At 43.1% G+C, this 258,083-nt stretch overlaps 3 protein-coding genes across 3 annotated transcripts in view; 1 reads left to right on the top strand and 2 right to left on the bottom strand.

Moving 5' to 3' along the window:
* mul1a (mitochondrial E3 ubiquitin protein ligase 1a) overlaps nt 1-5,918 on the bottom strand; it is a 34,657-nt gene extending 28,739 nt beyond the window's left edge. Inside the window, exon 1 of the mRNA XM_060906039.1 lies at nt 5,879-5,918. The gene's annotated coding sequence lies outside the window, so the exon portion shown is untranslated. The remainder of the gene's footprint in view (nt 1-5,878) is intronic.
* Nucleotides 5,919-14,499: 8,581 nt separating this feature from the next.
* On the top strand, nt 14,500-51,729 carry alg3 (ALG3 alpha-1,3- mannosyltransferase). Its single transcript, XM_060906038.1, has 10 exons — nt 14,500-14,723; nt 23,750-23,849; nt 24,388-24,535; nt 26,594-26,754; nt 26,967-27,087; nt 43,173-43,306; nt 43,519-43,590; nt 44,947-45,024; nt 48,243-48,386; nt 48,636-51,729. The coding sequence occupies exons 1-10, from the start codon at nt 14,549-14,551 to the stop codon at nt 48,805-48,807; spliced, it is 1,305 nt and encodes a 434-aa protein (XP_060762021.1). The 5' UTR covers nt 14,500-14,548; the 3' UTR covers nt 48,808-51,729.
* Nucleotides 51,730-55,462: 3,733 nt separating this feature from the next.
* vwa5b2 (von Willebrand factor A domain containing 5B2) lies at nt 55,463-189,429 on the bottom strand. The gene is made up of 22 exons (XM_060906037.1): nt 189,291-189,429; nt 186,201-186,401; nt 179,894-180,119; nt 142,915-143,072; nt 139,743-139,874; nt 135,784-135,908; nt 135,011-135,187; nt 134,757-134,867; nt 124,931-125,133; nt 122,986-123,100; nt 121,900-122,085; nt 116,342-116,537; nt 104,479-104,756; nt 82,957-83,170; nt 82,535-82,611; nt 82,242-82,449; nt 78,111-78,248; nt 72,048-72,164; nt 71,849-71,899; nt 71,446-71,533; nt 56,369-56,492; nt 55,463-56,098 (listed from the first exon to the last, which is right to left on the bottom strand). The coding sequence occupies exons 1-22, from the start codon at nt 189,427-189,429 to the stop codon at nt 55,463-55,465; spliced, it is 3,900 nt and encodes a 1,299-aa protein (XP_060762020.1).
* Nucleotides 189,430-258,083: the final 68,654 nt, after the last annotated feature.

The following is a 258,083-nucleotide window of genomic DNA, read 5'->3' as shown; positions in this document are numbered from 1 at the left end:
GTGCCTTCGCAGCTTTGCTGCTTGGCCCCCAATTAGAACACTGGAGTGATAGTTGCTGGAAATGGGCCTCTATACACCTATGTAGATATTGCACCAAAAACCAGACATTTGCAGCTAGAATAGTCATTTAGCACATTAGCAATGTATAGAGTGTATTTCTGATTAGTTTAAAGTGATCTTCATTGCAAAGAACAGTGCTTTTCTTTCAAAAATAAGGAAATTTCAAAGTGACCCCAAACTTTTGAATGGTAGTGTATGTGACCAATAAATGCTAAGACGTGAGAATGAAGGGAAAATGGCAAATAACATGAGAAAATAATCCTGTTTCAAGAACTGTCCTAAATAGAAAAGAAGTATTGTACAGCCTTTGTGTTGGCATAATAATAATAATAATAATAATAATAATAATAATAGATAGATAGATCTAAGACAGACAGACAGACAGATAGATAGAGAGAGAGAGAGAGAGAGAGAGAGAGAGAGAGAGAGAGAGAGAGAGAGAGAGCTAAAAAATTATCAGAGACCGGACTGAAAAAAGAAAAAAAAACAATAACAGTGAAGGGGAGCGCTATAAAGATATGTAAGGAATGTGGGTAAAGTGGAGAAAATAAGAGGGGACAATGAAAGGAAAAAAAAGCCAGGAGATACTTTTCCTGGGGCAAATTTGATCTGATACGACGGTTTAATACATAAACCAAATACATGCGATATGAGTGCTAAGATGGCGGCCAGATGGCTTCACTCGTCTCTACAGCGGGGAATAGGCCATGAGCTCTCCAGATTTTATACAGAGCTCAGTGCCCCTGTATTACTGACACTGTCCAATGTGCTCGGGGATGGTAGGGGCTCTGAGTGTGCCTTCCCTGTGCTTGTTTCGGTTTAGACTGCACCACTGTTTGATTCACACAGAGATAATTACACCACCGCACCAGGCCCTCTGGGGTTGAGAGCTTCACCGGCAAAGCTCAGCAAGTTTAGAATGAGCAAATCTTGTATTTAGATTAATAACTTTGGAAATTTTTATCATACAAGCATGATAAAAATATTGACAGAAGCATTATACTTTCCTTTGTGCCCACTGCCAAATAATATTATATTTTTTAAATTACCTAAATTAGATGAAACATAAAACTTGCCACCTTACTCAGTCACACCCGAGTCGCTGAGCGCCCATTTACGCATTCATAAAAGACTATTCACAGGATAACAGCAGATAATCACTTTCATTCTTTCAGTTTTGTCTGGTTTCTCTTTCACGGTGAGAACACCCACCATAAACAGGATAAAATATGTCAGCCATAGTTTAGGCTACCTGTTTGGAGGTAAAACTTGTTGCGAGATGACATGCGGATTTGCGAGATGGCACTTCGGATGATTCAGGACAGCGATTCAATTTCAGGATAGCTATTCAATTCATGATTCAATTCATGATTCAGAACAGCGATTCAATTTAAGGACACCGATCCAATTCATGATTCAGGACAGCAATTTAATTTCAGCGGTTCATCGGATCTTGAGAACTGTGACACTGATGATGAATGGTGTCATTTTGAACTTTGACTCGATCTGGCCGAAGATCAACTCAAATAAGTGTAAATATTTCTTCTATTTCTTATGAGCATAGTGGTTCATATGCGTGCGCTGTAGTGCATATACAGGGAAACGACTGAGCAATTTTTCTGGAGTTAAACATATTTTCCTCAAAAATAGTTAATTTTGCTCTATTTTGAGTTTAGAGAGTAAAATTTGGAGTTGGAGTGGGAGCAAAATTACAGAGTAATTGTGTAACAGATTAACAAAGTTGGTAGTAGCTCTGAACTGAATAAAATAGTACAAGAGTTAATTTCAAGACACACTGAATAAAGTAAAACTTAAAAAAAAAAACAAATAAATGAAGATGTTGTAAAAAGCAGTTTTAGAACCGTGTTGGAATGTGTGAAAAAACATGACCTTACTCATTGTGGTGAACTGTTTGTCCACTTGACCTGATGGGATTAAGAGTTGGCAAGGGGAGGGGTTTTCACTCTTCTCATTGAATGGAATTTTTTACTCTTCTCATTGAATACCCCTCCCACTGCCAACCCTTTATCCCAAAACAACAGGACATAAATTTTTTGATGGCCACTTAATTGTCCAACTCAATGGAGCAGATTTAAGTTTTTGGGCTTGATACCTAAGACTGAATAGAATCACATCAAGTGTCCAAAACAGTTTGTCACAGCGGGTAAGGTAGTGTTCTTTCACACATTCCAACACAGCTCTAAAATTGCTTTTGACAATATCTTCATTTATCTGTTTTTTTTTAAGTACAATCATAACATACATACTACATAGACATTATTGTAGCTGAGCTTGTGCTGAATACAAAAAAAGTCATATGACTGAAAATACTACTTAGATTTGTTGAAACTGACAACAAAATCAGAGCATGCCAAAATCATTAGTGCCAGAAAATACCCTGAGGGTTAAGATGCATTGCGATTGGTCAAAAGCTTGGCGCTCATTTGGTCATTACATGTCGTCGATTTTTACTGGTCACAAGCATGTGCTCATTGTTTACACTCTGGCTTTTCTAGAAAGGGATTTCTAAAAAAAATATATCACTTATGATAATGATAAACATGACAAATACATTTGTCACTGTGATGACTGCTAGTAATTTTCTCTTTGTCACTGATGGATTATGTTTGTCAATGACAAATGTGACAAGTGCCAGCAGGAACCCTGGACATTGCTGATATTCAATACAACAGCACCCATGTTTCTCATCTCATCTCATTATCTCTAGCCGCTTTATCCTGTTCTACAGGGTCGGAGGCAAGCTGGAGCCTATACCAGCTGACTACGGGCGAAAGGCGGGGTACACCCTGGACAAGTCGCCAGGTCATCACAGGGCTGACACATAGACACAAACAACCATTCACACTCACATTCACACCTACGGTCAATTTAGAGTCACCAGTTAACCTAACCTGCATGTCTTTGGACTGTGGGGGAAACCGGAGCACCCGGAGGAAACCCACGCGGACACGAGGAGAACATGCAAACTCCGCACAGAAAGGCCCTCGCTGGCCACGGGGCTCGAACCCGGACCCTCTTGCTGTGAGGCGACAGCGCTAACCACTACACCACCGTGCCGCCCACACCCATGTTTGTGTGATATTATTTAAAGACAAATGTTCTATAAACAATAAACTGATGTCAAGTGACATTTCAGACACAATATGACCCAATATTGTTTATTTTTCTCCCTCGATGAAAATACAGTGGTGCTTGAAAGTTTGTGAACCATTTAGAATTTTCTATATTTCTTCATAAATATGACCTAAAACAATATCAGATTTTCACACAAGTCCTAAAAGTAGATAAAGAGAACCCAATTAAACAAATCAGACAAAAATATTATACTTGGCCATTTATTTATTGAGGAAAATGAGCCAATATTACATATCTGTGAGTGGCAAAAGTATGTGAACCTTTGCTTTCAGTATCTGGTGTGACCCCCTTGTGCAGCAATAACTGCAACTAAACATTTCCGGTAACTGTTGATCAGTCCTGCACACCGGCTTGGAGGAATTTTAGCTCATTCCTCCGTACAGAACAGCTTCAACTCTGGGATGTTGGTAGGTTTCCTCACATGAACTGCTCGCTTCAGGTCCTTCCACAACATTTCAACTGGATGAGGGTCAGGACTTTGACTTGGCCATTCCAAAACATTAACTTTATTACTCTTTAACCATTCTTTGGTAGAACGACTTGTGTGCTTAGGGTTGTTGTCTTCCTGCATGACCCACCTTCTCTTGAGATTCAATTCATGGCTAGGGGTCCTGACATTTTCCTTTAGAATTCACTGATATAATTCAGAATTCATTGTTCCATCAATGATGGCAAGCCATCCTGGCCCAGATGCAGCAAAACAGGCCCAAACCATGACACTACCACCACCATGTTTCACAGATGGGATAAGGTTCTTATGCTGGAATGCAGTGTTTTCCTTTCTCCAAACATAACGCTTCTCATTTCAACCAAAAAGTTCTATTTTGGTCTCATCCGTCCACAAAACATTTTTCCAATAGCCTTCTGGCTTGTCCACGTGATCTTTAGCAAACTGCAAATGAGCAGCAATGTTCTTTTTGGAGAGCAGTGGCTTTCTCCTTGCAACCCTGCCATACACACCATTGTTGTTCAGTGTTCTCCTGATGGTGGACTCATGAACATGAACATTATCCAATGTGAGCAAGTCCTTCAGTTGCTTAGAAGTTACCCTGGGGTCCTTTGTGACCTCGCCGACTATTACACGCCTTGCTCTTGGAATGATCTTTGTTGGTGGACCAGTAGTGGGGAGGGTAACAGTGGTCTTGAATTTCCTCCATTTGTACACAATCTGTCTGACTGTGGATTGGTGGAGTCCAAACTCTTTAGAGATGATTTTGTAACCTTTTCCAGCCTGATGAGCATCAGCAGCGCTTTTCCTGAGGTCCTTAGAAATCTCCTTTGTTACACTTCCACAAACATGTGTTGTGAAGATCAGACTTTGATAGATCCCTGCTCTTTAAATAAAACAGGGTGCCCACTCACACCTGATTGTCATCCCATTGATTGATTCTAATTTCACCTTCAAATTAACTGCTAATCCTAGAGGTTCACACACTTTTGACACTCCCAGATATGTAATATTGGATCATTTTCCTCAATAAATAAACGACCAACTATAATATTTTTGGGGCGGCACGGTGGTGTAGTGGTTAGCGCTGTTGCCTCACAGCAAGAAGGTCCGGGTTCGAGCCCCGTGGCCGGCGAGGGCCTTTCTGTGCGGAGATTACATGTTCTCCCCGTGTCCGCGTGGGTTTCCTCCGGGTGCTCCAGTTTCCCCCACAGTCCAAAGACATGCAGGTTAGGTTAACTGGTGACTCTAAATTGACCGTAGGTGTGAATGTGAGTGTGAATGGTTGTCTGTGTCTATGTGTCAGCCCTGTGATGACCTGGCGACTTGTCCAGGGTGTACCCCGCCTTTCGCCTGTAGTCAGCTGGGATAGGCTCCAGCTTACCTGCGACCCTGTAGAACAGGATAAAGCAGCTACAGATAATGAGATGAGATAATAGTTTTGTCTCATTTGTTTAACTGGGTTCTCTTTATCTACTTTTTGGACTTGTGTGAAAATCTGACGATGTTTTAGGTCATATTTATGCAGAAATATAGAAAATTCTAAAGGGTTCACAAACTTTCAAGCACCACTGTAGCTCCCAAAGAAGCAACAGCTGGACATAGTGTTGTGTTGCCTTAGTAAATGTAGTAACAGTTTCAATGTCATGAATTTTTCATTTTATGTAGTGAAATGCACACTGAAATATCCCAGTGGCTGTTAAACTATGCATCAGCACTCTTGGAATACTGTTTTCCCAATCAAATTAGTGGACTACAACTAACTGTCATATTTCAAAATATTACTTTGTGATCACTATCTTTATTACATAATGTGTAGAAATGTCAAACCAAGTAGTGACGCAGGTGTTGTTTGAACACTGGAGTTGCACTTTAACTGGAGGTCATGTCAAAGAATGATCAGTTATTTGGGTGTGTACACAATCAATATTTTAGAAAAATAATAATATTATTAAAAGTATAGATTCCAAATGACTCACTTTCCCTAGATCAGTATACTACATGCGGTATGGACTCTTCCCCTATTCAATTTCCAGACAGGAAGCTATTTAAACAGCAGGTTGGCTTTCAGCTAACTGGGTGACTTCGATTTTAACTTCAAGCACAATTTGAGAGTAAAATACACACAATAACAACAGATCCAGGGGTTAATTCCACATAACACAAAATACTGCATCCATATTAACGTAACTTCAATAATAGCAACGTATTTACCCACAAACCAGTCAGAAGTCACGTCATCCCCGGAAGTTGAACGTTAGTTTTAACACGTGATCTAAAGCGTTTCCCCCACTGAGCTCTGGGTAAAATCTGGAGAGCTCACAGGCTCGTGAAGCCATCTGGCCGCCATCTTACCACTCCCACCGCGGAGTAGCCCTGTCATTTAGACTACTGGAAGCTACACAAAATTAGACGAGTTATTTATGTAGTTGGTGAGAAAAATTAAAAGAAAAATACCTACATGTGCAGCAGTGAACTGTACAAATCGCCAGGTCAAAGGTTGTGGATGGACATTTCACCTGTGAATAGGCCTATATCAATTTTATATAGTGCATCTCAAAAAATTAGAATACCATGAAAAAGTTCCTTTTTTTCATAATTTAATTCAAAAAGGTAAACTTTCATATATTCTATATTCATTACATGTAAAGTGAAATATTTAAAGCCTTTTTTGTTTTAATTTTGATGATTATGGCTTATAGCTCATGAAAATCAGAAATCCAGTATCTCAAATTATTAGAATATTCCCTAAGATCAATCAAAAAAGGATTTACAATAGCCAAATTCACGCGATGGGAGTGGTAATATGGCGGCCAGATGGCTTCACTCGTCTCTCCAGCGGGGAATAGGCCATGAGCGCTCCAGATTTTGTATCGAGCTCAGTGGTTTCCCCTACTGATCTCTACGTAAAATATCTGGATGGCTCATTGGCTCGTCAGATTGAAGCCATCTGGCCGCCATATTACCACGCACATCGGATCGGTCCGGTCATGTCTCTGCCTAGGAAGCTACACAAAACTGGACATGTTATTCATCTAATTGCTGAGGAATGAATGAACGAACAAACAAACCAACCAACCGACCCACCCCACACAAACTGGACATGTTATTTATACACACGTGTATGTGTGCACAGACTCGCAGCTTGTGAACAGGCAAGGCAGGCAACTGCTTGGGGCCCCCTGGCCCAGGGGCCCCCCGAGAGTATTTATTTTGTTTTTTATTGTTTTTATTGTTCTTTACCATTGTATTTTCACATTTGGAACTTAAAAAACTTTGGTTTCATACATTTTTCGTTGGTGTCAGATTATTTATAACATATTGGTGATGAACACTGGTCAGAAGGGCCCCCTGGAAATTTTTGCTTGGGGCCACAACAGACTCTAGAATCATCTCTGTGTATGCATTTGTGTGCGTGTGTGAATGGTTGATTTTTGTGGGGTGTTGCACAGTTTTCAATACATTTTATCATCATGGATACATTCAGGAAGATTACTGCATATTTTATTCTTATTATTATTATTATTTCAACCAAATAGAAAATACATAGACAATAATGCACAACAGAGAAGAAAACAAAGTGTACATTACAACATGACAGAACAATTCTGGTTGACACAGAGATGGAGACAGCATGTGGGTCAGGGTCCACAAAAGTAAAGTCAATTCCTGTTGCACGGAGGCATGTAAACCCTCATATACTCTTCCAGATCAGCAAGAAAAAAAATAAAGTCTATTGCACAGAATGAAAAATGAAATTAAACTAATCATGCAAATAATATGGTGGTGTAGTGGTTAGCACTGTTGCCTCACAGCAAGAAGGTCCTAGGTTCGATCCCAGCAGCTGACGAGGGCCTTTTTGTGTGGAGTTTGCATGCTGTCCCTGTGTCTGTGTGGGTTTCCTCCGGGTGCTTCGGTTTCCCCCAAAGACATGCAGGTTAGATTAATCGGTGGCTCTAGATTGACCGTAGGTGTGAATGGTTGTTGGTGTCTATGTGTGATGACCTGGCGACATGTCCAGGGTGTACCCCGCCTCTCGCCCATAGTCAGCTGGGATAGGCTCCAGCTTGCCTGCGACCCTATAGAACAGGATAAAGTGGCTACAGATAATGGATGGATGGAAGTAAAAGAGCCATTCAAAAAAAATATCAGAAACTGAACTGAAAAAGGGAAGAAACAATAACAATGAAGAGGATCGTTATAAGGATATGTAAGGAATGTGGGTAAAGTGGAGAAAATAAGAGGAGGTAATGAAAGGGAAAAAAGTCAGGAAATTTTTTGGGGCAAATTTGATTGGATACGAAGCTTTAATACACCAAATACACATGATGTGCGTGGCAATATGGCGTCCAGATGGCTTCACTCATCTGTACAGCGGGGAATGGGCTATGAGCCATCCAGATTTTTGACGTAGAGATCAGTGGTCTCCTCCCCAACACAGACACGACAAATCCCGCGAGAGCTTGGCTGGAGAGTCAATGCGCCCGCCATATTGGAAAGGGTCAGATTCGTCTGATAGGCCAATGTAATTCACTTTTGTTCTACGTCATGCATTTCTGTATATGGCACATGCACGTTACCTTTTTAACAAGGAATAAAACAGATTACACAAAGGGGTAAAACATCCATTATAAACCAGTTAGTCCTGATTAGGGCTGGGCGATAATTATGTCATTATGAAATTACACTTTATTTTATGAAGTTTTTTTTATTTGTTAGAATGGACTTTGGAAATTGTAGACGTGTAAAACAATAACACAATCATCTAAAGCCCACCGCACACCTTCCCGATTCGCTTACGATTTTGTCGGGCCAATTAAATCACTTGCGAATCGTAAATGTGTGTGGGGGCACCTCGTAGCCGATTTCATCGGTTCTCGGTTGCTCGGTTCAGATCAAACTGGTCTTGATATTTTCAGACGCGATCTCCTCGTACGCAACACAGTCGGTAGTGTGTACGTTGTTACTACAATCTCATCTGTTACGATAATTTTAAACAGCCAATTGGAGTGCCAGGATTGATCACACGTGGACTGCGGACCGGGAAGCACAACTTGTGTCACTTTGGGAAGCGTCCACCTGTCTTTATGACATTAGTTCATCTGATTACAGCAAATGGGAAAAGAGGAACAAGGCTATGGCTGTAATCGTGTCAGCTTTGAAAATGCCTGGTAAAGTATTATAGCATTGTCAGTGGTACAGAGATCGCTTGTCCGGAATCCCGGAACAAGTTGAATTTTAAGAACGACTGAACAAATTAGAATCAATTCTTATTACTGATTTGTCTAGTTGGGATTATTATCCCTTTTTGATTCTAATATTCAAAATTTAATACTTCTCTATGCATGTATGTATATATATTATATATATTTTTTGTACTATCACGTGATATCTTGAACACGTGACCATCTATTCAGGCTGAATGTGTATGATGTCTCGCAAATGTGTGCGGGGAATTTTGAACCGATCAAATCGGGCCCGTATACTCGTAACCTATCGCCCGACACACGAAGCCCCGATGAAGTCGGGAAGGTGTGCGCTGGGCTTAAAGCGAATAGTGCAAACAATGGTTCATTGAAAAAAAAAGGACAGTTAAAGAAAAGTTTAAAAACAACAACATTGTTTGCACTATTTGCTGTAGATGGAGCTGTTACTTTTTTTGCACAACTTAACGAATCCTTCATTCTCGACATGAGAAGAACTGAGAAGTCAACATGGAGCTTCCTCCCTGTTTACAGAGTGATGTCAAATCAACATGGCCACACACAGCATCAGAAATCTCATCTCATCTCATTATCTCTAGCCGCTTTATCCTGTTCTACAGGGTCACAGGCAAGCTGGAGCCTATCCCAGCTGACTACGGGAGAAAGGTGGGGTACACCCTGGACAAGTCGCCAGGTCATCACAGGGCTGACACATAGACACAGACAACCATTCACACTCACATTCACACCTACGGTCAATTTAGAGTCACCAGTTAACCTAACCTGCATGTCTTTGGACTGTGGGGAAAACCGGAGTACCCGGAGGAAACCCACGCGGACATGGGGAGAACATGCAAACTCCGCACAGAAAGGCCCTCGCCGGCCACGGGGCTCGAACCCGGACCTTCTTGCTGTGAGGCGACAGCGCTAACCACTACACCACCATGCCGCCAGCATCAGAAATAAACTGAGAAAATGTATTATCTTTTAATTAATTATATTGTATATATACAGTTAGGTCCATAAATATTTGGACAGAGGCAACCTTTTTCTAATTTTGGTTCTGTACATTACCACAATGAATTTTGAACAAAACAATTCAGATGCAGTTGAAGTTCAGACTTTCAGCTTTAATTCAATGGGTTGAACAAAATGATTGCATAAAAATGTGAGGAACTAAAGCATTTTTAAAACACAATCCCTTCATTTCAGGGGCTCAAAAGTAATTGGACAAATTAAATAATTGTAAATAAAATGTTCATTTCTAATACTTGGTTGAAAACCCTTTGTTGGCAATGACTGCCTGAAGTCTTGAACTCATGGACATCACCAGACGCTGTGTTTCCTCCTTTTTAATGCTCTGCCAGGCCTTTACTGCAGCGGTTTTCAGTTGCTGTTTGTTTGTGGGCCTTTCTGTCTGAAGTTTAGTCTTTAACAAGTGAAATGCATGCTCAATTGGGTCGAGATCAGGTGACTGACTTGGCCACTCAAGAATATTCCACTTCTTTGCTTTAATAAACTTTGTCCATCTGTATTATGAAACGCTGACCAATCAGTTTGGCTGGATTTGAGCACACAGTATGTCTCTGAATACCTCAGAATTCATCCGGCTGCTTCTGTCCTGTGTCACATCATCAATAAACACTAGTGACCCAGTGCCACTGGCAGCCATGCATGCCCAAGCCATCACACTGCCTCTGCTGTGTTTTACAGATGATGTGGTATGCTTTGGATCATGAGCTGTACCACGCCTTCGCCATACTTTTTTCTTTCCATCATTCTGGTAGAGGTTGATCTTGGTTTCATCTGTCCAAAGAATGTTCTTCCAGAACTGTGCTGGCTTTTTTTGATGTTTTTTAGCAAAGTCCAATCTAGCCTTTTTATTCTTGAGGCTTATGAGTGGTTTGCACCGTGCCGTGAACCCTCTGTATTTACTTTCATGCAGTCTTCTCTTTATGGTAGATTTGGATATTGATACGCCTACCTCCTGGAGAGTGTATCTTGGTTGGCTGTTGTGAAGGGGTTTCTCTTCACCATGGAAATTATTCTGCGATCATCCACTACTGTTGTCTTCTGTGAGTGTCCAGGTCTTTTTGCATTGATGAGTTCACCATGGCTTTCTTTCTTTCTCAGGATGTACCAAACTGTAGATTTTGCCATTCCTAATATTGTAGCAATTTCTTGGATGGGTTTTTTCTGTTTTCGCAGCTTAAGGATGGCTTGTTTCGCCTGCATGGAGAGCTCCTTTGACCGCATGTTTTCTTCACAGCAAAATCTTCCAAATGCAAGCACCACACCTCAAATCAACTCCAGGCCTTTTATCTGCTTAATTGAGAATGACATAACGAAGGAATTGCCCACACCTGCCCATGAAATAGCCTTTGAGTCAATTGTCCAATTACTTTTGGTCCCTTTAAAAACAGGGTGGCACATGTCAAGGAGCTGAAACTCCTAAACCAGGGGTGTCAAACCTGATCCATAAAGGGCCTTGTGGCTGCAGGTTTTCATTCCAGCCATGCAGCAGCACACCTGACTTGGCTCATTCAATCAACTGAACTGTCTTCACACAGTCAAATACTTGCAGCCACACCCACCCTTGATTAAAGGGTGGGTGTGTCAGTTGATTGAATAAGCCAAATCAGGGTGCTGCTGCATGGCTGGAATGAAAACCTGCAGCCACACGGCCCTTTATGGATCAGGTTTGACACCCCTGCTGTACATAGAAAGCCCAGCTGATGTTGGGTGAGAAGTGGGGTTCACCCTGGACAGGTCTAACAAAGGGAGACACCATTAAGAAGACATATTTAGACATATTTCCTAAATTTTGAGCTTAGAATTGTCTTATTTTTTGAGCAGTGTATATGAATATATACATCATGGTTAATACACACATTTACTTACCCAACTTCACATGTATTATCATTCATTCATTCATTATCTCTAGCCGCTTTATCCTTCTACAGGGTCGCAGGCAAGCTGGAGCCTATCCCAGCTGACTACGGGCGAAAGGCGGGGTACACCCTGGACAAGTCTCCAGGTCATCGCAGGGCTGATACATCGAGACAAACAACCATTCACACCTACGGTCAATTTAGACCCACCAGTTAGCCTAACCCGCATGTCTTTGGACTGTGGGGGAAACCAGAGCACCCAGAGGAAACCCACGCAGACACGGGGAGAACATGCAAACTCCACACAGAAAGGCCCCCATCGGCTGCTGGGCTCGAACCCAGAACCTTCTTGCTGTGAGGCGACAATGCTAACCACTACACCACCGTGCCACCCCTTTCTTCAGAAATATTCTTTTGCAAAGGCAGTTCTCAACCCATGAGTGGAGGTACTCAGATGAGGAGGAGGAGGCATAATTCTAATTAGCTCCTCTTGTGACATAGGAAGGGGAACCAAATACTGTAAGAATGGCTTGTTGAACCACATGTTTTCTGAAATATGAGCCCAAAAGAAACTATCCATCCATCATCTGTAGCCGCTTATCCTGTCACAGGCAAGCTGGAGCCTATCCCAGCTGACTATGGGCGAGAGACGGGGTACACCCTGGACAAGTCACCAGGTCATCGCAGGGCTGACACATAGAAACAAACAACCATTCACACCTATGGTCAATTTAGAGCCACCAATTAGCCTAACCTGCATGTCTTTGGCTCTACGAGGACGTAGAGATGTTGGCAAAACAATCAGTGAAATCGCAAACAATTCATCTGTAAATTCCACTATGTAAAGGTGAGGCTAAAACCATCATTAAAAGTCAAACACAAAAAGTATGGCAGGAGTACTGGGTCACCATTGATACAGGAAGACATCTCTACAATATACAAAAGCATGTGGGAGAAAAGTGGGAAGAAACAGAAAAGAGGAAACCAGCATCACCCATCTAAGAATAGGCCATACAGCACTCAACAAGACACTTCATATAATAGGAAAACATCTGACTGGGTTATGGAGACATTGCAATCAGCCAGAATCAGTGCAGCATGTAGTAATGGAGTGTGACTTCTATAAGGAAGAGAGAAAGAAGAAGAAGAAACCTTTATTTGTCACATGCACACTTCAAGCACAGTGAAATTCATCCTCTGTATTTAACCCATCTGAAGCAGTGAACACACATGCACACACACCCAGAGCAGTGGGCAGCCACACTACAGCGCCCGGGGAGCAGTCAGGGGTTAGGACCTTGCTCAAGGGCACTTCAGCCCAAGGCCACCCCATGTTAACCTAACCTGCATGTCTTTGGACTGTGGGGGAAACCAGAGCACCCGGAAGAAACCCACGCAGACACGGGGAGAACATGCAAACTCCACACAGAAAGGCCCTCGCCGGCCACTGGGCTCGAACCCAGAACCTTCTTGCTTTGAGGTGACAGTGCTAACCACTACACCACCGTGCCGCCCAGAAACTAAGAGAAGGAAACTAAGTGAAACACTTAAAGAAATAAAGCTTAATTTCACACTAGAGAACATCTTAGGCAAGGCATTTGGACATATACGGCAGCATGGTGGTGTAGTGGTTAGCACTGTTGCCTCACAGCAAGAAGGTCCTGGGTTTGAGCCCAGTGGTTGGCGAGGGCCTTTCTGTGTGGAGTTTGCATGGTGTCTGCGTGGGTTTGCTCCGGTTTCTCCCAAAGACATGCAGGTTAGGAGCCCTGTGATGACCTGGCGACTTGTCCAGGGTGTACCCCGCCTCTCGCCCATAGTCAGCTGGGATAGGCTCCAGCTTGCCTGCGACCCTGTAGGACGGGATAATGGATAGATGGATGGATGGTGTCACAGAGAAAATTTAGTTTTTTTTATGCCTCCGCCACTGTAAGGTCTGTCCGTGCGTCTGTCCGTCCGTCCCGCAACCTTGTGAACGCGATATCTCAAAGGCTAATGAAAGGAATTTCACCAAACTTTCACCATTTGTGCGCTTTGGGACAAACATGAACTGATTAGATTTTGAGATCAAAAGGTCTAAGGTCAAGGTCACTGTGAGGTCAAATGCCTGTCTGAAAACCTTGTGAACACAATATCTCCAAGGCTCATCTCGTCTCATTATCTCTAGCCGCTTTATCCTGTTCTACAGGGACGCAGGCAAGCTGGTGCCTATCCCAGCTGACTGCGGGCGAAAGGCGGGGTACACCCTGGACAAGTCGCCAGGTCATCACAGGGCTGACACATAGACACAGACAACCATTCACACTCACATTCACACCTACGGTCAATTTAGAGTCACCAGTTAACCTAACCTGCATGTCTTTGGACTGTGGGGGAAACCGGAGCACCCGGAGGAAACCCACGCGGACACGGGGAGAACATGCAAACTCCGCACAGAAAGGCCCTCGCCGGCCACGGGGCTCGAACCCGGACCTTCTTGCTGTGAGGCGACAGCGCTAACCACTATGCTGCCTCTCCAAGGCTAATACAAGTAATTTCACCAGGTCAAGATTACTGTGAAGTCAAATGTCCATCCCCAACTTAATAAGGCGTGTAGTCTACCGGGCGGAAGCAGTTCTATCTAGTTTCCCCTGCCAAGCTTTTGTTCCACACTCCAATCCAGTAGGTGGCGGTAATGCACCTTTAAGCTGGCATGCCAAGCGCCATTACACCTAAAGGAAGAAGAAGTAATACGGGTGGGAAAAGTCAGACAGCAGGGAGGTGTATTTCCTGCAGTTGCCGTACAGACAAATATGGCAGGAGGCAAGAAGAGAAGTGCTCGGCCATCCACATTTCACACCATAGTTAACTCCGTATGGCAGGATAAACACCTGATCTTGTTCAAACCAGAGTACACGGTCCTGGTCACGGCGGTGCTGTGGTGTGTGGAAATCGGCATCAACGTGTGGGTCATTCAGAAAGTAGCGTGTAAGTGTCGCGTTAGCTAACCGGCTAACAGCAGGGTCTGCACACACACACCCATAACACACCCGTATACAGCGCGAGGAGTTCGAATCCTTAGCTGAGCAAAACACAGACTTGTGTAAACTGACAGGTTTTTAATGAAAACGGTCTCATTAATTCACATTTCTGAAACACGGACAGTCTGATAGTGAACCGAATCCACGGCTGTGGTGCTGTTTGTCCTTTATAACTGTTAAACATGAAGCTTTTAGTCATTTCCCCAAACGAAATCTAAGAAAACAGCGATTTATTAAATATACTAGTGCATCTCAAAAAATTAGAATACCACGAAAAAGTTCCTTTTTTTCATAATTCAAAAAGGTAAACTTTCATATATTCTACACTACCGTTCAAAAGTTTGGGGTCACTTTGAAATGTCCTTATTTTTGAAAGAAAAGCACTGTTCTTTTCAATGAAGATCACTTTAAACTAATCAGAAATCCACTCTATACATTGCTAATGTGGTAAATGACTATTCTAGCTGCAAGTGTCTGGTTTTTGGTGCAATATCTCCATAGGTGTATAGAGGCCCATTTCCAGCAACTCTCACTCCAGTGCTCTAATGGTACAATGTGTTTGCTCATTGCCTCAGAAGGCTAATGGATGATTAGAAAACCCTTGTACAATCATGTTAGCACAGCTGAAAACAGTTGAGCTCTTTAGAGAAGCTATAAAACTGACCTTCCTTTGAGCAGATTGAGTTTCTGGAGCATCACATTTGTGGGGTCGATTAAATGCTCAAAATGGCCAGAAAAATGTCTTGACTATATTTTCTATTCATTTTACAACTTATGGTGGTAAATAAAAGTGTGACTTTTCATGGAGAACACAAAATTGTCTGGGTGACCCAAAGCTTTTGAACAGTAGTGTATATTCATTACATGTAAAGTGAAATGTATTTAAAGCCTTTTTTGTTTTAATTTTGATGATTATGGCTTATGAAAATCAGAAATCCAGTATCTCAAATTATTAGAATATTCCCTAAGGCTGCTGGGCCATAGAAGGTTCACGCTGCACGCTGCATGTTGCACGCTGCACGCTACACGTTCACGTGAAGAACCGGACCCTGGGCCATTAAACTTCATGCTTGGATGTTCACGTGTTGCGTCTGTTCTACTTTGACTGCAATATGGACTCTTCGGATGACGACGATTGCCTCATTCTGCTTTTACTGAGACAGAGGAAGAGAAAAAGGAACAGAATTTGGAGCCGAGAACACTTCCTTCTGAGAGAAACCCGTGGTGAATTTCACCAAACATTCTATAATCTGCTTGACAATCCCGATGAAGAACTATTTTTCAATTATACCATTCAATTATATTTTTTCTGAAGTTTTCCCCTGAAAGCATAGCGTTATCTCCCTAGACCCGTTCTGATTGGCTGGCGCGGCGGTGACCGCATGCATTGACTGGAATTTCCGTCTTCACGCCTAGAAAAAAGTGTGCATGTTCATTTCATGCTTCACGCGTGAAGTGTGCAGCGTGCAACGTGAACGCCGTTCTATGGCCCAGAGCAAGTCATGCTACGTTTGTCCACTTTTCTTTACACGCGTGCAGCGTGCAGCATGCAGCGTGCAGCGTGAACCTTCTATGGCCCAGCAGCCTAAGATCATTAAAAAAAAAAGGATTTACAATGCAGAAATGTCCAAATTCTGAAAAGTATATTCATTTATACACTCAATACTTGGTTGGGGCTCCTTTACCATGAATTACTGTATCAGTGCGGTGTGGCATGGAGGTGATCAGTCTGTGGCACTGCTGAGGTGTTATTGAAGCCCAGGTTGCTTTGATAGTGGCCTTCAGCGTATCTGTATTTTTGGGTCGGGTGTTTCTCATCTTCCTCTTGACAATACCCCATAGATTCTCTATGGGGTTCAGGTCAGGCAAGTTGGCTGGCCAATCAAACACAGTAGTATCATGGTCAGCAAACCGTTTGGTAGTAGTTTTGGCACTGTGGGTAGGTGCTAAGTCCTGCTGGAAAAGGAAATCAGCATCTCCAAAAAGCTTGTCAGCAGATGGACGCATGAAGTGCTCTAAAATCTCCTGGTAGATGGCTGTGTTGACTTTGGACTTGATAAATTACAGTGGACCAACACCAGCAGATGACATGGCACCCCAAATCATCACAGACTGTGGAAATGTCACACTGGGCTTCAAACACCTTGGATTCCGTGTCTCTCCACTCTTCCTCCAGACTCTAGAACCGTCATTTCCAAATTAAATGCAAAATGTACTTTCATCTGAAAAGAGGACTTTGGACCACTGAGCAACAGTCCATTTCTTTCTCTCCTTAGCCCAGATAAGACACTTCTGACATTGTCTCTGGCTCAGGAGTAGCTTGATATTAGGAATGTGAAAGTTGTATCCCCTTTCTTGAAGATGTCTGTTCGTGATGGGTCTTGATACACTGACACCAGCCTCAGTCCACTCCTTGTGAAGCTCTCCCAAGTTCTTGAATCAACTTTTCTTGACAATCGTCTCAGTACTGCGGCCATCCCTGTTGGTTGTGCACCTTTTCCAGCCACCCTTTTCAGCAATGACCTTTTGTGGCTTACCCTCCTTGTGAAGGGCATCAGTGATCATCTTCTGGACAACAGTCAAGTCAGCAGTCTTCCCCATGATTGTGGTTGTGTGTACTGAACTAGACCGAGAGATACACTGTGTTCATACTGTTTTACTCAAACTTGAAATGAAATATTCTAATATTTTGAGATTTTTTTTGTTTTTGTACTGTATGCCATACTGATTAAAATTAAAATAGAAAAATGTTTGAAACATTTTAGTTTATGTGTAATGAGTCTTTCACTTTCTTACATAACTGATGGAAAATATTGAACTTTTTCACAATATTCTAATTTTTTGAGATGCACTAGTATATGGGTCTGTCTCTTTATGGGTACCCCACTAAATACACTCACAGTCAATAAACTATACGGTTTTGAATGGTGGTGATGGTTTTAATTTGAAATAAAATGATAAAAGAAATAATACAGATAAAACTAAATCTTTGATGTGAATATTCAGAATTTGGCAAAAATTCTGCAAATTTGTGGAAAAATGGCGGCTTGATCTGGGACATGATAAACGGTTGACTACACCGCGTTCCCTTAAAAAGGTTGTAGTCCACTGAAAAGTCTACAGTTATCACTAATTGTATTTTAAGTTGTAACTTTATACACCTAAGGATTGGTGCACTCACAGAATAATCATAACCGTAATTAAACATCATGCAAAATATTCCATCACCATCGTAACTCCATTTTCCGCATACCCAAAACCAATACGATCGTGTGTTTTGATCTAAACGGAAAGCCTCAGGATCAAGGTCACTACCTCACAAAAAGTAGCAACTTAAAATCACTACGCCATATAAACATTTAGTTATAAATCTGCGATTTTGTTTTTTAAAACAAAAGCTGAAAGTTAGGTATAGAATGTTTCTTACAGAACATGTTACGATGGTAGCTGGTCTTGTATGAATTTCTGAGCTATAAAATGAGTTGCGGTCTATTTTTTACCGTAGCGTGTTATTTGTGTGCGGGGAAGGACACATTAACAATTTGCATGTGTAGAATGGAATTTTCCACTCCAACGGTTAGAAGTTGATCGTGCTTCCATTTGCGGTCTTTCTGTTACGCGGGTGATCTGTTCGGACGTTATCACTGAAAAGGTGAGTTTTGACAGTTTTATTTTGTTTTAGTCTTGCAGTATAAGGCAATAGAATGTTTCTTTTTCTTCTTACTTTCATATTTCGTAGTATTTGCATATTTTTGGCCAATATTTTGCAACCATGGTCAATTTAGATGGAACTTTTGATAGAATCTACGGCCAGTCATTTTGCCCCGCCCGGTGCGGTAGTGATGTCCCGTTGCTCGTGCGCCGCAGCAGAGACCCGCGCGACCTTCAGCCGTTCCAGTCGCTGTTCTTTTACCAGCGCCGTTATTCTCATCTTTCCGGTGTGTTCTTGATTTTTCCATCGTGTCCTATTTCGCCATATCAAATACCCAAAATGTCTCATATTATTCATATTTAAGTGAATAATCAATTCAGTCGTCATAACTTGGCATTTTTAACCCAAGCAATCAAAAAGAGGACATTTATTCAATATTTTCACTCATCTGTGAAGGAGGGGCTTTAATTCTTCATGATGGAGATATTTTATATGTAAATCAATTTTACAAAAGCATTTGAATTGTAATCAAAAAATTTTCCACAGTGAAAAGGCCATCTTTAGTCTCGCTAAGTCTCGTGGTAGAATACGTGTTATCTACAATGTAATTGGCCAAAACATCGATGGCGAGAGCATGATAGCCAATCATCACAGTTCTTACAAAAGAGAGGACTGACAAGCTTTTGTCTTTGGCCAAAAAGCTGAAGAAGTCGGAATGATCAAATGAAAATGAGAAGTGACTGTGAACTATAAATAATTGTATAAAGTGTACATAGACATTATCCCATAAACTTAGCATTCGTTTGATTTAATATATTGAACATGTATATGATAGCATTAATTCAGATTTACTGACTGACAGTTTTGAAAACTTTAAATATTTCAAAAGACTTTTTGAAGAAATCATATGCAACTAATGAGGACATAGGGAGAAAAGGTCAGTCACCCTAAGAAATTATTTAATATATGAACATTTTGATAATTAATAGAACTTAAGTTTCATATGAATTTAGTTTGTCTTTTTTTTTTATCATGAATTATAACCATACCCTTGAATGTAGAATGTGATTTTATTTTGAATTCAAACAATATTCCTATTTATTTGAAACATATTTTCATGTAAATATATAAAAAAGACAACAGATTTTTTTTTTATCTACTACATCTCAGATTGCAGGAAAAGTGGTTTGTAAGGCCTTATTTTTCAAAATTTTCCTGGGGGGGTATCCCCCCGTGGGCTTCGGCGCCCTCGCATACCTTTATCTTGTTTTCTGCTTTTTTGATGACCACCCACTCTCATCCCTGTGTGAGTGGGCAGTCAAACTCTCGCGGTTACCAGAGGACTAGCCCCCCACTGTAACCCTAGCTATGGAATATAGGCGAGAGGCCAAGGGCTACGAAACGGAGATCGGCGCCGCCAAACGTGCCATGTATAGTGTTGGAAGGACTTTGACTTCCTTTTGAGTCTGGTTCCTCTCATGGATTCTTCCTCCTGTCGTCTGAAGGAGTTTTTCCTTGCCACTGTTGGTATTTCATTTGGGATACATAAAAATATAGATATGGAATTTACATATTTTTGTAAAGCTGCTTTGTGAGGTGGTCTGGAAAAATCAGGCAGAAATTACTGGAGCTGAATTCTGGGAAAACGCCCCCCACGCCCCCATCCCTTGAGGAAAAAAAAAAAAATCAGGGTTTGACCAAAGTAAAATTACTTTGACATCTCTACTTTCAGAAAACATAAATACATTTGATATGATCATGATGGCAATAAAACTTAAGAGAAATTAAAAAAAACACAAAACAACTTTTTAAAGACATGTTTTGGCATATGCTGCCTTCTATATTCCATGAAGATGGCATATGATATGCCGAGACGCCTCTTGAAAAAGTTGTTTCGTGTTTTTAAGATTTCTCTTAAGTTTTATTGCCATCATGATCATATCAAATGTATTTATGTTTTCTGAAAGTAGAGATGTCAAAGTAATGCCTGGTAATTTTACTTTGGTCAAACCCTGATTTTTTTTTTTTCCTCAAGGGATGGGGGCGTGGGGGGCGTTTTCCCAGAATTCAGCTCCAGTAATTTCTGCCTGATTTTTCCAAAACAACTTTTTAAAGACATGTTTTGGCATATGCTGCCTTCTATATTCCATGAAGATGGCATATGATATGCCGAGACGCCTCTTGAAAAAGTTGTTTCGTGTTTTTAAGATTTCTCTTAAAGTGTACTTGTAGTGAATTTTAATTACTAGCTATTTCAAAAGATCATGTATGATACCATCATGTAACGTTCGTCATAAGCTCTTGTCTGGTACACGCGAGTTTGAAGTCACTGCTCCGCCAGTCAGGCATGGTCAGCGACATGTTACCTCCCTCACGGGATGTTCCAGCACTGGTAGTGATGCACAGTCGTTGGTTTGTCCGATTGTCTGGGCCAGGGGTTCCCAAACTTTTCCATGCCAAGGCCCCCCAAACAGCATTAGCTTCTGGCCGGGGACCCCCTTTGCAAACCCACAGACACATGCTACAAAATATGTAAAGAAACATCAACTTTTAGAATGTTTTCTCTTACTTTTATTCAATAGTCAGTAATTGTTACATTTGTTTAGCATAAGAATATTATTAACTAACGTTTTCAACACAAATATTTTCGCACTGAACAATAAACTGTATAGCCTCCTGTAGTACCTGATTAAACTCGTTATCCATCCTTTTTGCGACCAGTGCCTCGCGATGGTAGCCTAGTAAACTAGACCCAACCGCCTAGCGGCCAAAAATATTTTTTGCCTAGCGAGTGGGTCTAGCCTCGCACCATATAAACAAAAACACCCCGGGCATCAAATCGTGCCCGCCAATCACAGCGCAAGGTTTTTGTTTGGATTCTTTGGGCGGGCTTTTGCAGGAGTGACGACAAAGCTGCGCGACGCTGGAGAAAGCACAGCAGGAAAGATGGCTACGGGCTAGTGAACAGCGCGCGTTTGACTCCGCTTTGGAATCAGTTTTAGAAGAATTAGACTTGGAGTTTTTGTTGAAACATGAGCAGGAAGAGGCTCTCCGCTCATTCCTTTTCAAGAAGGACGTTTTCGCTGTTTTGCTGACCGGCTATGGCAAAAGTCTGATCTACCAGCTGGCTCTGCTCGTAGCCAAAAGGATGGGGCTAGTTTGTGCAGTACGAAGAATTAATAAACAGCTTTGAAACATTACTTTTTGATTGTTTCTTATTTTCCCGTTATTTTAAATTTAAGGGAAATTATTTCACCAAACACCACTAAATAAAAACTCTCAAACACAGTTTAAGCAAACCCTTGAAAAACACTTGGAAAAAAATGTGTATGTGGTACAGACTCCAAACTTGTGGTCATTATCTCCAAACTTCTTAATATCTAGAACCTGTTTATTAATTAATACGCATTTTGAAAATGTATTTATTTCAAGGCCTCCGCCACTGCTTTCTGTCGCTCTGACTACGTCACAGTCACTGTTGCGCTGATTGGTCAGAGCATTGGCCTATACGCACAGAGACAGTTTGAAAGACGGCGGTTTGTTCCTCCTACCCGCTTCGGAAATGTCTACGGATCGAGGCCAGACTAAATATTCACATTTAGTCTGGCTTGCCAGTGCCTCGCGATGGAGCATGCAGTGTGTGGCCACTACATGCGGGGCCTTCTGCTTAATGAGCGCGGTCACTCCACTGATCTTCCCGGTCATTGCCGCGGCTCCGTCCGAACACACCCCCACACAACGGGTCCAGTCCAATCCGTTAGACTCGATGTAATCGTCCAAAACTTGAAAAATGTCTTTCCCAATAGTTCTTCTTTCAAGCGCTTTACAAAATAGTTTTTCCTCCACAAATCTTTCCTGTGAAATAAATCTGATGTACACAAGCAGTTGGGCCTCATTGGATAAATCTGTGCTCTCATCCGGCTGAAGTGCGAAGTATTCGCTGGCTCTCACCTGCTCCAACAGCTGAGCAGATACGTCTTGAGCCATGTCACCAATCCGTCGGCTCACGGTGTTATCAGAGAGTGGGACAGCATTGATTTTTTTTTTGGCAGCATCCTCACCAGGCAATTCTCGGACAATGTCTTTGGTGGCTGGTAAAATCAAATCTTCTCCAATTGAGTGAGGTTTTTTTAGCACGAGCAATGTGGTACGAGGCTAAAAATGATGCCTTCAGGGCCCGCTCAGGGACAGTAGCTTGCTGGGTGAATGCAGCAGATTGCCTGACCAAATGCTCTTCTTTGCGTCTGAAGAAATCTACTGTTTTTTCGGCGTCTGTCGGATGTTTTTGTACCAAGTGGCGCTGAAGTTTCGAAGGTTTTAAGCACTCGTTTGACAGGGTCTCCAGACAGAGGACGCATTTCGGGCAATTATGGCCATTTTTCTGTATGGCTGTAAAGCCATACTTAATGTATGCTGCTTCATATTTTCGGATTTTAGTTGGCCAGGACTTCTTAGTTTTCACTTTCACTTTACTTTTCTTGCAAGTTCTTTCTGCTCCACTCTTTTGAAAGCATGGTTCAAGTTCGACTGCACTTGCACTTTTCTCTTAACCACTGTTGTGCATTACTAAAGTATTGTTGAAATAAATTTGCACTTTGCGCTGAAAACTTGATGTTTCATCATTTATAGCCAGTAATGACAATGGTAAAGTCTTGCCTTAGCTTTAGTCATTGTTAAAATTACGTAAATGTACTATAAGTAGGGGCCGAGGGGATAATGGACAACACGGCGTTTAAAATTTGACGCATTGCTGATGTGGTAGGGGCCAACGACATGGAGCTTTTTTTTTTCAGTCAGATGATTTTTTTTTTTTTTGCTTTAATCCATGCAGGTATGGGACAGAGACTGATGTGGATGATGCCAAAGTGACAATGTAGTGTTTAAAATCTAGGACTAGTGGTGGTTTTCCATAAGTAAATCAATGTAGGGTTACAAATGTGTTATAAACGTAGAACTAGGCATGGCATCTTTCATTTGAATTGGAATCTTTAAATGCAGTTTTCTCCCTTTGCTCCCTTTTTGGAGTAACCTGAGTTCTAAAATGATGCAAGTTTACTTCTGGTTTGGAGACATGCAAAAGAGTAACACGTTTCAGTTTCCAGAAAACTTGTTAATAGAAAACAACAAAATTTGACTAAATGAACTACCCAAAGGAACTGTTCTGCAATGTGAAACTCTGCTATCCGTTCATCTGACATGATTTACAAAACGCCCATGTAAATTAGTAAAATGTGCTCACCGTTGTTGCATTATTCTTGTCAGAATATTAAAGCCTGTCTAATCACTGTTTTATCTCCCAATCACACCGTCTGCCTCCACAGATACAGAGATTGACTGGAAAGCCTACATGGATGAGGTCGAGGGCGTCATTAACGGTACCTATGACTATACCCAGTTAAAGGGGGACACGGGGCCTCTAGTGTAAGTTTCATTCAAGTGTTGAGTTCTGGGTTCTATGTAAAGCCTCGGTCACAACCGGCCGTACGTGCTCCTACGGCCGGTCTACGTGCAAAAAACGCACGGAGGGCGCGCGTGTGACGTGCTGATTTTCGAGCCGCAGAGGTTCTTTGTCATGTCAAACAAACTCTACGGGCGCTTACGTTTTTTTCAGATTGCAAGACAAACTTACGGCCAACGTGCGTCTTTCTCCACGAACAAAAAAAAACGCAGCGATTTGGGAAACGCCAAAAATCGCACGGCCAAAAAAATCGTACGTCCGGTTGTGACCTAGGCTTAACATTCTTGAGTTTACTGTTGACTTTGTTCTCTCATACTTTTTGCAGCTTTTTCTCTTAAAACTGCTTGTGTAAAGCTTCCACATTCATATTATTGGCTCACTTTAAATGAAAGCGTGAATGATCAACTGGATAAAATGCTTTAACCCATTTTAGAATACGTGTGTGTGTGTGTGTGTGTGTGTGTGTGTGTGTGTGTGTGTGTGTGTGTGTTTTTTTTTCAGGTACCCAGCAGGATTTGTATACATTTTCAGTGCGCTTTACTATATTACGGATCATGGGCTGAATATTAGACTGGCACAGTATTTGTTTGCTACCTTTTATCTTATCACCCTCTTGTTGGTCTTCCGCATCTACCACCGTACAAAGAAGGTGCGACCCGCTAAACACACACACAATCCAATCATGCATTAGATTAGCCTTGCTCAAGTGGATGGCTCCTCCTTACTAAAATAAAGACTAACCTGGAATACACATCCGCTAACTGTTCATCAAATGGATGGTGCAATCAGTACGGGATACATGGTGCGTTCATGTGCTATGGGAATTATGGTAAATACCAAACGCCGACATGGAAAGCACACATGAACGCCCCCTCTTGTGGTATTTTCCACTGGGCAACTCGTAGAAAATTTTGATACACGAGTTGCCGAGATGAGATGAACTTTAACCTTTCAACATGGCGGCGAGCGTGGCATTCAATGTGTTAAGAAAATCTCTACTTGTCATGATCAGGAAATATTCAGCATTATTTACCTTTTGACTTTTGATAACTCATATTCCTGCTGCAGCTGATGAACAAGGCAATCTAGAATTGTTTTAGCCAAATAACAGGCCTGATTCTAAAACTGGTCCACCATCTTTAATTTGTCAACAACAACAACAAAAGCATGTGAACACAACACACTGGTAAATACCACTTCCCAACTGGAAAATATCATCTTCCCATAGCACATGAACGCAGCAAGAGTTCTGTGTAATGTTTGAATGGCACAAAGCCTAAATATTACAGCTAAAGTTTGCCAGTTATGTCTTCTGCTTTGAGTATAAAACTATGATCCTTTTTATAGGACACTGGTTAATAAGATTTACATGTGTTTGATTTCTTCATTTATTAAACAGGTAATACAACCACTATGAACTGCATAAAAAAGTCAGCTGTAGGGCTGTGCGATATGGGAAAAAATGAATATCCCGATACATTTTCTCCATTTCACGATATACGATATATATCTCGATATATTGAAATCTCCTCTAAAGGACCCCATGAAATCTAACTTTTACTCTTTACTGTTTTCACTACAATCCCTGCAGATTAAATAACATTCTTGGTTAACTTTACAGGTGGTTTTCAACAACACATTTTAAATTTTCATGTTAGTGATTAATCACAATTGAATTGAAATAAGACTATTTTTATTCAACAAAGATGTGGCACAAACTGCAAAAACAATCTTGAAAATTGCAACAAAGAGGCAACACAATACAGAGCTGCTCAGAGCTCAAACCAATAAAGTGCAGCTCAACACTGAGAAAGAAAAGCCTAAATAAGAAAAGTGCTCATTCATTAAATTATTTAAAAAAAAAAAAAGATCTCCAAGCTTAATATTAACCTGACTACTGAGAACCACTGGAACATTCACAATAGAGAGAGAGAGAGAGAGAGAGAGAGATTGAGGGAGAGAAGAGAGAGATCTGCAAAACATCATTTTTCTCTTTGCACACTTTTGAACTGAATGTTTTCTGGCTCTGCCTCTCAGATGTGTATAATTCCGGCTGCTGCCTTTCGTGATGACAGGTTTTTTTGCACACTTTACAAACTGGCATTTGCTGTTCCACGTCCTCCTCACGATATCCAAAAAAATGCCAGACGACTGACCCCTTACTAGTTCTTTTAGGAACCAATTCGTCCGCTTCCATTTTTAATTTGTCGCTGAAATTGACAGAGCTTACACAGTAGCCTATACAACACCAGCGATTGCACGAACTGAGTCAGCGCTGTAAACCGAAACCAGGAAATCTTCCCGCCGGCAGTGTTGCCAGATACTGCTGACGTTTTCCAGCCCAAAATATGTTCAAAACCCGCCAAAACGCACTTAAAACCGCCCAATCTGGCAACACGACCGAAACTAGAAAATCTTCCCGGAAGTTCCTTTCAGCACCGAGATGTCTCCCGGGATTGGTTGGCGAGTGTGTGACGTTATTGTTTTCTTTACCCTTAGGCAGCCTCTCGCGTTACTGCCTGAGAGACGGAGATGTTTTAAACAAACATGAAACGAACGCAAGTCGGAAGATGACCATAAAATACTCGATAGTTACGATATAATCATTTTATGTATCGCACACAGAATTTTCGGCGATATATCGAGTATATTCGATATATCGCACAGCCCTAGTCAGCTGTAAACATTTTACCTCTTGTTTTTTCAGGTCCCACCATATGTTTTCTTCTTTGTGTGCTGCGCATCATATCGGATCCACTCCATCTTTGTGTTGCGACTCTTTAATGACCCCGTGGCCATGATGCTGCTGTTTGGAGCAGTCAACCTCATTCTGGATGCACACTGGACCCTGGGCTGTGCCCTCTATAGGTAAAAAGACATGGACAAGGACAGGGTTGGATGGATGGATGGAATTCAGGATAAAAATTAAAAATAAACTAAAAAAAGACAAGGAAAGCCCTAGTTTTGCATGGCTTTTGAGAATGTAAAGCTTGACATGTTATGACTGGGTTAATTATTTCTTGCAGTGATTGTGTATGTGCTTAAAATTCTGTAATAACTGCATTCTGTAATGTGGACAGTCTGGCTGTGTCAGTGAAGATGAATGTGATGCTCTTCGCTCCAGGACTCCTCTTTATCCTCCTGTCAGAGTTTGGACTGATGAAGACCATTCCCAAGCTCACACTCTGTGCCATCATCCAGGTCTCACATACACTCTGACGAGACACACAAAAGCATGTTAAAGTGCCATTCCACCATTGGATGTATTCTTTGGCATAAAATACAATATATTTTGACAACATATATAAATAGTATCACTAGATAGAGAAATCTTTTAGCTTCAAAATGATACATCACACACAATTTTTTGACAACGACAAGTATATTAATTTTGCGACCAAAGTCACCTACCCTTTTAATTTCCGTGCGTGATGTCATCGGCAGGTTCCAACTTCTTGTGTACCACGTGACGTGTGACGTGGCACATATTATCAGCAATGGCGGATAGAACGCGATAAAAATAATACCAATAAATCTAGCTAATACCAATAAATCTAGCTAACTGAAAGATTAACTCAAAATTTTTCGCAATTTTTTTGGCCCCCATATACGAGGAGAAATGACTCTCTCACTTTGGGGGTTTCCTGGTCTAAAAATAGACCGACAGGTGGTACACAAGAAGGGGAACCTGCTGATGACATCATGTTTCACTACCGTGCGGAAATTAAAAGGGTAGGTGACTTTGGTCGCAAAATTAATATACTTGTCGTTGTCAAAAAATTATGTTTGATATATCATTTTGAAGCTAAAAGATTTCTCTGTCTAGTCATGTTGTCATAAAATATATTGTATTTTATGCCAAAGAATACATCCAATGGTGGAATGGCACTTTAAGACATTCACACTGTGTTCACACGCCACAGGTCACTCACTGACTTTCTGCTATTGCTAAGTTTTAGTAAGAAAGGTAAATGGCCAACTTGGATACAGGCTATCATATGATTTATACACTGAGCTGTGGTTGGTTGAAGAGAGCAACTGGACTTGCTTGAAGATTCTTGAAGACGTTTCGCCTCTCATCCTAAAGGCTTCCTCAGTTCTGTCTGTCTAATAGGGAGTATCCAGTATTTATCCTCTCATGGATCATCAGAGAATCCGAATGCTGATGGCTGCATTGCAGGTGGCTGATAAAAGATGTCATAGACACCCACCTCTGTTCAATGATGGTCATTCCAGGTTAACAAAAATAAACGATCCTCTCTGGCCAAGATGTCTGCCAGTTTTCTGGAAGTCCTCTCATACTCCCGCACCAGTCGAAATACTGGATACTCCCTGTTAGTCAGACAGAACTGAGGAAGCCTTTAGGATGAGAGGCGAAACGTTTTCAAGAATCTTCAGGCAAGTCCAGTTGCTCTCTTCAACCAACCACAGATTACTATGTACCTGGATGACTGAGATTCTTCACAGATATATATACACTGAGCTCTGTATAAAATCTGGAGAGCTCATAGCCTATTCCCCACTGTAGAGTAGGGCTGTGCCGATAGACGATGCCATCGTCCATCGACGATGGTGGTCATCCATCACGATGGAGAGCCACCATCGTGATACCGCGCCCCCTCCTGTCATAAACATGCATATATTATCTGGGCCTATTTAACCTAAAAAGTTAGTTTTTTGTTAGTTTAGTTAGTTAGTTTTGTTTAATATATAAATATAACATTTATATATAAATATATAATTATATAAATCATTATAAAGTAATATCCTATTACCGCTTGTTCACGTAGGCTGTGGTGCAGGGACATGCTAGTGAACATAACATGTGGTTACACAAATACAGTATGCTACTAATAATACATTTTGACTTCATTTTTTAGCCTACGATATACTTTTAATGTAAAATTTGTCATGTTGTTCAAACAAATAGCCACTATTAACGACTTCAGTCGGGAAATATTGCACCTTATCAAACGGCAGTGAAGCGCAGACTTTGGCAGAAGTCAAATAACTTTAATCTGGTAAATAGCCTACTTTCAGACACAAAATGGTCCACTCTAAGCCATAATGTCAAACCAAAGGTAAGAATGAAGGTGATTTCTGATAAATGTAAAGACAGTAAAAAAAAAACAATATTAAATCATGATTTTAAAAGCTGGTGCAATAATTCAAACACTAATAAATTGGAAAAATTAGCGCGTTCAAGTGCGCACTAAAGGCCGAAACGCATCTTCAATTGATATGGTGTAAATAAACAATGAGTAATAGCTTAAGTGTAGTTTCTTCTCAGAGTTTGAATACTAGTCTTTCATTGTTAGAGCAGATTAATATCTTGCCGTGATCAGTGAGTGCTCGGGGTCGGGGAGGTTCATTTCCACCTGCGCTTTGCGCAGCTCATCTCTCGGAAGCCAGCTGTGCGCAAACGCAGTGTTGACTGCTCGGCAAACTCCAAACGCTCGGTCTGTACTGGCCCTCTGTTGCGCAAGCGAGTTGGTTATGGCCAGGTTCAAATTGTGCCCAAAACAACTTAACCACGGCCATTTTAATTGCCTGATGGCTGCGACAATATTCGCCCCGTTGTTATGCAGGCGATCTTTTTCTCCTCTATTTTCCATTCGGCAAGTGTCTCGCGCAATGCGTCTTCTAAATTGTCCGCTGAATGTGTGTCTGGCATGAAACTCGTCTGCAGGCATTTGGACTGCATTGCCCACTCTCGGTCCACATAATGTACGGTAGCTGACATGTAGGGCATCATGTTGCAGCTGGACCACATATCCGTTATCAAGGCCAAATATTCCACATCACCTAGCGCTTTTTTTTCTTTACGTGCCAAAGCCTCGGATGAGTATCTAATACTTTTAATAATAATATATTTAATAATGTGGTATTAAAATCCCCCCCACCCACAATATGATCGTCCATCACGATGTTTGCACTGTAAACATCGTCGATGCCAATTAAGGGGACATCGCACAGCCCTACTGTAGAGACGAGTGAAGCCATCTGGCCGCCATCTTACCACTCACATTGCGTGTATTTGGCTTATGTGTTTAAACCATCGTATCCGATCAAATTTACCCCAAGAAAAGTATCTAAATTTTTTTCCCTTTCATTACCTCCTCTTATTTTCTCAATTTTACCCACATTCCTTACATATCTTTATAGTATGCCCCTTCATCATTATTGTTTTTCCCCCTTTTCTAGTTCAGCCTCTGATCTTTTTTTTTGAACGGTTCTTTTACTACTATAATTATTTTTTCGGAGATTATTTCAGTTTTTCTTTGTAGAGGAAATAATATATTGGACACCGTTGAGGAAATAAGCCGTTGACTGAGAAATATGACCAACTCTGATTTAAGAGTACTTATCAATATACTTGCATTCAATTTAAACTAAAATCATGGAGTTAAAACAGACAATTATGCCTCTTTTGTCAGTTTGTGCAAGTAGGTGTGACATGTATAGATGGTCTACATTGTCAGTTGTGCTTAGCCTTAGGTAAATGAAAATAACTACTGACCAAACTAGAACAATAAGATATGGGTACGTCCAAGCCAAAAAGACCCAATATATAGAAAATTAGTTACAGCAATATTTTTATTTTAATGGTGGAAGTTACTGATGAAAATGTATCTCATCTCATCTCATTATCTCTAGCCGCTTTATCCTTCTACAGGGTCGCAGGCAAGCTGGAGCCTATCCCAGCTGACTACGGGTGAAAGGCGGGGTACACCCTGGACAAGTCACCAGGTCATCACAGGGCTGACACATAGACACAGACAACCATTCACACTCACATTCACACCTACGGTCAATTTAGAGTCACCAGTTAACCTAACCTGCATGTCTTTGGACTGTGGGGGAAACCGGAGCACCCGGAGGAAACCCACGTGGACACGGGGAGAACATGCAAACTCCGCACAGAAAGGCCCTCGCCGGCCCCGGGGCTCGAATCCAGGACCTTCTTGCTGTGAGGCGACAGCGCTAACCACTACACCACCGTGCCGCCCATGAAAATGTATGTAAATCTAAATTAGTTTTCAAAATTTCAGCTTTCTAGACCCAGAGGGTTTTTTATTTATGCATTTTGAAAAATTACTAAATTAGACCAGAATGTACCCCCTAAATCCTCGCCAGGTATTTTTGGGGTTTTAAATGCATTTGTCTCAGCTTCTAGGCTACACAGAGGTTTGAAATTTTTTTCGCGATGCGGTTTCTATCAAATCCTGCGCTCTGATTGGCTGGCGAGCAGGTCCGTATCCTACGATACGGACCCCAGTTACGGACCTCTGGCGTCTCGCTCGTTCACAACAGCAACAAACATAGTATCATTTTTTGTCAACATTTATCTTTTTTTTTTTTTTTTTTATAAGATTTATTTATAAGATTATCAAAAATCTTATAAATGTTTGCCAGCATTTCTCAGGAGAATAGCATTCATTTTACAGCATGGATAGTGATGAGTGTTCAGTGTTACTACCCTGAGGAAGAAGAAATAAAAGAAAACATTTCAAGAGAAAGATAAAAACCTCTAACTTGCTAACGCCGAGCAAAAACATGGCTGAATCCTGAATGACTCCTATTTGTATAAATAGGGGACTACATAGGCGGCAAAATGTAGTTTTTTTTTCCTGCCATGGAAGTGCACTTGTATACCGAGGAGGAAGCCATTTGCATTACAGCCGTGAATGAGGATTCAAAATGGCGGCTCGCCTCGGCTCAGCCTGGTTTTCCCTTTCAGGCGCTCTCGTTTTCTGTTAGAATTTGGTAAAGAAAAAAATAAATATATTATTTACCAGCTTAAGGTGGGTCCGTATGGTGAAATACCGTGACCTCGGCCTTGAATACTGACCTCGGCCCAGAAGGCCTCACTCAGTACTTTCAAGACCTCCGTCACGGTATTTCACGATACGGACCTCCCAGCTGGTAAATAACATATGTTGTTAATCTGGAAGGAAAACATGGAGCCTTCTATCTAGAAAATCCTGGCCATAGGTACTTCCTAAAAATGCTAAAAATGAAGAAAAACGCACTCGCAAGTGGGATTTAGGGACCTAAAAATACTACAAAACAAATGTATTCATCTCCGATCACTACCTGGTCTTGTTATAAACCAGATTGCCTGGTCACTTCTATAATGGGAGCTCTCTAGATAGAGTATTTACAGAAATATGGCAGATTCGATTACATACCCCACAAAAAGTATCATATCTTTAAGACCCTGAATGGAAATGAAGCACAGGTAGCACAGGTCTGCAACTTGGTAGTTTCATTAATTCAATCGCTACAAACATGTGAAGTGTCGTCTTATTTGTGCATAATTCTCATTTTTCAATCCCAAATCATCCATTTTTAATGCCCTCAAATTTGTTGTTTGTGTATTTAGATGAGTCATTTTTAATAAAGATTCTAATTCGTGATCAATCAAGGATTTAGTATTTTCTGTATGAGGAAGTCTCAGATGTTATTAAAGGTTATTAGCATTGAATTCTGCAAATGCTTTCACAATTTTTGTTTTACTTTGAGGGCTAAACTTATACTGTCGTGCCCTTCTATTTGTGCCTGGTGCAGGGACCAAACACATTTTGGTCTATATTATTAAGGAACTAGCCGTTAGTTCCATTTATAGAGTTCCAGCAGCAAAAGTTTGTTACAAGTACTATCTACACTCTAGACTACAAGTTTGGATCTTTGAACAGGAGCAACGTTAACGATCACTCAGATCTGAAAACAGAAAGGAAATATCAAATAAAAAGTGATATAAATTATATACATGTATTTTAAAATACTGGTGTGTACATGATCTATGGAAAATTATAAATACTGATATAGTCTCTGTCAGAAATGCAACTGCAAACAGGCAATACACCCAATATCAGTCATGGGCGGCACGGTGGTGTAGTGGTTAGCACGGTCGCCTCACAGCAAGAAGGTTCTGGGTTCGAACCCAGTGGCCGGCGAGGGCCTTTCTGTGTGGAGTTTGCATGTTCTCCCCGTGTCTGCGTGGGTTTCCTCCGGGTGCTCCGGTTTCCCCCACAGTCCAAAGACATGCAGTTAGGTTAATATGGGACGGCCTTGGGCTGAGGTGCCCTTGAGCGAGGCACCGAACTCCCAACTGCTCCCCGGGTGCTGTTAGCATGGCTGCCCACTGCTCTGGGTATGTGTGTGTGCTCATTGCTCACGTGCGTTTTCACTGCTTCAGATGGGTTAAATGCAGAGAGGAAATTTCACAAGTGTGTGATGAATAAAGTTGTGCTTGCTTTCTTTCTTTTCTTTCATGACAAACATTTGAATAGGAGAGTGCTGCATCTGTGATCTTAAATTACTTTTTCATGGTCGAGTATATACAGTAGTTATTTGTGAACTGTAGAGTACATGTAACAGCAAAAACAACAAATTCGAGGGCATTAGAAATGAATGATTTGGGATTGAAAAAAGAGAATGATGCACAAATAAGATGACACTTCACATGTTTGTAGTGATTGAATTAATAGACTTGGGCAACCTTTATTGTCATTCAGTATGCAACAAGTGGACACCGAACAAAATTTCTTTGCAATTTGGCTCAGCACAGAATTAAATATGAAGTGGATTAAATTATGCAGCAGCAAAAATAGTATAAAGTGACCTGTGGAATTAGGAATGTTCAAATTATAAATAGAAGTTTAGAGTTTGGGTTTGGAGTTCAGCAGTCTGGTGACCTGGGGGGGGGAAGCTGTTACAGAACCTGGTGGTCCTGCACCGAATGCTGTGGAACGTCTTTCCAAAAGCCAGAGGGGAGAACAGTCCATAGTGCAGGGATGAGAATTTTCCGCGGATTCACGGAATTCCGAGTTTTTCCCGCTGAAAATGTCATTTTTGTGAAACGTGTAAATACCGTTGAGAAAATTTCGGGGGGTAGGGGTCGGCGCGAGGTGAGACCAGGGTTCCTGCGGGTCCTTAAAAAGTCTTAAATACAACTTTTGGTTTTCAAGGCCTAAAAATGTCTTAAATTGTTTGGAATGACTGGAATTTTCGAAAGGGAGGTATTAAATTTAATATTGGACCGAACGAGTGAAATGTCTCCATCCGGTTTGGGGTATTTTTTTAACTGTAATTTTAAAAGTGACCAGCGCACCTTTTGGGGGCAGCATTGGTTCTGTGCATCTTCTATGTATTCCGTAGATCAAGAACTAACGTTAGGAGGCTACTGGAGGCAGTGTGGTGTGGTGTGAAGAGTGAGAGATACGCAGGTAGCTTACGTGGGCGCTAGAAAGTGTTGATAATTATGGGAAGATGTCTGGTTTTTTTTTTTTAAAGATTTTTTTTCTGGGCTTTTTCACCTTTATTGGATAGGACAGTGTAGAGACAGGAAATGAACAGGAGAGAGAGATGGGGAGGGATCGGGAAATGACCTCGGGTCGGAATCGAACCCGGGTATCCGGATTTATGGTATAGCGCCTTATCCACCTGAGCCACGGCGCCCCCAAGGAAGATGTCTGTTTAACGACAAGTGGTTGGGGGATGACAAATACCCCCAAAATAAGGAGAAGAATCGTTTGCTATAAAAAGCGCTGGATCGCACAAATGTGTTTAAAGACGGTAACGCAGCGCTGGGGACACGCCCACTGGGAAACTGGCTTTTCACGGACACGAGGCGCGCGCGTGTTAGAGGTCAAGCACTCCGGAGTGAAACGCAGGGGGGTTCGCGCATTATTAAATGTTATAAAAGTAAGTTTATAAACATTTTAAACCATCATTGAATTTGAAAACATTCATATATATGTATATATGTGTGTGTGTGTGTGTGTGTGTGTGTATATACATGTATACACACACACATATATATATATATATATATATATATATATATATATATATATATATATATGTGTGTATGTGTGTATATATGTATATGTATGTACGTGTGTGTGTGTGTATGTGGGAAAGTTGGCAGACATTTCAGAGTTTTTTTTTTTTTTTTTAAATGTCCCATTTTCATCCCTGATAGTGAGGGTGTGAGGGGTCACTGATGATGTTTCTGGCTCGAGACATGCAGTGCCTTGGTGTAATGTCCTGAATGGAGGGAAGAGAAGTCCCAGTGATTTTCTCTGCGGTCCTCACCACTCTCCTCACATTCTTCCAGTCAGAGGCACTGCAGCCTCCACACCGCACAGAGATGCAGCTGGTTAGAACGCTGGTGCTTCTGTAGAATGTAGTGAGGATGGGTGGGGGCAGGTGGGCTCTCCTCATCCTACGCAGGAAGTGCAGACGTTGCTGTGCCTTCTTGACCAGTGACGCAGTGTTCACAGAACAATGAAACTATTTACCAAGTTGCAGACCTGTGCTACCTGTGCTTCATTTCCATTCAGGGTCTTAAAGATATGATGCTTTTTGTGGGGTATGTAATCGAATCTGCCATATTTCTATAAATACTCTATCTAGAGAGCTCCCATTATAGAAGTGACCAGGCAGTCTGGTTTATAACAAGACCAGGTAGTGATCGGAGACGAATACATTTGTTTTGTAGTATTTTTATGGCCCTAAACCCCACTTGCGAGTGCATTTTTCTTCATTTTTAGCATTTTTAGGAAGTACCTATGGCCAGGATTTTCTAGATAGAAGGCTCTATGTTTTCCTTCCAGATTAGCAACATACAGAGTTAAGGGTTGTTTTACAATCAGGGTACAAAGTTTGTGTCACAGGGGTCCAAAATTCAAATTGATTCAAACTGGTTCTTGTACCAGTTTTTAAGTGAAGGACAAGTTAAAGAACAGATTCCAGGTAATTTTTTGACGTGTGTATGGTAGTTTTGTGTAATCTGCTATAAGATAAAGAAGATTAAGTGTAGCTGTAAGCAGGGCTGGGAGAAACAAATGAAGTGATTCTCGGAGAGGACATTTTTTTTTTGACAATTCAGAATCCACTACTTCCATAGTGCTTTTAAATATAAGGCTGTAAGCTTTGTGTTAGTTGTCTCTAATATTTATGTCCCAATATCTTGACCACATTTTAGGATGAAAATAATCATTTTAGATATGTTATTTTATATTGAAAAATTAGCTGTCTCGGAGAGGACACTTTTTTTGACACAATTACAAAAATACATTGATCAAAATAGTCTGAAAACTTACTGGCATTCAACATTAAAACTTAACTATAGGGGTGTTCACACGGCAACTTTTACTCCGGTGTAGCACCGGGGCTGCCCCGGTAGAGCGTTCACACGGTACAAAGTTATACCGGTGTAGCCCCTGAAAGCTGCTTAAACCGGTGCAAATCTAACCCTGCTCGGGAGGTGGTTTAAGAAATTTACTCCGGAGTAAATGCTAGTTTGCGGGGCAGCACTGATATAAAATGGGACGTCTGAACGCTACAGGAGTAGACTCGCTACGCATGAGGAGAGTTGATTACATACGGGCATTGCATAACTTGCATCCTGGTATTTTGCGCTTCCAAAATGGCGAATATCAACAACAACAGAACTGCGTGTCTTCCAGTGTTGCCAGATTTGGCAGTTTTAAGTGCATTTTGACGGATTTGAACATATTTTGGGATGGAAAACGTCAGCAATATCTGGCAACACTGGTGTCTTCATCCACGTTGTTTTCCCGGCGCTTGGTGATGCCATGACAACCGGGAAAAAGAAGTACAGTTTCACGCATGCGCATATTTCATTTCCGCATTATTACTATCGGAAATGATAGTAATAATGATAGGAAATGATAGTAATAAAAGGAAATATCAAAACTTTATTACTATCAAAGGAATTTGCTACTATAACACGGTCGCAGAAACTGCCGTGTGACCGCAAGTGGGGCTGCACCGGTGCTAACACGCTTCTCTCTAGTAAGCAGGGTTGTGACGTGTGAACGCTACGCAAAATTTACACCGGTGTAAGATATATCGCAACAAAATACATCGGTGCAGCATCGATGCAAATATGTGCCGTGTGAACACCCTATATGTTTCCAATGATATGGAACCAAATATGTGTTTTATGGTATAATGAATGATTGAAGTGCATCCCTTTTGGAGCTACCTGTGGTCAAAAAAGCACTTTTTCTAAATGACACGAGGAATTTTGCTAAATATGACACATGTTGCCATACATTCACCAAAAATAACGTTATCACCAAATTTTTTTTTTTGCATGGTAAATAGCGCTATCACAGGGCTACAATAAACAACCAAGTTTATTTAGTCAAGCCTTTTGATATTGAAGATAATAAGTGTTAAATGTGATTTTTAGCTTGCGTACCCTGATTGTAAAACAACCCTTAATTTACCAAATTTCAAACCTTTGTGTAGCCTAGAAGCTGAGACAAATGCATTTAAAACCCCAAAAATACCTGGCAAGGATTTAGGGGGTACATTCTGGTCTAATTTCAGTAATTTTCAAACTGACCTAGTTTATTAAATACACAGAATCGGGCCCTGAATTTTTTTTTTTATCAGTTCATATTTCACCAGTATCTATTACCATAAGCTCTCACAAAGAAAATGAATCTGGTGCTGCAGCCACCATCTGGTCATTTGGCATGGACCTGCCCGTATCTCTTTTTATTTGCATCCCTCACTGCCATTTCTGCCTAATGGTCTTTCATTTAGGCTACTGAGGCTAATTTACTCAGTTCGTTTTTCTTTGTGAATTTGAGCCGTTGAGCTTGAGCACTCACATTCAATATCAAACATGTCTAGACTTTGGGTTTGATCTAGTCTGGGACATTTCTATTGAAAATCTGACACAGTCACAGTGTTCATCCCTGATATCACTGTCAGATTTTCAACAAAAACAGACAAGATGATGAGACATATTTTCTGTTTTTTTTTTTCTTTTCCCTTTCTTCAAACCATCATAAAATGCTATAGGGGTCCACGCAAATGGCACTGTGCACACACGTGTAAAAATGATCACACACACTCAGTACTTACAGGTGAAATGTCTGTCCACAACCTTTGACTTGATGGTTTGTACAGTTCACTGTTGCACATACAGACATTTTTTTTTTTGTTGTAATTTTTGTCACCAACTACAACCCCGATTCCAAAAAAGTTGGGACAAAGTACAAATTGTAAATAAAAACGGAATGCAATAATTTACAAATCTCAAAAACTGATATTGTATTTACAATAGAACATAGACAACATATCAAATGTCAAAAGTGAGACATTTTGAAATTTCATGACAGTAACACATCTCAAAAAAGTTGGGACAGGGGCAATAAGAGGCTGGAAAAGTTAAAGGTACAAAAAAGGAACAGCTGGAGGACCAAATTGCAACTCATTAGGTCAATTGGCAATAGGTCATTAACATGACTGGGCATAAAAAGAGCATCTTGGAGTGGCAGCGGCTCTCAGGAGTAAAGATGGGAAGAGGATCACCAATCCCCCTAATTCTGCACCGACAAATAGTGGAGCAATATCAGAAAGGAGTTCGACAGTGTAAAATTGCAAAGAGTTTGAACATATCATCATCTACAGTGCATAATATCATCAAAAGTTTCAGAGAATCTGGAAGAATCTCTGTGCGTAAGGGTCAAGGCCGGAAAACCATACTGGGTGCCCATGATCTTCGGGCCCTTAGACGGCACTGCATCACATACAGGCATGCTTCTGTATTGGAAATCACAAAATGGGCTCAGGAATATTTCCAGAGAACATTATCTGTGAACACAATTCACCATGCCATCCGCCATTGCCAGCTAAAACTCTATAGTTCAAAGAAGAAGCCGTATCTAAACATGATCCAGAAGCGCAGACGTCTTCTCTGGGCCAAGGCTCATTTAAAATGGACTGTGGCAAAGTGGAAAACTGTTCTGTGGTCAGACGAATCAAAATTTGAAGTTCTTTATGGAAATCGGGGACGCCGTGTCATTCGGACTAAAGAGGAGAAGGACGACCCAAGTTGTTATCAGCGCTCAGTTCAGAAGCCTGCATCTCTGATGGTATGGGGTTGCATTAGTGCGTGTGGCATGGGCAGCTTCCACATCTGGAAAGACACCATCAATGCTGAAAGGTATATCCAGGTTCTAGAGCAACATATGCTTCCATCCAGACGACGTCTCTTTCAGGGAAGACCTTGCATTTTCCAACATGACAATGCCAAACCACATACTGCATCAATTACAGCATCATGGCTGCGTAGAAGAAGGGTCCGGGTACTGAACTGGCCAGCCTGCAGTCCAGATCTTTCACCCATAGAAAACATTTGGCGCATCATAAAACGGAAGATACGACAAAAAAAGACCTAAGACAGTTGAGCAACTAGACAAGAACATTAGACAAGAATGGGTTAACATTCCTATCCCTAAACTTGAGCAACTTGTCTCCTCAGTCCCCAGATGTTTACAGACTGTTGTAAAAAGAAAAGGGGATGTCTCACAGTGGCAAACATGGCCTTGTCTCAACTTTTTTGAGATGTGTTGTTGTCATGAAATTTAAAATCACCTAATTTTTCTCTTTAAATGATACATTTTCTCAGTTTAAACATTTTATATGTCATCTATATTCTATTCTGAATAAAATATGGAATTTTGAAACTTCCACATTATTGTATTCCGTTTTTATTTACAATTTGTACTTTGTCCCAACTTTTTTGGAATCGGGGTTGTACATAACTTTTGTGTAGCTTCCAGTAGCCTAATGGCCCTTTTCCACTACCCTTTTTCAGCTCGCTTCAGCTCACTTCAGCCCGACACGGCTCGCGTTTCGACTACCAAAAACCAGCACGACTCGGCTCGTTTCAGCCCTGCTTAGCCCCTAAAACTCGCACGGTTTTGGAGTGGGGCTGAAGCGAGCCAAGCCGTGCCGAGTGAGGCTGGGGGCGTGAGCAGACACTCCCCTGTGCACTGATTGGTGAGGAGGAGTGTCCTCACATGCCCACACACGCCCCGCGAGCGCGCTGGGATCTGTAAACACCGCAAACCCGGAAGAAGAAGAATTACGAATTACGAGAATTTCTGAAGCCTTATGCGCCTCGCCTCATCTATACGCTCTTGCCAGTATCTGTTGGCGTTGTCGGTGACAGCAAGCCACAGCACCAAGACCAGCAACACTAACGACTCCATGTCCTCCATGTTTATTGTTTACTATCCGGGTCGTGAGACTACCGCTTAAAAGATCACTGAATCAGTGACATACAGAGCATCGTGGACGAGTTCGCGGAGCGCAAGGCTCGTCGTATGCCCTTCAAATAATGCGCGCAGTAGGCTATTGATGTTTTATTATGACCCATGTACAGTATGTCGCCTAATGTTTTTTTGTTTCTGAGTTACATGTTCGTTTGAAGGACTTAATGTACAAAATAACATAGTTGCACCCCGTAGTGTTGAAATTGGTAAACACAGTGCATTCAGTGAGGTTTGCACCGCCCTCCTTTTATTTCTGACTCTTCCTGTCACCGTTGCAACCTCTGAGCGCTCATTCGTATGCCCTTCAAATAATGTGCGCAGTATAGGCTATTGATGTTTTATTATGAGCCATGTACAGTATCCTAATGTTTTTTGTTTCTGAGTTACATGTTCGTTTGAAGGACTTGATGTACTAAATAACATAGTTGCACCCGGTAGTGTTGAAATTGGTAAACACCGCAGTTGCGGACATTTTGTAGCCTAAAATGATGTTATGATAAGCTTTAATAAAGGGCCCGGTCATTTGCCCCGCCCCCGGCCCGGCTCTGACTTGTTCCGCCACTGTCACTGATGTCACTGTTTGCGCTGCTTAACGACATCACGTGACGTCCACCCACTTTCGCTAAGTCCACCCAATGTGTCCACCCACTTCCAGCCAGCACGGTTCAGCGCGGTTGTAGTCGAAATGCAACTCCAACAGCCCCGTTCAGCTCGACTCAGCTCGACTCGGCACGGCACGGCACGGCTCAGCCGCGTTTGTAGTGGAAAAGCGGCATAAATGACTGTTCCACTCCGCAATGTGAGTGGTAAGATGGCGGCCAGATGGCTTCACTCTGACGAGCCTATGAGTTCTCCAGATTTTTACGTAGAGTTCAGTGGATTTATATGCATTAGCCAATCACTAGAATCTGTTGTTTCTCCACATCATACCTAATTTGAATAGAATTGAGTTTATTCGCTAGTCGCTTGATGCTGGAACCTCAGCTGTGTCACAAAGCCTGTTGCTTGCTACTGTGAATGCAGGGTCAGTTTACAGGTTTAATATACTCTCAACAAAATCACTCTTTCTTGATGAAAACAAGAAGTAGTTATAAATAATTTGTTTGTGGTTAATATATTACAGGGAGGGGAAGTGAAACACAGCGATCCTAGTGGTGGCGTTCCTAAGCCGAGAGCCATACTATTGAAAATCCCATAGACCCGATTTTTAAAAAAAAATCCCACGAAGTTATGACGTGGAACTTGTACACCCCCAAAAAATATGTTGGGATTATCTACTAACTGTGAAAGTATCAGGTGAAATTTCGCTGTCTTTTTTTTTTAAAGATCGAAATTGCGCCTAACCTGTCAGAAACGGACTACAACCAAACTGTCTAGTCAGAGTCGCTCATATTACGTCAGCAGTAGGCTTAGCTATCTGATGGTTATCCCCACGAGGGATGCATTTCTTATTGGTACAGAAATACTCCGCCAACCACGCTATACAAATCGGCATGTTGATGTAGGCTACTCGCCGGCCGCCAGGGCTCGAAATTAACTTTTTTTCTTTGTGTCCCCCAGTGGTCCCGAATTCTGTGTTGTATTGTCCCGAATGGAAGCAATAGTGTCCCCATTTTTTTCCTCTCTGAAATAACCAGTGGTTAATATTATCATATGAAGTTACTATTATATTTGTAACTATGCGATTTTGAACCCTTTATATCATTTTTACAATAAGTCACAAGACACAAGCGACACATGTCCTATACATCATCTACTTCAAAATTACAGTTATTGCATTTTCAGTTTATTAAACTTTGGCGATCTCACTGTATGAATAGATACCCGTTTATTTAAAGGGGCCAACTAGCTCATTCAGAAAATGTTTCAACTCCCTACATCTGCAGTACACCTTAGTTGAAAATAAGACCCCTTTTATGTTCATTTCATCTACTTATACCTTCAATATCTGTTGGCACTTATAAGGCCAACTTATAATTTTCACCATTACCGTTATCCATTTTTATGAACTTTCCGTTATCCATTACCGTTATCCATTTTATGAACTTTCGCTGCCGAAACGTGGGTGCAAATGTTAGCACCATCAGCATAGTGGCAGGTCCGAGCCTAGTTGTGCTGCTGACTGACTAAACTTTCTGAACTAGAAAGACACCAAGAAAACTCACTTATTCTGTTGAACGGCATCTTCCGTCAATATCATCCACATCATTCCTGTTGTATTTTATAACGTGTCTAACAGTGTTCATTAAGTTCATTCAGTTGCTAGCGTTGCCTGCAGACCAGGCGATGACACTTTGGATCCTGAAGGTCCTGGAGACGTTATGTCTGGGCTTTCAGTTTCTTCCCCGCGGTCGGTCCGCTTCAACCACTTAAGCATTTTTGTTCTGGCAAGAGTCGGCGCAGCGTGTGCGGTAGCAATTCCATTCCAAGTCCATATAATGCGGACTCTGGCCGAAGATTCTAGAACAGAATGCGCTGCTCTGTAGCCTACGGATGCAGGTGCATCGAAAGTGTAGCTACTAATGCATTTTTAGCTGTTAACGTTTTAAAATTAAAATTGACAAATTAGGTGAATGTCTACGTATGTGTTACGGCTTTGTAAATAATATTAATGTAGAACTTTTTTTCTAGATCTATTTTTTTCCATTGTCCCGGGATTGTCCCAGATATGATAATTTTGTGTCCCGATGACATTTTTTATGGTCCCCGGGACGTCGGGACACCGTTAGTTTCGAGCGCTGCCGGCCGCTACCTGCTACAGATTTGGAAAGGCGCTAGACTTGCGGGGACGTCACATACGCGACGTCGGGTCCGTGTAGTCTTTGATCAACTTATTAAAAAACATTCAAAACAATTTAAATCTGTGGAAAAAATAAAGTATGATCACCAGGATCAACAGAGCTGACATGCACAACATATGGAAGCCATTGTCTTAACTTTGAAGTGTAACCCGAAATGTAATTTTTTGAAAAGATATTCCCATTCATTTTGCCATAGAGGTTGGAATGCATCCAGTAGGGGGCGATGAGATTACTTTCCCTCCCTATTAACCACAAATCAGTTAAAGCAACTCCTCATCTTAGTCATTTGTGTGTCCTGATCTCTTTTTACCCTCTCCTCTCACCTCTTTTTTCCCACCATCAGTCTTAACTTCCCATACCTCTCTGTCCTCAGCTTGTATTAGGCTTGCCTTTCCTCTTGGTGAATCCTGTAGGCTACCTGAGCCGGGCGTTCGATCTGGGCCGTCAGTTTCTGTTTAAGTGGACAGTGAACTGGCGCTTCTTGCCAGAGGACATTTTCCTCAGCAGGTATTCTCTTCACCCCACAGTACTGAGTTGGGATATGTGCATTTATTATTGTAGACTGTGTATATGAGGATGATAAGTGGCTCTGTGTGAAAGCAAATCATCTTTTTGTCCCGTTATCCCTAATAATTTAACATAATAGAGAAAACAAGTATAATAGAAAAGAACATGTTCAATCACATAATGAGGATTTAATGTGCACTTTCCATCTTTAGGTACTTCCACCTGGCGCTGTTATTTGCTCACATGACCACACTTGTCTCTTTTGCTTTGAGGAGATGGAAGAGGTAGGAGACTCTATGATGGTCCACAGTGACAGAAGCCTCTTGTGGTAGGGGTTGCACGACTGCTAATTTTTACTAATTGGTCATTAACTCAAAAAAGTAATCGACTAGTCATTTTTTTCCGTAGTTAAATCAAAAACTGTTTCAGGACATCACTATTTTATTTATGCGGTATAAAACAATAATTCGGTTAACAGCTGAACACAAACTACAAATGATGTTTGCAGCTTCAGTGCTCTTGAGCACAGAGCAGAAAATCCTTATTACTAAGTAATCAAATCAAATCAAGTTTATTTGTATAGCGCTTTTAACAATAAACATTGTCGCAGAGCAGCTTTACAGAATTTGAACGACTTAAAAGATGAGCTAATTTTATCCCTAATCTATCCCCAATGAGCAAGCCTGTGGCGACGGTGGCAAGGAAAAACTCCCTCAGATGACATGAGGAAGAAACCTCGAGAGGAACCAGACTCAAAAGGGAACCCATCCTCATTTGGGCAACAACAGACAACATGACTATAATATTAACAGTTTTAACAGGTATAACCCTCAACTGTCCTCATGGGGCCATCCTTCACAGGAGCGGTGCGATAAAACTCCGACCAGACACCGGGCACCAGGATGGATCAAGCAGGTCCGAGGGGCAGAAGAGGCCAGCATCTCAATCCCAGGATCAACATGTAACTCAGAGGGACAGATTGGGGGGGGGGGGAAGAGAGAGAGAAAGAAAACACAGGTTGTTAGGTATGCCCTAAAAATGACAAGTATTAAATCTGTGTGGTAGGCTCGCAGTAATAAAATTCTAGCTTAATAACAAATGGAGGATTTACAGCAAAGTTTACAGCAGCGTCTTGGAGGTTTTAACACAATATTAAACTCTGTAATGTTATGTAACTCTGACCTTATTAATGCCCAAAAACGAGGCTGGATCAACCTCTTTGAGACGGCATGCACAACTGATTTGACTCTGAGCAAGAGACACGTTCGTGCAAAGTGATAGTGGCCCATTAAAGCAAAAGCAAAAAAGAAAAAAAAAGCTTTTCCCCCCAGTGTACTAGTGTGCAGCTGACAGTAGAACTGACTTCGTATAATTATTTTTTCAGACTAACAAAGTAAATTTACCTGCTTTTATAACTGTCTGCTTAAATGTTTTTTTTTTTTTTTAACCGCCTGACAAGTCAACATCCCTGTAGCTTCTGTAAGCCAAGTAGTCTGTGCAGCTCCTATCCTGTGGTATAAACTCACTTATGAAGAGAAATGCAGACCTGTTTAAACTGCGTGTTACTCTGTGTGTGTGTGTGTGTGTGTGTGTGTGTGTGTGTGTGTGTGTGTGTGTGTGTGTGTGTGTGTGTTTTACAGGTCAGGGAGCAGTATTTGGGCTCTTTTGAAAGATCCATCAGAGAGGAATTCAGTGACACAGAAGCTCAGTGCCGATCATATCTTTTTACATGTCTTAAATCTAAAAGCTGATTTATATCACCGTAATTGAATTTTTCGAGTTTTGGGTTTTCTGTTCTGTGCTCCAGCACATACAGAGGTCTGTGTTTGGTAAAGCATATAGAATATACAGTCTGGCCATGTCAGGGGGTTATAAGTAATCAGTTAATATAATGTCATTTGTTATATTAACTCGTGAATTACACTACCGTTCAAAAGTTTGGGGTCACCTTGAAATGTCCTTATTTTTGAAAGAAAAGCACTGTTCTTTTCAATGAAGATCACTTTAAACTAATCAGAAATCCACTCTATACATTGCTAATGTGGTAAATGACTATTCTAGCTGCAAATGTCTGGTTTTTGGTGCAATATCTCCATAGGTGTATAGAGGCCCATTTCCAGCAACTCTCACTCCAGTGTTCTAATGGTACAATGTGTTTGCTCATTGCCTCAGAAGGCTAATGGATGATTAGAAAACCCTTGTACAATCATGTTAGCACAGCTGAAAACAGTTGAGCTCTTTAGAGAAGCTATAAAACTGACCTTCCTTTGAGCAGATTGAGGTGGGGTTTACATTAGACCGTATCAGCGGATCATCAGATTAACGTTTTTAAAACGATTAGTGTGCACACAGCAACACCAATACACGGATACGCTCGGCTCCGCAGGCATCCTGCGCTCCAAATCACTCCGCCCTGAACAGCGAGTGCCCTCTGGAGGGTGCGCACTCCGGCCCTGCGCAGCTCACAGAGCACGCGAGTGAAGTGCACAAGCAGTGATTCGGGACTGTGTGTGTGATCCCAGCGCATATCACTTACCACTTGCAAGTGGAAGGATGGCAAGCCTAAAGACAATCATAACTACACAATGGGCAGTATTTGCATCAGTATTTGCAGTATTTTCATACTTTTATACTCTTTAATGAAAGGTGATACAAGGCGGAAGTCCGCGCCGTTTTTCAGCAGTCGCGTCACATGACCAACGCCAGCGAATCAGGAAGGTGGATGTCACAGTGACGTTGTCCAATGACGACGCCAGCTAGAGCTCAGCACAGCGTATCCGCGTATTCTCAATGTTTACACACCACCGGACCAGACACGATCTAGATTGAATACGTGGACCCTGGCGGATTCCCGTTTCCCGGCGTTTCCAGGCGTTTTAATGTAAACGGACAGTGCATCCGCGAAGAAAACGAGACAGATACGGTCTAATGTAAACTTGGCCTGAGTTTCTGGAGCATCACATTTGTGGGGTCGATTAAATGCTCAAAATGGCCAGAAAAATGTCTTGACTATATTTTCTATTCATTTTACAACTTATGGTGGTAAATAAAAGTGTGACTTTTCATGGAAAACACAAAATTGTCTGGGTGACCCCAAACTTTTGAACGGTAGTGTACAAACCTAACAAAAGCATTTAAATCTGGAGAGCTTAGCTGCTGTCTCTTAAAGGTGACATACCCCTTTTCCACAAGCTGACACAGTTGCCTGAGGTCGTAATGAAATGTCTGTGACATGCTTTGGTTAAAATACCGCAAGGGTAAGGCGCCACCACTCTCTTCTCTCCCTGTCTAAACAGCTCTGCTCAAAACAGAGATTCGAGTACCTTTTCCTTTAAATGATGACGATAAGTCACTGCTCACCGCTCCCTTCTCTTCTGCTGGCCAATCAGGTAGTACTTTCCTCATGAATATTCATTAACAAGGACAGTTCTTAAGCCAAGAGTGGAGATACTCAGATGAAGGGGTGTCATAATTCTGATGAGCTCCCTTTGTGAAAGTGGAGCCAAATCTGAACAGCTCGTTGAAACATGTTTTATGAAATAGAAGCCCAAAAGAAACTGACTTGGTTGTCTTATTTCAGAGTGTGTGGGTTGGTAGGCAATGCAGATACCCAAATATATGTGCATAAGCACTGAAAAAGTGAGTTTTTCATATTATTATCTCCTTTAATATTAATTTAATATAGGGCCAAACAAGTGTCAGTTGTCTTTCTGCTCCCTTTTTATCCCCCGCTGGCTGAACGGCTCGAAGGGGGATTATGTCGTGGCTATTTCCGTCCATCCGTCCCAGGAAAGGGTACTCACCTTCTAAAATCAACTTCTCTCACAATTTTTGCAGGAATTTCATGAAACTTGACAAGAGGCATTGATATAAGTCAGTAATATGCATATTGTAATTTCATTCAATTTGGTCACATTTTACCAGAGTTACGGCCCTTGATAAAGAAAATTATTATAATTTGACAATTTCATGAACGTGTGTTTTCCTTCTGAAATCAATTCCTCTCGCAATTTTTGGAGGATTTTCATGAAACTTGGCAGAAGGCATTGTTGTATGTTGGTAGTACGCATATTGTTATTTTGTTCAATTTGGTCGCATTTTACCAGAGTTGTGGCCCTTGATTAACAAGCTTGTACTTTTACAATTTCGTGAAGGTGTGCTTACATCAACTCCACTCACAATTTTTGGACGAATTTCTCGAAGCTTGGCAAAAGGCCTTGTTGTATAACGGTAATACGCATGTTGCGATTTAATTTCATTTGTGAGAATTTTACCAGAGTTTTGACCCTTGATTAAATAACTTGTACTTTGACAATTTCATGAGGGTGTAAGTTCTTCTGAAATCAACTCCTCTCACAATTTGTGAAGGAATTTCACCAAACTTGGCAAAAGGGTTTGTTATAGGACACTTATACGCATATTGAAATTTCAGTTAATTTGGGCAAATTTTACCAGAGTTATGCCCTTGATTATTAACAAACTTTGGCAATTTCATTAAGGTGTGCTTGCTTTCTGAAAGCAACTTCCCTTACAATTTTTGGAAGAAGTTCATGCAATTTGTCAAAAAATTTTTTATCCCCCGCTGGCCGAAAGGCCCGAAGGGGGATTATGTTGTGCCGATGTCCGTCCATCTGTCTGTCCGTCCTGGGAAGTGTACTCACCTTCTGAAATCAACTCCTCTCACAATTCTTTGAGGAATTTCACGAAACTTGGCAGGATTCTTTGTTATATGTTGGTAATACGCATATTGCAATTTCATTCAATTCAGTTGCATTTTACCAGAGTTATGGCAGAGTTGCCAGCAGGGGATATTGTGCTCTCAGAGCACTCTTGTTTTTCTTTTTTTTTTTTATTTGCTTTCCTTTTTGCAGACTTCTATTTCATTAGTATGTGTTCATCTGATCAATAGTTCAGTGGACCCTAACTGACTCTTACAGATTGTTCTCATCTTGTTCTCTTCCAACTTCATCGGCATGTGCTTCTGTCGCTCGCTGCACTACCAGTTCTATGTTTGGTATTTCCACACTCTGCCCTTCCTGCTGTGGAGTGGTGGGGTGAAGAAACTGGCTCATCTGCTCAGGTGAGAGAACACATCCATATACATGCATACAACTGAAGTGATCATGTGTGCTGCATTTTCTCTTTACAAAGCTTCACTTGTTTTTAATTGTTACAGTTACTACTACTCTGGTTGTCTTCTGTTTTTCTCTCTCTGATTTGCTTTTTCCAGATTACACTTCTGTGTCATTCATTGTTTCTTACTACATCTTTCTGTCGCTGTTTTTTTTTTTCCCTCACACTGTATATCTCCTCTCTTTCCGTCACTCAGGGTGCTGATACTGGGTCTGATAGAGCTGGCCTGGAACACGTATCCCTCTACTACCTACAGCTCCTTGTCCCTGCATGTCTGCCACCTCATCATCTTGCTATGCCTGTGGTTCAGTCCGACCCTTTCTCCATCAGATACAGGCTCAGAGTCCTATAAGGCCAAACGCCAATGAGTGCTACTTCACTGGCACCCGTGTTTGTGTTTTTGCTCCATACACACCTCCCTTCTGGGTGGAGGGAGAATGTTAGCACTGCTGCTGACCTCTAAGGGATGAGATGGGGTCAGATGTTAGTGTGCAGGAAAAAGCAGGAGGAAATAACTCGGATTTTCAAGATTCTTAAAGAACAATTTTTTGAGATGAAAAACGTGACCATCATGTAGATCAGCATGTAAAGTGACTTTCTACATGCAGCCCAATGCATGTGACTTGAAAAGGACACATGGTGTCACTTAGTGATTTTGGGACATTGAAACATTAGAATGAAGGTCTCACCTATAACAGCGGTTTTCTTTTTCTTTTTTTCCCCTCGACATCCTGAGAAGTTTGATTTTCGGCCAAATTAGTTAATTTGCACCCGATTCAGCTAATCAGTAGTTGGGATTTCTTTTAGCTCTTGTCTGGCATGTCATGATGTTTTTTTTTGGCCACTAATATTTGCATTCCCTTCTGATTACATGTAGTTTTTACACTAAATGTGACAATAGAAATGTGATAAAAAATATAGTTCATTGAAATAACTACAAAAAGTTGTGAGACATTTGAATGAAAAATATACCATCTCCAGATACTTCTGAATATCTTCAGAGATTAGTTAGCTGGATCAGGTTTGTTTGATTTACATCAGAACTGTTGAACTATGTAGAGAGTTTGATCCACGGCCTGTTTTAACTATATATTTGGAGATTTTTATTTATAAGGTGGAGAGTTCGGTGGACTTGATGCATAATATATAATGAATGGGTGTAAAGGAAAGAAGACCTTTTGGACATTGTGCTCAGCAATAACTCCTCCATAGACAAGCATGCAGTTTACAGCTGAAATCTATTCACAAAAGTTAGACACTGAACAACAAAACAGCAACCTTGACATTAAATTTTTCAAAGACAGAATCAGAAGGCCATGTTTCGGACTGAAAAGGAACAGGCTGACTTTTTTGCTACAAGAACAGCAATTTAAAGTATTGTTTACATTGTGGAGTAGTAAATCTTTTTGATTTACAGTGCCACCTCATACTTGGTGAAGGTCTTATTTTCTGATGCACTGAGTTTCCAGTTTATTAGCCTTCACTCGTTTTTATCAGGTTCCCATATCACAGGCACTTTGCAGGTCTACAATCACAGAGTATGAAAACAATCACCACCCAAGTATCTGGTCAGTGGTGATTTTTATATTTTTCCACTGATTGACAGCATAGAATGGGGCTTGTAAATGGTGTTCTTTAAAGGTGCACCTATATACCTATATAGCCAATGCACCTGATATCACGGTCAGTGCGTGTTCATACAAATTGGGTGTTACTAACAAATTAGCAGTACACAAGCTTTGTGTGAAAGTTTTATCAGCTGAAAGCTTTAAAATTTGATTGTAGACATCTGTTTTAAATGGTTGGTTTGTGTCTCATCAGCAGATGCTTATCTTTACTCTTTACAACCTTAGCTCCAAACATGACAATAAGCTTTAGCCAAGTAAACTACAACCCCGATTCCAAAAAAGTTGGGACAAACTATGAATTGTAAATAAAAACGGAATGCAATGATGTGGAAGTTTCAGAATTCCTTATTTTATTCAGAATAGAACATAGATGACATATCAAATGTTTAAACTGAGAAAATGTATCATTTAAAGAGAAAAATTAGGCGATTTTAAATTTCATGACAACAACACATCTCAAAAAAGTTGGGACAAGGCCATGTTTACCACTGTGAGACATCCCCTTTTCTCTTTACAACAGTCTGTAAACGTCTGGGGACTGAGGAGACAAGTTGCTCAAGTTTAGGGATAGGAATGTTAACCCATTCTTGTCTAATGTAGGATTCTAGTTGCTCAACTGTCTGAGATCTTTTTTGTCGTATCTTCCGTTTTATGATGCACCAAATGTTTTCTATGGGTGAAAGATCTGGACTGCAGGCTGGCCAGTTCAGTACCCGGACCCTTCTTCTACGCAGCCATGATGCTGTAATTGATGAAGTATGTGGTTTGGCATTGTCATGTTGGAAAATGCAAGGTCTTCCCTGAAAGAGATGTCGTCTGGATGGGAGCATATGTTGCTCTAGAACCTGGATATACCTTTCAGCATTGATGGTGTCTTTCCAGATGTGTAAGCTGCCCATGGCACACGCACTAATGCAACCCCATACCATCAGAGATGCAGGCTTCTGAACTGAGCGCTGATAACAACTTGGGTCGTCCTTCTCCTCTTTAGTCCGAATGACACAGCGTCCCTGATTTCCATAAAGAACTTCTTCAAATTTTGATTCGTCTGACCACAGAACAGTTTTCCACTCTGCCACAGTCCATTTTAAATGAGCCTTGGCCCGGAGAAGACGTCTGCGCTTCTGGATCATGTTTAGATGCGGCTTCTTCTCTGAACTATAGAGTTTTAGCTGGCAACGGCGGATGGCACGGTGAATTGTGTTCACAGATAATGTTCTCTGGAAATATTCCTGAGCCCATTTTGTGATTTCCAATACAGAAGCATGCCTGTATGTGATGCAGTGCCGTCTAAGGGCCCAAAAATCACGGGCAGCCAGCGTGGTTTTCCGGCCTTGACCCTTATGCACAGAGATTCTTCCAGATTCTCTGAATCTTTTGATGATATTATGCACTGTAGATGATGATATGTTCAAACTCTTTGCAATTTTACACTGTCGAACTCCTTTCTGATATTGCTCCACTATTTGTCGGCGCAGAATTAGGGGGATTGGTGATCCTCTTCCCATCTTTACTTCTGAGAGCCGCTGCCACTCCAAGATGCTCTTTTTATAGCCAGTCATGTTAATGACCTGTTGCCAATTGACCTAATGAGTTGCAATTTGGTCCTCCAGCTGTTCCTTTTTTGTACCTTTAACTTTTCCAGCCTCTTATTGCCCCTGTCCCAACTTTTTTGAGATGTGTTGCTGTCATGAAATTTCAAATGAGCCAATATTTGGCATGAAATTTCAAAATGTCTCACTTTCGACATTTGATATGTTGTCTATGTTCTACTGTGAAATACAAAATCAGTTTTTGAGATTTGTAAATTATTGCATTCCGTTTTTATTTACAATTTGTACTTTGTCCCAACTTTTTTGGAATCGGGGTTGTAATTCAGGAATACAGTTCAGGGCACAAAAACAGCATAAAACTATTTCCAGTGGGGGTTTTTTTTCTCCTCCTCTCTCAACTGTTTTTCTGTCTGTTACTAGTATTTGTTTTTATTTCTTTAGTTTTTTCTTTTTCTTTTCTAGTTTGAGGAATGGGAGTGTTTCAAGTTGAAGTTATTTTTGCATGACTAGAAACTGATTTTTGTCATGTTTAATTTTCAGTGCGATCTCTTACAGATAAGGCAGCTGCTTACAGACTTAACCTGGTGTATCTGCTAAAACCATCAGGCATAGTATTGTGAACTGGGAGCAACACAATGTAATAATTGAGCATTGTTTTAAAAATAAAGTTTATTGCAAGATTCTCATTCTGTTTTACTGATTTACTCATTCTGTTGCATATCTCAGTACAGCTTCATCGAGTCTCAAGCATGCAAACACATCTCAACTATTAATGAAACTCTTCAAAATATTTTTAGAAAACTAGGACTAAACACAAAAATGGCAGCTAAAACCTACACACACATAGCTGAGTGATTTTTTTTTTCCAGCAAGTTTGCAGCAGTAAGAAAAAGTCACAAAGAAAAGTTAAAATCCCTGTAGTAATTTTTAGTCAAGGCCATTTCTGAAGGCACAGATTAAGTGTGTTATATTCTGTGATTTTAGCAAAGTTTAGCTAAAACTGGCTGTTTTAATACTCAAAATTCAGGTACATGCAGCCCCTCTCAGGACAGTAGTTCCAAACTTCAGACTAAAAGTTTTATTACACTAATATAATTTATCACTTAAATTCATTGTCATGAAATGGCAGATGCTTTATACATACTGTATATTCTAAATGCTTCACAAGACAAGGCATTTTGAGAGGAGTCTGAAGATCCTTTCCTCCTTTGGGGTCTAGTTTAATTGCGCAGAGCAATGGCAGAAAGAATTTGTTAACATTACATCAGTGTTTCATCAAAGCTTGTAGAAATGAACTATTTTCTGGTATGTAATGATGGACTAGAAATGAAGATGCGGGCTTATGTTTACAGTCTTTTTCCTAGAACTGGTGGCCACATGATCAAAACACATCCATGTTCATCTCATCTCATTATCTGTAGCCGCTTTATCCTGTTCTACAGGGTCGCAGGCAAGCTGGAGCCTATCCCAGCTGACTACGGGCGAAAGGCAGGGTACACCCTGGACAAGTTGCCAGGTCATCACAGGGCTGACACAGACAACCATTCACACTCACATTCACACCTACGGTCAATTTAGAGTCACCAGTTAACCTAACCTGCATGTCTTTGGACTGTGGGGGAAACCGGAGCACCTGGAGGAAACCCACGCAGACACGGGGAGAACATGCAAACTCCGCACAGAAAGGCCCGCGCCGGGCACGGGTCTCGAACCCGGACCTTCTTGCTGTGAGGCGACAGCGCTAACCACTACACCACCGTGCCGCCCTCACATCCATGTTGTTTACTCAATTTCTCTTTGAGATTATTAAATTATTTCTGATTGAGTTCTTTAAGGGCATGTAGAATTGGAGGTTGTCACGTATTAGCTACGCTGTAAAGCTAAGGTAACACATACAGTGGCATGCAAAAGTTTGGGCACCCTTACTGAAATGTCTGTTACTGTGAATAGTTAAGTGAGCAGAAGATGAACTGATAACCAAAAGGCATAAAGGTAAAGAGGACATTTCTTTTCAGTGTTTTCTGCAAGATTTGTGTATTATTTTTTTGTACAATTGGAGAGTGAAAAAAGAAAAGGAACACCATGCGAAAATTTGGGCACCCCAATACATTTGAGTTCTCAGGTAACTTTTACCAAGGTTCCAGACCTTAATTAGCTTATTGAGCTGTGGCTTGTTCAAATTCTTCATTAGGAAAGGTCAGATGATGTGGATTTCAAAGCTGTATAAATTCTCTGACTCCTCAAACTTGTCCCTAAAATCAACAGCCATGGGCTCCTCTAAGTAATTCCCTCGCATTCTGAATAATAAAATAATTGACGCTCACAAAGCAGGAGAAGGCTACAAGAACGTAGCAAAGTGTTTTCAGGTAGCTGTTTCCTCAGACTGTAATGTTATTAAGAAACGGCAGTTAACAGAAACAGTGGAGATCAAGGTGAGGTCTGGAAGATGAAGAAAACTTTCTGAAAGAACTGTTCGTAGGATTGCTAGAAAGGCAAATAAAAAATCCTGTTTGACTGCAAAAGACCTTCAGAAAGATTTAGCAGACCCTGGAGTGGTGGTGCACTGTTCTACTATGTAGCGACACCTGAACAAATATGACCTTCATGGGAGAATCATCAGAAGAAAACCTTTCCTGCATTCTAGCCACAAAATTCAGTGTCTGAAGTTTGCAAATGAACATCTAAATAAGCCTGATGCATTTTGGAAACAAGTCCTGTGGACTGATGAAATCAAAATAGAACTTTTTGGCCACAATGTGCAAAGGTATGTTTGGAGAAAAAAGGGTGCCAAATTCCAGGAAAAGAACACCTCTCCAACTCTGAAGCATGGGTGTGGATCGATCATGCTTTGGGGTTGTGTTGCAGCCAGTGGCACAGGGCACATTTCATTGGTTGAGGGAAGCATGGATTCAAATAAATACCAGCAAATTCTGGAAGCAAATATCACATCTGTAAAAAAAAAAAGTTGAAGTTAAAAAGAGGATGGGTCCTACAATAAGACGATGATCCAAAACACACCTCAAAATCTACAATGGAATACCTCAAGAGGCACAAGCTGAAGGTTTTGCCCTGGCCCTCACAGTCCCCTGACCTAAACATCATTGAAAATCTGTGGATAGATCTCAAAAGAGCAGTGCATGCAAGACAGCCCAAGAAACTTGTAGAACTGGAAGTCTTTCGCAAAGACGAATGTGTGAAAATCCCCCAGGTAAGAACTGAAAGATTATTAGCTGGCTACAAAAAGTGTTTACAAGCTGTGATACTTGCCAAAGGGGGTGTTACTAGGTACTAACCATGCAGGGTGCCCAAACTTTTGCTTCGGGCCCTTTTCCTTTTTTGTCATTTTGAAAATGTAAAAGATGAAAATAAAAAAATGTTTTTGCTTAAAATATAAAGGGAATGAGTCATCTTTAACTTTATGCCTTTTGGAGATCATTTCATCTTCGACTTGCTTAACTGTTCACAGTAACAGCAATTTTAACCAGGGGTGCCCAAACTTTTGCATACCACTGTAGCTGGTTGCTCCATGAGAACCACGGCTGGGGCTACTGTGGCCATTCTGGCAGATTTTGGAGGTGACCAGCATTTACTGTGAAGTGATTCCGGCTATGTGAGACCTTAGTTTAAAAAATTATGAAATCATGCGGTGATTTTATTCCAGTAATTTTACAATACGTTTATTATGTTCAAATTCTGATAAGAACTTAATTTTAGAGCTTTTATGTTCATTTGTAGCAGACCTTGTCAAATTGGACATACTACCACATACTTGGTTCCAGCAGTGCATGCTGAGCTGGAGACCTTCATCCCAGAGCATGCTGGATTGGATTAAACTGGTTCGGTCACATGTAATTTGGGTTGTAGCAGAGCATGTTAAGCTGTAGATTTTCATCCCAGTGGCGCAGCAGCAGGAACAGCTGTCTAGCGGCTGCCCTCAGCCCTGGCAGGTCTACGCCCTCTGGAAGTGATTGATGTTTGAGCCAGAAGTCTGCCTTGGCTGCCACAAGCTCCCACTCCACAAAAAAGCCTGCAGAGTGGTGCTCAAGCCATGCCAAAGCCACAGACGTTGCCCAGCTGGAACTCTCCACATCCAGCTGTGCCAGCTCTTCCCCCTGTGGTTCTGCCTCCTCATACATGTCTGTTTCAGAGCCACGCCCACTGTCAGCCTGTGGGACTCCCCCCACAAGTTCTACAGAGCCCTCCTCTGAGCTGAAGGGCTCTGGAAACACAGTGAGGGGATCACTGGAATATGATCGGCCTGAGCTAGCATGAGGTGGGCGTGTGATACTCTGGTCATCCGGCCTATAGGAGACAATGCGGCGAGTGGAGGGTGAAGAGACGCATTGGTAGGGAGGGCTCAAGCTGCTGCGATGGATCAGGTAGGGAGATGCTCGCTTTAGACGATCCAGAGGGATGCGAATACACTCGGAGAATGACCCAGACAGCAGGAAGGCACCTGAAGCAAGCTGCAAACGCAACTAAAGAACAGGTGTGACAAAGACAGGAATTTGTACTATAGCAATTATAAGGTGTAGCAATTAGCACAAATTCCTCTAAATAGGATTTCTTAATAGGAATGCATGTGCCCTTAAGTTTAATTTAAGAAACTTCTGTCAGTTTGTATGGTCAGATTCCTTCTAATTGCTAAATTTGCTGGTTAGTCTTAAATGCAACATGGATTGATTGTTAGTCACATGAAACACTTCAACATTTAAATTAAGAACATGAATGAAATGGATGCTTCCTACCAGGGGCAGGTAGTCAGGAGACTGGGTGTCTGTCTGTGTTTCAGATTTGGCAGACAAGCACTGAGATTTAAGAGGAGTCTGTCTTCCTGAGCTGTAGCTAGGCCTCAGTCTACCAAGATTAAATCTGCCAACACACACATTGGATAAGACAGGTCCCACATTTAATATATTTTCACAACATACTCTTGCAAAAATATTTATAATAAAGAATATTCATGAAAAATAGTAGATTATTAATGAATAAACAATTATCTAGTAATGGGCCAGGATAGTCAAGCATGTTTTTAATCTGGATTTCAAAATACCTCTACACATTAGTATTCCTAGGGCTTTATTTTCATGATGCGGCAAGCATAATTTGCTAGTTAGCATCAGGATGTTGGTATTTTGGTTGCGCATAAGACAATTTTTTTCATATTTTTGTGGTCATAAATAGGCTCATTCCACAAACACATTTGTGTTTTTCTTACAACTGTTCCTGCATTTTCTTTCACTACACTTGGTGCTATTTTATAGTTGGTGGCTACAAATGCTCCTGAAAATGAATATTAATGACATACATCGGATATGTAAAAATACTTTCAAAGCCCCATATAGCAAATGGGAGAAAGGTTTCAAACGATATGCTTTGTAATACAACCCCAATTCCAAAAAAGTTGGGACAAGGTACAAATTGTAAATAAAAACGGAATTCAATGATGTGGAAGTTTCAAAATTCCATATTTTATTCAGAATAGAACATAGATGACATATCAAATGTTTAAACTAAGAAAATGTATCATTTAAAGAGAAAAATTAGGTGATTCTAAATTTCATGACAACAACACATCTGAAAAAAGTTGGGACAAGGCCATGTTTATCACTGTGAGACATTCCCTTTTCTCTTTACAACAGTCTGTAAACGTCTGGGGACTGAGGAGACAAGTTACTCAAGTTTAGGGATAGGAATGTTAACCCATTCTTGTCTAATGTAGGATTCTAGTTGCTCAACTGTCTGAGGTCTTTTTTGTCGTATCTTCCGTTTTATGATGCACCAAATGTTTTCTATGGGTGAAAGATCTGGACTGCAGGCTGGCCAGTTCAGTACCCGGACCCTTCTTCTACGCAGCCATGATGCTGTAATTGATGCAGTATGTGGTTTGGCATTGTCATGTTGGAAAATGCAAGGTCTTCCCTGAAAGAGACGTCGTCTGGATGGGAGCATATGTTGCTCTAGAACCTGGATATACCTTTCAGCATTGATGGTGTCTTTCCAGATGTGTAAGCTGCCCATGCCACACGCACTAATGCAACCCCATACCATCAGAGATGCAGGCTTCTGAACTGAGCGCTGATAACAACTTGGGTCGTCCTTCTCCTCTTAAGTCCGAATGACACGGCGTCCCTGATTTCCATAAAGAACTTCTTCAAATTTTGATTTGTCTGACCACAGAACAGTTTTCCACTTTGCCACAGTCCATTTTAAATGAGCTTTGACCCAGAGAAGACATCTGTGCTTCTGGATCATGTTTAGATACGGCTTCTTCTTTGAACTATAGAGTTTTAGCTGGCAACGGCGGATGGCACGGTGAATTGTGTTCACAGATAATGTTCTCTGGAAATATTCCTGAGCCCATTTTGTGATTTCCAATACAGAAGCATGCCTGTATGTGATGCAGTGCCGTCTAAGGGCCCGAAGATCACGGGCACCCAGTATGGTTTTCCGGCCTTGACCCTTACGCACAGAGATTCTTTCAGATTCTCTGAATCTTTTGATGATATTATGCACTGTAGATGATGATATGTTCAAACTCTTTGCAATTTTACACTGTCGAACTCCTTTCTGATATTGCTCCACTATTTGTCGGCGCAGAATTAGGGAGATTGGTGATCCTCTTCCCATCTTTACTTCTGAGAGCCACTGCCACTTCAAGATGCTCTTTTTATAGCCAGTCATGTTAATGACTTATTGCCAATTGACCTAATGAGTTGCAATTTGGCCCTCCAGCTGTTCCTTTTTTGTACCTTTAACTTTTCCAGCCTCTTATTGCCCCTGTCCCAACTTTTTTGAGATGTGTTGCTGTTATGAAATTTCAAATGAGCCAATATTTGGCATGAAATTTCAAAATGTCTCACTTTCGACATTTGATATGTTGTCTGTGTTCTATTGTGAATACAATATCAGTTTTTGAGATTTGTAAATTATTGCATTCCGTTTTTATTTACAATTTGTACTTTGTCCCAACTTTTTTGGAATCGGGGTTGTACCTGCACAACTATGAACATAAAGTACCCATTTTATATACAACTCATATTCCTTATATAAATATAGAAGTAGTAGTTAGAGAAACATGGACAAGCTGCTGTCTCACTGTACTGAATAACAAACAATGCAATGATAATACAGTATTTTACTGACTCCAATCACTGTGTTAATAGTTCTGTCCCATTTCTTACAGCCCAATTTTGAGGATGTTCATTAAATAATATTGGCTGGCTTTTTTCATGGTATATCAGATGTATTCCATTCAGCTAGCATGATATTGAACGAGTCTTCGATTCATTCAGTATCATGCTAGCTGAATGGAATACATCTGATATACCATGAAAAAAAAGCCAGCCAATAATAATAATACATACATACACACTCTTCATATCAGCATTCTCGAAGGCCAACGCTAGCTTACCCGCAAGTTGCCGCTGTTAGCGCGACAGTGAAGTCACCTTCCAGCCGGTGGAGGGTTCATTAGTGTGGCAGTGAAGTCACCTACAGCTGCTGTTGTGTTCATCAGTAGCATAGACTAACGACTGAGAAACTAATGCCGCTTTTCCACTACAAACGCGGCTGAGTCGGGCTGAGCCGTGCCGTGCTGAGTCGAGCTGAGCGGGGCTGTTGGAGTTGCATTTCGACTACAACCGCGCTGAACCGTGCTGGCTGGAAGTGGGTGGACACATTGGGTGGAGTTAGTGAAAGTGGGTGGACGTCACGTGATGTCGTTAAGCAGCGCAAACAGTGACGCAAGCAGCGGTAGTCTCACGACCCGAATAGTAAACAATAAACATGGACATGGAGTCGTTAGTGTTGCTGGTCTTGGTGCTGTGGCTTGTTGTCACCGACAACGCCAACAGATACTGGCAAGAGCGTATAGATGAGGCGAGGCGCATAAGGCTTCAGAAATTCTCGTAATTCGTAATTATTCTCCTTCCGGGTTTACAGTGTTTACAGATCCCAGCGCGCTCGCGGGGTGTGTGTGGGCATGTGAGGACACTCCTCCTCACCAATCAGTGCACAGGGGAGTGTCTGCTCACGCCCCCAGCCTCACTCGGCACGGCTTGGCTCGCTTCAGCCCCACTCCAAAACGGTGCGAGTTTTAGGGGCTAAGCAGGGCTGAAGCGAGCTGAGTCGTGCTGGTTTTTGGTAGTCGAAACGCGAGCCGTGTCGGGCTGAAGTGAGCTGAAGCGAGCTGAAGTGAGCTGAAAAAGGGTAGTGGAAAAGGGCCATAAGATTTCTGTCCCAAGACTCTTCTTCCACACACACTTGCCACAGCATTTTTCACTCAGACTTAAATATTCATTTCCCGATGTAATTTACTTCGTTACTTTTAAAAGCAACATCAACAACTATACACAATGGAGCGACCTGGCAGCCAAAATTCTCTCAACATCTTCCGCTTTTAATGAAGTAAACCTCGCAGCCATGTTTGTTTCCAAACTGTCACAGTCACTCACTAGCGCGGAAGTTTTACATCTCTAACATGTCTCTTTTCCAGTTTTTCAATGTCCGTTGGTATGCTTTTCTCTTGTAAATATGCATGAAAAATATATAATGAAGTTTTAGTACTGTAGCCTTTTGGGTGTTCAGCGCGTCTTCAGTTTTCATTTATTTATTTAGTGCTTAATTATAGCATAGCTAATCCTAGCAGTAGCACTGGATTAGCCTCGTCTTCTCCCTTTCCCAGCGGACAAAGAAATGATTCTGCGCATATGCAGCAGAAAAGTTGTCTCATTGGATATTCCCATGAGCTCTGACGTGTGACATCGTGTTGTTGACAACGTGCAATATTGTAACAATATTGCACACTCATTCTCCATTGGGGAGAGTGGCGTAATACATGCAGGATAAGCGATATGATAATATTGCATGCTATCAATAAACCCACTAGAAGGGATGAATACATGTTTTTATTCCATGGAAAAAGTGGCCCGTATGTATAATAATTAAATAATATTGGCTGGCATTGAGTGGTATATCAGATATATTCCATTCAGCTAGCATGATATTGAATAAGTCGAAGACAAGTTCAATATCATGCTAGGTGAATGGTATATATCTGATATACCATGAAAAAAGCCAGCCAATAATATTATTATACATACATATTCCTTTTGGGTGTTCAATGCGTCTTTCTCTTTCAAAAGTCTCTTAAAATCTTCCATTTTTAACGAAGCAAACCTGGTGGCCATGTTTGTTTACAAATTGCCACAGTCACTTGCTAGCACGGAAGTTTTACGTCTCCGACGTGTGACATGTCTTGACAACCATGCAATATCGTAAACCATATTCACCGCTCATTCTCCATTAGGTAGAGTGATGTAATACACGTAGGATAAGTGATATGCTAACAATATTGCATACTATCAAACCAAATGAATGAAATCCACTAGAAAAGAACAGAATACATGTTTTTATTCCACCGAAAAAGTGTCCTGTATGTATAATTTCTGATATTTCACTCAGATGATGTCACTCCCCGTGCTTTTCCGTTGACTAGACATGCAGGTGAACTGGTTCAAAATTAAAATTCTTTTGATTAACTTGCTTTTTTTGTGGATGTGTCCATATAATATAAAGAACATTACAAGGTGATGCGAAGATATGAAGTTTATCTTCTTGTGCTGAAAATATTTTTTACTCATTTGCTTCACTCACTAGTGAATATGTTCACCACTCGAAGATAAACTTCATATCTTTGTGCAGCCATGTAATATCCTTATGTGTAATATTCATCTTTCATCCAAATACAACCCCAATAACAAAAAAGTTGGGATGCTGTGTAAAACAAAAACAGAATGCAATGATTTGCAAATCCTTTTTGACCTATATTCAATTGAATACAATACAAAGACAAGATATTTAATGTTCAAACTGATCAACTTTAATGTTTTTTTGTAAATATATACTCATTCTGAATTAAAAAAAAAGTTGGGACAGGGGCATGTTTACGACTGTGTTACATCACCTTTTCTTTTAACAACATTCAGTAAATGTTTGGGAACTGAGGGCACAAGTTGTTGACATTTTGAATGTTAAATTGTTTCCCATTCTTGCTTGATACATGACTTCATTTGCTCAACAGTCTGGGCTCCCCATTGTATTTTGCACTTCATAATGCGCCATGCATTTTCAGTGGGAAGCAGGCAGGCCACTTTAGCACCTGCACTCTCTTACTATGAAGGCACGCTGTTGTAACACATGCAGATAGTAGCTTGGCATTGTCTTGCTAGAATAAACAGGGACATCCCTGAAAAAGTCTTTGTCTGGATGGCAGCATAGGTTGCTCCAAAACCTGTATGTACTTTTCAGCATTAATAGTGCCTTCACAGATGTGCATGTTACCCATACCATGAGCACTAACACACCCTGAAACCATCACAGATGCTGGCTTTTGAACTTTGTGCTGGTAACAAGCTGAATGGTCCTTTTCCTCTTTATCACGGAGGACACAATATCCATGATTTCCAAAAACAATTCAAAATGTGGACTAGTCAGGCCACAGTACAGTTTTCCACTTTGCATCATTCCATATCAGATGAACTCAGGCTCAGAGAATTCAGAGTTTCTGGATTTTGTTGATATATGGCTTTTGCTTTGCATGGTAGATGCAACAAGAAACTGTCTTCAGCAGTTTTCCGAAGTGTTCCCGAGTAGTAATGTCCTTTATACAATCATGTTTTTAATGCAGTGTCTCCTGAGGGATTGAAGGTCATAGGCATTCAATGTTGGTTTTCAGCCTTGCCCCTTATATGCAGAAAATTTTCTGTGGTTTGTCGATGGTGAACTCCCTAAATTACTTGTAATTGTACATTAAGAAACATTGTTCTTAAACTGTTGGACAATTTGCACAGGCAGTTTTCACAAAGTGGTGAACCTCGCCCCATCCTTGCTTGTGAATGACTGAGTCAATTACCAATTAACCTGTTTACCTGTAGAATGTTCCAAGCAGGTGTTTTTTGAGCATTCCACAATCTTCCCAGTCTTTTGTTGCCCTTTGTTATGTGTTGCCAGCATCATTAATGGGATTTAGCAGATGCTCTTATCCAGAGTGATGTACAACAGTTAGGGGTTAGGTGCCTTGCTATCAGTTTGAACATTAAATATCTTGTCTTTGCATTGTAGAGTTGTGCATCTCTGGTCTGTCGCCGATATGATACTTATCTCAATACAATGCCAATGATCCGATACATTCAAGATACAGAAGCAGCAACTGCCAATGCGATAAAATACACCCCCAAATAGTGATGCAGCGCAATCCAACACAATGTGATTTGATGTGATGCAATGATGCAAAGGAATAATGCTATGCAATTCAATGAGTTTGTTTATTAACCAAATAAAATTGACCTTTCACAAATGGGCCTTGTTTCACAAGTCCTGTACACAAGTGTTCTCTGTCTTTTTCAAGTTGATTGTACAGAACATTTTAAAAACACCTGGCTCAAAATTAAGGCTGCTCAAGATTAGTAACAATAATGAGGCATAGTGCAATATGAAAAACTACTGCCAGGCAGCAGATGATGTTCTTAACACTCTTTCAGCAGCAGGTATGCTAACTCTTCTTCTTCCAATACAGTTCAGACCATCATCTGGCTGTCGGGGTGCAAGCACTTAATGAATGCAGATGCAGGGGAGCATTCGATTGGGGCATTCGGGAATTGGATACTTCCATAGGAGTGCGTTCTTGTGCAACGGGTGGCGAGACTGGTGCATGTTTTAAGGAGGGTTGATTGTGGAGCAAATGATCAAGTTTAATGGCTAGATCCATCAGTGAGTTCAGTGACAATTGTTTGTCCTGGCATGCGAGCTCTGTGAGAACATCAGGGTTCAAACCCTGATGAAATGTGGCCTTGGCTCATTCCATCCACTTCCTGCTGCAAGCGTATGGAATTCTTGGGCAAATTCGGTCACTTTTCTCTCTCTGTGCTTGATTGTGAGTAATCATTCGCCCACTTCGACTCCCTCGGGTTGATGATCGAACACTCTCTTGAATATATCAACAAAACAGTCATATGACGTGTTCGCTGTACTCCCATACAACACTAGCCTACTTCATGGCTTTACCCATAAGAAGGGTTACAAACAGAGAGATCTTCTGATCGTCTATGGCGCTTGACAGCATTGACAAGTACAAGGAACATTTAAGGAGAAAACCTTTACATTCTGATACTTCTACAGAGAACTTTTCCGGCCAAGGAACCATTGAAGCGGCACTGGTTGGTGACGCAGGACGTGTCACCTGGGAGGGCCTGTGAAACAATGGAGGTTAATTGTGACATACGGGTGTTAAGTTCATTTATTTTCTGGTGTTCTCCCAACAGACATCCCTGTGCGTTTAAAGCAGTTTGCTTCATATCCTCTGCTGCATCCATGGTGGCGAAGTATTCTGTCATGGTGCAGGCAGCTACTGGATTGCAGACACAGGAGAGAACAGGTGTGTTGCAAACTGGAAACCAAATCCAAGATGAAATCCAAGTAGTGTAGTCAAGGGCAGGCTAAAGTCAGTCGATGTGCAAACAGTGTAACGGAGACTAGATGAAATCAAGGTTGGGAACAAACAGAGCAACAAGGTCAGAGTCACAGGAAAATGTCAACGAGAGGAAAGGCTTGGCAAAGTCAGGTCGGAACACTGAGCGATATTTCGCATCATCCATTTGTTTGAGTTTGGGCACTGTGGTGCTCAGGTGTTGTAGTCCACTGTGGCCATGTTTGGAGGCCTTTCTGAACTTGCACTTTCTGCCCTATTACTGACACTGGCATATTGAACTGATATGTGGTGCAGTCAAGTCTTCCTTGTGTGGTAGCAGATAAAAATCATAAGATCGTTTGTATTTACAATTAAAAACATGTTGGCTTTGATGTTTAGCAAATTTTTATGCTGTGCAACTCATTCCTGAAGGTGGTGATTGAGTTGACTGCCACGATACGTGTTGGTAGACTGTTCCATATGCAGATGGTCTCAGGGAAGAACTGTTGTTATCCCTGCATTCTTGCATGGGGAACGAGGAATTGCTGGTTATGTCCGCTCACCGTGGCTGCTGTTGGTATCAGATGGTCTGTTGGGATCTCAACCAAGTTGTTCAGTATGCGAAACATCATGATGGCTTTGCTCACAGCTCTTCTTTCTCATAGGGTGTCCCACTCTAGCTGATGTTGCATGCTGCTGGTACAGTGGAAGGTCACCAGTCACGAATCAGGCTGTGCAGTGTTGAACCATCTCCAGGCTGTGAATGCTGTTGGCAGTAAATGGATTCCATATGCTGCTGTTGTATTCCATCCGAAGCCTCACAAGAGCTTTATAGCATAGGTCCTTGGTCTTATGTGGGCAGTGGTAGGTGTTTCTCTGGAGAAAGGTCCTGGTGTTGTTGGCTTTCCTCACCACTTGATGTGATTCTTCCAGTTCAGCTTGTGATGAATATTTACTCCCAGATATTTTGCTGATTCAACTTCCTTCAAGACATGGTCATGGATGTTGTATGATTGCCTGTTGTTTCTTATATGTAGCACCTGGCACTTATAGGGATGAGATTCCATCAGCCAGTCCTTTTCCCATTCTTGGAGTGCTTCTAGATCTTCTTGAAGTAAGTCTGAATCCTCAGGTTAGTGATCTGTCTATACAGGACACAGTCGTCAGCAAATAAACATACTGACGAGTTGTTCCTTGTATATCCTGGCAAATCATTGATGTATAGCAGGCATAGTGTAGGTATGAGAATGCTGCCCTGGGGTACCCTGGATTAGATAGGTGCGGTGTTGGAGTGTTCGTTCTCAAGTACCATCTGCTGGGTTCTTTCCTGCAAAAAGTCCCTAATCCAGCTATAAATACTGGCTCTTATACCATAGTGATGTAGTTTATGCTTTTGTGTGGCACTTTGTCAAAGGCCGTTGAGAAGTCTAATAAGATAAGATGATGCTGGTTTGGTCCCTGCCATCTATAGTTTTAGCTAGATCCTGGAGAGTGATGATAAAGTTGTGTCTCACAAGATTGATGTTTTCTAAAGCTGTGTTGTGCATCTGTCAGAATTGCATTATCTTCCAGGTGTCTCATGATGTTGCTTGTGATATGTTCAAGCTTTTTATATATGATGGAAGTAAGTGATACTAGCCTGTAGTTTTCTGGTTTATTTTTTGCTCCTTTCTTAAATACTGGGACAATGTAGGCTTTCTTCCAGGATGACCCCCTGATCGATGGATGCTTGGAAGAAGGTTCTACAGGTGCAAGGTCACAAGCTAGATACTTCGGGAGTCTGGTGGGCAGTCCATCTGGTCCAGTGGCTTTATGAATTTGTAGACCATTCAGCAGTTTTAGTACACCTTCCTCTGAAATGATGATGGTGTTCATCTCTGGAAAATCAGCTTCACCCATTGACTTTATATTAGTACATTGAGTTGAACACTGATGAAAACTGGGTATTGAGTATGTTGGCCTTATAGCGGTGGGTTGGGTTAGTGGTGTAATCTGGTGAAATTATCTTTGTGATATACTCATTATAGGCCTTCTTACATGCTGTCCTAGTTGTGGATTTCAATTTCTGATATCTTTTAAAATCCTGATTATTCCTAGTCTGTTTGGCTTTTCGAAAGCTTCTTTTCCTTTCTTCCAGTTAGAGCTTTCAGTTCTTGAGTAATCTATGGTTGGTTGAAGTGAGTACTTGTCATTTTTGATGAAACTGATGATTCAAGGATGTTAGTCAGAGCAGTACTGATGTCCTGCCACATATCCTCAATGGATGATAGCTTGCTGTGGGTCGCTAAGAATCGCTGTTTGAAATTTAGGCAGTCTAGACTCATTTTATCCCAGTCTGCTCTTTCCAAAGATAGATCTTGCACTTTACTGGCTTTCCTCTTTTTGCCACAACTGGAGATTCGACAAAAACTGCGTCATGAGCCAATAGTCCTGGTATTGGACAGCATCAATTTATGAGACTTGGGCAGTTCATAAGAAAGATGTCCAATGTGTTTTCATTCCTTTTTGGAAAGGTGACAACTTGATCAAGACTACAGTTCTGAATCATGTCTAAAAATCTCTTGTTGATAGGCTGGTTAACTTGGGTTGATGTTTTCCAGTTGATGTCCAGTAGGTTTAGGTCCCCTCCAATCCAGAATACAGCACTTTTGTTTTCCTGGTAAAAATGTTCGATTGTGCCACATAACTGATCAATATAAGTATTGTCACTTGATGGAGGTCTGTATGTGGCTCCAATAATTAAAGTTTCTGCCTAGGTCTAGTTTGGCAAAGACCACCTTTGACGTGGTGTTAATGTCTATGGAATCTATAATGAATTTTTTCTTGATGACTAGTAAGACTCCTCCATATCCATCCATCAAATCTTCACAGACAACTCTGTAATTAGGGGGGAATATTTCTGCACTGCTGATTGATGGTCTAAGCCATGTTTCTGTGCCCATGATATTGAACAATCTGACCCCAGTAAGATTAAGAACAACTTTCTTATTCTTGATGCTCTGAAAATTGACGATAATAGTTTTGAGTGATGAGGTACTTGACCACTTGGGTTTAGGTGGGGCAGATGGTGATGAACATGATGTTGGTGGCCCTGAACTTTTCTCTGAAGCATCGCTGGTACTGCTACAGTCTAATGCAGAAAAGCTGTTTTGTGAAGAGATGATGGTCCAGTCAAATAAACTGAATGAGAAGTTTGGCATTCCAGTTTGTACAGTGCCATGATACATTGTTGAGTGACATGTATACTGGGGGGGGGGACATGTGCATGCACTCAGTGTGGAACCATTTTTTGCAGTTGTCGCAGGCAAGTCCTCATTGCTTTCACGTCATGGCTTTATTACAGATTTGACATGGATATTTGGGAGTTCGAGGTCTTGGATTCTGTTCAATATCTGATGCATTACGGATAAGTGCTGTAGAGATGTAAATTAGTATGCGTTTCCTCCCTTGTTTGTTGGTTGGGTTCATACTTGGTTTCTTTATTGATTTCAAAGTTGAAAAAGTCATATAGAGACTTCTCTGAATCAAGGTTTCTTCTCTCTGTTGTGGAAATAATCTGATGGTGTTCTCTGTTGTTATGCTTTCATGTCTTGTGAGGAATCCCAAGATGCTGAACCACAGAAAGATCACATTCTTCAAATGGGAAGTCATTTTGAAATCAAGTTGTTTACATTGCTGGAAATACAATGTCAAGTTCTCTGTTACTAAGCTACCATTCTCACGCGTACCGAGTTTGGTCACAAAATGGCTGAATTCAATGGAAAAATCCTCCTTTTAGTCCTCGGTTACCTCACAGAATGCATTATTTGATATCCATCTGCTTCCTTAGTTTAAGGACATTTATAAAACTTTATGCAGTTTCTATATTATGAACTATAAAAAATAAATTAACCTTTCACAAAGGGGTCTTTCATAACTGCTTGCAAATGAAAAAAAAAGTAAACTCTTATTGGCATTCACATACTGCGGTAAACAGTCTCACTGTCATAATGATGAGTCATGACAGTAAAATAACTTAGCTGTGGTGAGAATTTGAAAACAGAAAAAAAAAAGCCTCAAATACCTTGTGTCAGGACACCTTGTAGCCAATCAGAATTGTGTGCAACTGCACAGAGCAGGCATTTGTTTCTTGGTGAATAGCTTTCTATTTGGTATTTTGTACCTAGGCTCCAAGATGTGGAAGAGGTATTGGAAGCTCTCATTCTCTGTAACACTAAGCCTTTACAAAAAACGAAGGCATTTGTTATTGTCTTTGAATCAGTAGAGCTGTTAGCCAGGCGGCTATTAAAAAAAGCTGCAATACTTTGTTCACCACTCTTGGAGTTATGAGCCCGAGATGAATCTGAACACAAGGTGGGGGAGGCCAGGGCACTGGCAGACACCTCCACGTTCACAATATGTCACCGTTTCAAGTGTGTAATAAGGTTAGTTGTGCTGCCTGTGCACTTTATAGCAGCACGGCATATTTTGCAAATTGCATTTGATTTGTCAAGTTGTCCGTCTGTCTTGTAAAACCTGTAGTATTGCCAAATGTTCGCTTTATAGCTTGCTGGTGTGTGTATTTGTTTCACCTCCGCCATCCTCAATGCATACAAGAGTTTGTTGTGACACACCCTGAACCTATGCTGCTCAGCAGCAGTCAGCATCCGCACTCTAAAGCTTGAAATGGGCAGTAAAATGAAAACTTGAGCTCCCGGTGCAAATTCCTTTAGCTGTGCCCCTCTGTTGTACAGGCGAGATTGATGTTCTTGGGCGTGTAGCAAATTCTCCTGGGTTATGTGACTCAGTGCGTGGTGTTTTGCTCTCAGGTCAAGAACGCATTGAATTTCATTTTTACTTTGAGAAGGCCCCCATACGAATGCCAAGAGCTGGTTTTGGGGTAATTGGCTTGTTTCCACAGGGCTGGGGTAGGAGAGGGGCAAGGAGAGAGAGGGGAAGAAAGTGAAAGTGAGAGAGTGGAGAGGAAGCTGTGGGTGTGCCTGCTTCCAGAAAAAAAACACACCATCAGGTGATCCTCGGCCAGCCGGACTGCCTCCTCCAGTGATGCCACTTTGTGACACCGGATCCACACTGACATTTCGCTTGGCAGCTGGGTGATGAACTGCTCCAGTGTCGCTTGCTCGAGGATGGTCTCAATGTTGCACTCACCTGCGAGCAGCCACTTTCAACAGGCGTCCTGGAGCTGTTGCACAAACGCCAATGGCCAGCCCACTTTGAGTATGCCAGTGAACGGAAGTGCTGGTGGTGCTCTTCTGGGCCACGGCCGACCCATTGTAGGATGGCTTGCTTCAGGTTGGGGTACTCCAGTATGCTGGTGGCCGGGAGTTGCCGAGCCACGAACTGGGCTTCCTCTGACAGGAGCAGCAATAGGCGAGCTGCCCACTGTGAGGTTGGCCACGAGCTCATCTCCGCGACATGCTTGAGCAAGGCATTGGGGTAGTCCTGCGGCCTCATCTTGACCAGCTGTATGGGCACGGGCCACAGAGACGACTGCTGGAGCACCCGTTGACTGGATCCAGCTCCAGCTTACCTGCTGGACTTCTGCCTAGGCTTCAAGCAGAGCCTGGAAGCGCCACCCCTGGTCTATGGACAGTGCGATGAGGGCATGCTGCTGGTGCTGGAGGTCATTGGTGAGTGTTTAGAGGTGCTCTCTGACTGGTTTGGACTCCATTAACTTTTGAGAAACAGAGGAACTGGGAGCAGGCTTCAGAACAGGTGTGTTATTTTTATTATTACACTTTTCATTGACGGAACACAAAAACACACGCGATGGGGTGACGCAGCTCTCTCTCTCATTCCTCGCTGTCACATTACCTACTGATCCAACCTGACTTCTTGCCGTTCATAGCTGACGCTCGACCACACCCCCGCTGCCACACTCATGTTCCTCAAAATATTGCTGAACCATTTTTGCAGTGTGGCAAGGTGCATTATCCTGCTGAAAGATGCCACTGCCATCATATAATACTGTTGCCATAAAGGGGTGTACTTGATCTGTAACAATGTTTAGGTAGGTGGTATGTGTCAAAGTAACATCAACTTTAATGCCAGGATCCAAGGTTTCCCATCACATTGCCTCCACCAGCTTGCCTTCTTCCCATCCTGGTGCCATTTCTTCCCCAGGTTAGTGATGCACATGCACCTGGCTCTCCACATGATGTAAAAGAAAATGTGATTCATCAGACTATACCACCTTCTTCCATTGCTCCATGGTCCAATTCTGATGCTGACATGTCCATTGTAGGCACTTTTAGCAGTGGACAGAGGTCAGCAGCTATGTAGCCCCATATGCAGCAAGCTGCAATGCACTGTCTTCTGACACCTTTCTACAATAATCAGCATTAACTTTTACACCAATTTGTTTAACAGTAGCTCTTCTGTAGGATCAGACCAGAAAGGCTACCCTTTGCTTCCCACACACATCAATGAGCCTTGGGCACCTATGACCCTGTTGCAGGTTCACCAGTTGTCCTTCCTTGGACCACTTTTGGTAGGTATTAACCACTGCATACCAGGAACACCCCACAAATCCTGTCATTTTGGAGTTGCTCTGACCCAGTCGTCTAGTCTTCAAAATTTGACAACAGCCATTCAGGTCCTTACACTTGCCCATTTATTCTGCTTCCAACACATCAACTTTGAGAACTGACTGTTCACTTGCAGCCTTACATATTCCACCCCTTCACAAGTGTCACTGTATTGAGATGATCAATGTTATTCACTTATTCACTACACCTGACCATGGTTTAATGTTATGGCTGATCGGTGTACATGAAGAGTGAAATTGTTTTTCACTGTTCAAGGTGGTGCGAAGCACATTGTCTAGACAAAGTTCTTAGACACTGGCTTAGGTTCTCTGACAATTGTAGCAAATTTTTAAAATTGTTACCAGACTTCACCATTAAATAACATTTCACCATTAAATAACATGATTGCTGGGAATGCAATGAGACAATTCATAGACTATGTAGCGAGCCATGAGCATTCAGTTCCATTGATAAAATCAGAAAAATACAATTCGCCATTTATAGTATTTTGGATCGATCTATTACATAAACTATTTTAATTGCAAGCAAAGGCTGCTGAGTGCCCCTAATGTTCTCCAGAACATTGTTCTATAGTTTGGGAATCATCTCCCACCAGCAGAGGTTTAACAGTAGGTCTGCCTCAAAGTGTGCAAGGTAGATTTATACTGCTTCAGGAAATCGGGCAGGAGCAAAGCCTTTCTGAGCTCTAAAAATCTTAAGCAGTTAATGAGTAATGTAATTGGCACTCTTTAGGTTTTGAAAGCATGCACTAGTTCTTAGCATCTTATAGGGTTAAAGTATAACAAAGGTCTGAACAAACATTTCTAACCTGGAGCTGAAGAAACTCTCCATGGACTTGCTTTGGACTGAACATTGAGAATGGGATGAAGCAGCAGATGGACTCCCAGGATCCCCACCTGACACAGACAGACATAGCGGTTTACACTGTACCTTTCAATACAGATGTTAATGAAATTGATTTCTATGACAAAAAACAATGGCTTGATTTTTTTTTTTTTTTGCCATTTCAAAGCTGTTTTTAAGACTAAACCGAAATCTGCAAGTTTCAGTAACTCCTTATAAGGGTTTTAATTTTAACTCCACTGTGCTTTGCACTCTCATGCTGTTTCTCTCTAGTTTATCATCAATTCTCTTACACTTGCTCTTTCTTTGTTTTTCTCCATCTCATATTCACTCACTCATTTTTTCTGTATTTCTCTTTCTCTACTTACTGCTGCCCAAAGATGCCAGACTGTGTGGAGAAGCTGGGGTGTTTTCTCTGTCTGGAAAAAAATATATAATTTGAGTGTTTAATCTCTTGAAGATGTGAGCTCCATCAGAAATCCAATGTTACAGGTGTGCAAGGACAATAATGTAAAACAATATGAAGTGCTGCAAATGTTTTGTAGACATGTGTACATTATTACCTACCTGTAGAGGTTTGTGTGTCATCCATCTCCTTGCCATCTCTGCTGGATGGTCTGCGACCAACAGAGTATGCCCTCCATCTCCTGGTACCAGTTGTGTGTCTACTCCCATAACGCACACCTTACACAACACAAACCAGTGTTGGAATACATACCACTAACAAAACACACATACATACATTCCAGGTACACATTGTTAAATCTTCACAAATATGACACACAGCAGTGTTAACATGACCACCCATGGCAAAGACACTTAGTCATTCATTCATTTTCAGTAAACACTGGATGCAAGCCTGGAGAATTCACCACAGATGGCTCACCAGTTCATTGCAGAGCACCACGCGCGCGCGCACACACACGTCACTATCCTTGTGAGGACCTTCCATTGACAATTATTATTGCAGTTAATTAATGCTGTGCCTGCACCTAAACCTAACCTCAGTAATGAAAAGGAAATTTTTTGGCTCTTTTTTAAATTAATTAATTAATTAATTAATTAATTAATTAATTAATTAATGTTTAAAAAAACACAACAGCAATTTCCTCGTGGGGACCATCCAAATGTCCCCACAAGGTCGAAATTGGCAGATTTTACTATCCTTGTGGGGACATTTGGTCCTCAGTAGTATATAAAAACACACACACACACAGACTCACATCTAGGGGCAATGTAGTACAGTCAATCTGCCTACCTGCATGTGTTTTGTACAGTGGGAGGAAACCGGAGAACCAGAATGAAATCCATGCAAGCACAGAGGGAACATGGAAAGCACTGCATGGACAGTAACCCAACTAAACCAATTAACAATAACCAAGGACTCTGGAGCTGTGAACTGGCAATGCGACCCACTGCACAACCTGGGATCAATGTACATCAAAAATGTTTTTGTAGTAAAAACAGTGACAACTCACCCCATCGCCTCCCATTATTTATATTAGCCATTCAACAAATACTGATCTTCATAAAGTTCTCATTCACATCCATCCACTACACTGCTTATCTGTTCGGATCATGGGGGAAGCTAGAGCCAATCCCAGCTGACTTTGGACTAGACAAGGGTATACCCTGAGCAATCTATCATAGGGCTAACACAAAGAAACAACTATGGGAGGAAACCCATGTAGGCATGGGGATAGCATGCAAATTCCACACAGAAAGGCCCCAGTTGGATGCAAGGTTCAAACTCAGAACCTTCTTGCTGTGAGGCGACAATGTTAACCACTGCACCACCATGCTGTCTGTCCTCATTCACAATTCCAGATCATTTAAACTCCAGCAAAAAATGTCTCCCTTTTTTGATTTCTACATTTTCTGGGCTAGTTTCAGGTCTGTTCTGTGGTTTTTTAGAATTAGCGCTTCGATAATGCACTCTTAGTAAAATCTGTAAACCCTGGTTAAATTATATTACCTTTAACACAGCTGAAAAAAAGTATGTCTAAAATTGCTCAAAATGAGCTACTTGACTATATGCTGGATGACTATGTTGTCAGCTCTCAACTGCCTATAATGGGGTTGCTCAAAAAATTCATTTGACAGTAGCCTATAGCATAAGTTAAGTTTGGTACCCTCTCGACTTAATGTTTTTTGAGGCAATGCCATTATACTGCAAAAAATTAAATTTTATCAAGTGAAAACATCTTAAATATGTATAGTTAAATATATTTTACCTTTTTATATCATAAGCTTACAATAAATCAAATATGAGATTAATCCTATTTGTTGACAATATTACTCATATCAAGCTTGAAATCTCTCACTCCCTATCTCAGAAACATAGTCTGTCATTTTAATGACAAAGCGTAAACTCCTCTGACTTTGGTGTGCTAGTTGACTCCAGTCTTTCATTTGAAACTCATGTCAACAATATTACTAGGATACCCTTTTTTCATTTCCAAAATATTGCTAAGATAAAAATGTCACTACATGATGCAGAAAAACTAGTTCATGCCTTTCTGTTTCTTTGCGTACAACAGTAAAAGACCTCGGGGTGATCATTGACTCCAATCTTTCATTTGAAACTCGTATCGATAATATTACGAAGACAGCCTTCTTTTATCTCAGAAATATTGCTAAAATAAGAATGTGGCAGTGGGGGCGTGGTCAAGTGTCGGTCATATAAAGTCTCTACGTGATCCAGAAAAACAAGTTCATGCTTTTGTTACTTCTAGGTTGGATTATTGTAATGCCTTACTATCTGGATGTTACAGTAGGTGCATAAATGAGCTCCAGTTAGTCCAGAATGCAGCAGCCAGAGTCCTTATTAGAACTAGAAGATATGACCATGTCACCCCTATCTTATCCACACTGCATTAATTCCCATTCAAATTTTGCATCGATTATAAAATATTACTATTTACCTATAAAACACTGAATGGTTTCGCGCTGCAGTACCCAAGTGAAATTCTGGTCTTTGTGATCTGTCACACCTACACAAAGCCCCACAGTTATGGAATAGCCTTCTAAATAGTGTTTGGAACTCAGTCTCAGTGTTTAAGTCTAGGCTGAAAACAATTGTTTAGTTAAGACCTTGTTAATAGCTTTTTTCTTCGGTAAAAGAGCAGACCTGGAGGGTTCATGAGCATAGCATTGAATTATGTCACCTCATAATACTAATAACCTGTGTTCTCTCTCTTCCCCCCCTTTTATCCCCCTCCCTCCCTCCCTCCCTCCCTCTCTCTCCATCAAGCTACACATGCTGCTCCTGAGATACCAATGATCCCGATTTCTTCTGCTATCTGGACCTGCTTGATCCATCCTGATGCCCTACTTCTGTTTGGATCATCTGAAAATCATTCACTGCTGCTAAAGATGGCCCGACATGGACAGTCAAAATATTAACCACACAGAAACCATAAAGATGGCTATGGATGTTCTTCCTTGGATAGCCTTAGGACTGCAGTTGCTAAGAACAGTTTGCCCTCGGTTCTCCAATGTATGTATTCAGAAATGAGTCTGATGCTTATACCCATAAGTTGTTCATAAGTTTCTGTTAACACAATTATACTTTTTGACTATACACTGTAAAAAAGAATAGTTGAGAATACTTGAAATTTCAAGGCAACCGTCTGCATTAAGAATTTTATGTTTTGCCAACGATGTGCCCATGATAATCCAAACTATGATAACACTGTTATCTTTATTAAGAATTCTTAAGTCAATTTTCAATTCCTCATTCTGCCAACATAGATTTCTCTTTTTGCTGAACAGTGGCATTCACAGTAGTACAAAAAGGCAATTGAGGTTATCACAAATTTTTTGGGGGGCTTTTTTCACCTTTATTTGGATAGGACAGTGTAGAGACAGATCAGGAAATAACCTCAGGTCAGAATCAAACCCAGGCCCCCGGATTTATGGTATGGCGCCTTATCCACCTGAGCCACAACAACATGAACTTCAACCGGAGAGAGAACCACATTGCCCAGCCCTTGCATTTGGGAGAGGAAACCACGTGTCTTGGTCATTCAGAGCATGCGCTGAATAAACACCTGTGACAATTATGTATTTTCAATTCAGATTATTCACTATTGTATATTTACACATCATTGAGGTGCACCCTATCAGTTTGATGTGGATAATTCTAAAAAATAGAATTATGCTTTGTTCAAGTAATTCCATATTCACAATTGAATGGACAAGAAAATATGAATAATTATTAACGAACAGAAAAATCCACATCAAACTGATAGGGTGCACCTCAATGATGTGTAAATATGCAATAGTGAATAATCTGAATTGAAAATACATAATTGCCACAGGTGTTTATTCAGCGCATGCTCTTAATGACCAAGACACGGGGTTTCCTCTCCCAAATGCAAGGACTGGGCAATGTGGTTCTCTCTCCAGTTGAAGTTCATGTTGTCATGGCTCAGGTGGATAAGGTGCCATACCATAAATCCGGGGACCCGGGTTCGATTCCGACCTGAGGTCATTTCCCGATCCCTCCCTGTCTCTACACTGTCCTATCCAAATAAAGGTAAAAAAAAATTGTGATAACCTCAATTGCCTTTTTGTACTACTGTGAATGCCACTGTTCAGCAAAAAGAGAAATCTATGTTGGCAGAATGAGGAATTGAAAATTGACTTAATTAAGAATTCTTAATAAAGATAACAGTTTTATCATAGTTTGGATTATCATGGGCATACATCGTTGGCAAAACATAAAATTCTTAATGCAGACGGTTGCCTTGAAATTTCAAGTATTCTCGACTATTCTTTTTTTACAGTGTATGTTATACAGTTATAGAAAATAAATTATTTATAATCGCACTATCCAGTGCCACCCAGATGAGGATGGGTTCCCTTTTGAGTCTAGTTCCTCTCAAGGTTTATTTGTAACATTGTCCCAGGGTGTTTTTTTTCCGTGAAGTGAAGGGGCCTTGAATCACACTGAAAAAGGATTTATTTCACTGTGGGTATTTATTTAGTTCCCTGTGGGTATATGTGGCTACTGCTTATAAATAAAATTGCTTTCTGATACCATGTCCATACAGTAAATATAGCATATATATTTACTCTATGAGGCAGTAGCCACAAAAATGAAGCGTAATCCAAAAATGAACAATTTAAAAATCACAAAAGTAAAATATACCAAGTGTCTGTATTTTAAATTATTCTACTCTTATCTCTTACAGTTTTTGAAACCGAAACCTCCGAACCGAGGCTGACATACCCACGCTGTCGCCATGACAGAAACTCTTATTTCGCGGAAAAGACCTGGCGCTAGAGCTCAGTGGTCTCAATACTCTTTTCGACAACTTCCCGTAACAACTTGGACGTGTGTCACATCTACATCACACATGGGCCCACTGGCGAAGAAGGCGAGGAAGGGGGTACAACCTGGAGTATATTTTAAAATAGGAATGCACTTTCCCTCAGTAATAAGCATAAACATGTCTGAAAGCGGGGCGGCACGGTGGTGTAGTGGTTAGCGCTGTCGCCTCACAGCAAGAAGGTCCGGGTTCGAGCCCCGTGGCCAGTGAGGGCCTTTCTGTGTGGAGTTTGCATGTTCTCCCCGTGTCCACATGGGTTTCCTCCGGGTGCTCCGGTTTCCCCCACAGTCCAAAGACATGCAGGTTAGGTTAACTGGTGACTCTAAATTGACCGTGAGTGTGAATGGTTGTCTGTGTCTATGTGTCAGCCCTGTGATGACCTGGCGACTTGTCCAGGGTGTACCCCGCCTTTCGCCCGTAGTCAGCTGGGATAGGCTCCAGCTTGCCTGCGACCCTGTAGAACAGGATAAAGCGGCTAGAGATAATGAGATGAGACACCTGTATGCGCATGCGCAGTGCTCTATTGTTACACTCACTCTTACAACACGATGACATAGTGGCTACAGTGGATGAGGCAGTAGCCAAAAAAAGCAAACTGGCCACAGGGTGTCAGGAATAAGCCAACATTGTTAATTTAATTTTTAAAGTTAAAATATTTAGCAGACTTCTGCAGATTGATATGATTGGACGTGGTCCTTCAAAGTCAACTGTGTCCATAGCAACAGTCTGTTATTCATAGCAATAGTCTGCTATTCAGAAATAACAGACCATAGAATGCTGTAACTGATCAATCAGAAATGAGTATTCAACAAAGCTGTGTAATAAGGTTTTTTTTTTTAGCTTCTTAAAAAGGTTTTGGTTTGGAACGCATTTTGATAGGGAAGCATTCTGAGGTTTCTCTTTAAAAGACATATAGGCTATGCCAACAATTTGCAGAAAATAGATTTAACAGGTAAGTATTAAGATGATTGTTTTCATGTATAAAAACACTATTGATATTCACTTATGAAACATTCCATTACCAGTAATAATAGGGTGGCTCTGGATTGCACAGAAATAATTCTTTTACTTATAGGGAGAAACCAAAAAGAGGGCTGACCAATGCTTAAACTAATTTAGTTTAAACAAGGAACAAAATAGATCCTTGTAGCACAAATCAATTGTCCTGTTCGCTATACAGAATTTGTTGTGACTGTGGGCACATTGCTGTTCATTTGTTATGTAGGTTAGAATGATTGTGTGTGTCAGCTTGCTGTATCTGCAAAATTAGCTTATGTTGTGCAAGTGTGTCTACCTAAGTGCCGTATGTCTGTGGACCCTGAAAACATTTTCTTGTGGCTGGCCTCAGTAGTACTGAAGGCTGTGTACATGGAGATGATTCCACAGCTCTTGCTGGTTTGAATGGCCTTCATTCGGTATCGCTTTGATGAACCTGCAGTACAGAGATGGATTTCTAAAAAAAGTAAATTCAAGTAATAGAAGAAATTGAAATTTTTCTAGTAGCAGAAGTCTAGGTACTAGATGTTATAATCATATCAGACATTTCATGACTAATCAGAAATAATACCAGCTATCTTGACTGACGTTCAAAAAGTCTAGATTACTGCAAAAGAAAAAAAGTTATTCCTGAAATTAAGTTACTGTCAATAGTTTCACTGCACCTGCCAGAGTGACTGCATCAAACATTTACAGTGCCCTCCAAGAATATTGGCACCCCTTGTAAAGATTAATAAAAAGGGTTAGAAAAAAATTCACCTTTGGTGAAATAGCTTCATTTCACACTCAAGATATGAGAAAAATCCAACCTTTAATTTAAACAAATTTATTCAGAGAAAAAAAAAATCCATCATCAAGAAATGATTATTTTCAATAAAAACATGTCACTATTATTGGCACCCCTGGAAATTATAGTGAACACAATATACACATTAGGTACATTCACATCAATATGTGAAAGATAAGAGAACACAAACCAAATGAAGTATGTTCACCTTCATAAGTCAGGGAATGGTTATAAAAAATATCTACTCGCCTGAAAATGCCCATTTCTACAGTTAGGTCAATAATAAAAAAAATGGGCATCAACTAGAACTGCTACAAACTTGCCTGGAAGAGGACCCAAGTTTATTTTGCCCCCAGATACAGTGAGGATGGTAAGAGAGGGGGGAAAAACCATCCCCGAGGATCACTTTTGGTGAACTCCAAGAAAAAATAAAATCTTGGGGTTTCCAAGTCCCCAAAATCACCATCAGACGCCACCTCCAAGCCAACAGATTATTTGGAAGGTTTGCCAGAAAAATGCCTTTTCTGTCAGTTAACCACAAATGTAAGCACCTGAAGTTTGCAAAATGCTGCTACAACTTTGACTGGAATTGTGTTTTATGGTCTGATGTAACAAAAATGGAACTTTTTGCCAATAAACACTCAAGGTGGGTTCAGCTTAAAAAGAAGGATGGCTGTAATGAAAAGAACCCTATCCCAACTGTAAAATATGGTGGAAGTTCTGTGATGTTTCCGGGCTGTTTTTCCTCCAAAGGTCCTAGAAACTGTCACATCCATGCGCGTTGGCACTCGGAAGCACGTGCCTCAGACCGCAACTGGCACGCAGTGCCGCGCTCAAGCTCATTAGGGCTAATTGCCATATAGCTCTTCTTGATCAGAGTGCAATCACAGCTCGTGCTTATAAGGACTCTCAGCATACAAAGACTTTGAAGTATATGCTCTGTATCCTGTGATTACCTAGCCCAGTGTTTCTCGACTACTGGGCCGTGGCCCATTAGTTGACCATGAACCACCATCTAGTGGGCTGCAAATTTTTTTTCAAGTTGAAGCTCATTTTTTCTCATAGTAGGGTACAATTACTGGGTTGCATCTGACGTCACATCCGCCTCATTAAGCTATGGTCACACTACAGCTCACAATGCTTTGCAATGGGTTATCGATGAAAAATGAAGCATTTTGATGGCGATGCATGGCGATATACACGAGCTAAAAGTTGTGGCCACACAGCAGGTGAACACTTGACTGTCACGCCTTTGTGCACTTGAGTCTGGTGCAGCTCGAGTGGCCACGCGTGCTCATGGAGTGCGTTGTGCGCGCACTTGGGACCCAGTCATTATGGGATACTGATTTGAACACAATCAACACATGCAGATATGGACCCTTTTCACAGAGGCTTTGCGAAGTATTATCATTATCACGGTCATGTTTGTTTCTAGACATGTTTATAACACTGTTTAAATACTCTGCTTTATGATTCTGCTTTGCTTTTGTTTGTGTTGTTTTTGTAAATATCCCACCTGCTAATAAACACTCTTCCTGCACTTAGATCCATCTACCGTCATCCATTTTGTAGTGTCCTGATCCCCGGATCTTTAACTCAGCCACATATAAAAAGTTGTAGGCCTCCATGCTCTTCCAGGTTTTCATCTGTTAGTCTGTGTAGAACAATGTCTACAGCACCAGGTACTTTGAGATGTTGGGGAACTCAATGGATGGATAATTTTCCAACTCATAGGAAAAATCCTTCTTTGTTAATGTGTAAGGATCTATCCCATTGAGTGGTTTCTATATTCACTTTTGTGTACTTCTTAGTTTTTATAACTTGCTTGTTTGCTGTACACAAACATGGTAATAAGTTCTTGTGTTAATGGATCAGACTCCACTTTTGGATCATTAATCCCTTTTGACTGAGAATGCCCTGTATGCATGGTTTTATGTTGGCTTCTGGCACAGCCATACAGTTTTAAATACAATACCTACGATTAAAAACAGTTTTTATTGCATTTATTTAATTCCTGGGCTCCCATCTGTAACAGGGAGTGATGTTGCATCCCATTAATACACTTTACAATACATTATTAGATTCTAATAGAATAGATAAGTCAGAATAATTGGGGATCTTTTTTAATGGTTCCTGACTCGTTATAGGTATGTATAGGTGGGCTTTAAAGCAGAAAACATTGAGAATCCCTGACCTAGCCTTTGTATTGCTCTTCCAGTTTTGACTCTTACTTGTATTTTTGGATTCTGACCTTTGTCTTTGCCCTGGTTATACTCTCTGTGCCTCACATTAACATTGCCTGTTTTCCCACTCTGCTTTTGCCTGACGATTTGGAACAGTTTGCCAGTGTGTTTTCAATAAAATCTTTCAGCACTTACGGTACATCCCACTATCTCCCACTCACATGACCAAAACCTTGTTAGGGTACATGGCATCATGGACTCCACAAAATACCAGGACATTTTAAATCAAAATCTGTCTGCCTCAGCCAGGAAACTAAAACTGAGTCATTATTGGATCTTCCAGCAAGACAATGATCTGAAGGATATGTACAAATTAACACAAAAATGGTTAGCTGACCACAGAATCAAGCTTCTGCCATGGCCATCTCAGTCCCCGGACCTGAACCCCATTGAAAACCTGTAAGGTGAGCTGAAGAAGAGAGTGAACAAGAAAGGGCCTAGGGCCCTGGATGATCTGGAAAGATTCTGTAAAGAGGAGTGGTCTCATATGCCCTGCTCTGTATCTCCAACTTTATAAAATGTTATAAGAGGAGATTCAGTGCTTTTTTTTACTGGCAAAGGGAGGTTGTACAAAATATTAAATGCAGTGGTGCTAATAACAGTGGCACATGTGTTTTTGTTGAAAATAATTATTTCTTGATGAAGGACTTAGCCTTGCGATGACCTGGCGACTTGTCCAGGGTGTACCCCGCCTTTCGCCCGTAGTCAGCTGGGATAGGCTCCAGCTTGCCTGCGACCCTGTAGAACAGGATAAAGCGGCTAAAGATAATGAGATGAGATGAAGGATTTTTTTCTCAGAATAAATTTATTTCAGTTAAAGGTTGGATTTCTCTCATTTTTTGGTGGAGCTACTTCACCCAAAAGGTGGATTTTTTTCGAACCTTTTTACAAATCTTTACAAGGGGTGCTAATAATCGTGGAGGGCACTATATATGATCTGGCATACTTTCACTGGAGTATGCCAAATGCAATTATGGCTAGTAGTTCTGCCTTGCCTTTTTTAAAGATGCAAAATAAAGCTCAAATAAAAATAGTTTGTAGCATTAATTTTTAACTAATAAGTATTTTAAAATTTCCTTGAAATTATTTTTAGGACTGCCTGACTCTACACTTGGTTACAATTAATGACAGCCTAAATTTCACATATTTTTTGTAACATCTGAATCCATGCTGACATATTAATTTATCTACATATTTTTATTTATTCTGATTGTCTAATTTCTCACCAGGACAAACTTTCATGTGAATTCAAACTTTAATAATGTGAGTCTGACTGTCTATCATGACATACTGTAGCTGTGGTATCAGACTAAAATATTTATTGCAGTATTGCCCAGCTATCTTACATTTGCTCAGACTCCCTGATTTCTTTTTCTAGTTCTCTCTGCTTTTCTCTCACCATGCTCTATATCTGTCTCCTTCTCTGCCATGTTCTCGAAATCTCGGATGACAGAGCGAGCAGCAAGATGGTGGACAATCTCATCCCAGATGTCCCGTGGCGCTTCTTCAGAACTCCAGAGGGCACACAGGTCTATGCTGACCTCCCAGGACACAGGCTTTGATCCCAGCAGGCCATGGATCACTGACCGGCATGGCACCTGCACAACCTGGTATTGAATTAATTAGTATGGGTGTATGTGTCATGTATTATTGCTTTAAAATTCTTTATTTGCTTTAAAAAAAAAAGCCTACAGGAGCAGCTGCAAATAGGGATTCAGGATCAGTGAAACCATCCCAGTCCAACGGTGAAGCTGGGAAGAGAAGACCATCTGGAGGGAAGCGTAAAAAGAGGCATGATCAGCAAGAGAAAAATTGTAAGGAAGACATGTTTTACGCTTATTCTGTGAATTTATTTAAAACTACACCAGTGTCTAAAAGACAATAGTTTAGTAAAATATATCTAGACATTGTGTTCTATCACTTTTTTACTTAACTGATGACATGTACATTTCTAACAGTTTTAATTGTTGCAGTTCTTAAGACCTAAAACAACAAATATCATGATTCAATCACTTTTGCCCTCTATGTGTTATGTTTTACTCTTTTTTAAAAAAATAAAAAAACATAGACTAGATTTCGTGTGTGTGTGTGTGTGTATGTGTGTGTGGTCTCACTGGAATCTGTGAGTAGAATGTTGTGTGTCTCTGTATCACTCTCCTCCAGTCTGCCCCCCATTGTCTGCTCAAATGAGACTCTCTCCAGTGCCCTTCGCAGTCGGTGCATGTCCAGTTCACCCTGTGGTGAGGAAAAACTGCGGCCGGCCAATGCAGCACGGGCTAAAGCCTTCTGTCTGAGCACATACCCCTCACCATCTAACAGCTGATCAGCCTAAAAATACACACACGCACAATTACTCCACTTGTGAAACAGCAGCATTTCTGTGTGTGCTATTAGACCACATTTGTTTTAATTAAGTTCATCTTAAAACCACAATTCTTCTTCATGTCATCAAGAACGTCCTTACGAGATTTTGTAATGTAAGTGGATCACATTCACTCTGCATGATTGGAACAAGTAACTAGAAACTTATTTAAATTAAATTTAGTATAATCAATTACATCTCATTTTGATGAAAAATGTAACATTTTTATATAAAATATACACATATGTTCTCTTAAATCTGAATGACCACGTATTACCTTTTTCAGTATATCCTTGAGTATATTCCATTGATATAAAATTATTGCAGGTAATTAATGTTATCATACACCCAAGTCCAACCCTAATTTTAACCTCAATAACCAACAGAAAACTTTTGTGTCCTTTTTCATTTTTCCTCAGGTGGACCAGCGAAATGTCCCTACAAAAAAAACCTGTCAGCTATAAAGACATCCCCCCCCACACACACACATACAGACATCTAAACTCATATTGTTTGTATTATTACCTCGCCCGGGACGGAATCCACCAGGGGGCGAGGTATTGTTTTCGGTCAGGTTTTTCTTTGTTTGTTTCTTTGTTTTTTATGCCTCTGCCACCATAAGGTGCAGGAGGCATTATGTTTTCGGGTTGTCCGTCTGTCCGTGCATCCGTCCGTGCGTCCCGAAACCTTGTGAACGCGATATCTCAAAGACTAATGAAAGGAATTTCATCAAACTTTCACCATTTGTGCGCTTTGGGACAAACATGAACTGATTACATTTTGAGATCAAAAGGTCTAAGGTCAAGGTCACTGTGAGGTCAAATGTCTGTCTGAAAACCTTGTGAACACAATATCTCCAAGGCAGATGAAAGGAATTTCACCAAACTTTCACCATTTGTGCATTTGGGGACAAAGATAAACTGATTACATTTTGAGGTCGAAAGGTCTAAGGTCAGGGTCACTGTGAGGTCAAATGTCTGTCCGAGAACCTTGTGAACACAATATCTCCAAGGCAAATCAAAGGAATTTCACCAAACTTTCACCATTTGTGCATTTGGGGACAAAGATAAAATGATTAGATTTTGAGATCAAAAGATCTAAGGTCAAGGTCACTGTGAGGTCAAATGTCTGTCCGAGAACCTTGTGAACACAATATCTCCAAGGCGGATGAAAGGAATTTCACCAAACTTTCACCACTTGTGTATTTGGGGACAAAGATAAACTGATTGGATTTTGAGATCAAAAGGTCTAAGGTCAAGGTCACTGTGAGGTCAAATGTCTGTCCGAAAACCTTGTGAACACAGTATCTCCAAGGCTAATACAAGTAATTTCACCAGGTCAAGATTACTGTGAGGTCAAATGTCCATCCCCAAATCACAACTTAATAAGGCGTGTAGTCTACCGGGTGGAGGCATCCCCATCGACGCCGTTGGCATCGAGTTCTATCTAGTTGTTAAATGATATTATGGGAAAATGGCTGGATCAATCTTCATGAAACTTTCAGGATAGATGGGCATTGGTCTCAAATGCGGTCAAGGTCACCAAAAAAGTCAAAATTGTTTTTGTTGTGGCTACTGCCTCATATAGAAGCTCTAGCCACTACGTCATTGTGCTGTAAGAATGTAAGCATGTAACAGTTCCTCCCTGTGCATGCGTATACACGTGTTCTGATTAAAATGGCCGGTGAGTGTATACTATTCAAAATAAATGGATTAGACTAAAGAAAATCGCTTTCAGAAATGTTTATGCTTATTACAGAGGGAAAGTGCGCTCCACTGAGCTCTAGTGCCGGTCCATTTCTGGGAAATAAGAGTTTCGGTCATGGTGACAGTGTGTGTATGTCAGCCTCGGTTTGGAGGTTTCAGTTTCGAAAACTGTAAGAGGTAAGAATAGAATAATATAAAGTACAGACACTTGGTATATGTTACAACCCCGATTCCAAAAAAGTTGGGACAAAGTACAAATTGTAAATAAAAATGGAATGCAATAAATTACAAATCTCAAAAACTGATATTGTATTCACAATAGAACATAGACAACATATCAAATGTCGAAAGTGAGACATTTTGAAATTTCATGCCAAATATTGGCTCATTTGAAATTTCATGACAGCAACACATCTCAAAAAAGTTGGGACGGGGCAAGAAGAGGCTGGAAAAGTTAAAGGTACAAAAAAGGAACAGCTGGAGGATCAAATTGCAACTCATTAGGTCAATTGGCAATAGGTCATTAACATGACTGGGTATAAAAAGAGCATCTTGGAGTGGCAGCGGCTCTCAGGCTACGTTTACATTACGTCGAATCAGCGGATCATCAGATTAACGTTCTTAAAACGATTCGCGTTTACAATAAAACCGTTAGCCGTGCACACAGCAATACCAATACACGGATACGCTCGGCTCCGCAGGCATCCTGCGCTCCAAATCACTCCGCCCTGAACAGCGAGTGCCCTCTGGAGGGTGCGCACTCCGGCCCTGCGCAGCTCACACAGCGCGCGAGTGAAGTGCACAAGCCACGATTCGGGACTGAGCCGCTGTGTGTGTGATCCCAGCGCACATCACTTACTACTTGCAAGTGGAAGGATGGCAAGCCTAAAGACAATCATAACTACACAATGGGCAGTATTTGCATCAGTATTTGCAGTATTTTCATACTTTTATACTCTTAAATGAAAGGTGATACAAGGCGGAAGTCCGTGCCGTTTTTCAACAGTCGCGTCACATGACCAACGCCAGCGAATCAGGAAGGTGGATGTCACAGTGACGTTGTCCAATGAGACGCCAGCTAGAGCTCAGCACAGCGTATTCGCGTATTCTCAATGTTTACACAGCACCGGACCAGATACGATCTAGATTGAATACGTGGACGCTGGCGGATTCCCGTTTCCCGGCGTTTCCAGGTGGTTTAATGTAAACGGACAGTGCATCCGCGAAGAAAACGAGACAGATACGGTCTAATGTAAACGTAGCCTCAGAAGTAAAGATGGGAAGAGGATCACCAATCCCCCCAATTCTGCACCGACAAATAGTGGAGCAATATCAGAAAGGAGTTTGACAGTGTAAAATTGCAAAGAGTTTGAACATATCATCATTTACAGTGTATAATATCATCAAAAGATTCAGAGAATCTGGAAGAATCTCTGTGCGTAAGGGTCAAGGCCGGAAAACCATGCTAGCTGCCCGTGATTTTTGGGCCCTTAGACGGCACTGCATCACATACAGGCATGCTTCTGTATTGGAAATCACAAAATGGGCTCAGGAATATTTCCAGAGAACATTATCTGTGAAAAAAATTCACCATGCCATCCGCTGTTGCCAGCTAAAACTCTATAGTTCAAAGAAGAAGCCGTATCTAAACATGATCCAGAAGCGCAGACGTCTTCTCTGGGCCAAGGCTCATTTAAAATGGACTGTGGCAAAGTGGAAAACTGTTCTGTGGTCAGACGAATCAAAATTTGAAGAAGTTCTTTATGGAAATCAGGGACGCCGTGTCATTCGGACTAAAGAGGAGAAGGACGACCCAAGTTGTTATCAGCGCTCAGTTCAGAAGCCTGCATCTCTGATGGTATGGGGTTGCATTAGTGCATGTGGCATGGGCAGCTTACACATCTGGAAAGACACCATCAATGCTGAAAGGTATATCCAGGTTCTAGAGCAACATATGCTCCCATCCAGACAACGTCTCTTTCAGGGAAGACCTTGCATTTTCCAACATGACAATCCCAAACCACATACTGCATCAATTACAGCATCATGGCTGCGTAGAAGAAGGGTCCGGGTACTGAACTGGCCAGTCTGCAGTCCAGATCTTTCACCCATAGAAAACATTTGGCGCATCATAAAATGGAAGATACGACAAAAAAGACCTAAGACAGTTGAGCAACTAGAATCCTACATTAGACAAGAATGGGTTAACATTCCTATCCCTAAACTTGAGCAACTTGTCTCCTCAGTCCCCAGACGTTTACAGACTGTTGTAAAGAGAAAAGGGGATGTCTCACAGTGGTAAACATGGCCTTGTCCCAACTTTTTTGAGATGTGGTGTTGTCATGAAATTTAAAATCACCTAATTTTTCTCTTTAAATGATACATTTTCTCTGTTTAAACATTTGATATGTCATCTATGTTCTATTCTGAATAAAATATGGAATTTTGAAACTTCCACATCATTGCATTCTGTTTTTATTTACAATTTGTTACAATTTCTGTAGTTTTACCTGATGTACAATTTCAGTGACTCAACAGTTCAGGGTCTCCTTTGTCATATTTTGCACTTCATAATGCGCCAAGTGACAGCAGACAGGTCAGTTTAGCACCCAGACTCTCTTACTATGGAGCCATGCAGTTTTAATATGTGCAGAAAGTGATTTGGCATTGTCTTGCTGAAAGAAGGAAGGCCTTCCCTGAAAATTGATGTCTGCATGGCAGCATATTGCTCTGAAATGTGTATATATATCATTCAGCATTAATGATGCCTTCCCAGATGTACAAGCTACCTATGTCATGCGCATTAATGCAGCCATCACAGATGCTGGCTTTTGAACTGGGCACTGATAATAAGCTGGATGGTCCTTCTCCTCTTTAGCCTGGAGGACGTATTGTCCATGATTTCTAAAAAGAATTTCTATTTTTGATTCATTAGACCTCCAGACAATTTTCCACTTCACCTCAGTTCATCGTAAAAGAGCTCAGGCTCAGAGAAGGTGGCGGTGTTCCTGGATATTGTTTACATAATGGTTTTAACTTGCATTTGTGGATGCAGTAGTGAACAGTTTTCACAGACAATGGTTTTCTGAAGTGTTCCTGAGCCCACACAGTGATTTCCACTGCAGACGTGTCTGCTTTGAATGTGGTGTGTCGTCCAAGGCCCTTAACATCACAGGCATCCATTGTCAGTTTTCAGCCTTGCCTCTTCCTTACAGCGATTTCTCCAGATTCTCTGAATCTTTTAATGATATTATGGACCATAATGTGATCCCCAAATTCTTTGCAATTTTACATTGAGGAACGTTATTCTTAAATTGTTGCAGGGTCATTCCACATCAATTCAACCGGGGCCTGCGCACTTAGGCCTCAAAAAATTCTGAAAAAATCACCAGATGTACCCATGTTACCTAGGAGAAACACTGTAAATTTATTTGAACGTAAGATGTATACTTTCCATGTTACAGCCTGTGGTTACTGGTGCCCCTAAAATCGCTGAATCATTGAAATTGAAAAGGATACCTCCACCCCTGCACAGGCACTCTCAGGTGATCATGTCAGGGCAAAATTGGCCTTTGGTTATTTACGCTTTACATTAATGTTATAGGCGGCACGGTGGTGTAGTGGTTAGCGCTGTCGCCTTACTGCAAGAAGGTCCGGGTTCGAGCCCCACCGTAGGTGTGAATGTGAGTGTGTATGGTTGTCTGTGTCTATGTGTCAGCCCTGTGATGACCTGGCGACTTGTCCAGGGTGTACCCCGCCTTTCACCCATAGTCAGCTGGGATAGGCTCCAGCTTGCCTGCGACCCTGTAGAACAGGATAAAGCGGCTAGAGATAATGAGATGAGATTAATGTTATAGAAAACATATTGCTCTCAATGGTGCATTTTGCCCATATTCAGGGTGGAAAATAAAAAAGAAAGATTCAAGTAAGACAAGCCAAATTGGTGTTTTTAAAAAGAAGGGATCATGGAGAATAAAGAAAAAAAATATTTAAAAAATCTGCGCACATTCCCACAAGGTGTTACGGTGCTCTGAAAATGACATCCAAAATGATTTGTCAGACTTGTGAGGTCTTCTGTTCAAACACTGATAGAGTTTCCTTTCTGTTTATTGCTTTTTTGAGAGTGTTTCTACTTATCTCAATAAGGGAAAAAAATCAAGAGCCTATGTTTGGTAAAAATGTGTCTTCTGAAGGCCTAAACAGAGCACAGCCAAAAACTCCAATAAAATTTTGATCATCTTTGAGGGACTGCTATGACCATGCAGGATCATCCAGACCCAAAATGACAGTTTTGCTACATACTATTCCTATTTATGTACCAGCATGCAAAATTTGAGCCTCCTACATGGTTTAGTTCTTGAGCTATGGGCTTGTGAACTTTGACAAAAAAAAAAAGAGTCTGAACAAAATTGACACCCCCCTCCCCCAGTAAAACTGGCTGTAACATGAAAAGTATATATATATATATATAAGTACATTCAAATAAATTTACAGTGTTTCTCCTAGGTAACATAGGTACATCTGGTGATTTTTTTCAGAATTTTTTGAGACCTAAGTGCGCGGGCCCTGGTTGAATTGACGAGGAATGACCCTGCACTGTTTGCCCATGCAGTCTTTCACAGAGCAGTGAACGCTCCCCATCTTTACTTCTGAGAGACTCAGCCTCTCTGGGAAGCTCTGGGAATCATGTTACTGACCTGTTGCCAATTAACCAAATTAGGTTTTTTTTTTAGGATTAGACAATTTTTTCAGTTTTTTGTTAACACTGTCCCAACTTTTTTGAAAAGTGTTGCTGACATCAAATTCAAAATGAGTATATATTTTTCAAAAAACAATAAAATCTCAGTTTCAACATTTGATAGGTTGTCTTTGAACTATTTTCAATGAAATATAGGGTTTCCAGGATTTGCAAATCATCATATTCTTTTTTTTAATTTAAGTTTTATATAGTGTCTCAAATTTATGGAATTGGGGTTGTACTATGATGATTTATCATGGGCAGTGTGATGTCACAGTAGCTTTGCTACCTCATAGCTCCAGGTTCCCCTGTTTGATTTTGAGCTCAGGTTACTGCCCATTGTCACAGTGCAGACACTTACGGATGCAGGCACAGGGGAGACCGGGGCTGAGCAAACTGCAGACTAAACCAAATCGATGTGCAGGAAACGAAGTCAGGAAACAAGCGAAGGTTGAGCGATCAGTGAACAGGGCAACATAGATAAAGCAATAAAGCAAGGTCGAGACAAAACAGAAATATTGGTCACACGCAGAGACAGGAGGAAATCAAACGGCTTGGTATGGTAGTAGGGAACACTGAACGATACTTTGCAACTACATGGCATGAGAGCTGAGCTTATATAGGTGAGTGGGTAATTGCTGAATGAGATGCAGGTGATGTAGTTAGTAATCAGGCGACAGAGGGTGCTGTGACTCTTGGGGTTTGTAGTTCGGAGCGGCCATGTTTGGAGGCTGCTCCAAACTCGTGCTTTCAGCGCTGTTACTGATAGAACCCCCCCCACTGAGGAGCTCCAGTAACTTTCTTGGTCGCCCTCTTCCTCTTGGTGTGGGCTTGTCAGGGTGTCGGCTGTGGAACTCTTGCATGAGGAGGGGATCTAGTATGTCCTTGGAGTTCATCCAACTTTGCTCTTCTGGGCCATAGCCCTCCCAAGCTACCAGGTACTCCAGCTGACCTTGTCTGCAACAGGAATTTAAGATCTTATTTACCTGGTAGATGGGTTTGCCCTCAGTGTCAGGAGAGGGGGGCTGGGTGTAACCGTGGCTAGGGGACCTTGTATGGCAGGTTTTAAAGGGGAACTGAAGACATTTTTAAACTTGCTTTATTTCTTAAGTAACGTGTTATTCAGTGACGTTTTCCGTTTTATTAACCTTATATCGTGACTCGTATTGGCATATTATATTACACTTATCGGCCTTTTCGGTTTTTAGCCATGTTGAATGTAGTTCGTATGGTCCACGGCAGGTGTCGCTTATCCATACGATCTTCACGAGACTTGTGCGAGACTTCAAACGTGAAGTGTCAGTGCTGCCATTTTGAAAACTGTTTACACAGCATCCAGATCGCCATATCATTCCAATTTAGATTAATTTTGAGATTTGCCAACTTCATCAGTGATGGAGATTATTCCATACGACTTCAAACCATTGGTTAAATGAAAAAAAAATGCTTTTGGACACTAGCCTGTCACGCTGGTATTTACATCATTACTGTCGCACAATTAAAACATGCCAGATCAGGTGGGTTTTCAAAATAATAAATACATGCATGTATTTTTGTGATAAATACATATTATACTGAGCGCATTTCCCACATTAATCAATACAAAGTACCTGCATCTTACAGTTTTTTAAATCAAGGCTGAATACTTTTTTCTTTGCTGCTGCCTTTTATTAAATCAAATTTGAGACTTTTAATTTGATTTCTTTCAGTGTGACTGCAATGCATGATGGGATATATTGCTTTGGTTAGTGACCATTGGTTGTACGCTACTTTTCATGATGCATTGTGGGATACTTTGAGTGCACTATATAGGGTGTAAATAATCCTCACTAAGGTTTTGGACAGCACTACAAAATGGCGTCCTCACTATATAGTGCCCTATATAGTGAGGAGGGAGCGATTTCGGACACGGGGAAAACTTCTGGCTTGATTACGTCAGCATTCAAAGGAGGGTGCACGCATCTTTTGACAACGTTGGCAGATGTTGGTCACTTTGATTTCCGCTGTACGTTTTACTTCCATCCTACGAAGTCTCGCACAGGTCTCAGCAAATCTCGTTTATGGCCAGTGCTTTGACATATGGACTGATGTATTACATTGCATATTTCAAACACTCATAACTTGCTATAGCAGTGACAAAATAGCTGTCAGAAATGCATTCCTACATTTTATAAAATGAGAAATAGAATTTTGATAATAAAACATTTGCCTTCAGTTCCCCTTTAAGCAGAAGACATGGAACGTTGGTGCCATTCTGCTGTGTGGTGGAAGTTTTAACTTGTAGAACACTTCATTTATTCTGTGCAGTACCTTGTATAGGCCAATGTAACGTGCTTGCAGTTTTTTAAACATGTTAGGTTCCCTTAGGTCCCTTGTGGAGACCCACACCCAATCTTCTGGAGAGTAATCTGGGTTCTTGGCTCTGTGCTTGTTTGCGTATTGCTTATACTTGGTATTTACCAGTTCCAGCCTCTGGTGAACCTCCTCCCACACCTGTTGGCTTCCTTGGAACCAAGTATCAACTGCCAGTAACTGTGTGGATGTGTCATCCCATGGAAATGGGTGTGTGTTGGTAGCAGAGCATGCATTAGAAAAGGTGTTAACTGAGTGGCGGAGTGCTTGAGAGAGTTTTGTGCCTATTCAGTCCGTGGGAAAATCTGTGCCCAGTCTTTTTGGTTTCTCATGCAAAATATGTCTAAGAAGCAACCCATTTCCTGATTGGCATGTTCCACCTGCCCATTAGACTGTGGGTGATATCTGGATGTGAGACTTCCTGATATCCCTTGTCTGTCCATGAAACTGGTCCAAAGCCAGGAGATGAATTGAGAACCCTGGTCACTTATGATGTCCTTGGGGATACCAAAGTAGCAGAACATGTGATTGAACATTAATTTGGCTGTTTGGAAAGCTGTTGGTAGACCTGGTAGTGCTTTGGAGAATTGGTCAAGGATTACAATGATTACTGTATTACCTTGAGATGGTGGAAAACCTGTGATGAAATCCATGGCTATATGTAACCAGGGTCTCTGAGGTACTGGGAGAGGGCATAGTTTCCCAGCAAGTGGGGCACGTGGTACCTTAGCCTGAGTGCACACTGAACACGAGGAGATTAAATGATTCATGTTGGCGATCATGTTCTCCGCTTGTCCAGGGTGTACCCTGCCTCTTTGTCAGCTGGGATGGGCTCCAGCTTGCCCGCAACCCTGTAGGACAGGATAAGCGGCTACAGATAATGGATGGATGGATCATGTTCTCCCACCAATACTTGCTTTTGATGAGTTAGTATGTGCAGTGACTGCTGGGATGACCGGTGGTGGGGGAAGAATAGGATGAGGGGTTGTAAATTCGGGAGAGAACATCCACTTTGGTATTTCTGGAATCAGGGCGGTAGGATATTGTGAATTGGAAAGGAGTGAACAGGGCCCACCTGGCTTGTTGTGGGTTCAGGTGTTTAGCTGTCTTCAAATACTCTAGTTTTTTTTGTGGTCAGTAAGGATTGTGAATGGGTGTGTGGCACCCTCCAGCTAGTGTGTCCACTCTAAGGCATGTTTGATAGCTAGGAGCTCTCGGTTACCAATGTCATAGTTCCTTTCTGCAGGTGAGTGTTTCCTCGAAAAGAAAGCCACTGGGTGCAGCTTGTTTTTCTCCCCAACGTGCTGTGATAGCACCCCTCCAACTCCAGTTTCAGATGCATCTATTTCTATGATAAATGGCTTAATAGGGTCTGGATGCTGTAGAATGGGGGTAGAGATGAATGCTATCTTGAGTAGGTTGAAAGCCTCCTCAGCTGCTGGGCTCTACTGGAGGTGACGTGGTCCGTTCTTTAACAGGGAGGTTAGGGGGCCGGCAATAGTGCTGAAGCCCCAAATGAATCACCAGTAAAAGTTTGTGAAGCCCAGAAATTGTTGTAGCTCTTTAACCAATGTGGGAGTGGGCCACAACGTGACTGCTGTGACCTTGGTCTGGTCCATGCTTACACCCCCAGAACTGATTATGTATCCTAAAAATGAGCTCTGGCATGGAATTCACGTTTCTCTGCCTCGACAAAGAGGTGGTTCTTGAGCAGATGAGACAGTACGGACCTGGTGTAAGCAAGATAACTATCCTTGTTTGGGGAGTAAATCAGGATGTTGTCAATATACGCCATCACGAATTTCCCCAGCAGGTCTCTTAACACATAATTTATTAGGCACTGGAAGATGCTTGGTGCCAAAGAAAGGCCATATAGCATGATCAAGTACTCAAAATGGCCGGCAGTGGTACTAAAGGACGTCTTCCACTCATCCCCCTCATGAATACGTACCAAGTTGTAGGTACTGCAGAGGTCTAGTTTAGAGAAAATCTTTGCTGATCTCAGTTGTTCCAAGGCAGATGGTATAATGGAAGCAGGTAAGGGTATTTAATGCAAATTTGATTCAGTCCTCAGTAGTCAATACACAGCCGGAGGTCTCCCCCTTCTTTCAAGTCAAGTCAAGTCAACTTTATTGTCAAATATGCTATACATGCTCGACATACAGCACAGATGAAATATCAGTCCTCTCTGACCCACGGTGCAAACAGGCAATGCAATAAATAAAAATAGAATAATGGAAAAAAACAAACAATATAAACAGTATAAACACACTAGATAGGAACTAGACATAGACTAAACACTCAAACAATATAAACAGTATAAATAAACAGTATAAACACTAGATAAGAACAAGACATAGACTAAACACTCAGACAATATAAAGAGTGTAAACACTAGATAAGAACTACACACAGACTAAACACTCAGACAATATAAACAGTATAAACACTCTAGATATGAACTAGACGTAGACTAAACACTCATTATACACACACACACACACACACACACACATATATAAATTGGTTCAAATAACCAAACAGTCAAGGGCACTTGAGGTATAGCAGGTAAACATGAAACATGAAATAAGCAGTATAAACAAACTAGCAGCTGTTAAGATGAGGTAGTGCGGAATAGTGCAAATGAGCGAGGCAAAGTGAGATGTGTGGTCCCTGAGTTCAGTGTGTTAATGAACGATGAGATGTATGTGTGTGTGTGTGTGTGTGTGTGTGTGTTGGGGGGGGACTGTGAGGATGACGTCAGATGCTGAAGGGGGGTGTGCGAGCAGAATCTGTGGCAGGGGGCAGAGGGGGGAGGAGGGGCAGAACAGGGAGGGAGTTGAGCCTCCTGACTGCCTGGTGAAAGAAACTGTTCTTGAGCCTGCTGGTTTTGGCCCGGAGACTCCGCAGTCTCCTCCCCGACGGCAGTAGGCTGAAGAGGCTGTGAGATGGGTGGGTGGGGTCACCTGCAATCCTGATGGCTTTGCGGGTGAGGCGGGAGTTATAAATATCCATTAGAGAAGGGAGAGAGACACCAATGATCCTCTCAGCTGCTCTCACGATGCGCTGCAGAGACTTGCAGCAGGACACGGTGCAGGTGCCGTACCACACGGTGATGCAGCTGGTCAGGATGTTCTCGATGGTGCCTCTGTAGAAAGTGTGCATGATGGGGGCCGGGGTTCTTGCTCTCCTCAGTTTGCGGAGGAAGTACAGACGCTGTTGGGCTTTTTTGGCCAGTGATGCGGTGCTGTTGCTCCAGGACAGGTCTTCAGAGATGTGCACGCCCAGAAACCCAGAAACTTGGTGCTGCTCACCCTCTCCACTGCAGCACCATCGATAGATAGTGGAGCATGCTTGGTGTGCTCTCTCCTGAAGTCCACAACAATCTCCTTCGTCTTCTCCACGTTCAGATGGAGATTGTTGTCCTTGCACCACATGGCCAAGCGGCTCACCTCACTCCTGTAGATTGTCTCATCGCCATTGTTGATGAGACCCACCACAGTCGTGTCATCCGCAAACTTAATGAAGAGATTTGAGCTGGATGTTGGTGTGCAGTCGTGGGTCAGCAGAGTGAAGAGGAGGGGGCTCAGCACACATCTTTGGGGGGCCCCCGTGTTCAGTGTGATGGTGCTGGAGGAGTTGCTGCCGACCCGTACAGTCTGTGGTCTCCCCGTCAGGAAGTCCAGCAGCCAGTTGCACAGGGAGGTGTTGAGTCCCAACTGGTCCAGTTTGTGAATGAGCTGCTGAGGAATGATTGTGTTGAATGCTGAGCTAAAGTCTATGAACAGCATTCTGACATATGAGTCTTTTGTCTCCAGGTGGGTGAGGGCTGAGTGGAGGGCAGTGGAGATGGCGTCATCGGTCGAACGGTTGGACTGATATGCAAACTGGAAAGGATCCAGGGCGGGGGGGAGGGCAGACTTGATATGCCTCATGACTAGCCGCTCGAAGCACTTCATGAGGATGGGAGTGAGTGCAACAGGGTGGTAGTCATTGAAGCAGGAGGGAGACGGCTTCTTCGGGACCGGGATGATGGTGGTGGTTTTGAGGCACGTGGGGACAACAGCCTGGCTCAACAAAATGTTGAAGATGTCTGTAAAGACATCTGTGAGCTCCTCGGCACAGTCTCTCAGGACACGACCAGGAATGTTATCAGGACCCGGGGCTTTTCGTGCATTTGTCGTCCTGAGAGCTCTCCTCATGCTGTCTGGGGACAGCGTCAACACCTGGTCACTGGGAGGTGGTGGGGTCTTCTGTGCTGTGGTGCTGTTGTCTGCCTCAAAGCGAGCAAAGAAGTCGTTCAACTGATTCAGCAGAGACGTGGAGTTGTCACAGGTCTGTGGCGAGGGCTTGTAGTCTGTGATGGTCTGAATCCCCCGCCACAGGTTCCTGGTGTCTCTGCTGTCATTGAAATGGTCAGCAATGTGCCTGGAATACTGTCTCTTGGCCACCCTGATGCCTCGTGACAGATTGGCCCTAGCTGTCCTCAGGCCCACCTCGTCCCCAGCTCTGAAGGCGGCGTTCTGAGCCCACAGGAGCCTATAGACTTCCCCTGTCAGCCATGGCTTCTGATTGGCCCGAATGGAGATGGTTCTGGTGACCGTAACGTCGTCCATGCACTTCCTCATGTAGGCAGTGACGGTCTCCGTGTACTCCTGGAGATCTGTGTTGTTGTTGTAGGTAGCCGCCTGTCTGAATATGCTCCAGTCAGTGGTGGAAAAACAGTCCTGGAGTGCCTCTGAGGACCCCTCTGGCCACACACGTATCTGTTTTGTAGCTGGTTTGGTGACTTTAACCAGCGGCCTGTATGCTGGCATTAGCATAACAGTGGAGTGATCTGAGGCCCCAAGGTGGGGGAGGAGTAGGGCTTTGTAGGCATCTTTATGCATGGTGTAAACATCTCATCTCATCTCATTATCTGTAGCCGCTTTATCCTGTTCTACAGGGTCGCAGGCAAGCTGGAGCCTATCCCAGCTGACTACAGGCGAAAGGTGGGGTACACCCTGGACAAGTTGCCAGGTCATCACAGGGCTGACACATAGACACAGATAACCATTCACACTCACATTCACACCTACGGTCAATTTAGAGTCACCAGTTAACCTAACCTGCATGTCTTTGGACTGTGGGGGAAACCGGAGCACCCAGAGGAAACCCACGCGGACATGGGGAGAACATGCAAACTCCGCACAGAAAGGCCCTCGCTGGCCACGGGGCTCGAACCCGGGCCTTCTTGCTGTGAGGCGACAGCGCTAACCTCTACACCACCGTGCCGCCCTTAGTGTAAACATTGTCCAGAGTATTGTTTCCACATGTGCTGATAGAGTTCATTCAGTGCTTCACTCCTTTGTTATTGGAGCCGGGAGGGATGTATATTGCTACCAGCAATATGTGACACCTCACCGAATCTAGGGACGCATGTCAGCCGAAACGAATCCGAGATAATCGCAAAAGAAGCATTTTTTTTTCAAAATTTGTGATTTTCGTTTTTTTCCATCATGTGCAAGTTGAGATCTTGAAGAATGCAATCAGTATTTCAGATAATAGATTGTTTTGTTGGAAAAGCATACATTTTTTGTTGCAAATTGTCTCATTTTTGTCAGGACTGTAGCCTGCTGGGGGGTGTGGGTAAATTACCATATGGGCCAGTCACATGATGATTTAAGTCTTTTGGGTTTTTTTTTTCGCGAATCAGCTGTATGATACGAGCTGAGCTCGTGGCTACTTAAGCTGCATACAGGCATGTAATTTCACTATGGAATGAGCAAGCTAAACAGAGCGCAGTGGAGCTGAAACACCGCGAAGCAAACAGACACACGGTATTTACATCGGAGATAACCATTTCTAGCAAAAAAAACGCAATCGCAAGCGTTGGCCAGAGTGATGGTAGGGCTAGCCAGCTGGTGAGGGCTAGCCGCTAGCCTAGCTCGGATACTTACGCGTTTGCCTCTCTTCTGCTTCCGCATGTTCCGCCTGTGGCACTTCCACTGCGGGCTGGATGCAGGAGTGGGGGTTGGCGATTGAGCAGGCCTCCAGAGCAAACCGTAGTCGCATAGCACTTCCACGTCTGCTGGATTTATATCCGTGAATATAGTTCTGCGGATGTCGAGCAGAAACTCACGGGAGTATGTGCGCCTTGAGACTAATGGACGCGACAAAGACGAACAGATACACACTTTTAAAACACAAAAAACACAAAAACACCGTTCTGTCGGGACAGAGAGGAGCCGCTGCGTATGCGTGCTGCCATCTTGGAATGGCAGCGGGCACAATTCTTCTCCACAAAGAAGAAAGCTGCAGATGCTGGAGAGGTAGATGGTCTGATGTAACCTTGCTTCAGTGCCTCCTGTACATATTCTTCCATTGCAGATTGTTCTTTTTAGGACAGTGGGTAGATTCTGCTGCGAGGTGGAGTCGTGCCTGGAAGGTGGTCGATAGCATAATCATACAGGCGATGCGGGGGTAAGCCACATGCTTTACCTTTGCTGAATACTTCTTTCAGATCACGATAGCAGGTAGGGACATTGTCCAAAGAATTGGGCATAGGGCTCTGTACAGAAGTGGAAGAAATAGTGACTTGAGAAAGCTGCAAACAATTTTGAAGACAAGCAGGAGACCATTGCATAATGTCCTTTCTCTGCCAGGAGATTAAGAGGTCACTGAGTCAAAGCCAGAGGTACCCTAACATGATGTCGTGATGAGCTGCTTAGGTGATGAGCAGGGAAATGTGTTTGGTAATTACTAGTCATACACAGGGTGGCACGGTGGTGTAGTGGTTAGCGCTGTCGCCTCACAGCAAGAAGGTCCTGGGTTCGAGCCCCGGGGCCGGCGAGGGCCTTTCTGTGCGGAGTTTGCATGTTCTCCCCGTGTCCGCGTGGGTTTCCTCCGGGTGCTCCGGTTTCCCCCACAGTCCAAAGACATGCAGGTTAGGTTAACTGGTGACTCTAAATTGACCGTAGGTGTGAATGTGAGTGTGAATGGTTGTCTGTGTCTATGTGTCAGCCCTGTGATGACCTGGCGACTTGTCCAGGGTGTACCCCGCCTTTCGCCCATAGTCAGCTGGGATAGGCTCCAGCTTGCCTGCGACCCTGTAGAAGGATAAAGCGGCTAGTCATACACACCACCTAGTGGCCAGTGTTAGTAATTACCAGTCCTAAACACCACCTAGTGGCCAGTGTTAGTAATTACCAGTCATACACACCACCTAGTGGCCAGTGTTAGTAATTGAAAGTCATACACACCGCCTAGTGGCCAGTGTTAGTAATTGCCAGTCATACACACTGCCTAGTGGCCAGTGTTCTAGCCTGTAAAGAAATAAAACAAAAGAGGCTGGCTATGATATAAGAAAATTCTACAACCCAGAAACAGATGGGAGCTCCGCTTTTAGGCAGTGCCTAACTCTATATATATTACTTCACTCAAAAACTTCTCTGGTAGAGGAACAAACTGCACTGCAACATTGGGAGCTGCAGGGTGCGGTGAGAGGGCCTGCGACATGACAGCAGCAAGCTGAGCTATCCTGGTGTTTAGATTGCAAAGGATCTGATGTTCTCCCAACAAGCGCCCTTGAGTGTTGAGCGCAGTCTGCTTCGACTCCTCTCCTGCATTCATAGGTGGCGAAGTATCCTGTCAGAGTGCAGGCACTTACAGATGCAGGGGAGACCAGGATTGAGCAAACTGCAGACCAAGCCGAATTGATGCGCAGGAAACGAAGTCAGGAAACAAGCGAGGGTTGAGCGATCAGCAAACAGGGCAACAAAGCGATAAAGCGAGGTCAAGATGAAACGGAAATACTGGTCAAACACAGACAGGCGGAAATCAAACGGCTTGGTATGTTAGTAGGGAACACTGAACGATACTTCGTGACTACATGGAGTGAGAGCTGTGCTTATATACAGTGGTGCTTGAAAGTTTGTGAACCCTTTAGAATGTCCTCTATTTTTGCATAAATATGACCTAAAATATCATCAGATTTTCACACAAGTCCTAAAAGTAGATAAAGAGAACCCAGTTAAACAAATGAGACAAAAATATTATACTTGGTCATTTATTTATTGAGGAAAATTATCCAATATTACATATCTGTGAGTGGCAAAAGTATGTGAACCTCTAGGATTAGCAGTTAATTTGAAGGTGAAATTAGAGTTTGGTATTTTCAATCAATGGGATGACAATCAGGTGTGAGTGGGCACCCTGTTTTATTTCAAGAACAGGGATCTATCAAAGTCTGATCTTCACAACACATGTTTGTGGAAGTGTATCATGGCACGAACAAAGGAGATTTCTGAAAACCTTAGAAAAAGCGTTGTTGATGCTCATCAGGCTGGAAAAGATTACAAAACCATCTCTAAAGAGTTTGGACTCCACCAATCCACAGTCAGACAGATTGTGTACAAATAGAGGAAATTCAAGACCATTGTTACCCTCCCCAGGAGTGGTCAACCAACAAAGATCACTCCAAGAGCAAGGCGTGTAATAGTCGGCGAGGTCACAAAGGACTCCAGGGTAACTTCTAAGCAACTGAAGGCCTCTCTCACATTGGCTAATGTTAATGTTCATGAGTCCACCATCAGGACAACACTGAACAACAATGATGTGCATGGCAGGGTTGCAAAGAGAAAGCCACTGCTCTCCAAAAGAACATTGCTGCTCATCTGCAGTTTACTAAAGATAACATGGACAAGCCAGAAGGCTATTGGAAAAATGTTTTGTGGGCGGATGAGACCAAAATGGAATGTTTTGGTTTAAATGAGAAGCGTTATGTTTGGAGAAAGGAAAACACTGCATTCCAGCATAAGAACCTTATCCCATCTGTGAAACATGGTGGTGGTAGTATCATGGTTTGGGCCTGTTTTGCTGTGTCTGGGCCAGGACAGCTTGCCATCATTGATGGAACAATGAATTCTGAATTATACCAGCGAATTCTAAAGGAAAACGTCAGGACATCTGTCCGTGAACTGAATCTTAAGAGAAGGTGGGTCATGCAGCAAGACAACGACCCTAAGCACACAAGTCGTTCTACCAAAGAATGGTTAAAATAGAATATAGTTAAAGTTTTGGAATGCCCAAGTCAAAGTCTTGACCTTAATCCAATCGAAATGTTGTGGAAGGACCTGAAGCGAGCAGTTCATGTGAGGAAACCCACCAACATCCCAGAGTTGAAGCTGTTCTGTAGGGAGGAACAGGCTAAAATTCCTCCAAGCTGGTGTGTAGGACTGATCAACAGTTACCGGAAACGTTTAGTTGCAGTTATTGCTGCACAAGGGGGTCACACCAGATACTGAAAGCAAAGGTTCACATACTTTTGCCACTCACAGATATGTAATATTGGATTATTTTCCTCAATAAATAAATGACCAAGTATAATATTTTTGTCTCATTTGTTTAACTGGGTTCTCTTTATCTACTTTTAGGACTTGTGTGAAAATCTGATAATGTTTTAGGTCATATTTATGCAGAAATATAGAAAATTCTAAAGGGTTCACAAACTTTCAAGCACCACTGTAGGTGAGGGGGTAAATGCTGAATGAGATGCAGGTGGCATAGTTACTAATCAGGTGACAGAGGGTGCTGTGACTCTTGGGATTTGTAATCCGGAGGGGCCATGTTTAGAGGCTGCTCAGAACTCATGCTTTCAGCACCATTACTGACATCCATGTTGAGCATTCTTTGTACTCCTTGTATGTGCACAGGTTCTCATGTGTCCTTTGACCTTCCAAAAACATGGAAGACTCAATTGCCCCTAGGAGTCAATGAGTGTGTGAATGCGTATGTATGATGCCCTCTGATAGACTTGTGTCCAATCCAGGATGTATTCCTGCCTCATGACCAGTGTTCCCAGGATAGTATCCAGATCTACCTCAACTCTGATCAGGATAAAGTGGTTACTGAAGATGAAAGAATGAATGAACAAATTATATAGTGGTGTGCACACAAGGTATGTTTTCATCAAATTGTTTTGCAAATATTTAATGTAACTATTAAAAAAAATGTACTAAAGACTATATGAAATCAGTGAGTTTCTCTCAATCGAATATTATCAACAGCGTATCCATCCAACCATCAGTTATCTATATGGTTTACATGTCAGGGTTGCAGGGGAAGCTGGAGCCAATCCCAGCTGAGTTCAAGTGAGAGGTGGGATACACCCAGGGCAGGTCACCTAATTTATTTATATATACACACACACACACATAAGTATATACATATAATGTGTATATATCACAGGATGACACAGAGATAACCAACCATTCACACTCACATTCACACCTATGGGCAATTTAGAGTAGTCAGCTGTTCTAATCCGCATGTTTTTGGACTGTAAGAGGAAACCAGATCATGTGGAAGAATCCCACACAGGCACAGGGAGAACATGCAAACTCCACACAGGCCCTGTCCACACGGCAACGGATTCAGGTGAATCTGATAAAATTGTTTATCGTTTCAGCCTGGCGTCCACACGGCACCGGCGTTTTGGGTGCCCCAAAACGAAATCTTTTGAGAACGGGTTCCAGAGTGGAAAGATCTGGCAACGGCGCCGTTGCGAAGTCGTCTGGATGAGTAGAACGGATTTGTTTACGATGATGTCACAACCACATGTGCTTCACGCCGGGTAGAAGTGTAACGAACTCGATGCGAGTTGTCAACAAATCCTATAACTTGGTTCATGAAACGCGCTTACAAAATATTTTCACTGTGAATATTTATTGTGTAATGGTGCAAAGTGAGAGAGAGAGAGAGAGAGAGAGAGAGAGAGAGAGAGAGAATAGCCCTTAGGGCAGAGTCAATCCCGCCAGCAAAAATAGGGGAAAAAAAGGAGCGATCTCACCTCTTCAGATGTTGGTTTAAGTCCTACAATACATTCCTCAAAAAGGGCGTAGAAGAACAAATTAATCCATCAACGTGTAGCATTCAATTTATTCCGGACCATTAAAGACGCCGCCTTCCGTGTAGAATCATACGTCATCCTCGCCGCCGTATTGGATGGGGCAAAGCGGAGAATAAAGATGCCTCATTCATGTGCTGCGTTTAACTGTACTGTTTGGTTTGCCGTCCAAACGAGATCACATGGGATTACCTTTCACAGGTGAGACTGGAAAAATACTTTTCATTGTATTTGGTCATTATAACGTAATTTTACGAACAGATTTTTCTGACTTTGGCTAATATGAAGTCTCACGCATAATAGTTTATGCGCATGCGTCCTTACTTCTTCTATTATTCTGGTGTCTCCGATGGGACCGTCTTACAGCGCACCTAGAGGTGTGGCATGTATATTGCATCGTTTTCAGCAAGCGTTGCATTGCCATATGTACCTGATATTTTACTGATCCGTTGCCCATGTGGACGCGATATTTTTTTTTTTAAATCTTGTTGCCGTTGTCGTGTGGATGTAGCCACAGAAAGGTCCCAGTCAGCTGTGAGGCGACAGTGCTAAACACTGCACCATCATGCTGCTGTGACAGGTCATATATAACAAGACAAGAATAATTGAAATCTAATCTGACTGATTCCTTAATGCAGTTATTGTACTTTATGTTCAGGAAATGCCATTTCATTCCTGGTTGTGAGTGTGTTTTAGTTACTGTTGAGACTATTGTGTAGCCAGTGATATAAAGAGCAATACAGAAAGCTAATTTCTTTGCCTGTGTGGGTGGATTGATCATTGAGCTGTGGGTAATGCCTTGGCATTCAGTAGGGGAGATTGCAGTCCTCATTCTCACTCAGCACAATCAGTGAATGTGAGAGCTGTGTGTGCATTCTTCATTCTTCTCCTGCTACTTTTACCCCCTGTTAAAGGTAATTACCATATACAAAGCACTGGAAACTTATGAAAATGTGTTAGAAATAGTTTCTTTGTTACTGTGATGTTTATATGAAAGTAAGATAATGTTTTTGGGACTGCTAAAGTTGTAAGAAGTTTTCTCTAACTCAAACAATGTATAAGCTAGCAAACGGAGACCTCCTGACTTAGTCCTGAGACCGTGTACTGCGCCATTGTTAATGTCAAAGCTAATAACTGTTGCTACTATATATTTGTGTAGTAATGTGTTTAATTTTATCAGTTCATATGGCAGATAAAGTTTTAAAATGCATTTCATAATTCATGTGATAATTTAGTTAAAAATGAAGCTAAATAATTTAGAGGTTAAAAACACACATTAGGGTAACTGTGGTCCTGAAACTGAATGTGTTCAGACGTGACAACTGTAAAAAAGTGATTGGTGTGTTTAAAATTTGACTCAGTACACATGAGTGAAGGTGAGAGCTATGCATCCATTCTTCTCATGCTACTTTTACCCTGTTTAAGGGCGCAACACTGTCACATGCTGATTACGGCAAGCTCACATTTTCTCTAATATTTAGCCATTTTTAAAACATCTGAAATTCCATATAAATATTGTTTTCCAGAAATTCTCACATAGTAGCAACCCATACATACATGCCACATACAATTTCTTTCCACATTCTCCCTCACCTTCCCAGACTCTGCCTCCACTGATGAAGGGATGTTTTGTTTCCATGATGTGTCCCAGCGTGTGAGACTATGGCTTTGTTGAGGCTGTACTTTCTCTAGGCCGTGAGGAAGTGATGCAGCCTCCATGCCAAGAGAGGGGCACTCAGCTGAGGGATAGAAGGAGGGAAACACACCCCTCTCACTACTCAGAGAGCACCGTGTTAATGTGTACTGTTCCTGTACGTATGAGGTCTGCTGCATCCGCCAGCGCACATCACTTGCAGCATAGTCATCAGTGGCTTGTAATCAAACAAAATAAAAAAAAAATGATTAGATTAACTAGGAAGTCATTAATAGAAATAACAGTTTATTTTTAAGACATGCTTCCTTTTTAAAACTCTGATAGTCTGTAATGAAGCAACCTGGAAGCTAATGCAAATTCACATGCGGTGGTACTGATGTGGGTGGCATTGATCTGTGTTGTATTTGAGTTGTTGGTGTCTATTTGCTAATGTCTTTGGAATTAATATTATGTTAATGTCAATGTTCTGAGTATGCCTGTATTACCAGAGATGGAGACGTGTTTTTGTTTTACTCGTGTAAAGACAGCGTCCCATTCACCATGCCAAAAGCAAGCAGCAGCAGTTTAGCACCACGGGCAGAAAACAGGAATCCCCCAGCCCCACTGTCATCAAACTCAAGCCCTATGAAAGCCTCTGGCTCTGTAATGACTTCTGGAGGCTGAACGAGATGTCGGATTTCAACAGTCACCCCCTGTCATGAGTGGATGACCTCATAGAACACCAAAGGATAGCCAGATTCATCTTCATGCTCGACTTGACAAAAGAATACTGGCAAGTGGCCCTCTCCAGAGAGTCGCGGCACAAGACAGCCTTCGGTACCCATTCAGAACACCAGCAATACCAAGTCCTTCCTTTGGGGCTCCAGAAAGCACCTGCAACATTCCAAAGATTAACAGACATCGTCTTGAGGTGTCATCATCCCTACACGATGGCCTATTTGGACGATGTGGTCATCCCCTCTACCGGCTGGGAAGATCATCTCCATCACCTTAAGGAAGTGCTGGGTGGACTCTGCAATGCAGAACTGATGGCAAATCCTAAGAAATGCCATCTGGGGCTGACCAAGACACAGTACCTGGGATACTGTATTGGCTGGGGGCTCCTAAAGCCCCTGGGGGGAGAAAGTGAAGCCGTCCACCACTACCCCTGGCCTGCCACCAAGAAGCAGGTACTGCCTTTTTGGGGTTGGCCGACTACTACCGGCATTTTGTGCCTAACTTGTGCCTCTACTGGATACCCGTGGCTGAGGCAGCATTCCAGGCCCTCAAAACTGAGCATCCCAGTCCTGAGGAACCCTGACTTTCAGCACCCCTTCCTGGTATACATGGATGCATCGGAAATGGGCCTGGAAGCTGTGCTGTTACAGGATTTCAATGCAGAGGAGCACCCAATCATCTACACTAGCCGGAAGCTGACCCCTACCAAGCAAAGGTATGTGGTGGTGGAATGAGAAGCCCTCACCATCAAATAGGGGCGTTCCATTACTATTTAGCAGGCAGACATTTCACCTTGGGCGGCACGGTGGTGTAGTGGTTAGCGCTGTCGCCTCACAGCAAGAAGGTTCTGGGTTCAAGCCCCGTGGCCGGCGAGGGCCTTTCTGTGCGGAGTTTGCATGTTCTCCCCGTGTCCGCGTGGGTTTCCTCCGGGTGCTCCGGTTTCCCCCACAGTCCAAAGACATGCAGGTTAGGTTAACTGGTGACTCTAAATTGACCGTAGGTGTGAATGTGAGTGTGAACGGTTGTCTGTGTCTATGTGTCAGCCATGTGATGACCTGGTGACTTGTCCAGGGTGTACCCCGCCTTTCGCCCATTGTCAGCTGGGATAGGCTCCAGCTCGCCTGCGACCCTGTAGAACAGGATAAAGCAGCTACAGATAATGAGATGAGAGAGACATTTCACCCTGGCCACAGACCATGCCCTGCTACAGTGGATGGCAAAGGAAAAAAACTCCAACAATAAAATAAGCTGCTGGTTTCTCTGCCTCCAGGGCTTTCTGTTCCAGATACAACACTGGGCGGGAGCCCACAACAGCAATGCACATGCCCTCTCTCGACAGCACATGTTCTGGGCCCAATCTCCTCTGATGGGCAGCTTGGAGCTGGGGTGTGTGACAGACATCTTCTTCCTATCTGCAGGCACTCCTCACTGCATAGTGGCCATGGTGCTGAAAAAAGACAGCGCCCCACTCATCATGCCGAAAGCAAGCAGTGGCAATTCAATACCACAGGCAGAAAACAGCGCCATACACATGCACAAAGGGAAGAGCGGACAAATACAGTGAGGCTGGCAAATGCTAATTATGGCACGTGCATTCACCCTCCAGGAGCTCACCGCGGAGTATATAAAGGCTGCATGCAGCATAGCAAGTGAGTACTTCCTACTGAATACACTCCCTAATATCCTGTGTGCTTTTCCACACCAGATACCAGCTCAGACAATGCACTCACTAGGCCTGTCACGATAAATTTTGTTGGACGATATATTGTCTCAGAAATTATTGCGATAAACGATATTATTGTTGACATCTTTTCAAGACAATTTTATGCCACTAGTAAAATAATAATGATCATGCAAATACACCCTTTCAAAGAACAGTAAGCTTTTTAATGAAGTCAACTTATTCAATTCAACAGTGGAACGTAAAAAAATATAAATAAATAACCTAAAGAAATAAAATAATCAAACAAAACCACTCACAACAAAAACAATAAATAAAATACAATCTATGGCTCTTAAAAATTGCACTTAAGTAAATATTAACTTGGCACAGGGTAATAAAAAGACGTTCTTTTCTTCACAGGCAACATTCTGCCAATCCAGTTTCTCAAAGATTAGTACCCAGATAAACAAAGTGCAAAATAATAACGTATTGCCAGCTGTCATTTGGATAAAAGTAACAACAGTTAGAACGAGATAATGTAGCCAAGGGCGTAGATTTGGTATTAACATTGGTGGGGACAAAAACCCAATGCCAACCCCCAGTGGCGCCAACTTCAGGTCAACATTAGAAGGTCACAATATTTTGCTCCGTTGTGTTCCACCAAAAGAGTATCCATCATCTCTCCAAAGTCCAGACTTTTAAAATTTTAAGTTCAGAACTGTAGTAATTCATGAATAATAATAATATGAAATTCATGTGATTAATTGCAAATCTTGCATGTGATGATTAACTCATTCTACCAATTTGCAAATGTGTTTTACAAGCGAATAACGCATTGACTGTCGGGAGGGTGTATGCTCCTTTCCCTCATAAATGGAAGTAAAACACACCATGGCAGGGGGAGTAGGCCATCTTCTGTGTGATCTTTAACTAGTTTTAGAATGCTAGTTTAAGCTGATATGTGATTGATCTAATGGTAAAACAGGACGAGGTCTCTAGAACTTTTTTGACACGTTGAAAGGTTACAATTTTACTTGGCAACATAATGTATCTGAATTCTGATTGGTTGTTGTTATATTATTGCCCTTTTGTTGTCTTCTTGAGCCCTGAGCGGAGAGAGGAGGGAGTGACCGAGTTCTACAGAGAAAAGTTTTTAGCCTCCCGCTTTCAAATGAACCCCCTCGAAAACCAATCAGTTCAACGTATGTATGTACGTACTCGGTATGTGATGTTTTCAAAAGAGAGGTGGGAGTAACCAAAAATTTCTTATCAAGAAGGCGGAGGCTGTTATGCTTATTATGTGAAAATGTTTTATTTAATTGTTCGTGGCCCAGATACCTTTTAATATCCACATCACCATCAGGTTGTTGTTTACCTGTGTCATGTTACACGAACTTGGTCAGGGCTCTGCAGGTCTTAACTGAAGCACTTCAAATTATAGTGCAGCGGTTAATTGCATATTTCATAAGAATCCTTCAAATGGTGACACAAGCATGAAATTCTCCACAAATATGCTTTAATGTCCTCTCTTTTAGAAAAGGGTCCTGGCCACGCCAAAAATTCAAGATGGCCGCCATTTTCCAAGATGGCTGCCCGAATGTGACAATTTTTTGTTATTTTCCCTCTTAATTTAATTTTCCAAGTGAACCATGTTTATGCTCTTATATGCTAATTTTACAGATTTTGTTGTCTCTGATATAAATTTAAGAAGGTTAACCTTCAATGTAGTGTCAGCTTTCAGAAACAAGGGAAAGAAGACTGCCTGGCAGACCTGGGATATCTTCCCAGAAGTCTCCCCTGTGTTCTCCAAACTGAGTCAGTACCCTCTCACAGTGCAACAGAGTGACCTTGACATCCTGGAGAAGTTTGTCATATTTATGTATGACAGATCCAGCACGGCTGCCACTGTAGATGAGGTGAGGCTCGAATTATTTGCCAGGAAACAACGACCTTATGAGGCCATCCCACCAACCAAAGCCGCTCTTCTCCAACATACCAAGCGTGCTGCCTACCAGGCCGGTTGTGTGTGGGGCCAGGCAACCCTGTGTCAGCCTGAACCTGAGAGTCCTGCTGACTGGGGATGGCAGAAGTCTGGTGAACAGTGGCACGTTTTCTGGACGGCCAATGCTCCCATAGCCAAGAGCTGTGAGCAACTGACCAAATGTGGTTGCAAAACCAGCTGCCGTGGTAGATACAAGTGCTTCAGGCTGGGCCTTGTGTGCACAGCACTCTGCTCCTGCAAATGTGAACTGTAGATAAATTTTGCGCATTGATTTTGTTTGTCTTTTGGTGGATGGCATGCGTTGTCAGACCATCACTTTTGGGATTATTGTGACTTCCTACAGCCTAAAGGTTTTTTATATAGTTGCAAATAAGTTAGAGTTAAGTTAGTCATAAGTGTTTAGAGTTAGAGTTAAGTGTTAGAGTTAAGTGTGTTTTAGAGTTAAGTGTTAGAGTTAAGTGTTAGAGTTAAGTTAGTCATAAGTGTTTTATAGTTATAAGATATGTATAAGATTGTGTAACAGTATTACTAATGTAGATATTAAGATAACACTAGAGGGCAGTAACAGATACGAGATAAGATAACATAGAAGTTATAGATGTCACTGTAAGTAAAACAAATCGAATCCTGTTGCTTTCTTTTCAATGCAGTTCAATGCAATTAATTTTTTTTTTTTGTTGGATATCTTCGCTGATTGCGCATAATAGAACAACATTTTCTTCTCTTCTTTATTTTCTCTGGGGCTGGAGCCAGGTTCGCCTGGTTTGGTGGCCCCATGATAACTAGGCTGTGCCCAGTGCCACTGCTGGTCTGTGGCTGGATACGGAGAAGGCAGAGCTGGGCTCTCCTAGTTCCGATAGTTTAGGTTGGACTTGGAGGTCTTCTTTGTTTAAATCTTGAATGACATGGTAGATTGTGGGAAACAGTTCATGATCACAATCCCATGATTTAAAGTTCATTTAAATGGAAAAAGCATGTTTATTTCAACAGATATATGGTCTCGGTGTGAGATTGCCAGATACTGATGGCGGCCATCTTGAAAAAAGGTCGCCATCTTGAATTTTCACGTGGCCAGGATCCTAATCTGAAAGAGTATATCCAGGAGGGTATCTGTGCAAAATTTCATGCTTGTGTCACCATTTGAAGGATTTTTTTAGTTATCTGCTCCACTATTAAGGGTTAGCGGGCTGCTAAAGTTTGCAGGTACTTCACAAGCAAGACTAGTTGCCATATTAGCCAACATTAGCGCAATTTGATATGATTTAATAATGTCTTTGTGACCTTAATGAACACCTGTTGTCGGCATCAAGTTGGATTGTTATTTACATACCACACAAACTTAGAAAACTGTTATATTCATATGTTGTACTTTTTACACACTGAATACAAACTGTTGTTAACTGATTAATTTTACGAGCTAATCTAATACATTCCTCAAGGATAGTTTGCTAGCTTGCTAGCTAGCAGCCGGTCACTGCACTGCAACCACACTTGCTAATTGACATGGTAGCCAAAATGCTTGCTGTTTTCACGACCACACCCCCAGAGCGAATATTCATGAGCAAATTTTGCATAGTGTTTAGCCCAGTGGAAACCTATAGTAACCATTTGTGTACCACGCATGGAGCGTGATTTTTTTTTTCCCCCGTCTTCAATCAGAAATATTGGTAGGGACACATCCATACCCAATTCTATGCCTATGGTCTGTACAATGGAGCAACATGTTGTTGTCTTTTCCCCATTCAGTGGATACTCTGGCTGGATAACTGTTGCATGCTGGGAGGCTTCGCCTCTGACAGACAGCCGCATGAGACGACAGAAAACAGCGCGGTGTTTTATTCAGTCAGTGGGTCAAGCTAGTACTCTGGTGACTTCCCTATGTAGATGTACAGCGCATAAATGCCAAAATCGCAGTAAAAAAAATTACAGAGTTCATTTTCATTTACCGTACGATAAGTCAGTATATCGAATATCGCGACAGGCCTAGCACTCACTTGCTGAAAGGATGGAAAAGCTGCTTCTTCACTGTAAGGGACATGAAACTCATCACTTCTCACTTCCTGGGACCTTTCACACCACCTCACTCACACTAACTGGCTCACTCCACATCATCACAAGAAAAATAAAAAAAACACCTGCTTTGCACTTCACACCTCTTGTCTGTGTCTCTTCCTGCCACTAGGAGTGCTACAATTAGATTTGATGGTTTGAGTTGCCTCCAAGATTGTGTATTACTAGAGTAAAATGTATTAATTGTAATCTTGTAAATGTGGATATTTATCTTTATATGTGCAAGCAGTTACCACAGAATATATGACCATATGATCACATAACATTTGTAGTGTGAATGCAAAAATGTCTCAATGTGTCCTGGACAGCAAAAAAGGACTGCTTAATCAACTGTGTCATTACCCTAGCAGGACAATACATAATCATTGTGAGACTGTTTGGAAATCATACTGAACAGTGGAGTTCTCCATAGATATAAATACCTAGATTCTGCATTAGGTTGGCTGCAATGCGGTTAGTGACGTTGCAACATGACATTAGGTATTTTGTTTTAGTAATTTCCATGTTGTTGATCACGATTATTGGTGATGCATGTATATGAATAGTCTGGACTCTATAGTTGTTGACTTCAGGTACTTTGACATAAGGTTACTAGAAGTCCTACCGTAGATTGTCATTTATCATTATTTCACTCATAACTGATAAAAGATTCTGCGTAAAAAGGAACAAACAACATGCATTACATTGCATTTTTATCTATGGTGCTGGAGAAACAGGAACTGGAATATGCTGTGAAGCTTTGTAAAAACCAAATGGTTCCATGTGTAGACTTTTTCTGATAGCCTCTGAATCACTGCTCTGTTGTCTATTTCCATATAATAAATGAGGAAAAAAGGTAGTTTTACAGACATACCAACCTGCAAAAAGTCAGTTCAGGGAGGTAGCCCCAAGGCCCCCCATCCCCTGTTGTATGAAAGGATGAACAGGACATGTCACAAGAGAAACCAAATTAGATAGGCCTATAGGACTCACACATTGGACAGAAGCTTTATCCACCAAACAGTCCAAGTCTGGAACACTCTTCCAGATAGTGTGGTTGGTAACATCACCCTTGCAAGCCTGGCATCATTCAAAACTCGGGCCCACCGATTTCTTCTGTCTGTCTAAGCTGCTGTGAACCATCTGATTAGTCCTTTAGTTTCGGAAACTACTTGGCTATTGTTCACTCTAACACTATACAGGGTTAGTCAAAATGACATTAACACTTAGATGGTAGAAACCAATCGGATCTGTAGTGGAAGTTCATCAATGGCGTACTGCTGCACCATCTGTATGTAGACATCTGACGTCACTGTTGGAGTGTCAAAAAAGTAGGGCCCAATTACGCCAGCACTGGTCATGGCGCACCACACATTCAGGAGAAAAATATATACAAAAAAAAAAAATGTAGAAAATGTGACAAAATATCTAGACGACTTGTACTATTAATGCAAATGGCTTATTACTACAACCCCAATTCCAAAGAAGTTGGGACACTGTGTAAACTGTAAATAAAAAAAGAATGCGATCATTTACAAATCATGGAAACCCTGTATTTCAATGAAAATAGTACAAAGACATCAGATCAAATGTTAAAACTGAGAAATTGTATTGTTTTTTGAAAAATGTATGCTCATTTTGAATTTGATGTCAGCAACACATTTCAGAAAAGTTGGGACAGGGCAACAAAAGACTGAAAAAGTTGTGTAAAGCTTAAAAAAACTAATTTGGTAAATTGGTAACAGGTCAGTAACATGATTGGGTATAAAAAGAGCATCCCAGAGAGGCGGAGTCTATCAGAAGTAAAGATGGGGAGGGGTTCACCGCTCTCTAAGACTGCGTGGGCAAACAGTGCAAGAATTTAAGAATAACGTTCCTCAATATAAAATTGCAAAGAATTTGGGGATCACATCATCTGTGGTACATAAAATCATTAAAAGATTCAGAGAATCCAGAGAAATCTCTCTATGCAAGGGACAAGGCTGAAAACTGACATTGGATGCCTGTTATCTTCAGGCCCTCAGGCAACACTGCATTAAAAGCAGACACGTGCCTGGAGTGGAAATCACTGTATGGGCTCAGGAACACTTCAGAAAACCATCGTCTGTGAAAACAGTTCATTACTGCATCCACAAATGCAAGTTAAAACCAGATATAAACAATATCCAGAAACATCGCCACCTTCTCTGGGCCCGAGCTCTTTTATGATGGACTGAGGTGAAGTGGAAAACTGTCCCGAGATCTGACAAATCAAAAGTAAATATTCTTTTTGGAAATCATGGACACCACATCCTCCAGGCTAAAGAGGAGAGGGACCATCCAGCTTGTTATCAGTGCACAGTTCAAAAGCCAGCATCTATGATGGTATGAGGGTGCATTAGTGCACATGACATGGGTAGCTTGTACATCTGGAAAGGCATCATTAACGCTAAATTATATACACACGTTTCAGAGCAATATGCTGCCATCCAGACAAAATCTTTTCCAGGCAAGACCTTCCTTCTTTCAGCAAGACAATGCTAAACTGCTTTCTGCACATATTAAAACTGCATGGCTCTGTACTAAAAGAGTCCGGGTGCTAAACTGGCCTGCCTGCAGTTCAGACCTGTCTCACATTGAAAACATTTGGCGTGTTATGAAGCACAAAATATGACAAAAGAGATCCCAAACTGTTGAGCAACTGAAATTGTCTATCAGATGAGAATGGGACAATGTTTGTCTTTCAAAACTACAGCAATTGGTCTCCTCAGTTCCCAAATGTTTACAGAGTGTTGTTAAAAGTAGGGGTGAGGCAACACAGTGGTAAACACGCCCCGTCCCAACTTTTTTGAAACGTGTTGCTGACATCAAATTCAAAACGAGCACATGTTTTTCAAAAAAACAACGAACTTTTTCAGTTTCAACATCTGACATGTTGTCTTTGTACAATTTTAAATGAAATACCAGGTTTCAGTGATTTGCAAATCATTGCATTCTGTTTTTATTGATAGTTTACCCAGCATCCCAACTTTTTTGGAATTGGGGTTGTATTATTTAACTATTTTTTTTAATATTCCAGTGCAACTTTAAGCAAGTCTTGAAGGTGTGTGACCTTAAGGTGTGTAGCCTTGGGAGCTAACCAGCTAGTATAAATAATATGCACATTAGGGTGCATCAGTTGCCCCCTAAAAATGAAAAGTTCCTCCGATCATGATGCATTTTTGTTTTTATGTTCCTTTTGGTAAGAAAACACACTGGGTGAAATATTTTGACAAAATTCAAAAGTTTAATGGTGGCACCAGGAGCTCAAAGTTATGGAAAAAGCTGCTATTTTATGACTTTTATGACAAAATTTTGATCACTTTTCATGAAACATTATGGCACCTTATAGAGTATACCAAATATCTTAGATACACATTTTTAGTACATATTCTAAATATAATATCAAGCACAGTTTGAGTTTTAGCTGTTCATTGAATCATTGTTCAACTACTTTTAAACAATACAAATGTATTATGAATCACATTAATGCTTCTCAATCCCTTGCAAAGGTTCTTAACATGATCTCTGGGTCACAAGAAATCAATAAATGGAGTCCAACATTGTGATTCAAACCTTACGCGAAAACATAAAATAAGCGTTTTTTGGCAAAAAATGAACCTCATGGTGCCACCATTAGACTTTTGAATATGGTCAAAAAAATTTACAGGATGTCTTTATTGGTGAAAAGGAACACTCAAACAAAAATGCATCAGATTTTATGAAAGTAAGGGCAACTGATGCACCCTAATGCACATGAACAAATGACACCTGTTAAACTCATCTCAACGTCTTTTACAGTTGTTTAACCCATCATGGGCAATACTAAAGTCACTGCTGCAAACAGTACAGCATGCAACACCATCACTTTTTACCCCTCTTAGGCCAAGTTTACATTAGACCGTATCTGTCTCGTTTTCTTCGCGGATGCACTGTCCGTTTACATTAAAACGCCGGGAAACGGGAATCCGCCAGGGTCCACGTATTCAATCCAGATCGTGTCTGGTCCGGTGCTGTGTAAACATTGAGAATACGCGGATACGCTGTGCTGAGCTCTAGCTGGCGTCGTCATTGGACAACGTCACTGTGACATCCACCTTCCTGATTCGCTGGCGTTGGTCATGTGACGCGACTGCTGAAAACCGGCGCGGACTTCCGCCTTGTATCACCTTTCATTAAAGAGTATAAAAGTATGAAAATACTGCAAATACTGATGCAAATACTGCCCATTGTGTAGTTATGATTGTCTTTAGGCTTGCCATCCTTCCACTTGCAAGTGGTAAGTGACGCGCATGCCCGACATGCACTGAGATCACACACACAGCGGCTCAGTCCCGAATCACTGCTCGTGCACTTCACTCGTGCGCTCTGTGAGCTGCGCAGGGCCGGAGTGCGCACCCTCCAGAGGGCACTCGCTGTTCAGGGCGGAGTGATTTGGAGCGCAGGATGCCTGCGGAGCCGAGCGTATCCGTGTATTGGCGTTGCTGTGTGCAGGCGAATCGTGTATTGGCGTTGCTGTGTGCACACTAATCGTTTTAAAAACGTTAATCTGATGATCCGCTGATACGGTCTAATGTAAACCCCACCTTAGGCAAGGGTACATTTTTGTGTAATCTGAGGTAAAGTAGGTTTTGTATTTTCATTTTTTGGGACACTCTGCCATGATGCTCCTGGATACACTGAACCAATAGACTCTTGGTCCAGGAGATAAGATCTAAAGCCCACCCACACAGAAAACCAATTGGTCTACTTAGCAAGATGGAGCAATCAGGATGCTCTCTCTCTCTAGATTCTGGGATATTGTATCTAATTTGCGGTAGTCAGGGAGCCACCATCAATATGCGGGAGACTCCCGGAACATCTGGGAGAGTTGGGATGTCTGAGTTATAGGTAGTTATCTAGGTAGTTATATTGATTGAGTTCTCCACTGCTAGACTAATGGATAAAGATGATGCTTCTTTTATCGTCTCATGTCTTACTCATTTATAACTTTCAAGAGCAGAATTAAAAATACCAGGTGCAAACAGTATGCGTTCTGGCTGTCCATATGTGATCGGCTCACTTGTGATGGAAATTAATACCATGTGTGAACAGGGCCTACTGTATAGATGCATTGAAGGCCTCTCATTTATTTATACACATTCATTATTGTTGGTGCTGGATTTAAATTACATAAACACACTGCAAAAGCAACAAGTGGTGAGCTTTTCCTAGGACACTAAATGTTTCAGGGTTGGCCCTGTGTGCATTACCAGAGTCAGTGATGCTCATTGTCTGTGTATAGCATGTATGTGACCAGAGTTGAAGATGTATGTGTCACCGGAGTTGCCAATATTGTCTGTGGCTGGAGCACAGGAAAACTCAGAAGAGACTTCTTGTGAGTTTTCTCTCAGCGTATCTTCAGTGTCCTCTTCATGCTCCAGTTCTCCTTTTCCCTCTCTCTCAGCCATGGGCACCAATGGCTGCAGCAACTCAGATGATCCAGGAGAGAGCTCAAACACTGAGCCAAATGAACCATATGTCAAGGGTCTGTTGGCCTGACTCTTCACCTACACACACACACACACACACACACACACACACACACACACCTCTCTTTAACTCTTTCAATTTGGGTGTAATCACAGTCAATGAGAGTAAAAATACAAAAAAAAAATGCCCTTGCCTCAATTTCTCAAACAGAAAAAAGTAGTAGATCTTGTAATGTTCAATTTGTCCTAGACCTATTATAGTATAAAAATGTAAACATTTTCCATGCAATGTGTTGCCTTAGTTTCTTCTTTTCTTGCTTCTGGGACAACTCACATGACCATTCTAATTACAACAAAATCGATGGGTTTAGTTGAAAAATGATTTATATTCCAATAATTATGTGCCAGCCAAAAGAGAGGTTTATGTAGAAAGTAAATTATTTGCATAATTTACCATCATTTTCTCAAATGTATTTTCAAAGGGAATTTGATTCTATTTCTATAAAGATGGTAAAATGAAGACATAGATGAGGGATTTTCACACTGACATTGTCACAAAAACCAGTCACGGAATGAGAGGATACAAGTGCAGCTTGACAGCTTTTAATAAAAGTTCAAAGTTGCTGACAATTCTAAAACAGTATATAGAAATGTAGGCAATAAGCAGGCATGGGTCGAGCGATTTTCAAACAGGCATAAACAGGATAATCCAAAACTTAAATAAAAACAAACAAACAAACAAACAAACAAAAAAAACAGGAATAGGTCCAACAAAGAAGGAGCAGGCATCAACAAACAGCGGCACGTTTCCCAAAAGCCTCTTAACACTAAGAGCATCTTAACTAGGAGAGAGTGTTCATTGTGCTACTCGCTACTCATTGTGCTACATTTAACAATGATCTTTGTGCTGCAATGCTTTTGGGAAACCCACCCCAGCTTGGTAACGAGCAGTGAAAACCAAAACTTCACTGAGTGAGAATGAACAGAGTCCTTAAATACTGTGGAGTAATGAGGCTGTACTGAACAGGTGTGCCTTTTCAGTACTCAGGTGACGGAGAGTGGTGAGGAGTATGATGGGAACTGTAGTGCAGGGTGTGTTGTGCAGTAAGTGAAAGTGCAGGGGATGGAGAATGGGCAGTGAATGTGACAGAGGGTCCCCCCAGTGAGCTGAATGTGTGGGAGGGCAGCCTCTGGGACAAAGACCAAGTTTGTTTGGGCGTGTGGCATGAAACTCTCTAGTGAGCATGGGGATCAAGGATGTTCTTGACTGAGACCCAACTTTGCTCCTCGGTGAGGTATCCCTCTCAACCAACAACATACTTGGGGCCCTCATTCCTCCTGTGTGAATGCCGGAGAGCATGGACAATGTAAGCAGGCTGACCTTCAAGTTTGAGGGGCTCTGAGGGAGTGGTGGCTGGGGTATGGGATGCAAGTGGTCCAGGTGTGACAGACTTGAGCTGAGAAACAGGAAAGGATAACTCAAGACGGTAAGTGACTTGATTCTTTTGAAAACTTTATAGGGTCCAGTGTAGTGTGGGTTCAGCTTATGACATTTGGCCACGTTTTGGAGGTCCTTAGTACCCAGCCAGACTCTGTCCCTGGGCTGGTACATGGGGGTTTCTCCCTGATTGTAGTAAGTGTTTCTTTTGTGTCTTTGTGCCTGCCTGGTTAACACATTTGTCGGTGGCTTCCCATACTTGCTCGCTCCTTTGGAACCAGTTGTCAACTACTGGCAGATCTGTGGGGCTTTCATTCCAGGGGAACAAGGTGGGCTGGACACCTGGCATGCACTGGAATGGTGTGAGGTAGGTAGCAGAGGGCAGCAAGGAGTTTTGCGCATATTCAGCCCACAGGAGGAAATGTGGGCAATTTTCTTGGTTGTCAGCGCAGAATGAACGAAGGAATGTGTTGATTTCCTGATTCACCCACTCAACTTGGCCATTGGCTTGGGGCTGGTATCCTGACCTGAGGCTCACAGTGACTCCCAGGTTATCCATGAAGACTTTCCAAACTTGAGAGGCAAACTGGACACCCTGATCACTTACAATATCTTCCAGGATACCAAAGTTTCTGAACACATGGTTAAACAATATTTCTGCTTGTTCAAAGGCTGTTGGCAGACTGGGTAGAGGTACCAGGTGCAAGAAAAAAGAAAAGTGCCCACAGATTAACAAAATGGTATTTGACCTTGAGATACTGGAAGGTCAGTCATGAAGTCCACTGCAATGTGGGTCCAGGGACGCTGAGGAGTAGGTAAGGGCTTACGTTTGCTTGCTGGCAGTGACCTGGGGACTTTGGCTCTAGCGCAGTCAGAGCAAGATGAAACAAATTTATTGATATCAGAGATCATGTGAGGCCACCAATACTTGACCTTTAGGAGCTGGTATGTATGGTGAAACCCTGCGTGACCTGTGGCTGGAGAGGTATGATCTCAGGTGATGAGGCAAGCCCTGAGGCATGGGGGAAACATGTGAGGTTGGCTGGACACCCAGTGGGAGTGTGATTAGGTAGTGTGTGGGATAATTCATGGTTGATCTCCCAGGTTATGGTGTTTACGAAACAGGAGGGTGGCAGAATGGGTTCAGGCATAAGTTCAGGTTCATGGGTACCATGTTGACAAGACTGAGGTGGCTTTAGCATTGTGGGAGCCAGGATGATAGGACAGAGTGAAGTTAAATCGAGTAAAGAAAAGGGCCCACAGAGCCTGCCTCAGATTCAGTGTCTTGGCAATACGAAGGTACTCTAAATTTTTACGGTCCATGAAAACTGTAAGGTTGCTTGGTGCCCTCCTGCCAGTGCCTCCACTCTTCAAGAGCCAGTTTGATGGCTAAAAGTTCTCTGTTGCCAACATCATGATTTTGTTCAGCTGGAGACAAGTGCTTTGAGAAGGCGGCCACTGGGTGCAACTTTGGTTTATCACCAAATTATTGAGGCAATACAGCATCATCTTCCATGTCTGAGGTGTCCACCTCCACTGTGAACGTTTTTTTGGGATCAGGGTGCTTGAGAATGGGTGCTGATGTGAATGCACTCGAGCTTTGAATGCAGCTTCAGCCGTGGGATTACAAGCCAGTTTCTTTGCCCCCTTCTTGACGAGACATGTCAGGGGTTCTCTCTCTGCTTGCCTTGTTAACAGGAGTCTTATAGCATACTGAGTAGTTAGATATAAGGTTCTCTGCTTCTACTGTGGTGATACATTGACCCTCCCATCATCGCTTTTCCCTTTCGGCAATGCTTAGCTGGGTATGGCCAAACTACATGGGCTCTGAGTTGGCATGTGGAGCTGTCAAATATGTGAGACCTAATACCTTAGACCAACACTGAATGAGTTGATCCAGACGTATGGCGAGATTGATGAGGGAATCAAGGGTGACCTGGTCGTCATGACTGATGAGCTCCGTGAGAATGTCTGCATTCAGTCTGTGGTGGAAGATGGCCTTCAGCGCAGGCTTGTTCCATCCACTTCCTGCAGGTAATGTCCAGAATTTGAGTGCGTTCTCAGCGGCACATCATGATCCTTGCCGAATGACCAGCAAACTTTCACCGATCTCTTTGTCTTAAGGTACATGATCGAACACATGCTGGAACATTGAGACAAATGGTTCATAGGTGAGCTTGGCTCCATGGTTCTGCTCCCAGACAGTGGTAGCCCATTGGTAGCTTTGTCTGTTAGCAAGTTTATGAGCTGAGCCACCTTATCCTGATCTGAACCTTCTTGAGTGGTGAAATACATGGTGCATTGCAACAGGAAGCCTCAGTACTGAGCGGCTTCGCCAGCAAGCTTATCCGGTTGTGCAGTCAGACAGCTGGTGGTGACTGAATGGGTCTGCTTGAAGTGAGGCAGAAAGACTTGTGACAGCACGTTAGCCAGCTGTATGAGCTTCTCCTTGGTGGCGTGGAGACATTGTTGTTTGTTCATAAGCTGGCCCTGGTTGATGAACGTGCTGCGCAAGTTCTCCCATTCTGCTGAATCCATGATGCAGCAAGGTATTCCGTCATGAAAATCAGGCACAGACCGAGAGGATGCAAGCTTGACAGTTTTTAATAAAACTTCAAAGCTGCAGACAATTCCAAAACAGTAGGCAAGAAACATAGTCAATACACAGGCATGGGCCAAGTGATTTGAAAACAGGCATAAACAGGATAATCCAAAACTCAAAGTAAAAAAACAGGAACAGGTCAAACAGGCGTAAACAAACATCTTGGTAATGAGCAGTGAAAACCAGAACAATGCTTCTCAGCAAGCTAGGATGAACAGAGTCTTTAAATACTGTGGAGTAATGAGGCTGTAATGATGAACAGGTACACTTTGTCAGTACTCAGGTGACGGAGAGCAATGAGGAGCATGATGGGAATTGTAGTGTGGGGTTTAACCAATCAGAAAAATCCCCCCCCCCCCCCCCCCCCCCCCCGATCATTTGTGGCAATGCTCTGATGTCACTTGGGTGAAGCACATGGAAGCTCATCTGCACTTAATCCCCCCAGACACAGACAAGAAATCACTGCCCCTGGCTGGAGATTATTTCATTAAAAGTTTATATGAAAATTTTTGAAATTCCCTTTCTCTAACAAAAAAGTGGAGGGGGAAAGATAATACTGATGAACAGTGAGGGAAGAGTGAACAGCTGATGTACTCCTACATGACTGAGGCAACTTGTCATATTTATATCCCTGGTACAAGTACTGCTGCCATGACAGCCTCATTCTGTGGTCTGTAACCTTGCTAGACTACCTACAAACAGAACTGCATACAATCTGACTTACCTAAATCTGTTGAAGAGGCAAGTGCACGAGTGTTTACATGTTCTTGGCAGCAAAAGCACTTGTTAGCATGCTTCATCCATGTGTGATCATAACGTTTGCATGAACACCATTGTGTGTTGCCCATCTGTTGTTCCTCCTCAGCTTCAGGATCTGAAGAGCTGGCTTCCTGTTCTGATTCTTCTTGAGAATCACCTTCCTCAACTCTTGGCTCAAACTGATAGGGTTCTAGGCCAGTAAAACCTGCAATGAATTCGTACTCGCTGTCTTCTGAGTCACTTTCCGCTATCTTGTCTGCGGAAATTGATTACTGCTTAACACTTTGCCCCTTCAGTACTGAAGAGTGACACTCAGCCTTGCACCCAAGTGACGTCATGCATCGCCCTTCCAACAGGCTGCATGGCAGCCTACTGGTGGCATTAGAGCAGCGATACAAAAACGCTCACAACTTTCTCATAAATGGTCAAACATGCCTGAAACTTTTCTTACAGGCTCTCAATATTACAAGCTACCAACCCATGCATGCATTTACATTACATTTTCCATTCCTTTAAAGGTACATGCTGTTACACTCATTTATACACAGCCCTTCAAAATACAATCTAGAAAATACAATTTACTATTCACAAAGCTAAATGGTCCCATTTCCTACCTCTCTTTCTCTCTCACATACACTTACATCATTCTTCTTTACTTTGAAAGCAGAGACATCGTAGAGAGTGCAGTAGCCAATCAAACGGTTCCCTGGATAGAGCGGAGGGATCTCATTAGGTGAGAGGAGAGCCTCCATGTTGTCTGGCACGTACCAGTCAATGCGCACATCTGTCAGCGCAGGTTCCAGAGCTTTCTTCAGACATTTTATCAGCTACAACAAGGCAATAATCTTTTTATAAAATAAAATAAAGCACTTCACATATTACCTATAATTAAGCACAATCATCTGGCATTGCTTAACTTTTAACTGAGTTATGGAAATCCCCAGCTCTTCATTTCTATGTTTTAATTGTCTTTTTGGTTGCATACAATGCTTTTTTAAAATTTAGAGTTTATATTTATACATTTGTTTATATTTGAGTTAAAAAGGTGACACTGTTCACGAAACTAATAAAGCACAAGAGATTTACATATAATGTGTTACTCAGCTGGCTCACTGATTGATATAACTAATTGTTAACATGACTTCAAGCCATTATCATTTTTATCATGACACCATAGGAACAGTTTAAAATAGGCAACATTTGTCCGAATTACTTCTTTTCTGCATTTCTCTAATTAAAGAATCTATCGCCAGAATGATCTCATCTCATTATCTCAAGCCGCTTTATCCTGTTCTACAGGGTCGCAGGCAAGCTGGAGCCTCTCCCAGCTGACTACGGGCGAAAGGCGGGGTACACCCTGGACAAGTCGCCAGGTCATCACAGGGCTGACACATAGACACAGACAACCATTCACACTCACATTCACACCTACGGTCAATTTAGAGTCACCAGTTAACCTAACCTGCATGTCTTTGGACTGTGGGGGAAACCGGAGCACCCGGAGGAAACCCACGCGGACACGGGGAGAACATGCAAACTCCACACAGAAAGGCCCTCGCCGGCCCCGGGGCTCGAACCCAGGACCTTCTTGCTGTGAGGCGACAGCGCTAACCACTACACCACCGTGCCGCCCGCCAGAATGATATTTTTTAGAAATTGTTTTACAGACATTTTTATACACACTTTCTATTGTGTGTCTCCACTAGATGGCAACTGTGATCTCTCACCTTTGGCTGCAGCCTCTCATCATCACAGAGAAACTCTGCTCTTCCTCCTGTCAGTTTGGCAACACCATGAAGGAGCCTCCTGCAGGCCCTTGACCCTAGACCCAATCCAAAACATCTATGCACACACACACACACCAGCTTAATCACTCTATTCACTAAATAAATGGATGCATTAGGAACGCTTCAGGTGCAAATGTGACTTATTCATTATCCCAGTGCCTTCATGCAGGCAGGAAGATGGTGGTTTATTGTGGTGTACGAATTCAGAGTTAATCAAAATTCTTATCTCAACTTATTGATAGTTGTGTGGAAAATAATTTTTCCAGACCTGGGAACCCCATACTGTAACATGCATGCTCAACACATCAGGTGCTTGTTAAGAGCTTCATGAGTTCAAGTCTTTTAAAGCAGGAAAAATTGAGTTGGATCCATGGGGTTTCCAGAACTGGGATTATACAGATGCTGCATCCACCCTTTTTGCAAAATGTGTATAAGGACCTATTTGACTTCCTCCCCCATCTTCAAAACTAAAGCCCAACTGGTCGCACATACTGTAGAGTGAGTGTGTAATTTGTTAGTATTCCTCTGAGAATAATCAGGGCCATTTCACTAATTGTCTAAGGAAAGGGGGAGCCAAAGATACACACACACACACACACACACACACACACACACACACACACACACACACACACACACACACTGCTTAGAATTCAGCTCAGGTCTGTTTGAGTGTTTTGCTCTTAAATGCCCAGAGTGCTTATAAATAACTGGCTCCATTTTGAAACACAGCCAATACCCCCATCAAAAAAAATGTCATTGCACAAGGAATCATCAATAATCTAAGACTGTACAATAAATAAAGCATACTTAAGATGCTAACTGATGGTTCTGGAGAAAAGAAAACACAGAGAAAAACACACAGTAGTGTGTATCTTCATGGAATACTTGATTTCTGGGTTGTTCCCCCCTGACTGTTTCAGAAAAACTACTGTGGACTTGTTCACCAAAAAAACAACAACCCACTGCCTACCAAAATTCACTCAGCATTACACCCCAACATCTGCAGTAAATACTGTACTTGCGTACATGATATACATTTATTTTACCTGACCTGCGTTGATATTACATTACATTACAGGCATTTAGCAGACACTTATCCAGAGTGATGTACAACAAGCACACATACATACCCAGCGCCTAGGGAGCAGTTGTAGGTTAGGTGCCTTGCTCAAGGGCATTTCAGCCATGGATTTGCCCTGCTGGTCCAGGGAATCAAACCAGTGACCCTTTGAGCCCAGTATCTGAATGCTCACTTGCCTGCCAATCACCTTTCCATTTACTGAACATTCCATTTACTAAGGTTTTGTTTATTCTTTTAACATTGTTTGGGAAATGCACTTGAAAACGTACTTTGGTTGAAGTGGTACTTTGGGCTTTAAGTGTAATGCCTTTCCTCTGAGGTTGTTTCCTTGTAAAGATATATTTTCAACAACAGGGAGATTATTTTGGTTGCTCTGTTCAGTAACTTGCAAATAGTCTTAAAACCAACATGATAAATAATCGTGCTAAGATTGTAATTTGTGATCCAGTCTGGGGGGAACCCCCCCACAAATTTTTCAAGATTGCCCCTTTATTAAATGGGTTTAAATACCACTTTAAAAACTCATAAAGAGCCCTTAATTATAAAGATTTTAATCAACACAAAATTGAGCATACATGCACAATCTTTTACTTGTGACTGTGAGATACTGACTTTAATAGTGGTGTACATTTTTTAATAGCAGAACCTTTTTGTACCTACCTATTTATATATGAGGCTCCAGGTGTAACTTTAATGGTGATAGTGTTACATATTTACCTACCAGGAGTTTATCTATAATTGTTCGCTGGAGGTTATGTTTTAATTACCTGGTGTGGTAGATATTTATGTTTTAGGTGTTACCTGGCATTACAGGTGTTCCTCCTGACTAGTTCCAGAACTTTGCCAACATTGCTGAGTGAGCCATCAGTGAGGATGAAGAGCTGTCGAGGGCAGCTACGATGAACAGGTTGATGGTACACCCAGGACAGTGCCCCCAACAGGTTATTGCCACACAGATCCGCATGCAACTTCTGTACATAATCTAATACCTGGTCCGTGATAATCTTTTGAATAAAGATCGACATAGATGGCAGAGATTTATTTATATAAATTCAGATTACTGTAATCAATGCTTTATGTAGTAAAACATTACATTAAGAGTGTTTTCTAATGCTTACTGAAACAAGAATTTGATATGACAGACTCTTTTAGACATCTTGTAAGGATATATAATATAATAATCCATATCAGCTGATGAAACAAAACCTTGTTTCAAAACAGCTGATACTGAGGTCATAGATAGATAGATAGATAGATAGATAGATAGATAGATAGATAGATAGATAGATAGATAGATAGATAGATAGATAGATAGAATCTTTAGCTATAGGCTTGAGCAATAGATTTATTACATGGACATATTTTAACACTAGATGATCACAAATGAATGTACCTTACTGTAGACTAAGCTGTCAAAAACACATTTTGGTGTTCAAATACTCTGAATTCTCATAATATTTACATAGTCAAAGGAAATCAATATTTCACTGTTTAAGGGGAAATAATTCGAAGCTAATTAATTTTTAGTCTACAAAACAGCTGCTGTCTCCCCTTATCTATATTAGAAGATGGAGAGTTACTCTAAATTTAAAGTAAAATAAAATGTAAGTTGATTATTCTATATTTTTTATTCTTATATGCACCTTACGTATATCAGGAATGCATGTTCAGTTGGAAGAATGAATGTGTTCACATTTTTGAAATATACTTTGGGAATTTGAGAAAAATTCTCATTAGGGCTGAGTGGTTTGGAGAAAACATCCAATTGCAATTTTTTCTGGCAGATATTGCGATTTGATTTGTGATTTTTTTTAAGTCAAGCTTCAGTTCAATATTCACTGTATAACATATTTAAAACAGGTGATGGAACATCACCACATGAAATATCATCAAAATATTTACTGCTCTATATTTTAATGCAAGAATGTTCCACAACATGCCTTGCACAATACCTTTTGTTGCACATCTGTCGTCTCTAACTTGAAATATTCCCATACCACCGAAGTGCTGCTCTTCTTTGGGAACAAATTGTCCAACATTGCTTCTGGCTCAGTGGTGGCCATTTTTCGCACCACATATGGAACACATTCCATTGGGGTTCACTTGTTTGTTGTTGGGTGTAAACACAGTTGTCTTGGAACACTTCTGATTGGTGAGCATGACCGGTACATGAGGAGCACAGCACTTCAAGGGCAAGGGCCAAATTGTGATAGCTAGATGACTGGGTCTGAGCAGCTTCAAAATGGTACATCTTGTAGGGTGTTCCCAGTGTGCAATGGTTAGTACCTACCAAAAGTGGTCCAAGGAAGGACAACCATCAAACCGGTGACAGGGTCATGGGTGTTGAAGGCTCACTGATTTGCATGGGGCATGAAGGCTAGCCCATATGGTCCAAGTCCACAACAGAGCTAGTGTAGCAAAAACTGCTGAAAAAGTTAATGCTGGCTAAAACAGAACGGTATCAGCATTCATTTTATTCAGCAGTTTGTGCTACAGTAGCTCTGTAACTCTTGTGGGCTTGGACCATACAGGGCTCGACATTAACGCTTGTCCGCTTGTCTGGGACAAGTGATACGTTATGTTGGACAAGTTCATCATCTCAGTTACTTGTCCGATCGGACAAGTGCCAAAATATGCCGATATTCGGGTTACATATCAAATTTATCAGTTTATTCACATGATTTCTGAAGCATCTCACTCGACATATTGTTTTGATGAATCGCCGGATGTTTCTATTTGGAAAGAGCGATGTGCGCATGCGCAATATTCCACTTGCAAAACCGGCCAATACCGCTTCGTGTATTTGAGCTGAAAAGTAAACAGTCATTTATGACTGGTTTTAATCGTGTCATACACGTAGATTTGTTGACATTTCTGTTGGCGGGATCATTATTCAACTGTATATTTACGTTGAGTATGTGGTAATTTTCAAATCTTTGAATTGTTGTTGGTAGTGTTCATTATATAGCCGAGCATGTGGCAGGGTGTGCTGGGCTTGGAATGTGCGCCTGCATGCATGTGGATTGACAGGGAGTGAGATAGGAGTGGGGAAAGTTCTCATTCTCATTATCTCTAGCCACTTTATCCTGTTCTACAGGGTCACAGGCAAGCTGGAGCCTATCCCAGTTGACTACGGGCGAAAGGCGGGGTACACCCTGGACAAGTCGCCAGGTCATCACAGGGCTGTGGGGAAAGTTATCTATGAAATACCAAGCTGTCAAATGGCTGCTAATTAGGTTACCGGCTGTATTAATTAACTAATTAGTAATGGGAGTTTAGGAATTTGAAACATAGGGCTCTATAATTTAGATATAATTATGGATTATTTGAAATTATTAATTATCTTTTTTTTGACCATTAAATACCATACAGAAGCCACACTGAATAATTAGACAACAATTAATCAGTGGAGAATATATATTCAAAGTTAATAATTTAAAAATAAAAATATATATAATTTTAATTTTCTGGTTTTCAATTTCTCATAAATAAATTAATGATTGATGGAGTCCAATTTTTTTTCTGCAGTGAATAGATTTTTGTTATCAGTTGTTTTTATTTGTAGCATTATTTGTTTCTCTTGTCCAAACTAGTGATATCTCATCAAGTCATAAATTTTATGATAATGTTACTTTTTGTGATATTTGTTACTGAACTGCAGAGTACTGATCTGTGCATATATAATGGTTAGTGTTTCTGGATCTCATAGTATAGTTATTTTGTTCTTAAAATTTTATGTTCATAATTTCTACTCTATTGGAATATATTGCTTCTGAATTTCAGCATAATAATTTGTGAATTATGGTATCAATCATATGGTGTCAATCATATGTTGTGAATTCAGAAACAAATGCAATAAAGATTGCTGGGTTACAAATAGTTTATCTGTGTTTTTTTTTTCTCAAATATTTCTTCGGCTGTGATGACCTGGCGACTTGTCCAGGGTGTACCCCACCTTTCACCCGTAGTCAGCTGGGATAGGCTCCAGCTTGCCTGCGATGCTGTGGAACAGGATAAAGGGGCTAGAGATAATGAGATGAGATGAGCTATTTCTTCGGACAAGTCAACTTTACATTCGGACAAGTAAATTTCCTTTCAACTTGCCCGACAGGACAAGTGGTTTCAAAAGTTAATGTAGAGCCCTGCCATATGGGCTAGCCTTGATGCCTCATGCCAATCAATCAATGAGCCTTCGATGCCCATGACCCTGTCAGCGGTTCGTCGGTTGTCCTTCCTTGGATCACTCAGAGTGTCTACAGGTTTGTCCAAGTTAAATTTAAGACTTTTTAAGACTTTTTAAGACCATGTTCCAAAAAAAATTAAGACCAAATCTAAAGTCACACAAAAACGTACTCTTTTGAAAAAAAAAAACCTATATAATTTAATGTAAATTATTGTTCTTGTAAACATTCACCAGAAAACACTATTCTAGTAGAAGTACTTCATTTCTTTTCCTTGACAGGCATTCACACACTCAGAACACAATATAAGGATTGGATAAACTTGTAACTATGTGACAATCAGAATGCAGTCACAACGTTTGAATCCAAGGCCATCCTTAAAAAAAAATCTGTTTCCTGTCCACCGGGTGAGCAAAAAAAATTTTCAGTAGGGAGGGAGTGATTTTTTTTTAATGGATGGATAAGAAATCGCAATGCTGTGTTTGCTTTTTCTTTCAGTACTTTTTTATTACAAAAAAAGACACATTTAATAAAATGACAGTTTAATCAACTGAAACGTGTACAAAAACTTTAAGTTAGCATTTTAAATGCTGACTGCAACATTTGCAAAACTTTTACAAAGGTACTTAAAATGTCCGACACACGGACTTTTTGTAGTTCTAAATCGAGCGTTAGGCCTAGTTCGGATGAAATTACACTATTAAAATGATCACTGAATGATTTGTTTTTCTGAATCTTTACTATTTTGTTGTTCGCTAGAATACCATTTTGAGATTTCACACTTAAGCAAATGTTTGAAAACTCTGGATCTCCTTCCTTCATGGTGGCTGCCATTTTTTTGTGCCGCACGGCGCATGCACAGAGCTGATTCGACAGGGCTTTCCACAAGCGCCGGCTGCCGGCCATACAGCCAACTACACAATTAAGTCCAGCCGGCTACTTTAATGACTATTATTTTTGTAGCCCACAGGCTCTAAATATTAATTTACGATTTTAATAAAATTAAATGTTTATCTAACGGACTGACAATGTCAAACTGAACCGCACTCATTTAAGCTGTGATTCGCGCTGTTTGTACCGATAATAACCACAAATTCCCCGCCGACTTCATTGATCAAGGGAGAGTAACTCATCCGCGGCCCCGACATGCGGTGTGTGTGCGCGCGCACTCAGCGGAGGCAGTAGTGTGTCGGGGCCGTTGGAGGCGACATCAGAGGGAACAGAAGCAGAGATGACGCTTATTTTGTCTCCGGTAAACCAGTCTTCTCTCATTCAATTACGTGCTGGCATCAAAAGACACCGTTGGTTGTAAATGAAACCAAACTGAGTGGTTGGAGTGTATTTTCATACACAAATGGAGAAATGTTCGCCGAGTGTTTAATTGTGTAGCCCCACTGCAGACTGTTGTCGTTGTTAATTCATAGCATGCTCAGCTGCGTGAATGTGTCATGCACCGAAAATAAGAGATTTACAAGCCAGGAACGCCTCATGATGCAATACGCAAGAAAAGAAAGATGATTTACTGCCATTTTACTTTGTATTTGAGTAAAGTGAATAAATAAATGGTCTGTGGAAAATACATTTAATCCTGGGAACTGCGTGCACAGGAGTTTATTATTAGTGATGCAGTGCTATGCATTGCAAACTATTGACTCCCATATAGGGAGCAAAGCACAGCAAACTCTTGTTCTTCCGTTTTTCATCTTCTGTACAAATTTCGATTTTGAATAACCCAATAACCGTACATCGCACACAGACAAACAATACATCAAAACGTGCGGCTCGATCGGACTCACTATGCTATTACTTTGTTCAGCATTCTACAAAATTTCACGCAAAATTTACAATTCATTTTCTATGGAATTAATTGAAAAAATTACACATTTTCAATGTTTTTCAAACATCCACTGCTCTGGCATGCTTTCACCTAGAGACATGACTCAAACTTTACAACGGAGACAAAATTCTCCTGTGTGGATCTGGCATTCAACTTTTTTGCTAGGTTCTATACTTTTTGATCAGTCACAGATCAAACACCATGAGCAAATCTGGAGAAATTCAGGCTTTATAATGGGTGTCTATTGCGTTACACACCAGTGGGGCTCAGGAGTTTAGAGTGTAGGCAGCTTGGAAAAAAAAAAGCTCTAACTTTCTCATTTAAACTGCGTTTTCAGCCACAATTTTCACTCTACACACAATTTTCTCAAAAGTTGTAGTCACACTTGTCCTGATTCACACAATGTGTCTACCTGAGTGATAGGACTTACAGTTTTTGAATGAGAAGCCTGAAAGTAAGGAGAGGACAGGCGCGCTGCCCCATAGACTCCCATTATAAACCTGGCAGCGCTTCGACTGCAAAATCAGAAATGTCACTTGTTTTTAACTCGCACTATTGTCCAGATTTTTTACACTAGGGACAAAAAACTTACATCAATGTGTTCATGGGAGCCTTGTAGTGCTCAATGTGCAAGAATTTTGTGAATAGCTCCTTTCGTTTCCGTGTAAATCAGCATTGTTCGAGGAGAGGGAACTCTGAGAAAAAGTGCTCTTTGCTTGTCATATTGTCTCTTCCCTGCACCTGAGCACCGTTACCAAGGCGACAAGCTCCACTCAGGGAGCAGAGAGGGGCAGGGCTGCTCTCTCTCTCAAACGACAGGACTTACACAACAGATCAGGCACTAAGTGGTTGTCAAGCACGCGTGTGTCTAGCAACCGGTGGATTCGGAGCCTGCGCGGTATAATTGTGAGCATCAAAAATGATTAAACTTTTTCCCCATCCAAAGTGTACCACATTTTAACGATATAACTGAGTAAAATCTCCATAAATTTAAGATTTAAAATTTAAGACCACGGGGTTTGAAATTTAAGACAATTTAAGACTTTTTAATGGCCTTATTTTAGGAAAATTAAATTTAAGACTTTTTAAGGACCCGCGGCCACCCTGTCACTTTTGGTAGGTACTAACCACGGCATAGCAGGAACACCCTACAAGATGTGCCATTTTGGAGATGCTCAAACCCCAGTCATCTAGCCATCACAATTTGACCCTTGTCAAAGTCGCTCAGATCCTCACGCTTGCCAATTTTTCCTGCTTCCAACACATCAACTTCAAGAACTGACTTCTTTTGCTGCCTAATATATCCCACCCCATGACAGACACCATTGTAGTGAGATAATCAATGTTATTCACTTCACCTGTTAGTGGTCATAATGTTATGGCTGATCAGTGTATCTCTGTACTTCTTTCACTCACCTTTATACTTTATCCTGGATAAACTGTATAAATTGTGATGTGACAAACTGTAAAGTCTAAAAAGGTCATAGAAACAAATATTTTATCTTGTATGTGGGTGTGCAGCCTTATGTACAAGCAGCCAGCAATTTATAAATCAGCTCTAAATTGGTATTGTCATTTCTCAGGCAGTTCACTTAATAGCTACAGGTATCTAGGGTGGGTTACTTTTGTATGCAAAAACTTTAAACAGTGCAGTCAAAGCCAAATTTGCTTTTTCCTAATACATGATGCAAAATATCAAATAGGTCACCATATGGCTGCATGTGTCTTTAACCCTGGAGCAGCTAAAACCTGATACAGCACTGCCATGGCAACCTGCTGTACCAACAAGGACATGAGCTCTTATCAGCATGATAGATTGCCTGCAGATAAATGACCATTACACACACACGTGCACGCACACACCCCACAACACTTACTAGTCATTAGCATAGTTTAAGTAGGCATATCAGACGCTCACTGGCCGTGCTATGCAAATTGTGCATGCAGACGCTCATCTGAGTTTCCAAATCTGTCATTGCTTAACTCTTGAATATTTTCTATCCTGAATACTATCATTAAAAAGCTTATAATCTCTGCTCTCCAAAGAAATTTATCTCGTTAAGATCTGTTCAGTACTTTGGGTACCGCAGGTTGAAGTTGGTACAGCAGAATACACTCTCTGCTTGCATGACATTGGGAAACTGCCGGTACTTTTTGAGTCACAGGAAAGTGATCAGGCTCTCTTCTGATCGGTTTCCAACTGGATTACTTGTGTATATCAATCTGATAACTTTTATAGGAATGTTCTCTAGTTCTCACTGTTTCTGATGAAGTATTCAGCAAAATTTTCGATCTGCTAATTTTGATGTTATGCTTCACAGGAGACTTTGAAGTGAGTTTTCATAGCTTTACCTACTTATGTTTTCAAATTAAACTGATTCATGTAAATAAATAACTATTTTAGAATATAACTGTAGTTTTGATGAAAAATATTGAGATTTTAGTGGTCGAAATGACATTTAAAAAACGGAAGTCAGAAATGCGAGTGTCGATTTCAATTCAATTAATTGGAATTGCTTATTGGATGTGGCTAACCGTTTTTTTGAGGTTAGCTTTGAAATCTGGAAATATTAATCAAAATAATCAGTTATAATCTTTCATATAAACACTAGTAGTCCCTACTTAGAAATACAAAGTCCTACAGAGCACAAAGAGGGTATTAGAAATATTATCTCATCTCATTATCTGTAGCCGCTTTATCCTGTTCTACAGGGTCGCAGGCAAGCTGGAGCCTATCCTAGCTGACTATGGGCGAAAGGCGGGGTACACCCTGGACAAGTCGCCAGGTCATCACAGGGCTGACACATAGACACAGACAACCATTCACACTCACATTCACACCTACGGTCAATTTAGAGTCACCAGTTAACCTAACCTGCATGTCTTTGGACTGTGGGGGAAACCGGAGCACCCGGAGGAAACCCACGCGGACACGGGGAGAATATGCAAACTCCGCACAGAAAGGCCCTCGCCGGCCACGGGGCTCGAACACGGACCTTCTTGCTGTGAGGCGACAGCGCTAACCACCACACCACCGTGCCGCCCAGAAATATTATTTTATTACTTTTTTATTTTGATACAGAATGGTAGACGTGAATGACATTCAATGCTTATTTATGCATATTTTATAAATTACCATTTCTTTTTCCTTCTTTGTGATGTATAAATGAGAGTTAAGATCAGCTTTATATTGCACAAATAAAGCCATTCGGTGAAACTTCGAAGAGAATGTACCGATTTAACCTTTTTAAAAAAAAACCTAATTAGCATAATTACTACTAATTAAATACTAATTTGCATAATTTGTTTTTACTAAATTTTCAAACTTTATATTCAGTATACAACCATCTATGTGCCTGCCAATTTCCATGTAAATATCTCATCTCATTATCTCTAGCCGCTTTATCCTTCTACAGGGTCGCAGGCAAGCTGGAGCCTATCCCAGCTGACTATGGGCGAAAGGCAGGGTACACCCTGGACAAGTCGCCAGGTCATCACAGGGCTGACACATAGACACAGACAACCATTCACACTCACACCTACGGTCAATTTAGAGTCACCAGTTAACCTAACCTGCATGTCTTTGGACTGTGGGGGAAACCGGAGCACCCGGAGGAAACCCACGCGGACACGGGGAGAACATGCAAACTCCACACAGAAAGGCCCTCGGCGGCCCCGGGGCTCGAACCCAGGACCTTCTTGCTGTGAGGCGACAGCGCTAACCACTACACCACCGTGCCGCCCCATGTAAATATATTGGGAAAAAAGTTATTAAGAAAAAAACCCCACTTGATCTCATTCGTTAATTTGGCCCATTTTGGGCCATGTTTTCCTAATACATAACATTAGGTAAGTTTTCTAAAAATTAAGCCATTTTTTCCAATCTTTGATTGGTAATATCTCAAGAACAGATAAACATTTTAATTCAGTAAAAAGTATGTTGTATAGCAATCAATTCTGAATTCAGTGAGAGCAGTTTCAAGCAATTTGGATTGAATTTGAATTTTTACCTGATTTTACCAATTTAAGGCAACGTCTAAAGTGTCATTAGGCTTTGTCAGTAAAGTGCTCCTGGCGATATACAGAGTTAAGATCAGCTATACATTGCACAAATAAAGCCATTTGGTGAAACTTTGAAGAAGAGAGTGCACTGATTTAACTCATAATAATAATAATAATAATAATAATAAAAGTGTTTATATCATCATATATAATTATTATATATAATTATATAATAAAGCCCTGTGATGACCTGGCGACTTGTCCAGGGTGTACCCCGCCTTTCGCCCGTAGTCAGCTGGGATAGGCTCCAGCTTGCCTGCGACCCTGTAGAAGGATAAAGCGGCTAGAGATAATGAGATGAGATGAGATGAGATGAGATTATATAATAATTGTATAGAATATTATGCTCCTATTTTTGAGATGCGATACAGTGGAATATCTCTGGATCAAGGTAGAAAATGAACCCTGTAGGGTGGTAAAGTTAGAGACAAAACTCAGTTCAGAATCAGGACCGGATCTAAATTTTGCAGAGGGTAGTTTCATACAGCCCTCTGCTACAACATAGCAATGCCTGTCTCCTATGATTATGTAGGGAGTGAGCACTTACATCAGTGCAGGGCTTGCTGGAGGCAAACAGAGGCTTTACAACAGAGCCAAAGCCAGCAATGTTTACCATTGCACTACTAGGAAGGCTCTTAATAGCCACCAGCATACCTTCCTGTTTGAGAGAGTAGAGGAGTTGCAGAGATTAGCAGGTAGCATCACTTTCAAGGTTAGAAAAAACATTTACAACAGCCAGATTTAGAAATTCATGTAAAAAGTAAACGAGTCTTCCATGAATGAGAGAGCTTTATTCTGCACCTTGATCTTGTTGATGCTGTGCTGCGTCATGTTTTTACTGCAGTTGATTAGGAACAGAAGCTCTCTGTTGGCCTGCTGCAACTCTGGAGGCTCGGACAGCAAATCAGGACAAAAGTTCAACATCACCACTGGGTTATTCAACACATCCTTGTGGTAACGCTTTCTCACAAACTCCAGCTGATGATCAAAGACAGTTGATAATCGCTGCATCAGAACCAGATTCATAGCAGTAATTTAAATTACCTTACAGAGCAATGTGCTAAAAGCTGTGAACAGTAATCATTTAGAAAATAATATAAGGGTCAACAAGTCTTTATTTCCCTTACATAAAAAAAAAAAAAATGCTGTCATTACTGCCAAAACCAATCAAGGCTTGAAGTGAACCATGTTTTATTAACTTGGCCAGTATTGTAGCAGTAGGGTGGCCAGTTCCTTTCTGCACACTTACACATTCACACCTATGGGCAACTTAGAGTAGCCAGTTAACCTAACTGCATGTCTTTGGACTGTGGGGGAAACCAAAGCACCTAGAGGAAACCCACGCAGACAGGGGGAGAACATGCAAACTCCACACAAAAAGGCTCCCGTCAGCCACTGGGCTTGAACCCAGAACCTTCTTGCTGTGAGGTGACAGTGTTAACCTGCCATGCCACCCACAAAAAAAAGAGGCTTTTATTAGTGTACTGACCTCTCTGATGTCAAGATACAACACAAGAAAACTCTGAAATAAGAGAAGATTAATAAAAGATGCAACACCAAGAGAAGTATCTTACTTTTTTCTCAGGTTCTGCTTCTTTATGGATACGACGAATGAAATCACGGCGGGCACTGATTTGCTGCTCATACTGGCTGAAGGTAAGCCGCCCCTTCTCCAAGATGACCAATGGGCTATGAGGATCTGTTAATAAGATCAACACTGCTTCATTTAAAATGTGAACAAATTAAGTCTTGGATTTGTTCAGCTATGCTTCCTAACTTACCACTCCTAGATAACCAAATATACAAAAGTTCTGGGGCCTCATTTATAAAACTTTGCGCAGGATTTACGCCAGAAGATGGCGTGCGCACAGAAATATTCTGATTTATAAAACCGTGCACATGCACGTTCCACGCCAATTTCCCTTTATAAATCACAATCCACTCTAAATTTGCGGCACCTGTGCATACCTCAAGACACACCCACAATTGCCTATAAATATTCAGCGAAACGCCCTTAATGAATATTGATATCTGTGGACAACATGCCAAAACAGAAGGAAAGACAAAGAAGCGCAACTTCACCGACTGTGAAGTTGAAGTGCTAGTAGATGAAGAGGAGCACCGTTGAGCTGTTTTGTTTGGAGGCCATAGTACGGGAGTTACAAATGCGAAAAAAAACGTGTGAATGGCAGCATGTGGCCGATGTGGTCAATTCTGTAGCTTCACAAGGCTGTACTATGGCAGAGGTAAAAAAAAAATGGTCCGACATAAAGGTGGATGCCAAGAAGAGGATCGCAGCACACCACCAAAGTGTCCGTGCAACGGGCGGGGGGAAGGGGGAGCCGGAGCTCACCCCACTGGATCAAAAACTGGCTGGCATTATAGGGGAAACCCTCCTGAGTGGAGTTGTGTGTGAGGAGGAGGGTGACACCGATGCTGGGCCACATGAACCAGCCGAGGATTCGGGTATGTAATTTTTTTTTGGTTGTGTATCAAGGAACCACCTCACATTGCACGTGTGCCCCCCTTGTTTGAAATGGGTGTGAAATTAATTGAAATGAGTCTTCATCCAGAAAAAGTATTTTATTAACAAAAAAATTCCCTCGCAGTTGCTGGGTGTGCCAGTGAGGCCAGCAGTGTGTCGGCTGCGGCAGCGGAGGTCCCAAGGACGTCCACGGCCTCCGATGCATGTGCATCCATGCCGAAACCAGCCACCAGCGCCCATATCCTAACAGATTCAGTGCTGCAGGTGCAGCGGGAACATATGGATACTGTCTGCGAGGTTGCCCGGGAGTTAAAAGAAATAAAAAATGAGTTGTCTGCATTAAATGCCAGCATTAAAGAATTTTTTAAAAAGTAATCATTTGTTTCCATACCTAATTATTTACAAGCGGCGCATCACCTCCTCGCACTGGCGCACGGCTCCTGCGTTTGGGTGGAATGCCTGGGGATAGGGATCGGGGTCGAGGTTAAGGTTGACCTCTTCAGCTTGCAAAGCCACATTTTGTAGCTGTGCCACATTGTGCAGCACAGCACAGGCCCTAACAATCCTACAGACCTTTTCGGGTCTGTAACATAGCGCTCCCCCCGTGGCATCCAGACGATGCCATCTGCACTTCAGGAGCCCGATGGTGCGCTCCACAACAGCGTGCGCCTGGCTATGGCGCAGGTTGTACGGTAAGTGGTCTCCTCAGGTGTTTGGGGGTTTATAGTGGCGTGAGCAGCCACCGTTTCAGCGGATACCCACTGTCACCTACAACATAACTGAATGAGTAAAAGGTTGAATATTTAGAAATGGTCTAAGAATGGTTACAAATACTTTCAGGATTTACGCATTAATCACCCGCACCCAGAAGCCAACCATCGCGCACAGCTCCAGCATCCAGTCTCCGCCCAATGCTGCTATGTCTCAATATAAATGAATCATGGGTTGAACCAGGCCACCGGGCGACAACATTTGTGAGGACCATGTCCGTATCACATATAACTTGGACATTGAGGGAATGAAAATGCTTCCTGTTAACAAAGGCAAATTCATTTTCACTCGGTGCCCTTATAGCAATATGAGTGCAGTCAATAGCACCGATCACGTTTGGGAAATCGGACTTTGCTGCAAATTGCGCTTTTTTATTTGCCTGTTCACCCACCGTGTAAGGAAACTTGATGTAGTTTGGTGATAAACCAATTACACCTCCTAACACTTCTGGCAAAATGCAGCTGAAGGTTGGCTACGATATCCCAGACCGGTCAGCCAGTTCTCACTGAAAAGTGCCAGTGGTCAGAAAGCCGATGCAAGTCAGCACTTGCAGCGAGACTGGGATGGCATGATTCCGGCGGGTACCTCTCTCCAACGCTGGGCCCAACTCAGCTATCAGGTGTAAAAGGACAGCTCGTGGCAATCTGAATCAGCTCATGAGCCACTCATCGTCACTGGCCAACAAATCTTGTTGGTCTCTGAAGACTCGCTCTCTCCTAATTCTTCCATTTGCCACATCCTCCAGCAATGCCAAATATGCCATAGTGCATCATAAGACCTACCATGGCAAATCCCTCTTATATACTATTTACAGAGTAGGCAACCTAACAAGCAACATGTGTGATAGCCTAATGATCAATATTGAAAAATGACACAACATGCATGAAAGCCATAAGTGGATAATTAACAAAACTTAGCCTACTGCTTATGTTGCAAAAACATACAATGTATAGCCTATCAATTTGTCTTTATTGCCTTAAATAAGATGTTATTTTTGACAAATGCACAAAATTAAGGATTATAAATGTTAAGTCAGTCACGTCTTTGATGCGCGATGTTATGTTTGTGTTAAACTTCGATTATTGAACCAATTTTGGGTCGTTCTCCCCGTTTCCTCCTGAGGTCACACTTTCTGCGTTTCCCTTTTTTTTGTGCGTACGCATGGGTCAGAGCTTGCGTGGAGGTACGCACATTTTACCGTCAAGTTCATTTTTTTATAAATACCGAAGCTTGCATAGAACGTGGCGTACGCATTCTTTTGTGTGTACGCATCGTTTATAAATGAGGCCCCTGGACATTCCAACATCCTCAAGAATCAAGAATTTAGTAAAGGGTGTGTGGCAGCAGGGGTGTGATCAAGTCCTGGTTGGTGAAAGGAGAGCGAGGCCAGGGAAGGTGAGTGTCAAAACGGATGCACCTGTGTCTAATTAATGTTGTGTGTGTGTGTGTGTGCGTGTGTGTGTGTGTGTCTTGCAGTGACGGCCAAGAGCTGGTAAGGGGGAAGAGAGCAGAGAGGAGTGAAAGAGAGCTGAACTCTAGTGCAAATGAACATTGTGTGTTGTGTGTGTAAGAAGCTGAAAAGCCAAAAAGTGAGTTCATTAAAAGTGTCAGCTGACATAAGAACCCACCTGCCTCAGTGTCCTACCCAAGCAAGGAATTGTTACAGGGTGGAATTCATGGTATCATAACTGCATAATCAAATAAGGTTCTTTTTTTGGCTTTTTCTCCAATTTTCTCACAAATTCAGTCAGGGCTAATTCCCATCCACTAGACAGCTCTTCCCTATCACGTGACAGATACCAATCAAGGAGGGCAAGGCTATCATGTGCTTCCTTCAAGGCATATAAAGCCAGCCAAATTAATTTTTCAAACTGCCTGCTCGTGTAGCATCAGTGGCAGCAAAATGCACTTGGAGAAAAGTGCTATCCGCCCACCTCCACACACATGAACTTCCAGACGATCGTGACTTGCCAGCATCGCTGTAATTGACAGGGGAGAGAGAGTACGCTACCTGTCCCTCCATGAGTGTGCAGACCAATTTTGCTCTCTTGAGCTTCCAATTACAGATGCCTGGGGCAACATTGGGATTCAACTAGTGATCTCCAGATGATGGGATAAACTCTTTTTTGTGCCACTCAGGAGCCCCCAAATAAGGTTCTTAATACAGATAATTGCATGTTGTAAATTGTGCACTGTAAATGTTTACAAAAACATTTGGTGATGTAATTATTTATAGTGTATATTTATAGTGTAACTGTATAAGGTGGCTTTCCTCACCACTCAGGTGCAGAATGATTTCCAAGTGCCGGTCATACAGGTGCTCCTCCGCAAGGGTGATGTAGGTAGCAGAGGCAGACTGAGCACTGGCATCTGCATCTGCCCGCAGTGCATGGGTTGGGCTCTCTAGACCTGAGTAGAACCAGACAGGTGGCGTGATAGCCATGTGGAAAAAGAGACAAACAGGTAACAGTGATGACACATACAGTAGATAAAGATCAGTAAGGCAGATGGGGGGGTGCAGATAAGTAAGGATGGATATAAACAGATGAAGATAGACAGGAGAGGACAGAAAAATAGACAGGGTAGTGCCAGACAGGTAGGACTGGACATACAGTAGGTGCGTTAGTTACTGACTTCTACTGACTTTGATGTCTGTTGCTGATGTGAATTTGATTGATTTCCAATTGTACTAAAAACTTTGAAAGTCAATAGCTTACACAATATCCTTTTAAGGATCAGGACACAGGAAAGCTTTAGACAGAGTGAATTTATGATTTTACATGAGACTAAGACAAGGCCAGGTGTAGGTGTGGGCGGTAGGTGAGTCTGATATGCTGGCCTGTGTCAGTCGACACCTCCAGTGGTTGGATTGTGGACCAGATTGAAGCTCCTGCATCAGCCAATTTAAAGCTCATCATTTGTATTTTCCCTAGTCATGTGTAGTACCATATTAACATATGGTGGGATGGTGAACAATGGCATATTTTAATTAATCAGCATTTACAGGATTTGACAGGGTGATGCGTGTTCAGCAATCTGCTGTTAATAACTCAAGAGAAAAGTAAGCTTCTTTTGTTATGTAGCACTGCCAGCAACAAAAGCAGACAGAAGACTCCAGTGAGGACGACCATGAAAGAAAAGATAGTGCATTTAATGCATTTGCATGAACCAAATGCTATTAGCAGAAATGCAACAACACATTGCAGGACAGAGCTCTAGGGAGCCCTGTACAGCTTTGTACAGCTCAAAGGAGCCTGGCATAGAGAGACAGACAATGATGTACTATCAGTGGCTGCATCTCATTCTCTGAACTTGCAGCCACTTAGGAAGATGGTAGCTCAACATCAAAGCAAACTGAATATCAGTGCAAAAAGCAGGAGAACAGCACAGCAGTGACACTAAATATACTATAGGCTGGTGGTATGGATGTCTTGGCATAATTTAAGTTGGATACTTCACTCAATATGGCTGGACAACTGCCTATGCAGACCATTTTGTCATACATCCCATGAAAGTGACTGGGCTATTCCCTAATATACTGAGGTCATGCTTAGGAATGTGTTGAATCTGTGACTTGATAAAGAGCAGGAATAATGACTGCAATGAGTGATGCAGAAACCCTAGGCTTGAGATCATTCCCTCTTGTAGAGAAACCACTCACCTCATTAGTACTAAAGGCTGATGAAGCTTTGAGTGTGAAGCTGTACTATCTATAGCCTGTATACAGAAGAGCTAATATGCTAGTTTAAAAAGCATATATGTAGAAGCAAGGGTGTGGTCAAGTATTGGCTGTGAACAGCAAGGGGTCAGGTTGAACCAGCAGGTAACATAATGAGTTACACCTACAGTATGTCTAATTACTGGCTGCCCATTAATGTGTGTCTGTGTGTCTTGCAGATGTCCAGTAATGGGAGAGAGACCTATATTCCCTAACGTGTGTGTGTGTGTGTGTGTGTGTGTGTGTGTGCGTGTGCATTTAGGAATCACTGAAAAGTGAAGAGGGGGAAATAAAAGACATCTTGAACTGTCACGCCTGTCTCCGAGTTCCCCACTGCCCCAACATAAAGGGTCATTACAATATAATATACCAGTGAGATTGATGGTGGGATTATTCTCCCTTTGCAACACTGGATCTTGATAACAGGCCAGTACTACTGGGCACTGTCCACAGTAAATCAGTTACACTTTCATTGTTGGCCACTGCCAAACACAGGAGTCCGCCCCTCAGAGGTACAAGACCCAATCCAGTTGGTTATACTGATTTTTGACATGCAGTCACTGATTTAAAAAAAAAAAACACAGTATAAATAATTTCCCAATTTATGTATTATTAAAAAATAAAATTAAAAAAACAGCTGCAAATATTTTCATGGACATGACATAGTAACTGACAACTGTGGCCTCACCAAAGTCACGGGCCATAATGGCCATGATTGTGCCTTTCTGATTGCATGAACACTTATGCAAGTGTTAATCAATGAATCATGAAAGCTTCAAATTCAGTTACAGTGTAGTAAACCTGAGCAGTTATGTGGCCTTTACATCCATTTGACAAAGAAAATGAAGACAAAAAAGGCTAAAGATAATTGGTTTGATTTTATACAGACTTTTTAATCAGATATATAGAACATTAGCTATGTGCCACAACTCATTCTCTGCCTGAGCCATATCAACATTTTTGTTCACTCTTGAAGAGCCATGAACTAAGGCTGCTATGTTTTTAATTTTAATATGCTATTAATTTCATTAATTTGTCTCATTATGGCCCTTTACCATAATTATTACCGTGGTCATTTACCATAGTTATAAGGTTTCCTAATGATTACAAAAATTGCATCCATTTATACTACACAGTTATTGTAGCAGCAATATGGACTTCTGTTGTTAAGAACATAGCCCTACATGTATTTGGTCTCCCAGAAGTCTTGACTTCTGTCTCCATTAACTTCAACACGCAAGTTTATTCACTATGTAGATTGCTACACTGGGTGATGCATTTTGGCATTGGACATCAATCATTATCAATGGAGATTTAACACCAGAGACATTTCTGAAGTTTTTGAAATATGTCCACCTTTATAAGCATGTCAATTCACAAGAGTTCAGTGAGACACACAGAAAATGGGAGTCTACATGCCACGCTGTGATTGTTTTACACTCTATTTACCCAGTTCTCTTTCTATGTTATGTGAATTAGGTAATTACCATAAAAATGTGTATGCTGTAATATACACTTACTGTAAATTGTTTAAAAATATGATACAGTTTTGCTGCCCATACCTAGGATCAAGCAAATTGTCTCCAGATGTTCCTGTCACGGTACTAGAATGTTCCGCATTTGAGTTTCCTCATTCAGACCAGCCCATTTGATGGCGGTAGCTCAGTAGAAAGTCATATACAGTACCTGGATCATATGAGCTGCTAAATGCAATTTGAATTAGAATATTACCTGCAAGTAGACAGGCCCCTCGAACCAGCAGCTGGAAGTTGAGCTCATAGGGTGCGAGGTTGGTTGCAGGGCTAGACAATACTGAGTGAACGCAATGCTCATTCATTTCCAGCATCTTCTCCTGCTTACCAGAAACACCCCCAAAACACCTTGTTGCACTTCAGTGGAGGTGGAAGAATAAGGTGAAAGAAAAAGAGAAAGCCTGAGGGTAACTATTATTATTAAGGATACTTGAAAATCCTTTAAAAAAATCCTATTGTCATATTTTTTGTCTTCTTCAGTCTTTTATGTTTTAATCCATGGTATCTATTCAACCATGAGTGTTGCAATCAAGCATCTTTTCCCCATTACTTCACTGGATAAAGCCACACAGTTATTCTGCTCCATCCATGTATATGCTTCAAACACTGAAAAGTCCGATGATCTGAAATGGACTGGTGTGCCACACAGGGTGTATTCTACAGACTTTACACTTTAATGCACCTTTTGCTTTAAGACACAGCAAGCCTGGCTTCCCCAAAAATGTGGTAATGAAATGTTTACAAAATGGGCCCTATTATTCACAAATGTCAGTGAAATTCAACATTTTAGCAAATCAAATGTTCAAATATTTCACTGCAGTATTACACTGTTCATTCATTAAAATAAAACTCTTCAGTGGACAGCGATACCAGTGTTAAAATCTCATTTGAAGCCCCTGACTAACAGACACCCTTTGAAGCCTGATCTTCAATTAAGGTCTGTTAGGTGTTGGCATACTCATTGTTTTAACAGGGTGAAAGATTAATACTAATTGGACAATAGGCTTTTAACATGTAATTTTGAATACCGTCTGGATGCACTGCTTCACTCAGAGTAAGTTTTGCACAGGAAAAAAAAAATCTCAATGTTTATTCGACAGTGCACTCACTTAACCTCTCGAAGGGGCAGAACCTCACAATCAGCTGCCAATCAATGAATCATGAATGAACATATCTGACATCAAATTTAAACATAGCAGCATTTGGAATAATTTAGAGGCTGATGTAGGTGTAATTTGTAAATATTGCAAATAAATTGTAAGTATGAAGTTCTGTTTGATTATTTGCATTCATTTCTAAAATTTTTTGTTCATAAGTTTAGCTACCTAGCTGTCACTCCCTTCGTCATCTAGCAGCTTAGCTGCATTTTGACACCAAATGGACAACACTGGTAATATTGACCTGATTTTGAAAAAAGGGTCAAGGATGTGACGCTAATTTAATGTTATGCTAATTTATTGTGTCCATATGAGTTAGTGTATTCTAAAAGGGATAACATTTGAAAATAAACTTATACATTATTTGCATACATTCTTTTTCTGAGGACCTAGTCAAACTCAATCAATTTTTTTTTTTTTAGATTTTTTTTGGGCTTTTTTCACCTTTATTGGATAGGACAGTGTAGAGACAGGACAGGAAATGAGTGGGAGAGAGAGAGAGATGGGGAGGGATCGGGAAATGACCTCAGGTTGGAATCGAACCCGGGTCCCCGGATTTATGGTATGGTGCCTTAGCCACCTGAGCCATGACGTGGATTTGAAGGATGATGGCAAAAATGTCAATATGTTAAAACTTTGTACGAAATAATTAAACTTGTTTTAAAAAAGTGAAATTATCAATAAAATACCCCAATGACTAGTTTGGCACAACCTTACATTATAACTATTTAGCTGTAAATAAAAGTAATGGAAAAACATTGTTCTGAACATTATAATTAATTTGGGGAATCATGTCAGTCAAGCCTGCGACCCTGTAGAACAGGATAAGCGGCTACAGATAATGGATGGATGTCAGTCAAGCGAACTTTCTGAAGTGTCGATGTGGTGTAACCACCATTCGAGAAGCCATTTTGTTAATATTGTTCAAGATTACCATGTGACAGAAAATTATATCACAGAGAAGGAGCCCTGATGACTCCAACTGCTGCATGGCAAGGCTAGTAACTCTCTTTAAAATATTAAAAAAATTTGATATTTTTAGGGTATGTTAAGATATGCTTAGGCTGACATGTCAAATGGTATGGTCCCAGGAGAACATTATAAACATGAGGATTTACTCTAAAAATTATATTTTAACTATTCACAAATTCATGTGCTTACGCCTGTTAAATTGAAATGTTAAGTGGTATAACCTGTTATACCATTTGAGTCCTACTACAAGCCTTTCTGTTAGGCTATGGTCATACTACAGCTTGCAATGCTTTGTGATGGGTTATCAATTAAGTGTTTTGGTGGCGATGCATAGTGATGTGTACTTTGTATAGGCAAGCTAAAAGCTGTGGTCACACAGCAGGTGAACACATGGCGCTTTTCTTTTGAGGAGACCTGACAATTTTCCTAAGAGGCATGCTTGAGGGTTTTGTACATATCAGTGTCTGGCCGGAGAATGATCACCGATGCCTTGCTCAGTAGATTTCAACAACATGTGACATCAAAGCCAACCAAATAGTGACAATCACAAATGCATCATCTAACCATCGGCAAACATTTGCCAAATATTCATGAACGTTTTGCCCAACCAATTACAAACCTTGGCAAAGGATCCCCAAATGTAAACGCACTTTTCGAGTCTCAGCGAAGGTTAGGCTATGCCTCGCTGCTGTGTCGCTGAGACCCTGGCGAGCATTGGGGATATGGATTTGAGACAAATACATCTCAAGATGCTCACCGAAGGTTTCCTGAGTTTCAGGATGTATTCTCAAACCCATCTGCGAGTATTCACCACTTAGTTTGCTGAAAACATTGTGACCAAATTTCAAATGCATGTATTGAAATTTTTCACAACATTTTTGGCTACTCATGAGGCAGAGACGCACCAAAACCCAACTTGTTATCAGCGCTCAGTTCAGAAGCCTGCATTTCTGATGGTATGGGGTTGCATTAGTGCGTGTGGCATGGGCAGCTTACACATCTGGAAAGACACCATCAATGCTGAAAGGTATATCCAGGTTCTAGGCAACATATGCTCCCATCCAGACGACGTCTCTTTCAGGGAAGACCTTGCATTTTCCAACATGACAATGCCAAACCACATACTGCATCAATTACAGCATCATGGCTGCGTAGAAGAAGGGTCCGGGTACTGAACTGGCCAGCCTGCAGTTCAGATCTTTCGCCCATAGAAAACATTTGGCGCATCATAAAATGGAAGATACGACAAAAAAGACCCAAGACAGCTGAGCAAGTAGAATCCTACATTAGACAAGAATGGGTTAACATTCCTATCCCTAAATTTGAGCAACTTGTCTCCTCAGTCCCCAGACGTTTACAGATTGTTGTAAAGAGAAAAGGGGATGTTTCACAGTGGTAAACATGGCCTTGTCCCAACTTTTTTGAGATGTGTTGTCTCATCTCATTATCTCTAGCCGCTTTATCCTTCTACAGGGTTGCAGGCAAGCTGGAGCCTATCCCAGCTGACTACGGGCGAAAGGCGGGGTACACCCTGGACAAGTCGCCAGGTCATCACAGGGCTGACACATAGACACAGACAACCATTCACACTCACATTCACACCTACGGTCAATTTAGAGTCACCAGTTAACCTAACCTGCATGTCTTTGGACTGTGGGGGAAACCGGAGCACCCGGAGGAAACCCACACGGACACGGGGAGAACATGCAAACTCCGCACAGAAAGGCCTTCGCCGGCCCCGGGGCTCGAACCCAGGACCTTCTTGCTGTGAGGCGACAGCGCTAACCACTACACCACCGTGCCGCCCCGAGATGTGCTGTTGTCATGAAATTTAAAATCACCTAATTTTTCTCTTTAAATGATACATTTTCTCAGTTTAAACATTTGATATGTCATCTATGTTCTATTCTGAGTAAAATATGGAATTTTGAAACTTCCACATAATTGCATTCCGTTTTTATTTACAATTTGTACTTTGTCCCAACTTTTTTGGAATCGGGGTTGTACTATTATATTGTATCTCTTTATGAGTGCAGTCATTACTATGTATAAATGAACACTTTATAACCCTTTTTGAATGTGTTTATTTATGAATACTGGGCTTAACCTCTTAAAGTTCCAACAGTCCGCATCGCTTGATATGCTTTTCTTCTTATCCTGACATGCCCATTGCTCTGAAATAGGGTAAAAGACATGATTGTTTTCCATTGCTCTAAAGTCCAATCTTTATTCTCCCTAGGCAAATTGAAGCTTTTCCTTCCAATTAACCTCATTAACAAGTGGTTTTCTTATGGCCACACAGTTGTTTACTCCTAATCCTGTGATTTCTTGTCGCACTGTGCATGTGGAAATGTTCTTACTTTCACTATTAAACATGACCATAAGCTCTGCTGTTGATTTTTTATGATTTGACTTCACCAAGCATTTAAGTGATGTCCGATCAGGGTCAGACAAAAGTTTTTTCTGACCACATTTCTTCCACGAAGCTGAAGGTTCACCACTATCCTTCCAAGTTTTAATAATATATTGGACAGTTCTTACTAAATTCAACTCAACTTTGTCATTCTTCCACATACATAGTATACAGAAAAAAAGAAATGCCATTTTCTTATGGACCAAGGTGCATAGACAGTGCAAACAACAAATATCAAGATACGGTAAAACAGTCAGCATTAAATAGTGCAAAAGCTGGTAAAGAGCCATGCAAACATCACATAACACAACATAACGTGACCTAACATAAGACGACATGATAATAATAATAATAATAATTTGAATTTATATAGCACCTTTCTCACACACAAGGTCATTTTACATCTACAGAAACAAACAGGCGAAAAAAAAAAAAGTCCTCCAAGAGTCATTGGGATCTAACTCCAGTAGTGTAGTTGCTCACAGTCCCATGCTGCCTGTATACATTATACAAGTTTCACTGTGCTCTCACCGGGCAACAGCGCTTAGAACACCACGCCATGGATCCAGGAAGTAAGCTCAGAAACATCACCACACAGCCTGCTGGGCAACTCTGATGTTGATGAGAGCAACAAGCACACCACAACCCATAGTGAGCAAAATATGCTGCATCACCCATGGTGGATCAAGGCCTGGGGAAACCAAGGCCCAATACAGTCTAACATAACATACGCAACCGAACACAGCATAACAACCTAATACAGCATAACATAACCTTGACATACAACCTGACATAACATGGGTAACATGAGGTTATTATAGGAATGAGGTGCTGGGGAGCACCAGGGTGTTCAGGGCTCTGACAGTTCAGGGGAAGAAGCTGTTGCAGAACCTTGCAGTGCGGGTCCTGATGCTACGGAATCTCCTGTCTGATGGCAGTGGCTCAAACAGTCTGTGTGTGTGTGTGTGGGGGGGGGGGGGGGGGGGGGGGGTGAAATGGGGCCTTCATAATGGCAGAGGATCTGCATACACAGTGTTCCTGGAAGATGTCCTGGATGGGGGGGAGGGAGAGCCCTATGATCCTCTCAGCTGTCCTCACTATACAGGTGCTGGTCATATAATTAGAATATCATGAAAAAGTTTATTTATTTCAGTAATTCCATTCAAAAAGTGAAACTTGCATATTATATTCATTCATTACACACAGACTGATATATTTCAAATGTTTATTTCTTTTAATTTTGATGATTATAACTGACAACTAATGAAAATCCCAAATTCAGTATCTCAGAAAATTAGAATATTACTTAAGACCAATACAAAAAAAGGATTTTTAGAAATGTTGGCCAACTGAAAAGTATGAACATGAAAAGTATGAGCATGTACAGCACTCAATACTTAGTTGGGGCTCATTTTGCCTGAATTACTGCAGCAATGCGGCGTGGCATGGAGTCGATCAGTCTGTGGCACTGCTCAGGTGTTATGACAGCCCAGGTTGCTCTGATAGTGGCCTTCAGCTCTTCTGCATTGTTGGGTCTGGTGTATCGCATCTTCCTCTTCACAATACCCCATAGATTTTCTATGGGGTTAAGGTCAGGTGAGTTTGCTGGCCAATTAAGAACAGGGATACCATGGTCCTTAAACAAGGTACTGGTAGCTTTGGCACTGTGTGCAGGTGCCAAGTCCTGTTGGAAAATGAAATCTGCATCTCCATAAAGTTGGTCAGCAGCAGGAAGCATGAAGTGCTCTAAAACTTCCTGGTAGACGGCTGCATTGACCTTGGACCTCAGAAAACACAGTGCACCCACACCAGCAGATGACATGTCACCCCAAACCATCACTGACTGTGGAAACTTTACACTGGACCTCAAGCAACGTGGATTCTGTGCCTCTCCTCTCTTCCTCCAGACTCTGGGACCTTGATTTCCAAAGGAAATGCAAAATTTACTTTCATCAGAGAACATAACTTTGGACCACTCAGCAGCAATCCAGTCCTTCTTGTCTTTAGCCCAGGTGAGATGCTTCTGACGCTGTCTCTTGTTCAAGAGTGGCTTGACACAAGGAATGCGGCAGCTGAAACCCATGTCTTGCATACGTCTGTGCGTGGTGGTTCTTGAAGCACTGACTCCAGCTGCAGTCCACTCTTTGTGAATCTCCCCAACATTTTTGAATGGGTTTTGTTTCACAATCCTCTCCAGGGTGCGGTTATCCCTATTGCTTGTACACTTTTTTCTACCACATCTTTTCCTTCGGGCGGCACGGTGGTGTAGTGGTTAGCGCTGTCGCCTCACAGCAAGAAGGTCCTGGGTTCGAACCCCGGGTCCAGCGAGGGCCTTTCTGTGTGGAGTTTGCATGTTCTCCCCGTGTCCGCGTGGGTTTCCTCCGGGTGCTCCGGTTTCCCCCACAGTCCAAAGACATGCATGTTAGGTTAACTGGTGACTCTAAATTGACCGTAGGTGTGAATGTGAGTGTGAATGGTTGTCTGTGTCTATGTGTCAGCCCTGTGATGACCTGGCGACTTGTCCAGGGTGTACCCCGCCTTTCGCCCGTAGTCAGCTGGGATAGGCTCCAGCTTGCCTGCGACCCTGTAGAAGGATAAAGCGGCTAGAGATAATGAGATGAGATGAGATGAGATCTTTTCCTTCCCTTCGCCTCTCTATTAATGTGCTTGGACACAGAGCTCTGTGAACAGCCAGCCTCTTTAGCAATGACCTTTTGTGTCTTGCCCTCCTTGTGCAAGGTGTCAATGGTCGTCTTTTGGACAACTGTCAAGTCAGCAGTCTTCCCCATGATTGTGTAGCCTACAGAACTAGACTGAAAGACCATTTAAAGGCCTTTGCAGGTGTTTTGAATTAATTAGCTGATTAGAGTGTGGCACCAGGTGTCTTCAATATTGAACCTTTTCACAATATTCAAATTTTCTGAGATACTGAATTTGGGGTTTTCATTAGTTGTCAGATATAATCAAAATTAAAAGAAATAAACACTTGAAATATATCAGTCTGTGTGGAACGAATGTATACATTATACAAGTTTCACTTTTTGAATGGAATTACTGAAATAAATAAACTCATCTCATCTCATTATCTCTAGCCGCTTTATCCTTCTACAGGGTCGCAGGCAAGCTGGAGCCTATCCCAGCTGACTACGGGCGAAAGGCAGGGTACACCCTGAACAAGTCGCCAGGTCATCACAGGGCTGACACATAGACACAGACAACCATTCACACTCACATTCACACCTACGGTCAATTTAGAGTCACCAGTTAACCTAACCTGCATGTCTTTGGACTGTGGAGGAAACCGGAGCACCCGGAGGAAACCCACGCAGACACGGGGAGAACATGCAAACTCCGCACAGAAAGGCCCTCACCGGCCACGGGGCTCGAACCCGGACCTTCTTGCTGTGAGGCGACAGTGCTAACCACTACACCACCGTGCCACCATAAATAAACTTTTTCATGATATTCTAATTATATGACCAGCACCTGTACATTGCAGTGTTTTGCAGTTCCCGGACCACACAGTGATGCAGTTGGCTAGGATGCTCTCCACAGTTCCTCTGTAGAAGGTGGTGAGGATGGGTGGCAGAAGGCTGGCTTTCTTCAGACTGTACAGGAAGTGAAGACGTTGTGCCTTCTTCACAGCAGAGTTCATGTTGATGGACCAGGTGAGGTTGTCAAAAATGTGCACACCAAGAAAATTGGTGCTTCTGATTCTCTCTACAGTACTTCAGAGTCACTGATAAGCAGGGAAGGGTGGTCAGTCGACCCACTCCAGAAATCAACAACAATCTCTTTTCTTTTGTCTACATTAAAAGACAGATTGCTGTTGTTACACGAGCTCACCAGTTGTTCCACTTCCTCTCTGTATGGTGTTTTGTTGTCATTGCTGAGGCCCATTATTGTCGTGTCATCAGCAAATTTAACAATGAGGTTGAATTCTGAATGGGCCGTGCAGTCATCGGTGAGCAGCATGAACAACAGTCTTGGGGAGCCTGTGTTCAACATGATGGTGCCTGATGTTTTACTGTCAATGCACACCAACTGCAGTCTCAGGAAGTCTACAATTCAGTTGCTGAGTGGGGTCTCGAGGCCCAGCAGAGAGAGTTTCCTCACCAACTGCTGGGGGATGATTGTATTAAATGCTGAGCTGTAGTCGACAAACAGCATTCTATATGTCCTTTGTGTCCAGGTGTGATAGAACAGAGTGCAGGGTGTAGATATGAGATAGCATCATAAGTGGAGCAATTGGGGCGGTATGCAAATTGCACTGGGTCCAGTGAGGTGGGGAGGGTGAAGTGAATGTGTCTCATGACCAGACACTCAAAGCACTTCATCATGATGGGAGTCAGTGCTACTGGGCAGTAATCATTGAGACACATCACCATTGACTTCTTCAGCACTGGGATGATGGTGGTCTTGTTGAAGCTCATGGGGACCACAGCCTGGCCTTGTGTGAGTCACAGATGTTGGCATAAAATAAGTCCAGCATGTTGTCTCCCCTTGTGGCAAAGTTGACATGCTGGTAAAACTCTGGTGCTAGAATTTTGAGGTTGGCATGATTGAAATCCATGGCAACAATGAAAAAGCCATCAGGGTGGGCCGTTTGTTGCTCACTGATGGCATCATGAAGCTTACACGGTGCTGCATTAGCATTAGCACTGGGATGGAAATACATTACTATAAGAGCAGTGAATTCCTGCGGTAGATAAAACGGCCAGCATTTCATCACTAAAAACTCTAGCTGTGGTGAGCAATGGGTAGCAACTGCTAAGGTATTAGCATACCAGGCATTGTTGATATAAACAGAGAGTCTGCTACCACGGCTCTTACTGGAGGTCTCAGTGTTCCTTTATGCATGGAATGATGTCAGCCCCTGTAGCTGGGTAGCTGTGTTGAGGACGTTCTACAGCCACGTTTCCATGAAGATAAGCACAGAGCAGTTCCTTGTTTCAGACTCGGTGGTCAGTTGGAGTCTAATGTTGTCCATTTTATTGTCCAGAGAGTGTACATTAGCTAGTTGTACTGAGGGGAGAGCTGGTCAGTTAGGGTTAGCCTTTAGCCTCCAGTAGGGTTAGCGTTTAGCTTCCACCCATTTGCCTCGTTTCTGGTTCCTCTCGCACCACTTGCAGTACCTCCTTACCTGGGTAGCTGAATCAGGTGATGCTGTGTTGGGCCTTTGTCCACATAGTAGTCCTACGCCACATAACGTCTCTCTTAGTGATGTCGGCATTACAGAGCCGCTCTTTCAGCCCAAAACCGTAAGGGTTTTGCAGCTGTAACTATGAGAGAGACTGACTAAACTACAGTCTAGACTACAGTCTCAATGACAGACATTAACACAGAAACCAGCACCATTAGCTAAAGCCGTTGAAGCTGCTGCATCCGTGCATGCCGCCATCTTGCTACTTAACCCAATTCCAGTAATTTCAGCAATCTCCTTAGTTATTTTCTTTGCTTGATGCAGGCTAATAATTTGGCCCTTCTGAAACATAGTAACTTCTTTTAGATGACCATGGATATGTCTCCTGACACTGCTGCTTAAAGCATATATGCAGAGCCATGTCCTCACTTTCGTTTATAAATGCCTTGAGAGCTCAAGAATGGCATAGGAATAGTTTTAAGTGCTAATAATAAATCTAATATAGTAATTTTTACGATTAAAGTGATTTATATAGGTAGTGGTCTGAGTGAATGACCTTGACATCCGTGACGTCACAGCAGGAAGTCTATCGGTCTCATTGCCATTTCTGCTATACTAAAACACAGAGCTGACTGCAACTCTGATCCTCCATTTTGAGCTAATTTATCGCCATGCCACATAGATGTGTTTTTGGCCGGTGCAGCAACACAACAGAAGGTGGATTTACGTTGCATTCATGGCCCAAGAATGTTCAAACTGCAAAGATTTGGACACGTTTTGCGAGAAGTTCATGGGCACATTGGGCGCCTATGAAGTGGTCTCTCCTCTGCTCTGCACATTTTACTGAAGACTCGTATGAAACCTCTGATCTGTTGAGGAGCGCTGGCTATAAGCCCGTATTGAAAGAGGGTGCAGTACCAACAATTAAAGGAAAATAAAACAAGAAAAGGAAAGTATTTATTTTATTTTTTAAAAGTGAGTTCAGTTGCACCAGTCCTCCTGAAGCGTGAGCTGAGGGTTGTTGCTAAAACCTGGGACGGAATGGGATGCGACATATAGCTTCGGCAGTGACCTCCCCGCGGTTGTTGCTAAAACCGGTGACATCCCGTTCCGTCCTGCATTTTAGTAATTGCCTGAGCCAAGCAGTAATGGAGGAGTACTCAGTATGGAGTGAATGAGTGTACCAGCCATCTTATTTCTAAACTGGATATTGCTGCCATCTCGCCCTTATGTGGAAGAAGTGAATGAATGGATAACTGAACAAACAACTGAAAGTCAGATTGTTTCAAAACAATTGGCCACAAAATCGGCCTTCAAGAAGCGAGAACACAGATGGGTAAGCTCCGACTCTCATTTGGATACAAAACAACAAAAAACACGTTGTTTACCTGCATTTAGATTAATACATGTAACTTGTTTTGTGTATTTAAGTTACCGGTATAAGATTATTTAATTTGCTTCAGAATGTGATTGTCTCAGTTCATCTGATTATTTAATTCACCTTTTACATTTTATCAGTGAAAATGCATGCATGTACATGTATGTTGCATAAGTTATAACACCTATCCTGTTTTAATGAGTCAACCCACAATCAATGAAGTCAAATCAGTCTTAGTCGGTAACGGTATTTCTTACTTTCACCATTAATTTTTATTTATATGACTTTGGTCTATAGCTGTAAAAGGCCTCGGCCTTAAAACTGGTTCCTGCTGTGACGTCACGCGCTCAGGGCTGCTGTCTCAGCGGGGCAGCTCGAATGCCAAATTTACGGTTGATTTTAACTCTCAAAAATATATTTTTTTATTCTCATTTATGCAGCATACAAGAGTCAAGGATGGAGGCACTATCCACTCAGAAATTTATTTAGAAATAAAGTTATCTCCTTTAAGAAATGAGAAGCTACTCACTGCATCAGTTTGGGCTAAAAGAATTGTTGCCAGTTGAAGCACGTCAATCATTGCAGTAATTATCCAAAGGCTCTTCATTATTTACTTATATAAATCCAAACTGGCCCCTTTTTTTGGCTGGGCAGTGTATATATGTATATTATTGTAGGACTTTGAGTGGGTGGGTGGAGCACAGAAGTACGGCAGGCCAGAACTGAGTTTTCAAAACTCTTTATTTTTAGCTTTTCAGCCTTCACAATCTCCCAGTACCACAGACACGCACACACACACATCATTTGTCTGGTTGGGGAGAGAGCTCCCGTCCTCTGCTCTCTCTCTCCTTATATAGGGCGCAGTCACTGGGGAAGACACACAAACACAGGTTAATTGGCATCAGGTGCAGTGATTCTGCCACTTATCTTCCCTGACTCCGCCCTCCGGTCACAGACCGGATGACCACGCCCCCGCTGCCATATACTCCCACCGCCCGACTCAGGCCGGGCAGCCGTCCAGTCTGCAGCCGACTTGACAGGAGAGGAAGTCCGCCACAACCATCTGCGCCCCCGGCCTGTGGATCACCTTGAAGTTAAAGGGCTGGAGTGCCAGATACCAACAGGGTGAGCCGCGCGTTGGCATCCTTCATATGGTGGGGCAACTGGTGGGGCGTGTGGTCCAAACAGAGGGTGAAAGGGTGTCCCAGCAGGTAGTAGCGGAGGGCGAGGACCGCCCACTTGATGGCTAGGCACTCCTTCTCTATCATGCTGTAGCGCCCCTCACGCACCGACAGCTTCCTGCTGATGTACAGCACGGGGCAATCCTCCCCCTCCACCTCCTGGGACAGAACAGCCCCCAGCCCCCTGTCTGACACATCCGTCTGCAACATAAAGGGGAGAGAAAAGTCAGGGGAGTGTAACAGTGGCCCCCACATAGTGCAGCCTTCACCTCAGAGAAAGCCCGCTGTCATTGCTCCATCCACTGGACCAGATCTGGTGCCCCCTTTTTAGTGAGATCAGTCAGTGGGCTGGTGACGTCCGAATAATTAGGTATAAACCTACAATAGTAGCCAGCCAGCCCCAGGAACTGTCTCACCCCCTTTTTGGTCTTGGGCCTTGGGCAGGCCGCAATCACTGCTGTCTTATTAATTTGGGGACGCACCTGCCCATTGCCCAAGTGGAAGCCCAGATACCGTACTTCCACCTGCCCAATCGCACACTTCTTCGGGTTGGCTGTGAGACCCGCTCGCCTCAGCGACCCAAGGACGGCCCTCAGGTGTTGCAGATGCTGCGGCCAGTCATGATGATATCGTCTAAGTATGCGGCCGCATAGGTGGCATGGGGGCGGAGGACCATGTCCATAAGCCGCTGGAACGTAGCGGGCACCCCAAACAGACCAAAAGAAAGTGTGACAAATTGGTGTAAGCCAAACGGTGTGGAAAAGGCCATTTTTTCTCGGGATAGTGGAGTCAAGGGGATCTGCCAATAACCCTTTGTCAAATCCAGTGTCAAATGAAAGCGAGCCGTGCCTAGTCGATCCAGCAACTTGTCAATATGAGGCATTGGGTACGCATCGAATTTAGACACCGCGTTGACTTTTCTATAGTCCACACAGAACCGGACCTACCCATCGGCCTTGAGAACCAAGACCACCGGGCTGCTCCAGTCACTGTGGGACTCCTCGATGATGCCCATTTTGAGCATGGCCTCGAGTTCTTCCCGAACCACCTTCTTCTTGTGTTCAGGTAGCCTGTAAGGGCGGCTGCGCACTACCACCCCCGGGAGCGTCTCAATGTGGCGTTCTATGAGGTGGGTGCGGCCGGGCAGGGGTGAGAACACATCCGAAAGTTCGGTCTGCAACTGGGCAACCTCCGTGAGTTGGGTTGGGGAGAGGTGGTCTCCACAGGGGACCGGAGAGGTAAGTGATGTCAATGTTCCCTTTTGAACCTCTGTCCCCAGCTCTGCCTTCTCTGGAACCAAAGACACCAATGCCACGGGGACCTCCTTGTTCCAGAGTTTGAGCAGATTGAGGTGGTAAATCTGTAGTGCCCCACCCCTGTCCGTTCGCCTCACCTCATAGTCAACGTCCCTGACTCGCCATGTGACCTCAAAGGGTCCTTGCCACTTGGCGATCAATTTGGAGCTCGACGTGGGCAACAGTACGAATACTTTATCTCCCGGTGTGAACTCCCTAAGGCGCGTACCCCTGTCATACAGGCAGATTTGCCGTTCTTGGGCCTGCCGCAAATTCTCCTGGGTTAGGTGTGTGTGTGTGGAGTTTTGCATGCAGGTCAATAACGTATTGGATTTCATTTTTGCTCAGTGAAGGTCCCTCCTCCCAATTTTCCTGCAGTACATCTAAGATGCCGCGCGGCTTAAGCCCATATAATAATTCAAACGGGGAGAACCCCGTGGAGGCTTGTGGGACCTCTTGCACTGCAAATAACAGGGGTTCGAGCCATTTATCCCAATTGCGTGCATCCTCACGTACAAACTTTTTAATTATATTCTTGAGGTTGCGATTGAATCGTTCAACTAAACCGTCCATTTGTGGGTGATAAACGCTGGTGCGGATCAGCTTAATTCCCAATAACCCATACAGTTCGCGCAGTGTGCATGACATAAACGAAGTGCCTTGATCAGTCAGAATCTCTTTGGAGATTTCGACTCAGGAGATGACATGGAAGAGTGCTTCGCAATACTACATGCTGAGATATTGCAAAGAGGCACTGCTTCCGGGTATCGCGTTGCATAGTCCACCAGAACTAAAATAAAGTGATACCCTCGTGTTGACCGATCTAATGGCCCGATGAGATCCATCCCAATTCTTTCGAACGGGGTCTCGATTAATGGTAGAGGGCACAAAGGCGCTTTTGGAATGGCCACTGGATTTACTAACTGGCATTCGCGGCACGCCGTACACCACCTACAGACATCGCCGCGAATCCCTGGCCAATAGAACCGGGCCATTATTCGGGCTAGTGTCTTATCCTGCCCCAAGTGTCCAGCCATGGGATTCAAGTGAGCCGCCTGGAATACCAATTCCCGGTGGCTCTTTGGGATCAAAAGTTCTGAGATCATCTCCTTAGTCTGAGTGTCCTGCGTCACTCGGTATAATCTATCCCTCATAATGGAAAAATAGGGGAAGGACGGGGTGGCGTTTGGCTGGAGTGTTTGACCATCGATTACTCTCACTTGGTCAAACGCATGCCGCAGAGTCTCGTCTCGCGACTGCTCTAACGGGAAATCCGCGAGGGATTCCCCAAGAGAGGTAGGAGAAGCCTGCTGCTCCTCACTCTGACGCGGTGATGACGTAGATGGCTGTGACAGCTGCTCCCGCCAATGCCACACCGGGACCTCCCCCTGCTGAACTACGGCAGGACCCACACTTCACTAAATGAGTCATTAACTCCCGAAATCCCAGCCAATCAGTCCCCAAAATTATTGAGTGGGTAAGGCGAGGATTAACTGCCGCCTTTACACTAAATTTTTCCCCTTGAAAAAGAATGTGGACCGAGACAAAAGGGTAGTTGTGAATATCCCCATGCACACACAACACCTTCACCAATCGTGCTCCCCCAATGCATCGTCTTGCATCAGGCTTTGGTGGATTGAGGTCTGATTACAGCCAGAGTCCACCAAAGCCTGATACGTATCCCCTTGGACACTCACTGGTATGCGATACGCTCCGGCCCGATCGAGGGCAGTTCCTGGCGCATCGGGGATCCGGACCACCATGCCCACCTCCATTGCCGAGCACTGATGCTGGAGGTGCCCTGGCTCCCCACAGCGCCAGCAAACTGGCCCGGGCTTTCTCTCTGCACCAGCGCTCTGGGGCTCACTCACCTGAGGGGGGAGAGAGACAGACATGGAAGTGGGAAATGGGAGGGCACCGCGGGTGCGGCGGGCCGGCTGGGGTGGAGCTGGCCCCCGCCTCCACGGTGGGGGAATGGGGCGAGGATGAGACACAGAAGGGGAGGGGGAGAGAAAGAGAGAGAGAGGAGAGAGGGGAAGAGGAGATCTGCGATCCTGCCATGGGAACAGCCGCCAAATGATCCTCCGCCAACTCAATGGCCTGATCCAGCGACGCCAGGCGATGGCACTGGACCCACTCCGCGGTCCCTTCGGGCAGTCGGACGATGAACTGCTCCAGTGCCACCAGATCGACGATTCCCTTGGCATCGCGGTTGTCAGCCCTCAGCCACCGCCGGCAGGCGTCCCGGAGTTGCTGGCCAAACACGAATGGCCGGCCGACCTCCTCTAGGCATAGAGCGCGGAAGTGCTGGCGTTGTTGTTCTGGGGTGCGCCCCACACACTGGAGGATGGCCCGGTACAGGTCCACGTAGACCAGCCGGCTGTCGGCGGGGAGCTGTAGCGTGGCCAGCTGCGCCTCGCCCGTTAGCAGGGGGAGGAGGCACGCCATGCGCTGTTCCACCGGCCAGCCCCAGGCCTCTGCTGCTTGCTTGAAGAGCGCTAGGAAGGCCTCGGGGTCATTGTGCAGGCACATCTTCGTTAGGGTGAGGTGGGGAGGGCCCGTGGCGGTGGAGGTGGTGGACCCCGCCCATGCGAGGAGGTGCCGGAACGCCTGACGATCTTCTTGTTGCGCCAGCATCAGGGCCTTGAACCTTTGCGATTGCTCCTTTCGGAGGGCGACCAGCACCTGGTGCTGGCTCTGTTGGGCCGTGGCGAGGGCGTGGATCAGGTCCGCGAAAGGGGAGGACTCCATGGGGCTGTTCTCCTCTGTGCTCCAGTCCTGGGTTTTGGCACCACTGTAGGACTTTGAGTGGGTGGGTGGAGCACAGAAGTACGGCAGGCCAGAACTGAGTTTTCAAAACTCTTTATTTTCAGCTTTTCAGCCTTCACAATCTCCCAGTACCACAGACACGCACACACACACACATCATTTGTCTGGTTGGGGAGAGAGCTCCCCTCCTCTGCTCTCTCTCTCCTTATATAGGGCGCAGTCACTGGGGAAGACACACAAACACAGGTTAATTGACATCAGGTGCAGTGATTCTGCCACTTACCTTCCCTGACTCCGCCCTCTGGTCACAGACCAACACTTGACCACGCCCCCGCTGCCACAATTATATACTGCATATATACTCAGTGGCCACTTTAATAGGAACTCGTCCTTGATTCTAAGATTCCTGTTCTTGGCTGGCAGGAGTGGAACCCAATGAGGTCTTCTGCTGTTGCATGCTGAGATGCTTTTCTGTTCACTATGGTTGTAAAGAGCTGTTATGAGTTGCTATATCCTTCCTGGCAACTCGAACCAATCTGGCCATTTTCCTCTGACCTCTTTTATCAACAAGCCATTTCCACCCACAGAACTGTCGCTCACTCAATGTTTTTTGTTTTTCACACCATTTTCTGTGAACTCTAGAGACTGTTTTTTTGTGAAAACCCCAGGAGATCAACAGTTTCTGAAATACTCAAACCAGTCCATCTGGCACCATGCCACAATGAAAGTCACAGAGACCACACTTTTTCCCATTCTGATGTTTGAACTGAATATTAACTGAAGCTCTTGATTTGTATCTGCATGATTTTATGCACTGTGCTGCTGTCAAGGGATTGGCTGATTAGAAAACTGCATAAAACACCAGGTGCATGGGTGTACCTAATAAAGTGGCTGGTGAGTGTATAATATCACGGCTACATTTAATATTAAAGTAAGAACATTTCCACATGCACAATATGACAAGAACCTGCAGGAATCGGACTGAACAGCTGTGTGGCCATAAGAAAACCATTTGTTAATGAGGCTAATTTGAAAAAAAAAAAGGCTCCAGTCTACTCCGGAGAGAGGTGGACATTGTTGTATTATTGCCACAATGCTTATAATACCTCATGCCTCTGAAACAACCTACTGGATTATTTTGTGAATTCTCAAAATGAATGTATGCTGTGCATCATGATGGTTTAATGTTAAACTAGCTAGTCAGTGAAGCTCCACCTGACATGCTAGCAAATTCTTTTCAAACTCAAAATCATATTGGGTAGCTAATGTTACTAGAAAAGAAAGATTTCTACTTTTTGTTTAGATGGCAAGATTATGCTAAAACATATTTCTGAAAGGACTTCAGGTAAGTTAATGTTATTCATGTTAGCGTAACTAACAGTGTCCAAGTCAATTAGTTATGTGTTAACGTTAGCCGCGGACAAGGCTACGGCAACTTGGCATGCAAATCCATAGAAAGTCATTTGACTAACCAGACTGCATTGCAATTGCAATGTTAGTGCTAGCTCTAAAAGCACAGACAACTTCATTGCAAGCTTTCTCTTGGAATAAAACATTTACAAAACTCAATATGCTTCTGCAGGTTGGATGGCAAGTTTTTGTAGGCCTTGATGTGGTTCGTTTTAGGTAAATAAAGCAAACATTTAAAATGAAACAAATCTTTAATCCTTGTAGAAAACTGAAACATGGGTTCTAGGTATGGCCATGGGTGCATGCATTCCCCAGAAGAATCGCCTCCTTCCATTCTGCCATCAACCAATCATGTTCAAATAATACTGCTGAGAAATCATTGAACTTGATTTTATACAGTCTATGGACGTGACATGACCCTAGTGATTACTGATAGGCTGTCTCAATGTCACCTGCGAAAAAACCATCACATTTTAGAAAAGAAAAAAACATCCACTGTCAAAGCTGCTTCATAGTAACAAGGACCTTGATAGAAATGTAGTGGAGTAAAAAGTATGATATTTGTCTTTCAAATGTAGTGAAGTTAAAGTCATAATTTTCCCAAAAAAATAATACTCAAGTAAAGTACAGATACTCAAAAAGTGTACTTAAGTACAGTACTCAAGTACATGCACTTTATTACTGTCAACCTCTGACTCCAGATCATAAAGATTGGACTCTGGAGCAATGGAAAAAGGTCATGTGGTCTGATGAATCCAGATTTACCCTATTTTAGAGCATGGGGCATATAATGGTAAGAAAGGAAGCACACATATGGGTATCTAGAGTGCCTACCAACCCACAAACTCTGAAATAAGACAAGCTAGTTAGTGACTTTTGGGATACTTTTTGGTCAGAAAATATGATTCAGCAAGCAGATTTGCCTGCCCTCATTACATCAAGACGGGAGCGCATTAGAATTACAACCCTAATTCCAATATGGTTGGGACACTGTGTAAAACAGAAATAAAAACAGAATGTGAAGATTTGCAAATCATGGAAACCCTGTATTTCATTGAAAATAGTGCAAAGACAACATATCAAATGTTGAAACTGAGAAATTTTATTGTTGTTTTTTTTTTAAATATATCCCCATTTTGAATTTGATGTCAGCAATATGTCTGAGAAAAGTTAGGACACAGGCAACAAAAGACTGAAAAAGTTGTGTAATGCTAAAAAATAATTTGGTGAATTGACAACAGGTCAGTAACGTGATTGGGTATAAAAAGAGCATCCCAGAGAGACTGAATCTCTCAGAAGTAAAGAGAGAGAAGGTTTCACTGCTCTGTGAAAGACTGTGTGGGCAAACAGTGCAACAATTTAAGAATAATGTTCATCAATGTAAAATTGCAAAGACTTTGGGTATCACATCATCTATGATACATAATATCATTAAAAGATTCAGATAATCTGGAGAAATCTCTATATTCAAGAGACAAGGCTGAAAATTGACACTGGATGCCTGTGATCTTCAGGCCCTCAGACAACAATGCATTAAAAGCAGACACGTGTCTATCTTGGAAATCACTGTGTGGGCTCAGGAACATTTCAGAAAGCCATTGTCTGAAAACAGTTCATTACTGCATCTACAAATGCCACTTAAAACCATATATAAAAAATATCCAAAAACACCGCCACCTTCTCTGGGCCCAAGCTCTTTTATAATGGACTGAGGTGAAGTGGAAAATTGTCCCGAGGTTTGAAGACTCAAAAGTAGAAATTCTTTTCAGAAATCATGGACACCACATCCTCCAGGCTAGAGAGGAGAGGGACCATCCGGCTTGTTATCAGTGCACAGTTCAAAAGGCAGCATCTGTGATGGTATGAGGGTGCATTAGTGCACATGAGATGGGTAGCTTATACATCTGGGAAGACATCATTAATGCTGAATGATATATATATATATATATATATATATATATATATGCACGTTTCAGAGCAATATGCTGCCATCCAGACAAAATCTTTCAGGAAAGGCTTTCCTTCTTTCAGCAAGACAATTCCAAACTGCTTTCTGCACATATTAAAACTGCATGGCTTTGTAGTAAAAGAGTCTGGGTGCTAAACTGGCCTGCATGCAGTCTAGACCTGTTGCCCATTTAAAACATTTAGCGCATTATGAAGCGCAAAATATGACAAAGGAAACCCTGAACTGTTGAGCAACTGAAATTGTACATCAGGCAAGAATGGGACCACATTTCTCTTTTAAAACTATAGCAATTGGTCTCCTCAGTTCCCAAATGTTTACAGAGTGTTGTTAAAAGTAGAGGTGATGCAACACAGTGGTAAATATGCCCGTCCCAACTTTTTTGAAACATGTGACTGACATCAATTTCAAAATGAGCATATGCTTTTCAAAAAACAATTAAATTTCTCAATTTCAGCATTTGATATATTGTTTTTGTGCTATTTTCAGAGAAATATAGGGTTTCCACTGTGATGACCTGGCGACTTGTCCAGGGTGTACCCCGCCTTTTGCCCGTAGTCAGCTGGGATAGGCTCCAGCTTGCCTGCAACCCTGTAGAAGGATAAAGCGGCTAGAGATAATGAGATGAGATAGGGTTTCCATGATTTGCAAATGATCACATTCTGTTTTTATTTACAGTTTACACGGTGTCTCAACATTTTTGGAATTGAGGTTGTATACCACCCCGTAATCTGTATATCTCCAATCACGGCTTAACCAAACTACCTTTGCGAAGGTGTGCCATTTTTTCCAGCTAGCTAGCATGTTGTGCTAAGTGAAAATGTGTTTTACGTCCATCTATAATTTGACAAACAGGCACACTATGCAGTCTGTGGGTATGTACACTACCCAGCCAAAAAAAAGTTGCATACTCTAATATTTTGTTGGACCACACATTGTAATACAGTATTGGGTAAAAGTCTTAGGCACATGTAAAGAAATGCTGTATGTCAGTATCCCCATTGAAAACGTAGTCACTAACCAAATGACAAACATGGACTCCCAGAACTACACATCCCAGAATACACAGCGCCCTCTGTCACTGGCTTATTGAACTCAGCTGACAATCATCACACACATAATTAGTCTCCTCATATAACCACGCCAGTTCCACACCTTCATTGTGAAGTATTGTTCTGTGTTCTGACCAGTACTACTGAGCCTTTTCTTTGTCTGCCTGCTACCTTGTTATTCTGACCCCTGCTAGTATTTCTCTTGTCTTTTGCCTTGCCTACTTTGTGTTGCTTGCATGATCGATCAACCCTTGCCTGGTACCGACTACGTCTCTCGTCACACGATTTGGCTTTGTTTGCAGTCTGCTTCTCAATTTCTTTCTGCCCATACATCCGCAAGTGCCTGCAATCTGACACTGTAGACCAAAAATTGCTTAAAAAATAATGAAATTGGGCTTCCGGTTCTGACAACTGTCATGGCGGCTGTGTGTTAGTGGAGCAGCGACCCACCCGGGCCCTCTTCATTATCCTCCTTCATTTTATTGATTCAAAAGTTGTGTGAAATTGTTGTCAAAGTTAAAATGAGTTACCACGGTAAATCTCAGAAAGAAAAAGCGGATGGGAAGAGCAGCTCTAGAGAAGCGAGGCCAAGCTACTTTCAGCGTAGATTCGACGAGGCTAATTCTACAGCTAGCCCCCACAAAGAGACTAATGTAAGTGCGGAAATACTATCCAAGCTACAAAAGTTTAGACAAGAGAATAACGACAACATGACAGCTATGACAGTGGCCATTAGTTCTTTAGAACAATCAGTTCAAAACATGGGAGAACGCTTAGCTCATGCCGAGGACTGAATTAATCAGGTGGAGGGAGATTCCGCATGCTCTTCACGCCTGCTAGGTTACCTTCTGCGCCGAGAGAGGCAACTCGAGGAAAGATGTGAAGAGTTGGAAAACTCCACACGAAGAAACAACTTGCGAGTGTACGGAGTTTTAGAAGGCACAGAGTCGGGGGATATGGCACAATGGGCTGAGACGTTTTTGAAAGAGCTATTAGATCTACCGACAGACTCTTCCCTTCTGATAGAGAGAGCGCATAGATCCCTTCAGCAGAGACCGGCAGAGGAGGCACCCCCGCGATCGCTCATAGTGAGATTTGTCAACCACCAGCAAAAGCAACAGGTGCTCTTCAAAGCCTGGAGCATGAAAAATCTGCAGCACAAGGGGAAAAGGATCTACTTGGACCACAACTATTCACTGGCACTTCAAAAGAAAAGACGCGAATACGCCGGCATTAAAAAGCAATTGAAGGAAAAAAATATCCGGTTTCAGACTCCCTATCCAGCAAAGCTGAAAGTCCATCTGAGAGAGGGCGTGAAAACATACAACTCCGCCTGGGAGGCGGCAGAGGACCTGCTTTCATTTGGGATTAAGGCAACTGTCTCTGAAGACGAGAAGCTGGACAAGGAACTAAACCGCATTGGCTGGCAGACAGCCATGAATGGGCCGCGCAGAGGTGAGCTGATGACTCGTAGTCTCATCCAGGACGTGGAAGTACTGCAGAAAGGTGTCATAACTGACTAAACTAGTTTGAATTGATGCAGGATTTATATATTTTCAGAGATTTGCAACTGAACAGATTTGGTGATAATATGTGTAAAGTAGAGATGGACATTTTAGGTTACACGGTTCTGTGTTATAATCTTTTGTGAATAGAGAAGTTTGGAGGAGGGTGAGGGGGGGTTTGGGCCAAATCATGCAGATCCCCTTAACAAACTGCCAAGAATATGGGCGAGGGCCCTTTGTCAGTGACAAAGGCTTTCCCTCAGAGTTGGACTTGACTAGCTCAATCAAGGTCATAGTTTGGACCTGGCACTTGGAAGCCTTAAAAAGTGAAGTTGAGATGTTTTTTGTTTGTTTTTTATATCTTTGTTCGTTACTTTTCTTGGTTAAAAAGGAGGAATGGTTTAAGAGGATAATACTCGACACTAACCAAAGTTTACAGGGGGAAATCCTATGGAGGGAATAAGAATTACTTCTTTTAATGTCAATGGGATCCATAATCCTATAAAAAGGGGCAAGATATTATCCAAGTTAAAAGAAGAGAAAACAGATATTGCTTTCCTACAGGAAACCCACTTAAGTAACACTGAACATGTAAAGCTGGGAAGGATGGGATTTAAACATATTTCTTCATCATCACATATATCTGGTAACAAAAAGGGGGTAGTAATATTAATAAGAAATGCTCTGAATTATGAACACACACTAGAGAAGAGAGACAAGGAGGGAAGGTATGTGCTGGTCAGGGGGAAGCTGGATGGTACAGTGATTACTTTATTAAATGTTTATGCACCCCCAAATAGTGACTGGAATTTCTATAGGCAAGTTTTTGATATCATGACATCAGAGGCTGAAGGGATTTTAATATGTGGTGGAGATTTCAATATAAAGCTAAATGACAAACTAGATTCATCAAGACCAACCACTAGGCAAACCAAGATAAATAAGAAAATTAATGCCACAATGCGAGAGATGGGAATTATAGATGTTTGGAGGGATTTGTATCCGACGGGTCAGGATTATACCCATTTCTCTCATCCTCATTCAGTATACACACGTATTGACTATTTCCTAATGTATAACACAGAAAGACATAAAGAATGCAATATTGGAAATATTGATATATCGGATCATAGTCCCATCTACCTTACCATCAATTCAAACCGAAACCCCAGACATACGTATTGGAAGCTCAACTCTAGTCTACTTAATAGTACACCAATCAAGGAAGAGTTGGGAAAGGAAATTCAAGCATATTTTGAGATAAATGACACAGGGGAGGTGGACCCACCCATGCTGTGGGATGCATTCAAAGCGGTTATGAGGGGAAATATTATAGCACGATCAGCATATTCTAAAAAGTTAAGGCAGGAAAGGTTAAATAATCTTCAATTAAAATTAAAGCAGTTACAAAGAGAGCATAAAGATAATTTGGAGCCTAGAACTGAGCAAAGAATAAAAATTTTGAAAAATGAGATTGATGACCTATATACGCAGGAAATAAAAAACTTGTCTATCTTAAACAGAGATATTGGGAAGCTGGGGGTAAGGCATCCAAACTATTAGCTTATAGGTTAAGGAAAAAACAAGCTGATAGTGCGCTTTATAAAATAAGGAATCCTGAGACTAAGGTAATTGAATATCAGCAGGAGAAGATTAAACAATGTTTGGTTTCATTCTATCAGAAACTATATTCTCAACATGAATTAGACAATGATATGGAGATTGACACGTTCTTACGGTCAATCAATTTGCCAACAATCACGGATACCCAAAATAACACTCTCAGGGCTGAAGTGACTGGTGAGGAAATTAACCAGGCCATTACAAGACTGAGAACAGGTAGCTCCCCTGGTCTCGACGGCTTCACCACTGAACGGTATAGAGTTATGAAGGATATGCTGATCCCTAGACTGACAAAGACTTATAACTGGATCTTACAAAAAAATGAGATGCCTCCATCGTGGAGGGAGGCAGTCATCTCTCTCATTCCCAAGGAAGGTAAAAACAGACAAGAATGTGAAAATTTAAGACCTATAAGCGTACTGAATGTGGATTATCGAATATTTACATCCATATTAGCAAGGAGGCTGGAAACATGTCTGCCGAACATAATACACTTGGACCAAACTGGTTTTATAAAGAACAGACAAACACAGGACAACATAAGAAGAACATTACATATAATACACCATGTTACAAAAAATAATATTGAATCGGCCCTGATTAGTCTAGATGCTCAAAAAGCATTTGATACAGTTCGCTGGAAATTTCTGTATAAAACACTACATATTTTTGGTTTTCATGAGAGCTTCATAAGAGTGATTTAAAACATTGTATGACAAACCCACAGCTAAAATCAAAGTGAACGGAGACCTCACTACCTCTTTCTCCCTACACGGGTCAGCCAAGATCAGATGGACCTTTATAGGTTCCAAAATAACAAAAAACCCAAGGTTACCCAAAATGGTCAAAACTGTGATATTATGGGCTTGAACATATTGGGGTCCCATACCTAAAATTTCATGTAGCATTCTCTTTCCGTTTTGAAAATATACCTCATTTTATACATGCCCCATTCTGCTAGGTTGTTGACGTTACGGACATTACATTAAAAGATATAACGGGATAGATCCACTTAAAACACCTCAAAAGCAAATGTTGATGGGGCAACGAACTGTTATGCCATAAAGTGCCCTGTCGAATGTTACAATTGAGTATAGTTACATATATTTGCTGGGTCTTCTAGTTATGTGACACGTTATCAGGGACCCCGATATTAGACAGAGAAACACAACATTTCACAACACTTTATTAAAGCTCCAATTATTGGGCTCACAAAACATCATTTTATGCATAGTATTGGCTTATTATACTAGTTCCTTAATTAATTGACAGTTGGTTGTCCTTTCCATCAAAGATTACATAGCTTATATACTTGTTGAACAATGTTACACATAACGTTACGGACACTACACCCGTTACGGACACTACATATTGCAAATATATCTATTAATATAACAACTAAAGATGTATGAATATGTAACTAGAGCCCTACATGAGGCCAACAGGACCAATGCATGTCATAATCACCAAAAATGGTAAAAAATTCTGCAGCATTCTGTTACAGCAAGAACGTTACGGACACTACAGAAAACAACGGAAATGACACGCAAAATCTTTGGCATGTGAATTTTGCAAACATATGCCTCCAATGCATTAAATAAGATTTCTCAGGCCATTTTCAACTTTGCAGTGACAAAGAAAACAAATTAGGTTCAGCAACCCCCATTGACAAAACTATTGTGAAAGATTTCATTTTTATCGAAATTCCGTGATTCAGCTGTCAATTTGTTCCTCAAAAATCTGCTGATTTACTAAAACAGTTAATGTTTGACAAATTATTGCCAAGTTTAAGCAGCAATGATGCATTCTGGGGTATTAAATCAAATGAACATGCGTTACATAGTGAAAATGTGCAATATGAAGAGTTTGTCTGATAAAAAAAACTGAAACATGGATTCAGTGGTGGTAAATTATGATCTGGCTTTGAAACGTCATACATTGGCAATGATAGTCTACCATTACAACATATGAAATAGTTTAATAAACATAAATAGAAGGCTGTTACATAGTGTTACATGATCTCAAACAAGTAGGTACATCTGATTGTGGCTGACCCGTACAGCGAGGATGTAGGCAGGGATGTGCTGTTTCCCCTCTCTTGTTTGCCATATTTATAGAGCCTTTAAGTCAATCAGGCAAGATCCTAATATTAAAGGGATCTCAACTATTGGGGGTGAACAAAAGTTGGCACTTTTTGCAGATGATATTTTAGTGTATTTAGAACAGCCCTCCAAATCTTTACCCAGATTGTTGGGTCATATGGAGGAATATGGCCCAATGGCTGGATACAAGGTTAACGTGTCAAAAACCCAGATCCTTGCCTTTAATTATGAACCCCCCACAGATATTATTCAACAGTATCAATTAAGATGGGATAATGACTCAATAAAGTACTTGGGTGTGTATTTGCCTAAAAACTTAAATACCTTGTTCAGGGTGAACTTTGGACCCCTGAACTCAAAAATAAAAGCAGATGTCAGAAGGTGGGAAGTCATTCCTTTTCTAAGTCTAAGCTCAAGGGTTGAATCAGTTAAAATGAATATCCTGTCAAGGTTATTATACCTTTTTCAGGCTTTGCCTATAGAGGTCACAAAACAACACTTTATTGAGTGGGATAAGCTTATATCTAGGTACATATGGAATGGTAAGAAGCCGAGGATTAAATATAAAACATTACAGCTCCAGAAAGAATATGGAGGAATGGGGCTTCCATGTTTACTAGAATATTACTATGCAGCCCAGCTACGACCTATTATATGCTGGTGTAATCCTGGGTACTTTGCCAGGTGGAAGGGGCTCGAGCTAGCCATGTGTAGTATCCCACTCCAGGCAATTATTTCAGATGATGTATTAACCAAGCACCTTCTGGACAGAACAAATCCTTTTATTAGTCTATCCTTAAAGATATGGAAGCTTATTCAGAAGCGATGCAATATACAGACAATGGCAAAAATATTGAGATGGTGTTCCTTTGATAGTGACTTTCTCCCAAATTTGAATGATAGAAGATTTAGGACATGGGCAAAAAATGGGATTACTGCTTACTGCAATTTGATATACAAAGGGTCTTTAAAGACTTTCCAGGTGATGAAAGAGGAATTCAGTCTGGAACAACAGGATTTCTACAGATTCCTCCAAATGCGGCACCACCTTGAAATACTTATGAACGATGTAGATTTGGAGGATGGAATGATAAAAATCTTTATATCTGCTTATAACTCTGAATGTATTGCTAAAATAATATCCAAGATATACAATTATTTTGCTAAAAGAAAATCAGAGGTGTCAGTGTATATTAAGGAGAAGTGGGATGGGGAAAGTGGTGACATTCTGTCAAAGGATGAATGGCACTCTGTTTGCCAAATACAATGGAAAACTACTAGCGCTCTGGTTTGGAGGGAATTTTGTTGGAAAAGCCTGATTCGTTTTTTTATTACCCCCAAACAAAAACGCCACAACACTAACAACACTGATTGCTGGAGGCAGTGTCAGACTAATGACGCAAATCACCATCATATTTTCTGGTCCTGTCCAGTCCTAACTAATTATTGGAAGGCTGTCCATCAAACTCTGCAGGAGGCTCTGGGAATTACTATTCCTTTTAGTTTTAACAATCTGTACCTATGCAGTTTCCCACAAGATCTAGAATTACATTCTAATGATAAAAAGCTCATGTCAATCCTACTAGCTGCATGTAAAAAAGCTATAACTCGTAAATGGCTAAAGCCTCAAGCCCCATCAACAGATGATTGGATAGATATAGTCTATGAAATATATAAAATGGAGAGACTTACATACTCACTCAGACTACATCAAGACGAATTTACCAACTTGTGGGCTAGATGGGTTTTCTTCATAGGATCCCGAAGATCAGACTTTGTATGAAGTGGTCCTTTTTTCTCCTTTTTTTTCCATTTCTGTTTTTTATTTTATTCTATTTTACTTTCAAATAATACCATTCCTCCCAGTTCTATACTGTACATAGTTCTGTTGACGGTACCAGATAAACCTTCACTAAGGGCCAATGAACAGTAGATCATTATGATCAAGAGACAGCACCTTTTTATTCTTTTAAGAAAGTCATTTCTATTTTTACTATTGCTTTGTATAATCTTGATGGAGCTGTGCAGTGTCATAGGCAAGAATTGGGGTTATTCTTGTGAGCACTGTTCTTTTTTTATATTGATTTACTATTGTCTTTATTCTGTGTATTTTTTATTATTAGGGCCCGAGCCCTATAGGGCGAAGGCCCTATTGTTCTTGTAAGAGTTCACTATTATTATTCTTCCGTCTTCTTCTTCTTCTTCTTCTTCCGTCTTCTTCTTCTTCTTTATTTTTCTCCGCTGTTGGGCCATTTTCGGGGCGCTTGCCATGGGCGAAAACGCACGAAATTTGGCACCAGTTCCGAGAATTGCCACCGCTACTCAGAACCAGAAGCCCAAACTTGGCCAGGGCTCAGGGCCTCTATAGCGCCCCCTAAGTCGTTGTGATTTTGGCCTCCCGCATTAAGGTGCCTGGGTGCCATGTAGTTTGTAGTAGTGGCATGCCATTTGGTACGCTTATGTATCTCACTAAGCCGGACAAAAATGTAATGCCAATGCATTAGCCACGCCCAACAGGAAGTGAGGTAATTTCACTTTTGTGCAAAATGCATGGCCACGAAGACGGCGCAACTCCTCCTAGACCGTTCATAGGAATGTCACCAAAATTGATACACATCATCTACAGACATGGCTGACAAAAGTTACTAAATACGTTTCACGTAGGATCAACCGTTCAGAAGTTATACGTCAATCAATTTTCGATGCAAAATTTTACATGCTTAAAAATTCATAACAAATCTTCTGATTGCTCAAAACTGCTCATACTTCACAGGCAAATCACGCATTGGGCTTCTGACATGTTACCCAATTTCTGTGATATTTCGCCACTGGGGGCGCTATTTTTGGGCAAAAATTCCAATCTTTCCTCAAATTTGGTCAAACTTCACGGCCACCCTCTTACTACCTCCCATGTCATGTTTACCACGTTTTGGAAATTTTCGTCCATGGGGGGCGCTGTTTTTGGCCGACACAATTGCTCCAAAACGGGTTTTTGGTAAATAATTCCATAATGCTTTTCCTTCACACCACTACCTTGTGATAGTACGTTGCTGCTGTAGACACTTTTTTTTCCAACTCATAATCGCTCATGTACAGCATAGCGCCACCTACTGACATGGGAAAAACCAAAAAATTTATTTTCAAAAATCTATATCTCATCTTCTATTTACTCAATTGTCATCAAACTTCATACGCAAACTCTTCATAGCTCACCTGACGTCTACGCCAAATTTTGTGCACTTTCGCCCCTGGGGGTGCTGGTTATGGCAAAAATGATATTGCAGCTTCTGATTTGTCAAACTTGCCAAGCAAACTCTTTACAAGACCCTTATTGGGGCGCTTGCCATGGTCCACAACGCTCGAAATTTGGCTCCTTTTTCTTAGACTGCCACCGCTACTGAGAACCAGAAGCCCAGATCCAGGCGGGCCTCAGGGCCTCTATAGCGCCCCCTAACTCGTTGTGATTTTGGCCTCCCGCATTAAGGTGCCTGGTTGCCATGTAGTTTGTAGTAGTGGCATGCCATTTGGTACGCATATTTATCTCACTAAGCCGGACAAAAATGTAATGCCAATGCATTAGCCACGCCCAACAGGAAGTGAGGTAATTTCACTTTTGTGCGAAATGCATGGCCACGAAGACGGCGCAACTCCTCCTAGACCGTTCATAGGAATGTCACCAAAATTGATACACATCATCTACAGACATGGCTGACAAAAGTTACTAAATAGGTTTCACGTAGCATAAACCCTTCAGAAGTTATACGTCAATCAATTTTCAATGCAACATTTTACATGATTAAAAATTCATTACAAATCTTCTACTTGCTCAAAACTGCTCATACTTCACACGCAGATCACTCATTGGGCTTCTGACATGTTACCCACTTTCTGTGATATTTCACCACTGGGGGCGCTATTTTTGGGCAAAAATTCCAGTCTTTCCTCAAATTTGGTCAAACTTCACGGCCACCCTCTTACTACCTCCCATGTCATGTATACCACATTTTGGGAATTTTCGTCCATGGGGGGCGCTGTTTTTGGCCGACGCAATTGCTCCAAAACGGGTTTTTGGTAAATAATTCCATAATGCTTTTCCTTCACACCACTACCTTGTGATAGTGCGTTGCTGTTGTAGACACTTATTTTTCCAACTCATAATCGCTCATGTACAGCATAGCGCCACCTACTGACATGGGAAAAACCAAAAATTTTATTCTTCAAAAATCTATATCTCATCTTCTATTTACTCAATTGTCATCAAACTTCATACGCAAACTCTTCATAGCTTACCTGACATGTACGCCTAATTTTGTGCACTTTCGCCCCTGGGGGTGCTGGTTATGGCAGAAATGATATTGCAGCTTCTGATTTGTCAAACTTGGCAAGCAAACTCTTTACAAGACCCTTATTAGGGCGCTATTATTATTAGGGCCCGAGCACCGTACAGTGCGAGACCCTATCGTTGCCATGTGTCCAATTCTGTTCTTTGTCGCCATTGCGGGAGTAATGTCTCTTGCCGAAGAAGCTGTGGAAGGTATTTCGCGGGGACGCATGCCCCCGCCCCCCTTGGCCGCTAGCGCGAGGGCCCGTCGAGGCCGCTTGCGGCTTTAATTAGGGCCCGAGCCCTATGGGCGAAGGCCCTATTGTTCTTGTAAGAGTTCACTATTATTATTCTTCTTCCGTCTTCTTCTTCTTCTTCTTCTTCTTCTTCTTCCGTCTTCTTCTTCTTCTTCTTCTTTATTTTTCTCCGCTGTTGGGCCATTTTCGGGGCGCTTGCCATGGGCGAAAACGCACGAAATTTGGCACCAGTTCCGAGAATTGCCACCGCTACTCAGAACCAGAAGCCCAAACTTGGCCGGGGCTCCGGGCCTCTATAGCGCCCCCTAAGTCGTTGTGATTTTGGCCTCCCGCATTAAGGTGCCTGGGTGCCATGTAGTTTGTCGTAGTGGCATGCCATTTGGTACGCATATGTATCTCACTAAGCCGGACAAAAATGTAATGCCAATGCATTAGCCACGCCCAACAGGAAGTGAGGTAATTTCACTTTTGTGCGAAATGCATGGCCACGAAGACGGCGCAACTCCTCCTAGACTGTTCATAGGAATGTCACCAAAATTGATACACATCATCTACAGACATGGCTGACAAAAGTTACTAAATACGTTTCACGTAGGATAAACCGTTCAGAAGTTATACGTCAATCAATTTTCGATTCAAAATTTTACATGCTTAAAAATTCATAACAAATCTTCTGATTGCTCAAAACTGCTCATACTTCACACGCAAATCACTCATTGGGCTTCTGACATGTTACCCTATTTCTGTGATATTTTGCCACTGGGGGCGCTATTTTTGGGCAAAAATTCCAATCTTTCCTCAAATTTGGTCAAACTTCACGGCCACCCTCTTACTACCTCCCATGTCATGTATACCACATTTTGGAAATTTTCGTCCATGGGGGGCACTGTTTTTGGCCGACGCAATTGCTCCAAAACGGGTTTTTTGTTAATAATTCCATAATGCTTTTCCTTCACACCACTACCTTGTGATAGTACGTTGCTGTTGTAGACACTTATTTTTCCAACTCATAATCGCTCATTTACAGCATAGCGCCACCTACTGACATGGGAAAAACCAAAAAATTTATTCTTCAAAAATCTATATCTCATCTTCTATTTACTCAATTGTCATCAAACTTCATACGCAAACTCTTCATAGCTCACCTGACATCTACACCAAATTTTGTGCACTTTCGCCCCTGGGGGTGCTGGTTATGGCAAAAATGATATTGCAGCTTCTGATCTGTCAAACTTGCCAAGCAAACTCTTTACAAGACCCTTATTGGGGCGCTTGCCATGGTCGACAACGCACGAAATTTGGCTCCTTTTTCTTAGACTGCCACCGCTACTGAGAACCAGAAGCCCAGATCCAGGCGGGCCTCAGGGCCTCTATAGCGCCCCCTAACTCGTTGTGATTTTGGCCTCCCGCATTAAGGTGCCTGGTTGCCATGTAGTTTGTAGTAGTGGCATGCCATTTGGTACGCATATGTATCTCACTAAGCCGGACAAAAATGTAATGCCAATGCATTAGCCACGCCCAACAGGAAGTGAGGTGATTCCACTTTTGTGCGAAATGCATGGCCACGAACACGGCGCAACTCCTCCTAGACCGTTCATAGGAATGTCACCATAATTGATACACATGATCTACAGACATGGCTGACAAAAGTTTCTAAATACGTTTCACGTAGCATAAACCCTTCAGAAGTTATACGTCAATCAATTTTCAATGCAACATTTTACATGATTAAAAATTCATTACAAATCTTCTACTTGCTCAAAACTGCTCATACTTCACACGCAGATCACTCATTGGGCTTCTGACATGTTACCCACTTTCTGTGATATTTCACCACTGGGGGCGCTATTTTTGGGCAAAAATTCCAGTCTTTCCTCAAATTTGGTCAAACTTCACGGCCACCCTCTTACTACCTCCCATGTCATGTATACCACATTTTGGGAATTTTCGTCCATGGGGGGCGCTGTTTTTGGCCGACGCAATTGCTCCAAAACGGGTTTTTGGTAAATAATTCCATAATGCTTTTCCTTCACACCACTACCTTGTGATAGTGCGTTGCTGTTGTAGACACTTATTTTTCCAACTCATAATCGCTCATGTACAGCATAGCGCCACCTACTGACATGGGAAAAACCAAAAATTTTATTCTTCAAAAATCTATATCTCATCTTCTATTTACTCAATTGTCATCAAACTTCATACGCAAACTCTTCATAGCTTACCTGACATGTACGCCTAATTTTGTGCACTTTCGCCCCTGGGGGTGCTGGTTATGGCAGAAATGATATTGCAGCTTCTGATTTGTCAAACTTGGCAAGCAAACTCTTTACAAGACCCTTATTAGGGCGCTATTATTATTAGGGCCCGAGCACCGTACAGTGCGAGACCCTATCGTTGCCATGTGTCCAATTCTGTTCTTTGTCGCCATTGCGGGAGTAATGTCTCTTGCCGAAGAAGCTGTGGAAGGTATTTCGCGGGGACGCATGCCCCCGCCCCCCTTGGCCGCTAGCGCGAGGGCCCGTCGAGGCCGCTTGCGGCTTTAATTAGGGCCCGAGCCCTATGGGCGAAGGCCCTATTGTTCTTGTAAGAGTTCACTATTATTATTCTTCTTCCGTCTTCTTCTTCTTCTTCTTCTTCTTCTTCTTCTTCCGTCTTCTTCTTCTTCTTCTTCTTTATTTTTCTCCGCTGTTGGGCCATTTTCGGGGCGCTTGCCATGGGCGAAAACGCACGAAATTTGGCACCAGTTCCGAGAATTGCCACCGCTACTCAGAACCAGAAGCCCAAACTTGGCCGGGGCTCCGGGCCTCTATAGCGCCCCCTAAGTCGTTGTGATTTTGGCCTCCCGCATTAAGGTGCCTGGGTGCCATGTAGTTTGTCGTAGTGGCATGCCATTTGGTACGCATATGTATCTCACTAAGCCGGACAAAAATGTAATGCCAATGCATTAGCCACGCCCAACAGGAAGTGAGGTAATTTCACTTTTGTGCGAAATGCATGGCCACGAAGACGGCGCAACTCCTCCTAGACTGTTCATAGGAATGTCACCAAAATTGATACACATCATCTACAGACATGGCTGACAAAAGTTACTAAATACGTTTCACGTAGGATAAACCGTTCAGAAGTTATACGTCAATCAATTTTCGATTCAAAATTTTACATGCTTAAAAATTCATAACAAATCTTCTGATTGCTCAAAACTGCTCATACTTCACACGCAAATCACTCATTGGGCTTCTGACATGTTACCCTATTTCTGTGATATTTTGCCACTGGGGGCGCTATTTTTGGGCAAAAATTCCAATCTTTCCTCAAATTTGGTCAAACTTCACGGCCACCCTCTTACTACCTCCCATGTCATGTATACCACATTTTGGAAATTTTCGTCCATGGGGGGCACTGTTTTTGGCCGACGCAATTGCTCCAAAACGGGTTTTTTGTTAATAATTCCATAATGCTTTTCCTTCACACCACTACCTTGTGATAGTACGTTGCTGTTGTAGACACTTATTTTTCCAACTCATAATCGCTCATTTACAGCATAGCGCCACCTACTGACATGGGAAAAACCAAAAAATTTATTCTTCAAAAATCTATATCTCATCTTCTATTTACTCAATTGTCATCAAACTTCATACGCAAACTCTTCATAGCTCACCTGACATCTACACCAAATTTTGTGCACTTTCGCCCCTGGGGGTGCTGGTTATGGCAAAAATGATATTGCAGCTTCTGATCTGTCAAACTTGCCAAGCAAACTCTTTACAAGACCCTTATTGGGGCGCTTGCCATGGTCGACAACGCACGAAATTTGGCTCCTTTTTCTTAGACTGCCACCGCTACTGAGAACCAGAAGCCCAGATCCAGGCGGGCCTCAGGGCCTCTATAGCGCCCCCTAACTCGTTGTGATTTTGGCCTCCCGCATTAAGGTGCCTGGTTGCCATGTAGTTTGTAGTAGTGGCATGCCATTTGGTACGCATATGTATCTCACTAAGCCGGACAAAAATGTAATGCCAATGCATTAGCCACGCCCAACAGGAAGTGAGGTGATTCCACTTTTGTGCGAAATGCATGGCCACGAACACGGCGCAACTCCTCCTAGACCGTTCATAGGAATGTCACCATAATTGATACACATGATCTACAGACATGGCTGACAAAAGTTTCTAAATACGTTTCACGTAGCATAAACCGTTCAGAAGTTATACGTCAATCAATTTTCACTGCAAAATTTTACATGCTTAAAAATTCATAACAAATCTTCTAATTGCTCAAAACTGCTCATACTTCACACGCAAATCACTCATTGGGCTTCTGACATGTTACCCAATTTCTGTGATATTTCGCCACTGGGGGCGCTATTTTTGGGCAAAAAATCCAATCTTTCCTCAAATTTGGTCAAACTTCACGGCCACCCTCTTACTACCTCCCATGTCATGTATACCACATTTTGGGAATTTTCGTCCATGGGGGGCGCTGTTTTTGGCCGACGCAATTGCTCCAACACGGGTTTTTGGTAAATAATTCCATAATGCTTTTCCTTCACACCACTACCTTGTGGTGATGTCTCTTGCCGAAGAAGCTGTGGAAGGTATTTCGCGGGGACGCATGCCCCCGCCCCCCTTGGCCGCTGGCGCGAGGGCCCGTCGAGGCCGCTTGCGGCTTTAATTATTATTGTTATTGTTTTACTTGTGAAGGCATCTCTTGTATTAATTTGGTATTGCTGAATATTTAAAATGTAATGGTCCAGAAGATGCTATTTTTCTGTATGTATGCCTTTGTGAACTCACTGGTTACCAATAAAGAGGAAAAAAATTAAAAAAATAAAATAATGAAATTAAATGTTTCAACATTTAAAAAATACTATAAACAGCAGTAAGCCATAATCTGCTGTTTATAAATGTAAATGAAACAAAGTCAATATCTGGTGTGAGAAAACCCTTTGCTTAAAAAAAAAGGAGTCTCAGGTACAGTTAGTGCAGTTTTATAAGGAAATGAGCTGTAGGTTTTATGAGCATCTTGCAGAACCAGCCTACCAGAGGACTAGCCCCCCCCCCCCACACACACACACACTGTAACCCTAGCTGTATACAGTAGGTGAGAGGCCGAGGGCTATTGAAATGGAGATCGGCGCTGCACCCATACTGTACACCTTAAAGAGTAGATTAGTACTGGGACAGAAGACTGCCTAGGAAGACCAGGTTCTGGCATGAAAGGGACTTTGACTTGACTGGCAGAACCAGCCACAGTTCTTCTGGACACTTTGACTGCCACAGTTACTTAATTTTGCAGCAAAACTCAGTAGCCTTCATTGTTTTCTTTTTTCTTAATCTGAAAAATGGTCTCTTGTGTAATATGCTGCTCAGATACAAACATTTTTTTTCCTGTAACATTTAATTTTGTGCTGGAAAACTAACATTTGGAACTCTAAAATGTTTCTGTACTGACTCGATAATTTAGAAGTCATAAAATAGAAATCTATAACAAAGTTTGTATGAAAAAAAGGGTGCCTAAGACTTTTGCACAGTACTCTCTCTCTCTCTCTCTCTCATATATATACAGTGTGTGTGTATATATAACAGTTACTGAAGATGAATGAAAAACAGATGACAAATACAATTGCATCTGGTGTGCTTTAGTGCTGATATGAAATTATGGATGGTGATAGCCAAGAATATTTTCTAGTATAGGTGAGATGGAGATTTTCCTGCCCGAGAATGCCTATCCAGGTCCTTAGCCAAGAGAAGCTCCATGATGTCTCTTGTATACAACAGTCACAAACTGTATTACCTACAATTTACAATGAAGTTCCCACATATATAATTTTTATTATTATGGATCTTACGCTCCGTTTTTATTCATAACAGTTTTACTACTCTTATTACTCTATTTGTAATAATTATTGATGATACTGAGAGTATTTTGATTATTTCACTGGAAATGATTTTTCAATTGTACTCACATTTACTCATACTGCAATCTGATGTGAGTTTGATTGTACAGATATACTAATAGATAAAATGGGTGAAGAAGGAAACTCATCTCATCTCATTATCTCTAGCCGCTTTATCCTTCTACAGGGTCGCAGGCAAGCTGGAGCCTATCCCAGCTGACTACGGGCGAAAGGCGGGGTACACCCTGGACAAGTCGCCAGGTCATCACAGGGCTGACACATAGACACAGACAACCATTCACACTCACATTCACACCTACGGTCAATTTAGAGTCACCAGTTAACCTAACCTGCATGTCTTTGGACTGTGGGGGAAACCGGAGCACCCGGAGGAAACCCACGTGGACACGGGGAGAACATGCAAACTCCACACAGAAAGGCCCTCGCCGGCCCCGGGGCTCGAACCCAGGACCTTTTTGCTGTGAGGCGACAGCGCTAACCACTACACCACCGTGCCGCCAAGAAGGAAACTGCTCCTGGAATTTGTTTTACTCTCTATTTTATGGTATGTAATGTTGATAAATATTGTGCAAAAATTGTGGAAAAAAAATCTTGATTTCTGGATGCTCATACCTAACAGAGCTTATTAATTAGTGATATAGCTGTTACATGGCCATAATTGCTTATTCACACATTTAGATAAAAACTAAAAGTAAAACAATAACAAAAGTAAACCTTCACCTTGTTTCATTTGATCTCCCCCAAGTTTCACCTTTGGCATGTTGCAACCTCTCTCTTACTATGGGTGTGAGCACTGTAGGGTAGATCAGATGTATTGCTCCATTTTCTAAAGTGGAGAGTTCCAGGGTGGTACTGATGACAACAGACACCACCTCCATGGGAGCAATGATCCCTGTTCCTGTGATGAAGTTAGTCCTCTCCAGATCCTCATCCAGCAGCAGATGACCTGAATACAGGCTCACAAAGAGGTAAAATACAGGATATTAACTGGGTCCCCAATTCAAACTACAACTCCAATTCCAAAAAAGTTGGGATGCAGTGTAAATTGTAAATAAGAAGAGAATGCGATAATTTGCAAATAATGGAAACCCTATATTTCATTGAAAATAATACAAAGACAATATATCAAATGCTGAAATTGAGAAATTTAATTGTTTTTTTTAAATATATGGTCATTTTGAATTTGATTGTCAGAAACACGTTTCAAAAAAGTGTCGAGGGAAGCTGGAGGACTGCAACGTTATCTGCCTTACACAGATTTAGTTGTCTGAGGTGACACCAAACAGTGCCAAAAAACCAACAGAATTCTCTATTTTGAGGGGACGGGACAAAAAAAAACCTCTCTGGGAAAAGCTAGAGAAGGGGTCTATGTTTCATGGTCAACAATGCTTGTGATCACAGAATTGTTCATTCCCTCAAGTCATTATGCTCCCCTAACCTGGAGTTTATCACTCCCCTGCTCTGACCTTTCTGGCTACCCAGGGAGTTCATGGCCACTACTGCAATGGCTGTGTACATTTCACCACAAGTTGACACAGATTTTGCACTCAAGGAATTGTACAGGACTATTAGTGCACTGAAAAATTGTTATTCAGAGGCTGCTCTTAACATGGTTGGATGTTTCAACCATGTGTTTCAGAGGAAGGTCCTATCAAAGTACTTCCAACATATCAAGGTGAATACATGGGGTTGCACAACACTCAACCACTGCTACTCTCCCTTCTGCATTGCCTGCAAACCCCTCCTTCATCCACTCTTTAGCAAATCAGATCTCTCCTCTGTCCTGTTTGCCTATAGGCAGAAACCAAAACAACCATCCCCTATCCTCAGAACAATCTACTGCTGGTCTGACGAATCAGGTACTGTATTACATGACTGGTTTGATCACATGAACTGGGACATGCTCTGTGTTACCTCGGATAATGATCTTGATATTTACACAAACAGTCACAGGGGAATGCATAGAGGATTCAGAAACCGTGGATCAATAGCAACATGTGAGCTGCCCTCACCATGGGTGACACTGTCTTCACCTCCAGTGATCACGGGGGCTCTGGTCCCCCTCATCACTGGAGGTCAACATGCTAAAAACCTTCAAGCGTGTCAGTGCCCAAAAGGTGGCCAGTCCCAATGGGATTCCAGGGTGTTTGATCACAGCATGTGTGTCACATCTGGCTGGAGTGTTCACAAACATTTTTAACCTCTCCCTCTCCCTTTGTGTTGTCCTCTTCTGCTTTAAATCACCAAAAAACAACAAAGGCTATATGCTTAAATCACTGGCACCCTATTGCCCTCACCTCCATTATAAGTAAATAAATTGAGAGGCACTTTAGGGGCTTCATATGTACCACCCACCCTGTATTCTCTACAATTCACTTATCCAAACAGATCAACAGATGATGTCATAGCCACAACACTCCACTCTGCCCTCACCCAACTGGAGAAGGATAGCTGGAGCATGTTCTCCCATCAGTATTTGTATTTGTTCCTAAGCATTTGATGAGCTCCTTGGCTGCCAGGATGTCCCGTGGTGGGAGATGTGTGAGCCCAGGTGATGAGTCAACCTCGGAGGTGCTTTGGGACGTAAAGGAGGCCAGGCGGAAGACTGATTGGGCTTGTCTGGGGTTGGATCTCCTGATCCAGGTCCCAAGTGATGGATTGGACGAAGCAGTTGGGTGAGAGAATGGGGTGAGTTATGGGGTCATGACGTGACGAGTCGAAGATACGAGACAGAGCGTCTGCCTTGGTGTTTTTTGACCCTGGGTGGAATGAGACCGTGAAGTTAAAACGTGTGAAGAAGAGTGCCCATCTGGCTTGGTGTGGGTTCAATCTTTTGGCCTTCTTAAGATATTTGAGGTTTTTATGTTCAGATAGTATCACAAAGGGGTGCGTGGCTCCCTCCAGCCAGTGTCTCCATTCCTTGAGAGCGAGTTTGATGGCGAGCAGTTCTCTGTTTCCGACATCATAATTCCTCTCTGTAGAGGTGAGTTCCTTAGAGAAAAACGCCACTGGGTGAAGCTTGTGTCTCTTGCAGAAATGTTGGGACAAGACTCCTCCCACTCCTGTGTCAGTGGCATCTACTTCAACCATGAATGGCTTGGTTGGGTCAGGGTGCTGTAGGACTGGGGCAGAGGTGAAGGTGTTCTTGAGCCGATTAAAGGCTTCTTCTGCCGAAGGGTTCCAGTGGAGAGGCTTGGGTCCCTTCTTGAGCAGGGCCATTAGGGGAGCAGCAATTGTGCTGAAGCCTCTAATAAAGCAACGGTAGAAGTTGGCAAAGCCTAAGAAATGTTGAAACTCCTTTATGGATGTGATCACAAACTTGCCTAGCATGTCCCATAGCACGTCATTGATAAAGCATTGGAACACACTTGGCACTGAGGAAAGGCCCTAGGGCATTACCCTGTACTCAAAATGGCTGGCAGTCATGTTGAAAGCGATCTTCCATTCATCATTTTTCTTGATTCTGATCAAGTTGTAGGCACTGTGTAGGTCTAGTTTGGAGAAGATCTTAGCGGATTGAAGCTGTTCTAGGGCAGAGGGAACAAGAGGAAGAAGATAGGGATATTTGATGGAGACTTGGTTAAGTCCTCTATAGTCTATGCAGGGTCGGAGGCCACCATCTCGCCTCTCCATAAAGAAGAACCCTGCTGATGCTGGTGACTTAGATGGACATATGTAACCCTGTCTGATGGCTTCTTGGATGTACTCCTCCATGGCAGAGTGTTCCTTTTGAGAAAGGTGATAGATGCGACCATGTGGAGGTGATGTGCCTGGTAGAAGATCGATGGCACAATCATATGGCCGATGTGGTGGTAGCCCGCAGGCTTTCCCTTTGCTAAAGACCTCTCTCAGGTCCGGGTAACACTCAGGAACATTCTCCATGGAATCAGGCTGTGGACTCTCTACTGAGGTGGAGGAGAGACTGAGTTGGGGACATGAGAGACAGTTCTGGAAACAGGTGGGTGACCACTGCAGAATTTCCTTGTTCTGCCAAGAGATTAGTGGGTTGTGAAGCTGTAACCAGGGGTACCCAAGAATGATGTCATGATTGACAGTAGTGGTCACATAGAGGGAAATGAGTTCAGAGTGGAGTGCTCCCACCTGAATGTGAACAGGAGCGGCTCGAGTGGTGACGAAACCATCACCTATTGGTCCTCCATCAATGGTCCTGATGCTGCATGGACTCTGCAGAGGGGTTGTGGGCAGGTCGAACTTCTGGACGATCGTGTTGTTGATGAAATTCCCCTCCACCCCTGAGTCGACAAAGGCAGTATGTGGAGAATACCAGTTTTAACAACACAGGTACTTTAAATGACTGTGCATTTAAATCTTCTTACTGGATTCATCGCATGAGCTGGGGCTTCAACTGGGCTGGTGCAAGACGGACGGATGGGACACTGGTTGATATGATGCTCTGAACTCCCGCAGTAGAAGCAGAGACCCTCTCTCCTCCTTCTTTCACATTTGGAACATTTCAGATGGGTGTGAGAAACCTCCACAGGTGTGGCATCCTCAGAGGGCTGAACTAGTCTGGAGTTCTCCTTGAGAGAGGGCCAGTTGGTAAGCAGATGATCCAATCGTATTGCTAGGTCAATGAGGGAGTCCAATGGTAGTTGCTCATCTCTACATGCCAGTTCACTGAGAATTTCTGGATGAAGACCTTGGTGAAACACTGCTTTTAGAGCCCGAAGGAATTGAAGTCAGCGAGAGTCTATGGAGATGGAATGACCATTCCATCTGCTGGCTGCTGCTAGAGTTCTGAAGTCTAGGGCATATTCAGCGACTCCTCTTGTTCCCTGTGTGATGGTGAGCAGACTCTCGCTGACTTCAATCCCTTCAGGTTCATGATCAAATACTCTTTTAAACAACTTGAGGAAATGTTCATATGAAGTCATGTGCTCACCTCCATTCTTCCATATGGTGCTTGCCCACTGTAGCATTTTGCCAGTGAGAAATGAAAGAAATTTAGTGATCTTATGTTCATCAGAGATGTTAGGCATGGTGGAGAAGCACATGGACCACTGAAGTAAGAATCCCTTACAGGCGAGAGCATCCCCAGCATATTTCTCCAGAATGGAGAGCTGTAGTGTGGAACTTGGAGAAGCCTTAGGGCACGTTAGGAGGGCCTGCGACATCCGGGTGTTGAGGTCTGCAAGCATCTGTTGATGTTCTCTTAAGAGACGTCCCTGAGCATTCAACGCAGTTTGCTTCACCTCCTCTGCTACATCCATGGTAGGCAAAGTATCCTGTCAGAATGCAAGCACTTACGAATGTATGTGCAGGGGAGAGCGGGGAGCAAACTTGTAATGAAGCCAAATTGCAAAATGAGAAGAGTGGTCAAAAGGTTGGCAAGGGTCGGTCGATCGGCAAACGGGGCAATACAGAAGAGACAAGAAGCGTAGACAAAGAGGGATAGTGAGGGTCAGAATAACTAGAGTCAGGCAGAGATAGAAAGGCTTGGTATGGATTGGAAAACAGAACGATACTTCACAATGAGGTGGAGTGTGAGTGAGGTTTAAGTAGTGTGGCTGATAAGTTGTGAATGAGTGACAGCTGAGTTCAATAAGCCGGTGACAGAGGGTGCTGTGCTCTTTGGGTGTTGTAGTCCTGAGTAGCCATGTTTGTAGTTTGGCTAGTGCTGTCATTCTCAATGCCTTTACTGACAATCTTCAGCTTTCGAGCAGACACCTGAAGCTTTTGGGCTAAAATTGACTGGTATTTAGAACTGTTCATAATTCCATCCACCTTGACTAAAGCCCCTGTTCCAGCTGAAGAAAAACAACCCCAAAACATGATGCTGCCACCACCATGCTTCACTGTGGGTATGGTGTTCTTTTGGTGATGCGCAGTGTTGTTTTTGAGCCAAACATATCTTTTGGAATTGTGGCCAAAAAGTTCAACCTTGGTTTCATCAGACCATAACACATTTTCCCACATGCTTTTGGGAGAGTTGATGTATTTTTTTGCAAAATTTCACTGGGCTTGGATGTTTTTCTTTGTAAGAAAAGGCTTCCGTCTTGTGACCCCTACCCCATCGTCCAGACATATGGAGAATATAGGAGATTGTTGTTACATGTAGTACACAACCAGTACTTGCCAGAAATTCCTGCAGCTCCTTCAGTGTTGCTGTAGGCCTTTTGGCAGCCTCCCTGACCAGTTTCCATCTTGTCTTGTCATCAATTCTGGAAGGATGTCCAGTTCTCAGTAATGTCACGGTTGTCCCATATTTTCTCCACTTCTTGATGACTGTCTTCACTGTGCTCTATGGTATATGTAATGCCATGTAAATTTTTTTGTACCCTTCTCCCGACTGATACCTTTCAACAATGAGATCCCTTTGATGCTTTGTAAGCTCTCTGCGAACCATGGTTTTTGCTGGAGGATGCGACTGAGTAAATGGCAGGAAAATCCTACTAGGACAGCTGAACTTTATTTGGGGTTAATCAGAGTCATTTTAATTGATGGCAGGTGTTTACCCAAAAAGACTGAATGCTGTAATTAAATTCAAAAGGTGCTTCGACAAAGTATTAGTTTAAGGGTGTGCACACTTTTGCAACCAGCTAATTGTACATTTTTTATTTTTTATTTTTTTTCCCCCTAACAGATTTGTTTTTCAATTGAATTGTACAGGTTATACAGTATATAAAACCACAGTTCTAGAACTAAGTGGAAGAATAGTAAGTCATCTTGGTCACACAGGCTGACAAGAAAGGCCAGAGGATGATCTTGACATTGTAGAGTCCTTTTATAGGCAACCCATGCCAGGTTATACTCATAAGGAAATTTGTACTTGACAAAAAAGAAACAAGCACATGGGCATCTCTACAAGTTAGAAAGTCAGCAAGATAAGATTTGCATATAAATTATTCATGCATTATCAGCATGATTTGAAGCAGATAATCAATGGAAACACAGTGTTGGCTGATTTTATCATCCAACTCATATTTTCCAATCTTACACTTGTGACTGTACATATGCAAATAACTCAAGACTTCAAATGATGCAGCTCTAAGTGTGTGTGTCTCACCGTTGGAACATTGTATGTCTTGGCTTGTCCCACCACAGCAGGCCCACTCCTTCTCAAGAATGCCTGGCACTGGGCAGCAGTCAAGGCAGCAGTCCTCCAGCTTCCCTCGACTCTGGACCTCTACACTCAGAAGCCTTCCAGAAATGACTGCTTCAAATCCCACCACCACCTCCCGTTCACCCAGTGGGTACACAAACACTCCTGTACCACAACAGTAAAACAGATCACACTGCAATAAATTGACAGAGTGAAACAGATGGACATGTGTTAGACAGAGAGAGACATATTGTCCTCTAATTTACTTAATGCCAGGATCAGACAACATGGTATTTTTGTCTTTCACAATGGTAATCATGTCAGATCAGGTAATCACAATACCATATCTTGCCATGTCTTGCTTGGGAAACTGGCAACACTAGAAATTTTACCCCAACCAATCATCATTCACGTCCTTGCGTGCCATCGGGAAGGAGGGTCAAGAAATTATCAATCATAGCTAACAAGGAACACGTTGTAGGAGTTATCAAACTAGGTGAGAAAATACAAAAATTTCTGACATGCCAAACTTTTCGTTGAGTGTCATTGGGCTACACTGCTGTTCTTTGATTATGTCACATTACAAGGCCCTTTCATCATTCCTGATGTTCATATTCAGGCCCACTGCTGGATGTTTGTCAGCCACGACAAAATTGTGTGAAAATCGGGCTGAATTCGTGTAGTCTGATCCTGGCATAACTCAGCTCATGAAGGACTTGGTCATTAGCTGCCGAGTTGCTCAAGGTGTATTAGAGCCAAGAACTTGTATTGAGAATCACTGCAGTAGTAGTGTGTTGGGAGCAATACACACAATACAGCTTGTAAATCTTCTTTTCTCTGATGATTTAAACCTGACTTATGTCTTTTATATTGTTCTTGATACATATTTCAAGAACATACAGTCAGGTCCATGAATATTTGGACAATGACGTGAGGTTATTGTTTATTTAGACAGTATGTGGTTTGCTCCAGTATACTGTGGTTTATTTACCAGAGTATACTGGAGTCAAATTATATTTATTATAAAACATTATAATTATATATTGATTAAAGAACAGGTGGCACAATGATGTAGTGGTTAGCACTGTTGTCTCACAGCAAGAAGGTTCTGGGTTCGAGCCCAGTGGCCAACGGGGACCTTTCTGTGTGGCCTTTGCATGTTCTTCCCGTGTCTGTGTGGGTTTCCTTCGGGTGCTCTGGTTTCCCCCAAAGACATGCAGGTTAGGTTAATTGGTGGCTCTAAATTGACCGTGAGTGTGAATTGTTGTTTGTCTCTATGTGTCAGCCCTGTGATGATCTGGCGACTTGTCCAGGGTGTACCCCGCCTCTCACCCATAGTCAGCTGATATAAGCTCCCAGCTTTCCCATGACCCTGCACAGGATAAGCAGTTATGGAAAATGGATGGAGGATTAAAGAATGAATATGAGCTCAAAGCACAGACTCTGATCTTTAATGTACCGTACATCTAAATTGGGTGCACAATGTAGGAATTACAACACTTTTAAAAATATGTGCCCCCCGCCTTTTTTAAGGGACTAAACGTAATTGAACAGCTGTGTATTCTCTTATCGTTTCACATAAAAGTAAGCAGATAACAGGCCTGGAGTTTATTCCAAGTGAGGCATTTGCATTTTTAATTCTGTTGCTGTTAACTCAGAACATAAAGTTCAAAGAGCTGACACTGCCAGTGAAGCAAGCCATCAGTAGGATGAAAAATCAAAACAAACCTATCAGAGAGACAGAAAAAAACATTAGCTGTGGCCAAATCAACTATTTGGTACATCTTAAAAAGAAAAATAAAATGCACTGGTGGGCTCAGGAACACCAAAAGACCCGGATGGTAGAAGACAAAAGAATTCTTTCCCTGGTGAACAAAAATCCCTTTATAATTCCAGGAGGTAGGGTGTATTGTGTCCAAGTTAACAATCAGAAAGGAAACTTTAACTACAGAGGGTTTACCATGATGTAAATCACTGGTAAGTCTCAAAATTAGGAAGAAAAGATTAGAGTTTGTCTAAAATAAGTCTATACAGTTCTGAACCATTTTTTTACTGATACCTTTTATTTGTAGACTGCTTTTAACTTTTACTGTTTGTCATATTTATCTTATTATTTTTATTTAAATGTCTTCACCTGAGAGGAAGCCAACCAAAGTTTCATTATGCTATGCATTATGACAATAAAGGCTCATTCAGTCAACAACATCTGACAGATGAGATGAAGATCAACTTTAATCAGAATGATGGGAAAAGAGGGGAATGGGTATGGAGAGGTGAAGGAACTGCTCTGATCTGAAGCATACCACCTTCTCTTATGGCATGGGCATGTATGGCTGCCAATGGAACGGGTTCCCTTGTATTTATTGATGATGTTACTGCTGACAGAAGCAGCAGGATGGATTCTGAAGTGTATAGGGCTTCATATTATCTGCTCAGATTTAAGCCAAATTCTTCAAAAGTCATTGGACAGAGTTTTACAGTGCAGATGGACAATGACCTGAAGCAGGTCAATCACCTGACCTGAATCCAATTGAGCATGTGTTACATGCTAAATGCAAAACTGAAGGCAAAATGCCCCAAGAACAAGCAGGAACTGAAGACAGTTGCAGTAAAAACCTGGCAGAGCATCATCAAAGAAGAAACCCAGAATCTGGTGATGTCTCTGGGTTATAGACTTCAGGTAGTCATTGGCTACAAAGAATTTGCAACCAAGTATTAAAAATGTCAGTTTCATTTATGATTTAGGGTAGTTTGTCAAACTGCTTTAAGTCCCTTCACGGGGGGAATGCATTTATAAAGTGCTGTAATTCCTACACTGTTCACCTGACTTGGATGTAAATACCCTCAAATTAAAACAGAGTATGCACTTTGAGCGCATATCTATTATTTAATTCCAGTTATTTAATTATTCTTCAATTATTTAATTTCATTTACAATAAACAGTACTGTGTTAGACAACAAAAATGACAATAACTTTGTCAATGTCCAATTTTCTATGGACCTGACTGTACATTATATTTATTAGCAAGGGTGAGTGTGAATGTATGTGTTCACCTTCCACAGGTTTGGGGTCAGTGTTAGCGTATGTCAAGTGTGCTGTGATTCCCAGTGAACAACCATTGGCACAAGACATGATGCGAGAACTCTTCAACAGCAGTGGAGCCCATGTGTCACGGTTTCTCAAGCCTGGCATCTTCCTTTTGTACACACACATATATAAAAACTGCAGTTATTAATCATCCATGAGTGACCATGGAAAAACACTTCATTCATTAATCTCCAATAAACACTATAATGCGCAAGCCTGTAGCTGAGCTGATCCCAGGAACACTGGACGCAAAGCGGTGATAGGACACCAGTCCTATGGCACCACACACACACACACACACACATATTCCCACACTCATTTACATTTACCCTGAATTCAAACTGGACATGTCTGGTAAGTGTCACGTAAAGGGTCATGTCAAACCCTCAGTCCATCCACACCAGATGTCTCTCAGCTGTGTTTCCATGCAAGCTATTAGCAGCAGAAAGGATAACCGTGCACTTCATTTTTAATCTGTTTTGGCAACTCTCGCATTCAACTGCCAGTTACAAGCAGGTGTAATTACATTTCAGGCTTTTTTTTGGGGGGGGGGGGAGGGAGGGGTTGTATTTTTTTTTTTTTTTTTTTTGCATTTAAAGTTCAATAATTAATGGATCAAGCCTATTTTGAGAACTATCAGAATCCCCCGTCGACAACCACACCCACAATGCAGTTGGATTGAAATGGCTTTTTAAGCTGGAATTAAATGAGGGCGTGACACAGCATGTGACATGATGCTACACTAGAAACTTGATGTTGTGTGTCTGGAGTGAACTGGCTTTTAGGGGCAATTTACCATAGCCAGTCTACGAAATGGCAAGTTGTTGGGAGGTTGTTGGCAAACAGAATGATATTTAAGCGTAATCAATTTGATCACAGTAAGCTGATACATTAACCAAATAGTTTGACTGTGCTGGTTATTTCCTCTTAGCTAATGAACTCGCACAAGACAACTATCAAAGAGAACAGAGTATCTATCAGAAAATGTGCTCCAGTAACCATGATTTTTTTTTAAACTGCCCTCGCCAACACACAGACATACACGCCATACGCACACACATGCTGCCCAGCAATGATAAGGCAGAGATGATTGCATTGGCAATCATTTGCAGACCAAAAGCAGACAAACGCCGGCAGCTTAGTAAAGCAATTATGGCAATACACTTTTATATATATATATATATATATATATATATATATATATATACTCAAATAAAAACAGCAAATGAGGTGGTCTTCTTCCTTTCTACAATGCTACACGCTACATGATCGGTTCCTTGGTTCCTCCCCAATATATATACCCAGAATCTTGCCCCTCGTGTCACATTCAGGTTGCATGTGCTGTGTGCACACCACACATAGGGGTAGAAAGTGAGATGTACTTCTGTCTTGCAGGCCACACAAATAGCAAGTGTGGAATACTTGCGTAGTATTTCTGAGGCATGTCACTCATACAATGACCGTGCGTCACTCATACGTCTTACTGTCATCACAAAAAGCCCCTACTAGCCATGCTGCTGACTTGGTTCAGGTGTACAAAAGGAGTACAGGTCCAGTACGTAGTGTATGCATTCTTGATTTGTTGCAAGACCTGTAGAATTTGCATGTGCAGGACCAAAAGTCTCCACGGGCAGTCTGAGACCTTCTACGGCGTTGAACACATGCAAGTATTGCACAAGTTTCAAGCATGGTTTTGCCAAACTTTTTACTGTAGACCGCCCATAGCAGCACATATGGCGGGTTTTGAGTGAGGCTTTATACTGGTGCCGAAACCTGGGACTGAGGAACAAACACTGCCATGGAGTCTGAACCAGTCAGAGAGCTCTTCTAGATGCTCACCAATAACCTCCAGCACCAGCATCATGCCCTCTTCGTGCTGTCAGTAGATCAGGAGCAGTGCTTCCGGACTCTGCTTGAAGCCCAGGCAGAAGACCGGTAGGTGATCCGAAGCTGGATCCAGTCAATGGGTGCTTCAGCAGTCATCCCTGTGGCCAGTGTGCCCATCCAGTTGGTCAAGATGGGGCCACAGGATGACCCTGAAGCCTTCTTTGAGCTGTTTGAGCATGTCATGGAGGCAAGCTCATGGACATCATCACAGCGGGTGGCTCGCCTATTGCCACTCCTGTCAGAGGAAGCCCAGCTCACAGTTCAGCAGCTCCCGGCCACCAACATGCTGCAGTACCCCAACCTGAAGCAGACCATCCTCCAGCGGGTTGGCTGTGGCCCAGAAGAGCAGCACCAGTGCTTCTGCTTGCTGGCATATGGCGAAGTGGGCCCACTGTTTGCATTCACACAACAGCTCTGGAACACCTCCTGACAGTGGCTGCTGGCAGGTGAGTGCAACATTGAGACCATCATTGAGCAAGTGACACTGGAGCAGTTTGTCGCCCAACTGTGAAGCAAGATGTCCACATGGATCAGGTGTCACTGAGCGGTGTCACTGGAGGAGGTGGTCCGGCTGGCTGAGGACCACCTGACAGCATTTCCGGGAGCAGGCACTCCCTCAGTTTCTCATCTTCTCTCTTGGCCACTTTCACTCCTCCCCCCAAACCCCTCCCTTACCCCAGCTCCGCGGAAACGGGGGACAATTCCCCTGAAACCTGCTCCCAGCACTCATGTCTGTCCTTGTGTTTCTTCTCTTCCTTCTCCTTCTTTGTCTGTGCTGCCATTAACCCCCTCTCTCTCTCCACTGGTGAACTCATCCATGCTCACCAGAACTGGGAGCAAGCCTGGGCAGGTCTGTCAGCGCGGAGGGAAGGTGGGGAATTGGACTTCCACAAGGAGGTGGGGCTACTGATTCACATTCTTGATGCACCACAGGCTTCCCCTGATCGAGCAAGAGCATATAGAATCTTTGCGAGTATTCAAGTGGGTACACATCAGGCTTTGTTGGATTCTGGTTGCAATAAGACTTCCATGCATCAAAGCCTGATTCAATGCGAGGCACTGGGAAATGCACAGTTGGTGAAGGTCAAGTGTGACATTCCCAAATATCCACTAATGCCCATCATGATTCACTTCCGGGGAGAAAAACATAGTCTGGAGGTGGCGGTTAGTCTGAGCCTCACCCACCAACTGATACTGGGAACAAATTGGCCTTGGTTTAAAACATTAATGAAACAGTTAGTAGTGGGTGGGTCTTGCAGTAGCACATCACAGGGGAATCCTGCTGTAACATTAGCTGGGGAAGCGGTCCCAGGGCTATCCGCATCAACTCTGCATCACAATGGCAGGGAGTGGCGAGGAGCTCTCTTCTCTCTCTGAGGAACACCTTAGGGGATTTCCCATTGGAGCAGGCATGAGACAATACTCTGAGACACACTTTTGACCAAGTGAAAGTAATTGATGGACAAATCCTCCAACCTAACGTTGCACTCACCTTCCGGTATTTTTGTATTATTAAGGATAGGATATATTGAATGATGCAGAACACTCAAACTAAAGAATACATGACACAGTTGTTGGTCCCAAAGAGCTGTAGTGAAATTTTATTCCATACAGCTCATCATAATCCTATGGCTGGGTATTTGGGGCAAGATAAAACACTAAATCGTCTCATGGCCCATTTCCACTGGACAGGGATTCGCGCCAATGTTCGCAGTTGGTGTGCGTCTTGTCACAAATGCCAGCAGGTAAATCCAGCAGCCACACCAAAAGCGCCATTGCATTCATTACCATTATTTGAGATCTCCTTCAAAAGAACTGGCATGAATCTTGTCGGGCCATTAGATTGATCTGCACTTGGGTCTCACTTTCTGTTAGTCATAGTGGATTATGCAACGCGATATCTGGAAGCAGTGCCTCTCCGCAATATTTCTGCATGCAGTGTTGTGGAGACACTCTTCCATGTTATCTCCCGAGTCAGGCTTCTGAAAGAAATCCTGACTGATCAAAGCCCTACTTTTATGCCATGCACACTGTGTGAACTGTATGAATTATTGGGGATTAAATCAATTCACACTAGTTATCACCCGCAAATGGACGGGCTGGTCAAAAGATTTAACTAAACACTTAAAAACATGATTCGTAAGTTCATTCACGGGGATGCTAAAAACTAGGACAAGTGGCTAGACCCTCTGTTGTTTGCAGTCTGCAAGGTCCCACAAGCCTCTACCCAGTTTTCCCTGTTTTAATTGTTGTATGGGTGTAAGCCCTGTGGTATCTTAGACATCATTCAAGAAAATTGGGAGGAGGAGCCTTCGCAAAGCAAAAATGAAATTCAATATGGTTTTGACCTGAGATCAAAACCCCACGCACTGAGACACATAACCCAGGGGAATTTGCTACAGGTCCAAGAACATCAATCTTGCCTGTACAACAGAGGGACACGGCTAAGGGACTTTGTACCAGGAGATAAAGTCCTCATTTTACTGCCCACCTCAAGCTCAAAATTACTCAACAAGTGACAAGGACCCTTTGAGGTTATGTGACGATTTGGGGAGGTCAACTATGAGGTCAAACATCCAAATAGAGGTGACACATGTCAAATTTACCACCTCAATCTCCTGAAACTGTGGAGAGAGGAGGTTCCTGTGGCTCTGGCGATGGTAGTTCTGGAGAGGGCAGAGCTGGGACTGGAGGTACAGGAACAGGAAGCTGAGGCTTCCTGTTCCCGGGTAACAGAAGTGGAACCCGACATGTAGCCCGTCTGGCTCGAGGTTTGACATGTGGTGCATTCTGTAAAGCTTTTCAGTTCACCACAATTGTACAAAGTGTTCATCTGAGTTACTATAGGCTTTCTGTCAGCTTGAATCAGTCTGACCACTGTCTGTTTACCTCTCTCATTATTAACAAAATGTTTCCATCTGCAGAACTGCTGCTCACTGGATGTTTATTCATTATGGAATGGCTCTGAGTAAATTCTAGAGGCTGATGTGTATGAAAATCCCAGGAGATGAGCAGTTACAGAACACTCAAATCAATCCTTCTGGCATCAACAATCATGCCGTGGTAAAATCACAGAAATCACTTTTTTTCCCCCATTCTGATGGTTAATGTAAACATTACCCAAAGCTATAATCATTTTTGTTTCAGGAATTATGCAGTTTAAAGTGACTAACAAAGAAAGCATTTTCAGTTTCTATCAAACACACTTTTTGACTTTCTTTTTTAAAACTAATCACTAGCTGCAAAGCACCGTGGACTCATCTTGATTTTTGATTTGTGTAGCACATATGCTTTAACAACAACAACATAATATTATAATTTTAAATCATTTCTGTTTCACTGTTTGAATACTATTAATATTTTGATAATATTCACATATTTAAGGAACATCCACATGTTTTCAGATCTCTATCCCCTTTTTTAAGAAGTAAACAGACGCGTGCAACGTTAAAATATACAGTCCATCTTACTTTACAACGATGTGTGTGTGTGTGTGTGTGTGTGTGTGTGTACGCGCACATGCATATGTGTTAGTCTGCACTGTTTGTTTTCTGCTAATGGCCTTCGTGTCGTCCCATCTAAGTGGCCAAACACCTGCTACTTCAACAGTGAGTCCGCTTATGAGATTTACTGCATGCAGTGTAAATGTTAAACAAACACTTGCATACACAACCCCTGCTGTTTTTAGCAGAGGTGGAAAGTACTGAACATGTACTTTTATTCTAGTATTCTAGTATATGAAACACTGTAATGGTACATTTTTGTTTATAATTAAATCATAGCGCTTTTACTTGAGCTTTTGAAAAAATTACACTACCATTCAAAAGTTTTGGGTCACCCAGACAATTTTGTGTTTTCCATGAAAAGTCACACTTTTATTTACCACCATAAGTTGTAAAATGAAGAGAAAATATAGTCAAGACATTTTTCTGGCCATTTTGAGCATTTAATCGACCCCACAAATGTGATGCTCCAGAAACTCAATCTGCTCAAAGGAAGGTCAGTTTTATAGCTTCTCTAAAGAGCTAAACTGTTTTCAGCTGTGCTAACATTATTGTACAAGGGTTTTCTAATCATCCATTAGCCTTCTGAGGCAATGAGCAAACACATTGTACCATTAGAACACTGGAGTGATAGTTGCTGGAAATGGGCCTCTATACACCTATGTAGATATTGCACCAAAAACCAGACATTTGCAGCTAGAATAGTCATTTACCACATTAGCAATGTATAGAGTGTATTTCTGATTAGTTTAAAGTGATCTTCATTGAAAAGAACAGTGCTTTTCTTTCAAAAATAAGGAAATTTCAAAGTGACCCCAAACTTTTGAACAGTAGTGTAAGTATTCCCCTTCATTTAATTTATTTTTGGTCACCATTACACAGTAAAAAATGCATTTAAACTCCAGCAGACTGTAAGCCTGTTAAGAACAGAACAAAGTAGCAGAGATGTGTGCAGGGTTCAAAATCCAAGAATGATTCTCTTCAAAGTGAGAGCACAAAGTAAATTTACAATAAGGTCCATAAGTATTTGGACAGTGACAATTTTTCCTCTGTACACCACCACAATGGAATTGAAATGAAGCTATCAAGATATTGACATACATAATTTCAGCTGTAATTCAATGTATTTAGCAAAAATATTGCATTAACCATTTATGAATTACAGCCTTTTTTTTTTTTACATAGTGCCTCTACTTTCACAGGGTCAAAAGAATTTGGATTTCTTTTAATTTTTTCCAATATAATTTTGGAGGCAGGAGACAGTGACAGTACCTAATGATGTTCCCTACAGTACTGTTGCCAGTGTTGCTAGGCTAAGGTAAATGAAAATACTGGTAGTACAGAATTGGATTTCAAATCTGCTGGTGGTGGGAATGGACATCTATTTATGTCTCCTTGTTAAGTGTTATTTTTTTGCTAGTCAGTAATTATTATTATTATTATTATTATTAAAATTATTATTATTATTATTATTATTATTTTAGACTAGTCAGTCAGTATTCATGGTGAATAGGTAACAGCTGCAGTATGTATTCTGTTCTCTGAGCAGAGCCTGCCTCCTCTGAACAGCCTTCCCTATTTAATCATGCTACTTCTAGTTTTCAGGTTTGGTCTGGAACATATGTATATGGACTCTATGCTTTAGTGATATAGTATTATACTTATTATTAATAAATATAAATAATTAAGTCTTTTTCTCTCTGTAGATTAGTTTAATACTAATAAATTATTTATTTCAACAACAGATTTAGTTAATAATTCATGTTTTATTGGCTGACATTCCAACCGCATGTGTAGGCTATTAATTATGCTAGCATATTATTATTTTGGATTATGTTATGCCATCCACTCAGTTTCAAGGGCGGGTGGTGCATAAGGGCGACTGGGCGACGCACTGCCAAAACGAAAAAAAAAAAGTTGTTTTTTTTTAAACAAACTTTCACCAGTGCTGCTCTAGGCTGTTTTAATCTGTCTCTGGGTATCATTGTCCAATCAGGGTGGTCTTGCTTCTAGAGTACCGCCCCTTTTGGGGCGATTTCAGTCACGTTGAAAATCGCCCAAGAGTTCACTGATAGAGTCCCATGTTAATATATTTTTTTTCTCCTAACTGACACTTCAATGCAATCTCTATGGGCTCCGGGGGGGCTTGCCCTAACGTGCTTTCGTCACTGCGAAGCACGGCAAAGTTGCATTCGATCCGCTCAGTTTCTGAGGTGAGATGGATGTGGAAAGCACTTCAGTGCGGTCCTTAAAAGAAGTTCCATTTAGTCAGCAATCAAATCGAACTAAATTGGCAACAAAACAAGATGGACCCCCTCGACCAAATCTAAACGTAAAACAAATTTCGACAAGGGGGGGGGAAATCATATACTCGAAATTTTACTTCAACATGGTACCAGCGCAAATCCTGGCGAGCTGGCTGCAAGGACGCCTCAGCGGTTTTCTGCTACCCCTGCTTACTTTTCCACCCTGGAGGTGGCTCCATGGACAACACTGCTTGGACGGTCACTGGAGTTTCGGACATGCATCATTTGTCGGAGAAAATAAAAAAAACATGAGTCATCAAACATTAACATGGGCGGCTGCCTGAAATTTTCGGCTTTTGGGAGAGTGAACATCGCTACACAACTGGATGAGGGCTACAGGCTAGCAGTTCGCCGCCACAACGATGAGGTGAGCAAGAACAGGCACATATTAAACCAGCTCATCCAATGCATGAAATTTTGTGGAGTGTTCGAGTTAGCTCTATGAGGCAAAGACGAAACTGAGGGCTCCAGTCACCGTGGTGTTTTTCTGGGTTTGGTTGACTTCGTGACACACACACACACACACACACACACAGTCACAGAATCAGTTCACTTTTGATGTTTTCAATGTGCATTTTTATATTTGCCACACTTTGCTCTGAGAGTTAGCACTTTGGTAATATCCTTGGTAAATACCAGTAATTGCAAGATCTAAAGATCCACTCATCTATTTATTCAACTGCTATTGTTATGTTAGCCAACTATTTACAATGTTTTGTTACAGTAAGTGCACTTTCCTGTTGTCCTTAAGTTGCACAGTCTGTAAAATTCTTGCTGGTCATGGAGTTTGAAGTACAAAATCTATTTACAGAACATTCTGTAGAACAGTACTTTCAAGATTGGCAAATAAATGTGTATTATTTTTTAAAAATATGGTTTCCTTTCTTATTTAGATGTTGGACATATCTTTTATAAAGATATCATACAATATTGAAATAATGTGAACAGTGAATAGGGCGTAATTGGAATTGGCCATTGTGGAGCCAAACTATTCTTCGATTGTGAATGTTGTTTGCAACTTTACACCACAGCCTATAGCTTAGGTAGCTACAGGGAAAAGATTTCTGTAATGTGCTGCCATCTAGTGGACAGAAGTGGCATGGAACTGTGATATGCAGAGAGAAAACAAAAAAGAGTCAATAATGTCTGGCTACCTATAATGTACCTGTTGAATGAGTCACCTTATGACATTATTGGATAATTTGCCCCTCCTGAGAAAATTTTCAGGACCCGCCACTGCTCAGTTTCATTCACAAACTGATAATAAACACCCATAAAATAGCAATAAAAATGGCCATTATCAGCAGTGAAAATGGGGCCTAGATTGCACCAGAGAGCATCTAAAAATTTAACCCTTCAACAGTTCGAAGAACTATGAAAAATAAACTATGTAAGTGCCTATTAAACACTCTACCTTCTTTGAGCTCAAATTACTTAAAGGATAAATATGGGTATCCATGTGCTCATGCTTGCTGGCAGCCATTCTGAAAACTCTGCAAAAACTCTGACACGAAGAGGAGTTCCATAAACTCACATTTTTAGATCTATTAACCTTTATTCTTAGGAAGTATACTACTTGTTGCAAAATTAAGAGATTAATGTTTGGAAATATACATAGTATAATTTGGAACTTGGATGTGGGAAATAATTAAAGTTAAAGTCAGAGACATAGCATAGGCGCTACAGTGCATAGCTAGCATACTAGCCATATAAGATTGTGTGCTATAGAGAGCGTGCACATGACGTCACAAGGCCACGTGATATTTGTTTATCTGCCATCTTGGGCGGCATGGCCGCGCATAGAACTTAGACGAACCCGTTCTAATTATCAAGTGTGTGGGAGTAGATCTTTCGAGAATGGTTATATCTTGTTCAGCATTTGGTTGTACCAATAGACAGGGCCAAAAGGAGGGCCTGTCATTTTATAGATTCCCCGCAGATGAGGAGAGACGCGCAAAATGGGCGTCCGCTGTGCGAAGAGAAAACTGGTACCCCAGTTCTACCAGCCGAATTTGTAGTGAACACTTCATATCAGGTAGGTGTAATCTTCTAATTCAATACTCCTAGTACATCTGTTAAGTTGATTTTCGGATTGAATGATAACTGCATAGTCAGTGATTTGTGATTTTTTTTTCAGACAAAAACATACATATTTACAACCCTGTCATTATCTGGAACTGAGTTTAAATTTCGAACATTCTTACGATAAAACGTCCTGCATAGTCTCTTTATGATAAATGTCTTAATGCCACTTACCCATGAGGTTATCAAGTAGACATTCTTCTTCGGAACCTTCCAGAGGTATAGTTGGGATACCCATCCCGCAACAAAATATTTATAAGCTTCCAGGCTCTTGTAAGCTTTGAGGGCTTTGCCAGTGTAACACGATTCACAATTAACAAGAAAATTGTAAATGTCGTGGTAGGCCAGATCGGGCAAATCGCCGGCACCGCAGCTCCGAATTTCCCTGAACAAGGATTGCGGCAAGTTGTACGGATCTGCAATCCCCAACCTGGAACACTTTTCCACGTAACGCTGCCTCACGCCACCTTCAAGATGCTGAACAAACTTAGACAAGTTATCGCGCGATGTAGATGGGGTATTTTCTGAATTTTCTTGGGGATTATTCCTTGGATCCATTACGCTCGTGCAAGGTAAACAATCCTGAAGCCGTCCAATATGGCGGAGTAAACACGGACGGGTCACGTGACTGCACATCCTCTATACCAATATATTACATCACAGGTGTTACTAGCTTGTATTTTAAAGTTTATAATAACATAAATTTCCAGTTTATTGATGGTCAGTAGTTGTAGATTGGAGTTTGCATGTTCTCCCCGTGTCTGCATGGGTTTCCTCTGGGTGCACCAGTTTCCCCCACAGTCCAAAGATGTGCAGTTAGGTTAACAGACTACTCTACATTGCCCATAGGTGTGAATGTGTGTGAATGCGCAGAAAGGAACTGGGCACCCTACTACTGCAATTCTGGCCAAGTCAACCAAACATGGTTCGCCTCAAGCCCAAATTGGGTTTCGCAGTGACAACGACAACGAGTTGTAGATTGCTGTAATTTGTTTCATTGTAAGGTGAGCTTAAAGGGTACAGTACTATAAAAACCAGAGAGCATCAGTATGACATCAACAAGAAAAAGTATCACTTTAATCAACATTATCAGTATTGTTCATATTAAGGTAATGTTCAAACTTGATGTATAGCCTAGATTATTTATGTTGCAAAACATTGTGCTTAAAATTTCATATATTTTTTAAACAAAAACTGCTGCTCCAATTAAGGTCAATGTGCTCCCTTTAAGCTCATTTACAGTGAATGTCTATGTAAATATTTCATAAACAGGCTTTAAAAATTCACTGATAGTTGTCACTTTTCATCCTTTAAGTCCTGTAAATTGTGAGGTGAGGCCTCCATGGATTAGACTTGTCTGTTCAGCACATCCCACAGATACCTGATCAGATTGAGATCTGGAGAATTTGGAGGCCTATAAATCTCACAAGTATTTGGATCTGTCTTGGTTATATCAATAGCTATACACAGCTCATTGAGTGTATTTACACCGATATGTCTACATGTCTTCTTTGTTCAGGGCTACAGTTCATAATTATCAGAGGTGCAAGTGTCGAAATCAGCCTTGCCAATTTCAGACCCCAACAAAATCGTTGCTCTCTCAAGAGGTTTTTGTTTCTTCTGGGGCACAGGTGCTATAGGAAAAGCAATACAGTTCAAAACAGGGTTCTTCATTCATTCATTCATTCATTCATTCATTCATCTTCAGTAACCACTTCAAAGTGGCATTTCTCACAGGGGGTTCTATTCAACTTATTTTTGCAGTTGGACTCACATTGAATCTAAAAAAGTGTTCCCTAACAGATCAGATTGCATAGTACATTGGCTTGCTTTTCAATGCTTGCCATCCCACTGTGTCAGCCCGTAGCAGAAATGATCAGATTTTGCTTGCCAGTAAACATCAGCCAGACCACTGCTCATTCACAGATATCAGCTTCTGTTAAGAATATTTGGACTGACAATGGCAGCCACATCACTAATTCCACCAGGCTTGCTAGACCTTCAGGCATTCAAGAGATAGTCTGAGTTAGATCGCAAATTACTGCAAATACCACAGACTGAACCATATCTGGATAGAGGGGACCTAATTATTAACCTACTGGCACTTCACATCTAGTAGAAAAAGATGGAATGGGAGCTGTTTCTCCTGAAGAGACCTTATCACCACCACAGATGTTCCTCACAGGCTGGGCGAGAAGGCAGCTGGAGTTGAGATAGGCCCATATGGCAATTCTTGCCAGTTTTCAGTCATTACCTTGTTCTGGTCTGCTCAAACAAAGATGTGATGGTCAGGTACATCAATCATCAAGTTGGGTGATGAGTTGTTTTTTTCAGTTTGCACAAAAGCTCCACAGGTGGCCCTTATGACTCATAAGGGCCACCTGTGGAGCTTTTGTGCAAACTGAAAAAAACAGTCTCCCTGAGAGCAGTTCATCTGCCTCAGCTATATAATGTTGCAATGGATGCATTGTCGAGACTTCTGGAAGAAGAACCCTGAACCCTGTGTATTACCCATTTCCTAGGATCTTGACCCTTCCCAAGGGATTGCTGAACAGTGGAAAGTCACCATCTACCCTAAAGTTGTATTTGGCAGCTATTGCAGGGCACCACAGAGTCATAGATGGCATTTATCTGAAGTTCTACAGGGTGATTACTGTCTTTTTAAAGGTAATAAGGCACCTCCATCTGCCACACTTGTAGGAGTCCTGAGTGGGACTTTGCAGTCTACACCCAGAAGTTATCTCAATATTACACATAATGCCTGGCACTTAGATGGGGTGAAGTAGAATGCTAGTTATTTGTTGTAACTATGGTTCTTTTTCACACATCCTAAATGGCAAGAGTGGTGAGTATAACCTGGATACCTTCCTTTGTGCATGTTTATGTACGTTGAGATATCCAACAAAGTCATGCACTGATGAACAGAAATCAAGCCATTTCTGCTGGCTCCAGTCCAAACAAAGCTGTTGCTTTAACTCAAGACATGTATTCTGTCTTGGATAGAGGCATGGTTAGGGAAAAAAAAAACACTCCACTGTTTAAAATTAAGATAAAAACATGTTGGGAAGAACTTGTTGGGAAGAACATCCAATTCTAGGTTTGAGAGGTTGAGCTGTTTCTTACAGGCCCTCCCTGCTTCTATGTTAAGGTTGGTAGATATAGTTCAGGTCATGCAACCACAAGGCTGGTTCATGTCAGCAGACCTGCATGACACTTATCTCCCCATTGCCCTAGAACACAGATGCATTTTAAGGTTTGCCTTCCCTGGGCAGATATTGTAATTCAAAGTTGCATCCTTTGGCATTTCCTTAGTGCTATGGGTGTTTTGGAGAAGTGCAAGTGGCTTTGTTGCCCCCAACTTGTTTCTATGGCTAGGTTCATACTGTCAGTCCAAATTCAATTTTTCACACATCTGAATCCAATCTTCCTGATTGACTATCCATATTATATATTGCAAGTGATCAGGGGTGGTTTTCCTGAAATCCTTTTCACATTAAGATTGTCTTTAATTACCTCTTAAGAACCATCTTTAATGTAACATGGTTTTCCTGAACACCGCTATAGCCAAGGTAGTACTTTAATTTGCTCTTAACTTATGATGGACATGGATCACTCTTACATAGCAAAGATCTTGCTCGCAGCCAAATACACAGAATGCACCACCAAGGACACAGGGGTGGGTTTGCCAAAAGCCTCTTAACATGGATGGAAACTGATTCTTTTTCTTGTGCATTGCAAGTACATCCAGTTATTTATTAAATAAATAAATAAATTCATAAAATTATACTAATATTTCAACGTTATAAGATTGTGTATTAAATTGTTTTTTTAATGTCACATTGATAATACCACATTTTCATCACATTTTACTCAATTAGGCAAGTGATTATCTAATTTAGTGTCATAAATTAGACAAATTGCTACACCTGTAACACTGTGTGTATATATAAAGGCAAAACATTGCCAACTTGAGATTGTGAAGAACAGTTAAAATAATCATTGTTGCCCTCCAACAAATCCTGCAACTAAATCACAGGCAGAGAAACACATGCCAATGATGCAACACTAACACTGCTCAATGAAATGCAGAAATAAGGGTTCATTTCAATCCGCTAAAACACTGCACCAATGAAGCCATCCAAGACCAGTACCGGTGACCCAGAGCTGAAATACTGTCTTTGGAAGCTCTCATAGGGGGAGAGTTGCAACAATTTACTTGTTGCAACTTTTCCCTTACCCCAGCAATCCAACTTCTGACAGCTCTGCAGTACTATGCCACCGGGGGGCTTGTGCAGATGACTGGGGAGGGCCTTAGTGTGGCTACTGCGTCCAAGGCTGTGCATTTAGTAATAACTAAATGCACAGTGGCACTCCTGTGCCATTGCCACACCTTCATCCCCTCTGTTCCTTCCTGCTCACCCTTTCTGGCAACCCATAAAGTGCACCAGAAGAGAGGCACAACACCACTCATGCTGAGGCCTGGAATGTGGTGGAGAAGTGCACGTGGAAAATGTGCTTCTGCTGCATCCACAGATCCTTGGGCAGCCTCAGATTCTCCCCAACCAGAAGCTGTGCAGTGATAGTAGTGACTGCACAATACTGCAGTGAAGGCCAAAGAACAGATTCCAGCCATGAAGGAAACAGAGGAGCAGGAAGAACAGGAACAGCAACTGTCAGGAAAGTGGCGTTGAGATGGATTTAATTGCAGATGTAGCCCATGTGAGCATGTGAGATTTATATTCCACCAAAATCCCTTTGTTTTATTGTATTTTCATTGTATATTCAGTTTTGAATGAGTTCTTTTTAGGGAGCTTTTATTTTGGTAGTCGTCTTTTATTTTGACACTGTGTGTGATGCTGTGTTACTGTTATTCGCGCCTCTCTCAGTCGGCCGAAGGTGCTGCTGAGGAGAGGTAAGACTTGGTCGTCGCTCCGGTCATTGTTGTGTGAAACACGGTAAAATGCTAGACAGAGACTTGTATATTACTTTGTGTAAGTTGCTAATGTTGGTCTCTTGTGTTAGTGTTTATCTTGTTATATGAATGTATTATTTTTCATTGAGTACAGCACTTTGGCAGTTTGTTAGCCTCATAAGCTAACATAAGCTAGGCTACAAGAACACGTGGGTGGTTTTTCATGTGTCTGCTGTTTTTTTGTTTCTCCTTTAAAGGTGTGCATGTTAAACCAGAGCAAAGTTGCTGTACTTATATTAATATGTTTCACACAGGTATGTGAGCTCCCTGTTTGTCATTTTTATTACTGTACATGTATATTTCTGTTTATTGTGAGTTTATGTCCATTTTGAGATTTCATTAATTCATAAAAATGCTAAAATTGCCGCTGGTGGGTGGAAAATGTAACTGTGAAGTTGACCATTGTAACTGTAATTATACGATCAGAAAGAGATGTATTTTGATGTGTGATTTGCAATGCACTCTCAGTCGGCTGAAGGCGCTGCTGAGGAGAGGTGTGCATGTTAAATCAGAGCGAAGTTGCTGTACTTATATTAATATGTTTCACACAGAATAAATTCCCCCCCGGTTGGCAAGGCAGCAGTTGTCTTCATTTCATTCTTTGTTCACACACAACCAAGACACAACGCAGAGATCAACAGCCAGATGGTGTGTCATATTAGGCCGGCTACACAGGGAACTGTTTTATTTTCAAGTGTACTATTTACAAATGTGAGGCAAGGTCAGAGTAACAAAACAAAGACAAACAAAACTGAAACAGAAAACAGAGTCATCAAACAGGACATAAACCAGAATCATTAAACAGAGTCATTAAACATGGCTAGGAACAAACATAGTGACACAGATACAGATACAATACTTCACAAAGTTTGTGTTGACAGTGTCCTTTTAAGCATGCATTGATTGGACTCCAAATCAGCAGCAGGTGTGTGCAATAATCCATCATCCCAAGACTGTGCACAGTCCTCTTTGGGTTGCCACGAGAAAACGTCCACTCAGAGCTCCACTTTGGCTCTGGGCGGATGTGGCACCAGAATCTGGGCTTAGGCGGGGGCTTGGGCTCGGGTCAGGCCTTGAACTGGGGCATGAAGATGGACGGGCGCTCAGGCATAGACACTGGCTTGGGTGTGAACTCAGACATGGATTCAGGCATGAAGTGAGTTCAGACAGACTCGAGCTCAGACTTTGACATGGACTTGGGCTCTGGACTGGGCTTAGGCTCTGGATTAGACATGGATATAGACTCGGGCTCTGGCCAGGACATGGACTTGGGCTCCAGAATAAACCTGAGTACAGACATGGTTTCAGGTTTGGATATGAGCTTGAGCATGGTCATGGACCCTGGCATTGGCATGGACGTGAATTTAAACATGGGCATGGACTCAAGCATGACTCTGGGCTTGAGCATGGGCATGGACCATGATGTTGGTATGGGCATGGATTCAAACATGGTCAGGGACACAGGTATTGCCATGGTCATGGACTCAAGTGTGTACACTGGTTTAAACTCTGACCTTGGCATAGATGTGGACTTAGATATTGGCATGGGTACTGGCATTAACATGGGCATGGACTTGGACCTGGGCTTGAATCTTGGCATGGGCTCCAGCATTAGCATGGGCACAGATTGGGACATGGGACAGGGAACTGGAGACAAGGGGTTTGACTTGGGAGACATGGAAAGTTGGGTGAATATGGCGCATGGTTATGGGCAGAGACAGTCCTACAGAGCAGGGATTAATTACCTTGGAAACGGGGAAAGGTCCTATGAACCGGGGAGCCAATTTGTGGGAGACCGTCTTGAGGGGCAGGTGGTGAGTGGAGAGCATTACCCACTGCCCCACCCGATAGATGGGAGCTGCCGAGCGGTGTTTGTCAGCTTGCTCTTTAAACATCTTGACAGAACATAGGAGCTTCTTCCTGGTCAATGCCCATGTTCTCCTGCAGCGGCGCACAAACACCCAGGCAGAGGGCACGGCGACTTCTTCTTGGATGGGGAAGAGTGGTGGCTAGTAACCCAGAGAACACTGGAAGGGGGAAAGACCTATAGCAGAGGTGGGTAAGGAGTTGTGAATGTACTCTACCCAAGGAAGGGTCTTGCTCCAGGAGGCAGCATCCTTGGACACCATGCACCTGGGAGCCACTTCCAGCTCCTGGTTGGCCCGTTCTGTCTGTCCATTGGTCTGCGGGTGAAAACCTGAAGACAGACTGCGAGAAGCACCAATGAGTTTACAGAAAGCCTTCCAGAATTGGGCAGAGAACTGGGGTCTGCGGTTGGATATGATGTCTGAGGGGAGTCCATGTAGACAGAAAACATGGAGTATCAGCAATTCAGCGATCTCCTTGGCAGTGGGAAGCTTGGGCAGAGAGATAAAATGAACAGCTTTAGAAAAATGGTCGACAACAGTGAGGATACAAGTATTGCCACTTGAATTAGGGAGTCCTGTGATGAAATCCAGGGCTATGTGTGACCAGGGCCAGTGGGGAACAGGAACGGGTCTCAGCAGGCTGGCAGGGGGTCTGTTGCCAGTCTTGTTCCTGGCGCAGATGTCTCAAGCTGCCACAAACTTCTGGATGTCCTCCTTGATGGATGGCCACCAAAAACGTTGTCGGATGAGTGCCAGAGTCTGGGCTGCTCCTGGGTGGCACGCCACTCTGGAACCAAGACCCCACTGCAACACCTGTGCCCGCATAGAAACAGGAACAAAAAGATGGTTAGGAGGTGCATTACTGGGCCCTGGGTCCTGCTCATGGGCCTTCTGGACCAGGGTTTCCACCTCTAACAGAGCAGCCCCCACCAGGCACCGTGGAGGAAGGATGGTCTCAGGGGAGGTCGATTCCTCCTGAGGGGAGAAAACATTCTGGACAAGGCATCAGGCTTACCATTCTTAGAGCATGGGTGGAAGGAGAGTGTGAACTTGAAATGTGAAAAGAAGAGAGACCATTGGGCCTGACGGGAATTGAGCCGTTTGGCAGTCCTGAGGTATTCAAGGTTCTTGTGATCTGTCCATACGATGAAGGGAAGGTCTGACCCCTCCAACCAATGTCTCCATTCTTCCAAGGCCAGTTTAATGGCCAACAGTTCCCTCTTGCCAACGTCGTAGTTTCTCTCAGAGGGGGAAAGCCGATGAGAGAAGAAGGAGCAAGGATGAAGCTTGTTGTCACTAGCCGATCTTTGGGACAATATGGCCCTGACCCCTGACTCTGAAGCATCAACCTCAACCACAAACTGCCAGGACGGATTTGGAATGGTGAGTACAGGTGCTAATGTGAACCTTCGTTTGAGCTCGGAGAACACCTTCTTGGCCCCTTCCCCCCAGCTGAAAGGGACCTTGGTGGAAGTTAGAGCCGTGAGGGGCCCAGCCACCGTACTAAAGTTCCTGATGAATCGCCTGTAGAAATTTGCAAACCCAAGAAACCGCTTAAGTTCTCACCAAGAGGACGGGGTGGGCCAGTCAGCAACTGCCTTGAGTTTCAGGTGGTCCATCTGAATCTGTGCAGGGGAGATAATGAAACCCAGAAAGGAGACAGAACTCCTATGGAACTCATATTTCTTGGCCTTAACAAAAAGTTTATTTTCCAGGAGTTATTGAAAGACCTGCCTGACGTGGATGCGGTGTTCATCAAGGGAGCGGGAAAGAAATCAATATATCATCCAGATAAACAAAAACAAAAAGGTTAAGGTAGTCCCTCAGGACATCATTAACGAGGGCCTGGAAAACTGCGGGAGCGTTAGTCAGGCCGAACGGAACCACAAGATATTCGTAGTGGCCCGTGGGGGTACTGAATGCCATCTTCCATTTGTCCCCTTCCCTGATCCTCATGAGATGGTAAGCCTTACGCAGATCTAGCTTGGTGAAAATCTGGGCTCCCTGGAGTAACTCAAATGCCGTAGACATGAGAGGTAGGGGGTAACGGTTCTTGATGGTGATGTCATTTAGCCCATGGTAATTAATACAAGGGTGCAAGGATTTGTCCTTCTTTTCCACAAAAAAGAATCCTGCCCCTGCAGGAGAAAAGGAGGGACGAATAATTCCACCTGCTAAGGACTCAGAGATGTATTTATCCATGGCTTGCCTTTCAGAAGGAGCAAAAGAGTAAAGTCGCCCCTTAGGTGGTGCAGTCCCAGGGAGAAGGTCAATTCCACAGTCATTGGGCCTATGGAGAGGAAGGGAAACAGCTTGAGACTTGCTGAACACAGGTTTTAAGTCATTATACTCAGGAGGCACGTTAGAGAGGTCAGGATATTCACCAATGGTCGGCTGGAGCAGCTCGGCGTGAAGGAGGGTAGATCTCAGGCATGATGATAAACAGAATTGACTCCATCCTAAAATGGTGTTGTTAGTCCAGTTGACATGGGGGTTATGTAGTGTTAGCCAGGGCAGACCAAGAACTATGGGCACATGGGGATTGCTCATGACAAAAATCTGGATGGATTCAGAGTGTTTGCCAGAAATTCTTAAGGTGACCAGGCTGTTTTATGGGTGACAGTGGTCAGACCAGTACCGTTAAGGGTACTGGACAGTGAGGGACGGGTTCAGAGCCAGTAGTGGAATCCCCAGGCACTTAGCAGTGGTTGAGCAGATCAGGTTTCTGTCAGCCCCTGAATCAATGAGTGCCTGGAGGTTGTGGGGTTGATTGCCATGGATAATGACCAGTGGGAGTAGTGGTCGACTGGTAGGGGGTTGATTCTGGACATTGCCCACTAGGGCCCCTAAACTCACTGGTGGGCTCTTCCTTTTAGAGGGCAAGATTGGCAGAAGTGCCCCAGCTGTCCGCAATAAAAACATGCCCTCATAACCCGATGGCGCTGTTGTTCCTCAGGTGAGATGCGGGCTCGGTCTACCTGCATTGGCTCAGCGGAAGGAATGGGAGGCTGAGGGAGAGCAAGGCTAGTCCGAGTTCTCTCTTTCACCCGCCATCTGATCTGGGAGTAAATACGACTGGCGAGGTCCATGAGACCGGGGAGATCAGGTGGCAGTTCTCGTGAGACCAGCTCATCCTTGATGGAGTCTGACAGCCTGTTCAAAAATGCATTGAACAAGGCATTCTCATTCCAGCCACAAGATGCTGCCAAGGTGCGAAACTCAATCGCATAGTCGAAAGTGGACTAGACACCCTGCCGCAGCCCTATGATTTCTCTAACTGCCTCTCTGCCAGACAGAGAGCGACCAAAGGTTCACCTCATCTCCTCTGTGAAATTCTTGAAGCTGGCGCAGCATGGTGCATTGGCATCCCACATAGTTGTTCCCCACTCCCTAGCTTTGCCAGTGAGGAGAGTGATGGTGTAGGCCACTCGGGAACGCTCTGTAGGGAAGGCCAGCGGTTGAAGCTCAAGGGTTAGTGAACATTGAGATAAAAATGTACAGGCAGGTACATTTCTGTGGTTTCTATACATAGACCTATAGGGTGAACATAGATATACTGACACACTGGGTAATTTGGGATAGTTTAACTTGGCAGCATTTATTTTCATTTACAACCCCGATTCCAAAAAAGTTGGAACAAAGTACAAATTGTAAATAAAAACGGAATGCAATGATGTGGAAGTTTCAAAATTCCATATTTTATTCAGAATAGAACATAGATGACATATCAAATGTTTAAACTGAGAAAATGTATCATTTAAAGAGAAAAATTAGGTGATTTTAAATTTCATGACAACAACACATCTCAAAAAAGTTGGGACAAGGCCATGTTTACCACTGTGAGACATCCCCTTTTCTCTTTACAACAGTCTGTAAACGTCTGGGGACTGAGGAGACAAGTTGCTCAAGTTTAGGGATAGGAATGTTAACCCATTCTTGTCTAATGTAGGTGTGGCAGTGGGGGCATGGCCAAGCATCAGTCTGTGAATGGAGGGCAGAGTTAGGGGAGGTAAGTGGCAGAATCACTACACCTGATGGGAATTAGCCTGTGTTTGTGTGTCTTCCCCAGTGACCGTGCCCTATAAAGAGGAGAGGGAGAGCAGAGGAAGGGAGCTCCCCCCCAACCTGGACACTTGTGTGCGTGTGTATGTGTATGTGAGAGAGTGAATATAAAAGCTGAAAAGCTAAAATAAAAGAGTTTTTGAAAACTCAGTTCTGGCCTGCCATGCTTCTGTGCTCCACCCACCTAGAACTCTTGCTACAGTGGTGCTGAAACCCAGGACTCGGAGTATGGAAGAGAACAGCCCCATGGAGTCCTCCCCTTTCAAGGACCTGGCCCATGCCCTCGCCATGGCCCAACAGAGCCAGCACCAGGCGCTGGTCGTCCTCTGAAAGGAGCAAGAACAAGGGTTCGAAGTCCTGGTGCTGGCGCAGCAGGAAGATCGCCAGGCATTCCGGCACCTGCTCGCGTTGGCGGGGTCCACCATCACCACCGGCGCGGACCCTCCCCACCTCGCCCTAATGAAGATGGGTCCGCAGGATGACCCCTGAAGCCTTCCTCGCTCTTTTTGAGCAGGCAGCAGAGGCGTGGGGTTGGCTGGTGGAGTAGCACGTGGCTCGCCTCCTCCCCCTGCTAATGGGCGAGACGCAGCTGGCCGCGCTACAGCTCCCCACCGACAGCCGGCTGGTCTATGCCGACCTCTGCAGGGCCGTCCTCCAACATGTGGGACGCACACAGGAGCAGCAGCGGCAGTGCTTCCGCGCGCTGCGCTTGGAGGAGATTGGCCGGCCGTTTGCGTTTGACCAGCAGTTCCAGGATGCCTGCCGGCGGTAGCTGAGGGCCGACAACCGCGACGCTGAGGGAATCATTGATCTGGTGGTGCTGGAACAATTCATCGCCCAGCTTCTGTAAGGAACCACGGAGTGGGTCCAGTGCCATCGCCCGGCATCGCTGGATCAGGCCATCGAGCTGGTGGAGGACCATATGGCGGCTGTTCCGACGGCAGGACGGTGTGTCCCCTCTTCTCCCCTCTCTTCTCTCTCTCCCTCTGTTCCTCATCCTCTCCCCGTTCCCCTACCGCGGAGGCGGGGGCTGGCTCCACCCCACCCGGCCCGCCGCACTCATGGTGCCCTACTGTTTCCTACTTCCGTGTCTGTGTCTCCCCCCCCCCCAGGTGAGTGAACTCCAGAACACCAGTGCAGAGGGAGAGCCTGGGCCGGTATGCTGGCGCTGCGGGGAGCCGGGGCACCTCCAGCATCAGTGCTCGGCAATGGAGGTGGGCGCGGTGGTCCGGATCCCCAACGCGCCAGGGACCACCCTCAATTGGGCCAGAGCGTATTGCATACCGGTGAGTATCCAAGAGGATATGTATCAGGCTTTGGTGGACTCCGGCCGTAATCAGACCTCAATCCACCAAAGCCTGGTGCAAGATGAGGCATTGGGGAGAGCACAATTGGTGAAGGTGTTGTGTGCATGGGGATGTTCACAACTACCCTTTAGTGTCAGTCCACATTCTACTTCGAGGGGAGAAATTTAGAGTAAAGGCGGCAGTTAATCCTCGCCTTACCCACCCAATAATTTTGGGGATTGATTGGCCGGGATTTGGGGAATTAATGACTCATTCAGTGAAGAGTGGGGCCTGTCATAGTTTAGCGGGGGGAGGTCCTGGTGTGGCATTGGCAGGAGCAGTTGTCACAGAGCCGTCCACATCATCACCACATCAGAGTGAGGAGCAGCCTGCTCCTCCTCCCTCTCTAGGGAATTCCCTCGCGGATTTCCCATTAGAGCAGTCACAGGACAGGACTCTGCAGCATGCGTTTGACCAAGTGAGAGTAATCGATGGTCAAACGCTCCAGCCAAACGCCACACTGTCCGTCCCCTATTTCTCCATTATGAAGCATAGGTTATACTGAGTGACGCAAGACACTCAGACTAAAGAACCGACAACTCCGCTTTTAATCCCAAAGAGCCGCCAGGACCTTATATTCCAGGTGGCTCACTTTAATCCCATGGCCAGACACTTGGGGCAGGATAAGACACTAGCCTGAATAATGGCCAGGGATTCGCGGCGATGACCGTAGGTGGTGTACGGCGTGCTGCGAATGCTGGTTAGTAAATCCCGTGGCCATTCCAAAAGTGCCTTTGCGCCCTCTACCATTAATCGAGACCCCGTTCGAAAGAATTGGGATGGATCTCGTCAGACCATTAGATCGGCCAACACGAGGATATCGCTTTATTTTAGTTCTGGAGGACTATGCAACGCGATATCCGGAAGCAGTGCCTCTTCACAATATCTCAGCACGTAGTATTGCAGAAGCACTCTTCCGCATCATCTCCCATTTCGGAATCCCCAAAGAGATTCTGACTGATCAAGGCACTATGTTTATGTCACGCACACTGCACAAACTGTATGGGTTACTGGGAATTAAGTCTATCCGCAGCAGCGTTTATCACCCACAAACGGATGGCTTAGTCGAATGGTTCAATCGCACCCTCAAAAACATAATTAAAAAATTTGTAAGCGAGGTCGCACGCAACTGGGATAAATGGCTCGAGCCCCTGTTATTTGCAGTGCGAGAGGTCCCACAAGCCTCCACGGGGTTCTCCCCATTCGAATTATTATACGGGCATAAGCCACGTGGCATTCTAGATGTGCTGTGTGAAAATTGGGAGGAGGAACCTTCAACAAGTAAAAATGAAATTCAGTACGTTATTGACCTGTGCGCCAAACTCCACATCCTCACGCACTTAACCCAGGAGAATTTGCAGCAGGCCCAAGAACCTCAGGTCCATCTGTACGACAGGGGCACGCACCTTAGGAAGTTCACACCAGGAGATAAAGTACTCGTGTTGTTGCCCATGTCGAGCTCGAAATTAATCGCCAGGTGGCAAGGACCCTTTGAGGTCACACAGCAAGTCGGGGATGTCGACTATGAGGTGAGGCAAACGGACAGGGGCGGGGCATTACAAATTTACCACTGCAATCTGTTAAAACTTTGGAGCAAGGAGGTCCCCGTGGCGTTGGTGTCGGTGGTTCCAGAAAAGGCGGAGCTGGGGCCAGAGGTTCAAAAAGGAAAATTGACATCGCCCACCGCTCCAGTCCCCTGTGGAGCCCACCTCTCCCCGACTCAACTCGCGGAGGTTGCCCAGTTGCAAACAGAATTTTCTGACGTGTTCTCGCCCCGCCTGGCCGCACCCACCTCATAGAACACCACATTGAGATGCCCCCAGGGGTAGTAGTGCGCAGCCACCTTACAGACTGCCCGAACACAAAAAAAGGTGGTTCGGGAAGAACTCGAGGCCATGCTTGAAATGGGCATCATCGAGGAGTCCCATAGTGACTGAAGCAGCCCGGTGGTCTTGGTGCCCAAGGCTGACAGGTCGGTCCGGTTCTGTGTGGACGAAAGAAAAGTCAACGCGGTGTCTAAATTCGATGCATACCCAATGCCTCATATTGACAAGTTGCTCGATCGACTAGGCACGGCTCATTTTTATTTGACACTGGATTTGACAAAGGGATATTGGCAGATCCCCTTGACTCCGCTATTCCGAGAGAAAATGGCCTTTTCCACACCATTTGGCTTACACCAGTTTGTCACACTTCCTTTTGGGCTGTTTGGGGTGCCTGCTATGTTCCAGCGGCTTATGGATAGGGTCCTCCGCCCCCACGCCACCTACGTGGCCGCATACTTAGATGACATCATTATTTACAGTAATGACTGGCCGCAGCACCTAAAACACCTGAGGGCTATCCTTGGGTCACTGAGGCGAGCGGATCTCACAGCGAACCCGAAGAAGTGTGCAATTGGGTGGGTGGAAGTATGGTATCTGGGCTTCCACTTGGGCAATGGGCAGGTGCGTCCCCAAATCAACAAGACAGCAGCGATTGCGACCTGCCCGGGGCCCAAGACTAAAAATGGGGTGAGACAGTTCCTGGGGCTGGCTGGCTACTGTCGTAGGTTTATACCTAATTATTCGGATGTCACCAGCCCGCTGACTGAGCTCACTAAAAAGGGAGCACCAGATCCGGTCCAATGGATGGAGCAATGCCAGCAGGCTTTCTCGAAGGTAAAGGCTGCACTGAGTGGGGGGCCACTATTACACTCCCCTGACTTCTCTCTCCCACGTAGGACAGGGGGCTGGGGGCTGTTCTGTCCCAGGAGGTGGAGGGGGAGGACCGTCCAGTGCTGTACATCAGCCAGAAGCTGTCGGTGCGCGAGGGCCACTTCAGCACAATAGAAAAGGAGTGCCTCGCCATCAAGTGGGCGGTCCTTGCCCTCCGCTACTACCTGCTGGGGCACCCTTTCACCCTCTGTTCGGATGATGCGCCCCTGCAGTGGCTCCACCGCATGAAGGATGCCAAAGCGCGGATCACCCATTGGTATCTGGCACTCCAGCCGTTTAAGTTCGAGGTGGTCCACAGGCCGGGGGCGCAGATGGTCGTGGCGGACTTCCTCTCCCATCGGGGGGGGGAGTCGGCTTTAGGGATAGGAACGTTAACCCATTCTTGTCTAATGTAGGTGTGGCAGCGGGGGAGTGGTCAAGTGTCAGTCTGTGAATGGAGCGCGGAGTTAGGGAAGGTAAGTGGCAGAATCACTACACCTGATGGGAATTAACCTGTGTTTGTGTGTCTTCCCCAGTGACCGTACCCTATAAAGAGGAGAGGGAGAGCAGAGGAAGGGAGCTCCCCCCCCAACCTGGACGCTTGTGTGCGTGCGTGTGTGTATGTGAGAGAGTGAATAAAAAATCTGAAAAGCTAAAATAAAAGAGTTTTTGAGAACTCAGTTCTGGCCTGCCGTGCTTCTGTGCTCCACCCACCTAGAACTTTTGTTACAGTAGGATTCTAGTTGCTCAACTGTCTTAGGTCTTTTTTGTCGTATCTTCCGTTTTACGATGCGCCAAATGTTTTCTATGGGTGAAAGATCTGGACTGCAGGCTGGCCAGTTCAGTACTCGGACCCTTCTTCTATGCAGCCATGATGCTGTAATTGATGCAGTACGTGGTTTGGCATTGTCATGTTGGAAAATGCAAGGTCTTCCCTGAAAGAGACTTCGTCTGGATGGGAGCATATGTTGCTCTAGAACCTGGATATACCTTTCAGCATTGATGGTGTCTTTCCAGATGTGTAAGCTGCCCATGCCACATGCACTAATGCAACCCCATACCATCAGAAATGCAGGCTTCTGAACTGAGCGCTGATAACAACTTGGGTCATCCTTCTCCTCTTTTGTCTGAATGACACGGCGTCCCTGATTTCCATAAAGAACTTTAAATTTTGATTTGTCTGACCACAGAACAGTTTTCCACTTTGCCACAGTCCATTTTAAATGAGCCTTGGCCCACAGAAGACGTCTGCGCTTCTGGATCATGTTTAGATACGGCGGCTTCTTTGAACTATAGAGTTTTAGCTGGCAACGGCGGATGACACGGTGAATTGTGTTCACAGATAATGTTCTCTGGAAATATTCCTGAGCCCATTTTGTGATTTCCAATACAGAAGCATGCCTGTATGTGATGCAGTGCCGTCTAAGGGCCCAAAGATCACGGGCACCCAGTATGGATTTCTGGCCTTGACCCTTACGCACAGAGATTCTTCCAGATTCTCTGAATCTTTTGATGATATTATGCACTGTAGATTATGATATGTTCAAACTCTTTGCAATTTTACACTGTCGAACTCCTTTCTGATATTGCTCCACTATTTGTCGGTGCAGAATTAGGGGGATTGGTGATCCTCTTCCCATCTTTACTTCTGAGAGCCGCTGCCACTCCAAGATGCTCTTTTTATACCCAGTCATGTTAATGACCTATTGCCAATTGACCTAATGAGTTGCAATTTGGTCCTCCAGCTGTTCCTTTTTTGTACCTTTAACTTTTCCAGCCTCTTATTGCCCCTGTCCCAACTTTTTTGAGATGTGTTGCTGTCATGAAATTTCAAATGAGCCAATATTTGGCATGAAATTTCAAAATGTCTCACTTTCGACATTTGATATGTTGTCTATGGTCTACTGTGAATACAATATCAGTTTTTGAGATTTGTAAATTATTGAATTCTGTTTTTATTTACAATTTGTACTTTATCCTAACTTTTTTGGAATCGGGGTTGTAAAACCAAAAGTGAATGTGATCCCACCTGCTTGTTATTCAGCGTCTACCACTATCAGGGAAACATTACACTGGTGCCAAAACCAGGTTCCTGAAAGGGAACTGTCGCCATGGAGTCCTCCTGTTTAAAGAGCTGGTCCATGCTCTCAGAACCACTCAACAAAACCAGCACCAGGCACTGGTCCCAATGCAGACAGAGCAGGAGCAGTGCTTTGAGGCCCTGCTGCAGGCCCAGCAAGAGGACCGCTATGCTCCTGCGCCTCATCACTCCAGCAGGTGCACCAACCCTGGAGTCTGCAGGGTTCCCCCACATCACTGTCACAAAGATGGGACTGCAGAATGACCCAGAGGCTTTTATGGAGCTCTTCAAGCAAGCTGCTGGAGGTGTGGGGGTGGCCAGACAAGCAGCGAGTGGCTAGCCTGCTACCACTCTTGGCCAGCAAAGCACAGCTTGCGGCTCAACAACTGCCCACAGATAACCAGCTGGACTATGCAGACCTGAAGTGCGCAATCCTACAGCGAGTTGGGTGCTCCACAGAGCAATACCAGCAGCAATTCTGTGCACTGACACTGGAAGAGGTCAGCTGGCCCTTTGCTTACAGCCAGCAGCTGTGGAACACCTGCCGGCAGTGGTTGAGGGCAGAGAACAGCGACGTCAAGGGAGTCATTGACATGGTGGCACTGAAGCAGTTCATTGCTCAGCTGCCGAGGGGGACAGCAGAATGGGTCCAGTGCCACTGCCCAGGGTCGCTGGATTGACCATCTGGCAGCAGTTCCAGTGGCAGGCAGACATCTGGCTCCTTCCCTCTCTCGTTCTGACCGCCGCCTTGTTCCTCCCCTCCCTCCCATCCCCTCCCAGTACCACAGAAGCAGGGGCCAGTTCCCCCACAGCCAGCTTCCTGAGTCCGTGGTTCCCCTTTCGTGTCTTTCCCTTATGTTTCTCTGACTTCCCCGCATATGAGTGCTCCTCAACCCAGCAGCGCAGATGTGAGGCCTGGGCCGGTGTGCTGGTGCTGTAGGGAGCCTGGGCACTTCCAGGACCAGTGCCAGGCAATGAAGTTGAGGGCAGTGGTCCGGATCCCTGATGTGCCAGAAGTCGCCTCCAATCAAGCTGGAACGCACTGCATACTGGGGAGTATTCAAGGGGGTACACATCAGGCTTTGGTGGATTCCGGTTGTAATTAGACCTCCATGCATCAAAGAATCATTCACTGTGGGGCACTGGGAAATGCACAATTAGTCAAATGTATGCATGGGGACATTCACAAATATCTGCCAATGCCCGTCACTATTCACTTCCAGGGAGAAAAACATAGTGTGGAGGCAGTGGTTAGCCCAAGCCTCACCCATCCACTGATTTTGGAAACAGATTGGCCAGGGTTTAAAACCTTAATGAAGCTGATAGTAGTGGGTGGGTCACAGGGGAATTCCACCGCAACATTGGCTGGGGAGGTGGTCCCAGGACTGTCTGTGTCACCATCAAGAAGGAGTTCTTGGCCATCAAATGGGTAGTCCTCATCCTCCGTTATTACCTGCTGCGATGCCCTTTCATCCTCTGCTCAGATCACACCCCACTCCAGTGGCTCCACCACATGAAGGATGTCAATGTGTGGATCACCTGTTAGTATCTGGCTCTGCAGCCTTTTAAGTTCCAAGTGGTCCATAGGCTTGGGGCACAGATGGCAGTAGCAGAATACTTTTCCCAGTGGGGGGTCAAGGGCCAGTTTGTGAATGGAGAGCGAAGCCGGGGAAGGTGAGTAGTAAAGTGGAAGCACATGTTGTGGATTAATATACTGTGCCTGTGTGTTTGTGTGCAGTGACGGGGAGCAGATGGAACAGACAGATTGTTCTTTCCCTGGCTGAAATCACACCTGTGCATTGTGACATTGAAAATCCTTTAAGTCCACTGAAAAGTGTGTTTATATTTTTGAGTTGTGGTTTTGGAAATAAAACCAAAAGTGAACCTGATCCTACCTGCCTGTTATTCAGTGTCCACCATTATCAGGGAAACATTACAATTGGATAACCTAGTCATTCAGTACATTCAGATAGTCAGCTGACTTCATTTTATTGCCACATAACGTTGCTGAGCCTTGACATGACCAAGTGAAGCAACCTCAGATTAGGGCTGTGCGATATGGGAAAAAATGAATATCCCGATACATTTTCTCCATTTCACTATCTACGATATATATCTCGATATATTGAAATCTCCTCTAAAGGACCCCCCATGAAATCTAACTTTTACTCTACTGTTTTGACTACAATCCCTGCAGATTAAATAACATTCTTGGTTAACTTTACAGGTGGTTTTCAACAACACATTTTAAATTTTCATGTTAGTGATTAATCACAACTGAGTTGAAATAGGACTATTTTTATTCAACAAAGATGTAGCACAAACTGCAAAAACAATCTTGAAAATTGCAACAAAGGGGCAATACAATACAGAGCTGCTCAGAGCTCAAATCAATAAAGTGCAAGCTCAACAGTGAGAAAGACATTTAGCCTAAATAAGAAAAGTGCTCTTTCATTAAATTATTTAAAAAAAATAGAGGTAGATCTCCAAGCTATTAACCACTGAAACATTCACAATAGAGAGAGAGATTGAGAGAGAGAAGGAGAGAAGAGAGAGATCTGCAAAACATAATTTTTCTCTTTGCACACTTCTGAACTGAATGTTTTCTGGCTCTGCAGTCGTACCCAGTCATTCAGCCTGGCAGCTTTTACTATATTTGCGCCATTGTCAGTAGTCAGGAAGACTTGACGTGCTTCGGGCAAGTCCCATGCCTTGAGTACCTACTTCTTGCAAGCCTTCTGAAAGGAAGTCAGCCATGTGGTCTTTAGGGAAAAAGCTTGTCTGAAGGCACACACTTTTTAACTCCCAGTTGTCAATGAAATGGACAGTAAACCTCAGATATGACTGCATTGTTCTACTGGACCATAAGTCGGTAGTTGAGGAGAAATGCATCACATTTTGCAGATGATGGGCCAGTTTTTGCCTCTCAGATGTGTATAATTCCAGTATTGCCTTATCTGTAAAATGTCTGCGATCAGGCAACTCATATTTGGGATCGAGTGTGTTTAGTAATTTTTGGAAGCCTGTTTTTCCACTATACTAATTGGGATCATGTCTTCAGCAATGAAGTTAGTGATTGCATCCGTTATAGCTCTCCATCTCTGACTAGTTTTCTCATATGGGGTGGCTTTGGAAAATGAGGCCACTATGATCATTTGTTTAGCTTGTGGGGGGGGGGGGGTTAGCTCATGGGCAAGTAGTTCGGAGTTTAAGAGACTCTTCATACTGTACCGGGTGAGTTTTCAGGTGATGGAACATATTTGTAGTGCTGCTGCCTTTCGTGATGACAGTTTTTTTGCATACTTTACAAATTGGCATTTGCTGTTCCATGTTCTCCTCGCGATATCCAAAAAAAATGCCAGATGACTGACCCAGTTCTTTTAGGAATCAATTCATCCGCTTCCATTTTTAATTTGTCGCTGAAATTGACAGAGCTTACATGGTAGGCTATGCAACACCAGCGATTGCACGAACTGAGTCAGAACTGTAAACTGAAACTAGAAAATCTTCCCACAAGTTCCTTTCAGCACTTAGATGTCGCCCAGGATTGGTTGGCGAGTGTGTGATGTTATTGTTTTTTTTTTTACCCTTAGGCAGCCTCTCACGTTACTGCCTGAGGGACAGGGAGAAAACCACCAGAAAATGTTTTAAACAAACGCAACAAACACAAAACAAATGCAAGTTGGCAGATGACCATAAAATACTTGATAGTTACGATATAATAATTTTATGTATCTCAAACAGAATTTTCGGAGATATATAGAGTATAATCGATATATCGCACAGCCCTACCTCAGATTATTAAACTCCCTCAAGAGGCTTGTGCAGTGGTCACTATACATAATCGTTGCATTGTTTCATGTGCTTCTCTTCTTACCCTAATGTGCCCATCACTCTGGTATAGTGTGAATCTGGACTAATCAGACCACGTAACCTTTTTCCATTGCTCCAAAATCCAATCTTTATGCTCCCTAGCAAAATGAAACCTTTTCTTCTGATTAGCCTCAATAACAAGTGGTTTTCTTATGACCACTGTAGGTGCAACTGCATTATTAAATCCGTGTCATACAATCAGTCTCACAAAATATCAGTTCATTAATTTTACTAAACAATATTTCTATTAATTATTAAATTAATGAATGAATTAGTCTAGTGATACACTAGCTCAGTGAAGGCAATGTGAATTCTTTGATGGAAGAGGATGGCTTCAAGTAATACTGCAGCAAAGCAGACAAGACAGTTTCTTGTAAATATCTAATTTATTAAAATGACAAAATCAAGGGAGGATAATGCTAGTCAGGTACATTCAATAATAACACTAGCAACAGTTTATCAATCAAGGCACAAAATGGTGATATGAGATGGTAATATTATGTGTGTAAGTGTGGGAGTAGGAGTGTGTGTGTGTGTGTGTTTTTTTGCAGGCTAATGGGTAACTGTGGCAGCGGGGGCGTGGTCGAGCGCCGGTCTGTGACAGGAGGGAGGAGTCAGGGAAGGTAAGTGGTAGAATCACTAGACCTGACGGCAATTAACCTGTGTTTGTGTGTGTCTTCCCAGTGACCGCGCCCTATTTAAGGAGGGAGAGGCACAGCTGGCCACGCTACAGCTCCCTGGCGACCGCCGGCTGGCCTACGTGGACCTCCGCCGTGCCGTCCTCCAGCGCGTGGGGCGCACACCAGAGCAACAGCGCCAGCGCTTCCGCGCTCTGCGATTGGAGGAAGTCGGCCGGCCGTTTGCGTTCGGCCAGCAGCTCCGGGACGCCTGCTGGCGGTGGTTGAGGGCCAACGACCGTGACGCCGAGGGGATCATCGACCAGGTGGTGTTGGAACAATTCATCGCCCGCTTACCAGCAGGAACCGCGGAGTGGGTCCAGTGCCACCGCCCGGCGTCACTGGATCAGGCAGTGGAGCTGGCGGAGGATCATCTGGTGGCTGTTCCGGCGGCAGGACAGCAGACGACGTCGACCCTTCTCTCTTCTTCTCTCTCTCTCTCTCCTCCTCCTTCTGTGTCCCGTCCTCGCCCCATTCCCCCACTGCGGAGACGGGGGCCGGCTCCACCCCGGCCGGCCCGCCGCACCCGCGGTGCCCTCCCGTTTCTCCCTTCTGTGTCTGTCTCTCCCCCCCTCAGGTGAGTGAGCCCCAGAATACCGGTGCAGAGGGAAAGCCCGGGCTGGTTTGCTGGCGCTGCGGGGAGCCGGGCCACCTTCAACAACAGTGCATGGCAATGGAAGTGGGCGCGGTGGTCCAGATCCCCGACGCGCCAGAGGCCGCCCTCGATCGGGCCGGAGCGTATCGCATACCGGTGAGTATCCAAGGGTCTACATATCAGGCGTTGGTGGATTCTGGTTGTAATCAGACCTCAATCCGCCAAAGCCTGGTGCAAAACGAGGCATTGGGGGGAGCACAGGGGGTAAAGGTGTTGTGTGTGCACGGGGATATTCACAGCTACCCTTTGGTGTCGGTCCACATTTTTTTCAGAGGGGAAAAATTTATAGTGAAGGCGGCGGTTAATCCTCGCCTTACCCACTCTTTAATTTTGGGGACTGATTGGCCGGGATTCCGGGGTTTAATGACACGCCTAGTAAAGAGTGGGTCCTGCCGTTTGACAGGGGGAGGTCCCGGTGTCACTTTGGTGGGAGCAGCTGTCGCAGGGCCGTCTACGTCATCTCCACGTCAGAGTGAGGAGCCGCCAGCTCCCCCTCTCTCTATTGGGGAATCCCTCGCGGATTTCCCATTAGAACAATCACGAGACGAGACTCTGTGACATGCGTTTGACCAAGTGAGAGTAATCGATGGTCAAGCCGAACGCCACCCCGTCCTTCCCCTACTTCGCGATTATGAATGATAGATTATACCGTGTGATGCAGGACACTCAAACTAAAGAGCGAGTCACGCAGCTGTTGATTCCAAAGAGCCGCCGGGAATTGGTATTCCAGGCGGCTCACTTTAATCCCATGGCTGGACACTTAGGGCAGGATAAGACACTAGCCCGAATAATGGCCCGATTCTATTGGCCGGGGATTTGCGGCGATGTTCGTAGGTGGTGTACGGCATGCCGCGAATGCCAGTTAGTAAATCCAGCGGCCATTCCAAAAGCGCCTTTGTGCCCTCTTCCTTTAATCGAGACCCCGTTTGAGAGAGTTGGGATGGATCTCGTCGGGCCATTAGATCGGTCGGCATGAGGGTACCGCTTTATATTAGTTCTGGTGGACTATGCAACGCGATACCCGGAAGCAGTGCCTCTGCGCAATATCTCAGCACGCAGTATTGCAGAGGCACTCTTCCGCGTCATCTCCCAAGTCGGAATCCCGAAAGAGATTCTGACTGATCACTACATTTATGTCACGAACACTACGCGAACTGTATGGGTTATTGGGGATTAAGCTGATCCGCACCAGTGTGTATCACCCACAAACAGACGGTTTAGTAGAACGGTTCAACCGCACCCTCAAAAATATCATTAAAAAATTCGTAAGTGAGGACGCACATAATTGGGATAAGTGGCTCGAGCCCTTGTTGTTCTCAGTGCGAGAGGTTCCCCAAGCCTCCACGGGGTTCTCCCCGTTTGAATTATTATATGGGCGTAAGCCGCGCAGCATCCTAGATGTGCTGCGGGAAAATTGGGAGGAGGGACCTTCACAAAGCAAGAATGAAATCCAATACGTTATGGACCTGCGCGCAAAACTCCACACGCTCACCCACCTAACCCAGGAGAATTTGCGGCAGGCCCAGGAACGGCAAGCCCGCCTGTACAACAAGGGTACACACCTTAGGGAGTTCACACCGGGAAATAAAGTAATCGTACTGTTGCCCACATTGAGCTCCAAATTGATCGCCAAGTGGCAAGGGCCCTTTGAGGTCACACGGCGGGTCAGGGACGTCGACTATGAGGTTTGGCGAACGGACAGGGGTGGGGCACTACAAATTTACCACCTCAACCTGCTTAAACTCTGGACTGAGGAGGTCCCCGTGGCGTTGGTGTCGGTGGTTCCGGAGAAGGCGGAGCTGGGACCGGAGGTTCAAAAGAGGGCATTGGCATCACGTACCTCTCCGGTCCCCTGTGGAGACCACCTCTCCCCGACCCAACTCACGGAGGTCGCCCAGTTGCAAGCCGAGTTTTCGGACGTGTTCTTGGCCCTGCCCGGTCGCACCAACCTCATAGAGCAACACATAGAGACGCCCCTGGGGGTGGTAGTGCGTAGCCGCCCTTACAGGCTACCCGAACACAAAAAAGGTGGTTCGGGAAGAACTTGAGACCATGCTCGAAATGGGAATCGTCGAGGAGTCCCACAGTGACTGAAGCAGCCCGGTGGTCTTGGTACCCAAGGCCGATGGGTTGGTCCGGTTCTGTGTGGACTATAGAAAAGTCAACGCGGTGTCTAAATTCGATGCGTACTCGATGCCTCGTATTGATGAATTGCTCGATTGACTTGGCACTGCTCGCTTTTATTCGACGCTGGATTTGATGAAGGGATATTCGCAGATCCCCTTGACTCCACTATCCCGAGAGAAAACGGCCTTTTCCACACGGTTTGGGTAACACCAATTCGTCACCCTTCCGTTTGGGCTGTTTCGGGCGCCCGCTACGTTTCAGCGGCTGATGGACAGAGTACTCCGCCCGCACGCCACTTATGCGGCCGCATATCTGGATGATATTATCATCTATAGTAATGACTGGCAGAGGCACCTCGAACATCTGAGGGCTGTCCTTAGGTCGCTGAGACGGGCGGGGCTCACAGCCAACCCAAAGAAGTGTGCGATTGGGCGGGTGGAAGTACGGTATCTGGGCTTCCACTTGGGCAACGGGCAGGTGCGTCCCCAAATTAACAAGACCGCAGCAATTGCGGCCTGCCCGAGGCCCAAGACCAAAAAGGGGGTGAGACAGTTCCTGGGGCTGGCTGGCTATTACCGTAGGTTTATACCTAATTATTCGGACGTCACCAGCTCGCTGACTGACCTCACTAAAAAGGGGGCACCAGATCCGGTCCAGTGGATGGAGCAATACCAGCGGGCTTTTTCTGAAGTGAAGGCTGCACTGTGTGGGGGGCCACTTTTACACTCCCCTGACTTTTCTCTCCCCTTTGTGTTGCAGACCGACGCGTCAGACAGGGGGCTGGGGGCTGTTTTGTCCCAGGAGGTGGAGGGGGAGGACCGCCCCGTCCTGTACATTAGCAGGAAGCTGTCAGTGCGTGAGGGGCGCTACAGCACGATTGAAAAAGAGTGTCTGGCGATCAAGTGAGCGGTCCTCGCTCTCCGTTACTACCTGCTGGGGTGCCCTTTCACCCTCTGTTCAGACCACGCGCCCCTCCAGTAGCTCCACTGCATGAAAGATGCCAATGCGCGGATCACCGTTGGTATCTGGCACTCCAACCCTTCAATTTCAAGATGGTCCACAGGCCGGGGGCGCAGATGGTCGTGGCGGACTTCCTCTCCTGTCAAGGAGGGGGGGTCAGCTGCAGGCCAGACGGCTGCCTGGCCTGAGTTGGGTGGTGGGGGTATGTGGCAGCGGGGGCGTGGTCGAGCGCCGGTCTGTGACAGGAGGGCGGAGTCAGGGAAGGTAAGTGGCAGAATCACTACACCTGACGGCAATTAACCTGTGTTTGTGTGTGTCTTCCCAGTGACCGCGCCCTATTTAAGGAGGGAGAGTGAGAGCGGAGGGGAGCTTCCCCGGACAAGAACACTACAGTGTGTGTGTGTGTCTCTATCGTTTAAAGTTGTCAGACTGAAAAGTGCGGCAATAAAGCTCATATTTAACCCTGATCTCTGTCCTGCCGTCCTCTGTGCTCCACCCCCACGTACGGAACGTTTACAGTAACAAAGGGTTGTATGCCAAGTGAGAGAGGGAGATGTTGTCTGTTTGCATGTAAGTGAGACAGTTAGCATCTGGTCATGTACAATGGCGCGGCTGTGCGCTGGGTGAAAGTAGGAGGAAGGGAGAGAGAAGAGGAGAGGGAGGAGACAAGAGTTTGAATGAAGCACGTGCAAAAGGTGCAATAAAGGTGTATACCAGTAAGTGGAATGTTCGCTAAAGGTGGGGGAGGGGACCGTAGGCGCTCTGTGTGACTGATTAGACAAAGGATTTTAACAAAGGACTAGCTTAGTTATCCAATGACCTAATCACCCCAAAGTTTACTTAAGTCTGAATGCTGAAATGTGTATAATGGTGTGTGGTAAGAGGGTGTTAGAGACAGAGAGGTAAAGAGAGATAGGGCATGCAAAATCTATCTACCAAAGTAAAACTGAGAAATACATTAACATATGATCAGACCAAAGCTATGTGATTATTGTGTGCACACTTGAAACAAACTTAGGTTTAAGTATCACTTTTCACATAAATTAATCAAGCTAAGACTAACATTGCCCAAATGCCAACCTTACTTGGGACCACTCATGTGTGGTGGCTGAAGGAGTTTGTTGATGATCCTCCGTTTTTGTGTATTCTTCTGAAGAGTGCAGGGCATGGCTTCAATTCAGTTTAATGCAGATCTGCTATGTTGCAGAAGTTCTTCCTGGGCAGGATCTTGTTGATCCAGAAGGTCCATTCATTGGCTGAAGACGTGGAGGGAACCACTTGCCTCTAATCTTCCTAATTTGCATTATTATGGTGTGGTAATAACGGTACCCGGTTTCACACACAACAAAAGTGAAACAACGCGACTGAGGTACTTTTAACCGTGGCCAGTGGTCCGTACAACACATGCTTGTTCCTTTGTTTCTGTCTGCAGGTAGTAGTATTTCTGTGGCAGCGGGGGCATGGTCAAGCGCCGGTCTGTGACAGGAGGGCGGAGTCAGGGAAGGTAAGTGGCAGAATCACTACATCTGATGTCAATAGAGATCTTGCATGTGACGTCACAGTCGATCCAGATTGTAACAGACGCCATCTTGTTGGTCAAACGCCATATTTCCGCCTTCTACTTCATTCTGGTTCTACTTCTGCTTCTACCTTTTCTTCTGGAAAACCCTACTATATACAATTCTACTACAACGGCTGCGGCTACAAGCTCTCCCTGCCTGTGCACGTTTTTTATGTTTTTTGTGTGTATTTTTGCGTGTTCCTCATCTGTACCGGACTTCAATATCCACTACAACCGTATGGACTTACTGGACATTGGTTTCCAGCAGAAAATGACAGTTTGTAGCGATTTCCATCGCATGCACAACATTCCAGACGAGATAGCGAGACCAGCGGGGTCTCCGTGGATTGTTATCGGGTCTGGCAGGCAAAGAAGGCAGCGTCGGGAGCGGAAGCAAAAGCGAGGCTGCAGGCAGAGCCGGCCTGTTGACTAAGCTCAGAAAACAGCCACTCAAATCTCCACTGCCAAGCCTCTACCTCTCCAACGCCAGATCCATGGTAAACAAGATGGACGATTTGGAATTACAGCTAGAATTACCTTATTCTATTCTATAATCGGCTGGTCAGTGCTATACTAGATTCTACTGATATATCTAGTATCAGTACTAGTAATACTTAAATGACTTACCCGTCCAATGAGGATTGTTATTTTCTTGTTTACAAGATGCCACATCTGAGGGGGGTTGACAAATCCTGAATTTCTGTAAAGATAACTGTCCAGAGATTTATAAGCACGCAGTGCTTCACCACTGAACAGCGAGGGAAAGTTAATGAGGTAATTATACACGTCTGGGTATTCCACCTCTGGCAGTTCCATATCCACTGACACGGTTGTGAAAACCATGTCCGGTAAGCCATAAGGGTCACTAATCTGTAGATCATTTATTTTAGACATATATCTAATTATCTGTTCATTAGAAAAATGAGCCATGTAGTCCGTCGGTTGAAATTGATCCATTTTGTACATGAGTGCAGCAGTATTCAGCGGTGTTTTTTACCGACAAGATGGCGGCTGTGTACTTTCCGGTCACGTGACTGCAAGATCTCTATTAACCTGTGTTTGTGTGTCTTCCCAGTGACTGTGCCTGACTTAAGGAGGAAAGCGTAGAGCAGAGGAGCTCATCCCCGAACCAGACGCCGGTTGTGTGTGTGTGCGTGTCTGTATAGTACAAGTTGTTCACTGAAAAGTGTGGCAATAAAACCCCTGGTTATGAACCTGATCTCTGTCCCGCCGTCCTCTGTGCCCCACCCACCCATACAAACTGTTACAGTGGTGCCAAAACCCGGGATCTGGAGCGCAGCAGCCGAACAGCCCCATGGAGTCCTCCCCGTTCGCCGAACTGATCCATGCCCTCGCCACGGCCCAGCAAAGCCAGCACCAGGCGCTAGTCACCCTCCGAAAGGAGCAGGAAGAGCGGTTCGAGGCCCTGGTGCTGACCCAGCAAGAAGATCGCCAGGCGTTCCAGCACCTCCTCACGTTGGTGGGGTCCACCAACGCTCCCACCGCGGGCCCGTCCCCCCTCACCCTAACAAAGATGGGCCCGCAGGACGAACCCAAGGCATTCATCACGCTCTTCGAGCAAGTCGCGGAGACCTCAGGGTGGCCGATGGAGCAGCGCGCAGCGTGCCTCCTCCCCCTGCTAACGGGAGAGGCGCAGCTGGCTGCGCTACAGCTCCCTGGCGACTGCCGGCTGGCCTACGCGGACCTTCGCCGGGCTATCCTCCAGCGTGTGGGGCGCACCCCGGAGCAGCAGCATCAGCGCTTCCGTGCTTTGCGCTTGGAGGAAGTCGGCCGGCCGTTCGCGTTTGGCCAGCAGCTCCGGGACGCCTGCTGGCGGTGGTTGAGGGCCGACAACCGTGACGCCGAGGGGATCATCGACCAGGTGGTACTGGAGCAATTCGTCACACGCTTGCCAGCAGGAACCGTGGAGTGGGTCCAGTGCCACCACCCGGCATCGCTGGATCAGGCCATCGAGCTGGCGGAGGACCATATGGCAGCTGTCCCGGCGGCAGGATAGCAGACAGCCTCTTCTCTCCTCTTCTCTCTCTCTCCTCCTGTGTCTCGTCCTCGCCCCATTCTCCCACCGCAGAGGCGGGGGCCAGCACCACCGGTGCCGGCCCGCCGCACCCGCGGTGCCCTCCCGTTTCTCCCTTCTGTGTCTGTCTCTCCCCCCCTCAGGTGAGTGAACCCCAGAACAGCGGTGCGGAGAGGAAGCCCGGGCCGGTTTGCTGGCGCTGAGGGGAGCCGGGCCACCTCCAACAACAGTGCACAGTAATGGAGGTGGGCGCAGTGGTTTGGATCCCTGACGCGACAGGAGCGCCCTCGATTGGGCCGGAGCGTATCGCATACCGGTGAGTATTCAAGGGGATACATATCAGGTGTTGGTGGATTCTGGTTGTAATCAGACCTCAATTCACCAAAGCCTGGTGCAAAACAAGGCATTGGGGGGAGCACAGGGGGTGAAGGTGTTGTGTGTGCACGGGGACGTTCACAGCTACCCTTTGGTGTCGGTCCATATTTTTTTCCGTGGCGAAAAATTTATAGTGAAGGCGGCGGTTAATCCTCGCCTTACACACTCTATAATTTTGGGGACTGATTGGCCGGGATTTCGGGATTTAATGACACACTTAGTGAAGAGTGGGTCCTGCCATTTAACAGGGGGAGGTCCCGGTGTCGCCTTGGCAGGAGCAGCTGTCACAGAGCCATCTACGTCATCTTCGCGTCAGAGTGAGGAGCCGCCGGCCCCTCCTCTCTCTGTTGGGGAATCCCTCGCGGATTTCCCATTAGAGCAAACACGAGACGAGACTCTGCGGCATGCATTTGACCAAGTGAGAGTAATCGATGGTCAAACGCTCCAGCCGAATGTCACCCCGTCCTTCCCCTACTTCGCGATTATGAAGGATAGATTATACCGAGTGACGCAGGACACTCAAACTAAAGAGTGAGTCACGCAGCTTTTAATTCCGAAGAGCCGCCGGGAATTAGTATTCCAGGCGGCTCACTTTAATCCCATGGCTGGACACCTAGGGCAGGATAAGACACTCGCCCGGATAATGGCCCGATTCTATTGGCCGGGGATTTGCGGCGATGTCCGTAGGTGGTGTACGGCGTGCCGCGAATGCCAGTTAGTAAATCCAGCGGCCATTCCAAAAGTGCCTTTGCGCCCTCTACCATTAATCGAGACCCCGTTCGAAAGAATTGGGATGGATCTCGTCGGGCCATTAGATCGGTCAACACGAGGGTACCGCTTTATATTAGTTCTGGTGGACTATGCAACGTGATACCCGGAAGCCATGCCTCTTCGCAATATCTCAGCACGCAGGATTGCGGAGGCACTCTTCCGCATCATCTCCCGAGTTGGAATCCCGAAAGAGATTCTGACTGATCAAGGCACCTCATTTATGTCACGAACACTGAACGAACTGTATGGGTTGTTGGGTATTAAGCCGATCCGCACCAGCGTGCATCACCCACAAACGGATGGTTTAGTTGAACGGTTTAATCGCACCCTCAAGAACATAATTAAAAAATTCGTAAGTGAGGATGCATGTAACTGGGATAAATGGCTCGAACCCTTGTTATTTGCAGTGCGAGAGGTCCCCCAAGCCTACACGGGGTTCTCCCCGTTTGAATTATTATATGGGCGTAAGCCGCGCGGCATCTTAGATGTGCTGCGAGAAAATTGGGAGGAGGGACCTTCACCAAGTAAAAACGAAATTCAATACGTTATTGACCTGCGCGCAAAACTCCACACACTCACGCACCTAACCCAGGAGAATTTGCGGCAGGCCCAAGTACGGCAAACCCGCCTGTATGACAAGGGTACGCGCCTTAGAGAGTTCGCACTGGGAGATAAAGTACTCGTACTGTTGCCCACATCGAGCTCTAAATTAGTCGCCAAGTGGCAAGGACCCTTCAAGGTCACACGGTGCGTCGGGGACGTCGACTATGAGGTGAGGCGAACGGACAGGGGTGGGGCGCTACAGATTTACCACCTCAATCCACTCAAATTCTGGAATGAGGAGGTCCCCGTAGCGTTGGTGTCAGTGGTTCTGGAGAAGGCGGAGCTGGGGCCGGAGGTTCAAAAAGGCGCATTGACATCGCATACCTCTCCAGTCTCCTGTGGAGACCACCTCTCCCCGACCCAACTCGCAGAGGTCGCCCAGTTGCAGACCGAGTTTTCGGACGTGTTCTCGCCCCTGCCCGGCCGCACCAACCTCATAGAGCACCATATTGAGACGCCCCCGGGGGTGGTAGTGCGTAGCCGCCCTTACAGGCTACCCGAACACAAGAAAAAAGTGGAACTCGAGGCCATGCTCGAAATGGGCATTGTCGAGGAGTCCCACAGTGACTGGAGCAGCCCGGTGTTCTTGGTACCCAAGGCCGACGGGTCGGTCCGGTTCTGTGTGGACTATAGAAAAGTCAACGTGGTGTCTAAATTTGACGCGTACCCAATGCCTCGTATTGATGAGTTGCTCGATCGACTAGGCACTGCTCGCTTTTATTCGACGCTGGATTTAACGAAGGGATACTGGCAGATCCCCTTGACTCCACTATCCCGAGAAAAAACGGCCTTTTCCACACCATTCGGTTTACACCAATTCGTCACACTTCCGTTCGGGCTGTTTGGGGCGCCCGCTACGTTTCAGTGGCTGATGGATAGGGTCCTCCACCCCCACGCCACCTATGTGGCCACCTATCTCGACGACATAATCATCTATAGTAATGACTGGCCGAGGCATCTCGAACATCTGAGGGCCGTCCTTAGGTCGCTGAGGCGAGCGGGTCTCTCAGCCAACCCGAAGAAGTGTGCGATTGGGTGGGTGGAAGTACGGTAGCTGGGCTTCCACTTGGGCAATGGGCAGGTGCATCCCCAAATTAACAAGACCGCAGCAATTGCGGCCTGCCCGAGGCCCAAGACCAAAAAGGGGGTGAGACAGTTCCTGGGGCTGGCTGGCTATTATCGGAGGTTTATACCTAATTATTCGGACGTCACCAGCCCGCTGACTGATCTCACTAAAAAGGGGGCACCAGATCCGGTCCAGTGGACGGAGCAATGCCAGCAGGTGTTTTCTGAGGTAAAGGCCGCACTGTTTGGGGGGCCACTTTTACACTCCCCTGACTTTTCTCTCCCCTTTATGTTACAGACGGATGCGTCAGACAGAGGGCTGGGGGCTGTTTTGTCCCAGGAGGTGGAGGGGGAGGACCGCCCAGTCCTATACATCAGTAGGAAGCTGTCGGTGCGTGAGGGGCGCTACAGCACAATAGAAAAAGAGTGTCTGGCAATCAAGTGGGCGGTCCTCGCCCTCCGTCACTACCTGCTGGGGCGCCCTTTCACCCTCTGTTCAGACCACGCACCCCTACAGTGGCTCCACCGCATGAAGGATGCCAAAGCGCGGATCACCCGTTGGTATCCGGCACTCCAACCCTTTAATTTCAAGGTGGTCCACAGGCCGGGGGCACAGATGGTCGTGGCGGACTTCCTCTCTCGTCAAGGGGCGGTGGGGGTATGTGGCAGCGTGGGCATGGTCAAGCGCCAGTCTGTGACAGGAGGGCCGAGTCAGGGAAGGTAAGTGGCAGAATCACTACACCTGATGTCAATTAACCTGTGTTTGTGTGTGTCTTCCCAGTGACCGCGCCTGACTTAAGGAGGGAGAGCGTAGAGCAGAGGAGCTCATCCTTGAACCAGACGCCGGTTGTGTGTGTGTGTCTGTATAGTACAAGTTGTTCACTGAAAAGTGTGGCAATAAAACCCCTGGTTATGAACCTGATCTCTGTCCTGCCGTCCTCTGTGCTCCACCCACCCATACAAACTGTTACAATTTCTTTAGTACCGACAGTGACTCGGTCGGAGAGAATGAAATTTGTTCAGACCATCCAATTTATAGGCGAGCTTGTGTCACAATTTACAGTAGTATGCTACCCAATCGTGGTGCAGTGAAAGATGAGATGAGGTGGATGTGAGGGAGTTATGGGAGACATAGTTGCGGAGATGTGCTGTACCTACACCACACAGCCGTTTAGTCCCAATCATGTGAATTCTTGTCACATTCTGCAAGTGGAAATGCTCTTATGTTCCCTATTAAACAAAGCCATGAGTTCTACTGTTGATTTTTTATTATCTGATGTGGGTGCATTTGGGTAATTGAGTGATCAATCTCATTAAATCAGTCTCATATTAAATTTGAAGGTTAATAATTAAATTGAATCAGTCTCATCTGAATCATTTAAAGTGAATCATTCAACTTACCGTATTACATAACTTATTTGCACCTTTTTGAATTCTTTGGGAGATTGGGGACTTCAAGTATATTGTTGGGCACAAATAAAACACACAGTTTCATTAATAAATGAATTTATTATAACAAAGATAAAAATGGATAATAGCAGATTGAAATATATACAAACAGTGAGGTGTGTGTGTGTATAGATGTGTGTGTGTATATGTGTGTGTGTGTGAGAGAGAGAGAGAGAGAGAGACCTTGGGTGTGGCTTACAAGAGGATGGGCTCTTGTAGCGAACGCCACGTGTGTTTGTGGGAGAGGAGTTAAGGCCCAAGGACCCTACCTCGTGGAGTTAAAACAAAGGAAGGTGTGTGTGTGGGGGAAGGACTGCCACGTGTTGGAGACAAAAGGCTAGGTCTGTGTAGCTAACCAAAGGTGTGGTTTATCAGGCCTGGTGGGGCCTGATTAGCTTTGTGTTGCTAAGTAGACAAAGGAATTAGCTGTGTGTTTAGCTAACTCCACGTGGTGGAGGCCTTGTGATCCCTTGAGACAAATACAATTAGCCCTGGAGGCTAATGGAACAAAGAATTAGCCGTAGGCTAATTTCACTAGCTTATAACAATACTGAATCCACTGAAATCTTGATGCGGTCAAGATGTATAAGGAAATTAAGTATGTTAGTACAGAATAAAGAGAAGCATGCATAGCCTATCTATTAAACAATTGAGAGATTAAAACAAAGCAGATCAATTCAATTTGACACACTATGTGTCTACAGTGTAACAAAATAAACCTGGGTTTAAATTCACACTTTCAATAAAAGCAAGTTTCTAAGACTAGCTATAATTATGCCCAAAAATGCCAGTCTTACTTAATATCTTGCTTATAGCAAGATCATGAAGAGATTTTCCGAGACTTTAGAGGTTCGTCGTTGTGGAGCACGTGAGTCGATTCCGTGAATCGATTCCGTTGAGCAGAGAACTTCTTGATCCGACGACTCGTGGCTCGTGGGAAGAAAAACTCTGATCAACAATGTGCACAGCGCTTCAATCAGGAGGAATTCTGGTCGCTCCTAATTATAAATGAACTGCTTTGAGCTGCAGTCGTACGTACTTAATGAATGAAACCGGTTGTAACTCACTGAGTTTAAAATCGCGCGATCTTAGAGTCTACCGTGGCCAAAGGTAAACAAAGAAAAGCGCGAAACTCTGATTCTTGCAAGAAAGAAAAGAAAAGACGTCTTTCTCTGGTTTGCTCGCGGAGCGAGCCTTCCTCCTTGTGTCCGTGTTGACTCACGGCGCCAAAAGAGGAAGATATGGCAGATTTCCAGGTCCTTTACGGAATCATGGAGGATGTGATGAAAGTGATCCCGCCCAGGCGTGACGTAGGTCAACGCGGAAGTTGGTGATGGGAGTTGTAGTCCTTAAAGGGACTGTTGTAGTTCTTAAACGGACTGTGTATTGTACCTACACTGACCTCACCAAGTGTTTAAGGGATCGCCAGTGACAGTCCATGAAGATTATTTTTTGACGACATTTCTTCTGCGAAGTTGATGGTTCATGACTATCCTTCCAGGTTATAATAATGCATTGGACAGTTCTTAAAGGGCATATCACGGGTAAATTCAGGAGCAAGATCAATGTAATTCTCCTATTGTGGGCGGCATGGTGGTGTAGTGGTTAGCACGGTCGCCTCACAGCAAGAGGGTTCTGGGTTCGAACCCAGCGGCCGGCAAGGGCCTTTTTGTGTGGAGTTTGCATGTTCTCCCCGTGTCTGCGTGGGTTTCCTCAGGGTGCTCCGGTTTCCCCCACAGTCCAAAGACATGCAGGTTAGGTTAATATGGGACGGCCTTGGGCTGAGGTGCCCTTGAGCGAGGCACCTAACTCCCAACTGCTCCCCGGGCGCTGTTAGCATGGTTGCCCACTGCTCTGGGTATGTGTGTGTGCTCATTGCTCGCATGTGTGTGTTCACTGCTTCGGATGGGTTAAATGCAGAGAGGAAATTTCACAAGTGTGTGATGAATAAAGTTGTGCTTTCTTTATTTTATATTAAAAACTTTGATCAAATATCTGTAACATTCTGCATTCTCTGCAATTTTTTTACCTTGCGCAATACCAGAAAAATTCAGTTGAAATCAAGCTATTTGATGCGAATTGGTCCACCTCTGAAAAAACTTGGCATTTGGATTTCCCGGCAAACATTGACTTTCGTGACGTTGCGTGCGGGACACCTTCCTCTGAATCCTACAAAAGCGCTGGTTTGTTTATGAGAAAATGACCTGGTGGTTTTCTGCAAATTTCTTCAACGTTATCACGTAATTATTTAAATGGTTAACAGATGTATCATAGGAGGGTGTAGCAACACCAATCTTGATGGGATTAGTACTCATCGTTTTCCAAAAGACCGGACAATGAGAGAGAAATGGGAGCGCTTAGTCTACACAGGCTATGCACTTAAACCATGCAAAGCTCGCGCAGCCTGCTTGCGCTTCCGCAGATAAAGTCACGATTTTGGCTCCAGACTCCCTTGGGATTTTTCCAGAAGCGTTTTGTTATTTTATTTTTTTCTGCTGTAGACAGATGGCCTTGTGCAAAATTACCCTTCTGGATGAGTGTGTAAAGGGACATACTTTCATATAAAAAAAAAAGAAATTGGTCCAGAATATGCCCTTTAACCCAATTCCAGCAATTACAGCGACCTCTTTAGTTGTTTACTTTGTATGATAGAGGCCAATAATTTGACCCTTCTGAAACAGTATGATCTTTTCCACAACCACAGCATGTCTTCCAATGTGGTTTTTAAGAAATGAGAAGCTACTCACTGCATCAGTTAGGGTGAAAAGCATTATTACAAGCTGAAACACATTAATCACTGCAGTAATTATCCAATTATAGGATCTTAAGTGTTTGCTTATTTAAATCCAAACGGTGAGGCTAGGCAGTGTATATGGCCAGAAAGATGTGGACACCTGACTATCACACCTATGAGCTTAGTGGAAATCCCATTCAAGACATTAATATGGAATCCCCCCCAACCCCCCCTCACAGCTATAAACAACCCCAGACCATTATTCCTCCTCCAACAAACTTTACTTTTGGCACTATGTATTCCAGTAGGTAGAGTTCTCCTGGCATCCGCCAAACTGAGATCCATTCATCAGACTCCCAGATAGTGAAGCATAACACATCGTTCCAGAGAACATGTTGCCAATGATCTAAATCAGCAGTGGTGTGCTGTACAATATTCCAACCAATGCTTGGCATTGTGCATAATGATTTTATGCATCTGTTAGCAATGGATGTGGCTGAAATACCTGAACTCGATAATTAAGAGAGATGTCCACATACTTTTGCCCATATGGTGTACACTGAGCACATGAGCTAGAGTTCTTGGCTAGAGACAAGGCAGAAACAACTAAACTTACCCAACTAAAGAAACTACACAAGGTATTAATTCACATTTTCTTCATGTTTCTACAACTCTTGATACTCTTAGGCATTGTCCTACTGAAATAAACACAGACTTCCTGAGAAGAGACACTGCCTTGATGAATATCGCTCTAAAATCCCAATATATGTCCCAGTATATCAATAGTACCTTCACACATATGCAACTCACTTTTGCCTTGGGCATTGATGCACCCCCATACCATCACAGATGCTGGCTTTTGCACCTTTCACTGATAACAAATTGGATGGTCATGTTCACCTTTGGCCTTGAGAACCTGACGTCCAGTTTTCCCGAAAACAAGCTGAAATGTGGACTCATCTGACCACAACACATGTTTCCACTGTCTTTTGGTTCATCTGAGATGAGTTCTGGCCCAGAGAAATTGGTGGTGTTTTTGCATAGAACTGATGAATGGCTTCCTCCTTGTGTAATCCAGTTTCAGGTTGCATTTCTGGATGCAGCGGCAAACTGTGTTAAGTGACAACGGTCTTCTGAAGTAATCCTCAGCCCATGTGGCTATATTTGTCACATTAGCATGATGGACTCTCAGTCAGTGCTGTCTGAGGGCTCAAAGGTCACGCACATTCAACAGTGGTTTCTGACCTTGCCCTTTACACACTAAGAGGTCTTTTCTTTTCTAAGAGATCTTTTCACAATACACTGCAAACCTACTACTGCGAACTCTCTTACTACGAACTTTCACATATAACAAACTAAGTTTGTGTCCCCTGCCTTTAATGACAATGAATCATAGTCTTCAAAAAAAAAAAAAAATCACCATGTCAAGTCCATGCACATTAGCACTCGGAGCGCTCAGCGCCATTAGGACTAATTACAGTACTATGCAACTGTTCCAAATTAGAGCATAATCACAGTGCACACTTAAAAGGACTCTCTAAACACATAGACTTGGCGAAGTACACGTGCTGTACCTAGTGTCTCATGTTACAAAGCCTTGTATCTGTGTATTGCCTTTCTGGTTTTGACATTGTTTTGTGTATTTGGACTCTACTTTCCGTCTTTGCCTCTGCCATTCTGTTTGTGCCTTGCGTAACCATTGCCCATTTCACAACCCTGCTTTGTCTTACATTTTTTAACTGTTTGTCTGCCTGTTTGTAAACAAATGCTCTTGCTCCAATTATATCCATCATTCACCCGCTTACATGACACACTGAGCCATGCACTCCTTTTCCCACCAGAGACAAGCAATAAGTAATCAAGTCCACAGTCAAGTTAACAATGTGTTAATGCCATAAAACAAAGGCTGACCTAGCCTAGCTTAGATGTGAATCACTAACAATTATCAAGAACGGTGATCAAAAGATCGATAAAAGATACTGATACTGATACTGCTAAATTTAACACCAAGTTAAAGTGTACTGGTGGTGTTTTTATACTCCCCATTCAGCCCTGCAGTGCAACATAAATGCAACATAAATCATCAGTGATTTACAACATATGAATGAACTGAATGGTGAAGATTTAGAAAACATAGTGATTCAGTGGGTGGACATTGACAACGATACATCGGTAACCTCCGTAATTTCCATAACAGACAAAAAAATTATCGTCTCCATTTGTGATCCTTTAACTCAGTCAATAAACTCCGATAGTGATTCAGAAGGAGAAATTCATGATAAGGAGTATGCGCCTACAATTTCATATATAACATGAGTATTTGGTGTGAAAAATGTGCCATATCTGGCTAATTTTCTTTGAAGTATCATTTACCCTGTTGTGGCAACGAGGGTGTGGTTGAGCGTCAGCTGTGAATGGCAAGGAGTCAGATTGAACCAGCAGGTAACATGTGATGAGGTACACCTGTGTTTGATTACTGGCTGTCTATTAATGTGTGTCTCTGTGTGTCTTTCAGATAGCCAATAACAAGTGAGAGAGAGAGAGAGAGAGCGAGAGCTGTGTCGTGCAATCTGTGCATGCATGCATGTGTGTGCATAGAGATAGCATCAATGAAAAGTGAATGTTAAAAATAAAAGTGCACCTTGGATTGTAGCACCTGTCTTCAGTTCTTCATTTATCCCAGACAAAAAACTTGTCATACTGGTGCTGAAACCTGGGAGTGATGAGCAAATGGCACTATGGAGTCCGAACCAGTCAGAGAGCTCCTCTAGGTACTCGCCAATGATCTTCAGTGCCAGTACCAGGCACGTGTTGCACTTTCCGTGGGGTACAGCGCTTCCAGGTTCTGCTCAAGGCCCAGGCAGAGACTGGCAAGTGATCTGGAGCTTGGTCTGGTCAGCGGGTGCTCCAGCGGCTGTTCCTGCAGCCAGTGTGCCTGTCCAGCTGGTCAAGATGTGGCCACAGGACAACCCCGAAGCCTTCATTGAGCTGTTTGAGCAAGTCACAAATGTAAGTCCACTGCCAACCTCACAGTGGGCAGCTCGCCTATTGCTGCTCCTGTTGGGGGGAGCCCAGCTCGTGGCTCAGCAGCTCCCAGCCACCAGCATGCTGGAGTACCCCAACCTGAAGCAGGCCATACTCCAGCAGGTCAGCCACGGGCCAGAAAAGCAGCACCAGTGCTTCCGCTCGATGGCATACGGTGAAGTTGGCTGCCCATTTGCGTTCGGGCAACAGCTCCGGGACACCTGCCAACAGTGGCTGCTGGCCAGTGAGTGCAACATCAAGACCATCATCGATCGAGTGACACTGGAGCAGTTCGTTGCCCAACTACTGAGCGTGACATCAACATGGATCCGGTGTTGTCAAGTGGCATTGCTGGAGGAGGCAGTCCGACTGGCAGAGGACCACCTGATGGCATTTCTGGGAGCAGACACTTCCACAGCTTCTCTTTCACTTTTGTCCCCTCCCTCTCCCTCTTGCTCTCCTCGCTGATTCCCTAACCCAGCCCCATGGAAATGACGGCCAATTCCCCTGAAACCCACTCCCCGCATTCGTGTCTGTCCCCATGTTTCTTCTCTCCCTTTTCCTTCGGTGTCTGTGCTGCTATTAACCCCCTCTCTCTCTCCACAGGTGGACTCACCCATGCCTACCAGAACCAGGAGCAAGCCTGGGAAGGTCTGTCGGCGCAGCGGGAAGGCTGGGACTTCCTGGAATCAGTGCTTCCGCAAGGAGGTGGGGCTACTGATTCGCATTCCTGACACACCACAGGCTTCCCCTAATCAGGCGGGAATGTACAGAGTCTCTGTGAGTATTCAAGGGGGTAGACATCAGGCTTTGGTGGACTCTGGTTATAATCAGATCTCCATGCATTAAAGCCTGATTCAATACAGGGTACCAGGAAATGTACGATTGGTGAAGGTCAGGTGTGTGCACAGTGACACCCACAAATATCTGCTAATGCCTGTCACTATTCATTCCCGGGGAGAAAAGCATAGTGTGGAGGCAGCTGTTAGTCTGAGCCTCACCCATCTACTTATCCTGGGAATAGATTGGCCGGGGTTTAAACATTAATAAAACAGTTAGTAGTGGGTGGGTCCTAAAGTAGTACATCATTGGGGAATCCTGCCACAACATTAGCTGGGGAGGTGGTCCCAGGGCCGTCTGTGTCAGCTCCGCATCTTGATGACACGGAGAGTGGGGAGGGTCCTCCTCTCCCTCTGAGGAATCCCTTAGGGGATCTCCCATTGGAACAGACGTGAGACGAGTCTCTGAGGCATGCTTTTGACCAAGTGAAAGTAATTGATGGCCAACCCCTCCAACCTAACATTGCTTTTTCCTTTCCATATTTTTGTATTATTAAGGATTGGCTGTATTGAGTGATGCAGGACACTCGAACTAAGGAAGAGATGACACAGTTGTTTGTCCCAAAGAGCCGTAGGGAACTTTTATTCCATGCTCATCATAATCCTATGGCTGGTCACTTGGATCAGAACAAAGCACTATATCATCTCATGGCTCATTTCTATTGGCCAGGGATTCCCGCCGGTGGTGTGCGGCTTTGTTGTGAATGCCAGCTGGTAAATCCAGCAGCCACACCAAAAGCGCCATTGTGCCCATCACCATTAATCAGGGCCGAAGTGGGCCCCTTTTTCAGCCTGGGAGTTTCATGCCCAAACCCGGCCCACTTTTTCCATGGAGGAGGACTTTGAATAAATGAAACAGCAGCTAGCTCTTACAATGCGTTTTTATTGATTATAGTTCAGGCATACGTTCGTAAGTTAACAGAAAGCACTTCACTTAAACAATATGTTTAATTCAAATTTAAACCAGATAAATATTTAAAAGGTAAAAAAATGTGATAAAGATGAAAATGTATTACCTTTGTACAGGAGCAATAATTTGTAATTAAAATAATTTGAAATTAAAATTGTATTTTTCTTCCCAATGCTCTATTGTTATTGTTTAGATTTACACTAAACTCTTAAGTAGCTTAACTACATGCATATTTAGTAGGCTACCTACAGCATCAAAAGCCTCCTAAGCAGTGCACTGGTTTCTGCAACTTTATTAATAATGGTGTCATTGTCTATAGAGATGAGAATTTCCTTCTCTGTGTGCATTAACATGAAGGCCTCCAAGAGTTCCTGAGACAGTGAGCTTCGTAGCCTATTTTTCACGCATTTTAATGCAGAGGAGCTCTGGTCGCATGCAACCTGAGTGCTTGAAAGGGTCAACAGAAACTTATATGCCAGCCCAATTACATGGTAAGCATCTGTAAGGAGGTTATACGGTGAGAGGATCAGATAAACACAGATGGCCTCCTTGGGATCATCAGTAGTGTCAGAAGGGGTTTGCTGCTCCGATGCTACAAAAACATTCCATTAATGAGATGCTATTTAATGGGAAATTTGGTCTCTGCATTTATTCCAATTGTGAATTAGTGAAATGCACACAGTGAACACACAATGAGGTGAAGTATACACTAAATTATACCTCTAAATTATGTTTATTATTGTCAGCTTGAAGCTGGATATTTGTGATTTAATGGTGTGTATTGGGCTCTACAAAATAAACTATGCTAAATTGACATTTCAAACATTGCGCAATAGCCTTACACTGACAGTAGGCTACAAAATTATTTCCATATCTCTCTTTACCGGCTGCAACTGAGGTCTGTCCTCTGGAAAACAGGTCTGTTAATTTCGCACATTTGACGCCTTTCTTCTTTTTGTCCTGGCCTTTTCGGCTCCACCTGGCCTCTTCCTGCCCTCCATCACCACTGACTGATGCTTTGCGCTATTCTGTTGCTATATTTAATTTTACTGCTCCAAAAAACACGACTCGTGGGCCCAACCAACTTAAACATTTGGGAGGGGAGAATTCATCAGATGGTAGAACCCATCTAATCTACTGCGCTGTAGGGGCTGCGCTGTCAGATGAATGGAGAATGAATGAATAGTTGAATGGACAATGGATGCAAGAAGAAGATTAGATAAGTGTCAAAATTATTTTTTCCATCCAAATGACCCAAATTTGAGATAGACATGAGCCGGCCCATTGGGAATCCTCCCGAATCACCCGATTACCCACTCCGGCTCTGCCATTAATTGAAATGCCCTTCAAAAGAATTAAGATGGCTCGTCAGGCCATTAGATCAATCTGCAGGCAGGTATCCCTTTGTGTTAATAATAATAATAATAATAATAATAATAATAATAATAATCTCATCTCATCTCATTATCTCTAGCCGCTTTATCCTGTTCTACAGGGTTGCAGGCAAGCTGGAGCCCATCCCAGCTGACTACAGGCGAAAGGCGGGGTACACCCTGGACAAGTTGCCAGGTCATCACAGGGCTGACACATAGACACAGACAACCATTAAGATGGCTCGTCAGGCCATTAGATCAATCTGCAGGCAGGTATCCCTTTGTGTTAATAATAATAATAATAATAATAATCTCATCTCATCTCATTATCTCTAGCCGCTTTATCCTGTTCTACAGGGTTGCAGGCAAGCTGGAGCCCATCCCAGCTGACTACGGGCGAAAGGCGGGGTACACCCTGGACAAGTTGCCAGGTCATCACAGGGCTGACACATAGACACAGACAACCATTCACACTCACATTCACACCTACGGGCAATTTAGAGTCACCAGTTAACCTAACCTGCATGTCTTTGGACTGTGGGGGAAACCAGAGCACCCGGAGGAAACCCACGCGGACACGGGGAGAACATGCAAACTCCGCACAGAAAGGCCCTCGCCGGCCACGGGGCTCGAACCCGGACCTTCTTGCTGTGAGGCGACAGCGCTAACCACTACACCACCGTACCGCCCAATAATAATAATAATAATAATACATTTTATTTATAGGCGCCTTTCAGGACACTCAAGGTCACTGTACAAAGATAATAATAAAAGCAATAGACAAAATGAAAACCATAACAATCAAAGTAGTGCAAAATATAAAACAGAAATAAAGTGCAACGGTGGGGTCATTCCAGACCCAGATTAAAGGGAATATGCTTGTCGGAAAAGGTGGGTTTTGAGGCGAGATTTGAATGAGATGATGGAATCAGAGTGTTGTATGTCATGTGGCAGGGAGTTCCAAAGGTGGGGGGCCAAGCAGCTGAAGGCTCTCGACCCCATGGTGGACAAGCGAGCAAGTGGGAAAGTGAGTTGGATGGAGGAGGAAGACCTGAGAGTACAGCTGGGTATGTTGGTGTGGAGGAGGTGTAAGGTACTGGGGGGCGAGGGTGTTGATGGCCTTGAAGGTAAAAAGTAGAATTTTATAGATGATACGAAATTTGATAGGAAGCCAATGGAGTTGCTGCAGGACAGGTATGATATGACTGAAGGAGGGGATTCTGGAAATAATTCTGGTGGCAGAGTTTTGAACCAGTTGCAGTTTATGGATGGACTTGTCAGGTAAACCCAAAAGAAGAGTTACAATAGTCAAGGCGGGATGTAACCAGGGTGTGAACCAGGATAGGAGTACTGTTGGGTGTGAGGGACGGGCGCAGGCGTGAGATATTACGTAGATGAAAGTAAGCTGACCGAGTGACATTTATGTGGGACTGGAATGATAGAGTGCTGTCAAGGATGACACCCAGACTCTTAACCTGGGGGGAGGGGGAAACTGAGGAGTTCATCTCATCTCATCTCATCTCATTATCTCTAGCCGCTTTATCCTGTTCTACAGGGTCGCAGGCAAGCTGGAGCCTATCCCAGCTGACTACGGGTGAAAGGCGGGGTACACCCTGGACAAGTCGCCAGGTCATCACAGGGCTGACACATAGACACAGACAACCATTCACACTCTCATTCACACCTACGGTCAATTTAGAGTCACCAGTTAACCTAACCTGCATGTCTTTGGACTGTGGGGAAACCGGCGCACCCGGAGGAAACCCACGCAGACACGGGGAGAACATGCAAACTTCACACAGAAAGGCCCTCGCCAGCCACGGGGCTCGAACCCGGACCTTCTTGCTGTGAGGCGACAGCGCTAACCACTACACCACCGTGCTGCCCGGAAATTGAGGAGTTGTCAAAGGAAATGGAGAAACTGTTTATTTTTGAAAGGGTGGATTTAGTGCCAATGAGAAGGACCTCAGTTTTATCACTGTTAAGTTTAAGGAAGTTATGGGAGAACCAGGATCTGAGTTCCTGTAGACAATCAGAGAGGGAGGTGGGTGGGAGAGAGGAGGTGGGTTTGGTAGACAGGTAGAGCTGGGTGTCATCCGCATAGCAATGGAACTGGATGTTAAATTTATGGAAAATAGTGCCAAGAGGAAGGAGGTAGATAATGAATAAGAGAGGTCCAAGCACAGAACCTTGGGGTACACCAGAAGAGAGAGGGAATGGTTGGGATGTGAATGTTTTCAGTTGGACCAACTGACTGTGGCCAGAGAGATATGATTTAAACCAGTCCAGGGCATGTCAGATAGTCCAATAGTGGCTAATCTGTCAATGAGGATGGTGTGAGAGATTGTGTTAAAAGCCGCACTCAAGTCGAGGAGGAGGAGGATGGTAAGGAGTCTAGTGTCAGCAGCCATGAGGATGTTGTTAGTGATTTTGACAAGAGCTGTTTCTGTGCTATGAAGTGGGCAAAAGCCAGACTGAAACTGTTCATAGAGATTATTAAGAGAAAGGTGATCGTGAACCTGAGATGCAACAGTTTTTTCCATGATTTTGGAAAGGAAAGGGAGATTGGAGATGGGACAAAGGTTGTTGAAATTATTGGGGTCAGCACCAGGTTTCTTGAGAATTGAAGTTACTATGGCTGATTTGAAAGATGAGGGGACAGTACCAGAGGTGAGAGAAGAATGGACAATAGCAGTTATTAGAGGGGTCAGAGAATGGATGGAGGCTTTTACCAGAGAAGTAAGAAGAGGATCAAGCTGGCAGGTAGATGGCTTGGATTTGTGGATGAGGTCAGATATATCAGCAGCAGAGGAAAGTTTGAAGCTAAAGAGTGGGTGGGAAAAAGGGATTTGAAAAGCTGGGAAGGGTGAGGTGGCTGAGATGTGAGGAGCTCGTTGCTGATGAATACTGTCAATCTTTGTGTTGAAAAATCCCACAGTTGAGTTGCAAAAATCAGTTGAGTAGAAATGGGGAGGGAAAGAGTCAGGTGGGCGTAGTGTTTTGTTAACCAGAGAAAATAATGCTTGTGTGTTTCCATTACCTAGTCTGATTAAGTCTGCATAGTAATTGGATTTTGCAATGGAGAGAGAATCTTTATAGAACAGAATGTGATTCATGAACATGTCCTTATGAACACGGGAACCAGTTTTTCTGTAGAGGTGTTCCAGTTGACGATTTTTGGCCTTAAGTTGGCGGAGTTTGGGTGTAAACCAAGGTGCGGATTGGAAGAAGGAGACAGTCTGTGTTTTTAAAGGAGCCAGGGTGTCCAGGAGATTGTGGAGGCCACTATTGCAGTGGGAGAGCAGTTCATCAGGAGTGGATGTGAGGTTGATGCTAGGGAGATTTGCGATACCAGTGTCCAGTGCAGTTAAATTAATGTCCTTAATATTACGGAATGAGATGGTATGAGACAGTTTAGTTTTGGATAAAGTGACATTAACATTAAATGAAATAAGCATGTGATCAGAGATGGGAAGATCAGCTGCAGAATAATTAGAGGGAGTACCACCAGAGCAACAGATAAGGTCCAAAATATGACCTTCCAAGTGTGTGGGAAAATCAATAAACTGCTGCAACCCGAAGCTGTCTAAGCAGGATATGAAGTCTTTGGTGAGGTAGTTATGAGTATTATCAATATGTACATTGAAATCACCAAGCAGAATTATAGTAGGGGAGAGGGAGGAAATGTGAGTGAGGAAAGCAGAGAATTCACCGATAGTCAGAGTTGGGCTTAAGTGGATGGTAAACAGTGGCAACTATGATCGGAGATGGACCATTCAGTTTTATGGCAAGAGACTCAAATGACGGATAAGCTGTCACAGAGACAGGTGAGACTTTCCAATTCTCGTGATAGATCATCGCGAGACTTCCCCCACGGCCAGTGGCATGGGGCTGACAGATGTAAACAAACCCAGGGGGAATTGCTTCATTCAGCTGGGAAAAGTCGTTTAATTGTTGCCATGTTTCAGTCAGACAAAAGAAGTCATACTTGCAGTCATTGATGAGGTCCTGGAGGAGATATCCTTTGCCCGAAAGTGAGCGGATGTTAAATAGTCCACAGTGGAGATCACTGTGGTCACTCGTGAAGGAAGTATTAACGGACTTGGCTAGGCTGGCTAGTACACCGTGGTCCACTCTCCTGGCAGAATTTCTCAGTTGATGGCGAGAATGAAGTCCAGATGGAGTTGATGGAAGAGGAGTCATCAATATTGAAGCTCCATCGGGACCCACAGTGAATGTATTTCCAACAAGGAAAACGAGCGATGTCAGGGCAGAGCTGCAGTACCGGTGGTGGGACAACCAAGTGGAGGCGAAGTTTCAGAAGCTCAGCAGCCGAGTATTGAAGCAGGACTGTTGAGTTCATCAGAGGGAGTAGGGGAGTCCAGAAGAATATAGACCACACAGCCAACCTGTCGATCCACATTCTGGCTCAGTAGTCGGATCCAGAAAGCAGAAGTAGCCGGTCGAGGAGTGAGAGTCAGGGCATCACAGGTAGGCTAATAAAGCCACATAAACGTGGGAAAATCCGATATGAAATGATGCCAGAATGGGAAATACGCAGAGTAGCAGTGGTAGGAGAGGAATGACGGTCACAAAAGTAGAGATTGCAGATAAAGGTTAGTTAAAAAAACAGAGAGCAGTGGCAGTAATTTGCACCAGCGTTCGCTCAAACCAGAAGCCAACGAAGCCTGATATACAGTGTATACAGTGTAATAGTGGATTATGCAACGACATATCCGGAAGCCATGCTTCTTCGCCATTTTTCAGCATGCAGTGTTGCGGAGGCACTCTTTTACATTATTTCTTGAGTCAGGATTCTGAAAGAAATCCTGACTGATAAGGGCACCACTTTTATGTCATACACACAACACGAATTGTATGAATTATTGGGACCTAAATTGATTCGTACTAGTGTTTATCATCTGCAAACAGATGGGTTGGTTGAATGACTTAACTAAACACTTAAAAACATGATTCTTAAGTTCATTCACAGGAATGCTAAAAATTGGGATAGGTGGCTAAATGCTGTGTTGTTTATACTGTGGAGGGCAGAGCTGAGACCGGAGGTAAGTCTAAAAAGTGCGACCCAATTCACCCCAGTCCCCTGTGGAGACCACCTCTCACCGTCCCAGACAGCACAGGTTATCAGTTTGCAGGTGGAATTCTGCAATGTGTTCTCGCCCCTCCCTGGTCGCACTGACCTCAAAGAACACCAAATTGAGACTCCCCCAGGGGTGGTGGTGTTGCTTGTATCAGCTCCCCAAGCACAAGAAAAATGTGGTTTGGCATGAACTCCAGGCTATGCTTAAGATGGGCATAACTGAGGAGTCGCACAGTGACTAGAGCAGCCAACTGGCCTTGGTTCCCAAGACCGATGGGTCGGTCTGGTTCTGTGTAGACTACAGAAAAAAGTCAATGCGGTATCTAAATTTGATGCATATCCAATGCCTAGCCTTGACAAATTGCTCAATCGGTTAGGTGCAGCTTGCTTTTACTTGACACTAGATTTAACAATGGGATTTTGGCAGAGAGGTGGCACAGTGGTGTAGTGGTTAGCATTGTCACCTCACAGCAAGAAGCTTTTGGGTTCGAACCCAGTGGCCGACGGGGGCCTTTCTGTGTGGTATGTTCTCCCTGTGTCTGCATGAGTTCTTCCGGGTGCTCCGGTTTCCTCCCACAGTCCAAAGACATGCAGGTTAGGTTAATTGGTGGCTCTAAATTGACCGTAGGTGTGAATGTGTGTGTGAATGGTTGGTTGTCTCTGTGTGTTAGCCGTGTGATGATCTGGTAACCTGTCCAGGGTGTGCCCCACCTCTCACCCATAGTCAACTGGGATAGGCTCCAGATTGCCCGTGACCCTGCACAGGATAAGTGGTTATGGATAATGGATGGATGGATTTTGGCAGATCCCCTGGACTCCATTATCCTGTGAGAAAACGGCCTTGAACACACTGTTCGGTTTACACCAATTTGTTGCCCTTCCTTTCGAGTTGTTTGGGGCCCCAGTGATGTTTCAGCATCTCATGGACCGAATTCTCCATCCGCACAATGCTTATGTGGCAGCCTATCTAGATGACAATCGTTTATCATAATGATTGGGAGCAGCGTTTACAACATCTCAGGTTGGTCCTGAGGTCGCTGAGGCACGCTGGACTCACAGCAGACCCGAAAAAGTGTGCAATTGTATGGGTGGAAGTACAGTATCTGTATTTCTACTTGGGTCATGAGCAGGTGCATCCCCAAATTGATAAGACTGCAGCAATTGTGGCCTGCCCAAGACCTGAGACCAAAAAGGGGGTGAGGCAATTCCTGGGGCTGGCTGGCTACTATAGGTGGTTCATGCCTAACTTCTCAGACATCATCAGCCTGCTGACTGACCTCACTAAAAAGAGGGCACTAGATCTGGTCCAGTGGACAGAGCTGTGCAAACAGGTTTTTGATCAGGTAAAAGCAGTTTTGTGCAGGGGCCCATTGTTGCGTTCTGCTGACTTTTTCTCTCTCTTTTGTTTTGCAGACCGATGCGTTGGACAGAGGGTCGGGGGCTGTTTTGTCCCAGGTAGTGGAGGGGGAGGAGCACTCGGTGCTGTACATCAGTTGCAAGCTCTCCATGCGAGAATCAAAGTACAGCACCATAGAAAAGGAGTGTCTGGCCATCAACTGGGTGGTCCTCACCCTCCCGTACTACCTGCTAGGAAGCCCATTCACCCTCTGTTCCAACCATGCCCTGCTCCATTGGCTCTACTGCATGGAGGATGCCAATGCGCAGCTTGCTTATTGGTATCTGGCCCTTCAGCCCTTTAAATTTGAGGTGGTCCACAGGCTGGGGGCACAGATGGTGGTGGCAAATTACTTCTCCAGCCAGGGGGGAGTCAGCTGCAGGCTTGATGGCTCCCTGGCCGGAGTCATGCGGTGGGGGTATGTGGCAGCGACGGTGTGGTTTAACATCGGCTGTGAACAGTGAGGAGTCTAGTTGAACAAGCAGGTAACATGATGAGATACACCTGTGTCTAATTACTGGCTGTCTATTAATGTGTGTCTCTGTGTGTCTTTCAGATAGCCAGTAATGAGAGAGCTGCATCCCACGATCTGTGCATGCGTGTGTATGTAGAGATAGCGAAACTGAAAAGTGAATGTTAAAAATAAAAGTGCACCTTAGATTGTAGCACCTGTCTCCAGTTCCTCATTTATCCCAGCAAAAACCTTGCCACACCTGGCAATCATATTTTCAAAAGCTTCAGTCTCTGTCATGAATTTGAGCCACTCTGTAAACTCTCGTCTGTGTGGACTCTCCCAGCTGCAAAGAATAAGCCTGGCAGCTACAATAAAAACCTGTTAGAATCAGTCTAACCTCTCCTTTTGTAAGGTCTGGTGGCTCAAGAAATTTGTCCCCTAACAGACATAATCAAGGGGCTAGTGGGAGAGTTCGCTTGAGCCACTTCTCAAGACATGTTAGTACTACCTTAGGCAGAATCAAAGGGCAGTCCCACAGGGCATAGAAAAATGTCCCTATCTCTTTATTACATTTCCAGCATTTGTTGTGCTGGATTAAGCCTATTCTAAATAGGTTTCAGGGTGTAAAGTAATATCTACAGTGATGCTTGAAAGTTTGTGAAGCCTTTAGAATTGCATATATTTATGCATAAATATGACCTAAAACATCATCAGGTTTTCACACAAGTCCTAAAAGTAGATAAAGAGAACCCAGTTAAACAAACGAGACAAAAATATTATACTTGGTCATTTATTTATTGAGGAACTTATCCAATATTACATATCTGTGAGTGGCAAAAATATGTGACCCCTCACCGAATCCAGGGACACATGTCGGCCGAAACGAATCCGAGATAATCGCAAAAGAAGCATTTTTTTTTTTAAATTTGTGATTTTTGTTTTTTTCCATCATGTGCAAGTTGAGATCTTGAAGAATGCAATCAGTATTTCAGATAATAGATTGTTTTGTTGGAAAAGCATACTTTTTGTTGCAAATTGTCTCATTTTTGTCAGGACTGTAGCCTGCTGGGGGGTGTGGGTAAATTACCATATGGGCCATTTACATGAAGATTTAAGTCATTTGTTTTTTTTGATCCGAGTTGAGCGCATGGCTACTTAACCTGCATACAGGCATGTGATTTCACTATGGAATGAGTTATTAAACAGAGCGCAGAGGAGCAAACACCGCGAAGCAACAGACACTCGGTATTTACATCGGAGATCACCATTTCTAGCAAAAAAAAAACGCAACCTCGTTTTCCAGATTGAATGGAATACTTGAATGATTGGATGATACATGGACCGTTCTAGGATTACATTCCATTGGAGGCATTGGTGTGTGCAAGGCACCATTTCTCTTTCTGATGGGGTAAGTTTATTCATCTAAGGCTGTGTGGTTATTTTTGCATGTAACGGAGAGTGTTGTGGTTTGGTTAAGCCTAGGTCACAACCGGACGTACGATTTTTTGGCCGTGTGACTTTTGGCGTTTCCCAAATTGCTGTGTTTTTTTTTTGTTCACGGAGAAAGACGCGCGTTGGCTGTAAGTTTGTCTTGCAACCTGAAAAAAACGTAAGCGCCTGTAGAGTTTGTTTGACATGACAAAGAACCTCTGCGGCCGGTCTGCGGCTCGAAAATCAGCACATCACACGCACGCTCTCGTGCGTTTCATGTGCGCTCTCCGTGCGTTTCTTGCGTTTTTTGCATGTAGACCGGCCGTAGGAGCGCGTACTGTACAGCCGGTTGTGACCGAGGCTTTACATGAAACTAGTGTTGTGTTAGTTGTGTCATCATCGTGCTATCTTTCTTTCTTATGGTGTGAGTAATTTTTCAACCACAAAACGTTAAAGTATACTTTAGGACTTATTTTTGTACTTCATAATTGTTTTGGGCATACTTTGCATGGAAGGAAAATTGACGTGGTGATCTTTGTTTACATGAAAGTAGTATCGTGCTAGCTCGTAGGGGGTAGGGCTTTCCTTAATGTCATGCAAATGAGCACCATTATGTGCCCGCCCTACACTCAGAGTAGCTGAGATGGAAAACTTTGAGGGCGATTTTCTCCCTTTTCTGTTTTAAGAAGTATACACTTTCAAAAGGCCACACATTCTTCAAATATTGTCAGATCTCCACATGGAAGGCATCATTGGAAAGCTTAGAAACTGTACTTTTTGAATCTGTCAATAACTCAAAATGCCCCTGGGCCGAGATGTGTCCCTGGATTCTGTGATCTGCCACATATGTGAACCTTTGCTTTCAGTATCTGGTGTGACGCCCTTGTGCAGCAATAATTGCAACTAAACATTTCCGGTAACTGTTGATCAGTCCTGCACACTGACTTGGAGGAATTTTAGCCCATTCCTCTGTACAGAACAGCTTCAACTCTGGGATGTTGGTGGGTTTCCTCAACTGCTCGCTTCAGGTCCTTCCACAACATTTTGATTGGATTAAGGTCAGGACTTTGACTTGGCCATTCCAAAACATTAACCATTCTTTGGTAGAATGACTTGTGTGCTTAGGTTCGTTGTCTTGCTGCATGACCCACTTTCTCTTGAGATTCATTTCATGGACAGATGTCCTCACATTTTCTTTTATAATTTGCTGGTATAATTCAGAATTCATTGTCCCATCAATGATGGCAAGTCATCCTGGCCCAGATGCAGCAAAACAGACCTAAACCAGGATACTACCACCACCATGTTTCACAGATGGGATAAGGTTCTTGTGCTGGAATGCAGTGTTTTCCTTTCTCCAAACATAACGCGTCTCATTTAAACCAAAAAGTTCTATTTTGGTCTCATCCGTCCACAAAACATTTTTCCAATAGCCTTCTGGCTTGTCCACGTCATCTTTAGCAAACTGCAGACGAGCAGCAATGTTCCTTTTGGAGAGCAGTGGCTTTCTCCTTGCAACCCTGCCATGTACACCATTGTTGTTCAGTGTTCTCCTGATGGTTCACTCATGAACATTAACATTAGCAAATGTGAAAGAGGCCTTCAGTTGCTTAGGCTACATCCACACGACGAGATTTTTTTTTTAGCGGGTAAAAAAAAAATATCACGTCCACATGGGCAACGGATCAGTAAAATATCAGGTACATATGGCAACGCAACGCTTGCTGAAAACGATGCAATACACATGCCACACCTCTACGTGCACTGTAAGACGGTCCCATTGGAGACACCAGAACAATAGAAGTAGGACGCATGCGCATAAGCCCCTTCTTCTACCTGGCATGAAGCACTCACAGGAACAAACACACAACAACAAGAAGAAGATGGCTGCGACTACGCGAGGAAATCGTGCCTTCTGTGTGTACAAATTAGTTTTATTAGTGTGCATAGTTTTATATAACTTAATTTTCTTATTGTGTGTGAACATTTTGAAAAGCATTTTTATATAATTTATATAACTTTTTATATTGTGTGTGAGCATTTTGAAAAGCAGTCTTATCCAATAAAAAAAAGAAATTCAAGAAATGGTTCAGTTACTTGTTTATTTAAAAGAAAAGCTGTATACAAAAGTGAATGCAATGCAGTGGTTCATACAAAACAGTCTGTTGAAGGGTCTTCTGACCCTTTTCCCCTCTGCCTCCATTATAGTCAGGTAACTGTTGCTTTGTGTGGAAGGCTGTACTTTCTGTTCATCAAAGCAGGTGTAAATTGTCTGTCTGGCAGGTCAGTCAGGTTAATGTGTAAACAATTTCAAAAGATTCTTATCCAATAATAAAGATTCTTACCCATTGTTGCTGTTGTTGTTACAAATGATGCGCGCGAGAGTGCTGCTTGTTCTAGTCATGTGGTCGTGATGTCATCGTAAACAAATCCGTTCTACTCATCCAGACGACTTCGCAACGGCGCCGTTGCCAGATTTTTCCACTCTGGAACCCGTTCTCAAAAAATATAGTTTTGGGGCACCCAAAACGCCGGTGCCGTGTGGACGCCAGGCCGAAACGATAAAAAATTTTATCAGATTCACCTGAATCCATTGCCATGTGGACAGGGCCTTAGAAGTTACCCTGGGGTCCTTTGTGACCTCACCGACTATTACACACCTTGCTCTTGGAGTGATCTTTGTTGGTCGACCACTCCTGGGGAGGGGAACAATGGTCTTGAATTTCCTCCATTTGTACACAATCTGTCTGACTGTGGATTGGTGGAGTCCAAACTTTTTAGAGATGGTTTTGTAACCTTTTCCAGCCTGATGAGCATCAACAATGCTTTTTTCTGAGGTCCTCAGAAATCTCCTTTGTTCGTGCCATGATACACTTCTACAAACATGTTGTGAAGATCAGACTTTGATAGATCCCTGTTCTTTAAATAAAACAGGGTGCCCACTCACACCTGATTGTCATCCCATTGATTGAAAACACCTGACTCTAATTTCACCTTCAAATTAACTGCTAATCCTAGAGGTTCACATAATTTTGCCACTCACAGATATATAATATTGGATCATTTTCCTCAATAAATAAATGACCAAGTATAATATTTTTGTCTCATTTGTTTAACTGGGTTCTCTTTATCTATTTTTAGGACTTGTGTGAAAATGTGATGATGTTTTAGGTCATATTTATGCAGAAATGTAGAAAATTCTAAAGGGTTCACAAACTTTCAAGCACCACAATTTTATCATGGATGAGTTTGCTCCTTGCATCCTCTGTGGTCCAGCCTATATTTGAGATGACATCCTACCATAAGGCTTCTCTAATCTCACCACCATTATCTTTTTACCATAAGATTCTCAAGGTTTCACATATTTTAGTTTGAATATTTGACATTTTTCTATAAAATATTGAGGCAGAATATAAAGGTCTGAAGAGCATTTTAAAAAAATTCCTTAATCATACTCTTCTGTCTCTCCTCTCATTAAATCAAAAGTCAAGTTTACGCTGTTCCTCATCTGTTGATACTTCCAGAAATCCCCTTTATCAATTAAATGAAATTGTTCCTTGAGGTCCTTAAATGACATAAATGCATTATCTCTGTAAAGATCACTGACCACAAGGATACCTTTTTCTAATGTGTCCCCTGAAAATGCCTTTTTCTTATGCAGATTAAGGGGTTATTCCATATGGCGGAGTAACTTTCTTTGTACTCATGACCCATCCTTGCTTGTCAAGACTGAGCCTTTGGTGCATGCTCCTTTTATATCCAGTCATGTTACCAATTAACCTTCTCATTTTGGAATCTTCCAAAATGGTGTTACTTGAATATCCTATAAACCTTTCAGTCTTATTTTGCCTCTGTCCCAACTTTTTTTTAAGTGAGTTGCAGGCATCAAATTCTAACTTTGTTTATATTTATAAAATAAAAGTAAGTTGGTCAGTAAAACTATTGTAAATCTTTTCTTTGTGCTTGTTAGTTAAATAAAGGTTCTTGTGAATTAACAAATCACAGATTTTTGTTTTTCTTGCATTTTGGAAAATATCCCATTTTTTATGGAAAATGTCAAATGTCGCACCAAATTGAAGCCAAACAAAGCTACTGCCCCAGATGGCCTTAAAGCCCGTCTACTCAAAGACTATGCTTTACAAGTAAAATGAGTCTTTTCAAGGTTGTTTAATTACCTAATTGTTACTGGAGTGCCTAGGGTGTGGAAATTGTCTACAATAAGGCCTATACAAAAAAAAAAAACAGGTGCTAGCAAGCTTGAAGATTTTAGACCTATTGCTATTACCTCTATACTGTGTAAAACTATGGAAAGAGTTCTGGTAGACCTTTTGACAATTACAGTTGCCAGTGTGTTAGATCCGCTTCAGTTTGCCTACAAGAGTGACAGAGGTACTGATGATGCTGTGCTGGTTCTGTTAGACTCTGTCTCAAAGCAGCTCACACTTACTAAGGGCTATCCCAGGGTCCTATTTGTAGATTTTAGTGCAGCTTTCAATTCTATAAAGTTACATATTCTCCTAAGAAGGTTGGCCAATCTTAATGTCGACAGGGGCCTGATCCTCTGGATCAGAGATTTTCTTTCCTGCCGCCCTCAGAGGGTATCAGCTGGTGACACTCAATCAGGAGTGCTTACTGTAAGCACAGGCTGTCCACAAGGCAGTGTTTTATCACCCTTGTTATTTTCTTTATTTACAAATGATTTTGCTCTTAATAACAACACTGTTAAATTGATTAAATATGCGGATGACATGGCCTTAGTTGGCCTGTTTCAGAAAAATGATCCCTCTAGTGAGGCCACCTACTCCGCCCATGTGAAGGCCCTGTAAGCATGGTGTAACAACAGCCAGTTAGAAATAAATTTGACAAAAACAAAGGAGCTACTCTTCTGTAAGAAGCAAGGCCTGACAACAGAGCCAGTCTCACTCAATAGTCAATGTGTTGAAACTGTGCAAACTTTTAAATATCTTGGCACATTTCTTGACTGTCAGCTGTGTTTCACTGAGAACACAGATTATATTTTTAAGAAGTGTTCTCAGAGACTCAACCTTCTCAGAAGATTGAGCTGTTTTGGTGTTAGCCCTCAGATTTTAGAGCTTGTGTACACAACACATATTGAGAGTATCTTAACATTCCATCTCCCTGCTTGGTTCGGACAAGTTGTAAGTGCAAAAATAAATTAAATAGGATTGTGTCAATGGCAACCAAAATAGTGGGAAAACCCCAAAAACATCTAGCTAACCTCTACACTGAAAGGCTGAGGAGGAAATCTACAAGAATAGTGGCAGACTGTTTCCATCCTTTTTTTTTTAGCCAATTTGAGCTTCTGAAGTCTGGGATGCGCTATAGGGCCCCTCTGGCTAAAAATGTATTTAAAAAATCTTTTATTCCAAATGCCATTAGCATTCTTAACTCAACAAAGTGAGTGATCCACAGACACTGATAACTGCTATTTGTCTTTTTACTTTATTTTATTTTATTCTATTTTGCACAACCCTCTGTGTTTGTTGTCTGTGTTGCTGTTTGTCAAGTTGTGTTGTTGAAATGTGTATTGTTTGCATGTTATACAGTATGTGATGATGAGCCAAAGATAATTTTCCACCTTGGTGGACAATAAAGATTTATTCTATTCTAATCTATTCTATTTTATTCTAAATGGGGTTAATAGCTGAAAAAAGAAAAAAAAAAGTAGCCATATGAGGACAATGATTGAGAATAGATTAGGTCCAGTAAAAGGGACAAATGAATGAAATTAACAGTGACAATCAATTTAGTTGATTTCATGCAAGAGTTCATGCATGCACAGTACTGTACCGTATGTCCTTTTGTGCTGGCCAGCAGAATCTTAATCAACAAAATTAAATGTGCTGACTGCAAAGCCATCTGAAATTTTCAAATTTTTTTACTGTGCATGGCATTTTCCTATGTCTCGCAAGAATAATATCATGTGGACGAGATGTGATCATTTTGATGTGCTGAGGGTTGCTCTTCTCCATTTTGGGACTGTTTTCCTACCTCTTGAGGTAAATAGTATCGCCCTAAGGAAACAGCCAAACACAAGGGCTTTAACTAATTTGCATAACTATGGAACTGCATCACACCAAAATGGCAACATGCAGCAAACACTGTGATTCTGCATCGACCTCAGAGAGTTTTGAGTTGCAGGTATGTAGTTTGTCTTTGACGTTCGTGAATAGATCCGTGAAACAAAAGACGAATATATATTTTCTGTTACAGCTTTTGTGTTATTGTTTCTTTCTCTGTAATATCCAAATGTTAGATGTACAGTATAACTCCATACTCACTCCGTGGAGTTGAGCCCATGCATTCTAAGGCTAAGACAGCTAAGCACTAGCTAGAATGATTTAATTATCTGTCCAGAAAAATGATGTCATCTAACCTTGCTCTATCTTGCAGTTGCATTCACTAGGCAGGTTTTCCTTTTCTTTTCCACTGGCTTTTAGCTGACGGGAGAGCGAAGTCTGACACATTTGCCCATGCCGACTTGTTTTGATTAAAAGTAGGTCAAACACGCCCCATGGTGCTCACATGCTTCAGCAATCTCCGGAATCGTAAAATGTGGGACGCATTTTATCTCGGCAAAACATTCATACATAGGATTAGGGGTCGACCGATAATCGGCCTGGCTGATATATCGGGCCGATATTCTGCATTTTTAGGGTTATCGGTATCGGCCATAATTTCCACCGATATGCCGATAACATGCCTTTTTGCAGCCATTTCGTTCCTAACGCGACTGTCACTGCACGTCCTTTCCTGCACTCGCCTCTCTGAGTTCAAGAACACGGTCCCACCCACCACAACATCTGATTTGTTTGGCACAAGAGATATAGCCAATCAACATGCGTAGCTAACCGCTGTGAACTGTTTCAAGGTGGTCGTACGGGCACTCGGGCAGAAGCGGCACAAGGGATACAGCCAATCAACATGCGTAGCTAAACGCTGTGAACTGTTTCAAGGCGGCCGTATGGGCACTCGGGCAGAAGCAGATCCCACTTCACGGTAAGGACACGCTGCTTTTGCTGCAATAAGTCACAAACACATAAGTTGCAAAAGCACAACATCATTATATGTTTACATTCTTCATCTACTACTCGTTAAATTGTCCATTTGCATCTGTGTAGCCAGGCAAACTTAGCTTACGGAAGGAAGCACTTGAATTAGCCTACAACCAACTAGTCTCGCTGAAACTACATGTAATGCTTCCTTCACTACAATATAATCCTCCTAAATTGGGGATATTAGGCTTGGGCATTAAAAGCATTAGAATGTAGATGGTTACTTGTTAAGTTGTTACATAATAGGGAGTGATAGCCTACTTTATGTTTGATTTTACTTTTTAAAAAATGCTGCAGGCAGCTCCCTACACTTGATTTGTTATTTAAAAACTACTTGAAGTTGGTAAGTCTTACTTAGTTCTTAGTGTAAAAGAATCCAGAGTGTATTTTCATTTATTTTCCACTGAAAATGGTGAGCTGTAATATAGTAGGGAGTGATTTATTTTTTTATTGGTAAATATTTATTTTATTATTATTTTATTTCTCATTTTATTCTAACTAATGTTTGACTTTATTGTACAAATGCTGCTGGCATCTCCCTGCACAAAATTTCATGTTCAATTTTACAATTAAACATACATTTCATGGATATGAAGGTCTGTGTCTGTGTGCTATGTTTAATTTCATGTGAATTATAATGTTTACATTTATCGGTTGCACATATCGGTTATCGGCATCCCAATTCCATAATAATCGGTATCGGTATCGGCCCTGAAAAAAACATATCGGTCGATCCCTACATAGGATACATGGTACGTGCAGCAGTGAAACATCTCGAAACTCCAACTGCAATAGAAATAGAACATTTTGTCCAGAATTTAACTTTGCAGTCAGCACCTTTAAATAGTTGGTAAATCAACTTAGTAGATTGTGAAATATAAAAATTGGACATAAAGAATTACTTTGTTCATAACACATTTGTTTGGCTAACAAAGAAGCATGATGAATCTAACTTGCAGTGGATACAAACGATTAAAACTGCAGGATTTTTGAAATGCAAAAATGTAACCATGATAAACTATTCCGATCTTTTTCCAGCTATAATGTGATATGGCAACCATCTAAATTCAAGTGAAAAGCAAATACAAATGTTAAAGAAATAAGAAAAAAAACTTGCAATGCACAGAGCTTACAGAGCATGTATGGGATATCCCTGTTCAATGGTACTGATCAAGAGAGGGGTACAAAAGAATTTCCAAAAAAAACTGGAATTTTTCATGTTGCACCATGGAGCATTAGGAAGGTATCATCAAGTGGAGAAAATGGGATACCACAATGACATTACCAAGAACAGGGCATCCTTCCAAAACTGATGAAAGAACGAGAAGAAAACCTATCTGGGAGGCAGCCAAAGGACATAGCAACTTTTAAGCAACTGCAGGAATATCTGGTAAGAACTTGTCAGTCCCAGCATGTGACAATAATCTCTTACATTCTTCACATGTCTGAGTTATGGTGTAGGTTGGCT

The sequence above is a fragment of the Neoarius graeffei genome, chromosome 23, assembly GCF_027579695.1.
Source record: "Neoarius graeffei isolate fNeoGra1 chromosome 23, fNeoGra1.pri, whole genome shotgun sequence".
In the NCBI taxonomy this organism is placed as follows: domain Eukaryota; kingdom Metazoa; phylum Chordata; class Actinopteri; order Siluriformes; family Ariidae; genus Neoarius; species Neoarius graeffei.
Note: the sequence above shows the minus strand (reverse complement) of the source record. Positions and strands in the feature narration are given on the sequence as shown.

What these genes read in the sequence shown, in the direction of transcription:
- alg3 (XM_060906038.1), top strand. Translation starts at nt 14,549, where the DNA reads ATGGCAGGAGGCAAGAAGAGAAGTGCTCGGCCATCCACATTTCACACC. An exon ending in TCTACCACCGTACAAAGAAG is followed by an intron (nt 24,536 to 26,593) that starts GTGCGACCCGCT and finishes TTGTTTTTTCAG; the next exon opens with GTCCCACCATATGTTTTCTT. An exon ending in GCTTTGAGGAGATGGAAGAG is followed by an intron (nt 43,591 to 44,946) that starts GTAGGAGACTCT and finishes TGTGTTTTACAG; the next exon opens with GTCAGGGAGCAGTATTTGGG.
- vwa5b2 (XM_060906037.1), bottom strand. Translation starts at nt 189,429, where the DNA reads ATGCCAGGCTTGAGAAACCGTGACACATGGGCTCCACTGCTGTTGAAG. An exon ending in AATCATTCTGCACCTGAGTG is followed by an intron (nt 135,909 to 139,742) that starts GTGAGGAAAGCC and finishes TCTTATTAACAG; the next exon opens with ATCCTCATAGCCCATTGGTC. An exon ending in ATGAGAGGCTGCAGCCAAAG is followed by an intron (nt 122,086 to 122,985) that starts GTGAGAGATCAC and finishes GCCTTGTTGTAG; the next exon opens with CTGATAAAATGTCTGAAGAA.